Source organism: Pseudoliparis swirei, chromosome 21 (assembly GCF_029220125.1).
Source record: "Pseudoliparis swirei isolate HS2019 ecotype Mariana Trench chromosome 21, NWPU_hadal_v1, whole genome shotgun sequence".
In the NCBI taxonomy this organism is placed as follows: Eukaryota; Metazoa; Chordata; class Actinopteri; order Perciformes; family Liparidae; genus Pseudoliparis; species Pseudoliparis swirei.
In genome coordinates, this window is record NC_079408.1 from 5,054,750 (window position 1) to 5,298,542 (window position 243,793).

General features: G+C 43.8%; 20 protein-coding genes across 40 annotated transcripts in view; 9 read left to right on the forward strand and 11 right to left on the reverse strand.

The window, feature by feature from the left end:
• pnp5a (purine nucleoside phosphorylase 5a) overlaps positions 1–1,461 on the reverse strand; it is a 5,953-nt gene extending 4,492 nt beyond the window's left edge. The window contains exon 1 of the mRNA XM_056443252.1: positions 1,353–1,461. The gene's annotated coding sequence lies outside the window, so the exon portion shown is untranslated. The remainder of the gene's footprint in view (positions 1–1,352) is intronic.
• A 564-nt stretch (positions 1,462–2,025) lies between these two features.
• On the forward strand, positions 2,026–21,052 carry LOC130212004 (ATP-sensitive inward rectifier potassium channel 10-like). Of its 4 annotated transcripts, none has more exons than XM_056443082.1 (7): positions 2,026–2,821; positions 8,461–8,682; positions 13,042–13,422; positions 13,655–13,866; positions 14,218–14,349; positions 14,704–14,881; positions 19,135–21,052. In XM_056443082.1, the coding sequence occupies exons 3-7, from the start codon at positions 13,050–13,052 to the stop codon at positions 19,563–19,565; spliced, it is 1,326 nt and encodes a 441-aa protein (XP_056299057.1). In that variant the 5' UTR covers positions 2,026–2,821; positions 8,461–8,682; positions 13,042–13,049; the 3' UTR covers positions 19,566–21,052. The 4 variants fall into 4 exon arrangements, with proteins under 4 accessions (XP_056299057.1, XP_056299059.1, XP_056299058.1 ...); XM_056443084.1 differs by lacking the exon at positions 2,026–2,821 and having other exon boundaries at positions 8,220–8,533; positions 8,609–8,682; XM_056443083.1 differs by lacking the exon at positions 2,026–2,821 and having other exon boundaries at positions 8,220–8,533; positions 8,613–8,682.
• A 1,638-nt stretch (positions 21,053–22,690) lies between these two features.
• LOC130211866 (low affinity immunoglobulin gamma Fc region receptor II-a-like) lies at positions 22,691–29,136 on the forward strand. Of its 4 annotated transcripts, none has more exons than XM_056442890.1 (15): positions 22,691–22,736; positions 24,318–24,406; positions 24,510–24,545; positions 24,659–24,919; positions 25,656–25,955; positions 26,288–26,557; positions 26,669–26,929; positions 27,256–27,363; positions 27,473–27,488; positions 27,587–27,675; positions 27,930–27,983; positions 28,055–28,117; positions 28,411–28,458; positions 28,708–28,773; positions 28,901–29,136. In XM_056442890.1, exons 2-15 carry the CDS (start codon positions 24,364–24,366, stop codon positions 28,906–28,908), a joined length of 1,623 nt encoding a protein of 540 aa, XP_056298865.1. In that variant the 5' UTR covers positions 22,691–22,736; positions 24,318–24,363; the 3' UTR covers positions 28,909–29,136. The 4 variants fall into 4 exon arrangements, with proteins under 4 accessions (XP_056298865.1, XP_056298863.1, XP_056298866.1 ...); XM_056442888.1 differs by having other exon boundaries at positions 22,694–22,736; positions 27,250–27,363; XM_056442891.1 differs by lacking the exon at positions 27,930–27,983 and having other exon boundaries at positions 22,694–22,736; positions 27,250–27,363.
• A 994-nt stretch (positions 29,137–30,130) lies between these two features.
• Positions 30,131–44,360, reverse strand: LOC130212132 (Fc receptor-like protein 5). Its single transcript, XM_056443273.1, has 25 exons — positions 44,113–44,360; positions 43,956–43,991; positions 43,231–43,500; positions 42,523–42,774; positions 42,142–42,408; positions 41,153–41,452; positions 37,052–37,318; positions 36,683–36,943; positions 36,146–36,253; positions 36,021–36,036; positions 35,834–35,922; positions 35,639–35,689; positions 35,489–35,548; positions 33,970–33,973; positions 33,738–33,787; positions 33,600–33,635; positions 33,224–33,484; positions 32,189–32,488; positions 31,570–31,842; positions 31,198–31,458; positions 30,909–31,022; positions 30,784–30,799; positions 30,597–30,685; positions 30,402–30,452; positions 30,131–30,311 (listed from the first exon to the last, which is right to left on the reverse strand). Exons 1-25 carry the CDS (start codon positions 44,147–44,149, stop codon positions 30,163–30,165), a joined length of 3,618 nt encoding a protein of 1,205 aa, XP_056299248.1. The 5' UTR covers positions 44,150–44,360; the 3' UTR covers positions 30,131–30,162.
• A 14,207-nt stretch (positions 44,361–58,567) lies between these two features.
• si:cabz01074946.1 (uncharacterized) lies at positions 58,568–62,116 on the reverse strand. The gene is made up of 5 exons (XM_056442804.1): positions 62,010–62,116; positions 60,531–60,740; positions 59,769–59,879; positions 59,328–59,600; positions 58,568–59,252 (listed from the first exon to the last, which is right to left on the reverse strand). The coding sequence occupies exons 1-5, from the start codon at positions 62,044–62,046 to the stop codon at positions 59,086–59,088; spliced, it is 798 nt and encodes a 265-aa protein (XP_056298779.1). The 5' UTR covers positions 62,047–62,116; the 3' UTR covers positions 58,568–59,085.
• A 418-nt stretch (positions 62,117–62,534) lies between these two features.
• LOC130211573 (vang-like protein 2) lies at positions 62,535–71,646 on the reverse strand. The gene is made up of 8 exons (XM_056442402.1): positions 71,241–71,646; positions 68,161–68,405; positions 67,696–67,819; positions 67,014–67,621; positions 65,647–65,783; positions 65,254–65,389; positions 64,893–65,139; positions 62,535–64,575 (listed from the first exon to the last, which is right to left on the reverse strand). Exons 2-8 carry the CDS (start codon positions 68,229–68,231, stop codon positions 64,318–64,320), a joined length of 1,581 nt encoding a protein of 526 aa, XP_056298377.1. The 5' UTR covers positions 68,232–68,405; positions 71,241–71,646; the 3' UTR covers positions 62,535–64,317.
• A 1,050-nt stretch (positions 71,647–72,696) lies between these two features.
• On the reverse strand, positions 72,697–92,891 carry arhgef11 (Rho guanine nucleotide exchange factor (GEF) 11). 11 transcript variants are annotated; one of them, XM_056442391.1, is made up of 43 exons: positions 91,262–92,891; positions 89,977–90,012; positions 89,313–89,327; positions 88,882–88,967; positions 88,687–88,791; positions 87,987–88,036; positions 87,837–87,894; positions 87,520–87,719; positions 87,278–87,349; positions 86,814–86,921; positions 86,624–86,672; positions 86,441–86,511; positions 86,259–86,351; positions 85,707–85,775; positions 85,504–85,608; positions 85,316–85,414; positions 85,053–85,095; positions 84,740–84,836; positions 84,526–84,648; positions 83,925–83,948; positions 83,614–83,740; positions 82,967–83,090; positions 82,535–82,564; positions 82,217–82,361; positions 81,914–82,123; positions 81,621–81,668; positions 81,208–81,356; positions 80,976–81,116; positions 79,981–80,057; positions 79,739–79,864; positions 79,296–79,413; positions 79,030–79,178; positions 78,847–78,922; positions 78,579–78,761; positions 78,408–78,489; positions 78,234–78,314; positions 78,022–78,077; positions 77,768–77,920; positions 77,185–77,412; positions 76,665–76,775; positions 76,249–76,538; positions 75,509–75,641; positions 72,697–75,421 (listed from the first exon to the last, which is right to left on the reverse strand). In XM_056442391.1, exons 1-43 carry the CDS (start codon positions 91,294–91,296, stop codon positions 75,372–75,374), a joined length of 4,425 nt encoding a protein of 1,474 aa, XP_056298366.1. In that variant the 5' UTR covers positions 91,297–92,891; the 3' UTR covers positions 72,697–75,371. The 11 variants fall into 11 exon arrangements, with proteins under 11 accessions (XP_056298366.1, XP_056298367.1, XP_056298365.1 ...); XM_056442392.1 differs by having other exon boundaries at positions 82,967–83,060; positions 88,876–88,967; XM_056442390.1 differs by having other exon boundaries at positions 88,876–88,967.
• A 1,858-nt stretch (positions 92,892–94,749) lies between these two features.
• On the forward strand, positions 94,750–102,499 carry LOC130211719 (myeloid-associated differentiation marker homolog). Of its 2 annotated transcripts, none has more exons than XM_056442678.1 (2): positions 94,750–94,906; positions 100,968–102,499. In XM_056442678.1, the coding sequence occupies exon 2, from the start codon at positions 101,076–101,078 to the stop codon at positions 101,925–101,927; it is 852 nt and encodes a 283-aa protein (XP_056298653.1). In that variant the 5' UTR covers positions 94,750–94,906; positions 100,968–101,075; the 3' UTR covers positions 101,928–102,499. The 2 variants fall into 2 exon arrangements, with proteins under 2 accessions (XP_056298653.1, XP_056298654.1); XM_056442679.1 differs by lacking the exon at positions 94,750–94,906 and adding an exon at positions 99,524–99,735.
• A 12,927-nt stretch (positions 102,500–115,426) lies between these two features.
• Positions 115,427–119,654, reverse strand: LOC130211718 (GTPase IMAP family member 7-like). The gene is made up of 2 exons (XM_056442677.1): positions 119,588–119,654; positions 115,427–118,742 (listed from the first exon to the last, which is right to left on the reverse strand). The coding sequence occupies exons 1-2, from the start codon at positions 119,592–119,594 to the stop codon at positions 117,937–117,939; spliced, it is 813 nt and encodes a 270-aa protein (XP_056298652.1). The 5' UTR covers positions 119,595–119,654; the 3' UTR covers positions 115,427–117,936.
• A 10,309-nt stretch (positions 119,655–129,963) lies between these two features.
• Positions 129,964–132,901, forward strand: LOC130211734 (GTPase IMAP family member 7-like). Its single transcript, XM_056442703.1, has 2 exons — positions 129,964–130,062; positions 131,091–132,901. Coding segments are annotated over exons 1-2 (987 nt in total). The 5' UTR covers positions 129,964–130,061; the 3' UTR covers positions 132,077–132,901.
• A 10,900-nt stretch (positions 132,902–143,801) lies between these two features.
• On the reverse strand, positions 143,802–146,179 carry LOC130212133 (GTPase IMAP family member 7-like). The gene is made up of 2 exons (XM_056443274.1): positions 146,156–146,179; positions 143,802–144,644 (listed from the first exon to the last, which is right to left on the reverse strand). The coding sequence occupies exons 1-2, from the start codon at positions 146,177–146,179 to the stop codon at positions 143,802–143,804; spliced, it is 867 nt and encodes a 288-aa protein (XP_056299249.1).
• Positions 146,180–150,267: 4,088 nt separating this feature from the next.
• LOC130211813 (GTPase IMAP family member 7-like) lies at positions 150,268–152,550 on the forward strand. The gene is made up of 2 exons (XM_056442808.1): positions 150,268–150,379; positions 151,018–152,550. Coding segments are annotated over exons 1-2 (855 nt in total). The 5' UTR covers positions 150,268–150,378; the 3' UTR covers positions 151,872–152,550.
• A 374-nt stretch (positions 152,551–152,924) lies between these two features.
• Positions 152,925–165,675, reverse strand: gba2 (glucosidase, beta (bile acid) 2). Its single transcript, XM_056442807.1, has 18 exons — positions 165,389–165,675; positions 164,523–165,180; positions 162,300–162,391; positions 161,289–161,404; positions 160,181–160,399; positions 159,432–159,671; positions 159,145–159,247; positions 158,854–159,007; positions 158,154–158,279; positions 157,855–158,039; positions 156,739–156,843; positions 156,533–156,640; positions 156,267–156,418; positions 156,035–156,141; positions 155,273–155,415; positions 155,045–155,160; positions 154,558–154,749; positions 152,925–153,933 (listed from the first exon to the last, which is right to left on the reverse strand). Exons 2-18 carry the CDS (start codon positions 164,714–164,716, stop codon positions 153,703–153,705), a joined length of 2,583 nt encoding a protein of 860 aa, XP_056298782.1. The 5' UTR covers positions 164,717–165,180; positions 165,389–165,675; the 3' UTR covers positions 152,925–153,702.
• A 294-nt stretch (positions 165,676–165,969) lies between these two features.
• On the forward strand, positions 165,970–170,828 carry rgp1 (GP1 homolog, RAB6A GEF complex partner 1). 2 transcript variants are annotated; one of them, XM_056442693.1, is made up of 9 exons: positions 165,970–166,492; positions 166,619–166,734; positions 167,351–167,484; positions 167,694–167,777; positions 168,027–168,176; positions 168,513–168,659; positions 169,348–169,475; positions 169,557–169,734; positions 170,186–170,828. In XM_056442693.1, the coding sequence occupies exons 2-9, from the start codon at positions 166,619–166,621 to the stop codon at positions 170,407–170,409; spliced, it is 1,161 nt and encodes a 386-aa protein (XP_056298668.1). In that variant the 5' UTR covers positions 165,970–166,492; the 3' UTR covers positions 170,410–170,828. The 2 variants fall into 2 exon arrangements, with proteins under 2 accessions (XP_056298668.1, XP_056298667.1); XM_056442692.1 differs by having other exon boundaries at positions 165,973–166,471.
• A 484-nt stretch (positions 170,829–171,312) lies between these two features.
• Positions 171,313–172,585, reverse strand: msmp1 (microseminoprotein, prostate associated 1). The gene is made up of 3 exons (XM_056442290.1): positions 172,477–172,585; positions 172,288–172,393; positions 171,313–171,478 (listed from the first exon to the last, which is right to left on the reverse strand). The coding sequence occupies exons 1-3, from the start codon at positions 172,583–172,585 to the stop codon at positions 171,313–171,315; spliced, it is 381 nt and encodes a 126-aa protein (XP_056298265.1).
• Positions 172,586–175,605: 3,020 nt separating this feature from the next.
• pik3c3 (phosphatidylinositol 3-kinase, catalytic subunit type 3) lies at positions 175,606–189,380 on the forward strand. Of its 2 annotated transcripts, XR_008835186.1 has the most exons (26): positions 175,606–175,982; positions 176,548–176,736; positions 176,987–177,130; positions 177,293–177,422; positions 178,586–178,672; positions 179,261–179,362; positions 179,476–179,547; positions 179,980–180,084; positions 180,924–181,016; positions 181,109–181,294; positions 181,540–181,670; positions 182,132–182,213; positions 182,455–182,522; positions 182,622–182,727; positions 182,829–182,945; positions 183,075–183,206; positions 183,333–183,461; positions 183,620–183,689; positions 183,824–183,888; positions 183,974–184,058; positions 184,142–184,216; positions 184,311–184,479; positions 184,827–184,917; positions 185,026–185,151; positions 186,619–186,684; positions 187,811–189,380. XR_008835186.1 is itself a non-coding variant. In XM_056442887.1 (25 exons), the coding sequence occupies exons 1-25, from the start codon at positions 175,918–175,920 to the stop codon at positions 186,631–186,633; spliced, it is 2,634 nt and encodes an 877-aa protein (XP_056298862.1). In that variant the 5' UTR covers positions 175,606–175,917; the 3' UTR covers positions 186,634–186,904. The 2 variants fall into 2 exon arrangements, 1 of the variants encoding a protein (XP_056298862.1); XM_056442887.1 differs by lacking the exon at positions 187,811–189,380 and having other exon boundaries at positions 186,619–186,904.
• A 2,181-nt stretch (positions 189,381–191,561) lies between these two features.
• On the reverse strand, positions 191,562–210,269 carry tesk1b (testis associated actin remodelling kinase 1b). The gene is made up of 11 exons (XM_056443003.1): positions 209,731–210,269; positions 208,281–209,025; positions 200,685–200,806; positions 200,500–200,548; positions 198,911–199,057; positions 197,939–198,021; positions 195,442–195,532; positions 194,842–194,925; positions 194,212–194,298; positions 193,581–193,677; positions 191,562–193,479 (listed from the first exon to the last, which is right to left on the reverse strand). The coding sequence occupies exons 2-11, from the start codon at positions 208,473–208,475 to the stop codon at positions 192,371–192,373; spliced, it is 2,064 nt and encodes a 687-aa protein (XP_056298978.1). The 5' UTR covers positions 208,476–209,025; positions 209,731–210,269; the 3' UTR covers positions 191,562–192,370.
• Positions 210,270–216,375: 6,106 nt separating this feature from the next.
• On the forward strand, positions 216,376–222,082 carry faah2b (fatty acid amide hydrolase 2b). Its single transcript, XM_056442641.1, has 11 exons — positions 216,376–216,611; positions 217,291–217,373; positions 217,746–217,882; positions 218,019–218,228; positions 218,931–219,050; positions 219,628–219,763; positions 219,878–219,995; positions 220,086–220,205; positions 220,636–220,747; positions 221,123–221,311; positions 221,541–222,082. The coding sequence occupies exons 1-11, from the start codon at positions 216,423–216,425 to the stop codon at positions 221,714–221,716; spliced, it is 1,590 nt and encodes a 529-aa protein (XP_056298616.1). The 5' UTR covers positions 216,376–216,422; the 3' UTR covers positions 221,717–222,082.
• Positions 222,083–222,187: 105 nt separating this feature from the next.
• On the reverse strand, positions 222,188–233,298 carry nelfa (negative elongation factor complex member A). The gene is made up of 11 exons (XM_056442640.1): positions 232,168–233,298; positions 228,594–228,765; positions 227,809–227,970; positions 227,517–227,606; positions 227,232–227,359; positions 227,037–227,106; positions 226,860–226,960; positions 226,652–226,760; positions 226,231–226,559; positions 226,036–226,135; positions 222,188–222,941 (listed from the first exon to the last, which is right to left on the reverse strand). The coding sequence occupies exons 1-11, from the start codon at positions 232,375–232,377 to the stop codon at positions 222,757–222,759; spliced, it is 1,656 nt and encodes a 551-aa protein (XP_056298615.1). The 5' UTR covers positions 232,378–233,298; the 3' UTR covers positions 222,188–222,756.
• A 156-nt stretch (positions 233,299–233,454) lies between these two features.
• On the forward strand, positions 233,455–236,724 carry c21h4orf48 (chromosome 21 C4orf48 homolog). Of its 2 annotated transcripts, XM_056442643.1 has the most exons (4): positions 233,455–233,991; positions 234,210–234,342; positions 234,953–235,041; positions 235,727–236,724. In XM_056442643.1, the coding sequence occupies exons 2-4, from the start codon at positions 234,231–234,233 to the stop codon at positions 235,796–235,798; spliced, it is 273 nt and encodes a 90-aa protein (XP_056298618.1). In that variant the 5' UTR covers positions 233,455–233,991; positions 234,210–234,230; the 3' UTR covers positions 235,799–236,724. The 2 variants fall into 2 exon arrangements, with proteins under 2 accessions (XP_056298618.1, XP_056298617.1); XM_056442642.1 differs by having other exon boundaries at positions 233,455–234,342.
• Positions 236,725–243,793: the final 7,069 nt, after the last annotated feature.

The following is a 243,793-nucleotide window of genomic DNA, read 5'->3' on the forward strand; positions in this document are numbered from 1 at the left end:
ATGCTTATTTTCTCAGTAATATTATATTTTGATATACTATCTTATGTTATTGTTTATTCCTCACTCCACATGTGTCTGACAGTAAACTGTGCACATTAAAACTTTGTATAAAAAAAAAAAATGACGCATCGTTATGGATTAAGCAATTCATTATTTATTTATTTTATTTATATTTTATTAGTGTTCAGAATCTCACATACACATATTTAAATTAGTCAGATTCTTTGTATAAAGAGAAGTAAAAAACAAAATAATAAACACATATGCAAATAAAGAAACAAAAACAATACCATAGTAACAAAACTATGAATAAATAAAGCAGGGAGAAATCATTTTCTATAGAGTAAAGAAAGCAATTCATTATTTTATATCAAACCACCCAACATGTATGCGGTAATAATAATAACTTTCAGCTGAGAAGTAGAATTTACAGGTGTCACTTACTTTGAACTTGACAAAAAAAAATTAAATGTTCTGGTTTAACTGCTGCAAAGAAGACCATCACACACTCATGGTTCTCTCTAATGGCTGAATATGTTTTGGGGTATTTGCTCAGAAAGATCATACGCTATGCTAGGTTGTGCTCAACAATGTTTGTGTGACACACTCAATAAAAAGAATGAATCTTTATTATTTTAGTCTTCCAAACTGTGACCCCAAAACCGCGATACAGACCGAACGGTGGATTGTCTGGACCCAGAATCTGTGAGACTTACATAAGAACAAGACATGTGGAAATGTAGCCGCACAGCCCACTGGTCACCGACAAATATTACATAACACCTGCCTCTTTTTTTTTTACGAACACAAGAATGATATGATTCCTCTAAAGAACAGAATAACACATCTACAGAAGGTCGTTACGCAATTCCCAAGCCCATTATTGAACCTTGGCTTGGTTTACATCTGCAGGACCACACATGTAAAAACAGACCCTAGAGCACAGGTGTCAAACACAAGGCCCGCGGGCCAAATCTGGCCCGCCGCATCATTTAATGTAACCCCTGACGGCTTGAAAGACATGTGATCACCTTTTCTTAAAGAAATTGAAGAAAAATTTCCCGTGCTTTTATTTTGAAGGTTTCAAATTAAATGGATTCACGTTGTAATATTAGAGACATTTTCTGATGTACAATATTTCTACACTCAAGTAAACAATAATCAAAATGCAAAGAGAGTTATTTAACAATATTTTCGAGGAGTATATAAAGTGTTTCCGGCCCTTTAAGAGGGCGGCCATGATGCTGATGTGGCCCACGGTGAACATGAGTTGGACACCCCTGCCCTAGAGGGTCCCAACAGAGGCTCGTCGAAGCCAAAACACAGAGAGCCTTCATCACAACACACAATACCTGACGTCGTTGGACCTTGAATTGTTGTTCAGCCGACGGCATCGGCGTGTGTCATGATTTCCTCTGCGGTCAACCACCCCTCTGTTTGGGTTCTGTCGACCTGCCGCGTTCTTTCTGAGTGCGGTTGTTCTTACGTCTGATAGCGCGGTGCCAGTCGTTGACCTCTTCCCCTCGGTTACCGCCAACACGCCTTCGACTCAGCCAATGAGTGGGCGCCGTCTGTCCGTCACACAGTCACCTGTCAAGCCGCGTCTGAGTTTCTACAGACGAACTGGACTGGCGACAAAAAAGTGCGGACAGATTCTGTCGTCCTTCGTCGTTTTTTCTTTTTTCACGCCATTGTACCCGCTGAATATCATCAAATTAAAAAAATAAGATTTTTGTTACTGTTTTCTGTCGTCGTTTGACTCGTTTAAAAGTATGTGGCGAATGTTTTGTAAATCTTTAATGGAGACAACTGTGAAGGCAATGATGTCATCGCACCCTGACAACGACAAACAAGATCTCTTACATTGTTGTCACACTTTTAATGCTAATAGTCAGATACACAGGACACGGGTCAGGTTTACTGTAAATGAAAGGAAGCTGCTCTCTCTCTTTAAACCTTGGATACCGGTCTTACCGGTTGCAGCCATGACGTGGATGTGAAATCGAGTTCTCTTTTAACCCTCCTGTTACCTTCACATTCACTGACATATTTTACCCTCGGGGTCAATTTGACCCCAGCAATTAAAACCTCCAGAAAATTATTAGAATTAATATTGTTTCCCAAGTTTAAGTGTGAGGTACTTTATGTTTGTTTGTTGACTACCTAAATAGCCCTTTAAATATATAAAAAAGTTGATATTTCTTATATGTTTGACACAGTGAAAAACAGCCTGGGGTCAAATTGACCCCAAAGAACACCGACGTTAAACATTGAATGGGGTCAAATTGACCCTAAAAGTAACAGGAGGGTTAAGGCCCTAAACATCGATGGCATACACAGGATTTTTAATTATTTTTAATGGGTAGATGTTCCCTCAGAGTCCGATATAGAATAAAGAGATCGGCTATTTTTAATTGGCTGTGAATTGTCACGATCCTGGTTTTGGTTCAGAGTGTTTTATTTTGAAGTTCCCTGCCTCTTGTGTATCCCGGGGTATTTAAACCCTGCGTTCCCCGGTCTCTGTGTTGGTCCCTCTTGATATCCCTTGTGTCTATTCACCCGGTTCTGTTTTGTGTTTTTGTTGTTGTTGCTTGTTGTATTTTCAGTTTCTCCTTTTGTTGTGTTTTGGATATTTTGTTCTCCTTTATCATCCTGGGTCCATCCCCGTTGCCTTTCTGCCCCACCGGGACAATAACAGCCCGATAGAGACAGACAGTGATTACGCAACTGTTGTGGCCGCCTGACCCTGAAAAGAGCGGCTCGGCCTTCTGGGTGCATGCAGGGTGACATGAGAAGTAATAACGGCCGACACAGAGCACAGGTACAGTTTACGTTCTCTTTTCTGTCACTCGGCAGCAGATTTTCTTATCTTTCTCTTTGCTCTCCGTGTAATTTTTTCATGTTTGCTTTTTTAAGTGCTGATTAAAAAAAAAGACACAACGTTACAGTTCATTTAAGGTTGTACAAATACTGAGAAAAGACCCGACTTTTGCATGGCCGTGACACTTTTCCAGCGCTATACGGCACACAAGACGTGTATAATGTATTAGTACATCAAATAAACCCATTGCTTCCTGTTCTCTGTTTGTTCTTTGTCGAGATGCATCACTTACATATGGCCCGCAGCTGATTTCTGTGAGTGTTGCTGTACAGCTCAAGGTCACTGATTACACAGTCCGACCTCTCACAGATACAACACACACACACACTTACACAATATGAGTTGGAGCAACCCTATATACCCCTAATTTAACAGGCCGGGGTCTCTTCACGTTCAAATCCGTGTGAGTTTAATCAAAGTTTGTTTGTCCAATGTTCTGATAAAAGACAGTAGAAACACACATGTATAGAGAGTGTCTTAAAAAGTCATGAAGTCATACAAAGTAATAAAGTATAACAAATTATAAAGTGATTAAAAGTAAAAAGTAATGAAAAGTAAAAAGTAATAAAGTAATGAAAGTAATAGAAATTAAAAGTAAAAAAGTTAAGAAAAGTAATGAAAAGTAGAAAAGTAATTAAAAGTAATGAAAAGTAGAAAAGTAATTAAAAGTAAAAAAGTAATGAAAAGTAAAAAAGTATTAAAATATAAAAAAGTAATTCAAAGGTTAAATACCAGTAATTTTAGTAAAAAATAAGTAAAAAAGTTTTAAAAAGTAATGAAAAAGTAAGACAAATTTAATCAAGTAAAAAAGTAATACAAAAGTAATGCAAATTTAATCAAGTAAAAAAAACCTAGACATTTCTAGAAAATACATGAGACAACGTAAACAATATTGATCAAATGACCTTCTAATAATGTTGGTAAGTAGGTGTACACACACAGTCACTTGTGTGGTCAGAGTTATATAACAGACATACATGACCTCTGGGTCATTATCAGTTGCGTTGCTTCCAGCGGTAATCAGATGAAGCAATGGAAGTGAGAGAGGAAGCCAGAGCTGGGAAGCAACCTAACGGAGAACTATAGAGTGTCTTACTAGGGAATAAATATGTGTATACAGTACCGCAATAAACTGTAATAAAAGAAAATAGTCATGGACGTAATCAGAATCTAACAATATATGACTGTCCTCAGCAAAGAGATGTCCACACGCTCATTGACTGAGATGCAAGAGAGGGAGAAGCTCTGAGTCAACAGGTCACTGGTGTGTTCAGTGATGCAACGCTTTGTCGCAACCTCGGTTTGGACATTTGTGTGCGGGGAGATTGAACTCTCAAAGAAAACACAGAAATGATCAGACAACATCCGTCACCGCAACCTTGGAAATGTTGAGTCAGACCATAGGCCTCAAGGACACCACAGATAAGCATATGTCATTATATTTCTTGACACACACACTACATTCAGGTTTTCATTTTAAGTTGGGACCTGACTGCATGTCACATGAGTGGAAATTTAATTTGTAGTCACAAGGATGACGTTTTATTTCCTCCATACAGCTTATAATTTAATAAAAACATCTTCCAATCAAGTGTTAGGAAGATCCAGCTTCCTATTAAAAAAGACCAGAGTTCATGGCAGGGAGTCAGCGATGCAGGATATATATATGTATATATATATATATATATATATATATATATATGTATATATTTATATATATATATATATATATATTCATATATATATCTATATATTAAAATATATATATATATGTGTTTGTATGTAAATATAGTCTGCCTGTCTGTACCTCTGCTGAGTGTGTGTGTTACATACAACCACTAGATGGCGTGAGATAGTAATGCAGACTTTTCTTTTGGTTTACAATGACAAATTGTAAACAATAAAAACACAAACAGAACGTGTTGGATAGAGTGCGTCTCATAAATGCAAAGCACGAGCAGGTATGTCACTCATTTTCATCACCTCTGGGCCATTTTTAGGAGGTTTTGTCCCTGCAGAATTGGGGGACTGGGGACGTCTTCTCAGAGACGTCTGAGGCAACAGGTTGTGGTTATTGATATATTTAAAATCTTCTTCTAAGGTTGCCAAAGTTCTGCTGCCAGATCTGCTTCTTCGTCTCTTACCGGATGTTCACAACCCAGAACCTGGGCCCAGACATGTGCACATTAAATGCAATACATGATTATATATATTTTTATATTTCATTTAATTGAGTTTAATAACAATTCCAAAGCAATATTCTTCTTGTGTGTCTTTCTCTCTTTTTTTTGGTCTCTTTGTGTGCGTCTGTGGTTAATGTTTGTTCTTTTCTTTGGGTTTCTGCATTTTTTGTGACTATGATGTAACATATGATGTAACCACAAACTGGGCAAGGAGGCCGATCAACAAAGAGAGGGATGGAAACAAGGAAGAAGGAGGTGAAAACGAAGGGGAGCCTTTCCGACCGGTCTGCATTACGTCACCGTGTTCTACTTTGTCTCCTCCCGTCACACCTCCTCTTTCAAAGTCCACAAAGTCCTCTCTCCTCCACCTTCTCTTGTCTGCTCCTTCTCTTCCTTCCTCATTTTCTTTGTGTCATATTCTTTCTCTTTCACTTCCTCATCTCTTCTCTTCCTCTGCTTCCCCCTCCTCTCTTGACTCCATTCTCAGTAACTCAGTAAAAGGAGCAATGTGTTGGTTGCTGTTGGCTAAGTGAGGTCACGCAGCGTCCTTCATACAATGTTAGACTTTGACCTCTTCAATCAAGAAATGAGAATATTGTTGCCGTTGAAGCAAAAGAAAAACAGTTTGTGAACAAAGTAATACATGTTACTGGATCAATATCACTGATACTGGATCAATATCACTGTTACTGGATCAATACCACTGTTACTGGATCAATATCACTGTTACTGGATCAATCACAAACAGCCCCGAATATAATAACAAGTAATAAAGTAATGAAAAGTAATAAAAAGTCAAAAAGAAATAAAAAGTCAAAAAGTAAGAAAATGTAAGAAAAGTAAGAAAGTAATAAAAAGTAATACAAATGTAATAAAAGTATTTTTTTAAAGTAAAAAAGTAATAAAAAGGTAGTACAAAAGTAATAAAAAAGTACAAAAGTAAAAAAAGTAATTAAAAGGTATTTTAAAAGATCAATCACAAACAGCCCCGAATATAAAAAAAGTAATAAAGTAATGAAAAGTAAAAAAGTAATAAAAAGTAAAAAAGTAATGCAAATTTAATAAAGTTTAAAAAAAGTAAAAAAGTAATAAAAAGTGATAAACTGATAAAAAAGTACAAAAGTAGTACAAAAGTAATAAAAAAGTAATGCAAAAGTAAAAAAGTAATGCAAATTTAATAAAATAAATAAAAAAGTAATACAAAGTAATAAAAATGTAATAAAGTTAAAAAAAAGTAATAAAAAGTAAAAAAGTGATAAAAATGTACAAAAGTAATAAAAAAGTAAAAAAGTTAAAAAGTAATTAAAAGGTAAAATAGATTAAAAAGTAAAAATAAAATTTAAAAAAGTAATACAAAGTACTATCACTGTTACTGGATCAATATAACGGTTACTGGATAAATCAGCAAACAGCCCCAAATACAAGAAGAAGGAGAAAGAACTCCTTCTTCTCCTTCTTCTCCTTCTCCTCCTTCAGTGCAGCGCCAGGGTTTATTGTGCGGCAGCAGATTCATGCGTCTCCGCCTCACCTGGGGACCCCCATCCGAACAGTCGGTAAATTGAACCCCCGTCAAAACAAAGTTAAAAGGCTAGCTTTGAATGGCTGACCTTTTTACTGTCTTTAGAATGAGAAAGACTGCTTCTAGACGTACACGGACTCAATAGTGATTAATTACTGTGTTATAGTAGTGTATATTATACTTAAAGCATATGTAATTGTAGCGTATAATCAAATAGTTGATCTGGCTTTCTTTTCCACATGTTTGAAACAAAAAAAGCTAAAATATTTAAAGGAAATCAACATAATTTGGCCTTCTTTTAAAAATGTACATGATCACAGTTGTTTTTCAACGTAAAAGGTGTTTATTCCCTCCTGGCACCTCAGGACTTAATACTCGCAAATTAAAAATAAACACGTATCTAATATTCCGGAGTACGTTACTTAACCCTTGTGTTGCCTTAGGGTCATTTTGACCCGAACCAATATTACACCCTCCCCCCGCCTTAGGAATAATTTGACCCCATTCAATGTTTAATGTCGGTGTTCTTTCGGTAGTCAACAAACAAACATAAAGTGCCTCACACTTAAACTTGGAAAACAATATTAATTCTAATAATTTTCTGGAGGTTTTAATTGCTGGCGTCAAATTGAACCCAAAGGGTAAAATATGTTAGTAAATATAAAGGTAACAGGAGGGTGAAACATTGAATCGGGTCAAAATGACCCAAAGGCGGGGGGAGGGTGTAATATTGATTTGGGTCAAAATGACCCTAAGGCAACACAAGGGTTAAGAAAAAGATTTTAAACCACCGTAAAAAAAAAAACATCTGCAAAATGTAAACCATGTCACAAAAGTAAAAGTATCAAAAACAGAAGCACCCTTCAGAGTATTAATGTGTACTTATATATTGTTAGTGTCTGGTTATTACTGATGGATTCATGTTGAATTAAGTGATTTGCGCTACTTTATATGCTGCTGGGCAATTTAATATGTCAAAATACATCATATTTTATTTTTGTTGCACAGAAGACTTCATTTGAATAAAGTGAAACCAATAAAACCAACAATATCTCCCTCTGAAAGGAAGCAGAGCACAAGTACAAGACCCTCCTCGTGTGTGTGTGTAGATGTACGGCATGTTATTGCTTCCTTCATTCCTTCCTTCCGAGGTGAAGGTGACACTTTGCTCTTCCATTCACAGCAGGACCATGTGCTCTCCCCCCCTCTCGCAGGCGGACATGGCACAGCCTCACAGACGCTGGCCAACGCACACACAAAAAAGCTGCAAGTGGCCAAGTGCACAATAAAAGAACCCCGTTGTGTTTTTATTTCTCTCCCTTCGCCGTCTTTGATTTGTAAATTCTCTCCGTTTCAGTCCAACAACTTCCCGGCTTGTATCTTACGGCCATCAAACATTTACATGAGAAAGTTGACAAAGGCTGCCACGGCGGAGGAGGCCTCGCAACAAAGAGGCCCATTTATAGAGTACAGTGAGGGAGAGACACGGGGAAGGGAGGGAGGGTGGGAGGAGAGCTGAATTAATGAATTTAAAATGTCGTGACACAGTCTGAAGGCTTTCGGGTTTATATAGAGAGGCGTGCGGGGGCGGGGGGGGGGGTGGTCCTGGAGGAGTGGACAGCACAGGCTTCTTTAACGTCTCTGTGTCCGGGACGCACAGGGCTTCCAGCTTCACGCGCAGGAAGGAGAGCAAACTGTGCTCGTCCGGTTACATAATGACCCAGTAACAGTGAGCCAGAACCGGTACTGCCGGTACCAGCGTGCCGGGGGAAACCGACTCGCCCGCCGGTTCATCCTCATCCCCGGGGGAGGGAGGAGGGGGGCCTCTCCTGATATTTGTTCAGAGTTTACAATTTTTTTCCTTCTATTTCTGTAAGTGTGACAGGATGACAACGACGTGGAGGGACCGCGAGAGAACGCCGACCATGTGACGTCAAAGCGAGAGGTGATGTAAGGAGCGCGCTCGGGACGTCAACGGGGGGCTCGGGAACTTCTCCTCTTGCCTTCAATCTTTTTCCCTCCAAGACAGATCGAATACTGGACAGTGAAACTAATCTACCACGTTTCCAATCTGTGGTCCAAGTGAACTCAACGGAAAGGTAAGACACACACACACACACGAAATAAGTTGCTTTTGTCGCTTTCTTATCAAGACACCAAAGGAATGTTTGATTATAAGAAATAATGTGTGTTTAGTGTCATCCCTGCAATATTTCTAACAGCACTACAGGACTAAGTGTGTCTGTATCTTATCTTTTCTTTCTTTTTCATTGTTACCTTCCTAAGACACAACACTGTAAGCACCGCTCTTTTTCTCTTTTTCATTAATAGTTCTTCTAATAGTGTTTTAGGATTCTCAGAGAAAACATTCAAACAGGTGCTCGGTCCCTGTCGAGTTTGAGGGAGAGTGAAAGTGTGAAGCATTAGAGGAGGTTCCACTATTTAATGTGTAGTTAAAAAAAATGTAATTACTAGCATCATTGGTGAGAAAATACCATAAAATACGACAATATTTACTCCCACAGTGGGATGAAATTAAACTTTTAGCTGAGTCTCCGAGCATCCTGAGCCTGCCGAGCTCCGGATACCCGTGAATAATAAACATGACATGTCACTGACTTATAATAAATACATAAAAAAGGAACTACTGCCGAACAATATAAGTTGTCGTACAGAACTCGTACAGGTGCGACGAAAAAACAAACATCCGGTCCAATCAAATCGCACGTTGAGGAATCCTCATCAGCACCACCGGCGTGGCGGATTTACAGCAGCGAGACGCTTGTGACCCGGAGGAAGGAGAAGGTGTAAAAGAGCCCGGTGGCCGACAGCCGCTCTCTGTTTTTTAATCGGCGTCGTAACTCCTCAGCTGCAATTTTTTTTTTGAGATTTATTTTCCGAGTTTTTTTTTGGACCGTCACCATGGCAACCGATTACTTTTACTTCCTTTTGGAAGCACGCGAAGGTAAATTATGTCAACGTGGAACACGCACGGCATATAAAACCCTGAATGTATTGAAGAGGATTAAGTTTCAGCTGCACTTTTCATGAGAATTAAAGTTATTTTTTGGGGGGGGGAGATTCATTCTTTGCTTGATTTTTTATTTCCCTCTAAGTATCGGATGTTGTTCAGAGGGATGTTGAGGTGTTAGTACGTTCCTTTCCCAAGCAGCAACTGGCCAGAGGTGGGAAGGTGAACTCTCAAGCTCTATTTCTAATTTATTACACAATTCTGTCACTTTTTATATGCAAAATGTGTGCCCCGTTATCCTAAATATGATTATTCCATCTTTCCCTTTTTGGGTGTGGCAGTGCAGAAACATTGTAAATATTAATGTATCTGTCGTCTAGATAGGGATTTTCAAATTTTTGTTTCGATTAATGGCTCGCCAGTGTAAACTGTGACTCTCCAAATGTGGTTATTTAAAAATGTTCAGAGACAATACACATTTTAATTAAAGGTTGTAAAAATTCTTCTACTTTTTAAGAAATAAACTATTGGGAAAACTCATTGGAGTATCTGAGAAATTCCTTTTCTTTTTGTAGATTCATGGATTTCACCGGACACATTTAGGTCTGACAGTCATGGTAAATAGAGTTTCTGTATTGACCTTGACCTTGACCAATGAGGAAGTGCTCCAACTTTCATTTCGTCTTTTAACTTCACATCTGCACTGAGCTTCCGGATCCTCAAAGCAAACTACTGGTGTACTGATTGTTTGTGGCAGCCCCATAATATTAATATCCAGTTAAACATCGGCGTAGTAACCATAGAAACACACGCACACACACAGGTTGACGTGTCCCCAGTTTATGAGAACTGACCGCAGGCTGTGTGAACCAATCAGAGCCGCCGGGTAAAACTCAATCATAATGGCCGGAAGCGAAAAAAGCCCAAACCGGAAATGGAACAAAAAACAAACAAAAAAACAACAAACAAACAAAAGCACAGCAAGAAGAAGAGGCTCTCTCTTCAATCCCAATAAAGACACACTGACACCTCAGAGGGCTCATTTGCGGCGCTGCATTTGGGTGGTGTTGACGCCCCGCGCTGGCGGAGGAGATGCCCCCTTCTGGCTCCACCTGTGTTGATGTTTCGGCCGTTCCTCTCGGCGTGGCCAGTGGTCAGAGAGCCATTCAGCCCGCGGTGTATTGAGTCTTTTCAGCGCAGTGTACTGGCTGCTCGGGGTTCTTTATGGCTGTGGGCACCGGACAGGGGCACTGAGTGGAAGGGATTACTCTCTCCTCTGGAATACTAATGACCGCCTTTTGTCACCGATCTGTTTCCTCCACCTTCACTCCACATAGCCCTTCCTCTCGCTCCCACACCATCCATTTCCCTCCCTCTTCCTCTTTCACTCCCTTTGTCACCCGATGCTCAATTCCCTCTCATTCCTCCCCTCAAAACCAATTATTCTCTCCCTTCTTCCCCCTCACAATGTCAAGCACAGCATACTCACACACACACACACACACACACACACACACACTCACACGATCAAACGCAGTCAGCACACACACGCAAACTTTAACCCTCCGTGCCGCTCTCCTTTCCCCGTCGAACTTGCTCTCTCTCTCTCTCTCTCTCTCTCTCTCTTTCGCTCACTCGCTCACCCAGTCGTATTTTTCAATGGTGCCTTTTGTCCCTTTCATCTCCTCGAAAACAAAGGATTCTTGTGCGCACAGGACAGAGGGAAGGAGAGGGATGGAGAGGAAGAGATCCTAACCTTGAGTGTGGACAAAGTCATTGCACAAGGGAGGGAGTCCATATTGCTGTCAGCGAGACTGATACACTTCTAATATTGATCAAAGTTGCTTTGAGTAATTGATAAGGGTGATTACTGTAAATACTGTCAACGGATTAAGGGTGGAGATGTTCTGGATTTTTCTTTTTCACAAATTTGGACAGAAAAGAACAAAACCAAGAATGAATTTCAGCTAAATTGAACAAAAAACTTCTTTAACTGTTCACTCTTAACTTATAAATGAACCAAAACGTTGCACTTAGTGAAATATTACTTGATTTTCGATGAAGCTGTAGAGTCCCGCGTACACTGTTCTGTCTTGTATTGTGCTCAAACTCTTCAAAAGGTCCATATGTTCATACACGAGTGTGTGTTTACTGTATGTGTAGGCAGGAGCTACGCAGGGTTCAGAGTTCAGCTGGAGATGAACACGGCCAATCACATGGGCCTCCTCTTGGCCCCGCCTCCCTCTCCCCTCGCGCCCTCCACATGTTAGTATTCAGAGCACAGACATCAACACAGATCTCTATTCATTCACTCAGTGTGAGTTCCGGCACGGAGAGGGGAGAGAGGAAGGGTCAGAAAGGACAGAGCGTATCAGATTGTCGTGTTTCTTTGGCTTTCGTTTGTGTTGTTTTGTTTTAGGCTTTTTTTTTGCCGTATTCGCTCCGGAAAGCCGAGGCCGTTTGAGACAAAAGGGCCATTTGCTGAGCAGTGAGTGTGAGCCAGAGAGAAGGAAAGAAAAAAGAAAGATATGGAGAAACTGCAGCCCAGATGAGGGTGAAACTGTTCAGTGGGTACAGGGAGAATAAGTGGCCGAGGCACCCAAGGGTGGGGTGGGGGCCTTCTCATTTGGTCAATATACAGCTGACACATTCAGATCCACAAACACTTATGTACAGATCCATCCCATCCCCATTGTTTGACATAGAGGCATTCACGTGCTTCTGTCGTTGTGTGGAAGTAAAACTATACATCTATTTAACATAAATAAGTTTCCAAATGTATTTGGACGTCAAAACATGACATGCATGTTTCATTAATGTACATCGAATTCCCAAAACCTGGCTGCAGGTATTTATTTGCAAGAGAATCGCCAACCTTTCTTCCCCTAAATCTCTCAAAAGCTCGATCTGACTTCAAAATGATGCACATCTCAATTTATCTTTATGCTGCAAATCACGGATAAATGAAGTCTCTCAGAACTTCAAATCTAAAGAGTCTTGTCTAGTCTCGTCTTAATCTTCCTCATGTGGAATAGCAAGTCAGTGGCGTCTCCTCATCTCAATTCAGAAGCCCTCTTGTGCAACCGACACGTGAAGGAGCCGGCACTATCGCGCTTTTAATGTGAAAGGGCAGCTGTGCCTTCATGCTGAAAGGAGGCTTTTATTTTGACAAGGCCAGCTGCCTCCATTGAAAGGCGAAGGGGGGCTTAGATGGACCACCGTGGACCGACCACGACACTGTCCAGTTCAAAAAACTCCTAATCCCCTTCCTCTTCTTCTTCTCTCTTCATCGTCATCTCCCTCTCTCGTGTGCTCTCTCTTTTCTCCTCTTCACACATCCTGCATCTTTGCATTGCTGCTGTCCACTTGATCGTACTGCCCATGCAACATATGCCCTTTTCTCTATTAAAAAAAAATAAGCACCCTCTTTACCAACTTCTCTTCTCTTCCACCTCCCTTTGGTCTCCTGTCTCCGACCCCCCTGTAGCACCGGCCATGACCTCAGCCACTGCCCCCTCCTCCGAAGGCTGCTCTCCTCAGAGAGTATGCCACTCCCAGACGCAGACGGACATCACCAAGCCCCTGCTGGGCTCCCCAGACGTAGGTGGAGGAGGAGGAGGAACGGGAGCCGGAGGGCCCTGCGCCCTGCGAAGGAGGCGCCGCGTCCTCTCCAAAGACGGAAGAAGCAACGTACGCATCGAGCACGTGAGCGGCCGAGGGGCGCTGTACCTCCGCGACCTCTGGACGACCTTCCTGGACATGCAGTGGCGCTACAAGTTCTTCCTCTTCGCCGCCACCTTCGCCGGGACCTGGTTCGCGTTCGGGGTGCTCTGGTACCTGGTTGCCTTGGTGCACGGAGATCTCCAGGGTAAGGAAGACGGAGGGAGGACGGTGGAGTCCTTTCCCATGCCGTCTGGCTGCGGAAGCACAAGACCCTTTTGTGCACGAGTTAACGAGGAAGACACAAAGTTTATAACACTGCAGAGAGAGAGAGCGTGAGAACGATGTGGCGGATCTTCGAGAGGGAACAAAATGTTCCTTGATAATTTGTTTTCAACCCCTTAAACCGTAGATCCTCTATTCTCCCTCTCTTCCTCCAGAGTTTGACCCCCCCTCCAACCATACTCCGTGCGTAATGGAGGTGAAGACCCTGACGGGAGCCTTCCTCTTCTCTCTGGAGTCTCAGACCACAATTGGATACGGTTTCCGGTGCATCACCGAGGAGTGTCCCGGCGCCATCATGCTGCTCATCTTTCAGCTGGTCATCACCATGGTGTTGGAGATCTTCATCACCGGCACTTTCCTTGCGAAGGTTAGTTTGAGTTGGAGTTGTGTTCTTCCTTTAAACCGTTGGGATGTGACATTGCATTGGTTGAATCCTCAAACCCCCTCAACCTATCATGTCCTTCCTCTAACCATCCGGTATCACCACAGCTGTCAAGAGTTATCAGCTTAAGGTTCAGGGTTATGCTTACAGGTTGTCAGGATGTCGATTATAACTACTCTTATCTGTCAAAAAAGCAAAGTTATCTCCTCACTTATCTTGAACAAGGAAAGAGGAAATCCGAGGCCCCCGTAGATGAGCACCAACGGATACAAGGGGAGTCTTTACAGTACGTAGTAAACGGGAACTAACTGCGACATGTTTGCCCTCTTCTTGTAGGTCGCTCGTCCCAAGAAGAGAGGCGAGACAGTGAAGTTCAGTCAACACGCCGTCGTTTCAAATCACGAGGGTCGGCCCTGCCTCATGATCCGAGTGGCCAACATGCGCAAAAGCCTTCTGCTGGGATGCCAGGTACGCGAGTCGCTTTTGGGTTTGATCCATTCCTGTTGCCTCTCGTCAGAAGTGATTACAACCTGAGATGCCGGATGTTTTGATTTCCTGTCTGTCTGTGTATGCATGATGCATGCACCCTCTGACATGCAGTCCTACCTGGAAACCTGTGCAGTGAAGGACATTATTAGAAAAGCTTTCATGAGACCCACAAGTCCTTGAGAAGGGGTTTCTATAATGCCATGCTCAAGGGCATATCGCCTGTGATGAAGATATTGGCCGGTGTAGGTACTAAACCTGGGGCCTTCTGGTTACAGGATGCCTTCTGCAACCTCTTGGCTACATGTATTGACTGCGCCTTGGCTCCTCCCTAAGGTGACGGGGAAGTTGCTTCAGACGTCGCTGACCAAGGAGGGCGAGACGGTGCGGTTGGACCAGCGCAATGTGCCTTTCCTGGTGGACACGTCCAGCGACAGCCCCTTCCTCATCATCCCCCTGACTTTCTACCACACCATCGACGACAACAGCCCTCTCAGGGCCTGGGCAGCGAAAGGTAGGCCATGGCTCGATGGTGCCAGGTTGCGCGGCAGATCGGATACAGGAATATGGACGTAGTGTCTGTGAGGTCACCCATAGGTTTGTGAAGCTCAGAGCGGGTGACTCCATCTCTGTCACCAGCTCGGTGACCACACAGCTCAATTTTAAAAAACGGGCAAAGTGGTGGAGCGGAGGTGGGCCGGGATGACGAAGCTGTCACTCAAAGCAGCCACGCCCCTTAAATAGATCTAACTTTAAGTGCCAACATAATTTAAACATGAGAATTGTATTAAAAAATACATCTCCCACATAGTTGTCATGAACAGGGATATATGCTATAGAGACCAACTGCGTTGTTAGGTTTTAAAGTTGGGCACCCTAACCATGGTGGTTTATGAGGACTCACTCACTTTTAAAGCCGGCCTCGAGTGGCCATTTGAAGAACTGCAGTTTCTGGCACAAATTGCTGCTTGGATTGATTCATAAATATCACGAACAAAAACTTATCTTTAACACAATGTGCAGTGCTGAGATTTTAATGGTTGTAAGTAAAAAACAACTTGCATTAGTCAAATAAAATGACACGGTAATCTACTGCCAGCAAACATTAAAAGGCAAACGGCGTTATATGTTTTATAAAAATGCCTTAATTAAAAAAAATACGTTCACATGTTTTTTTAGAATAACTGTACGTACAGTACATTAAATATGTATGCGTACGTAGGTGTATTGGTATTTACGGTCATGTGCTGCGTGCCCGCCTGCCTCTAACGGTCCAGACTCGGGCTGCTTTGGCACCGGAGGAGAAGGTTCCTTTGGCTGGAATGTGTGTGAGAGAGACCGGCAGAGACACCGCTCATTAGAGCACAATGCCGTACAGTCCGGGGTGCTGACACGAAGCCTGCACAGATCCACTTACAGCAGCACAGACCTCTCAGCGCTGGAAACCACAAAGGCATCAGGACTCACGGCGTTGTTTACACTCTCGCCGCTCAGTCACTGTCGACTTCTCATCTCCTCGGCCTCACTTGACACACTCGATGTCGTACGATCCTTTCCTTTCCTCACGTCCTGTATACCTTTTTGCTCTGGCATTTAACTTCAACTTTCCTTCCCTTTTTACGTTTTGTCTTCGTCATCATTACCTCCCCTTCAGAGGTCATTTCAACTGGAGCCATATTTAAGGGATTAAGTTACACATAATACTGTGCGTGTACCACAGTAATCCCTGATCTAAATGCCTGCTGTAACAGTAGTCGCTGTTGTTCCATCCGGCGTGTCCGGGCTGCATACATCCAGGCCTTAAAGGCACCCATGACATAAAAAGTGGCATAAGAGCTGATAGCACCTTATTATATCGGGACCTTAAGGTGCCTGCACTGACTTTGACTTTGCAGATGTTTGAAACACTTATTGAAGCAAATGTGCTGTATGTGTTAGAGACCACACTGACGTCCATCATCGTGCCACTTTACTCTCAGGAACAAGCATTCGAAAGACCTTTGAGATTGAAGATCTGTGTCAGAGTGTCAACAAGTCAACATTTATATCACGTCTTGAGTAGCGACACACATTCTCTTTCTTTTTCTTTCTTATTTCTTCGAATAGAAATGGTAACTTAAATGTGACGTGGAGGTAGTGAGACCTTTTTGTTTCCCTGCTTCAGTCATAACCTGATCAAAAACACACTTTTTCATTCAACTCACATGTTTAATTAAATCATGTTCGGGCTTAAAGTTAGATATATTTAAGGGTGTGGCTGTAGGTGAATGTGCTGTTTCCATGCTCTGCGTTATTCAACACATGACGACTACACATCGATCACGGATGAATGGGCGTCTGTCTCCTGCGGACATTTTAAAAAGACTTCCGTGACCGAGCACGCTTTTGTGCTCACTGGTTCCTTGAAGGGAGCTTTAAAGCGTCCTGCAAAGCTAGCTTTATTCTTTCAAGATGAAGAACATTTGAGGGATCTTCAGCGCTCCGATGAGGACATTGAACACTTCCAGAGTGTGAATCTTTAAGCCGTTATGTGACTATGAGTGGACCAGGAGGGCTGTGGAGACGGTCTATAGGAGAGGCGTCGGGTCCGAACCACTGAGCTGGAATATCTGCACATTCCTCTTAACCATGTCCACACACTGTACCACACTAGGGGGGGGGGGGGGGGCACATTTAAATGTGTGCACTGTGGGAAACACCATCACTGACTCTTTCAAAGCACTTTTCATTCCTAGGAACTCTGAAACTCTAAAAGGCGTGTCGCTTCAGGAAAGTGGATGGACTCCAATGCTAAATGCTATCATGTTAACATGCTTACAAAGACACTGCTGACACGCTGATGCCGAGCAGGTATAATGTTGATTATGTTTAACGTCTACGCTTCTCATTTTAGCATTATGTGCTTCCTGTCTGAGCTGAGGCGGATGGAAGTGTCATCGGCGTTGCAGGTCTATAAATAATAACCCAATAATAAATAATAAGGTACTCAAAGACACTTTACATGTCACATCCTTACAACGTAGACACGGCTACGGGGAGCAATTCAGGGTTAAGTTTCTTGCTCAAGGACACATCGACTAGATTGAACCGCCAATCCCCTGATTGGAAGACGTACCTGCTGACCTCTGACCCACAGGCGCCCCATATATGAGCAGCAAATCAAAATGTTCACCTAATATTCACGTGGAAAGTAAAGATCACCGAAGTTATTGCAATCCATCCCGAGGGGGAACCATGAACGCCTGCTCCGTATTCCATCCCCAGCCATGCAGCTGGTGAAGATCCCTCCACGATGAAGAGAATCCCTCCACCAAGGCTGGAGGACGAGTGGTTGCGAAACCTGGTATTTCTTTGCTTGGTGGGAGCGGTTCTGGGTCTGGGTTAGGGTAAGGACTGTTTAGACAGATGACAGATGACACAGTCTGTGTTGACGCAGGTGTGTGTTTGTTTGAGTGCACGAGTCTTCCAGTGAGTCCTTTGTGTTATTGGGTTTGTGTGTCGACGACTGAGAAGTGTATATTCTTTTTATTAATTCTTTTTTTAATTTCTTTTTTATATATATGAGACATTATTGGTTGTAACATAAATGTCCAACAGGTGTCAGTTTTGACTTTGTGTGTGTGTGTGTGTGTGTGTGTGTGTTTAACTTGCAGCAATGAGTTCTGTAAGTGTGTGTGTGTGTGTGAGATCCGGTCAAGTGTTTTTGGAATCAGTCAGAATGTTTTTTTGTTTTGGAAATTTCAGGATGTGCGTGTGTGTGTGTGTGTGTGTGTGTGTGTGTGTATGTGTGTGTGTGTGTTTCTTTCCTTTGACACATTCATGCCTGTCAAGTCTTGCATTCTTGCAAATCCACTGGGATTTGACCTAAAATCACATCATTGACAATGAGTTGAGACAACTAGCAGAGCTCCATTCAGGCCTAATCATGTGTGTCCACTGCTACTTAATATTACTGCTTTACACACACACACACACACACACATATACAATAGACCATACACCTGCAATGATGCTCTTTAGCTTATTTTAGCTCATTTTCATGGATTCTGCCTAGCAACTGTATTCTCACCAGCTGTTTTCAATAGAGAAGCTCTAATAAACCTGTGTGCTCCGTCTGTCCAACGCCAAAGGGCGGACGGACAAAGTTATTGATTATCTGCTGAAGACTGGAGAATGTAGCAGCTCCAGAACTAGTTGTTTACTTCACGAGTTAGCGGAGGCCTAAAACAAACTAAAACGAGCATGAATATTGTGTCGCCGGTACACATAACCCATGATCACCACAACTTCTTTCTAAGTTTATGATTCAGAGTCTTCAGTCTGTTATGCTGCCCACGAGCGGCCCAAAAGAAATAGCAGCTTTAAATTACAATTTTCAAAGCACATCTATAATTGCCTCCACGCGGCTCTCAGCGTGGCAGCGGCTTGCAGCCAACGGTGCTAACGGCGGTAACAGTGCTGACAGAGCGAGCGGCGTTTGGGCGGTATGAGCGCAGTGCACAGCGGAGGCAGCGAGCCAACCAGTCGTTGGACCTCCACCGTATCTTTCCATACATAATACATGTATGCTGCTATGTTTATGCTCTGAAATTCTCACTTTTTCTGTGATGGAAAATCTATTTTCCAGCGTTTTCTTCCCTTTCTGCATTTTGTTTTCAACGTGGTGTAAGAAAACACGTATAAAACATATGGCTTGCTTTGGAAAATGCTAGTTTTTTCTTCTTCTTCAAGATCGTCGCGTAACCTCACGTCTCCTCTGTCCTCCAGGTGGCGGCTGGACGGACCCGGACCTGGCCGACTTTGAGCTGCTCGTGATCATGAGCGCCACGGTGGAGCCGACCTCCGCTACCTGCCAGGTGCGGACCTCCTACCTCCCGGACGAGATCCTCTGGGGCTACGAGTTCCCCCCCGTCGTCTCCCTGTCTCCCTCGGGGAAATACGTGGCCGACTTCACCTTCTTCGACAAAGTGGCCAAAACCAAAACGCCGCCCCACTTCAAGCAGGCCTCGCCACCGGGGAGCCCGCCGTCGCAGGCGTCCCGCCACCACCGAGGCAAGGAGGCGGGGTCGGACCCGGAGAAGATGCGACTGGAGGAGAACTACAGGGGGGAGGAGAACGGGCGAGAGAAGGGAGTAAAGGGAGAGAAGGGGCGCAACCGAGACAGCGGCCCGCGAAGTGTGCGTATTAGCAACGTGTGAGGGAAGAGAGAGAGAGAGAGAGAGAGAGAGGAAGTGGAAACGGAAAGCTGATGAGAAACTGAGATGAAAGCAAGGAAGAACAGAATCGAGCTGCTCGTATAAAAACACCTCGCCCACGCACATGAGAGAGACACGCCTGGATCCACACCTCCGTGGGCTCCACGCACACATCTGGGTCAGCAAGTTACGAACCCGACGTGTACAAATGTACAGCACAAGGTGTCCGTAGAGGCGCTTGCATTCATTGTTTCTTTCTTTCTGGAAAAGGACTGCGGCTGGAGATGCTCTAACGCTCTTATCGGGTCATTCCTGTTCCTTTAGCCCTAGAAGGTCGTACTAATCACTAAATCTGATCCCGATATAGAAATTAACCTTTTTCGAGACTTTTCTCGAAGCGAGCGTCTCTTCCTTTAACCTCTAGAAGGAGTGCGAAAAAGTGAACACTTGATTTCAGAAATTGAAAAAAAGTTGATTTCTGTTTCTGTTATAAGAAAATAAGAGCTCGACTGCGGGAAAATGGACTTGATGAGATTTATTTTTAATTGTTTTTATCTGTGTAGATAAACGTCTGAACGTCTTGCTAATCACTGAATCACTGTACGGTTTTTTACTGTTTTTATTTTTTTATTAACAAAATACCTGCAAAAGGTGTCGAAAATACTGGAACCTTATTATTTTTTTTAATGGAGGATTGTATAATATTTGATGTACCCAACAGTCTTTAACAACATCATCATACTTGTTGCATCTGAACACACACTCAGCTCTCTCATCCGAATGTCTTCTCTTGTTTATTGGAGAAAATATATTTTGTAATATTACTAAAAAAGCACTTTAACTTGACATAAATGTGACATTTCACCACCAAGGGGAATAACTGAACTAATTCTGATAGTTAATGCACTGTAATAAATGATGAAATCCGGTGATTATGTTTGGGGTTTGTGAGTGTGAGTGGGTGTTGTTAGGCCTAAAAATGAGTTAAATCATATTTTTATGAGGCTTTTTATGAACCTTCTTAAACGTAACGCATGTGTGTGATCATGAACCTCTGTACAGTGTACACACATATGTTTTCATACATTATTCACACACGTATGAGCTGATGTTTTGACACACTTCAGTACAATGCGCCCGTCTTTTTACTGCCGACATTTCCCCCGAACATTTGTTATGAAAGATTCTCTGGATTCTGCCAACGTGTGTCCAATCAACAGCCTTTTTTATATTGGATCAGTACATACATTTGAATTAAAAAATATATATTTTTCTCTTTTTACTCGATATGAAAATGGCGACAGACACATCAAAATTAAACCAAATTGTGGCGCTTGTTCCTGGGGACTCACTAAATTTCTTGGGGACGAACAATGAGATATCTGAAATGTTTTTTACAAGAAATATTATGAAGGAAATTTTTCTATTCTTATTGTTTTTTTCTGTTTGAATGGCCAACGATGCTTGCTATTAAAAAACTCAGTACTATACATCATGGTCTGTGATGAATGTGTGTTCTTCATAAGTGAAACTGTTCCAAATGAAGTCATCTGCAGACAGGCCGAGTAAAAACAACTGAAAATAACTGAAGATATTTCATAATCAATGTGTGCTTGTTCGTACTGTAAAGCCGACTGTATGGATCACTCACGACGGTCTAACTTTACACCTATACGCACTTTCTAAGCTGCTGTTTTAATAAATGTAAAAGTCATTTACAATATAAATATGTTTATTTACATGTGTGTGCATCAAACACAATTATGCCTGTTGGAATTGCCCCCAGAGGAATATACATTATGGAATATAAAAGACCAAAAACATCATCATTTCATCCCACTCAACACGTAGATGATGACTTTTGAACTATGGAGTATTTAATTTGATAAAGCTTTACATTAAATTAATTGCACTAGCTTTTAAATTAGGATTTACCAATATTAAGATAACCAGTATCTAGGTAAACTAAAAAACACTGAATGAATTCACAAATCATAATATCAAAGTTAATTAATACAATATTAATGGCTTTTCTAATGACCTACCACTGCAGGTTTTTGGGAATATCTATCTATCCATCCATCCATCCATCCATCCATCTATATCAGTATTGCAACCCTTATAGTAATATATTGGCATACCATTTTTGCATTGATAATGGTGAAAGGCAATTATACCACATTCACACACACACACACACACACACACACACACACACACACACACACACACATTAACACAGGTATATCCGAGATGGCGGCATGTTATGAACTTCAAAATATCTTAAAAATATATTGCAAAAAAAAAAAGAGTCTCTTAAATCCTCACCTGCTGTTTATGCACAAATAAATGCTCACAATTAGTTTATTGCATGTGTGTGTTTAAATTTTAGTGCAACGTTTTTTCATTTGCAGCAACACATTCTAGTTTCATCCGAAAAGCTAACAAGCGGATGCACGCACGTGTTTATGCAACATGGCGCAGTACCTACTAGCTGCCACTAGAGGGCGCTAACAAATAACCTCACGCCGCGGTTGTGACGTATCTGCTTGGACGGGGTGGTGCAGAAACTGACGAGATCCCTCCGGAAGGTCAACACCGAGGCCCTTTGTGCGTATGACGTGACGATTTATGTATTTCATGCTCACGTGCAGCTCTTTTAAGGTGGAGTCCACAGGAGGCGGAGCCTCTATCGCCCAGGTGTACAGGTGTTCTGTATGCATGTGATTGGAGATGAGATGTGTTTGTTTCATCACCTGTCATCAACTTTTTGTTGGAACCGCATGATTTGAGTCAGTTGATTATGAGTTATTGATATTTTCCTGATGTTGGAGTTTATAAATGTTGTTCTTCTCCATCTGGTCTTACACCATTGAGGCTCTTTCCTCTTTTGATGTGTGTTGTAAAAGTCTTGCACGTAGCATTGTGTTTATTTGTAATAAACAACATCCTCCCGCAGTTGCTGCTGTGCAACATTCTGCTGTAGGAGTTCAATATAAGGCTCTCCCAAACTTGCACAAATACGATGCTTATTATTCAGAAAATTAAATGACACATTACGATTAAGTTAAACTAAAATGTGATTAATGTCTTCCGGTGTGCTGCGGCAAACTAAATGTATCTGCTTGTGTAAATTCATAGAGGGTCATTCTGAACAGCTAGAACGCCTTTCAGGTGAGTCTCTCTCTCTTTATATATAATTTAAATGTCAAGCTTATTTGTTTGTGACGACCACAGACGCTGATATATTAAACATTGGTTAAAACAACTGTATTCTACTGGCAAAATAATATCTATAATGTCTATTTTTTAGGCATTCAAACATTATGAACATCAAATAATTGTATTTAAATGCACACTTGTGTTCATCTTTATTTAAATGTAATAATTCATTTAAATGATTATACTTAGTTTATATGATTTGCTTTCATCAGTATTTGTGTCATGGTCTCAGACATATTGATATATATATATATATAAATACTGTCTAAATGTCTAGTTTAGTTTGGATTTATTTTATATATATATATATAAATACTGTCTAAATGTCTAGTTTAGTTTGGATTTATTTTATATATATATATATATAAATACTGTCTAAATGTCTAGTTTAGTTTGGATTTATCTTATATATATATGTAGATATATGTATATATATACATACAAATGAAATGTATAAAACTAAATGTCTAGTTTAGTTTGGATTTATTTTATCTCTCTCTCTATATATATATATATATATATATATATATATATATATATATATATATATACAGGACTGTCTCAGAAAATTAGAATATTGTGATGAAGTTCTTTATTTTCTGTAATGCAATTAAAAACAAAATGTCATGCATTCTGGATTCATTACAAATCAACTGAAATATTGCAAGCCTTTTATTCTGATTTATTGCTGATTATGGCTTACAGCTTAAGAAAACTCAAATATCCTATCTCTAAATATTAGAATATCATGAAAAGTATACTAGTAGGGTATTAAACAAATCACTTGAATTGTCTAATTAACTCGAAACACCTGCAAGGGTTTCCTGAGCCTTGACAAACACTCAGCTGTTATAAATCTTTTTTTTTACTTGGTCTGAGGAAATATTAAAATTTTATGAGATAGGATTTTAGAGTTTTCTTAAGCTGTAAGCCATAATCAGCAATATTAAAAGAATAAAAGGCTTGCAATATTTCAGTTGATTTGTAATGAATCCAGAATGCATGACATTTTTGTTTTTTGAATTGCATTACAGAAAATAAAGAACTTTATCACAATATTCTAATTTTCTGAGACAGTCCTGTATATATATATAGCGCTGGCTGTCTTCTGGTCCACCTCCGTTAACGCCTCTGTCTGTTGGCCACTTCCTGTGGAGGAAGTCTTGACACCTTGAGAACTAAATGTCACCATAAAGTGAAGTCATGTAGAAATTCTGTGACGTGATAGGCCGACACATTTTGTGAACATCTTTGACTTTATGCAGCTTTCTTTGCACTCTCTGCTGATGGTCATATACGTAGGAAGGAGGTTGAATATCTCTCCATTATCAGACTATTTAATGGTCTTCGGCCTCATGAGCGTTATGATACGCCGCGTTCAAAGCAGTCTGGTCGTTTGAGCTTTGTGTAAAAGGGAAGGAAGCACACGCTGCAAACTCAGAAGCAGAAGTTTAAACTTCACATCCCATTCTTTTATAAATCCGTCTTCTTTTTCTCTGCGTTTCCTGATTCCTCCCTTTGCTTTCCACAAAGAGTCGAACCCTCTCTCAGAAGCAGCTAACGGGGACTCAGTGTGGACATGAGGATGGGCCTCACTGTCGTCTGTGTGCCGGGGCTTTTCTGTGAGTACTTTTTAATTTTGTTTTAGTTTTTATAGAGAAAACATTTGACATGCCTGTTGTTAATAGTTTAAATTTGATGATGACGTTTCTAACTTTATTTTAGTGATGAATATTCTCCTCTACTGTGGACACGCTCAAGGTTTCTATACAACTTCCTTTCTTTCTTTTTACACATCCACTCAAGACAATTGTAGAGTGAATTTATGATGAATGTAAAAAAGAAAACACATTTCACTCTCTGTTTGTTTCTAGATATCTGGCTGTATGTGGACCCATACAGGTCAGCTTTCTTCACTGGAGAGTCTGTGACCTTCACATGTAGCGTGACAGGAGAAGAGAAGGACTGGTATTACTCATTCAGGAGGGATGGTTCTTCTTTTAACAACAACATCCATCAAAAGACGATGACACGATCTGTAACTCCAGCCCTCAGTGGTGAATATCAGTGTTTTGCAAGTCACAAGCGTCAACAAATTGATTTAGAAAGTAATAAAGTCTCTATAACTGTTTCAGGTGAGTGAACAGAGTTTTACCATCACTAAAAACATTTGTTTATTTATGAGTCGTGTTGATATAATAAACCGGTCTGTGATAAAGTGCTAATATAATAAACTGTAATGATAATGTGTGAATATTAATGTAAGATTCATAAACCTTAAAGTTTGACCACTGATGCTGTTGAACCGTTTAATCCTGACCATAAATATATGATAAAGATAGATTGACAAGTTTCAGATGTTACATGAGATATTTGCATATTAATAATAATAATAAAAAGACAAACCAGCCAGTATTGTCTCCCTTTTGAGAAATGAAAATATGAAAACACATCCTATAAATGAGTCAGTGACGAGTGACATGAACGTCTCTCACAGGGCAGGTGAGTGTGGCGCCTCCTTCAGGGGGAACGTGCTCATTACTCAGTGAACCAGTTATTTATTACAGGGAGAGAGACTTTGACGTCTTCTTCTGTCTCCAAATTAATGTTACATGATATTTATATTAAAAACATGAATACCTGAAACTCCTGCTTCCTCCTCGTTTGAAGGAGAATCCTGTTGGGTTCAATTAACTAATGAATAAGTGAAATATAAACACGAGTCCTGTTGATTTCCTTCAGTTTACTATCCTTAATAAAACACACAGTGACTCCATGTGCACCTCCACACCTGTGTTACACATCTGGAGACAGAACACATGATGTAGGCGACATGTGATCCCCTCTCGACTCATCCCCTCTTCCTCACAGGTGAACCCAAGCCGGTCCTCACGGCGGCTCCATCGTGGCCGAGTCCCGGAGGCTCGGTGACTCTGACCTGCAGCGTTGACCCTCCGTCTGCAGGATGGAGGTTCTTCTGGTACCGGGTTGTTCCCTTACTGCCAGCCTCCTACAGACTGAAGCTGCTACCGGGCAGCACCAACGGTACCGAGCGGAACTCCTACACCGCTCACGGGCACGCGCGCACAGCGGGATACGCGTGCCGAGCCGCGCGAGGAGACCCGGTGTTCCGCTCCTCGTACAGTGAGCCTCAGTTCGTCTGGTCTGCAGGTTCGTTCAGACGCTGCTGCTCTCGCAGAGGAAGACACGTGACGTCATCACGGTGGTCACATGTCTCACTCTCTCTCTCCTCAACTTCTAGAATAATGTGTTGATTCTTCTGCTGCATTGGACTAAATGAAACATGAATCTCTTGACCCTCCTTTTCCATCTTCACACTCAATTCATTCTAAACGTTTCACTTTGAGAGTAAATAATCTAATCTTGTAAGGCCACGATGTTACATGTTTAATTACATGATACATTAATATGTTTGTATTCATTGTTGTGTTTTTAAATCTGTATTTTTCTGTGCTTTGTTTGTCTCCTCGTGTGTTTTTCAGATTTCCATCCAGCAGCGTCTCTCACAGTGAGTCCTCCCAGAATGCAGTTCTTCAGCAAAGAGCCACTGTCACTGAGCTGTGAGGGAAACTCTACTGAATGGAGAGTGAGCAGTTTTATTATATATGACCAGAATACCTTCTACTCATACTGTTCTCACTGGGGAACCATGACTGGACCCACGTGCACAGTGTCCGACTCCTGGACTGGTGTGTACTGGTGTGAGTCTGAAACGGGGCAGTTCAGCAACGCAGCCAACATCACGATACAGAGTGAGTGTTTATATTGTGGTTTCTGAAGTATTTTAACATTTTATTATAAAGTGTTGACATTTATACGTGACTAGAGTGAATAATCGCTATTTTTTTCAAATCTTCCCCCAGGCGGTGATGTCATCCTGGTGAGCTCTGTCCACCCGGTGACTGAGGGACAGTCGGTCACTCTGGGCTGCAGGTTGAAGACAGAAGAGCTTCTTCATCACGTGGATTTCTATAAAAACGGCAAACTCATCCCAGATCATAGCAGCGGGGAGCTGTTCATCTCTGAAGCTACGAAGTCAGATGAAGGTTTCTACAAATGTGAAGCAAGAGATTCAACTCGAGGTTTGAGGAGCTCGTCACCTCAGAGCTGGATGTCAGTCAAATGTGAGTATGATTAAAAACTTAATGTCAGACATACTGGTGTATCTAGTGATGAGGTGTGTGTGTGTGTGTGTATGTGTTCTGATACTGGTGTATCTAGTGATGACGTGTGTGTGTGTGTTCTGATACTGGTGTATCTATTGATGATGTGTGTGTGTGTATGTGTTCTGATACTGGTGTATCTAGTGATGAGGTGTGTGTGTGTGTGTGTGTGTGTGTGTGTGTGTGTGTGTGTGTGTGTGTGTGTGTGTGTGTGTGTGTGTGTGTGTGTGTGTGTGTGTGTGTGTGTGTGTGTGTGTGTGTGTGTGTGTGTGTGTCTGAAGCTGCAGCCCCCAGCTCTCCGTTCCCCGTGCTGATGATTGTTGGTCTGGTTTCTGGAGTTTCTCTGATTATTCTCCTGCTGCTGTTTCTGTATTTCTGCTACAGAAGGTCAAAAGGTGAGATATCTTCCTCCTGATATTATATTGACACAGATATAATAACATATTCTAACAATAGAACCATTTTCATGATATAACCGTAACAGCAAAACACTTTTTCTTCCAGATTCTCGCATTGTGAGGTTGGTGCAAAGCTCTCTTCTCTCTTCATGAGCATCACAGCAGTACTTTACACGCTCCTCATTCACACTGTATTCACTTCATGTTCTGGGGTCACCAGGTCTGAGAGCACCAATCAGAGCGCAGCTACAGACCACGTGACCAACCAGGATGAAACTCAAAACAACACATATGCCTCTCCTTTCCGTGGTCAGTTTTTATCCTGATTCATTTCATAATTCATAATTAACTCTAAACCTGACATTTATATTTCTGGTTATCTGTTTAATAAGATTACATAATTAATATAATGTGGTTAAAATGACTGGAGGTGATTCTTGTCTCTATGAAGCAATCCAAGCCTCTGAAGAACCTGAGCATGGTACAGTATACACTGTGTTCATCACAGAGCTGGGAGAAATACTTATACAAGATGATTCAGCACAAAATAATCTTTATTTCAGGTGAATCCACGCTCAATTATTCTGTGCTTGAGCTTGGAAAAATGACAAAGAAGGGTGAGTGGTTCATGAAGATGGTGAGAGTTACAGGTGATGGACCCGTCATGCTCTCCTCTTCTTTGTGACAGGGAAGAGTCGTGAAGCAGACGAGGACATCGATTACTCTGACGGGAAGATGGCTTCAGCTGCAGGTATACGACATCACAGCTTTTATAGACTTTAAAAATAAATTGTTAATCATTTTATTTTACGTTTTTCAGTTTTATTGAAATATCTGACACGACTATGCAGTCAGAAAATAAACATATTCATCTGTATTCATCCATGCATCGATATATATATATATATTTATATATATATATATGTATATTTATTTATTTATATATATATATATGTATATATTTATATATATGTATATATATTTATTTATATATATATCTTTTTATATATATATATATCACTTAAATTGTGTGTTTTGTTTTAGACGACGGTGTGATGTACGCCCAGGTTCATCCTCGCAAGAGAGATGAAGGTCAGTAAAGTCTTCGTCCACCTGCAGCTGCTCCTCTTCACACTGACTCCTGTGTGCATCTAAAACAGACATCTTTTAAATTTAAATAAATAGTTGTAACATATTCTGAATCAAATCCAATCAATTCCTAATTCAACTATCATTATGATCTATTCTGACTGATATTGTAATCTTTTGTATCAGTACATAATTGTTTTTAATTCGGGCATTAATCGTAAATATTGTTCAAATTCATCTCTCCATCCGTAGGGAGATCAAGATCTGCAGCAGCAGATGAAACTGTTTATTCTGAAATCAAACCAGGGACAACTCGTGGTAATAATGCAGCGATAAAAAAGCAATTTATTTTACATATATTCAATATTTCAGTAAAATGTCATGAAGCCCCTTTAAGCACATTGTAAATAACCGTTACTCTCTATATTGTTTTGTCCTCTTCCAGATCAATGAAGACATCCGTGTGCACAACACTGGTCAGCATGAAAAACTAAATCTGTTTTTGATCAATATTTGCAGCTTTTTATTAAATATAATCTGTGTGGGCGGATTTTCTATCTGACGAGTCTTTTGTACAGTTAATATATTAGGAGATGATTTAGAGGAAATCATCAAATGGTTTTAATCTTCTGTATTTTTAAAAGTTTTTTAAAAGTGTCAATAAACTTTTGTTTGCAATAAGCTGTCACTATACTTTGAGTTCTTCACACATGCATTTTAATTTGTCTCTCATAATCTGCTCACTGATTTAGTGGATCCAGTGGAGTCACGTTTTCAGGGATAGAAATAATGAAGACATGTATACCTTTGAAGCATCAGATAAAATACTTTAAAACATATATATGCAATTGTAAGAAATAATAATTTAAAAGCTCTGTTTGGGTGAATACATCTCTTTAATTAAGTGCATCTGTAATCAGTTCATTCAGGATCTTGAATGGTGAATGTCATGTAGCTTGAATTTAATTCAATTTAGATTTTATTTTAATACAGCAAACACATTTGCGTGAAATGAAGGAACTTTTTTTTTTTAAACATCCATTGTTGTTTTTAAACTGTCAGTTCCAAGAAAATAAAAAAACTATATATACATATATATTGTTTTTTTAAATTTAATTTTAAATTTTTCTTTATTTTATTTTAATTTTCTAATTTATTTTACATTTATTTAGGATAGGTATATATAAGCATGTTTTGCTTCTACCTATGCCTTTTCAGTCTTTCTGTTTTTTATATTGTACAGAATAATATTGTATTGTATTTGATTGACTGAATAAAAATACACAACAACAACAACAATGTATGATAGAAGTGTAAACCTGTATTCTAGTGATGAATACACCTCACATATGGACATGGTGACGGTGATGACACACTTTCTGTTTTTCTATTTTCCCCCCCAAAAGATATAAACATATTCAGGTTTGCTCCTCATACGTTTCACATATTATTATTGAGCTTCAGCTTCAGCGGTGAATACAGGACTCTCTATGCAGAGACTGTAAGATTGCAAAAATATCATATTTACATCGCTGTGATCTATTCCTTATTCCTTATTCCTAATTAGATTGAAACATGAGCAGGTCAAATACTTTACAAGTGAACAATAATTACACAAAAACACTCGGATGTGGTTTTTCATGTCGTCATCCATTACATTCTATCGACCTGGAAGAAAAACAAATATATACAAGCTATTATTGACAGTTATTTACTCTCATTGTTGTATTTGACCATTGGTGAATCTCCTGGTGGTATTAATAATAAAATAAACCCAAAGTCTGTTGTACTTGGACCTGCAGCTGGTCCCATCGTCACATTGGAGTAAACGCTCTTCTCTGGTTCATTATTCCTTCCTGTTAGAAGGATCACATGAATGCAGGAGAAGGGTTTAATATGTTTGTATTTCTCCCAGCTCTGTGAGGAACACGCAGTGTTTACTGTACCATGCTCAGGTTGTTCAGAGGCTTGGATTGTTTCATACAGACAAGAATCACCTGCAGAGACGTGGACGTCAAGACACGGTCATATCAGTCATTTTAACCACATTATGATGTAATATTATTAAACATAACCAGATGTAGAAATGTCAGGTTTAAAGTGAATTCTACATTATTAAATGAATCAGGATGAAAGCTGACCACGGAGAAGAGAGGCATATTGTCCTTCTTGATTTGCAACCTGGTTGGTCACGTGGTCTGTAGCTGCGCTCTGATTGGTGCTCTCAGACCTGGTGACCCCAGAACATGAAGTGAATACAGTGTTAATGAGGAGCGTGTAAAGTACTGCTGTGATGCTCATGAAGAGAGAAGAGAGCTTTGCACCAACCTCACGAGGCGAGAATCTGGAAGAAAAAGTGTTTTGCTGTTACGGTTATATCATGAGAATGGTTCTATTGTTATAATATGTTATTATATCTGTGTCAATATAATATCAGGAGGAAGATATCTCACCTTTTGACCTTCTGTAGCAGAAATACAGAAACAGCAGCAGGAGAATAATCAGAGAAACTCCAGAAACCAGACCAACAATCATCAGCACGGGGAACGGAGAGCTGGGGGCTGCAGCTTCAGACACACACACACACACACACACACACACACACACACACACACACACACACATCATCATCAATAGATACACCAGTATCAGAACACATACACACACATACACACACACACACACACACCTCATCACTAGATACACCAGTATGTCTGACATTAAGTTTTTAATCATACTCACATTTGACTGACATCCAGCTCTGAGGTGACGAGCTTCTCAAACCTCGAGTTGAATCTCTTGCTTCACATTTGTAGAAACCTTCATCTGACTTCGTAGCTTCAGAGATGAACAGCTCCCCGCTGCTATGATCTGGGATGAGTTTGCCGTTTTTATAGAAATCCACGTGATGAAGAAGCTCTTCTGTCTTCAACCTGCAGCCCAGAGTGACCGACTGTCCCTCAGTCACCGGGTGGACAGAGCTCACCAGGATGACATCACCGCCTGGGGGAAGATTTGAAAAAAATAGCGATTATTCACTCTAGTCACGTATAAATGTCAACACTTTATAATAAAATGTTAAAATACTTCAGAAACCATAATATAAACACTCACTCTGTATCGTGATGTTGGCTGCGTTGCTGAACTGCCCCGTTTCAGACTCACACCAGTACACTCCAGTCATCCCATTAGCGCTGATGCTGCATGTGGGTCCAGTCATGGTTCCCCAGAAAGAACAGTATAAGTAGATGGTATCCTGGTTATATTTAATAAACCTGCTCACTCTCCACTCAGTAGAGTTTCCCTCACAGCTCAGTGACAGTGGCTCATCACTGAAGAACTGCATTCTGGGAGGACTCACTGTGAGAGACGGTGCTGGATGGAAATCTGAAAAACACACGAGGAGACAAACAAAGCACAGAAAAATACAGATTTAAAAACACAACAATGAATATAAACCTATTAATGTATCATGTAATTAAACATGTAACGTCGTGGCTTTACAAGATTAGATTATTTACTCTCAAAGTGAAAAGTTTAGAATGAATGTGAACGACCCATTAAGTGTGAAGATGGAAAAGGAGGGTCAAGAGATTCATTCATGTTTCATTTCGTCCAATGCAGCAGAAGAATCATCAACACATTATTCTAGAAGTTGAGGAGAGAGAGACATGTGACCACCGTGATGACGTCACGTGTCTTCCTCTGCGAGAGCAGCAGCGTCTGAACGAACCTGCAGACCAGACGAACTGAGGCTCACTGTACGAGGAGCGGAACACCGGGTCTCCTCGCGCGGCTCGGCACGCGTATCCCGCTGTGCGCGCGTGCCCGTGAGCGGTGTAGGAGTCCCGCTCGGTCCCGTTGGTGCTGCCCGGTAGCAGCTTCAGTCTGTAGGAGGCTGGCAGTAAGGGAACAACCCGGAACCAGAAGAACCTCCATCCTGCAGACGGAGGGTCAACGCTGCAGGTCAGAGTCACCGAGCCTCCGGGACTCGGCCACGATGGAGCCGCCGTGAGGACCGGCTTGGGTTTACCTGTGAGGAAGAGGGGATGAGTCGAGAGGGGATCACATGTCGCCTCCATCATGTGTTCTGTCTCCAGATGTGTAACACAGGTGTGGAGGTGCACATGTAGTCACTGTGTGTTTTATTAAGGATTGTAAACTGAAGGAAATCAACAGGACTCGTGTTTATATTTCACTTATTAATTAGTTAATTGAACCCAACAGGATTCTCCTTCAAACGAGGAGGAAGCAGGAATTTCAGGTATTCATATTTTTAATATAAATATCATGTAACATTAATTTGGAGACAGAAGAAGACGTCAAAGTCTCTCTCCCTGTAATAAATAACTGGTTCACTGAGTAATGAGCACGTTCCCCCTGAAGGAGGCGCCACACTCACCTGCCCTGTGAGAGACGTTCATGTCACTCGTCACTGACTCATTTATAGGATGTGTTTTCATATTTTCATTTCTCAAAAGGGAGACAATCCTGGCTGGTTTGTCTTTTTATTATTATTATTATTATTATTATGCAAATATCTCATCTGAACCTTGTCAATCTATCTTTATCATATATTTCTGGTCAGGATTAAACAGTTAAACAGCATCAGTGGTCAAACTTTAAGGTTTATGAATCTTACATTAATATTCACACATTATCATTACAGTTTATTATATTAGCACTTTATCACAGACAGGTTTATTATATCAACACGACTCATAAATAAACAAATGTTTTTAATGATGTTAAAACTCTGTTCACTCACCTGAAACAGTTATAGAGACGTTATTACTTTCTAAAACAGCTTGTTGACGCTTGTGACTTGCAACACACTGATATTCACCACTGAGGGCTGGAGTTACAGATCGTGTCATCGTCTTTTGTTGGATGTTGTTGTTCAAAGAATAACCATCCCTCCTGAATAAGTAATACCAGTCCGTCTCTTCTGCTCTCACGCCACATGTGAAGGTCACAGACTCTCCAGTGAAGAAAGCTGACCTGTCTGGGTCCACGGACAGCCAGATATCTAGAAACAAACACAGAGAGTGAAATGTGTTTTCTTTTTTACATTCATCATAAATTCACTCTACAATTGTCTTGAGTGGATGTGTAAAAAGAAAGAAAGGAAGTTGTATAGAAACCTTGAGCGTGTCCACAGTAGAGGAGAATATTCACCACTAAAATAAAATTAGAAACGTCATCATCAAATTTAAACTATTAACACCAGGCATGTCAAATGTTTTCTCTATAAAACTAAAACTAAATTAAAAAGTACTCACAGAAAAGCCCCGGCACACAGACGACAGTGAGTCCCATCCTCATGTCCACACTGAGTCCCCATTAGCTGCTTCTGAGATTGGGTTCGACTCTTTGCGGAAAGCAAAGGGAGGAATCAGGAAACGCAGAGAAAAAGAAGACGCGTTTTATAAATAAATTGGATGTGAAGTTTAAACTTCTGCTTCTGAGTTTGCAGCGTGTGCTTCCTTCCCTTTTACACAAAGCTCAAACGACCAGACTGCTTTGAACGCGGCGTATCATAACGCTCATGAGGCGGAAGACCATTAAATAGTCTGATAATGGAGAGATATTCAACCTCCTTCCTACGTATATGACCATCAGCAGAGAGTGCAAAGAAAGCTGCATAAAGTCAAAGATGTTCACAAAATGTGTCGGCCTATCACGTCACAGAATTTCTACATGACTTCACTTTATGGTGAAATTTAGTTCTCAAGGTGTCAAGACTTCCTCCACAGGAAGTGGCTAACAGACAGAGGCGTTAACGGAGGTGGACCCGAAGACAGCCAGCGCTATAGACCCCGTTGATGGTGTTAGCTGTGACTTTATGGGGTGTTTCGTCATAGTTGATGGTGTTAGCTGTGACTTTATGGGGTGTTTCGTCATAGTTTTAGTAATGAATAACTGATATGTTCTAGAAAATACATGAAAGAAAATTGTTTTATTTTGGTAAAGATGAATTGTAAAAATTCTACTATCTTGTAGAAAAAATCAACAAATCAAACCCCCAAAAAACTAAATAAATGCAAACTAAACTAGACATTTAGTTTTATATATATATATATATAGTTTAAAAAAATCTTTGTTCTTTTTCTCTATTTTATAATTTAGTTGATATTAATTCAGGATAGGAATATATAAGCATATTTTGCTTCTACCTATGCCTTTTCAGTCTTTCTGTTTTGTATATTATTGTGACGGTTCTCTGGCCGTCACCCGTGGGTTTCCCCCATAAACACCAAGGATTACCAGACACCAAGGTTCTGTTCGCTAACATTTCTTTATTTACCACAGCAGACCGCAAGCCTGCGCCTCTGCTCACTCTCTTCTCTCCCCTCCACTCTCAACTGAGAGCTTTTATGAGGGCGGCGTCGGCTGCTGACTGATTGCCAATCAGCCAGAGCAGCTGGCTGACTACCAACCAGCCAGCAGCCGAGGCCAAATTGGAGACAGCTCCCACAATTATGTCAAATAATATTGTATTGTATTTGATTGACTGAATAAAAATACACAACAACAACAACAATGTATGACAGAAGTGTCAACCTGTATTCTAGTGATGAATACACCTCACATATGGACATGGTGACGGTGATGACACACTTTCTGTTTTTCTATTTTTTCCCCCAAAAGATATAATCATATTCATGTTTGCTCCTCATACGTTTCACATATTATTATCGAGCTTCAGCTTCAGCGGTGAATACAGGACTCTCTCTGCAGAGACTGTAAGAATGCAATAATATCATATTTACATCGCTGTGATCTATTCCTTATTCCTTATTCCTAATTAGATTGAAACATGAGCAGGTCAAATACTTTACAAGTGAACAATAATTACTCAAAAACACTCGGATGTGGTTTTTCATGTCGTCATCCATTACATTCTATCGACCTGGAAGAAAAACAAATATATACAAGCTATTATTTACAGTTATTTACTCTCATTGTTGTATTTGACCATTGGTGAATCTCCTGGTGGTATTAATAATAAAATAAACCCAAAGTCTTGGACCTGCAGCTGGTCCCATCGTCACATTGGAGTAAACGCTCTTCTCTGGTTCATTATTCCTTCCTGTTAGAAGGATCACATGAATGCAGGAGAAGTGTTTAATATGTTTGTATTTCTCCCAGCTCTGTGAGGAACACGCAGTGTTTACTGTACCATGCTCAGGTTGTTCAGAGGCTTGGATTGTTTCATACAGACAAGAATCACCTGCAGAGACGTGGACGTCAAGACACGGTCATATCAGTCATTTTAACCACATTATGATGTAATATTATTAAACATAACCAGACGTAGAAATGTCAGGTTTAAAGTGAATTCTACATTATTAAATGAATCAGGATGAAAGCTGACCACGGAGAAGAGAGGCATATTGTCCTTCTTGAGTTGCAACCTGGTTGGTCATGTGGTCTGTAGCTGCGCTCTGATTGGTGCTCTCAGACCTGGTGACCCCAGAACATGAAGTGAATACAGTGTTAATGAGGAGCGTGTAAAGTACTGCTGTGATGCTCATGAAGAGAGAAGAGAGCGTTGCACCAACCTCACGAGGCGAGAATCTGGAAGAAAAAGTGTTTTGCTGTTACGGTTATATCATGAAAATGGTTCTATTGTTAGAATATGTTATTATATCTGTGTCAATATAATATCAGGAGGAAGATATCTCACCTTTTGACCTTCTGTAGCAGAAATACAGAAACAGCAGCAGGAGAATAATCAGAGAAACTCCAGAAACCAGACCAACAATCATCAGCACGGGGAACGGAGAGCTGGGGGCTGCAGACACACACACACACACACACACACACACACACACACATACACACACACACACACACACACACACACACACACACATACACACACACACACACACACACACACACACACACACACATACACACACATACACACATATATATATACACACACACACACACACACACACACACACACACACACACACACACACACACACACACACACACACACACACACACACACACACACACACACACACACACACACACACACACACACACACACACACACACACACACACACACACACACACACACACACACACACACACACACACACACACACATCATCATCAATAGATACACCAGTATCAGAACACACACACACACACCTCATCACTAGATACACCAGTATGTCTGACATTAAGTTTTTAATCATACTCACATTTGACTGACATCCAGCTCTGAGGTGACGAGCTCCTCAAACCTCGAGTTGAATCTCTTGCTTCACATTTATAGAAACCTTCATCTGACTTCGTAGCTTCAGAGATGAACAGCTCCCCGCTGCTATGATCTGGGATGAGTTTGCCGTTTTTATAGAAATCCACGTGATGAAGAAGCTCTTCTGTCTTCAACCTGCAGCCCAGAGTGACCGACTGTCCCTCAGTCACCGGGTGGACAGAGCCCACCAGGATGACATCACCACCTGGGGGAAGATTAAAAGAAATTGATTATTCATTCTAGTCACGTATAAATGTCAACACTTTATAATAAAATGTTAAAATACTTCAGAAACCACAATATAAACACTCACTCTGTATCGTGATGTTGGCTGCGTTGCTGAACTGCCCCGTTTCAGACTCACACCAGTACACTCCAGTCATCCCATTAGCGCTGATGCTGCATGTGGGTCCAGTCATGGTTCCCCAGACAGAACAATCTGTGGTCAGCTGGTCATGTTTAATAAACCTGTTCACTCTCCACTCAGTAGAGTTTCCCTCACAGCTCAGTGACAGTGACTCTTTGCTGAAGAACTGCATTCTGGGAGGACTCACTGTGAGAGACGCTGCTGGATGGAAATCTGAAAAACACACGAGGAGACAAACAAAGCACAGAAAAATACAGATTTAAAAACACAACAATGAATACAAACCTATTAATGTATCATGTAATTAAACATGTAACGTCGTGGCCTTACAAGATTAGATTATTTACTCTCAAAGTGAAAAGTTTAGAATGAATGTGAACGACAAGAGTGTTGTGCACCGACAGATATGCTAGAGAGGTTCAGGTCATTTATGTTCGCTTTCTCTCATTCCAGGCTTCCTGATTGTTTTCACCTGTCATCACACCTGTCTCCTATGCTCATCAGTGTCAGCCCCGCCCCTGATTGGTCCCACCTGTGTCTTGTTACCATGTGCTTAAATTCCCCTGTCTCCCAGTGTTCCTTGTCAGTCTGTCTGGTCTTTTGCCATGATCAGGTCGGGTTATGTTATGCTCTTGAAAAGTTTTGATCCTCACTACGTGAGCGCTTTCATTTGTTCACTGCAGAACCGAAAAATAAAGTACTTACAAATACTTTATCTCTGTCTCCGGTCGCAATTGGGTCCTACTTTAAGTGTCTGAGTTCGTAACAGAACGAACTGACCACATTATGGACCCAGCCGACCCAAGAACGCTCACGCCGCTCTGTCGGTACAGGGCGTGACGATTTTTCATCACGAGGAAAAACTGGACAGTCAGCCGGGAAATACAAGAGCTGAGAGGACACCAGGCCGGGGTTCAGGAAGAATTATCTACACAGATGCAACAACTGGTTGCCCAAATGAATAATTTTTTCACTCATCAACAGACTGCTCCTCCGGTGACGTCATCCACAGCTGAGAATTTGCCTGTCAATACTCCAGCTGACGACCCAGGTCAGGCTGTTTCCTCCCCGTTACGGCTGGCTCTTCCGGAGAGATTTTCCGGAGACTCTTCGAATTGCAGAGCCTTTCTGGTACAGTGTGATCTGCATATTCAACACTCAGAATGGTCACTATGAGTACTTGGTAATGCCTTTTGGACTGTGCAATGCACCGGCTGTTTTTCAAGCTTTTGTGAATGAGGTTTTGCGGGAATTCTTGAATATTTCAGTGTTTGTGTATCTGGATGACATACTGATTTTCTCCCCAGACGCTAAATCTCATGTTAACCATGTCCGCCAAGTTTTGCAGAAACTACTGGATAATCAGCTATATGTCAAGGCAGAGAAGTGCGAGTTCCACACAGAAGAGGTGTCTTTCTTAGGATACATAGTCTCACCTAATCATATCCAAATGGATCCTGCGAAAGTCAGTGCAGTATCCCAGTGGCCCACACCAGACTCCAGGAAAAAGGTTCAGCAGTTCCTAGGATTTGCTAACTTCTATAGGAAGTTTATTAGGAATTTCAGTTCTGTTGCTGCTCCTCTGCATGTTCTGACTTCTCCTAAGGTTCCTTCAAGTGGACCCCCAGGCGGATCTTGCTTTCAAACTTCTCAGAGATAGATTCACATCAGCTCCCATACTCACCATTCCAGATCCCCAGCGCCAGTTTATGGTCGAGGTGGATGCTTCCAATGAGGGAATTGGAGGAGTACTGTCTCAACGTTCTGCAGAAGACAACAAGATGCATCCATGTGCTTACCTGTCGCGGAAGTTGACAACGGCAGAGCGGAATTATGACGTGGGAAACAAGGAATTGTTAGCTGTAAAAGCTGCCTCGAGGAATGGAGACACTGGCTGGAGGGGGCAGAGCACCCGTTCTTAGTCTGGACAGAACACAAGAATCTAGAATATATAAGAAAGGCTAAGCGCCTCAACTCCCGTCAGGCCAGGTGGACACTTTTCTTTAGTAGATTCAACTTCACACTCTTTTCGTCCCGGTCTCAGAATCAAAACCCGATGCTTTGTCTCGCCTTTACGATCCCGAACCACTTCCCGTCGACCCCAAGACCATCCTTCCACTTACCCGGCTGATTCGAGCCTTTTCCTGGCAAGTGGAGTCAGACGTTAAAGAGGCAAATGTCATGAATCCAGCGCCTAGCGAGTGTCCCAACAATCTGCTGTTTGTTCCTGAGGCTCTTCACCCAAGGTCATCCACTGGGCTCACTCATCTGTGCTTTCGTGCCATCCGGGAGTAGCAAGAACAATGTTCAGGATTCAACAACGTTTCTGGTGGCCATCCATGAAGAAAAATGTGGCCGAGTATGTAGCGGCTTGTCCGGTGTGTGCGTGTAATAAGACCTCATCTCAAGTTAAGATGGGCTTGCTCCAGCCGCTGCCGATTCCCCATCGCCCTTGGTCACACATTTCGATGGATTTTGTGACAGGATTTCCTCATCCAGAGGCAAGACTACGGTTCTAACAGTGGTTGATCGATTTTCAAAAATGGCTCACTTCATCCCATTGACCAAGCTTCCTCTGCCAAAGTCACCGCAGAGGTCATGATGAATCACGATTCAGGATCCATGGATTCCCTAATGACATTGTTTCCGACAGGGGTCCACAATTCATTTCCGCCTTCTGGAAAGAGTTTTGTCGACTCATAGGTGCCACCGTCAGCCTGTCATCAGGATATCACCCTCAGTCAAATGGACAGTCGGAGCGCCTGAACCAAGAACTAGAGACTACGCCACGCTGTCTCGCCTCCCGAACCAGACCACCTGGAGTGACCACCTCACATGGGTCGAGGTTGCCCACAATACCCTTCCTACGGCGGCCACAGGTCTCTCTCCATTCCATTGTGTCAATGGTTTCCAGCCCCCACTTTTCCCTAACAACGAGGAAGAGGTGATGGTTCCATCGGCACATGCCATGATCAGACGTTGTCGCAGAGTTTGGGCTGGTGCTCGCCAGTCTCTTCTCCGGTTCAGCTCGGATGAAGGCTGTTGCGGACGCTCATCGCAGGGTCGCCCTCCTACAGTCCAGGCCAAAGGTTTGGCTCTCTACCAAAGACTTACCACCCATGTCGCCTCAAAGAAACTGGCTCCGAGATTTGTGGGTCCGCTTTCAGTGTCCAGAGTCATCAACCCGGCCGGTACGCTTGCAACTCCCCAGGACCTTGAGAGTGCACCCAACGTTTCACGTTAGTAAAATCAAGCCGGTGTGTGAGAGCACACTTGTTCCCGCCTCCAAGCCCCCTCCACCGCCCCAGTTCTTTGAAGGGGGTGACGTTTACAAGGTCCGTAAGCTACTGGAGGTCCGTAATAGGGGGAGGGGCAAGCAATTCCTGGTAGACTGGAAGGGTTACGGTCCTGAGGCTAGAAGCTGGATAGCTGCTTCATTTATCGTAGACAAGACTCTTATCCACGACTTTTACAATCAGCCTGGGCCATCAGGAGTTGGCCCTAGAGGGGGGGGTACTGTTGTGCACCGACAGATATGCTAGAGAGGTTCATGACATTTATGTTCGCTTTCTCTCATTCCAGGCTTCCTGATTGTGTTCACCTGTCATCACACCTGTCTCCTATGCTCATCAGTGTCAGCCCCGCCCCTGATTGGTCCCACCTGTGTCTTGTTACCATGTGCTTAAATTCCCCTGTCTCCCAGTGTTCCTTGTCAGTTCGTCTGGTCTTTTGCCATGATCAGGTCGGGTTATGTTGTGCTCATGAAAGTTTTGATCCTCACTACGTGAGCGCTTTCATTTTGTTCACTGCAGAACCGAAAAATAAAGTACTTACAAATACTTTATCTCTGTCTCCCGGGTCGTGCAATTGGGTCCTACTTCCTAAGTGTCTGAGATCGTAACAAAGAGATTCATTCATGTTTCATTTAGTCCAATGCAGCAGAAGAATCAACACATTATTCTAGAAGTTGAGGAGAGAGTGAGACATGTGACCACCGTGATGACGTCACGTGTCTTCCTCTGCGAGAGCAGCAGCGTCTGAACGAACCTGCAGACCAGACGAACTGAGGCTCACTGTACGAGGAGAGGAACACCGGGTCTCCTCGCGCGGCTCGGCACGCGTATCCCGCTGTGCGCGCGTGCCCGTGAGCGGTGTAGGAGTTCCGCTCGGTACCGTTGGTGCTGCCCGGTAGCAGCTCCCGGCTGTAGGAGGCTGGCAGTGAGGGAACAACCCGGTACCAGAAGAACCTCCATCCTGCAGACGGAGGGTCAACGCTGCAGGTCAGAGTCACCGAGCCTCCGGGACTCGGCCACGATGGAGCCGCCGTGAGGACCGGCTTGGGTTCACCTGTGAGGAAGAGGGGATGAGCCGAGAGGGGATCACATGTCGCCTACATCATGTGTTCTGTCTCCAGATGTGTAACACAGGTGTGGAGGTGCACATGTAGTCACTGTGTGTTTTATTAAGGATAGTAAACTGAAGGAAATCAACAGGACTCATGTTTATACTTCACTTATTAATTAGTTAATTGAACCCAACAGGATTCTCCTTCAAACGAGGAGGAAGCAGGAGTTTCAGGTATTCATGTTTTTAATATAAATATCATGTAACATTAATTTGGAGACAGAAGAAGACGTCAAAGTCTCTCTCCCTGTAATAAATAACTGGTTCACTGAGTAATGAGCACGTTCCCCCTGAAGGAGGCGCCACACTCACCTGCCCTGTGAGAGACGTTCATGTCACTCGTCACTGACTCATTTATAGGATGTGTTTTCATATTTTCATTTCTCAAAAGGGAGACAATACTGGCTGGTTTGTCTTTTTATTTTTATTATTATTATTATTATTATTTTTATATTTTTATTTTTTATTATTATTCTGCAAATATCTGATCTGAACCATGTCAATCTATCTTTATCATATATTTATGGTCCTTTACATAAAGATCAGGATACTGTCTTTAAATATATTAACCAACCTAACATATAATAACACATATTCATGTTTAAACTCAGCAATATAAAACAATAACTCACCGGGAGAAACCTTTAGTGTGAAAGCATCGCTCCATTTTGAGGAAGACATTTCATATCTCAGCCAGCCCCGACACCAGAAGTCTCCGCCGTGTGACGGCGTGATCACGGCGCCTCTTTGTTTATGAGGGCCGTGAGAGCTGATTGTTTCCCATCGGTAATCCCACTCAGCGTCCCCTGCATCCCTCACGGCACACGTGAGAGTGATCGCCTCTCCGGAGTAAATCTCAGGCCAGCCGGGCTGCAGAGTCACAACAGCTGTGTGTGTGGCTGCTCAAGAAAAGTTAGAAAAACAATGTGTGAATCGTCTTCATCCTTATTCACAAATACTCAATGTGTTGTTTAGTTATTTAGTGTTTTATATCAACTAGGTTGGTCCTTTACCAACTGTATTGCTGTATTCTGTGTAGTAGACTGGGTCTCCACTTCCTCCTCTGCACCAATAGAATTCTCCTCCTCCTCCTCCTTTGGGGAGGAGAACATCTTCTCGTGTGATCAGGGGTTCAGAGGTTTTCTTGCCTCTGTACCAGAAGTATTTCCATCCAGATGAAGATGGTGAAGATGAGCTCACAGAGCAGGTCAGGGTCATACTGACCCCTGCTGGAGTGTTTTTGCTCAGTCGGGCCTTCGGTCGCTCTGTGTTCACGGAGAACAACAAAGCACAAGAGTGGTTGTTACTGTGCTTGTGAATTATGCTCGTCAATTCTAATTCAATAATATTATACATATATATATTAATATCACTCATCACTGACTCATTTATAGGATGTGTTTTCATATATTTATTTCTCAAAAGGGATAAAATACTGGCTGGTTTGTCTTATTATTATTATTATTATTATTATGCAAATTATCATGTAACATCTGAACCGTGTCAATCTATCTTTATCATATATTTATGGTCAGGATTAAACAGTTAAACAGCATCAGTGGTCACACTTTAAGGTTCATGAATCTTACATAATATTAACACCTGATAATTACAGTTTATTATATTAGCACTTTGTCAAACAGGTTTATTGTATCAACAAATATCAATAAATAAGTACTTTTAGTGAACTTGGTCACGATGGTAAAACTGTGTTCACTCACCTGATACAGTGAGAGAGACTGTATTACTTTCTATTATAACAGCTGGTGAGCTCTTGTGAGCCGCAATACACTGATATCCACCGCTGTGGCGTGAAGTTAGAGATTGTGATTTAAGTCTCTTCTTGGGGCTGTTGGGGGGAGATCTCTTCCCCTCCAGGCTGATTGAGTAAAACCAGTCAGTGTCTTCTCCTCTCCTCATGTCACATATGAAGGTCACATACTCTCCAGTGAAGAAAGTGGACCTGTTTGGATCCACGGACAGCCAAATATCTAGAAACAAATGCAAATGTATATATATATATATATATAAATATGTATATTATATACATATAAATATATAAATATATATATATAAATATATTTATATAAATATATATAAATATATATATATATGCATCATAAATGAACAAGACAGGACAGTTTCATATAATGGGTTAAAAGAGTGACAATAAGTGGAGGATTATCTTGAGTGAATATTTAATAAGAAATATTTTTATATATATATTTATATATATATAAATATATATATAAATATATATGTATAAATATATATATATATAAATAAAAGAGTAACAATAAGTGGAGGATTATCTTGAGTGAATATTTAATAAGAAATATTTATATATATATTTATATATATAAATATATATATAAATAAAAGTGTATCAATAAGTGGAGGATTATCTTGAGTGAATATTTACTAAGAAAGACATTTGTATAAAAACCTTGAGCGTGTCCAGAGTAGAGGAGAATGTTCATCACTAAAATAAAGAAATAAAGTATCACACATCGCACATCATCAAACTGACAGAAACTGTTAACTTCAGGCATTGAAAAAAAAAATCTCTATAAAACTATAATCCAAATGGAGACGGTACTCACAGAAAAGGCCCAGCACACAGAGCACAGAGAGTCCCATCCTCTCGCCCAGCTCTCCTCTTCTTCTCTTGTAGCTTTTACACTTTGAGGAAAGTTTGAAACTGCAGCATTGGATTGTTTGTTTCCTCCACCTTCTTCTTCCTTTAAACTTCCTCCCCTTTTCCAGAAAGCTCACGCAACCCAACTGGTTGGACCACAGCACACTATTCTAAGAAATAAGAGCGGTGAATAAAGCGTCCCATGAACACAGCTACTTGAAACACTTAATGTTACATTTTTATCTCTGCATTTAATATATTATAGTCCCATTTGCAACCTCTAGTGCCTGTGTTGTGATGTGTGTTGTGTACATATCTTTGTGTACATGTCGTTGTGTGCGTGCGCTGAGCATCCTGCATGCGATATGAAGGACATGTGGTCACAACTTATTGGTGGGATCGTGTTGTCTGAAGGAAAACACACTTCCTCCGGTTTCCGGTTGATACCAGAGGAAATTGGAGAAAGCCTCACGACGCAGTTATTACATTTTACATAATTTGGATCCACTCTTCCCTTCACAATAAAAGCTTGTGATCCAGCTGTGGTGGATATGAAAGGTGTCTCAACCACAGAGTTGGTAACACTTTCTCTCCTCAACGTGAACTTCATGTTTCTCATTACATTTATCATATTTCAGTCTCTGAGCACCAACCAGACACTCAACCCCAATCATAAAACAACTCTATTTAAACTGTTATTCATCTTTAAAGTGTTTTTTTTAAACTGTTCCGTCTTCAGTTCAGTCCATTTTCCTTTAAGTGGTTTGGAATAGAGTCATTCCCACGGAGAGCAAATCCATTTGTGTTATGTCTGCAGACAGCAGAGGCGCTCCTGTAGAGGGCAGTGTGACCTTGACCTGCTCTGTGAGCCCATCAGCATCTGGTTGGTAGAGGAGAGACGTCCTGACACACAGAGACATCCTCTTCGTCCTCTTCGTCGTCTCAGCTGGACGAAGCGGTTGCTGAGTGTGTTGTTGAAATATCACATTCTGTGGAAGCATCTTGTGAGTCCTAACTTGTCAATGTTAACGTGTCAATGTTAACGAGTCAATGTTAACGAGTCAATGTTAACGAGTCAATGTTAACGTGTCAATGTTAACGTCTCAATGTCAACAGGTCAATGTCAATATGTCAATGTTAACGTGTCAATGTTAACGTCTCAATGTTAACGTGTCAATGTTAACACGTCAATGTCAACGTGTCAATGTTAACACGTCAATGTCAACGTGTCAATGTCAACACGTCAATGTCAACGTGTCAATGTTAACGTGTCAATGTCAACATGTCAATGTTAACGTCTCAATGTTAACGTCTCAATGTTAACGTCTCATTGTCAATGTCAACGTGTCAATGTTAACGTGTCAATGTTAACGTCTCAATGTTAACGTGTCAATGTTAACGCGTCAATGTTAACGTGTCAATGTCAACATGTCAATGTTAACATGTCAATGTTAACATTGACACGGACAACTTCAAAAATTTACATCCAACATTGAGTGAATGTTGTAAAAAAGAAAATGGCAGTCGACACATTTAATGGATTATCATGACTCAGAAAAAAGAAAATTACGAAATCTTTCCCACTTACAAACTCCCTAAATATATCCAGGTGTGTGTTCAATGCTTTGCTTGTGAATTTATCTGCTTAAATGAGTACAAGTAAAAAATTAAAAAAAACTTTTGCCTGAATCACTCACTTTAAAAAGAATAAAAGTAGTTGATATTGCCTATTTTGCATATATATATATTTTAAAGGTGACAGGCATGACATGAATGCGATTCAGTGTCAACACAAACATGTTCACTCACGTGTGTGTGTGTGTGTGTGTGTGTATGTGTGTGTGTGTCACTCAGAGCGAGCGGCTGCTCTTGAGGTGTGCCTCAGCGTTTGACTGGAAACCTGCGGCCAGTTTAAAGTTCACAGGAAATCAAGTTAGGCTGCAGCGCACAGGCCACCTCTGCAGAGACACCACGCATCGTCTCTCATCTTTGCGGGGGGGTCGAAACCAGGGACTTTCAGTCGCTCAGACGAGGCCCCTCATGGTATCAATATCGTCCTCTCTTGCTCACTTGATTCTAACGGCTCTTGGATTTGAGTGTTTGAAAATAATCTATTTTCAATATTCATCTTTTCGCAACAAGACTCATCACGTCCTCCTTTGATCGTTATCTCGTTCACTTCCTCTCCGTGCTCACGAAGTCTCAGCGCCGCGCACAAACCTCAAGTTCTGCTTCTTAAGATGCAATGTGCAAATATAATAGTGCCCCGGTGTTACGCTGAAGTTTGACCCGCACTCTAAATGCAATAAGGTCCAAGATGTCACGCATGTATAATAAGCCAAGCCGATAACTGTATACACTACCGTTCAAAAGTTTGGGTTCACTTAGAAATGTCCATATTTTTCAAAGAAAAGCACTGTTTTTTCAATGAAGATAACATTCAATTAATGAGAAATACACTCTATACATAGTTAATGTGGTAAATGACTATTCTCTGGTTTTTAATGACATCTCTCCATGGGTGTGTAGAGGCCAGTGTTCTAATGGTACATTGTGTTATCGCCTTAGAAGACAAACGGAGGGGTAGAAAACACTTGAAAACCCTTTTTATGATCGCGCAGCTGAAAACAGTTATGCTGGTGAGAGAAGATATATCAACCTTCCTTTGAGCGACAAGTTTGAAGAACAAAATTAATATTTAAAATTTAAATGATTATTTCTAACCTTGTCAATGTCTTGACAATATTTTATATTTATTTTACAATTCATTTGATGAATAAAAGTGTGAGTTTTCATGGAAAACACCACATTGTTTGGGTGACCCCAAACTTTTGAACGGTAGTGGAGCTCAAACGCTTTACACACACCTCGTTAGCGGCAACGCTCAACAAACGATGCTACTGAGACGATTTGGGCCCCCCCCCCTGCATACTGAAAGCATGCATGTGCGGCCCTCCTCATGCAAGCACAGATGGTCAAACTGCAGAGTAAAGGAGCAGGAAAAAAACACGTTTTTGTTCTTTTTTTCAGATTGTTTACAATAACAACAAAAATCCAGAATGTTAAAATCTTTTTTTATCTCAGGGGCCGAAAAGGAGGTACAGTTCCCCTCCTCCACTTACAGGATTCTCAGCAATGGCCCGAACAACTAGTTCCAGTCGTGTGTTATAATTGACGATGAGGGAAACCTCTCGTGGAGGAATATCTGATGTCAGGAAGTGGCTGTAGCTCCATCCTGCTCAGGGGGGGGGGGGGGGGGGGGGTTCAGAAATCGACCTTCACCTCGAATGTCCAGACGGGATTAACACTCTCCCGTTACGTTCTTACAGATGTGCCTTTTTTTAATCTCGCGGTATCCAGAGCGCAGACAGAGGCCTCCCCGGCTCCACCCTCTGTATTCTTTTTTTTCTTCTGCTTTTTTAGTAGTGAGTCGAGTTTTGACTGGAAGAGGAAACAGTCGTTTGTATCTCTCCCCACAGAGATGGCTGGTGGTCGCCTGAGCTGCTTCTTCACATCTGTGCTACTTCTTGGGGTTTTCCTCCGAGGTACGTACGCCTCTTAAAGTTTACGGATTTTGACTTTCATGCTTTTTTGCTCACGTGCTCAGAATAGAGCGGGGAGGTCAAGATTGAGGAATTGACTGGATGTGTGCGTGTCCTATCGGTCTCTGTGTTTATCAGCGGTGTGGCTTTACAGCCAGGAGACTATCGCGTGACATCCAAATTCAAGAAATGTAATTCATGGCGCCAGTGTGTGTTTAAAGATGATTAACACACATGACTTGTTCTCTCTGTGTCAGCACATTTCCTGCTGCTTCTGCACGGCTATAAAAATGTAAAAATCTTTACGCAACTCGGGGACGGGTCACCCCTCGTGTCTCTGCTACTTCCTCTTTGAGGATGAGCTGCTCTGATGCAGTTTGGTCTGATGGTCGTACATCATAGAATCCACTATTTGCAGAAGAGCGTATGTTAGAGTGGAAGTTTGTTTGTTTGTGTATTTTATTCAGTCAATCAAATCAAATACAATACAATATTATTCTATGTAATATACAAAAGAGAAAGACTGAAAAGGTATAGGTAGAAGCAAAAAATGCTTATAAATTCCTATCCTAATTTAAAATCAAATAAATCAGAAAATTAATATGAAATAAAGAAAAAACAACAAAGAAAATAAAATAAAATAAAATATATATATCCATACATACATATATATATATACATATATATACATATACATACATATACATATATATATAAATATACATACATACATACACACACACAGATATACACATACATACACATACATATGCATACCCACATACACACAGACATACTTCCACATACATCTTCCATATAAATACGTTTTAATCACATTTATAACTCTCAAGTGGCCTCGCTGTTTGTCTGTTTCCAGCTCATAGATGCATCGGCATTTCATGATTGTGTCCATATTTAGGTCCTCGCATTCACTTTGAAATGCCGGTGAGCTCGTTGTTAGATTCTCACACAATATGACGCCGTGACGCGTATGAGAAGTTTCCACTTCCTGAGAACCTGCAGCAGCATGGACCGAAAGAGATGAATGAGAATAAGCATCGAATGAAGGCAGCTCTTGACCTTTCGCCCCTGTGGTTTGCACTAAATGAACAACAATGGCTTCACTGACACTAATATTTCATTTCCAAATTTTATTTTCGATGAGAAATCTTAAAACAGTGTTTTTTTCTAAATGACGTATGCGTGAGGTGCGTGTCGGTGCAGACGATGACTCGTGAGATTATTTTCCTGACTTAACTGTCAGGTAACTACAAATACGTGTTTGCTGTTCAGGTCACGGTTGCCATGGTGAATGTTGACAGGAAAACGGACTCAAACAAAAGCTGAAGGAAGACATTTTGTTTGCTCGCCGTGTCTCACGTCCTTTGACTGTATTTAAGAAGTGAAGGTCGTGCCCTTGACCTTTTGAAGCCTCGAGTTTGGCATTGTGGCCGACCAACCCCCTCTCGGCTTTTTGAAACCATGAAATGAAACCGCACACTGAATAAGACCATGGACCGCTGTCAATAGCCCTCTACTTAAACAAACCCCCGCCCAAAACAAACCAACCCCGCTTCATCGCTATTGAACATGGACCTTTTCTTTCTCAGACGTCCTCTGTCTCGTGAACTAAATTTTTGGTGTGTGTGGAGGTTCAGCTGTGACTCCAGACATCCATAAAAGACTTCGGGACAGCGTGATCGTGACATCCATAAAAGAGCAGCTGAAAGTCGCGGCACAGCTCAGCAGCTGAAGGGCTCAATTGTGGACAACAAAATGAATGAAGATTATTTGTGGATCAATCTCAGTTTATGAATTAAGCTAATCTCAAAAGTTTAAGGGCAGATTCTGACTCTAAGATTTAACCGTGGTAATTTCACTTTCATCTCAGAGGGAAATGAAGGGCAAAGGCCTACAGTCATCATCACTCTGCACGTTCATGGTAAGGACCAAGTCACAAGACACATAATCTTGAATGATAAACTACTAGCAATATATTAGTTGATTGATTGATTCATATAGAACAGGTAGGCTTTCTGTTATTGATGTCTTATAATAAAGCTATTGGATAGAATGGCAATTGCACATATACAACATGCTGTGTCCAAACTGTGACTGTTTACCTTCATCATAATACCAATATATCCCTACGACACCCTTTTTAACCACTCACTCTCTCTCTCTCTCTCCCCCAAACGCCTCATCAGAGCCCATAACGACGAAGCCCGTCCTGACTTTCAATTCCTCGTGGCACGCCTCGAACAGCTCGTGCGGCGTGTCTCTGCAGTGCCGCGCGGCCCCCGGCGGCGGGGTCACCTACACCTGGGCCGTGGGGAACCACAGCTCACGGGGCCCCGCCCGTTACGCGTATCGCTACCAGACGGACAGGGCGCACACGGCGTTCACCTGCTCCGTCTCCAACGTCGTCAGCGAGAAGTCGGCGTCCGTCACGCTTAAGTGCAGCGGAGACGCTCGAGCACCGGGTACGAGCAGAGGAAGGAGCTTTCTGAGGGCGTTACTTATCTTTTTACTTATATTTGTAATTATCTTATCTTTTCACTTATCTTTTTAATTACCTTATCTTTTTACTTATATTTTTACTTATCTTAATCTTTGGAGACATTTAGAATATATGACAGTATGACTAGAGATTTTTTTTTGTAGGGACTTAATACATAATTTTTCTTGGGAAGTCTAATATAAAGTTACTTGAAGCAACTTATACTATTATACTTAATATACTAATACGCCTATATGACCTGATGTATGAATGAGGATCATGATTACTTTTCCCTTTTAGTTAATGATAAACTCAGTTTTGAAAGTCTTAAATATCAAATTATATCGTCAAAACTCAAAGTTACTATAATGTACATGAGTACAAATACTCCAATATTATCCTGACTAGTCATACATTTAAAAAAAAGCAGATGCATTTACACAAATAGAATTAAAGGAACTTAAGGCTCTTTTTGCATACCTGAGGAAGGCATAAATCAAAATGCTGTACTTGATATTATTATACATTGACAATAACAAATGAGAGGTTTTCTTCTTTTTAATGATTTAAAATAAGTTATTTTCAACATTTATTTCAAGATGGATATATTATTGTGAAAGGTGTCATGTGAATGTTGTTAGATAATAAACTGCCTGCCATACAGCACATTTACATAAAAAACATTTTGATTTATTTGCCCTCATTGTTGTAGCTGAGTATATTCACTCCCTTTTATTTCACATAACAACAACTTGGATAATCCCATTATTTGCAGGCTCAAACGTTGTCGTCATCCTGGCTGCGGCAGGAGGAGGTTTTCTCATCGTCATGGTGATAGTTGGAGTCGCTGTGTGTGTGTGTCACCGCAAACAAAGGCAAGCAGGTAAGACACGTCATTATTTTGTATCTTATTATTCATGATTGACACATCGCAGTTTTTAGTTTGCTTTGTGTCTCCAACAGACCGCGACTCCGACGAGCTCACAGTGTACGCTGACATCGCCGATCTTGCAATTAGGGGTGTAAGTATACATATATATTATATATATATATATATTATATATAAATGCTTCTGCCTGTATTTGCACACAGTTTTTCAAAATTCAAAGTTATCTTTAGTGTAAATTTTCCATTTGTGGAACATACATTGTTTGTCTCTTGTCCAACATAAAGTGAGTAATAAGAATAGTAATAAAAAGTTAACAACAACAACAAATAAATGGATATTCAGCTGCTTTTGAGAATGAAATACATGTTTTTAAACACTCGTTTAAACTTCCAGGCGCCTCCATCCCCCGTGAAGCCGTGCACGCTGTACGAAACCATCGAAGACGGAGGCGATGCAGGCAGGGCCGCGGTGAGAACAATCGAGGTTGGCGGAGATGAGTGGATTTATATTTACAACACACAAAAGGATGTGTCAATGTTTTAATTCCATCAGTTCTATGAATGTAGTGACCGAGATTATAATATTTATTCGGCATAAGTAGAGTATGAAGCTCTCAAAGCCAGCCTGTGTGTGAAATTTCTACAGGGAAGTAATCCATCGAGATATATTTCTATTTCATCCTTCCTGACCGCCAGAGGCGGTGCTTAGCACTGGATATCTTCCGTCTTGCGCATAGCAGGTCGAGTATTAATAACAACAAAGTCACCCGTGACCTCGGATGACCCGCCCACCGGGTATAAGTTCCGGTGTCATCCCGAGATCAGTTCTTTTTCATCTTCTCGCAAACGCAGGCATCAGCTAAGGCTGAAGTTTAAACTGAAGCTCGTCGCGGGGAGCCTTGTGACCAAATGGTCGGAGTTGCGATCCGTCGCCCTCCAGAGGCTGCAACGAGCTCTCCTCGGAGGAGGACGTTGCTTTCACGGCGGTCCGCCGAGGCGGACCGGAGAACGCAAGTCTTTTCGGTCTTCACCAGAGCGCCTTCACCGCGAAGCTTCAATCGGGTGAGATCGAATGCAATTGTTGCCTATGACGGCATATCCCACAGGAGCAGAGCTCGCTCCTGCTAACTGTGTGCTAACGGGAGCACGCCCGCTGGTGCTGCTACACCGCGCGACCGCCTCTGTAGCGATTGAGATAGCGGTGTGTTGACTTTGGTAGCATTGCCGCCTGCATAGCTAGCAGAGTGTGTCCACCAGGCTAACGGAGCCACGCTAACCGACAGCTACCTCCTGTTCCACAGGACCACCCAAGTAGCGGAGCGCTCGCCAGGCTACTGGTGGGCGATTACAGCGCTAACGAGAGCGTCCGCTGCGGCTGGATGCCACACTGCTACACTGCTACCGGCTTCCAGTGAGCAGAGCGTCCCGCTCAGGCTCACCGGGGGGACGCTAGGGAGGCTATAAGTCGATACTGATGCATACTGCACATGTACCTCCATGACATCGCCGCTGTTACAGCTAGCAGAGCGTCCCCACTCAGGCCAACTAATGCCACGCTAATGCTGACAGACCAGACGAGTGAAGTGTGTCCTCACTCTCTCACTAGACATGCTGGGTTCTGACCCGTGTTCACGGGTTCAGCGTCTACAGTAGCGCAGAGCTCTCGCTCAGGCTTACTGGGAGGACACCAGTAAGTACAGTTGCCATACTAGTGGAGAGGGTCCTCGAAGAGACCTGCCCTCTCACACTGTTTTCCACAGGACCTGCTCCCGTAGCACAGGCCGCCCAGGCTACTCGTGGGATGCTTGTAATTACAGCTACTGTACTAGTCAAGCGTGTCTCACTTCCTCTCTCTGAGAGGCTGTTCTCAGACCGCTTTCTAAACTGTCTCCACGGAACCCGCTTCCACAGTAACAGAGTGCTCGCTTAAGTTTACTGATAGGACACCAGTAATCACAGCTACTGTATTGAAGAGGTGTCCTCGCCTAGACGCTGTTACAGCTACCGTACTAGCGAGGCCAGCGTCCGCCTACCCTCCTAGACGGGTTGTCTCCGTCCTGCTCCACAGGACCTGGGCCACAGTAGCTGAGTGCTACACCCCAGCAGTAACAGCTCCTGTACGAGTGAGGGCAGCGTTACGCACAGCCCCCACCAGACGGGCTGTCTCTGTCCTGCATCACAGGCACTGCGCTGCAGTAGCGGAGTGCGCCGCCTAGCTCCTGCTAGGACCCCAACAGACAGGTCAGGTCAGCTCCAGGCCAGCCGACCAGTTGCAGCGCCGGGCTCCCCTAGCAGTGCAATCGGCAGGCTAGCGAGTAGGTCTGCTGACCGCAGAACTAGCTCAGATAAGTCGCCACCCTAGTGCAGGAAGGACTGAAGCATCAGATCCACCCACGGCTGATCCATTCCCAAGGAGGACATCCAGTGGCAGTGTCCACCAATCTCCTTACTGGAGGTCGGGACGCCTGGTCTCAGGCCATAGCCCTTGTAGGGGCAGTCGACGGCCCCATCGGGTTCGCTATTCGCAGGGCACAGGAACTGCTGGATATACAGCAACCGGAACCCCACGCACGCTAGTGCATTCTTCAGGGGCATTCCCGCCCTGCCACCTTTTCAGTCTCCTCCAGAGACTATCTGAGGTTACCATCTTACGACAGATCACCGAACCCCCGTCCATGCAGGATATGGCCAAATGTGGCCTTCGTCCCATGCCGTCCATTGAGCTGACTATCGATCCATCGGTTTTTCCCAAGGGACTCCGAGGCCGGATGACCGTGCCCTCGAGCCCAGTCGGTTCTCAGGTGACCATTTTACCGTGCTTACTACACGGCAACTCCCTCATATGTCATACTTGACTACAGCCTCAGTGATGCTTCGCTGCAGGCATGTGCACTTACGCCAAGAGAACCTCTAATGCTCTCCAGGGTTCAGACCAGCTGTTTGGCCGGCGAGGCACCCTTGTCGGAGGCATGTAGGAACAACCTCCCTACTGTCCCAGTGAAATCAGGGGACCTGCTCACAGGCGCAGCAGCGACGGTGCAAGCCGTTAGACCAGGCAGCAGTTATCTGGTTCGCAGGACTGTGTCCACACCCGCAGACTGGGCGCCACGTCTTAACTTTCTCAGGCTGAGCCCAGCAGACATCCTTCGTGTGGTCTCCAGAGGAGATCGGCTCATGTCTGTCGACTTAAGGGAGGCCTTTTGTCAGGCTCCTAGAATGCTTCACAGACGGTTGCTCTGTTATGCTTTCCAAAGCCGTTATTCCCAGGCTTCTTCCATGTGGACTTCCCCAGGAGTTTCTACAAAAGGGCATTACTGCCGCCCTGCAATCACCAGGGCGTGAGGAAACTGCCATCCTGGACGATCTGGCTGATATGTGCGCTATACCCGTTTAGGGCCACACAGTGCATTACTTGCACTCTCTCAGTTGGGCCTTCGTGAACAAACAACTGTCTGAGCCATTCTCAGAGCATAACCTTTATTGGTGTAGCTCTAGATGCAGCCGCTAAGCGGGCCTGGCCACTCAGACAGGTGGACAGCATCCTCTGCAGCCTTCCCTCTCTGAGGGGCAGATGGCTGTCTTTATCCTCTTCTTGCCTATCGGTAGATTGACAGCTGCATCAGCTGTCTTACACTCTTTCTCACGCTGCCCGGTTGGGCCTTCGTGAACATAAAGAGTTTTCTGAGCCATTCTCGGAGCATAACCTTCATTGGTATAGCTCTAGATGCAGCCACTAAGTGGGCCTGCCCGTCACTCAAGCAGGTAGGTACTCTCTGAGGGGGCAGGCAGTGGTCTTTTATCCTTTTTTCCTTGCCTATGGGCAAATGCTTGGGCTGCTGTCGCGCCCTTCGCATGGAGGGCCTAACAGCCTTCGCCAGGGCCACAGGCACAAGATGGGGTCACAGTGGTGCCTCGGCTCTATCCCAGAGGGTGAGAGCATACCCGCAGAGGGTATCCCCAGGAAGGGGTCCGCCCACCGGGAGGTCGCCACAGCAGACTCCCACTCTCAAGTGGGGCGAGTCTGGCGGTATAGGACTTCCAGAGGACAGTCTATTCATGACACTTGGGTCTGGAGCCACAGGCCATGCACCTAGCGCTCAACCAGTTCCTGCCATACTTGGGAGGGAATATGTACTTGTTAGACATCGCCTCAACCACGTGTTGGCTTGAACCTCCAGGGGCCTCTAGGGCGGCAGAGCTGCTCCCGTGTCTTCTGATTTTTCTTACTCCGCAACCCTTCACCTGAGCTAGCGAGGTAGCGACCAGGAGAACGGAACCAGGGCTTCCCCACATTTCCGCTGATCTTGCCAACCACTGGTCTTCAACAGGGCCACCGAATTTTGCTGGTGGCCCCTGCGCCCAGCCAGGACTTGGTTCCCCTGGCTGCACAGACTTCGCCAGAGACGCCACGGTGCCTCGCTGACATGCGGGACCCTAGCACAGCTAGATGGTGGGACCTGCCATCCCGATCCCGGCCGTGCCCAACAAAGGGCTTGGCCGCAGGAGAGCAGAAGCAGCTGAACTGAATCAGTCCAAAGGACTATTCTAAATGCCGGAGTGCCATCCGTCACGAGACGTGCAGACCAAGCCGCTTCCCGACCAGCGGACGGAGGGACCCAGTACGGTGCCTCGTGCCACGGTACTCACGCCCCGTCATCCCTTCTAGTTAAGGGCATGTCTGCCTCTATCCTGAGGGCTACATAGCTGCCATTTCAGGGCAGCATGCTAAAGCCGACAATGATGCGGAACAGCCACAAGCTGGTGTCCTCTTCATAAGGAGGGCCTCAGTGACTATCCCCTGAGCCCCCGAGGGCTCCTCCAGGACTTGCCCGGGTACTGGACACCCTATGCTCGCCTCCCTTCGAACCCTTGGCAGAGGCAGAGCTGTGGTTGCGGTCGGCAAAGACCTTTCATCCTTGCCATAACTGCGGCAGAGCAAGTAGGCAAGCTACACGCCCTGTCGGTCAATGAGCCTTGTCTGAGGGGAACTCAGAGGGCTCGGGTGTCACACTGCCTGAAGCAGTGGCTTCCCCCAAAGGTGCTGGCACGCTCGGGTCTCAACCAGCCTGTCCAGCCTGCACAGCTTGACCACCATAAACTAATCAGTTGGGGTGGATCTAAGAAGGGCTATGCCACTGCAGAACAGTGCCTGTTCCACTAGATAGTGGAGGCCATTGCCTGTGCATAGGTGGTGAACGTCCGTGCTCTGCCATCCAGAGCAGGGTGTTGTTCTACCAACGGCGTTCCCACATCACGGGCGACCCAGAGGTATGCCCGTGGGGAATATGGGTGCATATGTATGCAACAGCCTCAGGGGCATCGCACATTCACCAGAGACTACAGAGTGAACGGGAACACCCTCCATGCATTGCAGGTGGTCCAAATCCTCTGCTTGAGTCATATGAGGTAGTTTCCTTGGGATTCCTCGTGACTCTGTTGGTATAAGTCATCCAGTGCTAAGCACCGCCTCTGGCGGTCAGGAAGGATGAAATAGAACGCAAGTTACGTGTAACTATGGTTCTATGAATCCTGGATGACCGCCAGAGTTCTTAGTCACCGGAATCTCGTGAGTTCGCGAGACGATTCCGTAGAACTGATCTCGGATGACACGAACTTATACCGTGGGCGGGTCATCCGAGGTCACGAGTGACTTTGTTGTTATTAATACTCGACCTGCTATGCGCAAGACGGAAGATATCCAGTGCTAAGCACCGCCTCTGGCGGTCATCCAGGATTCATAGAACCATAGTTACATACGTAACTTGCGATATATACATATACATATACATATATACATATATATATATAATATACATATATACAGGACTGTCTCAGAAAATTAGAATATGAAGTTCTTTATTTTCTGTAATGCAATTAAAGAACAATGTCATGCATTCTGATTACAAATCAACTGAAATATTGCCTTTATTCTTTTAATATTGCTGATTATGGCTTACAGCTTAAGAAAACTCAAATATCCTATCTCTAAATATTAGAATATCATGAAAAGTATACTAGTAGGGTATTAAACAAATCACTTGAATTGTCTAATTAACTCGAAACACCTGCAAGGGTTTCCTGAGCCTTGACAAACACTCAGCTGTTATAAATCTTTTTTTTACTTGGTCTGAGGAAAAATTCAAATTTTATGAGATAGGATTTTAGAGTTTTCTTAAGCTGTAAGCCATAATCAGCAATATTAAAAGAATAAAAGGCTTGCAATATTTCAGTTGATTTGTAATGAATCCAGAATGCATGACATTTTTGTTTTTTTAATTGCATTACAGAAAATAAAGAACTTTATCACAATATTCTAATTTTCTGAGACAGTCCTGTATATATATACATGATGAATTCATAATTCAACATTAAATGTATTAATTCATGCATCACCTTATCACGAGTCAGCCGTTAGTTGAGCATGACTTAAGCATATGATTATCCTTGGTATAAACTGTTGTGTTTTTCGCCTAAAAATAAGTCTTGAATCATCTTGTGATACTTATTTTCTTTTACTCTTCTTGTCACTCATCTAGCCCCAGACGGTGTACGACCAGATCCAGCTCAGCCGCATGAGGAACGACTCGGCGTCGCCCTACCAGGAGATTTCCTAGAGGCTCACGTGCACAATCTATAGTCCTTTGAGTAAGAAACAAAAGTAGATCAACATTCATCCAGATAATATGTATGGTTAATATCAAGATGTGAAATGTGCAACGCGGAGGAAGCGTCATACTTTCGTAAAGTGTCTCTTTGGCCTTGAGAGAGTCCCTCTCCTTCATTCTGTCGTATCAAACCAACATGAAGCGTCCGTTAGATTCAGAGCCAAAGCTGCGACAGTTTTATTAACGGTGTTGTAAATTCTGTAAATACAGAGATTATATTTGTATTTGTACTTCTTTTGGGTGTTCAGCTTAAATGTGGTCATATTAAATGAAATGTATTGGCATCGAGTCACTGTGTCTTTGTAACCATGTTGTTTTAACCCTCCTGTTACCTTTGGGGTCAAATTGACCCCATTCAATGTTTAACGTCTCTAAAAAAAATGATTGACATAATTATTTTTTGCTTCATATTTCATGACTTTTCCTAATTTATTGGGGACAACTGTGAAAATATAATATTCACGTGATGATACGTTTTCAATGTCCTGTACACAACTTGTACTTGGTGTTCGTTGGGGTCAATTTGACCCCAGGCTGTTTTTCACTGTGTAAAACATATAAGAAATATCAACTTTTTTATAGATTTAAAGGGCTATTTAGGTAGTCAACAAACACACATAAAGTACCTGACACTTAAACTTGGGAAACAATATTAATTCAAATATTTTTCTGGAGGTTTTAATTGCTGTGGTCAAATTGACCCCGAGGGTAAAAGATGTTAGGACATTTGAAGGTAACAGGAGGGTTAAACAAAGTTTTTTTTGGGGGGGCGGTTAATTGAAATAGGACAGCTATGAATATAATAAGCATTTATCAAAATTGTCATATGGGATTGGATAGTCTTTAATATCCCTCAGGGGCAATCTGGTTTGCAAACAGTAGTCAACACAACAGACACGCATCATGAATATATAACATAAATACATGAAAAAAAATATTTGCTATATTAAATTCATGCACTGACTTTAACTAGCGTAACAATAACGTGAATGCATTTACAATACTGCATTCAAAATACATCAAATTTGACCGTAGCGACGAAACAATTCATCAAAAGCATCCAAAAAGTACAAAAAGTAAATATACATAACACGGCTTTTTCTCCAAATGTGTGTACAAAGGTTCTCGTAAACTTATGCATAAACATTGAAATGAACCAGGATCAAATAATTTTTTTATGTTCCCATTTGACAGGACAATAAAATAGAAAAACGAGCCGTGAAAAGCAGAGGAAGCATAATAAAAAATACAATAAAAAGATGCACTATATCTTTCAGTTGGATCTCTCTAGTTTGATTGTTTCACTCGTTTCCACGAGGACCTACAGGTCTTTTCTCAATACGTTACATTAATTCATTCCTTTTCCTTCTCATGTGCATACGTATGTATAAAATCGATACCATCAGTAAAATTCCCATTGTGATTCCCACCAAAAACACAATCGCATATCTCTCCCTGAACCAGGAATCTTTCTGAGGCCCAAGATCCGGCGTCGGTTGAGGCTCCTCCCCTGAAACGACATAATGAAGCTTTTAGAACGGGGTTCTCACAGCGTGGCGTCGTGCGAACGCGTGTTCCTCCTTACAGCTGCAGCTCAGAGCGAGAACGCGCGAGGCATTCTCCGCGTTCCTCCGGGAGCGGCAGGTTATCTCAACCAGGCGCGTCGTGGCGCGCAGCATCGCCGCGACGCCCGTGGAGTCGCCGCCGCCGCATCTCGTCATGTTGGTGAAGGCCGCGCCGGCGGGCACGTCGTGCCAGGAGAGGTCGACGCCCGCGTCCGCCGAGGAGCACTCCAGGTACCAGGAGCAGCGTTCGGTCGTGGATAGGAAGCTCCCGATCGTCGGTTTCTGGAGGCGTTCTGCAGAGGGGGGGGGGGGGGGCACATTGAGAAGAAGAAATAATGTCAATCCCCCTTTTTAGGGCTTTAAAGGTCAATGCCGAAGGTCACCGACCTAATCGTAAAAACAACACCAGATTATTTTGACCCGTCGACACATACAATCTGCGTGAAGCTGAGCGCGCTGACCTCTCACGGTGACCTTCGTCTTGGATACGCTGTAGGGTTTCCCCGTGCCGCTGAGGTCCACCGTGTACTCCATGCCGTCTTCTGGGGTCAAATGATGGATCGTCAGGTTACCTGGTGAGCAAGAGAAAAAACACTTTAAAAGAGAGGAAGAGAATAATTCAATTCAGTTTATTTTGTATAGCCCAATATCACAAATTACGAATTATCCTCAGCGGGTTTTACAACCTGTACACATACGACATCCCTGACCTTTGACCTCACATCGGATAAGGAAAAACTCCCAATTTGTTTTACAAAATACGTTCACAGGGGGAAACTAGAACGGGCACTCGGTAGAGCGCATACCTTCGCATTCCACAAGATTGGGCATTGAATTATGAACATTTTGACATTAGTTAAAAATTGACCGCGCTATGGTAAAAAGAAGATATTGACCTTTTCATGACCTTGACCTTTGACCCAATTGATCCCAAAATCTAATCAAATGGTCCCCGGATAATAACCAATCATCCCACCAAATGTCATGCAATTCTGTTTAATATTTTTTGTGTGATGCGCGTAACACGCATACAAATAAATAAATAAATACACGGCGATCAAAACATAACCGTCTGCATTTTCAATGCGAAGGTAAAAAGGGAAGACACCTTCAGGAGAGGAACAGAGGAGGATCCCTCTCCAGGATGGACACAATAATAGATGTCATGTGACCAGAATGAGGCATTACAGAGTTACATAAACACAATTAGGGTGGTCTTTTACCCGTGGAGGCGTCGAGGCTCAGCCTCCCTCTGTACCGATCGACTCGCCCGACGTTCTTCTTCCCGTCGCGACAGGTTGCGATGTAAGTGTTGTTTGGGAATATGGACCACTCGATGGAGGACGGCGTCCATGACGGGTCGGCTCCCGAGGGCAAGGTAACGTTATCCCCCCGGTACCCAGACACTTTCCTCACAGGTGCAACCAGAGCCACTGTAAAGATTTTAAAAAACTATTAAAGATCTTGGATTATGCTTTAAAATAAATATTGCAAAGACAACTAGTTTCCCTTCTTTACTTTATGTTATGATTCTTTATGTTAACTCTCTGAATTTAAGATCTCTGCACGCTTACAATAACTAACTAGAACGGGCACTCGGTAGAGCGCATACCTTCGCATATCACAAGATTGGGCATTGCATTATGAACATGTTGGCATTAGTTGCATGCCAATTGGATCCAAATTGACCGTGCTATGGTAAAAAGAAGATTTTTACCTTTTCATGACCTTGACCTTTGACCCAACATTCTAATCAAATGGTCCCCGGATAATAACCAATCATCCCACCAAATTTCATGCGATTCAAGAAGATTGTCCTTTTCATGACCTTGACCTTGACCTTTGACCTGATCGATCCCAAAATCTAATCCAATGGTCCCCGGATAATAACCAATCATCCCACCAAATTTCATGCGATTCGGTTTAAAACTTTTTGTGTTACGAGAGTAACACGCATACAAATAAATAAATAAATAAAATACACGGCGATTAAAACATAACCTTCCGCATTTTCAATGCGAAGGTAATAAGCAGTAAACAGAAAGTGCAGCTGAGGCTTCTGGGTAAATATTGGATAAATGGTATTTTTGAGAAACAAACATGACTTTATTGTGACTTTTTCTTAAATATACTATATTATATAACACACACAACCATATAATTCTTTTATGACATTGATATTTGATACCATGGGGCTTTTTTCAACATTCAATACTATAACTTTTAATAATAATTTTTATAACTTAGGACTTTTCTTTAAACAATGGATTTTTAAAGATTTTTCCAACATGTTAAACTTAAACTTCTTTTTCGGCATATTTTACGACATTTATGGCATATTCAACTTTTTTTCTCGAAAGATTGCACTCTGGTTGGACATTAAAAGGACAGTGGATGAATAAAATAAGGTTTTAACCAGTGTCATCAACATGTTCTGGTAATCCAACCGTCTTTTTTCAGGATAGAGTAGACGTAAATACAGTAGATAAAATAATCATACATTTACGATTAATGTGTACAACCTTTAGTGTGTGTGAGTTCATTTTGAAGAGGACTAACACTTTGTGAGTTCCCCCTCTCGTGCTTCCTGCTTCGCGACTCACTCCGTTCTCAAATTGCAGTTTAAATATTATATTTCTAAATAGTTATATAGTTTAAATATTATAGATAGAAATAGTTATAAAAAAATAAACAGGACCTACCGTGGAGGTATAGAACGAGGAGGATTAGAAGTGTCATCGTTACCGACCTGAAACACACCGCTCAAAGGATATCGACACTTCCTTTTTCTAATTTTTTTTATCTCTCCCTTCCAGCCGACCACGTGCTGCATCAACACCCAACACGTCAACACGCTAATCACACATACATGTGGACAAGAAATACATATTGATAACATATTTGTTTGTGTGATGCTTTCTACGCTCGGATGAAACAATAAATACTTAGTTTATGTTCTTAATTTTTTAGGTTATCAAATTTATCAGCCGGAAAAAAATGAATAAAATCCTAATGTTGCTTTTCTTTTCTTCTGAAATTGGATACTCATTTTGCAGTGGTTTATTTGATCATATATGTTGTATTACTTCACAGTAATTGTGTAGATTAGTGAGTTGTAATGGCTGCAGCTCCAGCAATGACAACCACAACCTCACCCCCCCCACACAGCGCGTCACTTCCTGAAGAGAACAAGTTTAGAAACACTTGTGACTGACATGACACCAAGACCTTTTTGGGTGAGATCATTTATTAAAAACCTTTTACATCAACTCGGTCCTATATAAAAAAATAATAATAAAGAAACAAAAACACACAGCAGTAAATACAAATCTCGCTTTTCAAAAGACGACGTTCATCGAGAACCAGTGTTAGGAGCTTATAATCAAGTGATCCATCGGAGAAAAACAAACGACAGGAAACATACAACCTTAGAAAACGGCACCGAAACGAAGAAGACACACTGATGTGCACACGCACCATCAACCCACGGATTAACCTCTTGACCCCGAATATACAGTATACAGCACAAACTAGTACTCAAGGACTCGAAAAATTAGTCTAATAAGACAATTAATCTGCAAGTATTTAGATTTAAGGACGCGTTAAATTGATTTAAACGCAAAAGCACCCCAAAAAAAATGATTGTGCACTTTCTAAATACATTTATCTAACTGCTGGAATTAGTCGATGGAAAAAGTGTCCGTGTACAGTCGTGGCGAGGACGCGATATATCGAGATGCAGTTGAGCTGCATTGTGGGTAATGTAGGCGCCACGAGGAAGGAGGATATTTGGAGTAAAAAGAAGAAAAAAAAGGCATGTCGCTGGATCTGCTGCAGCAAGTATGATCAGTTAAAAAAAAATCGGTGGGATACTTTTTATTAAAGTATTAAAATTAGATTTTGACACAGACGGGGTCACACGGGTTCAGCGATGGAGGACGACTCCTCAGAGATTATGTCGCACTTTAAACCCCAAAATACTCATCTTTTTAATGACTCAAATGACATACATGGAGGGAACCTGGGGCTTTGGGGGGGGGCGGGGGTCACAGGCCATGAGGCAGTTGCCCACTTTGTCTGGCTGCTCACACACACACACACATTGCAAAATATCAAAAAGACAGTCATTAACATTAAGCTGCCGTAAAAGAAAAGAAAGCACATTGGCGGTACTTGGCTGTAATGTGCTGGCGACCTCGTCCACTAGCGGTGCTCCTGGTCCTGTGGTGCGCTCTCAACGTTACATTCCCTCCCAGTGCAGGAGTGCATATCCGCAGGTTCTCCAGGAATGAGGCGAGGCGACGAAACCCGAGCGAGAGACGATACAAAACAACGCACTTGTGAAATGCTCAGTCCATCCAGTGTTTCTTACTTCACGCCTTCAGTGGAAACTACATGCGTGTCCACCTTCCAGGAAGCAGTCTCACCCGCCCCCCCTTCCCGTCGACAAAGGGACCAGGAGATCTAGAATTCCCGATCCTGCACGCGTGTAGCCTACGGAGGCCAAATTCAGTAAAAAAAAAAAGTACAAATTATTTGAAAAAGGGTGTGGGGGGAAACAGGATGAGCTCTGAAAAAGAGTGAGCTAGAGCGAAGCCTCTCGAGTCTGGTGGGCGGACGCTCGGAAGATCTTTTTCCATTTCCCCAGGGGACGGTCCGCGTCCCTCGGGTTTACTCTCCTGAATAAATGTTGTTCGCGTCATTTATAAATGTGGCTGGAATCCGACTCAGGTGGTCATTTAAAACCAAATGTATGTCAAAAACAATGTGTTGGATCGCTCCCAAGAGACAGAACTAATGCCAAGCACCCTGGAAACTGAGAGCAGCCGGCAGTGCAGTCAGAAGTGAAGAGTCGGCACCGAGAGGTTTGAGGAACAAACATGGCGGTTTGAGGAAGCAACATAAAATGGTCACAGAAAAAATAAAAAAATCATGAAAAATGGGCTTTAAAAAGAAGGTATGAGTAGATACCCTGAAAGCTGAGGTTAGTACCGCGGAGTCACCGCTCCGCTACACGGACGTCTCCGACTGGAGCTTCATGACGAACTTGTGCCGTTTGGGGTCAATGAACTCCTCGCCCAGGCGCAAGAAGGGGAGGGGCGTCACCGTGACGACCAGCGAGAAGTCCAGGCGCCTCAGGGAGAAGACTTGGCCCTGGCGCAGAGCGGTGGTCACCGGCTCCTCGCTCACGAGCGTCCACTGGCGCCCCCTGCTGGTGTCCAGGTACTGCAGGGTGGGCCCGGGGCTGAGGTAGCGCTCCAGGAAAGCCTGAGAAGGAAAAACGACGCACAACAGTTTAGAAAAATTTCATGTGGCGGAGGAACAAATAAATGAAGCAGAAACTTTCAGAGCGGCAGATTAAACAGATTTGAAAATGTCCACGATGTCGAGATTTATGTTTACGGCTCTAACGCTGCGTTGTGACGCTCCGCGGGGGGCGGGGCTTATCTCTGTGGCTTTACTCCGTGAAAAAACGTTCTATTTTTCCACATCGTGCACATTCAAAGACGCAATAAATTCAACCCAGAGTTACGGGAACAGGATCTCAGTGTGAAGACAAAACACCCGTTAGCCCCGCCCCCTACCTTCGGGGTCATGTTGTGCGTGACGCAGAACTGCAGGTGGTTGATGATGCTCTCCATGCTGTGGTAGGACTGCTGCCGGGTGGCGCGGAGGTACTTCTGCATCGCCCTCGCCATGGGCGCGAAGATGGCTTGGGCCGCCTCCCGGGGGTCCATCACCTCCCGCGGGTGTTTGGGGGAGGAGGCGGGGCCCTCGTCCTCCTGGTGGCGCTTGATGTGCGTGAAGGCTTCTTCTACCGCCACCACCAGTCTGGGGAAGAAAGAAGAAGAAAAAAAAGCACACGGCACAGCGAGTGAGACCCGATTGTTTTTACGCTCCGCGGCACGTCGGCGCCGTGTGGATTCCGGCGGCGCCCGTCCTCACCGGGCCTTGCGCTTGCGGACCCGGCGCTCCACCTCCGCCTCCTCGTAGTAGTACTCGTTGTGGGAGTTGTCTCTCCTCCGAGCGGCGGCCGCGATCATGGTTCTGGATTGGCCCGTCGAGTTATTGATGCTGTTCTCTGCGGACCAACACGAACGCAAAGCTCCACGCGTAAACAATCGTCAAGATCACACACACACACACACACACACACACACACACACACACACACACACACACACACACACACACACACACACACACACACACACACACACACACACACACACACACACACACACACACACACACACACACACACACACACACACACACACACACACACACACACACACACACACACACACACACACACACACACACACACACACACACCTTCGCCCAGGTTGTAGACCTTGAAGGCGGACATCTTCTTGGAGAGGATGGACTTGGGCAGGTTGAGCAGGGCGGGGTTATAGACCGGGAAGTCGCTGTAGTACTGGTCCAGAACCCAAACGGCCGCCCGCTGAATACTGCGCCGCACGGGAGGAAGCACAAGGAAAGCACTTCCTTTTTAACCGGCATTTCAAAACAAAAGCGCTGAAATCAGGGTATAAAACAGTTGAGATGCATTTTTTTTTTTAAAGGGAAGTGGTGAACCAGAGGAGGAAACGGTCACTTGCACAAAGAAAGACGGAATGATGATGATGATGAAGGTCAGGAGCGTAATTATAAACACTATGACTATCTCCAGTTAGAGTCATATGTCAGTCTTCAGGCAGCCTGCGCTCATCTCGAGACTGACGACGAGTTAATTACGACACCCCGCGGCGTATTTATATTTTGCCGTAGTGCCGTCTGGAGACGGGACAAAAATAACAACATTTAGCCGGGAAGGAATGTGTTGTGATGGTCGCAGCTGCTCCTCGAAAGTAAACGAGGCGGCGTGCCGAGGCCACACAGGAGGCAACACGAGGAAGACGAGCGGCAGCTTGTCCTCCCGTCTGTGTTTACACAGGATGCGTTCAGGCGCAGTCTGGAGTGTAGGTCACCGCGGGGGGGTTTTTGGCAGTCCCACGCAAATAGAAAAAAATAAATAACGTAACTTGGAGAGAAAAAAAATACGCTGCAGGGCGCGTTCATGCACAGAGCGCCGTCATGTGACCCGTCTAGACGGCTAGAGGGAAACAGAAGCTTTTACTTCACCGCCCGGCACGGATGAAACGTGCCCATACACCTTTGAGCCACACGCAGATGTTTTTTTTTTTTTTGGGGGGCACCAATTCATCTCTAACCAAAGATTCCCAAACTAAGAATTTCCCTTTACAGGTTCAGGACTGAAGAGTGAAAGATTTTTTTTTATTGACCAAATTCTAATATATGTAATACAGGGTTCTTACACATTTTGACCGATGGTTTTCCAGGACTTTAAACCAAATGTCCATGACCAAACTGAAATCTCGGTATAAACATGAACAATTTAGAACATTTTGCGTATTGAGAGCGTACGCCGGCTTATATTTTGAGCGTCTTTCTTGAAAAAACATATTAATTATTTCAAACTCAGCGTAAATGACACGTGATTGTAGCAAATTTCCAAGACTTTTCCAAAACTTTTATGATTTACGTTTTTTCCACGACTTTTCCAGGCGTGGAAACGACCATTTCAAAATTCCATGACTTTTCCAGGTTTTCCACGACCGTACGAACCCTGGTAATAACAACACATTTAAAATTTAAATCCGTAAATGTCGCACACCGACCTGAGATGCCCCACGTTGTAGAAGCGGCTCGCTCCGTCCGTGGTGCGCACCACCTTCAGGCAGAAGGCGGGCTGCAGGTGCCGGACCTCCAGCAGCACCAGGGCCAGGTACTGGATGAACAGCAGCGCGTCCACCAGAGAGGCGGCGTAGCCCACGATGCCCCTGTAGTCCGTCTCCCTGGGCTCCAGCACCCGCACGCCGTAGAACAGCCAATAGGACGCCACGAAGAGGAACACCAGCGCCAGCAGCAGGCAGCGGAAGACGAAGAAGCGCGGCAGCGTGGCCCGCGGCGGCCGCAGGAACAGCGCCCACGTGGAGATGAGGAGGATCAGCAGCTTGAAGGCCAGCGAGATGTACAGGCCCTCGCACGGCGTGCCGCACGGCTCCAGCGTGTCCCGCCACAGGAGCTGCGGCAGCGCCAGGAAGGCGAGCGGCGTGACGAGGGCGAAGAGGCTGAGGACGGCGCCCAGCGCCGGGCCGAGGTATCGCCGGCAGTCCGGCGGCGAAGAGTCCTCGAGGTCCTTGGACAGCCGCGTCAGGTCCTCGTTGGAGGCGCTGTCCACCGAGGTGCCGGTGACCACCGTGGTGGTCTCGCCCCAGTTGTCATCCTGGAGAGAGAGAGAGGAGCGTTGGAGAGACGTGGCGCGGCTCCAGAGGATCACCGTGCGGTCCGGACTCTGACCCTGTCGTCTCCCCGGGTCGACTCGGCGTCCAGCAGCGGCTCTCCGGGAGCCTGGATAATCACCGACTTGTCTCCGCGGATGCTGCTGTCGCGACTCTTGGCGCGATGCCGGTCCTTCCTCTCCCTGGAGGAAGAGGAGGAGGAAGAGGGTTTAGTGTCGATGGATGGATGCTTTATTTGTAATGTTTAATCCTCTGTGATGTGATTATTTGATAGCTGTTGTGGTAAAACTTTACCCCAACAAGCTTTAAATAAGGGATATTTATAATATTATATAAAAACAAAACCATTTATTCAATAATCTTTTTAATTTTGAGGATTTAAATCCACTACGGTACATTTCTACGTGACTTTAGTGACCTTCTACCTTCTCCATGTGACATACAACCTTCTACATGTAACCTTCTTCCTGTGACCTACAACCTTCTACCTTCTACCTGTGACCTTATACCCGTGACCTTCTACCTGTGTTTGCGGGAGCTCCGCGAGTGGGACGACTTGTAGGAGTAGCCCGAGTACGTCGACTCGTTGTCCATGTCGGAGGCCGGCGGTGGGCGGGGTTTCCGGGCCCCTCCTGCCCCCGAGCCGCCGCCGCCTTTCTCCCAGACCACGCCCAGCTGGCTCTTACGACTGCTGATGGCCTTGGAGGAGAGGGCCAGAGGGAGGCGCAGCAAGTCCACTTTACTCCTGAGGGAATCTATCTTGGAGGCCTGGGAACAAGTGGGAAGGAGGGAAGAAGAAGATGAGAGAAATGAGGAGTTTCTTCCGGACCGAGGGAGGTTTTTTTCTTCTTCTTCTTTATTTATGAGCAAACTCAAGTTGTTCCCCCCCCCCCCACCCCCCTTGTGTTCTCAGCCAATAACGGGAAATCACGCCACCTTCTATTCCGGGCTCGGAGTCTCCGGCGTGCAGGAGGAGCCGAACATCGGATCCAGCGTCACACGCCGGCGACTCAAACTGGAACTTGCGTGAACTCGGGAGAGCGTTCGCGGCGTCGCGTCCATACAAATACACAACATCGGAGTTTTTTTTAGCGTGATACATACTCGCAACATTCCCCAACTGTCCCCTGTGGTCTCCGATGGCAACGGAGCTTAACTACCACAATGGGGATGAATGGGAGGCTCGAAGGGTGAGAAGAGACAGGAGGGGGTGGGGCTCGTTGCCGCAGCAACCAGATCATCAACTCTGCACCCCCTCTCCTTATTTCGCCCTCAAACAAACACACACACACACACACACCTCAGAAGACAGAAGACGAACACAAATCATTGACCAGGATTCGGACTCCGACTCCGTCCTCCATTTTAAGTTTACGGCTTTTTTTCTTTCTTCCCGAATTGGATTTGGAACAAACGAACTCTTGATCTCGTAACGAATCTCGCGCCCTCGATTTGTGCCGTGACCCTCTGCGTCCGCCTCCCACACGGGACACTCCGGTGTCGGCTGATGGCTTTCATGCGATTCCCACGCGGGCCTCTCTCAGCTGGGACATTTTGCACACCGCTCTAAAAATTGCTTTCCAGAACCACAGAGATACAATACTTCACTCGGCTTCTCGATCCCGGGTCGAGAGCATCTCCTAGAGGTCTTTGAACGCCTCGTTAGGTCGATTCAAAACCTCCAAAAATACTCCGTTCAATACGATATACTTAACGATTAATCGACTCAAGTGGCGTGCAGACGTGCTCGTGGGGGCTTTAAAGACTGATGCATCCATATTTATTTATTTATAGACAACAATGGGGCTTAATATAAAAACTAGACACTACGTTAATGCCAGAAAGCATGATACGCCTCTGGAGTCAGCTGGAATGAGGTTTTAGGATGTGATGAAACCAAAACTCAGCAATCTGGCCATCTGACTAAATATGCGATATGATCAAGACGAGCCGTCGTGGTCGAGCTGCGGAGCTGTGGAGAAATGTCTGCAGCCTGTAAGAAACACCTGGAGGGCAAAGATTTGATTTCCTGCCTGAATATTAACCCAAGCATAAAGCCGAAGCTACACACGAATGGATACGCAGCAATGGGAGTGGACCAAGAGGCAATGAAAATATTTGCATATGTAACATAAGAATATCCTGGGCTGCCATCACATCAGGCAGAGCACTCCGCTCGCTGTCTGGGTAAAAGATGGAAATCACATTCATTTTGGAGAGAGCACATTTTCTCGCAGCATGAAAAATGCTCTTCGCTGCAGCACTTGACGATTCAACAAGCTTTGTTATTATTTTCACGAGCAGGAACTGACTAATCTCAAAAGTGCACGTGGGTCAAATCTTGGTAGAGAACATGAGAGGCAGAGCTTTTACCCAGAATGCACTATATCAGAGATTCTCACCGGTTATGATCAACAGCGTTGAGCCATAAACACAAACAAATCCATCTCCCTGCCCGTCTGATCATCATCATCATCTGGGATGCCAGAGGTTCCACATGCAGTCTGGAAACAGACTGGCCGGAAGATATTTTTATTTATTTATTGTTAAATAAAGTTACCACACTAAACTAAATGTCAACCACTCAGAAATACTTTGGCTCGAAGACGCTGGTCATGAAATATTGTTTAGGATGTGTTGTTTTCTTAGAGTGTGAATCTGAGGTTTATCAACTTTAAACAAGTCACTAAACTTGCATCACTACATTTAAACTGAGTGCACGTGTTCTCTCTCTCTCTCTCTCTCTCTCTCTCTCTCTCTCTCTCTCTCTCTCTCTCTCTCTCTCTCTCTCTCTCTCTCTCTCTCTCTCTCTCTCTCTCTCTCTCTCTCTCTCTCTCTCTCTCTCTCTCTCTCTCTCTCTCTCTCTCTCTCTCTCTCTCTCTCTCTCTCTCTCTCTCTCTCTCTCTCTCTCTCTCTCTCTCTCTCTCGTGTTTTGGGTGAGACGTCTTGTTGCATGCACGCAGCCTCAGGTTGCAGCCCGTGATGCTCCCGGGGGCCCTCCAGGCCTCAGGGTGGCAGTGGGCCAGCGAGGCGTGGCCGCAGCCTCGATACGGGCTCCATAAAGTAACCCAAGCCCAGGCTTCGAGGCCTTCACATGACACACACACACACACGCGCGCGCAAATACACACGCGCGCGCACTGCACGATCTTTAGAAGACGATCTAAACACCGCGAGACAAAGCGGAACACATCCTGGATGAAGAGATGCGCAACAGACCGCACAGCGGGCAGGATTCAGGGAACCGACCGGCGGGGCTCCGTTTGGCACACAGCGCGTAAAATAATTGCGAAATGGCTAAAGTGTACGGACATAACCGACGGATGAGTCGGTAAGTGGACTTTGAGTGTGTGTGGGGATCGCGTTCACACTGGTGGTGAAATGTGTGTCAATCTGTGATCGATACGCTTATCTGCCAACTCATCAGTCCTCACGCACAACTACCGGAGCCCATAAACGCATCCGCGGAGAACAAAACAACAAAACATGTAGTAAATGTTAGTTTTGTATTCACATTAAAAGCAGCCGGTGCGTTTGTGTTCACACACGAACAGACCTTTTTTTCTTTTTTTTTTACCCATAATGCATGCAGGAATGTGTTACCTTCCTATCCAAAAGGGGGGGAAAGCTGCAACCCGCAGCACAAAGAGACGACCAGCGACGGGAAAAAAAAGTCTCTCCAAAAAAAAGCTCCGCGTTCACTTTTTCCACGCGCTCCCCGGTCCACACTTCCCACGCTTCACTCGCGTCGACTGGGTTTCCTCTTGCCGGTAAACGCGGTTTGTTTCGGTTGCTTCTCGGTTGTGAAATAGCATCTTTTTTTTAAACCGAAGCACCGGAGCCGCACAGAGAGGCGGCGACAACGCTCCTCATCCCGGCTGCGCATCTGCTGTGTGGCGGAGCCCCGCTGAGCTGCGCCGCTCCGTGTGGACGTCCAGGCGGCTCCGGCTGAGCGCCGCTTACCGTCAAGTTACACGGAGGAAGGTCACAACTTCCGGGAGGGGCGATGAGTTTCAAAATAAAACCAACCACTTTTCAAATGTAATAAACACACGTTCAACGTGCCTCTTTCGTTGAGTAAAACGTTTTATTGAATGACAATTAATCATAATTTCATATGCTATAAAAAAAGTCAAAGTATTGCCACACATTTGGAATTGTACACGTGTATCTTCTTAAGAACCGCTCTTGAATATTTCATGGAGTGGTTAAATCTATTATTAATTAATGTAACAACAGACTGAGGTGCAAAAAGCAACGTCTGAATGTTACGTGCTTTATCTTTATTGATGATTAAAAACAATATGTTCTCCTAATCTCATGTGAAAATGGGATTTTGCGGTTGAAAGGATTCTGTAGCCCGAGACTCTGCTTTTATATTCTGTCATATGAAAAAGTATTCCTCTCAGAAAAACTGTTCTCTTGCAGCATCGCCACAAAAATAAATATACGAAAAATGTAATGTACCAAATTCATTTCGTTTGAAATAAAATGGTCTACTTTAATTAGTAGACGTTGTGATGTCATATATTTAGATGTACAAACAAAAAATATGACATACATAGCATACATTTGATTCACTGCTAAAAATATGTCTGTAAAGAAATGTTAAAAAATTATATATCTATATTGTAAATAAAAAATAGTAACAGAAAACGATTTATTTTTATTGAATAGCATGCGAATATGTATTTTTTATACCGCTTTGACCGTTTGCAAGCTTTCCGCTTTTATTTTGAAACCAAAAATGACTCATTTCCGGTCACATTCTCAGCAAACGTGCTAAACACATTTAGGGTCCACAGAGCTTAAACTAAACGTATTTATTTTCTTTCCTTAGATTATTTGAGATAACAATTCTTACTTTTTACCACGAATAGCAACAAGAACAATTATCAGGTGAAATACAAATTGTTTTGCCATTAATTTCTTTTAGTTTAACAATGTGGTAAACACATATTACAGCAAGTAAGTAATTTAGGCAATGTTTTAAAACTCGCTATAAATAGGACTAAGATTTAAAAGGGTGAAAATAAAATATAAAAACTCATGATCCACATTTCATTTTCTTTAGCCAGTTTCTTTTTAATCTCACAAAACACATGAATCTGAGACATGAGCTCTCTTTTCCTTCTGTGCAGCTAAACAATCTCACCAATTTTAAAAACAAGGGGGAAGAAAATAATTTATACATCCTTTTTTTTTTATATCTACAAAAATAAAATCAAATACGAGGACTAAGGCTTTACAGAAAAAAAATTAACATATATAAAACACGTGGGTCTGATCTCTCTATATTACATGAGTGACGAATGTTTCTTTATAAAAAAAAAAAGGAGACAAAATAAAAACACAATGAGATGATAGTTAAAGACGTGTGTATGCATACAGTAGTTTGCACCGTGCAGGGAAGTTTGTTTGTGCAACATTTTCTTAAAAAAAAAAAAAAAAAGGAATCAGTTATAGCATCTTTCTTTTTTTTTTTTACAGCCCGTTAGGGCCAAAACGATGATGTCAATGTACAAGGTAAAATGTATAAAAAGAAGAAATCATGGAAGATGCAAAGAAACTGAGGTGAAGAGGTAGAAATTGGAGATGACAAACGCTGCAGTTAAGAGGCGGGAGGAAAGAAGAGGAAAGAGATCCTGACCCGGATTCAACCAGCTCAGACCATCTGGCATTCATTTGAGCCAAATTATGGACCACACACACACACACACACACACGTTATGCATGGGATGAACGAGTGTCCATTATGTGCTCAAACAAAAAGGATTTTATATATATATTTGTTTCTTTCTTGATGAGACGTCTGGTCTGAGATGCTTGAAAATCAGCAGCTAAAAAGGGGAGAGAACAACAACAGAAACGGTTCCCTTCAACACCTCTGAAGACATATTTGACTTCGGTTGAGTATTTTTACATTTTAGCACAAATTCCTCAAGTTCGGGGGCTGAAATGCGTCGCCGCGGCGATATCGGCGGCGCTCATTTGAAGTTTCGACCTGAACGCGGGCGGTTCCCGTCGAACGACGTGATTGGCTAAAGAGTGAAAAGCTTCCACCGGGGCAGTGAAACATCCCGTCGAGCTGGTGGTGCGTCGACATACTCGGCTCCTGGTTTTGGTCGTGTCAGTTCTACTCATCGCCGGTTAGTATTTGAAACCAGCTCAAATAAATCCCAGTCCAGTGGGATATCTTCCCAGCTTGAGAAGAGAAAGAAAACATTTAAACTGCATTTAAATGCATATTTTTTTTCGGTCTAGTGTTTTGGTAGAACGCGTCCAAGATAGACGGCGATTGAAAGGGAAGGGGGGGGGGGGGGATACATAAACCTCTCTGAACAACCTCTCCTCCAAACGATCCACGAGTATTTCGACCCCCGTGCAACGCGCCCACTGAGCTCCAGAGACGTCGGCATGGAGACGTTTCCAGTCTCTACTCTGCGCTGAACTGAGCCGCTGCTGGTGCTAGCTTCAATTTTAAATGTACATAAAGTAAAGTCGTCTTGATCTTTTCAAGGAGATACATATTTGCTTCACACAACAGTTGCATATACACAGCAGCATTTTTTTGTTTGTTTTTTAAGTTAGTTTTTGTTACTTTGACCATGTGTGTGTGTGGGGGGTTTGCACAATGGAGTTTTTAATAAGCCGTTGATGTCTCCTCATAAATTCAAGTTGTTCTGTGCAGGCGGAGAGGGGAACGCCCCTATTCAACACGCCACATGGTACGACTGCAGAATGGGAGAAGGGAGAAGTTGCTGGTTCACAGGATTAACCGTGGTATTTACACACACACACACACACACACACACACACACACACTGGAGAGGATGCACAGTCATCTTTAAGTGGAGACCCGGCAACGTCGGCGGCAATATTTGGCAGCAATTTGATTGAGTTACAAACGGGTTCCCCCCACTACGGCGCCGTAGTGTTGGTGACACTTAAATGAGGACATGTCAGTGCGGCTGCCACCGCCGTGCGGGGATACGAAGGTCCGAGACGCATGAAATGGTGAACTGTCGTGTGTGTGTGTGTGTGTGTGTGTTTGTGTGTGATATTGGTTTCCTTACCCAGTGCAAACGACCGGAGTGATACAGGCGCAGTCCTTCGGCCGTGGCGGCAGGTGGACTCAGTGTAAAGCAACCAGTGGGAGGGGGGGGGGGGGGGGGAGACTCAAACATCAGCCCCAAATAAAGTCAGCGGCATCTCCAGTCCCTGATCCGTCCGCTGTCGGGAACGTACGTGACAGAGGGATGCATTGTGGGTAAAGTGCAGGGGATGATGGGTCCCTCCGATTTTTCCTTAAATTAACATTTCAACACTTTTCTTCAACCGGCTCGGTAAAGCCAGACGTACGACGACTGCCTTTCCCTCTCAAATATCCAACCTGGGTCAACCCCCCCCCGACGCCGCTTTTAAATTCTTTCAAACGTTTCCCCGTCATTTCACCGAGTCGACTTGTCTTCTGCCTTTCCTGTTCTTTCATACTCTCGCCCTCAGGCCGTCCAGGACTCCCTCGCGCTCTGGTAGAAGTCAGAGGTTGTGTTGAAAACAGCGACGGTCCTCACTGGACTCCGTTCCACTGGCCAGTGCATGCAGGGCCGCGGGGAGCCGAGGGGAGGCGGGGCTTGAGGGGGCCACCCCCGAGTCTGACAGGTACGTATGAGTGCGTCCGTATGCCAACAATCAAGATCGAGCGACGGCGAGTACGTCGTCTCCGCGGCGACGTCAGAATCCCGTCGACTGGATCTTGGGCTCTGCTGGACTTCCCTCTTTGCCTGGTTGGGTTCAAGAAACAAATATACACATTATACACATTATACACATTATATACGGTCACATTCAAGATTCAGTTGAACCCTCACCGTCTCCTGAGCTGCGGTCCAGACTTGGTGTTCTGGAGACGGTTGCCGAGCAACACTGCTGGTCCTCTGACTCCTGAAGGACAAGAGGCTCTCTGAGGCTTTTTAAGAGCTCTTGATGGGACGTCTCGATTTCCTGTAAGAGTGACGATGCAGAAAGTCACACCGGAAGAACCTCAACGTATAAGAGACGACCAGTGAACCTCGCGGGTTGAAGACGGGCGGCAGCCACTGAAAAGTGAAGCCAGAGTGCCGTAAACATGATTTTTACTGGCCATCTTCACAACACATTAGCAACAAAAAAAAAGAGCTTTTGACGTAGAGATCCACAGACGCCGTGAAGGAGTCAGCGGTGCCACATCGGGGGGGAAAAGTGAAGGACACAGCGTAAAAATCTGCATGCCAGTGTGTTTCCACCCCACAACCTGATGATGTACGCGACATTCATTAGTCCCCTTGTAGCTCCTCTTCCCCGTCAGCTGGTCTCTGCAGTTGACGATGTTTAAAAAGATGTAAATAAATAATATAGTGGTCGGCAAATAAAGGGAATGATGGAAAACTCCTCAGTAAGCACCGTGTCAGGGCGGGTTCATGCAGTCTGTTTGCAGACTAGGCATCAGCTCTCTCTCTATTCGTCCTCCGGAGACACACATACGCCTCGTAAAGTAGTAAAGGGCGTGTGTTCTCGTGGGTGGAGCGTTGGTGGTCGTAGCCACCGCGTTTCCACCTGAACACAAACTCACCTTGAGGTGGCGCAACTTGCTCATCAACCCCTCGATCGTGTGGAAAATCTCATCCACATTTCTGATCACGTGGCTCTGGTGGCCAGCCGGCGATTGGCCCGCTTCCTCTTCCTGTTCCAGTCGCGCAGCCTCCGATCGGTCGGGCTCTGGGGCGCGGGGCGGCGCCTCCTCCTGCGTCTGTGCGGAAGTCACTCCCTCCGGAGGCTGAGGGAAGTGGCCGGCGGGGTCGTGGAGGTCGTCGGTGGCGCTCTCTCCCTGCTCGGTCGGCATGACCAGGTAGAAAGTGTTCCCTAGAGGACAGAGCGTGTGCCGGAGACAAGTTAAAGATTATATCCTCCGACTTCTCGCCTGATGAATATCGGACATTCTTCGTCTTAATCAAATCTACAGAGCGTGACCGATTCCGTCATCATTACCCTGCGTCGTGGCCCCGCCTCTCGGCTTGGACGATTGGTCGGAGGGGAGGGTGACATCAGCAGTGATGTCATCAGGAACAGAAGAAGAAGAAGAAGGACCCGCAACCACAGCTATTGCACAAGATAGATGATAGAAAAAGAGTGTGTGTGTGTGTGTGTGTGGGGAAGGAGTGTGTATGTGAATTAAGGAAGCGTGAAGATGAGGGGGTGAAAAAGGTGATGAAGTTGTATGCCGGGTGTGTTGTGAAGAGCACGCAGACAAGAGAGAGAGAGAGAGCAGATTAAAGCGTGTAAGAAACAAAATAATGAATCATCGAGTGCAGAGGACACATGCGGAGGGAGGCAGCCACTGAAGACACCCGGTATCGTCAGAAAACAGAGAGAAAGTCGTCTCGCAAATGTTCATCCCAAGGGAAACAAAAGCGTTTACCTTGAAATGAAGATTTCAAATTTGGATGAGAATCGAATGGACTCCGCCCGGCCGGCCGAAGACTTAAAGAGAACCGTTTTGATCCGTCACCTTTCCGCACGATCTGAACGCCGCTGCATTGCTCCGCGTCAGGGGGCGGGTCCTCTACTTCGGGCTCGGCCTCCCATTCGTCGGTGCAGAAATTGAGGACGGTCTCCAGAGACTCCGGCCGCTGCCTGTCGGAGAACGAGCTCCTCCCGTCGGTGGGCGTGTCGTCCGAGTCGTGGCTCCAACCGTCCTCTTCCAAATCCCGTAGTATGAGCTGCCTCAGTGTTTCAACTGCGGAGGCGAATACAGCAGATAGGGAACGGGGTTTAGCTTCTTGTGGCGTTCCTCAACTGGCCGATTATTAAAATACAAGACAGCAAAGATGTGACGGATGCAGATCTTTTATCTTTTTACCGGCACAGTGACCTTTCATTTTGAGATTTCGGTTGTTTGGACAGTGGGGTAAAACTTAAAACTACCGTATGCTATGAAGGGGATGGACTGACTCAAAAATATGTCAGTCACTAAGTAATTTCCTGTATATTGGTCCACTAGACCACTGAACCCCGGCTGTGTTCAACGGCTCTCACACTTTAACATCCAACAGCTTGTAGCAGTGATGCGGATGCGTTGGATTGCTTCTCACCGTCTTGTAACGCGGCCTCGGCCACACCGGCTGCTTTTCTTTCACCGCCGATGAAGGCCTCCGATTGGTCCGTCGCCGCATCCGCCGAGAGCTCGATGTCATCGCCGGAGGAGTGAGTCTCCGTGGAGTCCAGCTGCTCCGTTAGAGAGTTATCTGATGCAAATAAATAAATACATATGTATAAATCACTAACATTTGCAGACATATATCTATAAATATATATTCAAGGCTGATGATCACAACGTGGTTATTACCTGCATAGACATTGCTGCCGGTGGACACTGGGGACGCACTGCGTTGACTCGGGGAGCTTTAGAAAATTAAAAAAGACAACGCAGACTAAGAAAACACAAGGCGATGAAAGTAAATGTGGAAAAAAATAACTTGACTGAAAATAAATTTAAATAACCTTCTGACAAAGAAACCCCGACACTTTCCTTTATTTATTATTCATAGCGTCACTCACGATATGGGTATGGATCCGTGACTGATCTGGGGCGATGCACCGGCAGCCGATGAGATGGTCCTCTCAAGTAAATCCTTCCAGCTGCAAAACAAGAACACGCGTTTCTGGAGGCTGAAGAGGAACCACGGACGAGATCCTTCCCGAGGTCAAGACGAGTGACGGGAGAGAGCTTACGTGTTTTTCTCCGACGATGTCCCGGCCACCAGCTCGTAGATCTGCCTCTCTGTGGTGCTGATGACGTAGAGGGCTTTGTTGTCTGGACGCAAATCACAAGATTCACTCATTTGATCAACAAATCGCGGGAGAGCATCGATTGGCGGTCGTCGGCGTGACCGCGGGGCTCACCTGTAGCCACCGAGCGCACCAGCAGAGAGTCCAGCTTCACCAGAGGGCTGAAGGAGGTCTTGCTGTCCCCGCTGCCTCCTCCGCCTCCACCCAGCCAGCGGGATGGATACCTCAGCTGCAGCCGGTCGTCCGGGCCCCTCTGGAGGAGGAGCAGGCAGTCCGACAGCAGCAGCGCTTGAATCTCTGAAGAAGGGAGGCGGAGACGCGTGAGTGAGGGGATGAGACCGTCTGCGTCAATACGGAACGTATCCACTCAGGAGGCGCTGACCCATCTGCTTGTCTTTGCTGACTTTCCACGTGAGAGGGCCTTCATGGATCATTCTCTTCGTGCTGAGGTCCAGACTCTGTGAGGGAGAAGAGTAAACGACAACAAAAAAACACACATTTAGGAGGAACCGTCTTCATCACAATGACCAATGAACAAGGAAGCCAACAGAAATGATTCGACCACCTTGAACAGAGGGGCGGCGTCCAGCCTGCGTTGGTATTGGCTGAGGCGTTGCCGGTGTTCCGTTTCCCTGACAACCTCGTTTACAGCCTGCAGTATCCCTCGGCAACACGCATGGGCGCGCTGAAGCGACGGGAGGTCCGACGACCCGGCTAAACGGAAAAAACAAGAACATCGGTTTAAAAAAAAGTAATAAAAAAAAAAGACACTTTGCTCGCCGTGTTCTCTGCGTTGGCGGAGGCGATACGAGGCGCCGCTCGAGACCTCACCCTCCGTGTGCTTCATGATGTTGTCCAGCAGCAGCGGGTACTTGGTGAGTCTCTGCATCTCGGACACCAGCAGGTCTTTGAGCTGCAGCCTCCGGCAGTGAGGACTCGCCTCGCACTCCTGAACACACGTCAAGGGATAAAGAGACGAAGAAGGATCGACAGGAAACGTGTTGTTTAAAAAAAAAATTCTAGCGTGAATTATAGAACTCTAAATATAGTGACATACAACATGGCAAAAGACACCGTCATCACAAAGCAAATATTGGTTGATAGATTGGTTCCCGAGAAGCATTGCTTTCATTCATTCTATCTCACTCTGTACGATCTACCAGAAACCTTACAGACATAAAATATGACTCACTACAGAAGTTACTGGTAAAGTGAGCGGCGTGTGTGTGTGTGTGTGTGTGTGTGTGTGTGTGTGTGTGAGTGAGTGTGTGTACCTGGATGATGTGAGCGAAGCGTGGGTCTTTACGCTGCTTGTTCTTGATGAGCTCCAGAGCCTGAGACTGCTGGCTGCACAGCTGCGACGCTTGTTCCTGAAACTCGTCTCCGGCTGCGTCTTCAAACTGGAAACACACACACACACACACACACACACACACGTTAACATCCCAACTGCACCGTCCAGAAACAGCTTTCACATTACAAAGAGAAAGGAGGCGGCGGACATAGTTCCACTCACTCTGGCCAGCATTACGTCCCCGATGTCCTGAACGATGGGAGCTTCCCGTCGTTTCTTCATCGCCTCGCACAGACTTGCTGCGAAGAGAAGACGGGAGCAACGTCAGGAGAGGCAGAACAATAACCTCAACTCGGCGGGCAAATTATTTCCAATTACCAAAGAGATAATCCATAAATCCAGAGCTAAATGCTCGTCTGGTACGGCAAAATCCCACCAAGTACTTCCATGTTGGCTCTTAATTAAAGCCCAGAACACATATTGACTCAGCAGAGCTGCAGGCTGAGATTACAGACACAACCTTTGCTTAGAATTTGCTTCACATATTATTGTTTACCTGGCAAACACGCAGCTCTGAACACATGTTGACTCGAAGCACAAATCACTTTAATGTGAAGACACAAGGTTCCTTATTTGCTGCGTCTATTAAAGCTCACTTTTCCTTCAGCTTTTATTTTGTTATTTGAAAAAGGCCTAAAATGATCTTAAGGAACAATATGGACGTTTCTCAGCCGATATCGATAACCGATAATTACCTGCTCCTCATGGTACCCTGAGGGTGGATGATTTAATATTCCACAGATCTCACCAAATCTAACCGACGCCACCATTGTTGAACAGCTCGGACTCTTCCAAATGTTAATTTATGTTTTTAATCATAAAATACTTTTAAAAAACAAATGTGTCTTCTCCCTCTGAACCGGAAAGCTCCCCCACCAGCGACGTCATGTTTGGCCCTTTACTCGGCACGCTGTTCTTCTTCTTCTTCTTCTCTGCGTTTAATGGCAGTAGATATTGCGCTTGTTATGTCAATAAAAAATAATATTTTGATAGTATTTATCGGCTAGTATTTCAGTATTTTATATAATCATGCATCCCCTAACCAAACATTTTTTCTTCATATGAAGAAATTGGCAGCTACATCTGTAATTACAGACACACTCGTATACATTTTTTTAGCAAAAGAAAGAAGAAGAGTAACAGCCACCCAGACTGACCGTGGAGTTCGTAGACATGGGGCAAGTTGGGGAAGATGCAGGCCAGCTCATCAGAGTTCAGCACAGACCTCATCTTCTGGAAAAAGACCTGGTCCAGAACCGTCAAGGTCCGCAGGTGCGACGCCTCGGTGGTGAACAGCTCTGACGACGCAGAGAAGAGAGTCCAGTGATGATCACAATCCTAAATACACATCGGCTGTTGACGTGCAATTTTGACGCATTTGACCGGTACCGTAAATGACGGCCTGCCTGTCCACCTCCCTCGGACTGAGCGTGGTGAGCAGCTGAGGAGGAACCGTGTCCTGCCAGTTCTGACCGTCGGACACCTCCTCCTCCAGCGCCGCGGCGTCCGGCAGCAGGGCCAGCGGCGAGTCCACGCTCCTGCAGTCACACACACACACATGAACACAGGTGGGGGAGATGGACCGACAAACAGAAGACACACCATGTTTAACATCCACTTCCAGAGCCATGAGGAAACACATCTTTACGGGGAGACTTGAAACTAAACCCGTCTTTCTCGTGAAACCAAACCACTTCATCTTCAGGGGTTTTGCGTGAGTGTGGGAAGTCAGCCGTCTAGATTTCTCATTCCCTGCCAGACAATCACGGAAAATCACTGATCATCTACGGGGGATGACTCACCTGCGTCTAGACCGAGGGGTGTATGGGGGTGTAGGGTTCTCTAGAGACCTGAGTTTGAGAGAGTGGAGAGAGAGAGATGGCATGAGGTGAACGCCTACACTTCCAGGGGGGGGGGGGGCGGTAACGTCCCGGCTGTTTGAGGTCTGCATCTTTGAAGCTCATGCTATTAATTTCTATTCATCCCTGCCTTAAGGATGCAACAACAACAAAATCTCCGAATCGCCTCGAAGAAATTTGAGACGAATCCAAAAGTGGACAGAAGCCCGGTGTGAAACCACCGTGTGGCTCTTTACCGCGCGGAGCTGCTGGACGCGGATGACGACGCGCTGTGCTGCAGCGGCCGGAGGCCCGGCCCCTCCCTCTCCTCCCCGCCGCAGTCCTCCATGTCCACGTCGCTGCGAGAGCGAGGGACCGACTCCGTCCCCGAGACGACGCCTCGCCGCCGGCCTTCTCCCTGAGCCTTCAGCGACTCGCTGCGTGCCAGACGCACCGAGACCGTAGGGCTGCGAGAGAGAGAAGGAATACCCGCGGCTTTACTACACACTCTAAACCGCTCATGTGTAAGATAGTGACGATGAGCTGGAGCCGAGCGCTACCTCTCCATGCCGTCCTCTGCCAGGCTGCTGGAGGAGAGCCGCTGAGGGTCGGCAGCGTCTCCTCCCTCCTCTCCCGTCTCCGTGTGATTCTCAAACTGCTGAATGATGTTTCTCACGCTGCCGGGACGGACTGCAGACACCGGCACTGCGTAAGTGTACAATGCCGTTAAATAATGCACAGAGAAAAGAAGGTCTACAGATGAGGCGGCACACAAACTACATACGATCCACGAATCATAACATGGGTATGTTTGATGTAAATGTAACTAAAGAGTCAAACAAAAGTGCAATGACTTAAAAAAATATATATATATATACCTTCGGTGGGGGACAAGGGGACATGGAATGCTAAAAAAAAGAAACGGTGAAATCAAAACAGAACACAAAGAAAACATATAGAAATAAATAAATACACCTGAAAAGGCAATAAAAGAACAAACAGAGGAAAGAAATACATAAACATTGTCTGACAAATACAATGAGTGAGAGCATCACGAGTTTGTGTTGGCTCATAGCGACTATTCAGATTGATAATTTTCCTTTGAATATCGATAATGTACTCGGGAGTAAACTCAAATGATGAATCTAAGTATTTCGAGAATGAACTGGGTTTAGATGTCAGGTTATAATAATGATTACCAGAGCGATCAGTGGCTTGATTGAAGGATATTTATCTCAATAAAGCCACCACTCCAGTAATGAGAGAGAGTGAGTGTGTGTGTGTGTGTGTGTGTGTGTGTGTGTATTTACTGGACTGGGACGAGGTCCGTGGTTTCCCGATGTACTTCAGGATGGGGTTTCTCTTTTTATCCTCCCCATCTTTGTCTTTCTTGGTGCCACTCAGCTGTGGAGAGAGGAGCCATGAAGTCATGTCCTAAAATCAACGTATTCAAGTCAATTTATTTTGCATATTTTACATTGCCCAAAATCCCAAATCTACACTCTGTACACATACGACATCCTCTTCCCTCTTCAACTCTTGGAACAGCCAGTCATCCAACTGTATCTTTAGCAGTTTCTCATTAAAAAAAAAGAATTAAAAAAAGGAAAACCTGCTAACATACATTAGTTTTGGGTGAAAAGGTCAGACTGCGTTTTCAGACTACACGAGAGCTCTCGGTGTGTAAATAATACCTCCGTTCCACAGTGATGTACAATATGGCCAAAACAAAATAATAATGAATCCTGAGTTTCTTGAGCTGATTATTTGAACAACACAAGAAAAGACACAACATTATATTATATTTAAAGGTGCTTCTTCTAAACAGATACAAGTGCTATGTTCGTTTACTACGACTTGCTTAGCGGAAGAGTGGCTTCAACATAACATTAGACAACAAGACCGAGGTTAACTCTTTCCCGTTCATTTTGTTTGAAGAGGGGAAAACGCCATTTACCTTCTTGGTCTTTAAGAACGCGAGCCACTTCTCCTTCTCGGTGCTCAGACCAGGGAAGACCTTGGAGTCTCTCAGCTTGATACCCGAATGACGCAGGTACAGGTGCACGGCCGACGCCAGCGGAGAACTGAGAGCGAGAGGGGGGGGGGGGGGGGGGGGAGAGAGAGAAAGAGAGAGAGAGACGTGGGGAGAAGAGACCACAATGAAAAACCAACAGAGACACGATGTTAACAAAAAGAAAGAAGCAACTCTCTGAAAGAGAACACTGATGAATTCCATTAAACTCAAAACAGACGAGGCACTTCTTTTACCTGCGGTCCTCTTCGTGCTTCGATCTGGAGCGGGAACAGAAAGAGAGAGACGTTAACTCGCCCCTCAACAAACTGCAGGCTTTCAGAGAGATATCCGGTTTAATTCCTCAAAGTTAAAATCCAGTTCATTCAGGTGCAAAAACGACGGTGTGAGGAACACACTGTGGCGCTGCCGTCATGTGATAGGAATCGGCCTGTGTGTGTGTGTGTGTGGAGTAAATGTCATGTGGTTTCCAAGTAGTGCCGCTGTGGTAATGACCTTTGTTATGATAGCTTGGCTGAGCTCCTTCTGTCGCTTTGTAATAACTATTTTATGGGGCCCCAAACATCTGACCCTGTTGCTAGGCAGACCTGGTGCAACAGTCTGAGGGTGTGTGCGTTTATATTCACTTCATGACTACAGCCACATGTGAGAGTAGAACCAACTTATGGATCATCTTTTTTTGGCATGAGAGGACAAATGTGTGAATAAATTCCAAAGGGAAACCAAAGTGAGATCGTCTCTGGTTTCCCATCACTCAGATAAAAAGGGCCGTAAAATGAACTGGTTACAACAAAAATATGATGCAACAGGCGTGTTTGCTGAAGCCGGGAAACTCACAGTATCTCCCAGAGGGCGGTGACCTGTCTGTCCACCACCTGTCTCTCCTTCACCGGGTCTCCGTCCAGCTGCAGCAGGTCTCCCTCGCCGAACAGAGAGCCCAGACCCATCATCTGCTTGTTCCTTTGAAACACAGGCCGACTGGTTGAATAGGAGCTCTTGGAAATAAAATGACAGACATATTAACCTCCATCAGCCTTGAGACGGGCGGTACCTGTAGTCCTGTATCTGGTCTGAGATGTCCGGCAGCACCTGCTGCTGCAGCTCAGACAGAGGTCCTCTGATGTCCTCCTGGGCATGAAGCCGGCTCTCTGAAATGGAGACAACATTCAGAACAGCCATGATGTGACGCACATATGTATGTATATATGTATATATATATATTATCATTTAAATATACATTTATATGTATTTATTATTTATATATATATATAAATGATAGTAAATATATATATAAATAATAAATATATATATATACAGAAAATAAATGTTAAGGTGATTGATCAACCAGCTGTTAGTCTTCTTACCTATATCTGAGAGATACTCCTCTCGTACTTTGATTTTCAGAGGCTACGGAGAAAAAGAAAATTGTTTTTATTTCTCGTAAATTATAACACAATACAAGGTAGAGTTGGATATTTGCAGTGAATGGCGGAGAAAAGCCAAACTCCCCTTTTTTTAAAAAGGAGTATTAGAAGAATGTTGAAACTTCAAGCTTCTCTGATGACAAATGCAATTGCATATATTGTAGGAATACCATTATTAAATTATCAAGACAAGTCGTGCATACCGCGTCTGGGTCCAGGAAATGGGAGCAGATCTGAGGTGCGAGTGCGCGGGCGTCTTTAGGGCTGGAGCCCAGGTAGGCCTCCACCGACAGGTAGAACAGCTGTTGTGAACACACATGACCTTTAATGTTTTGTTTCTTTCTCTGAAGAATTCTGAATTGCCAACACTTTAAACATAACGTGGACCGACAAGAGGGTTGGGGTCCAGAAGCTGGGTGAAGATGTATCTCATGAACACCGCCATGTGTGCCGGTCGTGACTTCAACAGCTCAATGTCCTGGAATGGACCGTCCATCTGCGAGAAAGACGGGAGGAAGAAACACGGATGACTGATAAGAAAGGAACAAGAGTCGATAATCACATCGACGCCGATCGATTTAGAGTCCTTCTCACCTCATTAAATGCGTAGCCGTCGTCTTCTTCATCCTCTTCCTCGGGGCCGATGATCTGGGCCTTTCCGCCCTTTGAAGAGAGAAACACCCCCAGACATTTAAAGAAATGGATCAGTCACATGCTCGAGGACAATGACCAGCGGGTCCAAGCACATCTGCCATTTGCATCCATATGCGGCGCACGCAGGGCTGAGTGCAAAAGAGTCGGGGGGGCAAAAAATGCGACTTGAAGATCCTCTCGGTCTCGTACATTTTAAACAGCTACGCGAGTCGCGGTGAGAGAAATGCGGAGGATGGGATGAAGAGGAAAGAACGGGCGCTGCATCTCAAAAGGTGGACGATGTAACGCCGCAAAATATGCAGCCGGTCGTGATGTCATCAACAAAAAGGGGTCAAGCATCTCGTCTGCAGTCACTGAGAACCGGAACCGTTGAAGTACTTTGAGGCAGAAGGGAGCCGCGAGTGGGGAGCTTATCATTACCAGGAGCGTCTATATCAGAGTGAATGCAAGTGTGTGTGTGTGTGCGCTTGTGTGTGTGTGTGTCCTTCTCACCGAGTCAGACTGGGTGTGTGTGTCGGAGCTCTGCCGTCGGTGTTGTGGGGTCCTGAAGGAGAATGGGGGGGAGGAGTGGGGACTCTGAAGGGCCTGGGGGGAGGATGGAGGGAGGGAGGGAGCATGAGGGGGACGGGATGAGTGTGACCATCACATACACAATCGCACACGTACGATCTCACCAGTCTATGAAGCGACAGGACGGTGCCGCCGACCTCCACGTCGCCTTCGCTGGAGTCCATCGATAGCCGACCTGCCAGAGCACACAGCAGCTTTAAACCCCCGAAAGGCCACTTGTACTCGGTCAGATCATTAGTTCAGAGATATTTAATTCAAAAAAGGTAAAAGATGAAGAGGAAACCAACCTTCTCCTGCTTGGACGTAACTTAAAGCCAATTCTGACCGCGTTCCCTCCTGGAGAAGCAGAACCAAGCGTCAGTTAAAGAGTACTTTGAAGAACGTAGATTAGAATTGAAAACCTTTTTGAGGGGGTGGACATTACAAGCATGATGACTGTAGTAAAACAGATTTTAAAAAACAGTCGTGTCCCCTCACCTGATCTTGCTGAATCTTGACCCGGACTTGGCGAGCTCTCCTCTGGGCACTTTCAATCCGCTCGCCCAGTGACGGCGACGGATTCCTCAACTGCGCCTCCATCAACTCCTGGTGATTGTTTATCAATAAGCAGATTTGTTTTAGCTGCAAACCTTAATTGTAACTTACTTGCAGAGAGCAAGATGCAACAAGGGGCTATGCACTACAGCATATAATGATAAGACATTTTATTTGTACAGTGCTTTTAAAAAAAAAAATTTTTTAGAAAGGTACTCAAAGCACTTTGAAGATAAACAATTGAAGCAACAACAATATAAACAAGCGGGATGACAATAGTAAGAAACTAAATATAAAGATATAAGTTGGACTTTACAGATCCTTACATGCAAATTCTGTTTTCTTTCCATATACAGGAAGATGCAGTCAGTGTGTGTGTGTGTGTGTGTGTGTGTGTGTGTGTGTACCTGCAGTTCAGCCTCTTCCTGCTCCAGCATTTTCCTGAGTATCTGAGTGGCATGTTTCTGTACTTCTGGGTCCTGAAAAACACATTTCCAACAGACATGGTAAGTTCCCTTGGTACTGGAGCCCTTCCTATTTCTCAGATTAATAAAAGTGTCTTCGTATTGTCGATCTTAAAGCGTGACATCGGTTGACGGGATGATACCGGCTGCAAAATGACGTAAATCCTGAGCATCCTTTCATTCACCTGTAGTGGTTTGGGTCCAGTGATTCTTTGGGAAGGGGTGCTGCTCAGTCCACAGGGCAGGGGTGGTGGTGGAGGGGGCGGAGCCTCCCCACCCAGAGACGATTTTTGAATCGGCGCAAGGTCAGTGGAGAGGGGCTCTAAGGGCAACGAGGCGGCGGAAGGGGGCGGACCTTGTAGTGTCAGAGCGGCGTACGGACCCGCTATTGGACAATACAATTAAAAAAATTCAAACAATAGCAGGAATGGAATCGGATAAATACAGGCCTGAGAGCAGACGTCCAACAAAAACATGACCACACAATTCTGTTAAAACTCACATTTGATGAGCTTCACAACCTCCTGATGGGACATGGAGGACACCAGCGAGCCGTTCACCTGAGAGAGGAAGAGGAAAATCAGCAACACTGAAAACAGGAAGAAACCAATAACGTTCATAGTTGGCATCTGTGACGTGAAGAAGTAAAAACCTTTATGATTCGGTCCCCTTCGTGGACCCCGGCTTTGACCGCTGCGCCACCTGAAAAGACGAGTACAGTGAAGACTGTGAAACTCTTTAAGAGTGATACAACTCCGCTTTAACTCGTGTCGATGGCGCTACTAATGACTAGCACTGTCCACGTCATAATATATTTGACAGACACTCTCCAAAATAAGCAGTTCTGCTGTTGTGTTAATGTTACAAATGTGAATAATAACATAATAAGCACGACGAGCACATTAATGTTTGTAAGTTCACGGCGCAAAAGGCTAAAAAAAGGGATTAAAAGAAGATGTATTTCTGTTGTAGGGGTCCAATTATGGAATAATGCTTAAATGGATGTAAGACTGGTGAACTCCTTTTTGGTTTTCAAGGGAATTATTTATAAAACAATTCTTGAGAGTTATAAATGTGATTTAAAACGTATTTATATGGAAAATGTATGTGGTAGTATATATAAATATATTTTGTTTGTTGTTTTTCTTCTTCTTTATTTTATATTAATTTTCTGATTTATTTTGATTTCAATTTAGGATAGGAATTTATAAGCATTTTTTGCTTCTACCTATACCTTTTCAGTCTTTCTCTTTTGTATATTATATAGGATAATATTGTATTGTATTTGATTTGATTGACTGAATAAAATACACAAACAAACAAACAAACAATCAGCTGTGCATGCATCTTACCTGGTCGGACGTTCTGCACTAGCTTGACTCTCTCTCCACATACTGTGAAGCCAAAGCCGAGCTGGTCCTTCTGCACGACCACACACCTCTGGACAAGACCAGTAGCTGAAAGAGAGGACAGACGGATATTCGGGGTGTTTAAGGGAGATATTAAATTGTGTGAAACCGGTAGTGGGAAGTCGTAATTACCCGTACTCTCAGCAGAGATGTCCACCATCAGCTCCCTCTGCTGGGCGGCAGAGGATTTGCGCTCCGAGTCCCCGATGGTCAGACTGCTGAGCCTGGGTTTCAGAGATGAGAGAAGGAGGGTGAGCAGGAAACAACAACACGGGGTGATGGAGAAAATATCACAGCACGAGGGAGTCGGTTGCACTGAGGGAGGGGAAATCTGACGGGACTAAGTGAAGAGAGGGAGGATCGAGATCATTAAATAAAGTGATGTAACATGCCAAAGAGAAAGAGGGGGAGCTTGCATTTAGAGCAACAAGAGAGGAGAGGAGGATGCAAGGAGGCAGAGGATTCAGGGGTGTTCGAGCACAAGGTCAGGCGTGTGGGTCGGAGAGGGTGAGAATATGAGAAAAGGCATTTTTAGAAGCAACAAGAAAGGGATCGAAGGGAATACTCACCAAGCAGCAAACGGGCTGAAAGCGAAGCATGACGGAAAAAGGCAGATAAGAAGGGGGAAAAGAGAGAGAGAAGAAATTCAGCATGAAGACCAATTTGGAAGGAAAGCTGACCCAGAGGTCACGCCATCCCCACGCCCTTTAATGCTCTCAGATTGTAAACAGAGCGCCTGGACTTCCGAGAATATATTTATTTAAGGGCGCGTGGAACAGGGAGAAGCTCTTTAGTGATTTGGTATTATTCCAAAGGTCGACTGGTCGGCTTATAAAAAGAAAGAAAAAAGAAAAAGTGTACCCAAAAACGTGGTTAAAGTTATTAATCCATCCAGAAGGAAGGGCTGAGACCGGCAGATATCGAGCTACTGCACTCGCAGTTCAAATCGACTTGTTCGACTGGCATCGTGAGACAAGACCGTTTCATAGTAAAACAAATAATCATCGACATCAAAGACCACCACGAGGTACGAAGAATCAAATCAGTTTCAGCACCGCCGTCAGCTGTGAGTCTGGACCGAGGAGGAATAATAAAAACAATGGAGACCGGTGCCTTTGAGGCGGTTCAATTCAGAAAATAAAAGAGCATCCTCTGAGAAATGTGCTGGCGCAGCTGTGCTCTCTACAGCTGCCATTAACCCCAAACCCTGACGAGCTCTCACCGCTGTCCTACCTGAACGGGTGGGCGTTTTTCTTATTGGCTGCCCTGCTGTCACATACACACAGACACAGGGGTAAGGCATGTGCACAAGACACACAGACACACAGACACACCCACACAGGGAAAACGTTGACAGCAGGAGAAACAGGAAAGACACGTGATCAGGACAAAGATGCATCGGAGACACGGTGAATGTGGCGATGACGGACGAGATGAGATACGGTGCGTCGGGTTTTAGCAGCAGGAGAGTCACGCGCGACACTGAAAGTCCCTTAAGACACGAGGCGGGGATCCTTAGGATTCAATTCAGATTCTCGGTGTCACAATTTCAATTGAATAAACAGAAAGGTATCCACGCTCTTGCTACAGTGACATTTTAAATACAAACACAACTGGACGTGATGAACCTGACCGAGCCGAAAAATACAAAAAGAAGTGTGACTATGCAGTTAAAAATAAATAAAAGGGTTGTCTGCATGTATTTGGAGGCTGGTAACAGTCTTATTTATCTCACACGACTGATTTAAATTTTATTAGATTTTATCAAACTAAATTCTGCCTTTCCATTGACTGTGTTTGCAATATACACACCATTATATTTGAGGGATAAAAAACTAGTCTCACATGCCAAAAGACTAAATATAGTAAGATGAGAAAATGTCGAAGTCAAAACCTACAAGGAGCTAAATTAATCTTATATAGGATAGTTATTTCGATGTTAAGTATTATCTATTAGTCTGTAATCGACTTCAAGACTTTAGACCAATCAGAACAAAAGTAGAGACTTTCGTCATCATATTTATTATAGTGGGTTATATGACAATAATAAACCTTTAAATATAGTGAACAACATTACAAGTCAACTGTTTGTGTGTGTAAACTGAACTACACGATAACTCTAGCGTGCGCGCGCTTGCACATCGTCCGGGTCGCGCACCGTGTTGCTGCTGTGGAGTTCCGCAGTTTTTTCGTTCCGTCAACAAACTTTATTTTCAACGTACAAATAAATAGCTTTTTTTGGGTGCAATTTGTGGATCGATGCACAGCCATAGAAGGTGAAATCTTTAATCTTATTAGAACATAAAAAAGAAGGGTTTAATGTGTCTTAGTTTGCTGCTTTTGTTTTGCACAGAGTATTGTAGGCGGGTGTTTACACTTCCCAGTAAACAGCCTGTAGGACTAGTTTTTCCAGAGGCCATACTGGACCTCAGTCACAGTCATGTCAATAGGCTGATCTGGGAGCAGGACATGTTTTGGAGCAAGGTGTCAGAGTGGGTGTTGGGTGTGAGGCTCGTACCTGTCCAGGGTCGAGGTGGGTTGGCGGAGACTCATGTCTGCAACCTTGAGACACTCCTCTGCTTCGGGGATCAACTCTGTCACTCTGCCTCTCTTATCATCATCCCCATCATCATCCTCCTCATCATCATCATCCTTTTCCTCTTCAGTTTGCAGTCCACACAATGGAGGCTCTCTGTTGCAGCTTTGATCAGACCTCCAAGCACAGGGTGCTCCTCATGTTCCCATCCAACCACTGGTTCCAGTTAGGTTTCAGCAGTATTTAAAAATAAATAAATATAAAATAACACTAAAAATCTCCAACCACGAGTGGTTAAAAAATAAATACAATAACAAGACTATTGATGGCTTGATGCAAGTGGCTCAACTGAAGTGGAAAACGGATAAAGGAGAGTCTGCTCTCTCAAAGGTCATGAGTCATGGATGAATGGCTGATATGTCTCGCTATGCTCCACAGGGGGTCAACAACTGCATTGCATTTTAGCCTAAGTGTAACGCTAATTGTCTGCAGATAGGTGCAATGCAAGTGCTCTGACGTCCAGATCGATTGATATGGATCGATTGAAATACCCAAATCAAAAACGTCCGCGCAGTCAGACTTGTTTACATGTGTGTCTCTAAACAGCTGCGCTCAGTAAATCGTTAAACACCTTGTTAACGTCGCAGGTATCTCTGTGTTTAACACGTATAGCTTATGAACACGAGCCCTCTAAGTGGGTTAGATAGCGACATTAACTGGACTGTGTGTGGCTCGATAATGCAAATTACTTGATACGTACGTCAATAAAAAAGTTCACTGACTAATTACCAAACCACTCGAGACACTTTTGCAAAGCAAACGTAAACCGTAACTTCGTCGTTAACGACCCAGAAGCAGCCGTTGGCTTTACGTCACTCGCTAACGAACTCACGTTAGCCAGCTAATTAACAGATTAGTTAGCCGGCATTAACTAGCTGAATAGTTCAGCCGTTGGGATTGTACAATTAAATTTAAAATTAAAGCACCGGGCAGAATGAACATTTAAAAAAGGTGCTACTCGGTTATGGGTTGTGAGTTATGTAATTCGCTGACTGAGGGGTTGAGAAGGAGCATCTGAAGCGGCCTTCTGTATCCGGCTAGCGTTAGCTTCTACGGACGGGCCCGATTGCAAGCCGCGGCATCGCGTTGGTCCTCAGGCCGACCGAAAGCGCCGTGGGTTCGGCTCTCAGATGGCGACACGGAGTCGGACGTCGGAGGTAGCTAGCTTAACTAGCTATGTCTGCAAGATGAAACGCCAACATGGCGTTGACTGCATACGAATAGATGGATGTCAACGTGGCCGAGATAGTAGATGTCCATGCAAATCCCAGCTCGATATATCCTCGAGTCCCGTTTTCGTGCAAATTCAAACACTAAAGGTGCATGTTAGCCAGCGAGCTAGAAGGCAATACGATTCCAGTGAAGCTCCACCTCGGGTCTTTTCTTTTACCCCCCAAACAAGTCGCGATGGTAAAATCCGGATTTGCTTCTCTCTCTCTCGTGCTATGCCAGAAGACCCGGAAGTTATCGTTGCATGTATTGATTGCCTATAACAAAAATCTCAGTTCTTGGTAAATAGTGATCCCTGCTGTGTTGTTATCCTGCTGTCTTGACTGGCTGCTGATACACCACCATGTTCTCCAAGATCACACGTAGGAACAGAACCCAACAGCGCCCTCGTGTGGTGGGGCTGTAGTACTGCAAGTGGGTTGCTCCACCGCAGCCTTGATACTAGTGGGCCAGTTTCTGCAGTAAACTGGCGTGATTGATATATGTATCATACAAAAACATACTATATACATAATATATGATGGGTGGATTCTAACATTATGTATGTATACAACAACATTATTACTTGAGTCTTTTATATTGTCTGAATATTTGTGCCATATTTGGTAACATTCGAAAACCGACAGGTTCAAGGTGATTATTTATTTATTAATAAAACCTGCAGACTTTGTTTTAGAATTTTGTTTACAATCAGCCCCTAATACATGTTGCGTAATGCATTTATTGTTATGATACATCTATTGTCCATGTCAGTTTAGTGCAGGAACTGGCACAATAGTCAGGAGCATCAAGGCTGGGGTGGAGCAAACTGTCTGCAGTAACACAGGTTGTCCACACGAGGGCGCCGTTGTGCTCCGTTTGTAGGTATGACCTCTGAGAACATGGCGATGTATCAGTAGCCAGTCAAGATAGCGGGATAACAACAAAGCAGAGATCACTATTTTCAAGAACTGGGATTTTTTTTTAAAGACAATCAATACAATATGTTGCGGTTGCTATGCTTTGTGGTGATATTACACTCTGCCATTTGAAGAGGATATTTATTTGCTAAAAAATAAGAATGTATAGTTATTTTTAGATTATGAATATATAAATAAACCATATTTTATTAGAACAGTGGTTGATGTTAAACATAAATAATGATTACTTGAGTCTTTCTGTAGTTTAAATATGTTGCCATATTTGGTAACATTTAACAACAGACAGGTTGAAGGTATTTCATTTTCTCTGAATAAAACCTGCATTTAAAAAAAAAAACAATGTTACAATCCACCCTTCGCATATTATATATTATATATTAATTGTTATGATACATCTATTTCCCATGCCAATTTAGTGCAGGTACTGGCGCAATAGTCAGGAGCATCAAGGCTGCGGTGGAGCAAACTGCCTGCAGAACCACAGTATGTCCACACGAGGGCGCTATACTTGGTACCATTTGACAACAGGTAGATTAAACGTGTTTCATTTTCTCTAAATAAAACCTGGCGAATTTATTTTTTAGAAATGTATATATAAATGTTCTAAGAGATCGTATGTACAAACAAAACTCAACAGCGCCCTCATGTGGACATATTATGGTACTGTAGGCAGTTTGCTCCACAGCAACCTTGATGCTACTGACTGGCATGAGAAATATATGTGTCATACAAATAAATACATTTTATAAAATATATAGATTGTAAAATGTATCTAGAAGAGAAAATCTGCAGGTGTTATTCAGAGAAAATGAAACACCTTCAACCTGTCTGTTTTCAAATGTCACCAAATGGTAAAGATATTCAGACTGTATAAAAATTAAGCACTCATGTAATCATTGTTTATGTTTTACCTAAAAACGGTCAAAAATAGAATATGGTTTATTGATACATTTATGCTCTAAAAAATCTCCAAACAATGTATTATTCTTATTTTTTAACAAAAAATTGCAACCATCTTCAAATGGCAGACCACAAAGCAAAGCAACAACATATTGATTGCATTTTCTTTTTTTCCTGAAATATACTTTTGTGTACTTAAGTTTCTTAAGTTTGACTGTACTGAAAAGTGCTTTATTTGTAATCACATCTATTCATTGCACATCTTAGGAGAGTTTATTTATGTAACTGGCAGAATATGACCCACTTGAGTAGAGGAATAGCGACGACCTGAGGCTGAGGCTTGGAGAGGGAATTCAATTCTTTACCAAATATGGCCAACTCGGGGCGTGGGATGCTCTTTTCTGGAGAGGTGTGAGGAGAGAGGGGGAATGCGTCTCCAAGTACGCACGGCTTGCACAGGAACTTTAGGCTTCTGACAAAAGAAAAACACGAAACACACCTCCGAGCCAAGAAAAAGGTAAGATCAACTTTAAAACTTGTGTTCGTTTGTTTGTCTTCTCACAGAGAGTTGATAGTATGTCGCTTATCGTGGTCTATTTCTGGTCGATGATGACGGCAGCGCGGCGTTGGGCGCGGTACGGCGTTGGTACGTCCGCTGTTTGGGGGAAACATCTGGAACGAGTCCGTTTTAAAAAGTGTCCACTTTTCACCCTTAAAAAAGTACATCTCGTCCGCGTTCATGATGTCGCCTCTGAGTCTGGGGGGATTTTCTTCCAGCTGCATGCACGCGCAAAAGAATGCATTAAAATATGTGTGTAGTGTGGTGACACGTAATGTAACATAATTCACCTTTAGGAATAGTGTTGCCACACGGACTGATTAAGTGGTAACACAGGGGGAGGCAGGTCATTCCTGCTAACTCGCTATGCTAGGCAGTTGTGTTGTTAAGGTTCTCTGCCTGTATGGATATTAAAGATTGGAATTCGATCCTGAATACTCCGCCTCCGACCAGATCTCCGGTACTACAGTGGTGACCCTGACGTTTCTAGGAAAGTTTCCAGAAACTTAGTGAACATGGCAGAGCGTGATGTTTATGTAAAGTTGCCGGAGTTTTGGGAGCATGCGGCGGAGGCATGGTTTGCCCACGTGGAGGCACACTTCGCCTGCCGTCAGGTCCGTGACGGGGACGCAAAATACTACCTAGTGGTAACGGCGCTGGGAAGTTCCACATCGTCCAGGTTGGTGGGATTCATCGCTGCTCCCCCGCTACAGGGCAAATACGAGGCGATTAAAGAGCTCCTCCTTAAGACATTTAGCTTATCTGCTAAGGAGAGAGCCCGCCAGATTCTTGACATTCAGAGCCTGGGGGACAGCAGACCGTCTCATCTCATGGAGAAAATGCTGAATCTGCTCGGGGGGGAAGATCCCCAGATATTGTTCATGGAGGTTTTCCGCCGGTCCAGACGGCGCTGGCCAACACGGCCATCACAGACCCCCGCGCCTTGGCTGAGGAGGCGGACCGCTTTTTCCTGGCGGCACGAGAGCCAGAAGCGGAGGCGTTAGCTGTGACGCTCGGCGGCCCGTTTACAGGCAGGGGCGGCGGCGGAGGCGCCTATGTCTAATCAGCGTGGAGACACCGGACAGTGCTTTTACCACGCTGGACAAAGGCAAAGAAGTGCATCGCCCATGCAGCTACAAACCTCCGGGAAACGGAGGCCCACGCCAGTAGTGGCCGTGAGGCACGGGCAGGCTCCTTTTATCAACGACAGCATTTAAGACCCTTTTTCTGTGTGACACGGGCGCCCAGCGGAGTGTAGTTCCTGCGTCAGGAGAGCATGGTCATGGCGCCCCATTCGCACATACGGCGTGCGGCCTATGTGTTTGTGCATCGGGGTCAGCGTCAGCTGGGAGTTTGTGACAGCGGACATTTCTTTTCCCCTGCTTGGGGCAGATTTTTGTGCCCATGGACTGTTAGTGGACGTTAAAATAAACCCTGGTGTGCACACTCGGCAGCGCAGCGACGACGGACTGTCGAGCTCGCTGTCAGGGTCAGACATTTTCTTAAACTTTTGGCTGAGTTTCCAGACCTGTCGTTACCCACCTTTTCTGCACTCACTACCAAGCATGGCGTGGAGCACCACGTCACGACGGAGGGTCCTCCTGTGTTGAACCCTTCTAAGCTGGCTGTGGCGAGGCGGAGTTTTCGACTATGGAGCGCCTGGGCATCGTCCGCCGCTCCGACAGCCCTTGGGCCTCTCCGCTGCAGCGGATTCCGCCTGCGGGACTATCGTCGGCTCAACGACGCCACTCGCCCGACCGCTATCCGTGCCGCACATACAAGACTTTTCGCGCATCTGGCCGGCGCAAAGGTGTTTTCAAAGTGGACCTGGTGCGTGGATACCACCAGGTGCCCATGCACCCTCTAGACATTCCCAAGACGGCGGTGATTTTTGAGTTCCCGGATGCCTTTTGGGCTCAAAATCAGACATTCCAGCGCCTGATGGATTCTGTGCTACGGGACCTGCCGTCAGGTTTGTGTACCTGGACGACATACTCGTCGCTTGCCGCCAGTGGAAGAGCACCTGTCCCACCTCCGCGCCCTTTCACGCGGCTCAGCGATCATGGATTAATCATTAATCCTGCAAAGTGCCAGTTCGGGCTGTCTGCCATTGACTTCCGTCCTCGACACCACAGACGGCGGGCGACACCCTGCCGGCGAAGGTGGAGGCTGTCGCGGCTCCTCGCCCGCTCACAGTCCGGGTCGGTCGCACGGGAGTTCCTGGGGATGGTGACTTTCTATCACCGTTTATCGCCCGAGCTGCCCACATCGCGCGGCCGCTGTATGAGGCTTTGAACAGGCGATCGACTGGACGGTGGAAACGGAGGGGCTTTACTGAGGTCAAGGCCGCTTTGTTGCGCGCGTTTTTGGCACACCCATCACCCACGGCACCCATCTCTATCACTACAGATGCGTCGGTGGGTGGAGGCGCTGGCAACCGCCGCCTTTTCAGCCGCCAACTTACGCCCAGAGAACGCAGGTACAGCGCTTTGATCGTGAACTCATGGGTCTTTATTTACCGTGCGGCACTTCCGCTTCTGCTGGAGGGCCGTGAGTTCACGGCGCTTGTCGACCACAGCCGCCACCACCTTCGCTGGCGTGCGGTGGCGGAGCCTGGAAGCAGCGGCAGCTCTCATACATTTCAGAGTTTAGCACCGGCATTAAGCCTGTGGCTGGCTAGTCAAACCTGGTGGCTGATTGCCTCTCCAGGGTCGCCATCGGGCCGCCCAGTTGGGCCTGGATTATACGCGATGGCGGCGGACCAGGTCGCTGAGGACGTGGTGTTCGGCGACGGACATCACTCTGCTTTGTGACGTTTTTACGGCCTGTCGCGTCCCCGCCTGCTGGAGGCGCCTTGAGGCAGTGCACGGCCCATCGCACCCCGTTAAGCTTTCAGTGCGCGGCCACACAAAGTTCGTCTGGCATGGACTTAAAAAGACGTGAGGACTTGGGCAGGGGAGTGCGTGCTGTCAACGCTAAGGTGCACCGCCACACGAAGGCCCCTTTGGAGCGTTTCCTGGTGCCGGAGAGGAGGTTTGACCATGTGAACATTGATTTAGTTGGTCCGCTGCCTCCTCTCAGGGTTTCTCATACCTCCTCACTATGGTGGACAGGACGACTCGCTGGCGGAGGCAGTTCCGCTGGGGGACGCCGGTCCGCTGGGCGCGGGCTTTCATTGCAACGTGGGTGTGTTTTGGCACCCCATCAGACATTTCCTCGGACAGGGGCTCGCAGTTCACGTCCGAGCTCTGGAACGGTGGCTGGCGGTCTGGGGTTAAGCTGCACAGGACTACCGCCCTCAGGCTAACGGCCTCTGTGAGCGCTTCCATCGCTCCATGAAGGCGGCCTAAGGCCAGCCTACGGATGCAACTGGGTGGACAAGCTGCCCTGGTGATGCTGGGGTTGCGCCAAGGAGGATCTGCAGTGCTCTTGAGTTGGTTTACGGTCAGCCGCTGAGGGTTCCAGGATTTTCCGGCTCCTGGTCGGCGAGGGCCCAGCGGCTTTCTTGCTGGACGCCGAAGCTTTCGCTACCTACTACTCAGCACGGCTCCGGGGTTCAGGTGCCCACGGATCTACGCCTGGGCACGTTTTATCCGCCACGACGCACACAGAGGTCCCCTGCAGCCTCCTTATGATGGACCTTTCAGGGTCTTGGAACACGGGATAAGCACCTGGTGGTCGACCTGGGTGGCAAGGCGGAGCACATCTCGGTCGATCGGGTGAAGGCTGCTCATTTGGACTTGGGCCAACCGGTGGTGCTCAAGGTCACGAGAAGGGCCGCCCCAGCTTTGACTCCTGTCACGGGTGCTAGACCTGTTGTTCCGGTCCCTCCTCTTCGGGGGACCACGAACAGAAACACCAACTCCAGTTATTAGGAGTTGTTCCTCCCGCCACGCAGATTTTGTTTATGTGTGAATTTGGGGCTGGGGGCTTGTGGTGACGAATGTAACATAATTCACCTTTAGGAATAGTGTTGCCACACGGACTGATTAAGTGGTAACACAGGGGGAGGCAGGTCATTCCTGCTAACTCGCTATGCTAGGCAGTTGTGTTGTTAAGGTTCTCTGCCTGTATGGATATTAAAGATTGGAATTCGATCCTGAATACTCCGCCTCCGACTCCGTATCTCCGGTACTACAGTAGCCAGCTTTAAGAGGCTTTCTCTGGTCCCATGCGCGCGCACTTCAGAGCAGTGGGACATGTCGATCGTCACAGAAACAGTAATGTGCAGTAACAACCGAGGTATGCATAGTATTAAACCATAAAGGAAACGCAGACTATCAAGAAAGCAAACTGGAAATACATTGTCTGGTTTCCGGTCGGCAGCGAGGACACCAGCCACCCCTTGTCATAATAAAGTGTCCAACTCGCATATTTCACCAGGATAAGATACATAATTAATACATAAATAAGTATATATTTTTGATTTATTTACTCGGATCTATAATAACGGCCTTCTCAAGTCATTACGTGATCACGTGGTTCGCGGGTTGGCCTTCCCCTGCTGCAGACGTGCCATGAGCTGCTTCCGGTCTGCGCGGGTCTCATTACACTTCAGAACCGGAAGCTCATCGAGTTAATGCCCGAAAAGACAGCTCGGTGTGGCAGTCTGCAGGGTGAGCGCGAGGGAGCGGGCTCTTCTCCTTGGACCCGGAGAGGAGGGCAGCCATGCCCGGGTCTGAATTCATTTAAAGTTCAACCACCTGTAAGCATCTGCGCGCCAGGCCAGAGTCAGTGTCACAGGGCCACGACTGCTCAAGATAGTCTGTGAAAGGAAAATATCATCGGTACCTACTCCTCCTTTTCCTCTTCCTCTTCCTCTTTTTCTTCCTTCTCCTCCCAAAGTGCAGTGCACTTTGAAATGGAGGAGGATCCCTGCCCATGTTGGTCTTCGTGCACTTTTCTCCACCCTTCCATGCAGCGTTTATGTTTCGTGTTTAGTTTTCACATATCTCATACGTGCCTGTGAACTGTGAGAGCGAAAAGATAATATCGGAAAACAAAGCAGATCGACTAGAGATGTATTCTCACCACGATGCAGTTTATTTATGAGAGGAGATAAACATCGTAGGAATCACACGTGCACTTTGTGGTTATATTTGTAAATAATGAGCCGATCTCAGGCCGGTTTAACTCCAGTCACACAGTGGTTGTGTCTGTTTCTGGGGTTTGTGTCGTGTGTTGAACAGATTGTCAAACTCCCTGAGGCCAAACCCCCAAAAACATCCTCCACTTGGCCACTAGAGGGCGCCGGCTGATTCCTCCTAGTGACATTTTAACCTGTCTAAATATAAACACTGCAAAACAGTTAGATTTATTCTGTCTGTATATATAATATTCAATTACTGTAGACTGCACTGTTTTTTTTTTTAGTTTATTATATATATATATATATATCACCTGTTTAAATCTTGTATTTGACTATGTCTCTTGTGTGCAATTTACCTGTAATCCTGTAAATTTCCCCACTATGGGACTAATACAGGATCCTCTTATCTCATCGTATCTTACCTCACACATCTCAACTAGCTTTGGTCTTTCCTGCAGTTAGAAATGTACGACGCCTACTTTCTTTTCAGAAAGAGGAACTTTCCAGGTCGAGTTTAAACAGAAACGCTTTCACTTCCCGTGAACGCTGCTGCAGGTCACGACTCGAACACGTCGCTCACACATTCCTCCTCCGTGAGCAAGGCAGACTTGATGTTTCCATTTCTCACCATGTTGACCTTTTGTTTGTCATTTCCTCGAAACATTAGGTTTTAAATTAGCTCACATACAACAAACAAAAAAGTATGTTGATAATATGTAACAACATATGTGACATCCATGTGGCATGCTTTCGATTTTGATGTCTTCATTATGGGCTGCTCAGACGCGTGCATGCATCATTAAGTTAGGGCTACAAGAATATCATCTTCCACTTCTATAAAAGAGGATTTCTCAACGATAATCTGCATCTACATGCATCAAACTTGGCTTGAATGTATCGTGACCCTCCTCTTTTGTTGACTTCCTGCAGAATATGTGACAAGCGGCCGACACGAGATCTCACGTCACAGCTCGTTTAAAACCCTCGCCGGACTGCAGAAAGCCACTTCCGCCTCCCGCCTGAGCGCGACGTCCCGCGATGCCGCTGATCGTGCTGCCCGCCTCTCGGCTGCTCTGGGTGCGCGTGGCCGCCCTGCTGTTCACCTGCGTGGCGTTCAGCGTGGCAGTGCACGGCGCCTCGCTGTCCCACGGGGGCATGGCGGACTGGTGCATCTTCTGCTGGGCCTTCAGCTTCGCCTGCACCCTGCTGGTGCTGCTGGTGGAGCTGTTCGGCCTCCAGACGCGGGCCCCGGTGTCCTGGAATAACTTCCCCATCACCATCGCTTGCTACGCCACCCTCCTCTGCCTCTCCGCCTCCGTCATCTTCCCGCTCTTTTTCCTCAAGGACCAGCGCTTCGTCGGGGAGGTCCGCGACTACCGCATCGCCGCCACCGTGTTCTCCTGCCTGGCGGCGGTGGCCTACATGGGGGAGGTGAGCCTGACCAAAGCGAGGCCAGGAGAGGTGGCGGGTTACATGGCCACGGCTCCCGGGCTGCTGAAGGTGTGCCAGACCTTTGCGGCCTGCATCATCTTCATCCTGGTCAGCGACCCCGTGTCGTACGACCGCCACGCGGCCCTCAAGTGGTGCATGGCGGTGTACTGCATCTGCTTCATCCTCTCCATGGCGGTGGTGGTGCTGTGCGTGGGCGAGTGCACCGGCTGCCTCCCCATCCCTTTCTCCAAGTTCCTGTCGGCCTACGGGCTCCTGGCGGTCATCATGTACTTGACGGCGACCATCATCTGGCCCGTGTTCCAGTTCGACAAACACCACCAGGGCGGCGGCCGAACGTCGGCCAGACTGATCGCCGTGGCGGTGCTCACCGCCGTCAACTTCCTGCTGTACCTCGCCGACCTGGCCTACACGGCCAGACTAGTGTTCGTCAGCGGCTGAGAGGAGAAGAGAGGACGGGAGGGGAGACACATTGATGCACAGAAATAAAGATGCTAAGAGGTTGAATGGCCACAACAACAAAAAAAGCCCAAACAATACTCATCATCCCGTTTGGTGTCTAACAGCAGAATGATGGAATGAGATTCCCTGTCGTCACAAGGACAGACAAATCCCAAACTCCCAGTGTGTGTGTGTGTGTGTCTGCAGTGTTTTACCTCTAATGTGAACGGCCCTGTGCTAAACACAAGTGTAACGTGAACAAAGTCAAAGTAATCCAATGAAGTCAACACACTACACCAGCAGAATGTATTTACTGTATTTGAGACACACAGGCCCCCTGGTTGCTGATGAGGAAGCCCTCTTCATAACCTATATGATTATAAATGCTGTTTCATATTTATTCTCATATTATCCACTTAAGATCTTCTTTGTTGCCAAAGTTTTGCGACAATTTGTAAAAAGAAAGTTTTAAGTTTCCAAGTGAATTTCAAGTGTTGCTTGTGAAAAGCTAAAGTGTCAGTGTTGAAGCATTTGAAAGAATGTAATGTGAGATAATAAAGTTTTCACTTTAACCAATGAGTGTTTTATTTTGAAGCGCGTGGCGAGATGTGCCGTGACTTCGGTTGTGCGGCGATGAAGACGGCGGATGCGCCGCGCCTGTGTTACGCCATCGCTTCCTATTCAGTTGAGGAAAGGAAGCTGCAAAAAGGAGACCAGGTGTCGGAGACAACGGGAAACATCACGGCAGTCAGGTTTTGTAGGAGAGCCAGAGAACTGTCACTCTGCAATGTCCTCTTTATTGAGTTAGAAAACACATTAAAGAGAGCGTAGCATTCAGAATCACAAGATGTGGCCCTTTGTACAACTGCAAGATGGACGCCATCGAGTATGAGTTGAAGTTTATTTAAACTCGATCCAGAATGTTTCCTTTAATTACAAATAAAACCTCTTGTTGCTGCATTTCGATTGGTGGGAGAACAACACATGCGCTCCTTAAACTCCCCTCTCGCCCCTCTGTAACGTAATTCAGAATTGAACCGCCTGGAAGAGCTTATACAATAATACGAGTCTGCTATAGTTCTCTCCTTTAGGGAGACGTTTATTCACTGATCAAAAGCAAAGTACAAACCACGGGGAGCTCTCCCCAACATGCAAGTTGAAGCCTGAAAACCACACCCCCTTTTAGCACATCAAGATTCCATCTTTTATACCCAGATCTCGTCACAGGTGCATATCCCATCCCTCGTACCCCCGGGTGGGGGCTGTCTGTTGGCCGTGCGCCCCTCTTGGTATGTGTAAATACTGATAACAAGTGTGAATGTTGAATACGGTCAGGCGTGTAGCTGCCCTTGAGCTGCAGACACAATATCTCTCTCCTTTACAGGCAAAGTGCCATCTCTTCTGATGTTTTGCCGGAACCTAGACATTACGGTCCCTTCAATAAATCAGATTAATATTAACAATCCCCATTTTTACATAATTCATTATGTAACTCAATTTAATATAAATCTAGAAGAACTTGCTCGATCAGTGACAGGGTGGAGATCTGAACATTATAAGTAGAAATTAAAGCTGCAAGCAGCGATGAACGGGTCCTCTTCCTGCTTCGCACGTCGGGGGTGCTGGCCGGACGCCGGCCCCCTCGGCCGAGAGCGCACGCACGGCGTTCGGGCGTTTGACCGTTCGTCACGCGACACTGATTTTACTTTGCTAGTCGGTGGCGCTTTGACTCTGAGTGAAAAAAGGCTTGTTGATATCGTCAGGCCTTGAATTCTACGAAGCATGAGAAGTTTGGAGCAGATTTGAGCGAGTCCAGGGTTAGCAGCAGGGGACGCTGTGACAATGTGAACATATACATGCATCATGTGTATCCATGTGAAGTCTAGACCTTGTCATGTAAATTACATGTGAATGTGATTCAACGTGTCGCTACGAGCTCCACAGGGAAGCATCATCGAGGTCTTAGGTCTATTCTGGTATATTTTGAGAGCGATCTGAATAATCTAGGAGCAGTGTATAAAAGTAAAAAACATGTAACTTCCTAGTGCCACTAGTTGGCGCTAAGTCCAGAAAAAAATTAGCATATGGATGTCTTCAGGGTCATTATGTCATGATGTATGAGAAATATGGAGCAGATTCCATTATGTATGGCTGAGTTACAACAACGTCAATTTTCATGGCGAATGGCGTTTCTTTCCAGAAAAAAAAATTAACATATGGAAAAATTAGCATATGGATGTCTTCAGGGTCATTATGTCATGATGTATGAGAAATATGGAGCAGATTCCATTATGTATGGCTGAGTTACAACAACGACAATTTTCATGGCGAATGGCGTTTCTTTCCAGAAAAAAAATTAGCATATGGAAAAATTAGCATATGGATGTCTTCAGGGTCATTATGTCATGATGTATGAGAAATATGGAGCAGATTCCATTATGTATGGCTGAGTTACAACAACGTCAATTTTCATGGCGAATGGCGTTTCTTTCCAGAAAAAAAAATTAGCATATGGAAAAATTAGCATATGGATGTCTTCAGGGTCATTATGTCATGATGTATGAGAAATATGGAGCAGATTCCATTATGTATGGCTGAGTTACAACAACGTCAATTTTCATGGCGAATGGCGTTTCTTTGCCGGTCCGGCAAACGCACAAAGTTTAATATTATTGAAATCTTTTAAGGCCATTTCAAGACAAAGGTCTCAAGACCATATAGGCCAAGTTTGGAATGTATCGGGTTTAAGCTCTAGGAGTAGTTAACCCCTAAAATCATGAAAAAAGGCCAAAAAGGCATATTTTGAGGGATTGATTATAGCGCCCCCTAATGTTCAAACGTTATGAAAAACTTAAGGTAGGTTAAAGGTGTCCTTGTGGACATAGGCTACCAATTTGGTGAGGATAGTCCAAGTGATTTGGAAGTTAGGTGTCTTTACAAATAAGGCCACACCCCTTGGATGTTCATTGGTCCATATCCTCTGAACGCAATGACATATTAACTATCTTTCGAAGATTTATGATGGCATTGAATCAATAATGAACCACAACAAGTTGTGTATGATTCGGACGAAGCATTTAGGAGAAGTTGGAAAAAAACAGTTTTTAAAGAAATTCAAAATGGCGGAAAATCTAAGTAGGCGGAGCTTAGGGGTCTGAGAGGCTTTTTTGTAGAGCTGGTCAATTCTGACCTCTGGACCAAATCTCAAGTCAATCGGTCATCGGGGGAAGAAAACTATTGCTACTGAAAAAAGAAGTTTGTAGGGGGCGCTAGAGAGCCATTTCTTTATGTACTAATACGAAAACTCAATAATATGAAAATTTTCACCAGTCTGCTTCTGCATGTGGAATTTAAGTCTTAAGTCTGCTGGGGCGCATGGTGCGGACAGTCGACGTTTGTTTTTGAAAATAAAATAATAATAATAATAACTCTTAAAAACAATAGGTTCCTCTCATACGACAGTCGACGAGGCTAATTTCTTTGCCGGTCCGGCAAACGCACAAAGTTTAATATTATTGAAATCTTTTAAGGCCATTTCAAGACAAAGGTCTCAAGACCATATAGGCCAAGTTTGGAATGTATCGGGTTTAAGCTCTAGGAGTAGTTAACCCCTAAAATCATGAAAAAGGTTTCTGAAAATAGTGTTTAATGCATGCTACATGCACTAATAATCTGTACATAGGATTTGTTTCAACAATAAATCAGATGCCCATAACATGTATGTGATGAAATTTCTGACTGCCCACATCATTACAGATTAACTCCGCGCTAAGTCCAGAAACATGTAACTTCCTAGTGCCACTAGTTGGCGCTAAGTCCAGAAAAAAAATTAGCATATGGATGTCTTCAGGGTCATTATGTCATGATGTATGAGAAATATGGAGCAGATTCCATTATGTATGGCTGAGTTACAACAACGTCAATTTTCATGGCGAATGGCGTTTCTTTCCGCAAAAAAAAATTAGCATATGGAAAAATTAGCATATGGATGTCTTCAGGGTCATTATGTCATGATGTATGAGAAATATGGAGCAGATTCCATTATGTATGGCTGAGTTACAACAACGTCAATTTTCATGGCGAATGGCTTTTATTTCCAGAAAAAAATTAGCATATGGAAACATTAGCATATGGATGTCTTCAGGGTCATTATGTCATGATGTATGAGAAATATGGAGCAGATTCCATTATGTATGGCTGAGTTACAACAACGTCAATTTTCATGGCGAATGGCGTTTCTTTCCAGAAAAAAATTAGCATATGGAAAAATTAGCATATGGATGTCTTCAGGGTCATTATGTCATGATGTATGAGAAATATGGAGCAGATTTCATTATGTATGGCTGAGTTACAACAACGGCAATTTTCATGGCGAATGGCGTTTCTTTGCCGGTCCGGCAAACGCACAAAGTTTAATATTATTGAAATCTTTTAAGGCCATTTCAAGACAAAGGTCTCAAGACCATATAGGCCAAGTTTGGAATGTATCGGGTTTAAGCTCTAGGAGTAGTTAACCCCTAAAATCATGAAAAAGGCATATTTTGAGGGATTGATTATAGCGCCCCCTAATGTTCAAACGTTATGAAAAAATTAAGGTAGGTTAAAGGTGTCCTTGTGGACATAGGCTACCAATTTGGTGAGGATAGTCCAAGTGATTTGGAAGTTAGGTGTCTTTACAAATAAGGCCACACCCCTTGGATGTTCATTGGTCCATATCTTCTCTACGCAATGACATATTAACTATCTTTCGAAGATTTATGATGGCATTGAATCAATAATGAACCACAACAAGTTGTATATGATTCGGACCAAGCGTTTAGGAGAAGTTGGAAAAAAACTGTTTTTAAAGAAATTCAAAATGGCGGAAAATCTAAGTAGGCGGAGCTTAGGGGTCTGAGAGGCTTTTTTGTAGAGCAGGTCAATTCTGACCTGTGGACCAAATCTCAAGTCAATCGGTCATCGGGGGAAGAAAACTATTGCTACTGAAAAAAGAAGTTTGTAGGGGGCGCTAGAGAGCCATTTCTTTATGTACTAATACGAAAACTCAATAATATGAAAATTTTCACCAGTCTGCTTCTGCATGTGGAATTTAAGTCTGCTGGGGCGTACGGGGTGCGGACAGTCGACGTTTGTTTTACGAGAAATAAAATAATAATAATAACTCTTAGAAAAACAATAGGTTCCTCTACGACGAAGTCGACGAGGACCCTAATAAGTGTTGTGTGATATCCAAAAACTTGAAAGATGTCATAAGAAGCTAAGCTGAACCCTCTTATATCCAGGATCTTTATATTCCTCGTACTAGAGAACCGTTGTCTCCAGGTATTTGTAACCCTCTCCTTTCTACTGGATATTCCTCTGAGCACATAGTATGCTAATACAAAAACAGTATGAAAAAAAACTCCCTATCAGGACAGTCTCCCGCCTCTTTAAGTGTGTGCTTGTGTGCACTATATGGGATATGATCAAACCTTCGCAAGTTATGTGCACAGGAAGGGAGCGTCCAATTCGGTTTCTTCCTCGGATCCGTCGCCGTTGATACTTATCTGCTCACCATCGTCCCCATCCTCTCCATTAGTTCTCGTCACTCAGTGTGACCTCTGTCCCAGTCCACGCCGGTTACTTTAAGGAATGTCGAGGTTTCTTGCTGACGTCTCCCCCCTCGTTACTTCTTTTATCGTTATTGTGTCTGAGCCTCCTGGTCCTCTCTCAGCCTCCTCTCTACCGGTTCAGACTGGAGCAGCACAAGGCCGCTGGGTCTATCTCTGTCTGGGGTTGTTGACCCTTGTCTGAGGGAGAGAGCTGTGTGTGCCCTCTCAATCATCTTTGTAGATGTAATTTAAGCCTAATCTAACACAATGTAAAAGTTTAATACACCCTATTGTTGTGGAAGCGCACAATTTGAACCATTTTAACCAGCACATTCCCCCCTTGGGAGACAGAGGTCTCTCACCAGACATAAAACGTTGTTGCTCCTGTGACTCTTCTGGTTCATGTACTTTGCGTCCAGCAGGAAGCGCTCATGCATCAGGTTACCAGCACCTGGTGGATGAATGCATGAGCTGCTGCAGGTCTTCTTTGGGGTCGGGTCCTTTGGGGGCGTTATTGCTTATATCTTGTTATCCATTATTATCACATCACATAAGTAAACAGAAATGCCCTTTTATAAGGGTTACACTCTACTAATGTTACTTAAGGCAACTCGACTAGCCAATGGCAGAATATGCTGTTTTTCTCAGGTGGTTAGACCTGATAAGAAATGCAAGCCACAACAATATTAGGTTATAAAACACATTTATCAGAATCGCAGGGTTCTCTAGAGACACCCTGATGAACCGACATCATCGCAGGTCAATCTGACCTTTAGTCCGATAATGGCTGTTACCTCCTATTGCTAGGGACCACGTCTTCTTCTTGGGGTTCCATGAGACGGGCATTGTTCTTTCAGCTGGGCTCTCCATATTGTTTTCCTCCTTTCTGTGAGTGTGAAGGTCATCCCCCTCTCCAGCTCCCTCAGCCGTCTGCTGGTGTTCTGGTGTGGATTGGCCACGCCTTGCTTCTCCTCTCCTCTGTGGCCGGCGGGGCTTTGCCGTGATGGTCTCCTCTCCTGGCCTTCCTTCAGGTGCTTCTGCCTTGGTGCAGTGTGTGATGTGGTTCCACTGTGGTTTCTCTCCTCTGCGGTGGGCGTGGCCAGTCCCATCAGGTAGGATCCAGTCTGCCGTGGCTCGTCATCCTTCCTTGGATGGACCTCCTCCTGTGGGTCTGGTCCCATGTGCCTCTCCTCCGTGGCTCCTTCCACCTGTTGAAACAGTGCTTCCTGCATACCTGCCGCTCCCTGGAAATAGCTTCGTATTTCTTTGGCTAACAGATCCCATGGGGGACCTTTATGAGGTCTCTTCTGGTAGCGTATCGGGCTGAGGGTTGGGGAGGGTTCGGGGCTGTTATCTGGAATAAAGGGGCAACAACTTTGGCCAAAGCTGGAGCAGAGTCCTCCATCTTGCTAACAACATATCGAGTGCCATCTTGTTCTTATAAGTCATTAGCTGTCCTTGCATTCCTGTCGGTCATGTCAAGTTGTTGAAATGCACATAGTTGAGACAGTCCACATCCTGATTCTAAACCTACTGCTATCTGATCTATTGGTCTGTACTCGTCTGGCCCTCCTCTGCGTACTCTGGCGTCAACATAGATTGTCGAGCCAGCTTCTAGGTCAAAAACAACCTTTCCTTTCTGTCCTTTTATCTTGCTCTCTCTCTCTCACTGTCTAAAACACATGTTAAGTCGCTCCCTTCCCCCTTTTGAAATAGGATGGAATTTCTAAATCCATCCTTTTCAATAATAATAATAATACTCATAAGCAGTCAAAATCTAGAAGCAAAAGGAAAAGGAAAAAAATGCATCTGCCAAATCATTGCAGGAGAACCATGTGTTGTCTGGACCCACAGCGTTCATATTGCTTGGGTTAGGAATGTCATAATAAGTCGGCATAATTGTTAAAGAACGGGTTATAAATTTATTTATTGGCCCCAAATCAAGGCCCATTTTCAAGGTTTAGGAAATTAATTAATTAATGTATTCCAGGGAGCCCTCGTCCTCTCCAGTACACCTGCCTATAACAGCCATTCTATGGTTTAAAAAATATATCTACAGTCTGTTCCATCCTTAAGGGATGCTGGTGACGATTAAATTGGAATCGTACGCGGTTTTAACTCTATCTCTACGGGAGCTATCGGAATCAGTCACACATCAGTTCACCCTTCAGTCCTAAAAGTGTCTGGAAATAAGCTAAGCATGTTGTCAGTGTCCCCATGATCAGTGTTCTCTCTACTATGTGTGTGGCTAAGCATGTGTCTAAGCATGTGTCTCTTATACTAAGAGATGTGTGTGCAGTTCTGTACATGTTCTCAAATGTGGAGTAATGCCAGTGTTTATTTTGTGTGTGCACCCAGTCCGTAGCCTCAACCTCTGCTTTCACCATTGTTCTTCTTTTTGCCTCCACTCTGGACCAACACTGTGATGTGGAGCTGCGGTGTCAACGACTGCATACAATCTGCAGCTCTGGTGTTCATTCAACGGCCGCCGCTACTCCTTGCTTCTCTGCATAGATCTCCAAGCCTCCACAGTTGGGTTTTCACGAACCTCAATCTCGTGTTGCAGGCAGTCCCTCAGGATCTCAGATCTCATCTTGTATCAAGGTGTAGTTAAGGGCACAATGTCTTTGGTCCCCTGGTGGCGAGTCGGGATGCAGGACTTTGAACCAAAGTCTCCACTGCTGGATGTTGTCATGCAGAGGTGTGATGTCATCATCATCATCTACTCTGTCCCACCGGACCCTTTGCTTCCTGTTCAGTGTCTCTTTAGTTTCCAGTTGAATCATTGGCTGACTAGTGGGTGTGGCACATTTCTGTTCAGTGGATACAGTTCGCTGTCAGCTGTTGGATCTGGGCACGCCTAATGTTGTGTCTCTGGTGCCGTGGATCACTATTGCCTTGTGGCTGTGGCTATGTGTTGGGTGCTTGTTATGGCGGGGTTAGACATTATGGGAGCACTGAAGCGGTCCTGACTGAGACTGCTAACCCTGTGGTGGATAAGGACCCAAATTAGCCCAATTTCCAGCCTGACTATAATTAAAACAGTTATTAATAATCGTCTAAAGCCTCCGTTGCCCCAGTTGTTACCCCTCTTTCTCCTGAATGGGCTTCTTTTATGCATATTCTCTCTCTGTTGTGGGGCCCCATTTATGGGCTGCTGACCCACCTGTTGCGGGACATAAGGTTTGAGGGAACTAAGCTTGAAGCGGTGCAAACGTGGCTTGCTGTGGCTGTTGATAGATCAGTGCTTATGGATTTGGAGGAGGAGCTGGATACGGACTATACAGGACTTAAGGTCCATGTAGTTGTGCTGCAGTCTGCTGCACCGTGGCTTGTGCCATTTGCTTCTGCTTTGGTCAGGTTCATCTTTTCTCTGCTCTGTTTATTTTTATCTATATGGCGTCTGACCTGAGCTTCCTAGTCATAGAAGTTCATGTACTTTAGTCCTACTATCCCTTTCAGCTCAGTCTTTATGGTCACAGTCACAGATGATTCTATTGATAACCTAAAAACTGTTCAGTCATGCTATCCTCAAGGAAATCTTTCCCTAGTTTGTCGTTCTACAACTCTCTGATTCTACCTAAATAGGCTGCTCCTCCCTGACCATCCAATGGTGGCATCATCATTATTTTAGAAATATCAACCTATTTCTTAGTTTTTCTTTTTTCTTTTTATCTGAACTGTTAAGAGAGGTGCCTTGTGGCTGGAAATAAAACTGCAGTTATGCTTGAAAGGGGTCAAATCTTTAAGAGAGACTGAGGAAAAATCATAATAAAAATATAACTTTTAACTAACAATTCATATCCCGAAATTTTTTTTGTAAAAAAACATATGGTCGTGCACTCTCCCAATTAATAATTATCGTCAAACGATGTCTTCAGTCACTGTTCTGGCTCTCCTGTCCTGTAACGGTGGTGCGCACAGCGACAGCGCGCACGGCGGGGAGCTCAAGCTTGGGTGGAGGCGGGGCTGCTCTCTGACTTGTGAGTGCGGCGCGCGCAGCGAAGTGGGTAGGGGAGGGGCCGCTCTCCGTCCGGTGAAGGCAGCGCTTTTGTGGGGGCGCGCAGCAGAGTGTGCAGCTGAGCACTTTTTCAGTTTTTAGTTGGAGCATGCATCTTCATTAGTTTCAATTTTTCTAGCTTTTTCTGCACGTAACCGCTCTATTTATTTTGTCTAATGCTTTCTCACCTACTCTCTTCCATTTTATGGCCTTGGTTGGTTAATGAAGTATGTGTGTGTACATTAATCTTTATTTTATATACCTAACTTTGGCAACATGATGGTGTCCATGGGTTACTTCCCTGCAGTAGCCTATCTGCCCACTGGGGTATGAGTCTCCCTACCGGCCCTATCTCGTTTTGTGGGTGCAGTACCACTCCTGACCACTGTGTCTCCCTTCTATCCTGTACCTTGAGGCACTCTTGTCTGATCTTTCTCTATGTCCTGCCTCGTCCTTCCACGTGGTTAGCTGAAGGCTAGCCCTCGTCCCTCAATGCTATCTGTCCCTTCGCTCCTGTCTTATCAGCTTAGAAGTGCGTGTGTATTGTGTTTATCGTGTAGCGCATCAACAGAACACTCACAAAATGCTCATTGGTTTATATATAATGATATTGAATAGTTCCCCAGCGGAACTTTTATTCCTTTTAATTCCATCTCTTCAGCTTCAGATTCACATCGTTTTAATGTTTTAATAATGTAGGTAGCGTTCCCAGTTTTATCAATCTCCCCCTTGTTAATCCACGCTTTCCCTTTTTCTCGAAATAGTTAAAGAAACACATCCATGTTCACAACAAATGACACACGCTCCAAGAGCGCACTCGGACGCACACACACACACACTCACACACACACTCTTGGCTTCCCCAAGGTTCCTGTCTGCAGCTTGTGACAGTTCTGTCTTTTATATGATACAATTCTAATCAATCGGTCCCCGTTTATTTTATAAGCTATTTCTAAACTATGGGTAGAGGCTTATTTAACTGTTGACAACAACATTTAGTTTCTCCAATCACAGACAGTCTTAAGACAAAAGGTCGTCTGCACACCTGTTGTTTATGAGGCCTCTTGTTGTCAACCGCCAAACCGCCGCAGACCCTCGTCAGGGGTCTGTGAAACGTCTTTAGTCTTTATCTTAAACCAGGTCACTAATCTGAGTTCGGGGTCCCCTAAAGTCATATATTCAGTTATTTATCTATCAAGCTATAACACGTTAAAGCAACATACACAGGTCAGGGTGAACGTGAGTTAATGGCCATAACTCACGACAACTTCATTTCAATAAGCACGCAGTTCATCAAGCACAGCTGGGATTTAAAGAAAAACACACGTTCCACCGCTTCAACATAACAGGAGCTTTTCTCACACACTCTCTAATCTTTATCATGCGTTACTTATATTGCAGAATATCTTTTTATGTACCTACTACTTGAGCTCAAGATTTTAAACTCTATATCCTTTATCAATTATGTTGGTTTTACCGTCATATATGTATCAATATGTTTTGTTAAAAAATAGTTTTTCCCTTTTTCTCGAGAGAAGGAGTGTGAGCACCCCAAGGTCACAGCAAGTCCCACACACACATACACCCCCACACACACACACACAGAATGATCCGTTCTCCAGTTGTCTTTCAAACAAACAAAAATTTGATTTTTACACGTATCCTTTGAATCTAGGAGAAAAGTTGCAATAACCAATAGTATGAACTCGGCCGAGAAGCTTCTACTGTATCACAAGGATACAGCGCTCGTCCGCTAGGATTTGATAACACCAGTTCACAAATATTGTTTTATTTCTCCTTCACTTCATAGTACCCTCGTCAATGAATTTCCCGTTTTACCCCTCTTCAATGCCCCACAGAGACGTAGCCTGGCCGAGAACCTTCCGAGGAATTCTCAGGGCACTTACGTGTCCCGATACATTCGGTGTTCAGGTCTCGTTAAAATCGCCACGAGCTACAGGAAACCCCCCACACAGTTTATTGAAAACAAAAAATCTCTCCCTGTGTCCATCGCATCTCGCAGAATACACACTAGATAAACTGTATTCTCTAATTTCCCCTATCACTAGGTGACTACATCCAGCGGCATACGCATTAAACGGAATTACCCTGTTTTAACACGGACTCACCCTAATTCATCACCACACTGCCTCTTTTAACACAGACGACAGGACCAGCGGTTCAGTTTATTTTAGTGGACCCTCACACTTAAAATATAGAACATGGATTTCTTAGCTACACTGACTCACCCAGCAGTCAGGACCAGCGGTTCAGTTTATTTTAGTCGACCCTCACACTTAAAATATGGAACATGGATTTCTAATCTACACTGACTCACCCAGCAGTCAGGACCAGCGGTTCTCTTTATTTTAGTGGACCCTCACACTTAAAATATGGAACATGGATTTCTCAGCTACACTGACTCACCCAGCAGTCAGGACCAGCGGTTCTCTTTATTTTAGTGGACCCTCACACTTAAAATATGGAACATGGATTTCTACCGACTAAGAGCCGACCTTAGTATCTCCGAAGAGTGTTCCTTAGTCTTCCGAAACTCTATTCATTTACCTAAAGGCCCTAGTCTCCAAATTCCCTACTGCTAACACAACTACAGCTCTAGATTCCCTAACTATACCCTATCAATGGACACTCCCTATATCCCTAACAGTGTGATTATGTGTTTATACTTTACATGTGATCAGTTACAATTTCTAACGGTCTATATTTTTAATTAATGGGTAGAGGCTTATCTGCCGTTGACAACCTAATTTAGTGTACTCAATTCAGACATTTTATTAAAAAGGTTGTCTTTACCTGTTGTTTATGAGGATCCTTTGGTTGTCAACCGCCGAACAGCCGCCGACCCTTGGTCGGGAGTCCGGGAAACGGACGTCACCACTCTGGTCAAAAGCTCTCTGTTACCGTCCAGGTCAGTCAACCAACGTTCGGGGTCACCAAATTGTAACGTAATTCAGAATTGAACCGCCTGGAAGAGCTTATACAATAATACGAGTCTGCTATAGTTCTCTCCTTTAGGGAGACGTTTATTCACTGATCAAAAGCAAAGTACAAACCACGGGGAGCTCTCCCCAACATGCAAGTTGAAGCCCGAAAACCACACCCCCTTTTAGCACATCAAGATTCCATCTTTTATACCCAGATCTCGTCACAGGTGCATATCCCATCCTCGTACCCCGGGTGGGGGTCTGTTGGCCGTGCGCCCCTCTTGGTATGTGTAAATACTGATAACAAGTGTGAATGTTGAATACGGTCAGGCGTGTAGCTGCCCTTGAGCTGCAGACACAATATCTCTCTCCTTTACAGGCAAAGTGCCGTCTCTTCTGATGCTTTGCCGGAACCTAGACATTACGGTCCCTTCAATAAATCAGATTAATATTAACAGTCTGATCAAGTGGAATATTTTCCTTTACAGTTGAATTTCACAGAGTGGAAAATGTGATCATCGTATTTAATTTACACTTTCTGCTGTAGAATTAGGACACCACGAGAAAACTGGATGTCAGCGATTTTGATATCATTCAAAGAGAGAGACACATCGTGGACTGGGAGGAGGGAGCGTGTTAGTGTCATAGCAGTTAAAGGTCTAACAGGCGTGACAAGGTAAAAAAAAAAGTAGGTAAAATGTGGGTCAAAGTGAGAAAGAAACTACTTATACATAAGATACAGGAAATACATTCTCATTCAGTCTTGTCTCACCCCTCAGGTGTTCCACCTCGGCCATTCTAGCGGCCCTTACTGAGAAGGAGGAGGCACCTCAGAGATGGAGTCTGCACTTTTGGTTGGAATGTGCAGAATGCAATACTTATTTGTTGTTTTGTATACAAAAGAAGATAAATGGTTACAAAGGTGAATCATGTAAAAAATGAATTAAAAGAAAACACGTGTCAAAAGTTTACATTACACACAGGTGTAGCAAGATTTCCCTTATTTACTTCTTATTTCCATTTAGTCAACAAACAAGAACATCAGTTATAATTACATATTGATATATGAAAGAAAAACACATTGAGGCTGACGTGATTCAATTTACACGAAATAATATGTGAAGAATATATTGATATATGAGACCAAAACACTCGAAGCTCAATAAAAAGAAAGACATCGTAAATCATCAGAGAGAATTCAAGTTGAATCAGAATGAGTACAAAGTGAACTAGAACGGGCACTCGGTAGAGCGCATACCTTCACATATCACAATATTGGGCATTGAATTATGAAAATGTTGGCATTAGTTGCATGCGAATTGGATACAAATTGACCGTGCTATGGTAAAAAGAAGATTTTGACCTTTTCTTGACCTTGACCTTTGACCCAATCGATCCCAAAATCTAATCAAATGGTCCCCGGATAATAACCAATCATCCCACCAAATGTAATGCGATTCAAGAAGAGGTTGACCTTTCCATGACCTTGACCTTGACCTTTGACCCAATCGATCCCAAAATCTAATCAAATGGTCCCCGGATAATAACCAATCATCCAACCAAATTTCATGCGATTCGGTTTAATACTTTTTGACTTATGCGAATAACATGCACGCACGCACGCATACAAATACACGGCGATCAAAACATAACCTTCCGCATTATCAATGCGAAGGTAATAACACTTTAAGATCACACTTCATATGGCCGTAGGTTTAAAAAAACACGTTTCATGTGAAGTAAAAAAGGTTTCCTTTGTTCGCCTGCAGTACAAAGCAGTACCACAGGGGGTTTCAAGAATGTGTTCACTCTTCAATTCATTAATTGGGGAATCAATCATAGTCGTGGTGCGTATCTGGCATTTTTGGTGGATACCTCAACAAACCAATGATTTAAACGTATTACATATTACACTAAACACTAATCTCAGTGGTAAAATGTTGTTGAGAACAAGATTGTCAGGCAACTTATTGGAAGAACTTTTTAGCAGTGGTGGGCCGTCAGGGCCAGCAAGGCCTTCTCTGCTGGCCTAAACATCATCAGAATATAATTTTTTTTTTAAATAAATGTTCCCACAAATATGTATTCAATTATTCCCCAGAATAAGAGTTATACTCTTCATTTCATAGCTTTCCTCTTGGTTGCACTGCTTCCAGCCCCAGGTTGAGATTTGGAGGGCTGGTCTTTATGTTAGATCTTTTATCCAATCATATTCAGCCATCGTGTTGCCAGGGGGCTAAAATCTGCCCTTAGGCCTTCAGAATCAACATTGCGGGCGCTGGTAGCTTAAAGTGAATGGGAATGAAAATGTTGTGTCAACCAATCAGCTTTAGAGTTGGCTCCTGTAGGCCTTCCCCGGAACCGGCACAGGAGCAGCTAGCAGGCGGAGGGCGTGCACGTCTTTTGATTGGATTACCAATATTGAGAGGCGGGGCCTATGGGCAGGTATATGCAGAACCTCAGAACTAGGAAACTGAATTTGATAAATAAATTAATTCGCGTACTACTAAGCTATTTTTTCAACCCACAATGGCGGAAGGAGAAGATATAGATTTGGTCGAGGATATAATTATAACGCCATTCTCAAGACCAACTTTAAGACCGACGCCGACGCTACAAAGCCCGTCACAGGCGGGGAAGGGGTTCGTTCGCCACTTTCAAAGTTCCAACTACGAGCGCTACCAACGGCTCACAGACTCCGAGAAGCTCTGCTCACTGGACTGCTGGGAATGACTATTATTTGCAAGTGATCGATTTGGTGTTGGGAGCCACACTGGCTTTGCAAACTTGAGTTGTCTAACCGAGGCAGCAACGAGACACCAAAGTACGGCTCGGCGCTTACAAGCATCGGTGCTTTGAAAACTTTTGGGGACACGGAGCGGATCTACAGATCAACGAACAAGCGCGCAGGGCAACCGATCTGCACAATGAAAAGGTGAAGAACAAGAGGGACATATTGAAAAGACTCATTAATTGTGTCATGTTTTGGGGTAAACAGGAACTTTCATCTTCATCATCACGGTGAAACTGCTTTGGGGTGACAATGCGCTGTTTAGTGAACACACTGTAAAAAAAAGTTGGACTTAAAGCTCAAAGTTTGTGGACTAGAAATGGATAGAAGACGAATATTAATATAACTCTGTTGCACTCCACTATGTTCTTGCCTATTAGTTGAACTGGACTGTATTGTACTCTTCCCCTGCAATTCTCTGAATAAAAATGTCAATTTCAAGGTGACGCAACGCCTGGTTATACTGCGTCTCTGTCTAGCTGTATAGTGTCGAGAGCCATGGCGTCATAATGATAGTAATAAGAGGTGGATTAATTTGGGTGGGACTGTGTAGGACCTCACTGAAGGCCCAGGCCTCAGGCCCACGGCACACCACTGCTTTTTAGTCATACTCAGTCATAGCTCATTACAGGTTTTATTTCAAACTTGGCTAAAGAAAGCTCTGCCGATAAAGCCTATGACACTATTTGGCAATTGCTCCACCGAAAAGACCTCTGAGCAAATTAGCTATTGTATGGACCAACCATCGTATCCAAAGCACAGTAAATGTGTTCTCTTTAGCCTTCTCTCTGATCTCTCCCTCTGACATGTTTCCTGGTGACTTTCTAATGAGTTCCTCCTCCTGTTTTATTGTTTCCTCCACAGCTTGTAGCATCTCATTGGTGTAGCATCTTCCTTCGTTTGCCTTAACCATCTCCTCTATTGTCTTGAGGAGCTCCTTCACCTGGACCTGGTTGTTCCGGTATTCTTCCTGCGGGTTGTCGTCCCAGTATTTATTATCAATGACGTGGCAGCGGCCTCCGCACTTTGTCACCAGCTCCATCATAGGCTTATTATCACGGATAAAGCTCTTAATGGTCTCTCCTTCAGGGAGCTGGTCACCATGAGTGAAGAGGACTATCGCATACTGGAAAACTTCTTTCGAAAAGTATTTGTTCACTTTAGTGACGATAGCTTGCTCGTGCTCTGTGAATCTCTCCACTCTAAGCACAATGAGAAAGGCATGAGGCCCAGGAGCGAACTCTGTGATGCACCTCACTATTTCAGACTTCATCTCCTCCTCAGGTCGATCTGTGTCGAAGAAACCAGGACTGTCAATCAGAGTGATGTTTCCTCCATTGACAGATTTAGTGACTGATTGACATTTTCTTGTGTCAGAGTTCAAAGTGTGTCCGACCTTGAACAGTGGCTCTCCAAATATGGTGTTAGTCACGCTGCTTTTCCCAACTCCAGTTTTTCCAAGGATGACAATTCTCGTGCTGTTTGACACTGAAAGAGAATAATGTCCATCAATAATACTGAAAACTTGTTGGTCAGAAGTCCTAGCTGCATCAAATTAAAAAGTGAATGAAGAATTGTGTCAACACTTTAAAAAAAGCCAGACGAGCATCATTGTATACATAAAAAGTATATTAAAAGTGCAAATAACTGTTTACAATATAAGTTAAGTTATAAATAATAGCGTGGTGAAGAACACAGATTATCATTTTATAAACAGCTCTGAAAAGAGACAATGAAGTTTCGGTCCTCCCTCCAGAAACGTTAGTTTTTTATCGAGAAAAAAAAATAAACATTTGTTAGATCAATACTAATTGTCAACATCACTATTTTCCATCTTTTTGTAAAGACATGTAATTCATATTTTAGTGCTGTCACACTGTTTTTTGGCCTCTAATTCTCAGTTCAGCTTTCTGCTGCTTGAGGTTTTGGTGACGTCATGAAGTAGCGTGGGATCATGGGAGTTGTAGTCTTCACCACCATTTGCGGTCAACTTCTCCCCGTTAGGTTTTCCTTCAGTGTTCATCGTTAAGGAGGATTTTACCTGGAGCCGAATTATCCTTAGAGGCCTCCTCCTCTCATAAAGCAACAGACCCGGTCATGAACACCGGAAGAGACTCTGAGTGAAGCAGGTTCACGTTTAAAATCGGTGTTTCTGCGACGCTGTTCTGAGAGCAGCTGCAGCTAACGGCTGATTTGCTTGTTTCTCTGATAACGGGCCAACGGCCAGTGATGACGCTCCCTCTCTTCATTCACTCTCTACCTCGCTCGACCAGTAATGTGCAGTGAGCGGCATTAATACATAACCACAACTGGAAGAAATAACTTTAACTTACTGTCCATGTTTTTAGAAGAGAAATCAGTGAAGAGTCAAATGCTTCAACCAGACGACGTTATACTGTGTCTTTTCTCCTCGCGATCCTCTGTGGCTGTGCTTTAAGTTTCACTTTCACTTACTGTAAGGGCGTGTGTGCGCGTGTGTGTGTGTGTGTGTGTGTGTGTGTGTGTGTGTGTGTGTGTGTGTGTGTGTGTGTGTGTGTGTGTGTGTGTGTGTGTGTGTGTGTGTGTGTGTGTGTGTGAGGGTAGTTGACTTTGCCACGGGTAAACTTTATTTGCTCAAATAATATTTGCTCCAGAATTTCCATTTATTCGTTGTACTTAATTTTCATGGCGATATACATTATAATCCACAAATAACCACAACTATTGATGAACACAATTATGTTGTGCATGGATTAGGAAACGTTTTATGTTTCCCTCTGGAACAGGAAACAGTGTTATTATCTCGTAAAAGTAGAGCTGATTTGAAGTCAGCTCATGAAGGAGATTTTGACGGGCTTTCATTTTTAAATCAAACATCAGAACTTCTTGATTGTCTCTGAGGGCACCTTTAGGTGAACTACTATGCATCAGACGTGAAGGAACACTTTAAATCTAATCTGAAATTTGAGACACAATTGTTAATGAATGTGATTTTCTGTCCCAATGTTGGAAAATGTACCTTTCTATTTTTAAGTCACCATTCATAAAATTCAAGAGGTTTCACTCATTCATTTAGTTTAATTTATTACTGTATATGTATTTAAAGGCATATTGGCTGATTTTTACATTCACTGGAAGTTTGCTCTTATTTTGAAGTTAGTTCTTCCACACTCTTACCGTAATGCCTATACGCATCGCGGGCTGGCTTGACTGCAGTGACCTCTGGAACAAATAAAACACAAAGGAGCTCTCACGAGTGGAAACTTTAGTTGACATTCAGCTCTACATGTGGACATTAATCACGACATGTTCTCTTTCTTAAAAGGCACACATAAAGTCTGAAATCGAGCATCATCATAAACTCATGCTGTTCAGCCATTGCCATTTTAGCTAACATTAGCATCTTTTACAGTACATACAACCACACTTTTACAGGTTAATTAAGATACAGTCACGAAACATAAAGTCAAGGTCAAATACAACTTAAACACCCTTTTCTGTGGGTCTCCCCAGTGTCTCTTGATTGTTCATTCCCTTCACCTGCCCTCAGCCACTCATCTGTCTCCCTGATTGCTCATGCTCTACACCTGTGGTTTCCCCCCTGATATATGGTCCTATAATCTATCCTTTGTCCCCTGCCATATTGTTGGCTTAGTTAGTGTCATTAATGCCTGTGTTTGTCGATTCCTGTCATTGTTCTCTGTGTTTGGTCTCTAGTGTTATGTTGCTTACAACCAGAGTTTCTATGTTCCACTTTTTCTCAGTAAAGAGAGTTTTTGTTTCACTTAACCTGGAGTCCTGCCTGCTTCCTCTGCGCCTGAGCAAACCTTGTTCCCGTTCCAGCTAGATGCTTAGCCGTTCATGAAGTGACTCTTGTACTTGAGAGAAATATCTTATCAATGCAAATGTAACATAGTCAATCTGGTCTGCATTAAATCCAGCTAAAATGGAATTTACGCCACCTGCTGTGGTTAAGGTGCACTTGCATTTCATAACAAGATGCAAGGGATTGTGGGGGATCCCCAGAGTGACTCGGGATTCCCCAAGAGGTAACGTCTGTCTGAATGTGTCTGTGGGCTATATCGGGGTAATAGATAGGAATAGTGAATGTAAAGTGAGCTGGCTTTATTTGTTTGTTTAGTAATTGTCTTAGATTGTATTCGTCATGTTTTCATTAGGTTATGTATTTGCTTTATATGTTTCGTCGCCAGTCATTAATGTTTAATAGTAGCTAACCTAGCTAACACGAACGTGGCTCCGTCTCTCTAGAGCGGAGCACGCGCGTTGCCCACAGAAGCTGACAACGTCCTCTGTCCCTTTGTGTGAATGCAGGTATGTTACAGTGTGTTGTTAATGAGTGTGTTATTAATGAGTGAGTTGTTATTATTACTTTGTTATTGAATTGTTGTAAATATGAATAATTAATTAGTTAAGAAAGACAGTGTCAATCCACTATACGATCACTGTTTCTTTAGTTCACTGTTTTGTATATTATTTAATGTGACTGTACTTAAATGGGTAACAAGAGTGACTCGGGATTCCCCAAGAGAGCGGAGCACGCGCGTTGCCCACAGAAGCTGACAACGTCCTCTGTCCCTTTGTGTGAATGCAGACACCCTGATGCAGAATAAACAGTTGCTACCAGCCTGCCCAGCTCCAGGGAGATTCATTGAACAGGAGACATCTGACAGGGGTTACATTGGTGCCGTGACCCGGATATTGACTACGCCGGACCGGGCAGATGTCTTCTCACCACTGCATCGATCTGGAGCTGTGATTCCTTCTTCTGCATATCTGACATTCAGGTTTATTTAGCGAACAGTCATATTCTCTTGAGACTGTATGTGAATGTGTCTTGAGTGTGTATTTTGCGATCAAATATGAATCGTAACACATTTGGTACCGCTGAAATGACTCCTATCAGTTTTGGGAGGGGTAGGGGACTGCGTGTTACACCTGTTCCATTTTCACTAGGTGACCACCAGGTGGGGGATAAAACAGCTTTTGGTGTGGATTTGGTTCACAGTCCTTTCAGAAGTAGGGAAGTAGTGACACCTCAGAGTCAGCCAATAGTTGAGTTAGATCCACCACAGTGCGCTAGTACATCAGTTCCAGACACTCCCCCTGATGAGGTCAGACTAGCTGACCAAATGAGCACTATTGTGCAGCAGATAGGGCAGCAGCTAGCTGATAGCATTATGTTACGCCTAAACACATCAAGCCCTCCAGCTTCTGTCCCTACAACTCATGAAGAAACATGCCCAAAGAAAGACTGCAGCCGCACACTGGATCTCTCCCAAGTCCAGCTGGTAACTCAGAGAGTGAAGGACCCACCTGTATTCCGAGGGGAGAGTTCAGATACGCTGGCTTTTGACGAATGGGAGGAAACAATGAGAAACTACATCAGAAAGAGTGGCATTCAGCTCGAGAACCACGCTGAGGAAATTCTCATCCACCTGAGAGGCAGAGCAAAGGACGTCGTGAGATTTGGAACAAGGAACAGTGAAGTTGATGTCCAGCATAACCCACAGGCCATCTATGGACTCCTGCGTAGACATTTCAGTGCAAGCCATTGTTCCACTTTGCCTTTAGCTGACTTTTATTCGACCATGCCAAAAGAACAGGAGGATCCATATGAGTATTGGCTCAGACTGAACCGAGCTGCTGATGTTGCTGCAAGTTGTCTTGAAGAGCAAGGTAAAAGGTTTGACAACCCCAGTGCTGAAATCACACGTATGTTTATCAGACACTGCCCCAGTAAAGATCTAGCTCTTACCTTTAGGTCCAAGACAATGGATAAATGGTCAGCTCGTGAAGTTCAGGAAGTGTTGGATGAATACCATCTGGAGAAGGGATTCAGGTCTTTTACAGTGGGGAGTAGCAGAATCGACATGAATAAAGTGGAGGTTAGTGCTAATGCTAATTTAGCTTCAGACGTTCCCGAACAGAAAATTGCTGCAAGTCAGGAGAGCTCTACTCTGGAGAGGTTAATTGGAATGCTAGAAAAAGTGTTGCTCCAGGGCCCAGGTCATGCCCAAGCCAACAGAAAGCCACATTCCAACAACAGGCTTCCAAGAGTTGAGGGATTAAACGACATGCCATGTTCCATATGTAAAGACGTCTCTCACACTGCCTTCACTCACTGTCGAGAGAACAGGCTCTGTTTCCTGTGTCACTCCCCTGGCCATCCAAGACGCGACTGTCCAGAGGGAAGACGTCCTTCTGCCTACGCTCAGCAGGGAAACTGAATGATCTGTGCGCAGGGGAGGACAGTGCAGATCAAGAGAGTAAGCCTCCCACTTTGGATTTTACAGACATTGATGATTATGAATCATTGTGTCACACCTACAGCAGCATAGTGCCGTCACAAAAAACACTGATTGTGCAAGGCTTGCAGAGACTCTCAAAGACTGACAGTCTATTCTACACGGATGTGACGACTGATGGGGGGCATGTCCTCAGAGCATTAGTAGACAGTGGATCTATGGCATGCACTATAAGTGAGACGTCTGCCACAAAACTTTCACAGTCCAACATTGAAAAGAAATCAGCTGAAGACTTTGTCATTGTTGGTTGTGGGGGTCACCTTGTCACACCTTCTGCCATGTATGACCTCACTGCATCAGTTCATGGCTATAAGGTGATCATTCCTGTTCTAGTTGTGCCAGGCCAAACTGATGAGATGATTCTAGGCAGCAACGCCATCAAGTGGCTCATTCCACAGATAAAACAGACTCTTAGTGGCCAAAAGATCACGTCTCCAGCAAACAGTGCTCCAAATAATGAGTTGTCTCATTTAGCATCCCTGCTGTCCCACTCGGATGAATGGAAAGGCGATGCAATGCCAAACAGGATCGGTACGGCCAAACTCAAAAGATGTGTCACTTTACAGCCGATGTCTGAGCATTTAGTGTGGGCTAAACTGCCTGCATCTGACATCTCTGCAGTGGGGAGTACAGTCCTCATCGAACCCACTCAGTCCAAAGCCAGACCTGCGCACATTTTGGTGGGGAGAGTTGTTACTTCTTTGTGGGGAGACGGCTGGGTTCCAGTTAAAATTGTAAATCCTACTGAGAAGCCCCTCACCATTAGAAGAAATGCAAAGGTCGCAGATGTTTCCCCCTGTCTTTCTGTGCAGGACTTACCTGAACCAGAGCGTATTCAATCCAGTGCGCAATACACACAGGGATCACCACCTGCACCAAGATCGGAAGAGGAGATATCGCGCATCCTTAGTGACATGGGCCTGCAGGATGTGGACCTCTCATCTTGTGAAGTTTCCCTTGAGTGGAAGGATAAGCTTCTGCAACTCATTGAGCAGTATGAGTCAACATTTTCAAGACATAAAATGGACTGTGGTGAGGCGGCGGATTTTGTCCACAGAATCCGCTTAGTGGATGACAAACCCTTCAGATTTCCATACAGACGGGTCCCACCATGCCATTATGACAAGCTTCGTACAACTCTGAATGAGATGGAGGAATTGGGGATAATTCGGAAATCTCAGAGTGAGTATTCATCTCCCCTCGTCCTGGTTGTCAAGCTGACTGGGGATCTTCGCATCTGCAATGACTTTAGGTGGTTGAATGCAAGAACAGTGAAAGACGCACATCCATTGCCTCATCAGACAGACTCCCTTGCTGCACTTGGTGGCAATGTGTTCTTCTCAACAATGGACCTCACATCAGGGTTCTACAATGTCAGAATGCACGAGGACGACAAGAAATACACAGCGTTTTCCTCCCCGTTTGGTCTCCATGAGTACAACAGGATGCCCCAGGGCCTGACAAACAGCCCTGCCACTTTCATGCGAATGATGATGTCCATCTTTGGCGATCAGAATTTCACAAGCCTGTTGTGTTATCTGGATGACCTTATGGTGTTCTCCCGCCTTGCTGCGAACAACTTGAAGCTCTCGCCTAAGAAGTGTCACTTTCTTCGTAGGTCTGTCAAGTTTCTGGGACACATCATATGTGGAGATGGTGTTCAAACTGATCCAAGTAAAGTGCAGGCCATAAATGATGTGCAGGAAGCTGACCTGATGGATTCTGATGGAAAAACACCGTGTGCTAAGAAAATCAGATCTTTCTTGGGAATGGTTCTCTACTACCATCATTTTATTGAGGGATGTTCAGCTAAAGCCAGGCCACTATTCAACCTTGTGGCTGAGCCTGCCACACCAAACAAAAGAGGAAGAGGACATAAACCAAAATTCAAAAAAGGCCATGTTAAACTTTCCACGACCGACTGGACTGATGAGTGCAGGGAAGCTTTCAGATCTTTGAAACATGAGCTTGTGCAGAGTGTCACATTGGCCCATCCAGATTTTGATGCACCATTCATCCTCGCTATAGACGCGTCTTTTGATGGTCTCGGAGCTGTACTCTCACAGTTGCCTCCTGATGGAAAGATTGCCAGACCGGTGGCATTTGCCAGCAAGACACTGTCACACTCCCAGCTGAATTATCCAGCACATCGGCTGGAATTTCTGGCTCTTAAATGGGCAGTCTGTGACAAATTTAGCCATTGGCTAAAAGGGCGATGCTTCTCAGTCTGGACAGATAACAATCCATTGACATACATCTTGACTAAGCCTAGGCTAGATGCATGTGAACAAAGATGGGTTTCAAAGCTTGCAGCATACAGTTTTGACCTAAACTATGTCCCTGGCCCAAAGAATGTGGTTGCCGATGCACTGAGTAGGGAGCCATTTGTCCAGTCATGCATAGGCCATCGTCTGGTAACTGAACCGTATGCCTTCTTACTCAACCATGTAAATGGAATGGTGGATAGGACAGTACAAGATGCATTCAGATGTACTGTTAACTGCCAATTGGTCCGAGGAGGGAGCTACTGTCACTCCATCTCCTCCTCAGGGATCCCTGTCTTCACAAGATGTCTCGGCTGTGTTGGATGCACACGACTCCGGAGGTGTCAGTCAAGTGAGAGGCACAGGACCAGCGAGTCTCCAGCTTGCGGATGTCAACCAAATTGATTCAATCCCAAAAAGTGAACTGGTTAATCTGCAAGAGCAGGATGATGTCTTAAGCAGAGCTTTCTTTTACGTCCAGCGTCGCAGGAGGCCCTCCAGGCGTGAGCGTGCTGGTGAGTCTCGTGCGGTGATGAGACTGCTGAGACAATGGCCGAAGCTCCCCATCAAGGATGGCATCTTGTACAAGGTGAAGAAAGAGCGACAAATGAACATGACAAGTCACCAGGTTGTTGTTCCAGACTCTCTGAAGGCCCAAGTCCTCCATGGCCTCCACGACGCATCTGGTCATCAAGGGCAAGCACGCACACTTTCTCTCGCCAGGCAGAGGTTCTTTTGGATAGGGATGGAACGTGACATCACTGATCACGTGAGAAACTGCTTCCGCTGTGTGGTTGGAAAGACACCAGAGCCTAATGCACGTGCTCCTCTTGAAAGCATTTGCACCTCTGAACCAATGGAACTAGTGTGTATTGACTTTTGGACTGCTGAGCAGACAGACAAGAAGAGTGTTGATGTTTTAGTCGTCACAGATCACTTTTCCAAAATGGCACACGCATTCCCATGTAAAAACCAGTCAGCGAAGCAGGTTGCCCGTCGTCTATGGAATGACTTTTTCTGCATATATGGTTTCCCTAAACGTATCCATTCGGATCAAGGAGCCAACTTTGAGAGTCATCTCATCAAAGAGCTCCTGGAGATGGCTGGCATTCAAAAGTCACATACCACTCCATACCATCCAATGGGGAATGGAGTTGTCGAGCGATACAACAGGACTCTTGGTCACATGATAAGAGCTTTACCGCCCCAGTCCAAAGCCAGGTGGCCACAAATGCTTGAGACGCTGACGTTCTGCTACAACTGAACACGAGACAACAGGTTTTGCGCCTTTCTTCCTGATCTTTGGGAGGATTCCCGTCTGCCTGTTGATGTTATGTTCCAGCATGCCCTCCCAAACGGTGCTGTAGTTGACCACCATGAGTTTGTCTCTCGCTTGAAACGTGACCTGTCTGAAGCTGCACGCATTGCCCGGCTGAACAGTCGGACAGAACAGACTCGGCAGGCAAAGAACTACAACCGCAAAGCAAAAGGGTCACCCCTCACTGTTGGTGACAGAGTCTTGCTTGCAAATCGCGGTGAGAGAGGCAAGAGGAAAATTGCAGACAAATGGGAATCCACAGTCTATGAAGTGACATCCGTGAGGCCTGGAATCAATGTGTACAGCATCAGAGATCCTGTGACATCCAAAGAAAAGGTTGTTCATAGAAACCTCCTACTACCTGTGAGTTTTCTCCCTATGGGAGGTGATGACGTCTTGGAGTCAAGCTGCTCTTCAGTAGCTGGCAGTGAACAGTGTGAACCAGTGGTTCCTGATGACGTACAGGACAGGATGACAAAGACGATCGACTGGCTCCGACAAATGGATGATGCAAGTGCTAGGGACGCCACTGCCAGCCAAACCGACTGTTCTTCTGTTGTTGCTGTGAGTCCTCCACCCTCAGAGACTGAAGTGACTGTCGTCCCACATGCTATGGATGAGGTTTTGAATACCTCGGATTCGTCAGTACAAGCTGCACAGTTGCCTTCCCCTGAGCCCCTTGCTGACGGTGTGGTGTCCCAGGATGCACCCTCCCAGCCTTCAGCAGAGGAAGCTCTACAGATCTCCCCTAAACAGGCAAATGACACACAGCTAGGTGCACTGACACAGGACCAAGTAGTTTGTGCACAGCCGCCTCCACTTTGCACTCGGGCAGGTAGAACTGTAAAACCCCCAGTTCGGCTCATTTGTGAAATGAACGAACAGATTGTAGATGACTCCGAGTCATCAGTTGATTCTTTGTTTTCTTTTGTGAGGAATATGTTTTCTGGGTAAAATTCAGACTAGCTTGAGAAGTTTCAAACTGAACTGAGGTATCTTACAGTTGTCTGTCATAGAGCAATGTTTACAAAATGAGAGGTGTACACGGCATCTTTTGGGTCTCTGTTGGTAAGGGGATTGGCCAATCCTTTGCTGACTTATTTCTAATTGAAAAGTTTTGAACTGACTTGAACTGGTTTTACTCTTGTGGCTAAACAACTGTAAATTGTTTTTTTGTCAATAGTATCTTTTGTGTTTTTCTCATTTAATGTGCCCCAATTTAGCAGAATTTAAGAGGGATGTATGTAACATAGTCAATCTGGTCTGCATTAAATCCAGCTAAAATGGAATTTACGCCACCTGCTGTGGTTAAGGTGCACTTGCATTTCATAACAAGATGCAAGGGATTGTGGGGGATCCCCAGAGTGACTCGGGATTCCCCAAGAGGTAACGTCTGTCTGAATGTGTCTGTGGGCTATATCGGGGTAATAGATAGGAATAGTGAATGTAAAGTGAGCTGGCTTTATTTGTTTGTTTAGTAATTGTCTTAGATTGTATTCGTCATGTTTTCATTAGGTTATGTATTTGCTTTATATGTTTATCGCCAGTCATTAATGTTTAATAGTAGCTAACCTAGCTAACACGAACGTGGCTCCGTCTCTCTAGAGCGGAGCACGCGTTGCCACAGAAGCTGACAACGTCCTCTGTCCCTTTGTGTGAATGCAGGTATGTTACAGTGTGTTGTTAATGAGTGTGTTATTAATGAGTGAGTTGTTATTATTACTTTGTTATTGAATTGTTGTAAATATGAATAATTAATTAGTTAAGAAAGACAGTGTCAATCCACTATACGATCACTGTTTCTTTAGTTCACTGTTTTGTATATTATTTAATGTGACTGTACTTAAATGGGTAACAAGAGTGACTCGGGATTCCCCAAGAGAGCGGAGCACGCGCGTTGCCCACAGAAGCTGACAACGTCCTCTGTCCCTTTGTGTGAATGCAGACACCCTGATGCAGAATAAACAGTTGCTACCAGCCTGCCCAGCTCCAGGGAGATTCATTGAACAGGAGACATCTGACAGGGGTTACACAAAGTCATTTGTAGCAACAACGAGAGAGGAAGTAGAGGGCAGATTCTGAGAGCTCTCCTTTCTCTCCAAAGGATGGAGCCAAACCTGCACTGTGACTGTGTGGGCTGTGACTATATGTGGGCTGTGACTATATGTGGGCTGTGACTATATGTGGGCAGTGACTATGTGGGCTGTCCGTTGTTTTCTTCTGTGTGGTCAAATAAAACCTAAGAGGGATCTTTGTGTCAGTGTAAAATTGTCCAACTGTAATTACATTGTCAACTGTCACCTCTTGATAATCTTTGAGATCTATAATTTAAAAATCTGCAAAGGAGCCCAGACTACTTCTTCCACCTCCTCGTCTGGCTCTCACTTGCTTGAAAGCCTTCTTGTATTCATCCTATTTCTATTTGTCTCTATCTTCAGATTTTCTTTTCGTCCATTTTGGTTTCAGACACTCAAAAAGCGTTGATTGTTGTTGTGGCTGTTTTTCGTCTGCTTACAAAATCCTAACTCTGCTATAGGTGATCACCATAGGATGGCAAATACATCTTTAATTCTGTCATCAGCTGATTGCTGTGGTGGAACATTTATCTTATCTTTTAAGTCTTTCAAAGCTGAAATTACGAATATCATAAGACATAACTCATCTATGAAATCATGTTTTCTTGCAATAAGAGGCTGTCATACAGAGTTTGAAGGGAGTTAGCGTTTTTACTTGGTAAAGTAAACTAGACTACACGCACACACGAACACACACACACGCACACAAACAACACGCCCTTACAGTAAGTGAAAGTGAAACTTAAAGCACAGCCACAGAGGATCGCGAGGAGAAAAGACACAGTATAACGTCGTCTGGTTGAAGCATTTGACTCTTCACTGATTTATCTTCTTAAAACATTGACAGTAAGTTAAAGTTATTTCTTCAAGTTGTTATTATGTATTAATGTCGCTCACTGCACATTACTGGTCGAGCGAGGTAGAGAGTGAATGAAGAGAGGGAGCGTCGTCACTGGCCGTTGGCCCGTTGTGAGAGAAACAAGCTAATCAGCCGTTAGCTGCAGCTGCTCTCAGAACAGCGTCGCAGAAACACCGATTTTAAACATGAACCTGCTTCACTCAGAGTCTCTTCCGGTGTTCATGACCGGGTCTGTTGCTTTATGAGAGGAGGAGGCCTCTAAGGATAATTCGGCTCCAGGTAAAATCCTCCTTAACGATGAACACTGAAGGAAAATCTAACCGAGAGAAGTTTGACCGCAATGGTGGTGAAGACTACAACTCCCATGATCCCACGCTGCTTCAGAACTCCACCCGTTGTCTCGTGAGAGACCATAAGCAGCAGAAAGCTTTATATTGTACGTTTAAAGAATTAGCGGACACTAAAATAAGAGTTGAATGTTTTACAAAAAGAGGGAAAATAGTAATGTTGAATAATATAAGATACAAAATATATTATATTTATTCACTCGTTAAAATAAAAACGTTTCTGGAGGGAGGTCATATGTCAGGGCTGTGTGCTCTCTTTAAGCAAGTGACTGTACTCTTACACAAATCTCTGCCAAATATTGTTAATGTTCTTTTCATGAGACATATTATTAAAGTAAATCTTAACTTAACGTCATAACAATAATTTAAGAGGATCAAAGTAATATAAAGGATAAAATACTTCCAGTATTTGGATCAAGTAGCTATAGGTGAAAACTGAGGAGTGCCAAATATTGTGAGCTGAAGCTATTATTTCAATTTGTCACATTTATTTAAAATCAAGATAAATGCTAGAATCAGATCAGACTCTGTTCCAGATACAGGAAATGACTCAGATTTGGATCAGGGTCAAGAAAACCTCATTGTCTCTTTTTAGACCCGTTTACAAAATTATTTATTTTTGTTGCGGCACATTTTCAGTTTTATTGATGAACATTATTCTCTTTCAGTGTCAAACAGCAAGAGAATTGCCATCCTTGGAAAAACTGGAGTTGGGAAAAGCAGCCTGGCTAACACCATATTTGGAGAGCCACTGTTCAAGATTGGACACTCTGTGAACTCTGAAACAAAAACATGTCAAGCAGAAACTAAACCTGTCAATGGAGGAAACATTACTCTGATTGACACTCCTGGTTTATTCGACACAGATCGACCTGAGGAGGACCTGAAGTCTGAAATAGTGAGGTGCATCACAGAGTTCGCTCCTGGGCCTCATGCCTTTCTCATTGTGCTCAAAGTGGAGAGATTCACAGAGCAGGAGCAGGCTGTCGTTGATAAAATAAACGAATACTTTTCTGAAGAAGTTTTCCAGTATGCGATAGTCCTCTTCACTCATGGTGACCAGCTCCCTGAAGGAGAGACCATTGAGAGCTTTGTCCGTAAAAATAAGCCGGTGACGGAGCTGGTGAAGAAGTGCGGAGGCCGCTGCCACGTCATCGATAACAAATACTGGAAGAACAACCAGCAGGAAGAATACCGGAACAACCAGGTCCAGGTGAAGGAGCTCCTCAAGACAATAGAGGAGATGGTTGAGGCAAACGAAGGAGGATGCTACACCAATGAGATGCTTCAAGCAGTTGAGAAAAGAATAATACAGGAGGTGGAACTCATTAGAAAGTCACCAGGAAACATGTCAGAGGGAGAGATCAGAGAGAAGGCTAAAGAGAACACATTGAAGTGGCTTTGGACCAAACTGGCAGGTATCTTATCAGGTGTATTGTGGGGAGCTCTTTTTGGTCTAGTAGAGATGTTGGAAGAGGTTCTTCCAGCTTTAACAACAGGAGGAGCTGGAGCAAAAAAAGTCACAGTGGAAAGTGTAGTTGGGCCTTTTCTGAGAGGCGCGATGCAAGGAGTTCTTAAAGGATGCGATGCAGCTGAGGGAGCAGACTCCCCAGGCGAAGCAGCAGAGAAGGCAGCAGAGGCTTTCATGAAATAATACAATGAGTGTCAAATGCACGTGATAATACAGCCAGAGAGGAAACAGAATCATAACCAATAATCAGACATTACTCTTAAAGATGGGGGAGAGTATTTATCATTAAAAAAAGTCACATCTCCCTTTAAATAGCATGACATATTTAACCATTGAGATGATCACGTTTAATCATATATAATATGTAATTCAAACTTTAGTCACTTATTCTGGTTTTAAAAGCAGTTTTTTTCTTTTTCTTCATTCACCGTATGTATTCACTATAGCTACTTAACTTTGATGCTATTAACTCCTCTACTTCCTAAAGGAGCGGGAAGCCAGACCCTAAAGGAGACCTCTGGGCTTATTGGCTTTTATTTACTAACATGAATCATGGCTTTTGAAACCTGCAGCCATAGGAAGTGTGATATTAATGTGTAATTTACTTTTTATTCATATGATTTATCCATAGTTAAGTTGAATTCTCTATGATGAGTTACGATGTCTTTCTTTTTATTGAGCTAAGAGTGTTTTGGTCTCATATATCAATATATTCTTCACATATTATCGGATATTATGTCGTGTTTAATAATTGAATGATGACATCCTTAATGTGTTTTTCTTTCATGTATTAATATGTAATCACATGTGCTTCTATGTTGACTCAATTGTAAGAAGTAAATAAGTGAACTCTTGCTTCACCTGATCATTTTGAAAGTCTTATTGGGACTTTAAACTTCTGATATGTCTTTTCTTTAACTTCAATATTTACATGATTTACCATTTATCTTCCTTTTATCGCAAAAAAACCTAATAAAACTGGTTTGTATTCTGTACATTCCAACCAAAGTCCAGACTTGCTCATTTCTGAGGGTTGTCGCCGGCATTTTTCAATTTCAGGGCATCTTTATTTAAATGTAAATGAGGCCTGCCACCACTGAACAGCAACTATGTGTAACGCCCCGACCTTCTCGGCTCCATGCCCCTCCTGGCTTCACCGCCCCTCCTCCCAGCTGAAGAGCCCATGCAGCTTGCGAGGACCAAGTTGACTCCGGAGGAGCGGCGGCGGCGCCTACGGGAGGGCAGATGCTTCTTCTGAGGCCAGACGGGCCTCCTCGTTGCCTCCTGTCCATTACAACTGGTTGTCAACTGGTCTGGCTGTGGGAGACACCATCACCCCTCAATGCCAAGCCACGACCCAAATCAAATATATTTAATAAAGATGGTGCAGTTTGAACCTGAGATATATGTAGTATAAATATATCCAAAATATGTGTGCCAAAACAAAAACAAGTTGAACTAGAACGGGCACTCGGTAGAGCGCATACCTTCGCATATCACAAGATTGAGCATTGAATTATGAACATTTTGGCATTAGTTGCATGCCAATTGGATATAAATTGACCGCGCTATGGTAAAAAGAAGATTTTGACCTTTTCTTGACCTTGACCTTTGACCCGATCGATCCCAAAATCTAAATGAATGGTACCCGGATAATAACCAATCATCCCACCAAATTGCATGCGATTCAAGAAGATTTTGACCTTTTCATGACCTTGACCTTTGACCCGATCGATCCCAAAATCTATTCAAATGGTCCCCGGATAATAACCAATCATCCCACCAAATTTCATGCGATTCGTTTTAATACTTTTTGAGTTATGCGAGTAACACGCATACAAATAAATAAATAAATACACGGCGATCAAAACATAACCTTCTTGGCAGTGAGGGAGGTCTGGCAGGCAAACTGTGGTGGTCTGACTCCTAGCGAACAAGACCTGTTGTGGCAGCTGCTTCTTGAGTTCAAGGACTGTTTTTCAATGTCGGAGGACGATGTGGGCCGCACAGATCTCATCCAGCATGACATCGAAACAGGAGATGCACGGCCGATTAGGATGAGACCTCGACGCCTCCCACTGGCCAGGCAGGCTGCGGTAGACAAAGCCCTGCAAGAGATGCAGCGAGGGGGAATCATCGAGCCTTCCACCAGCCCCTGGGCCTCGGCGATCGTCATGGTCCCCAAAAAGCAGAAGGAGGCGTGGCGTTTCTGTGTGGACTTCAGGCCCCTCAACAAAGTGACAAAAAAGGACTCCTACCCACTTCCACGCATCGACGAGGCCCTCGACACGGTGGCAGGGTCAGCCTGGTACTCCTCTTTGGACCTGTGGAGCGGGTATTGGCAGGTCCCTCTCAGCCCTGAAGCTAGGGCCAAGACTGCCTTCATCACTAATGGGGGCTTGTGGCAGTTTAAAGTCCTTCCGTTTGGCCTCTGCAATGCTCCTGCCACGTTCGAGAGGCTCATGGACAGGGTACTCGCTGGTATCCCTCGGCAGGAGTGTGTTGTGTACCTGGACGACATACTGGTGCATGGTGACTCCTTCCAGGCGGCTCTCGAGGCCCTGAGGCGGGTGCTGGAGAGAGTGGCAGCAGCAGGTCTAAAGCTTCACCCACAGAAATGCTCCTTCATGCAACGGGAGGTCACATTTCTGGGGCACAAGCTTGGGGGCGGCGGTGTCGGCACCATGGATGATAAAGTGCAGACGGTGAAGGATTGGCCTACCCCCAACACTGTGCAGGACCTGAAAAGCTTCCTGGGCCTGGCCTCCTACTATAGGAAGTTTGTGAGGGTTTTTTCCTGCATAGCTGTACCACTGTTCCGCCTGCTGCAAAAGGGGTGGTGTTTGATTGGACAGAGGAGTGCCATGCAGCTTTCACTTCACTGCAGAGAGCCCTTGTGGAGGCCCCAGTCCTCTCACCGCCTGACCCCACCCTGCCTTTTATCCTCGACACGGACGCCAGTAATGCAGGCGCAGGTGCTGTGCTGGCCCAAGTGACTCCTGAAGGTGATAGTGGTGTCGTACCACAGCAGACAGTCTAACTAGGCTGAACGCCGCTACTGTGTCACGAGACGGAGCTGCTTGCTATGGTCTGTGCCATCCGACATTGCAGATATTACCTTGGGAGCCTCCACTTCACAGTCCGGACCGACCACTCTGCCTTACAGTGGCTCATGTCTTTTAAGGAGCCAGAAGGCCAGCTGGCACGCTGGATTGAGGAGCTACAGGCGATGATTTCACTGTGGTCCACAGACCGGGGCACGCCACGGAAATGCTGACGCTTTCACGCCGCCTTGCAGCGCTGATGGCTGCAACTACTGTGAGAAAAGAGAGGCGCAGGAAGAAGAGCGGCTGCAACCTGGTGTGAAATGTGCTGCCGTGGGACCGGTGGGCACGCCAGCAGGCCATGGACTGACAGCTGTGGACGCAGCAGAGTGGGGGTGCAAACAGGAAGAGGATGTCGACATAAGGCCAGTGCTCGCTTGGGTGGGATCCCAACAGCGACCACCTTGGGGGGAGGTTACCATGTGTTCTCGAGCCACAAAGGGACTGTGGTCAATTTTTCAAGCCCTGCGACTGCGTGATGGTGTCCTGCAGAGGGGGTGGAAAGAGCCGGCGACTGGAGAGATACGGTGGCAAGTGGTGGTGCCCAGGGCTCTGAGAGAGACGGTGCTCCGGGCAATGCATGGAGCTCCGGGATCTGGTCACTTCGGCGTTACGAAGACCCTCCGTCGCCTCCACCAGGGATTCTACTGGGGCCAACATAGGCGGGATGTGGAGGACTACTGCCGCTGCGACAGCTGCACAGCGAAGAAAGGCCCTGCAGACAGATCTCATGCCCAGCTCCAGCAGTTTCCGGCTGGGTGTCCCATGGAGAGGGTGGGGATTGATGTTCTTGGACCGTTTCCTCACTCAGAGAGGGGCAACCGTTACATCCTCACTGCCATGGACTATTTTACTAAGTGGCCCGAAGCGTACTGCATGCCGAACCAGGAGGCGGAGACGATTGTGGATGCTCTGGTGGGGGGAATGTTCAGCAGATTTGGGGCCCCTGAAGTCATCCACACAGATCAGGGCAGAAACTTTGAGTCCCGTGTCTTCGCCGCCATGTGTGACAAACTGGGATCCCACAAGACCCGCACTACACCCCTCCATCCACAGAGCGATGGGCTGGTCGAGAGATTCAACCGCACGCTGGCGCAACAGCTGGCCATTGTGGCAGCTGAACATCAACGCAACTGGGACGACCACGTGCCTCTGGTGCTGATGGCTTACAGGTCTGCGGTGCAGGACTCCACTTCCTGCTCTCCTGCCCTTCTCATGCTCGGCAGGGAAATCCGGACGCCAGGGGAGATGATGATGGGGAAACCTCCTGACGCCCCTGCGGGTCCCCCGGGGCTCGACTATGCTCGGAAACTCCAGGACCGCTTGGAGTCGGCCCACGAGTTTGCCAGGAACCAGATGCGCAGTGCGGGCGTAAGGCAAAAGAGGAACTACGATGTGCACGTCAGAGGACGACATTTTGAAGTCGGAGAGCTGGTCTGGGTGTATAGCCCTCAGAGGAAGAAGGGCAGGTGCCCAAAGCTCGATAGTGAGTGGGTGGGGCCCTGCCGAGTCCTGGAGAGACTTGGAGAGGTGGTGTACAGGGTCCAACTGCCACCACGAGGAAGGAAAGTCGCTCTGCATAGAGACAGGCTGGCCCCCTACCGGGGCACATTCACCCCACCAGGACAAGAGCCTGGGGCACGGGGAACCCTGGACTCAGCCCAGACTACCCCCCAAACCCTTCCCAATGGGCCCAGCCTTTCGCCCGCCCCTTCACAGACTCTTAGTGTCCCTGGCCTCGCCCCTCCCTTCCCATCCCCTACCCTTGGTCCCAGCGTCCCCTCAACCCCTTTTCCTTCTCCCCAGCGCCGACGGCAGCCTCAGAGGAACCGCAGGCCCCCTGGCCACCTGAGAGACTTTGTTTGCCCCCTCGGGGGCAAGGGACTTTGTGGGGGGAGGGTAGTGTAACGGACTGAGGGAAATGTTATGTTATAACTGTTATTACCTTCGCATTGAAAATGCCGGAAGGTTATGTTTTGATCGGCGTGTATTTATTTTTTTATTTTTTTATTTGTATGCGTGTTATTCGCAAAACTCAAAAAGTATTGAACCGAATCGCATGAAATTTGGTGGGGTGATTGTTTATTGTCCGGGGACCAGTTGATGAGATTTTGGGATCGATCGGGTCAAAGGCCAAAGGTCAAAGGTCATGAACAAGTCCAAATCTTTCGCAGAACTCAAAAAGTATTGAACCGAATCGCATGAAATTTGGTGGGATGATTGTTTATTATCCGGGGACCAGTTGATTAGATTTTGGGATCGATCGGGTCAAAGGTCAAGGTCAAAGGTCATGAACAGGTCAAATCTTCTTGAATCGCATGAAATTTGGTGGGATGATTGGTTATTATCCGGGGACCATTTGATTAGATTTTGGGATCAATCGGGTCAAAGGTCAAGGTCAAAGGTCATGAACAGGTCCAAATCTTTCGCAGAACTCAAAAAGTATTGAACCGAATCGCATGAAATTTGGTGGGATGATTGTTTATTATCCGGGGACCAGTTGATTAGATTTTGGGATCGATCGGGTCAAAGGTCAAGGTCAAAGGTCATGAACAGGTCAAATCTTCTTGAATCGCATGAAATTTGGTGGGATGATTGGTTATTATCCGGGGACCATTTGATTAGATTTTGGGATCAATCGGGTCAAAGGTGAAGGTCAAGGTCATGGAAAGGTCAACATCTTTTTTTGACCATAGGACGATACATTTTTGTCCAATTGGCAAGCAACTAATGCCAAAATGTTCTTGTGATATGCGAAGGTATGCGCTTTACCGAGTGCCCATTCTAGTGTTCAGGATGTAAGTGAACGTCTCATGAGCTGGTAGCTGTGAGGTGTGTCTGTGATTGGACAGCGAGTGATGTTGTTGTGTTGGTGGTGTTGTGTTACGCCCCGTTCGGAGCAGAGCTATGACCCGGAGCAGACGTGAAGCTGGTTGGGAGGCTTTCACGGCGTTTTGCTGTCGTTTTGGCATAGGCTACGGCCAACAGTAGCCTGTTCTATGTCCCCTGAATAAACACCCTATCAACCATCTACGTCTCGTAGCGTTCCTGACCCAGGGTCGCTACATTATGTTTTAATGCCGCTCACTGCACATTACTGGTCGAGCGAGGTAGAGAGTGAATGAAGAGAGAGGGAGCGTCGTCACTGGCCGTTGGGCGGTTATCAGAGAAACAAGCTAATCAGCCGTTAGCTGCAGCTGCTCTCAGAACAGCGTCGCAGAAACACCGATTTTAAACGTGAACCTGCTTCACTCAGAGTCTCTTCCGGTGTTCATGACCGGGTCTGTTGCTTTATGAGAGGAGGAGGCCTCTAAGGATAATTTGGCTCCAGGTAAAAAACTCCTTAACGATGAACACTGAAGGTAAACCTAACGGGGAGAAGTTGACCGCAATGGTTGTGAAGACTACAACTCCCATGATCCCACGCTGCGTCATGACGTCACCGAACTCCACCCGTTGTCTCGTGAGAGACCATAAGCAGCAGAAAGCTTTATATTGTACGTTTAAAGAATTAGCGGACACTAAAATAAGAGTTGAATGTTTTACAAAAAGAGGGAAAATAGTAATGTTGAATAATATAAGATACAAAATATATTATATTTATTCACTCGTTAAAATAAAAACGTTTCTGGAGGGAGGTCATACACTTGGCCAATGTCAGGGCTGTGTGCTCTCTTTAAGCAAGTGACTGTACTCTTACACAAATCTCTGCCAAATATTGTTAATGTTCTTTTCATGAGACACATTATTTAAGTAAATCTTAACTTAACGTCATAACAATCATTTAAGAGGATCAAAGTAATATAAAGGATAAAGGATAAAATACTTCCAGTATTTGGATCAAGTAGCTATAGGTGAAAACTGAGGAGTGCTAAATATTGTGAGCTGAAGCTATTATTTCAATGTGTCACATTTATTTAAAATCAAGGTAAATGCTAGAATCAGATCAGACTCTGTTCCAGAAACAGGAAATGACTCAGATTTGGATCAGGGTCAAGAAAACCTCTGTCTCTTTTTAGACCCGTTTACAAAATGATTTATTTTTGTTGCGGCACATTTTCAGTTTAATTGATGAACATTATTCTCTTTCAGTGTCAAACAGCAAGAGAATTGCCATCCTTGGAAAAACTGGAGTTGGGAAAAGCAGCGTGACTAACACCATATTTGGAGAGCCACTGTTCAAGATTGGACACTCTGTGAACTCTGAAACAAAAACATGTCAAGCAGAAACTAAACCTGTCAATGGAGGAAACATCACTCTGATTGACACTCCTGGTTTATTCGACACAGATCGACCTGAGGAGGACCTGAAGTCTGAAATAGTGAGGTGCGTCACAGAGTTCGCTCCTGGGCCTCATGCCTTTCTCATTGTGCTCAAAGTGGAGAGATTCACACCGCAGGAGCAGGCTGTCGTTGATAAAATAAACGAATACTTTTCTGAAGAAGTTTTCCAGTATGCGATAGTTCTCTTCACTCATGGTGACCAGCTCCCTGAAGGAGCTGGTCACCATGGCTGTGGGAGACACCATCACCCCTCAATGCCAAGCCACGACCCTGCAACTCATTAGAAAGTCACCAGGAAACATGTCAGAGGGAGAGATCAGAGAGAAGGCTAAAGAGAACACATTGAAGTGGCTTTGGACCAAACTGGCAGGTATTTTATCAGGTGTATTGTGGGGAGCTCTTTTTGATCTAGTAGGGATGTTGAAAGAGGTTCTTCCAGCTTTAACAACAGGAGGAGCTGGAGCAAAAAAAGTCACAGTGGAAAGTGCAGTTGGGTTTGTTCTGAGAGGAGCGATGCAAGGAGTTCTTAAAGGATGCGATGCAGCTGAGGGAGCAGACTCCCCAGGGGAAGCAGCAGAGAAGGCAGCAGAGGCTTTCATGAAATAATACAATGAGTGTTAATACAGCCAGAGAGGAAACAGAATCATAACCAATAATCAGACATTACTCTTAAAGATGGGGGAGAGTATTTATCATTAAAAAAGTCACATCTCCCTTTAAATAGCATGACATATTTAACCATTGAGATGATCACGTTTAATCATATATAATATGTAATTCAAACTTTCGTCACTTATTCTGGTTTTAAAAGTTTTGTTTTCTTCATTCACCGTATGTATTCACTATAGCTACTTAACTTTAATGCTATTAACTCCTCTACTTCTGAAAGGAGCGAGAAGCCAGACCCTAAAGGAGACCTCTGGGCTTATTGGCTTTTATTTACTAATATGAATCATGGCTTTTGAAACCTGCAGCCATAGGAAGTGTGATATTAATGTGTAATTTACTTTTTATTCATATGATTTATCCATAGTTAAGTTTAATTCTCTCTGATGAGTTACGATGTCTTTCTTTTTATTGAGCTAAGAGTGTTTTGGTCTCATATATCAATATATTCTTCACATATAATCGGATATTATGTCGTGTTTAATAATTGAATGATGACATCCTTAATGTGTGTTTCTTTCATGTATTAATATGTAACTCTATGGTAACTATGTTGACTCAATGGAAAGAAGAAGTAAATAAGTGAACTCTTGCTTCACCTGATCATTTTGAAAGTCTTATTGGGACTTTAAACTTCTCTTATGTCTTGTCTTTAACTTCAATATTTACATGATTTACCGTTTATCTTCCTTTTATCGCAAAAAAACAAATAAAACTGGTTTGTATTCTGTACATTCCAACCAAAGTCCAGACTTGCTCATTTCTGAGGGTTGTCGCCGGCATTTTTCAATTTCAAGGCATCTTTATTTAAATGTAAATGAGGCCTGCCACCACTGAACAGCAACTATGTGTAACGCCCCGACCTTCTCGGCTCCATGCCCATCCTGGCTTCACCGCCCCCCCTCCTCCCAGCTGAAGAGCCCATGCAGCTTGCGAGGACCAAGTTGACTCCGGAGGAGCGGCGGCGGCGCCTACGGGAGGGCAGATGCTTCTTCTGAGGCCAGACGGGCCTCCTCGTTGCCTCCTGTCCATTACAACTGGTTGTCAACTGGTCTGGCTGTGGGAGACACCATCACCCCTCAATGCCAAGCCACGACCCAAATCAAATATATTTAATAAAGATGGTGCAGTTTGAACCTGAGATATATGTATAAATATATCCAAAATATGTGTGCCAAAACAAAAACAAGTTGAACTAGAACGGGCACTCGGTAGAGCGCATACCTTCGCATATCACAAGATTGGGCATTGAATTATGAAAATGTTGGCATTAGTTGCATGCCAATTGGATAAAAATTGACCGTGCTATGGTAAAAAGAAGATTTTGACCTTTTCATGACCTTGACCTTTGACCCGATCGATCCCAAAATCTAATCAAATGGTCCCCGGATAATAACTAAAAATGTCATGCGATTCGTTTTAATACTTTTTGAGTAATGCGAGTAACACGCATACAAATAAATAAAGAAATACACGGCGATCAAAACATAACCTTCCTCATTTTCAATGCGAAGGTAACTAGAACGGGCACTCGGTAGAGCGCATACCTTCGCATATCACAATATTGGGCGTTGAATTATGAACATTTTGGCATTAGTTGGATGCCAATTGGATAAAAATTGACCGCGCTACGGTAAAAAGAAGATTTTGACCTTTTCATGACCTTGACCTTTGACCCGATCGATCCCAAAATCTAATCAAATGGTCCCCGGATAATAACCAATCATCCCACCAAATTTCATGCGATTCGGTTTAATACTTTTTGAGTTATGTGAGTAACACGCATACAAATAAATAAATGGCGATCAAAACATAACCTTCCGCATTTTCGATGCGAAGGTAATGACAAACAAAGGACCAGCAGGTGGTGACACGAGAGAGGGAACTATTCCCCTTTAAGCTCAATTAGCTGCACTTTAATTAAAAAAGAAAGTGCATATTGTAGAGTTTTTGTGGATTTTATATGTACTTCACATGTAAATGAGAGTGTTTTAAATGTATACATAAGAAATATATGATAATTAATAAGAGATATTATGAAGAATGTATTGAGGAAAACAGGAACATATGATCACTATGTTATTATTGTAACTGTAATGTTTATTGTAAGATGTTTTATGGGTATTTTAACTATGACTCGGGTATGATTGAAATGTATTGATTCTGGGACGTATAAAAACAGCTGTCTCCAGGCGGAAGACGCTTTTATTTTGAAGCCATCTTATTTTGAAGTGTGAATATTTCTGGAATCGGGACTTCTTCTTCCAAGCACCAGGCAGCTCGAGATTCGTATGAACTTTTACAATCTTCAGGACACAAGGATACAACAATTCAGAATCTGCTCCAGATGTTTTCCGCGCTCTGTAACAGGAAACAGCGAACTCGGTTTCAACAGGAGACAGAAATACAAACAATAGTGGAAACTACTAACTCGTTTGATTATTTAGATAATTAAGATTTTATGGTTGCTATAAAAAAATGTTTGATCTTAGTCTTTATTTTTTAGCGTCGACATTCACTGTCACCCTCTCCAGGAGGAGGAGCTCTCTCTCCTTTAGGCGACACGAAGGCACCCTCAGAGATAGAGTCTGCACTTTGGTTGGAATGTACAGAATACAAACCGGTTTTATTTGTCGTTTTGTATATAAAAAAGATAAATGGTTAAAAAAATGAATAATGTAAAAAAAATATTAAAAGAAAAGTCAAAATGTCAAAAGTAAAAATTCCCAATAGGCCTTCAAAATTATCAGGTGATTTCACTTATTTACTTCTTCTTACCATTCTGTCAACAACAAAGCACATGTGATCACATATTGATACATGAAAGAAAAACACATTACTGCTGTCATCATTCAATTGAAATGAAATAATATGAGAATATATGTGAAGAATATATTGATCTATGAGAACAGAACACTCGTAGCTCAATCAAACAAAATAAATCGTAAATCATCAAAAATAATTAAACTTAAGAGGCGATGAATCTTATGAATAATAGGTAAATTACACTTTGAGACATAGTACATATTACTTATTATTAACCATAATACTCTCAGTGGTTAAATATTGTTTAGAAAATAATTTTCATGCAATTTATTGGGAGATTTTACTTTTCAACTCCACAGTTCATTCCAGGTTTAAACTTTCTTAACTCAAACAATATTTTACTTCATCCGAAGTAGATTTGCTTCCATCAATGACGACCTTCGCTGACCTCTGCTGCCACTTTGTACGGCTGCGCTCAGGCAGGCGCTTCAAGACTATGTATACCCGGACCAACAGACTTAAGTTCAGTTTCTTTCCGAGGGCACGCTGCTAAGTTTTTAGAGAGTCAAATGTCGCATCCCCGTTCAATATGAGGAATCGTGCAATAAAAAAAAAAACAAAAAAAACAATCATGCAATATGTTCACATACCTAGGGCATAGGTTTACACTAAGAAATATGCCTAGTTTACATACGTAGTTTATTATACTTACTTTTATATTTATATTTACATCCATAGATCTCATTTATACTTATGTACAGTTCCCCTATGTCTATTTATGATTCAGTCTGGTTTTTATATTGTCTTGTTTATATTGTCTTGTTGTTTTTATATTGTCTATTGTCCTATTAGCACCTTGGGATTGCATCTAAATTTCGTTGTTCCTTTGCACAATGACAAATAAAGATCATTCATTCATTCATTCATTCCGACAGTGTGTCTGCTCCCTCTACATTACAACATCTTGCAGCACCTCCTGCCACCGCGCACACGACAGATGTTAGAGAGCAATTAGGACTTTACACCTGCTGCACCTTATTACTTTGTGGCTAAAGCAAACCCTCTCGCTAGAAGTTCACCAACTACTTTCATACTCGCTGCTGTACCAAAAAACCTCCCAACACTACACCTACTGAGACACATGCCAAACCGAGACAAAGCCCCAAAAATACTTTGTCTTTTGCCTTCTGGTTGATCTGCTCCTCTGACATTCTTACTCCTGACTGTCTCATGAGTTGCGCCTCCTGTTTTATTCTTTCCTCCACAGCTTGTAGCATCTCATTGGTGTAGCATCCTCCTTTGTTTGCCTCAACCATCTCATCTATTGTCTTGAGGAGCTCCTTCACCTGGACCTGGTTGTTCCGGTATCTTTCCTGCGGGTTGTTCTTCCAGTATTTGTTATCGATGACGTGGCAGCGGCCTCCGCACTTCTTCACCAGCTCCATCACCGGCTTATTATCACCAACACGTTCCTCAATGGTCTGTCCTTCAGAGAGCTGGTCACCGTGAGTGAAGAGAACTGTCGCATACTGGAGGAATTCGTCAGAAAAGTATTGGTGCATTTTAGCGATGACATCCTGCTCCTGCGGTGTGAATCTCTCCACTCTAAGCACAATGAGAAAGACATGAGGCCCAGGAGCGAACTCTGTGACGCACCTCAATATTGCAGACTTCATCTCCTCCTCAGACCGATGTGTGTCAAAGAAACCAGGAGTGTCAATCAGAGTGATGTTTCCTCCATTGACAGGTTTAGTTTCTGCTTGACACGTTCTTGTTTCAGAGTTCACAGTGTCTCCGACCTCGAACAGCCCCTCTCCAAATATGGTGTTAGCCAGGCTGCTTTTCCCAACTCCAGTTTTTCCCAGGATGACAATCCTCCTGCTGTTTGACACTGAAAGAGAATAATGTTCATCAATAATACTGAACCAGGTCTGTTGGTTGTTTTAATATCATATACACATCAGCTCAATTACAATAAAAATCCTAATTTTCAAATTTGAAAAGGTAAAGCAGTTGGAAGTATTTCATTACTACATGGAGTTTGTCCACTTAGTCCTTCTAATCAGAGATAAAAACCTGCTCTTGAATGTAACCAATTTTAATTTAGTGCAGTCGACAACATTGACCATTTACTTACGCTTTGTAAAAACCCAACTCCATGAGATGATTCTTTTAAACTCGTCTTTACTTTTTTTAAATTATCAATAAGTTTGACAAAAAATTTACAAAAACCTGTGAAAATATATAATCGTCTCAGCGTGTAGAATAACCATAAGGTACCGCTCATCCTTTCCAGAAATATAAATCAGTGAATGGTTAAGCGATGACTCTTGTGTCTTTTCTTTCTCCACCTGTTTGACTTGTACTTCTATTTTCATGTGTACGCGTTAAGTAGAGACCAGCTCTGTTGCATATGAAACAGCAGCAGAAGCATGTGAATTAATATCAGCACTTCTGTCACATATCTTTACATAACTGCTTATTACCTTCGCATTGAAAATGCGGAAGGTTATGTTTTGATCGCCGTGTATTTATTTATTTATTTATTCATATATGTATTTATTTATTTATTCATTTATTTATTTGTATGCGTGTTCCTCGCATAACAAAAAAAGTTTTAAACCGAATCTCATGCAATTTGGTGAGATGGTTGGTTATTATCCGGGGACCATTTGATTAGATTTTGGGATCGATCGGGTCAAAGGTCAAGGCCAAGGTCATGGAAAGGTCCAAATCTTCTTTTTACCATAGCACGCTCAATTTTTATCCAATTGGCATGCAACTAATGCCAAAATGTTCATAATTCAATGCCCAATCTTGTGATATGCGAAGGTATGCGCTCTACCGAGTGCCCATTCTAGTTCCACAGTGTAGTTGTTATTTTTTCCAACCTCCACACTCCTACAATACTGTATATATCAAATACTGATAACAGGTCAACAAGGTACTGATGAATGAAGGCTATTTACAAATTCTGACTGATGTTCTTTCATCTCATCTCATCTCATCTAATAGTTCTTAACATGTGAGCCAGGAAGATATCTTGATTCCTTTACAGTTTTTTGTTCAGTCGTCTTACTTTGAGTTGTTTTTGCACACTCAGACTAACTCTGTTGTGAATTTGTTATATAAAGAAACCATTCTTTCCTTATGCCAGTAAACAGGGCGTTACATAAGTCAAGACGAAAGGTTATGAATGCTTGAATGACAGTTTCCTGATGAGCACGTTGTGATGCTTGGTTGTGCCACCCTGACTTGGCAGGTCAACTGTTCAGGGAAGATACAGGTTGAAAACAATGTTGTTGTTGTTTTTACTGGCAGCAGTCGTATTCAGCTGGAGGGTATTGTACACGCAGTATAACCAGACTCACATTAATTGTACTCAGAGTACAAGGAAGTACTGTGAACAGGTACATGCAGCTCCATGAGGCGGGTCACTCACGAACACGGCTACATTCACTGCCATCAAACCTCCGTATTTACCGCCACTAAATATGATAGAAAAACTCAGTGTTGCATGACTGCATTTTACATTAATACTGTATGATGAACACCATAATGTCCTGAAGCATCAATTCAATTCAATTCAGTTTATTTGTATAGCCCAATTTCACAAATTACAAATTTGTCTCGGAGTGCTTTACAATCTGTACACATAGACATCCCTGCCCCAAAACCTCACATCGGACCAGGAAAAACTCCCAAATAACCCTTCAGGGGAAAAAAGGAAGAAACCTGCAGGAGAGCACCCCTCTCCTAGGATGGACAGATGCAATAGATGTAATGTGTACAGAAGGACAGATTTAGAGTTAAAATACATTCAATGAATATGACAGAGTGTATGAATAGTTCATAGTAGGCATATTCCACGATGGAGACCTCCACGATCCATCAGGCAGATGGCGGTGGGGAGGAGGAGTCTCAACAGGACAGTGGCGGCAGGAATTCCACGACCCAGACGATCCATCAGGCAGATGGTCCGATGACCCCATGAGAGAAGTCAAAAGGACTTCGGGAGAAAGCAGAGTTAGTAGCGGTGATTGAGAGATGAAAATTCATCCTTCAGGAGAGAAAAAGAGGAGATAGGTACTCAGTGCATCCTGCTATAAGCCTATAGCAGCATATCAAGGGGCTGGACCAGGGCAAACCTGATTCAGCCCTAACTATAAGCTCTGTCAAGAGGAAGGTCTTAAGTCTACTCTTAAACGAGGTGACTGTGTCTGCCTCCCGGACTGAAATTGGAAGCTGGTTCCATAAAGAGGAGCTTGATAACTAAAGGCTCTGGCTCCCATTCTACTTTTAAGACTCTAGGAACTACAAGTAGTCCCGCATTTAGTGAGCGTAGCTCTCTAGTGGGGCAATATGGTACGACAAGCTCCTTAAGATATGATGGAGCATCACCAATCAAGGCTTTGTAGGTTAAGAAGAATTTTAAAAGTGATTCTTGATTTTACTGGGAGCCAGTGCAGAGCAGCTAGTGCAGGAGTGATGTGATCTCTTTTCTCTGCAGCATTCTGGATCAACTGGAGGGACCTAAGAGATTTATTAGAGCAGCCTGCTAATAAGGAGTTGCAGTAATCCAGTCTCAAGTAACGAACGCGTGAACCAATTTTCTGCATCTTTTGAGACAAGATGTGCCTGATTTTTGAAATATTACGTAGATGAAAGAATGCAGTCCTTGAGATTTGCTTTTACGGGAGTTAAAGGACAAGTCGATCAAAGATAACGCCAAGATTCTTTACAGTGGTGTTGGATGCCAACAGAATCCACATCACCAGATAATTGATCTCTTTGTCTGAGTTTAACATCAAAGTTGCAGGTCATCCATGTTTTATGTCTTTAAGACATGCTTGAATTTTACACTGGTTTTATCGATAAATATAGTTGAGTGTCATCTGCATAACAATGAAAGTTTATGGAGTGTTTCCTGATAATATTGCCCAAAGGAAGCATGTATAAGGTAAATAAAATTGGTCCAAGCACAGAACCTTGTGGAACTCCGTGATTAACGTTGGTGGTTATAATACAAACTGAGATCGATCTGATCTGCTCCAGTCTCTGTAACAGGATGTCATGGTCAATGGTGTGAATGCAGCACTAAGGTCTAACAAGACCAGGACAGAGGAGTCCTTTATCTGCTGCCATTAAGAGGTCATTTGTAATTTTCACCAGTGCCTCGCGTGCTGTGGTGTTTTCTAAATCCTGATTGAAATTTCTCAAATAAACTATTATGATGTAGAAAGTTACACAACTGATTTGCTTCTTCAGGAGAGGTTTAATAACAGCCACCTTGAAGGAGTGTAGTGCGTGGCCTGTTAGCAGAGACACATTGATAATATCTAATCTTTAAGCAGCCTCGTGGGATGGGGTCCAAGAGACAGGTGAGTAGGCGTGTTCAAGAAACCGTTGAAAATAATTGGTCACAAATCTTTTCATTAAAGAAGTTCATAAAGTCATTACCACTAAGGTTTATAGGAATGCTAGAAACCTGGGGTTGTTTTATTTTTTATTATTGATGAGTAATAGGCTGCTCTGGCATTACGGAGGCCTTCTTATATGTTTTAAGACTATCTCGCCAAACTAGCGGGATTCTTCGAGAATTAGTTAACCATATATGCTTCAGCTTTGCGCGCGTTTAGTTGGTTGCGGGGTCTGAGGGACAGGGAGCAATATGTGATGAATGGAATACGTAGTCTTTATGAATGTCGTGTCAAAGCGGGAGGAGGGCAGCAGCTTCTCGTACCTTTTCAGGGTGGAGTGTTTTATGTGAGACGGAACAAACTAAAAGGTATTTTATTCATTTTTATTGGCAGCATCCAAACTCAGATGTACCAGTCAACAGACAAAAAGGCATTTGTGTTCAACATGTGGACTTAAACTCTTTATTGTGAATGCAGAAACAAGATAAAGTGTATTCTGATTTTTAAGAATATAACAACATTTATAGTACAGGCATTTGCTGTTTTTAGGGAATCTCAGGAATTGCTGCCTCAAAATATACAATAACATAAGATGTCACATATTTGTCTTAATATTATCAACATACTTTTTTGTTGTTGGTGTCTGTGAGCTAATTAAAACCTAATGTTTCGAGTCTGCCTTGCTCGACACCGACTGGCACGGAGGAGGAATGTGTGAGTCACGTGATCGAGCTGTGGCCTGCAGCCGAGGAGCATTTACGGCAGGGGTGTCCAAAGTCCGGCCCGCGGGCCAATGTTTTATAACAGTGTATTTTCATGTAACTTTTGTGGTTTAAAAAATGTCTGTACTTTATCACAATTGGCCCTAGTTGCAAAAAGTTTGGACACCGATGATTTCCGGGAAGTGAAAGCGTTTCTGCTTCAACTTGAGCTGGAAAGTCCCTCGATCTGAAATGAATCAGCCGGCGCCCTCTAGTGGCCAAGTGGAGGATGTTTTTATTGAGTGAGGGGTTTGGCCTCAGGGAGTTTGACAATCTGTTCAACACACGACACAAACCCTAGAAACAGACACACAACCACTGTGTGACTGGAGTTAAACCGGCCTGAGATCGGCTCATTATTTACAAATACAACCACAGAGTGCACGTGTGATTCCTACGATGTTTATCTCCTCTCATAAATAAACTGCATCGTGGTGAGAATAAATCTCCAGTCGATCATTTCCCTGCTTTGTTCCGATATTAGACACACACGTTGTTATCTTTGAGCTCTAATTGGCTGTAATGTTTCCCAGGTTGGATGTGAAAGACTAAGAACAAGACTTTCACATGAGTTGTAGTTTAATTTAGGATTTATGAATAGACTTGAGTCAAGGATGGCCACTACTCCACCTCCTCGTCCGGGGCCTCAAGGAATGTGAATTTGAATATGACTTGGAGGAGTTGATTCATTTAGGCATATTCTTCATGACTCAGCCAGGTTTCAGTTAGACAACATGAATATATGAGAATGTCTGATATTTAATAATTTACTAATACAACTTTAGATGACATAGATCTAATATTTAGGAGTCCACATTTAATCTTCCTGTTTTGTTGTGCTCCTGAAATAGTGGTGTTGACCTTTATGAGGTCATTTTGTACGACTCCTCTTCTGGTTACTTTTGATTTAATTAATTGAAGTGGCCATGGGACAGACAGTCTCTACTGAGTTATGGGTCACGCCTCCAATGGAAGTGCAGAGAAGTGTAAGACGACAACTCTGCTTCCGCTTTTCTCAAAATGTCGGATGTGTTGTTTAGTTTATGTGATTTAACTATAGCCACGAACCACGAATATAACAGGTTTCAATTTATTCCAGCAACAAGACCTTTAAGAACATGTTTAATTTATGTGGTCTCCACTGTTTGAATTTCTGTTTCCTGTTGAAACATTGTTCACCGTTTCCTGGTCGAGAGTGAAACATTCTGTTTATAAATAGTTGTTGTTATTTGTGGATTATAATGTATCACCCCGAAAAATATAAACAATAAATTCAAATCTGTGGAAAATATTATTTGAAGGAATACACTTTTTACTTGGTAAAGTCAATTCCCCTCCCCACACACACACACACACACACACACGCCCTTACAGTAAGTAAAAGTGAAACTGAACTCACAGCCCACAGGAGGACAGAGACACGGAGGACGTCGTCTGGTCGAAAGGTTTTACTCTTCGCTGATTTCTCTTCTAAAAAAACGAACAGTAAGTTAAAGTTACTTCTTCCAGTTGTTATTATTATTATTATGTATAAATGCTGCAACTCTGTACATTACTTTATGATCTATATTATGAAGTAGGTGTATTATGGAACCACGAGTGGTGGCCCATTGCCTTCACTGCTCACTGTACATTACTTCACCACGTAAAACATGATGAAAAGTTATTAACTAATTATTGTCTCTCTGTAGTAGCCTACTTGGTGAAGAAGTGTGTTGAAACATTTGTTTATAAATATAAAAAATAATATAAGAAAAGTTTTTGCAGACGTGAAACTTTACTGAATGATCATAAAGTAAAATAGTTAATGTTTGTTAGAGAGAGAGAGAAACAGAGAGGGAGGGGGGCAATGGTCGAGCGAGATAGAGAGTGACTAAAGAGAGGTGGTGAAGACACCAACTCCCATGATACCACGCTGCTTCATGATGTCACCAAACTCCACCTGTCGTTGTCTCGCGAGAGACCTCAAGCAGCAGAACGTTTTATAGGCCACTGTACGTTTAAAGAATGAGAGGACACTAATATGAGTTAACTGTCTTACAAAACGAGGGGAAATAGTAATGTTGAATATTATTATTGTATATAAAATATATAATATGTGAAACGTTATTATTCTTTTTCAGTGTCAAACATCACGAGAATTGTCATCCTGGGGAAAACTGGAGTTGGGAAAAGCAGCCTGGCTAACACCCTATTTGGAGAGGGGCTGTTCAGGGTCGGACACACTTTGAACTCTGAAACAAGAACGTGTCAAGCAGAAACTAAACCTGTCAATGGAAGAAACATCACTCTGATTGACAGTCCTGGTTTCTTTGACACACATCGGTCTGAGAACGACCTGAAGTCTGAAATAGTGAGGTGCGTCACAGAGTTCGCTCCTGGGCCTCATGTCTTTCTCATTGTGCTTAAAGTGGAGAGATTCACAGAGCAGGAGCAGGCCGTCATCGCTAAAATGCACGAATACTTTTCTGACGAATTTTTAAAGTACGCGATAGTCCTCTTCACTCATGGTGACCAGCTCCCTGAAGGACAGACCATTGAGAGCTTTATCTGTAATAATAAGCTGGTGATGGAGCTGGTGGAGAAGTGCGGAGGCCGCTGCCACATCATCGATAACAAATGCTGTGAGAACAACCCGCAGGAAAGATACCGGAACAACCAGGTCCAGGTGAAGGAGCTCCTCAACACAATAGATCAGATGGTTGAGGCAAACAGAGGAGGATGCTACATCAATGAGATGCTACAAGCAGTGGAGGAAAGAATAAAACAGGAGGTGCAACTCATTAGAAAGTCACCAGGAAACATGTCAGAGGGAGAGATCAGAGAGAAGGCTAAAGACAAAGTAGTTTTGGCGCTTTGTCTCGGTTTGGCATGTGTCTCAGTAGGTGTAGTGTTGGGAGTTTTTTTTGGTTCAGCAGCAAGTATGCAAGTAGTTGGTGCACTTATAATGAGAGGGTTTGCTTTAGCCACAAAGTAATAAGGTGCAGCAGGTGTTAGAGCAATTACTGGTGTAAAGTCCTAATTGCTCTCTAACATCTGTCGTGTGCACGGTGGCAGGAGGTGCTGCAGGATGTTGTGCAGCCGAGGGAGCAGACACACTGTCGGAAGCAGCAGAGAGGTCAGCGAAGGTCGTCATTGATGGAAGCAAATCTACTTCGGACGAAGTAAAATATTGTTTGAGTTAAACAATATATTTTAAACCTGTAATGAGCTACTGCTCTTGAAAAAGTTCGTTAAAAAGTCAAATCACGCAATAAATTGCATGCTAATTTTTTTCTAAACAATATTTAACCACTGAGAGTATTATGGTTAATCATAAGTAATGTATAATATTTCTAAATGTTTAATTTACTTTTTCATTCATTACTATTATTACTATCTTACTATTCAAAAGATTCGTCATTTAAGTTTAATTCTCTTTCATGATTTACGATGTCTTTTCTTTTTATTAAGCTACCAGTTTTTTTGTCTCATATCAATATATTCTCCACATATATTCTCATTATTTAGTGTCTATTGACAGCTGATGATGACGGCTTCAATGTGTTTTTCTTTCATGTTTCAATATGTGATCACATGTTCTTCGTTGTTGACTGAATGGTAAGAAGAAGTAAATAAGTGAACCCCTGATCATTAAATCAATGATTTACATTGTTCATCTTTGTAATCATGTATCTTTTTATTACAAAACAAACAAATAAAACCGGTTTGTATTCTGGACATTCCAACCAAAGTCCAGACTCTAATCTCTGAGGGTGCCTCCATATGAAAAGGAGAGAGAGCTCCTCCTCCTGGAGAGGCTAACTTGTAGTACCATATTGCCCCACCAGAGGGCTGCGCTCACTAAATGCTGGTGAGAGAAGCTATAAAACTGACCTTCCTTTTGAGCTTGCAGAACTAAATCAATATTTCAAATAAAAATCATGGAAAACACATTTCATCTGTCTTTGAAACTTAAACAATAAAACAAATGTAATTCCTAACTACTGATTTTTTTACTTTATACATGAAATAAACAACACAATGATCCTGCTTTTGTATCATATTCAGCCATTTATTCAACATGATTGTCATGAGTACTGGATTTTATAAAACAGAGTAAATGTTGCCACTACATTAATATACTGCAGATATGGCCGACAAGCAACAAGGCACCAAATACTATTTTTTAAAAAGAAGAAGAAATTAATTTAATTTCCAACACTATTCATCACATATCGCATCACTTCGCATTCAAATGTAAGAAGAGGAAATCCTCAAATTGTCTTTTTCTTCAAGAGTCTACGTATCCGATTGAGAAATCTATCAAATCTCGCTTGATTCACTCACAGAGGCTGGCAAAAGACAACAACGCCTACATGGGGCGGCTCTAATCACACTAAACAATCCTCATATGTTAAGCACAAAAACTTGTTCCAAGTACGATATCATTATTATTGACATGATGTGAAATGTAGTGTTTCCATTGATGTGTGCAAATAGACAATATGTTGCTGAACGGTAAATTTTTATTAGCAATCCACACTGGCTATGAGATTGACATGGTTAGCGCCCTACACTGCACAATTTATTTTAAAAAAGGAAAATCGGAAACCGTTTGCAGTCTCTTGGGAAGCGTCACCAGGGCCTTCGGTTCCGACTGACTTTGTCCGTCGTCACTTCTGAACCTCAAAACATCTGGATCGGAAACAAACCGTTGAAGAATTAAATTCAAGGAGTCAAATCAAAAAAAGGGAGTGCATACGAGGGTGGAGGCTGCAGGAGAGTGCGGAGGTCGCTGCGCGTTCCCCGAGCCGACGGCTCGACCACTAGCTCGCTTCTTCTCTCCGCTCGCCGCCCGTGGCTCCGGTTCGAGCCGCCGCGGTCCGATCCTGCAGCGCCAGCTGCATGGCCCAGACGCTCAGGGGCCTCATGTACGCCAGAGAGCGGTAGATATTCTTCTCGCAGTAGGCTTCGGGTGTCTGGAAGGCCATGCCCAGCCTCTCCCACACGGTCCGGTAGCATCCCTCCGCCGTGCGCATACCCTCCTCCAGCATACCCTGAGAAGAGGATAGAAACAAAAGGACGTGACACAGGCGGCTCAACCGGCCTGAACAAACAGTCATCATCCAGTTACATTTTGTGTCACGAAACAAACTACATTAAAAAACTAGAACGGGCACTCGGTAGAGCGCATACCTTCTCATATCACAAGATTGGGCATTGAATTATGAACATGTTGGCATTAGCTGCATGCCAATTGGATACAAATTGACCGTGCTATGGTAAAAAGAAGATTTTGACCTTTTCATGACCTTGACCTTTGACCCGATCAATCCCAAAATCTAATCAAATGGTCCCCGGATAATAACCAAGCATCCCACCAAATTTCAAGCGATTCGGTTTAATAGTTTTTGAGTTATGCGAATAACACGCACGCATACAAATACAAATAAATACACAGCGATCAAAACATTACCTTCCGCATTTTTAATGCGAAGGTAAAAATAGAGTTTTGAGCTTGTTTTCAGTCAAGATCAATAGCTCCGTTAATATGAAGCATGATTAAAAGTTTACATTTTAGATTTAAAACCACAGAGCTGCAACAAAACCTGAAAGAATGCATATAATTCAAATAATAAATGACTTGAATGTGAGATACACACACACACACACACACTTACCTCATGGATCATAGTGGCTGCCAGTCCGTACACGACTCCAATCCAGACCTCATCTGACTGGACACTGGACCGGTCCGGCACCCCTTCAGGGCGCATGCCGTTGACGGCCCCCATCTGGCCGCCGGCGAAGCTCATCACATTCAAGTCAAAGACGGATTTTAATGCGCTCTGGATTTTTTCTTTTGGAAAAGCCTGAAAAATCATGGGGGGGGGGGGGGGAAGCGAGGACGTGATAATGAGACCACAAAGCATTGACGGAGGCCCTAACATAAAAAAACGTTATTAAAAGTTGGTGTTGGCACAGGGAAATGATCAGATGTCAAGTCATGAACATTAAACTATTTACCTTCCACAGATGGATTTACATTTGCTAGACTCGGAATTAAAAAAGCTATAAAAGCTATAAATAAGAAGAAAACAATCTGAGAATATCCCTTCTCAACCTGGACGGGAGAGGAAGGCCGGATCGCCCGTTGTGTGAACTCACCTCGTAGTCTCCGTCTCCGAGCCCGGAGGCTCTCAGGAACCAGTGGCCGGCGCACTGGTCAGCCATCACGCTGTTGGAGAGGTCTCTCCCGCTGCTGTCGTAGTTGTAGTACTTGCCTGAACGTGAACCGAGTCAAATAGGAGAAAAAAAAGGGATGCAATGTCGCCGTAAACACGTCATTGCATCTGGCTCTTCGTTTAGCTTCTCGGGGGATTTCGTGCAGCTCACCGTTCCACAGCAATTTGTCAAAAGCGGCGCCGCCCCGGTCCAAGATGTCCCTGTAGCGCTTGTACGTCTCCTCGTTCTCCACCAGTCGGGACATTTTACACATCACACACAGGGACGCCAACCACAGCCCACCGCAGTACGCACTGTGGAACACCAAATACAAGATTTTTGGGGGGAAAAGACTACACGTATTTAGAAGAGAGATTTCAGTGGGAGGTGTATTAAGATCGCTCGCTGCTTTGAATCTATAAGTCTAATTAAACCACATTATTCTTCTAAGGATTTCTACACAACCCAGGTTCATTTCCCAACCCCTCAGGTCACATTTAGAGAAGCAGCTCTACTAATTCCTTCCCCCTGCCATCTAACTCACACTAAACCAAGACCTTTTTAAGGAATAGATTTAATTCAATTCAAATAGAGGGGCTACATTATTGGTATTAATTGCATCGCGGGAGCTAATAATGGTTTTAGGTGTTTACTGTGTGAAGTTAGGACTAGAAGACGATGCTTAAGTTCATAAAGAGTCAGTGTTTAATACCCAAAGGTAATAACCACACACACACACACACACACACACACACACACACACACACACACACACACACACACACACACACACACACACACACACACACACACACACACACACACACACACACACACACACACACACACACACACACACACACACGAGTCTTCTGTTCTGAGAATAATGAATATTCATCTCTCATCTGCATACTTCTGTAATTGCTTCTCTACCTCGGTCCAGTCACCGTCCAACCATCATAGGTCTGGTCTGCGTATCCAGAGTTCTCTATCAGCCCGTCTCCATCCAGGTCGAACTTCATCTCCGACTCCATCACCGCCTGCCAGACCAATCGGAGCAAAAGACGGCTGAGAGCGACGTGGATTCCGGCAAACTCGTGTTTTGCGTTACCAGCGCAGGTGTATATGCGGTGCGACCCCGGCGACACATCGGTGTCAGGTGTACCTGGCAGACGGGCCACATGTCCCGCAGGTACTGACTGTCCTGGGTGAGATGGAAGTCCCTGTAGACCTGCAGCACAAACTTCAGGTTCAGGTCCTTCCAGTCGGCCGTGTCGTGGATGAGGTAGGCGTTGACCCTCTGCCACGGCTCGTCGTCTGTCGCGTCGCAGCGAGAGGAGAAACAAAAATAAGTTGTTCAACATGCGGGAAGCGAGGCGCACGATTGCCGAAAATGTCGTAAATTCGAAAACATCGCCGTCTCGCTCTCACCCGGGTCTCCGATGTCGTGAGGCACCACATTTTTGGCCTTGACGGGAGAGCACCGCCCGCTCATCAGATGGAGCCTCTCCGTCGGGTCCCGCTGCACCACGATGCCCGCTGAGGAGAGAGACCGGCGCCGTGAAAACCCGTGGCCGAGCCGGACTTCGATACCGGGGAACACGCGGAGGCGGAGCTATACGAGTCTCTTCACTCACCGATATCGTACTGCACGCTCAAGGCGAGTTTGGGCCACAGCATGATGAGGGCGAAGGAGGCGTAGAAGTGCACGTCGTACGTGTTGTACATCCTGTACTCCTGGCCTGTGGCACAACGGGGATGTGTAACGTTTGCACCGCCGCTGAAAGCGTGTCAACTTAATTTCATCATTTCTTCCAAGATTGTTTATTGGAACTATGGATCGGGGTTTTTTGGACACTACTTCCTGTTCACTTTTATGACGGATACGTCACATTAATAATTAGTTTTGAACGTGAATCGATAAGAAAGCAGAGAAAGTGTCCATGATAAAAAATATACACAGATTACTAACACAACATATATATATATATATATATATACACTACCGTTCAAAAGTTTGGGATCACTTAGAAATGTCTTTATTTTTCAAAGAAAAGCACTGTTTTTTCAATAAAGATAACATTAATCAAAAATACACACTATACATTGTTAATGTGGTAAATGACTATTCTAGGTGGAAACGTCTGGTTTCTAATGAAATATCTCCATAGGTGTACAGAGGCCCATTTCCATCAACTATCACTCCAGTGTTCTAATGGTACATTGTGTTTGCTAATCGCCTTAGAAGACTAATGTCTGATTAGAAAACCCTTGTGCAATTATGTTAGCACAGCTGAAAACAGTTATGCTGGTGATATAAGCTATACAACTGGCCTTCCTTTGAGCTTGAAGAACAAAATTAATACTTCAAATATTAATCATTATTTCTAACCTTGTCAATGTCTTGACTATATGTTCTATTCAATGTTCAATTCATTTGATAAATAAAAGTGAGTTTTCATGGAAGACACAAAATTGTCTGGATGACCCCAAACTTTTGAACGGTAGTGTATATATATATATATATATATATATATATATATAGATTACTAACTCAACTATTCACCTGCAATTGATGTTCTTGAAGACTCAAATACATCCCAAAGATATATTTAGTTTGATTGAGAATAGGTAATGAGGCGCGAACATTTCTCAAACAATGAACGGATTATCTAAATACTTGCAGATCTATTTTTTTGTCCTCTAAACTCCTTGCGTCCCGCAGACGAACACCCGCTGCGTCGGCATTTTACCTTCCAGGTACGCGAAGCGGCCGAACTCCTTGATGACGGCGGGCTGAGCGGGCAGCCCGCCGTCCTCGCCGCGCACGCCGCCGCTGACGTCGGCGTCCTCCGGCAGCTCCGTCCACACCGTCCCTCCGTCCACCACGAAGTACAGCTCGTTGAACAGGGCCGACTTGTACCAGGAGGGGAGAGAGCTGCGACACGACAACCGTCAGCGCTCGTGGACGGATAATAAAACGATGGATGGGTATTGATGGCGTCTTAATGCACCGTCAGCGTTTAGAAAAATAAAAAAAAGGTCACGCTACCTGTCCTGCAGTACGGGTCTTTGCCACTCCTCGATGCTGCTCTCCCACCGCCTGTAGTGCGTCAGGGCGTAGTGGCTGAGCGAGGGCGCCGCATCCCCTTTGCTGCCAAAGTAGCGAGCGTACCTCCTGGAAAACGGAGACGGCACAAGCGGATGTCGACGTGTTCGTCAAGCGATGCGAAAAGCAGAACACGTTGCGTTTGGATTCAACGCGTCCTTCGTGTTTCGGACTTCCGCTCGACCTCCCGGCGTTTCACAAGGAGGTCGCAGGGGCGGCCGTTTCAGTTTGGCCTCTAGGCGTCGAAATCAAAGTCCATTACCAGTCAAAAGTTCTAAAATACTTCCCGCTGTTTTTCCAGTTTTTATTGAAATCCAAGCAGTTCAAGTCCAGTGAATAACCTGAATGGTACAAAAGGTCAGCGACAAATGACCAGAGGTTAAAGAAAAAAGTTGAAGTTACCAAAAACTGAAAAATAATGTATATTTAAGAGTTATACAAAAAGGCCTTTTTCAGGGAACAAGTAATGGATTCACAACGTGCAGCTGGAGGAACTTTCTGAACAATATTTGATTTCCATTGTAGAAAGAACGTACGAGTGTTCGGCTGTTAGATCTGCAAAAGGTGGCGATACTTTGACGAGTCAAGCATTTAAAAAAACGATGAACGAGTACGCGTTTACGTTCCCGTGTGCCTGACGTACCGGATGTGTTCCCTCTCCCGAGAGCCGAAGGTGATGGTCGGCATGTCCCAGGTCAGGCAGAACTCCAGGCTGCTCCGGCTCCGAGGCGGCACCGAGCAGCCCGCAGCCAGCGCCGCCGCCACCTTGTCTCCCTTTGGCGTCGGCGGGCTGGATCCTGCAGCGGTGAGGGTGACAGAGAGAGAGAGTGGCGGGGGGGGAGTTACAGTGTGGACATATGCAGCATCTTTTATTCAACTCAAAACTATCGAGGTCAGCCCATTGGTCAGAGCTTCGTGACACCTCAGCACCGACCTGTCGGAGAGTCCAGCCGTCCGTCGGTGATGAGGTCGCTCCACAGCCCGCTGCAGGTTCCCTTTGGACTGAACGCCGTCTGGTGACTGACCTCCCTGTCCGGCTGTTACACACACACACACACACACACACAGTAAATCTAAAACCTCATGCTCACTAACACCTCAGATTTCACAACCAGTTTATTGTTACAAATCCACTTATAACGGAGACTATTGTGGCAAATCCTGTGCATTCCTTCTCGGGGGTTTTGATACGATCCACGCCAAAAAAACCTTGAACCAAACCTGTTCTCGGGCCGCGATGCACAGCGTGTAAGGGTTCACTGCGAGGCAGTGATGGAGCAGGACCCCAGACACCGCCTCCCCCTCCTTCTCCAGGTGGAATGGTTCGTTCCAGTGGCCCCCGCTGTTGTCGTCCTTGTGGCCCGAGCCGTTCACCATGGTGAACATGATGGAGACGTCCAGGGCGTAGTCGTTGTTGTTCTCCACGTCCCACACGAATACGGCCACAGGTAGACTCGAGTCCTGAGGAAAAGGAGAGAAACACGGGGGGAGAGAACATACACCGTGAAGGCTGAGCGGCCAAATGACTACTTGCAACTGCAAAAATATTTTATTTAATCGATTATCTTTCTGTAATTGGGGGGGGGGGGGGGAGCCCATAACAAGCTGCAAATATGATCCGGGGGTTTTCACAGCGGCTTTCTATTTTTTTCCGTGACTTCCTATTTTTTCCGTGACTTTCTATTTCTTTTAGCGGCTTCCTATTTTTTTTAGCCACTTCCTATTTTCATTGCTTAACTAAATGTCTTACTGGATATTATAGCAATATATAGCCGGAAGTTATTTCTTTGACACACAAACTAATTTTAAAACACAAACATTGATGTAAAAAAAAAAAATGTTGGATGATTTTTAATCGAACATCTGTGTTTTCTTTCCCGTTTTTTCCTCAACTCAAACCAACCGCACAGGTCCTGCAAAAGTCAGGAAACTCTGGTGGATCGTATGAAACCCGCTGAGGCCTCGGCTACCTGGTAGTCGTGCGGGATGACGGGGGAAATCTGTCTGCAGGTCAACGTGACGTTCTGTCCCGGCAGGTGGTAGACGGTCCAGGCGCGGGGGTACAAGGCGTGGTAGAAGGCGTACTCTCCGCAGTAGCCCCAGTTCCAGCCCTGTAGTGTGGGAGGCCGCTCGACGGACAGCACCTGCTGGTAAACCGTTTGACCCCCGCGACGCAGACACACTGTGAACTGAGGAAGGAAAGAGATGTGAATACAGTGGTTTTGTTCATGAAGATTACAAATATATATTTTGAGTGCACTGGCTCTTATTGAAACCGTCTTGTCTTCCTACATGTCCCAGAATCCCCTCTGAAAACCCCTTTGGTTAAAGGGTAAGCTACTGGTTATATGTTCAGGTGCATATGGAATATGTAATAACCATAAGGCATTGCATAACTGCCCGATGAGGCTGCTGTCTATGAATAATATGTTACTTCTGTCTCCTCCACTCCAACCATGGATGAATATGAAGTAAATGATAAATGTCATCGCGTTAATAAACTCTACTGTGGCTTCTGAAATATGCTAATATGACATTTGGCCAGTGATTGAGATGAATAGGGAAATTACATTTGTGTATTTATTTTTTAATTTTGTATTAAGTCTATCAAATACAATATTATTCTTTATAATATACAAAAGAGAAAGTCTGAAAAGGTATAGGTAGAAGCAAAAAATGCTTATAAATCCCTATCCTAAATTAAAATCAAATAAATCCGAAAATTAATATAAAATAAAGAAAAAACAACAAAGAAAATAAAATTTCAAAAAATAAAAAATATATTTATATATACACACATACATATATATAACATCATAAAAGAACAAAACAGATCCGTTAATGTAGATTAACTGTTCCCATTATCTTGATCTACAGGAACAGGCCCGATAGAGGGCCGGCCCAAAGAAGTCTCGAGATACGAGACTCCATATAAAACTCGTCTTAAACGATGAAGGAGACATCGTTGCACTTTGTATGCCGAGATTTTTTCTTAAAGACCTCAAATCAATGAATATCCTTTCTTTGTGATGTGGTATGCTTTCACACCAGCCTCCGTCTATTCGAGATCATACGCACCTGGTTTGCCATGACGGTTTTATAATGGTACATCCCGGGGTTGAGTTGCCATCTGCAGAACTCCCCCCGCCAACCTCTCGTGATGGTACCTCCTCCGATGCCGCCGAGTGGAGCGCCTGCAAATTAGAGTTTGGCGTCAACTTGGGTTCAGTCCCCTTTTCAAATTCTGTCTAAAATCAAATTAAAAATAGAATTTGTAACCAACATTGGAGAGAATCAGAGGCTTCAGCACTGACGGTGTCGACGGACACTCGGGGCACCGACCATCCATATGGATATGGGGTACCCAAATGAGGGTCATCACTATATAATACCAATGATAGTATTGATTATTTTAACAACAATACAATATTTGCTGAAATCTCACCGCCTGCCACGATTTGTATTCAGTTCAGCGGGCTGCAAACTATCTATAACTAGAACGGGCACTCGGTAGAGCGCATACCTTCGCCGCAGCCACTTTTTTGGTACTTGGCATGAGAGTGTGGGGAGCTTGATGTCATGTGAACATTTTGGCATTAGTTGCATGCCAATTGGATAAAAATGTAATGGTAAAAAGAGGATTTTGACCTTTTCATGACCTTGACCTTGACCTTTGACCCGATCGATCCCAAAATCTAATCAAATGGTCCCCGGATAATAACCAATCATCCCACCAAATTTCATGCGATTCGGTTTAATGCTTTTTGAGTTATGCGAGTAACACGCATACAAATAAATAAATAAATACACGGCGATCAAAACATAACCTTCCGCATTTTCAATGCGAAGGTAACAATATTATATGCATCGTCAGCAACTAAAATCATTATTATATTACTTAGCGCTTCCAGATATAAAAAAAGAAAAAATATTATTTGTAATCAAAATGAAACTAGACCTCCTGCTGCTCATTAGTCATGTTTGAACGTACATTAGGACAGAAATGCATCCTAAAGGTGGCGATCAGTGTTTTCCTCGCCTCCATGATACCGGGTCATTTATCACTGAACTGTGAGAGCCTGAACTCACCGTATATTTGACGTAAGGGTTGGGCCCGAAACATATCGATGAATGGAGCTTTCTTTTCCACCTGGGTCTTCTTGTACCACCATTTTAGATACCTAGACAAACACACACAAGTACACAGATTACAAATCCGAAGTGTAAGGGTTAAAGAAAGTGAAAAAAGATGGGCTGAAAATCCGTGAAGAAATCATATAATATGTATATTCAGTTATAACACAGTTTAGCATGACATGCCCCAGTCATGTGTTAAAGGGTTGTGAATAGGCTCTTATCTTATGAGTTAACAATTAACCACCACAAGCATATGTGCAACTGGTTAACAAGCTTTTTCACCATGCTTGTTTAGCATGCACACACACACACACACACACACACAAGGTCAAAGCGGCCACTCTACTTGTAAGTCGGCAGCATGAATGTGTGTCTAGTTGCAGCACTCGTCATCACACCGGGGTTGCGGTGTAAAATATTAATGAGGCCGTGTTACAATAGGCTTCTAACAGCTCCCGGGGCCCCGAGGCTCAGGAGAGCGGCGTTAACGAGAGACATCAGTGTGTTTGTGTCCTGCTCAAATGCCAAATGATGTAGAACGCTGCTGAAGGGTTGAGGAGTTGTATTTTAGTTGTTTCCCCGTTCTCAGAATCCCAAACTGCTGTCTTTTTGAGACGAGCGAGACGAAAATATGTAGCCGAGTGCTACAAATCTCTGGTCTTAACACCATCTGGGATCATGTTCACGCCCCTCATCCTTCTGGGATCCAAGCCAGATGGATCTGGGCTGACATTAAATGGTTTAGGAACCCCTCAGCTGGAGGAAACCAGAGAGTCCAAGCGTCAATATGGTTAAAGCGCTTCAGCATCTCGTCTTTTGAGGAGTGCGGATGCATGAATGTTACCGTTTTTTAAATTACGCAACGTGGCCCAACTGCTCTACAAGGGAACCCCAGGGGGCCCGCGTCACAACATCGATGTGGCTCATCGATCACATGTCACAGAGAGCTGTATCTTTGTGCTCAGCGTTATGATCTTTTTTTCCCCCTGAAGGGTTATTTGGGAGGACGGTGGACCAACCGGTTGCTTTTGCTTTAACAAGCCTTAAAATGAGGGAACAGTGCGTGTCAGATTTCTGGCAAGTGAAGCAAGATTGTGATTCAACATTAATTGTTAACTTATTGGGTCTCAGCTGAGCACTAAGTCGCGTAGAACTACTGTAACTGGAGGCTGACGCTTCGGCCGCAGAGATTTAAGCGGCACTTCTCTGGAAGCTCTCCAAGCAGACATATGAATGATGGGCCTCCTCCGCCATATTGCCATCATGGCTGCAGACGTTGTGAGTCTTGGGGGGAGGAAACCAGCTGCACCTTGAGGTTGACCTTGGATCAGAGCTCGTGTATCGCTTTAAATATATGTTCATCTCCTCGGGACAGATAGAAGTCTCTTAAGATGACGACGAAATTCTGATCCAGCGGAACATTTATTGAGAACACGTTGTGAAACCATCACATGCTTTTGCTGGTCAAGAAACACCCGGAACCATCTTATCATCCGCACGTGGAGACACAACTAAATGGCAGACTGCGTTGCCTTTCACCCCTGTGAGTCGGGGGTTTAAGTGGTTTATATTTGTACGCAGAGACACAACAAATGGACACGGCAACTCACTTATTCCATTGATCTGAAAACAGTAACTGGTTCAATACTGGGTTACATGGGATGAATGCCGAAATTAAACTTTTAAACTGCCCTAATGTGGACAATTTATTGTTTTATATTGTCAGAGTGCCTTGGAAGTTCAACACGATTGTGGCAGCCTCCACACCTGCTCCGTGTTGTGGGTGGAGAGGTATGTTGAGACTCGGCCTCCCCTGGTGCTAAGCCGTGGATAAACATCTACAGAATGGGTTAACCTACAGTAAACTGAACAGATTGTTTAAATAATGGTGATAACCACATAGGTGTGGTTTGAACCATCATAGAAAACTAGGCGTGGACTTACAGACCTGTAATAAAGTGTCAGTAAACAAGTTATACTCCCTTCTCATTTAACGAATCAGTCTCAGCTGTTTTGAAGAAAAAAAATCTAATTTGAACCTCGCTGCTCTTTAAAATGTGCAAATTACTCTCCAAAGTGAAATATAAAAGTATTTCACCTGTGCTAGGTCGACTGCGTGTAAACAGAGCGCATGCGCAGTGTGCTGTGCCGTACATGAGAGAGGAGATGGCTCACCTGACTCCAAGCCCGACGTGCTCCAAGACATTGGACAGTGAGACATCCTTTGCTTGAAATGGTTTTCTCTTCTCCTTGAACTCGTGCGCCAGACAGATCCGCCAACCTTCCTCGGGCACCCCATAACCCGTTTCCTTGGAGACGTACCGACTCATGAGGTCCGCGGAGGACTTCTCGCCCCACTCTGTGTTCATTTTAGCAGCTGGACACCCGACGGGGAGCTTTAAAGTGCGTTTGAAAGGAAACCCTTTGTAAATGCAAACAGGGAGGTTTCAGCAGCTCGTGTAAACACAGTGAGCTTATCGTGCATTCAATATGGAGTAAAACACTGAGGTTGCTCCATGTGAAATCTCGACGTTTCAAAGAGGCATTCCTTTGAAGTAAACCGGTTCTCAATTGACGAGCTCTGAATACTTGCAGCTGAATAAGTACTCCTTCGGGCGGGAGGTCCCAGTGCCATCATAACATTATTAATATCCACGAGAGAATTTAGCGTCCACAGCTCAAGACGTTCATATCAATCGGATGCACCGATGTGTTTTTCTCTCCAAGAGATTGCAGACCCCCGGTGCGCTCTTCTCATGGAGTCCGGATGTGTCAGCAGTTGCGGCTGGATAGGTGACAGGACGGATGTGGAATGCTGCTCTCATTCAGGACCCTAGAGTGAGATAAGAGACGATAAAAACGAGATTGGTTATAAAGTAGTCATCGCATATAGCTGATGTACGGCTGATACGGAGCACGCTGCAAAGCCGCAAGCAGATGACAGTAGGTTACGTTGCTATTAATCACGTCACGTAATACCTCACGAGCTAACTCGCCATTAACAGCGGGAAAGAAGAGGTGAATTATGTTTGTTTAAATACCAGAGCGGCAGCGTCATCCCACTGCGGCTCCAGACCAGACCTGTTGGGACCCTGTAGCTTCGGCTAACGAGTCGCTCTCGGTGCAAAACGTTTTCGTTTGTCGCTGTCACGCAATAATAGTGCTACCCTCAACGCTGACTCTCAGATAACAACATCTCTCAGTCTGCTTTCGCAAATTGCCTCCTTTTGCAACATTGGCAGATCCCATTGTTTGTAAACCTACTGAGCCTTAGACAAAAATAAATCCAGCTACAAAGCAAATTGTTGCTGGAGTTTGATGAAATTAAAATCAGTACACAGCCTGAAAGTAGCGTGTACCTGACAAACATTACTCAGGGATCCAACTAACAATTGAAAATTAAGCCGCTGGTAAGGCTGTACCATTCTGTTTATAAAATGGGGGACTTCATTCATACCTACTTATTAATATGGCATTAAATTGTGTGTATGTATTGACACTTTCTTTTAAGTTACAATTTATAGATGTGTTATAAAATGATTTATGTAAATTGCGAGGTATTAAAGCACAAAAACAAAGATTCACTTTTACATATTGAGCGTACGCCCCCCTCCTGGTTACCATAGCAACATCCCACCTCTAGCCTGCTGTGCCACGGGAAGTCTTCTAAATGGACGACCAAAAAATATTACTGAGATTCTACACTACCATTTTAATCCTTTTTAGAAATGTGTTAACGATTTATATAACACTAAGAGGTTAAACATGTTCTATTCTCGCATAACATTTATTTCTTCTGATACTTTTTGTCAAGATCTAGGAGTTTTGCTTTCCCTTGGTTTATGATTGGTCGTGAAGCACCGGATATGTATTTGTTTACTGTAGTTGGCTGGAATGCTAGCTGACCAGATACGTAATGCCTAGTTCTTCTGGAAAGAAAGTCAAATTGTGCATTGTTTTATTCACTAAGTGCATTTAGGTGCCCTCTGTGATACGACGACGCAACTGTCTTTCCGCAGTAACGTTTGAGTCTACGGGATGCATTTAAATGACCCCAGAAGCAGCAGCCATTAGCTAGCAAGCAAGACCCAACAAGTTAACTTCGCTCTGACCAGCCGGTTGTGGTACGTGGATACAAAACTAATGTAATTATTATCTTACTCGGAGAACAAAACAAAGTCTTTTCGGATCCCAACGCATTTTATTCGCCATCATAGTGATTTGATGTTTCATTTCGGTGAGATGAGTGTTGTCGCTGTGTAACGTTACAGATGATCGAGGTGGTGGCCTCCATGGCCCGGGGCCCCGTCTTTCTCGCCGGAGAGCTCATGGAGTGTCTCATAACTTTCACCAACCCGATGTCCCACCTGTCCACCTCTGCCAGCTGGTAGGATTGAACTCATTTCACCTCTTTATTCCTCATAGACATGCACATGATCGTAAAGATGCCACCCACAAAGATGAGTCTGTTGAGATGCATCCAAATCAACAAAAAGTACAGAATAATACATTAAATATAATGTAGATGGAAGCTGTATGTGCACAAACAATTATTGGAACCCCACCCAAGGCTAGATAAAATAGAATTCATGAGAAACAACATGTATGTGTTTCTGTGAGAGCTGATGAGAGTTTGCACAGTTTTTTTGGTGCGTAATGGCAACAGTACACATACAGTAAGTAGATAAAAAAGTAGGAACAACATTACATTATACATTATACATGTTTGAAATATATATGTTTAAAGTGTGCAATTGTTCATTGTATAAAGAATGTGTGCAATGTGAAAATGAGGGTAACTATTGATGTGACATGCTGTGTCCAGACATCGCTGTTTGTTTGTTTTTATTTGGGGATCTGTAAGTCATTCTTTTTACTGTCTACAGACCTGAAACCCCATATGAACTGGGACCATGTGATGCAGGACACTCTAATCAAAACATGTAATCGGTCACTCCGTAAATGCTCTTGTGTAACTCTTGTGTTTTCTGGCTGTGTCCCAGTGAGATGCTGGCATGGGCCAGTGCCCAGATCCACTGCCAATTCCATGCCAGTGAGAACCGAGTGGCCCTGCCGGCCCAAGGCAACAAACAGGATGTCCAGGCTGAGAGCAACACAGTGCTCATTCCAAACAGAGGTTAGTGGGGGAGGAAAATATGTAACCGCAGAAATCAAAATCACAATTTATCATATTAAATCATGCATTGAAGTATATTTACATGGAGTATGTGTTATGTTTAAGATAAACACAGATTTAAAAGGCTCTGGATGTTATTTTAATAGCCGTATTTCCTCATATGTAAAATGCTTGAAATCATTTCAACACTAATTCCTTTTCCCCCCCAGGAGAGCGAGGTCAGTGTGTTCTGGACACACCACCTAAGATATTATTCTGTGATCTGCGCCTGGACCCTGGGGAGAGCAAAACCTGTATGTGTGAACATGTGTTAAAAACTTATGAAAATAAGTGTTATCTACTTGCTTAACTACAAAATAAGCTGACTTAAAAAAAAAAAAAGAAGAGATGAAAACCTGAGTGATTGCTTGTCTAAATGACAACCATTTTACATTATAGAAGTTTTAAATGTCTCATATCCAGTATTTTTTACATTTAGAAATGAAAATATTTGTTTGTGTGTTATTTAAACGGTGTGACATTTCATATTCACTCTACCACAGATTCGTACAGTGAGATCGTACCCGTAGATGGTCCCCCTAGTTTCCGTGGTCAGGCGGTGAAGTACGTCTACAAACTGACCATCGGCTGCCAGAGAGTCAACTCTCCGATCAAACTACTCAGAGTTCCCTTCAGAGTGCTGGTTCTGCAAGGTGAGATACATTTGGACGACTTTTAATTTCAGTTACCTGCTTTTTGTACTGCAAAGATTCCATTGCTAATGAGGTGTGTCACTTATACTTACGTCTACTATGAAGAACAGAATGAGAAAAACGACAGCAGAATGCTGATTAAAATATGCTGTGAATATTATGTTTTCTTTTACACCCTGAAGCAACTAACTCCCGAGAGTGTTTAGGTTAGTGAAAGGGAGCAGTTTATTTAGCAATGTACCATACTCTTTGGTCTGTAGTAATACAAACAGTTCAATGCCTACAAATGGAGTTGCAGAAATGTTGCATCATGACATGTTCCTGTCTATCCCGTAGGCATGCCGGAGCCTCCCTTCCCCCCGGACGAGGAGGTCTCCCCCTCCAACCCGTTCCTGGAGGAAGAGGAAGCGAGCCGCAGGGACGCTCGGTCTTTAGAGAGAGCGTTGGACATGCTGATGATCACGACCTCGAGACGCTGCCCCCGTGAGTCACCGCTCTGCTCTCTTTGACACTTTAAAGAACCGTATTACACATTATTAATACAAAGAATTATTCACTTTTGTCTGTTCAATATAGTAATTGCTATTATATTGTCTGGATGTTGAATAAATTAAGTTTATTTCAAAAAATAAAACTATGTTACTTCACTGGTAATTATCTCAACCATGTCATGCACAGGTGAGTCTTTGTTGGCTTTGACGTATCATATGAACATGTACTAACATGGATGACGAAAGTAAAAACCAACGTAAAAGAAATAAACTAGACACAAATAGCAACAGTAGTTTAGTGCAGTGGTTCTCAAATGGGGGTAAGTGTACCTGAAGGCACTGCACGGGGTACGTAAGATTTAAAAAATATATATTTCAAATTAGCATCCATTCAAAAATCCTTATTAAATATATTTAATCCAATGTAATTGTCACTGAATGTTATATATTCTATATTAAATCAGACACTGATGTCACAGTGCTGTATATTGCATAACGTGTTCAACACATAAGGAGTTTGCGCTGGTTCGGGGGTACTTGGCTGAAACAATATTTCACAGGGGGTACATCACTGAAAAACGGTTGAGAACCACTAGTCTAGTGAATTATCTTGACCTCTAAATAAAAGTTATTCTACTTTTATTTTATTTGGATGGCCACATTTGTCTTGTCTTATCCAGACATGTTTAATATCACCAATGTGCGTGGGAAAGTGGCCAAGTTCTGCATCTTCAAGACCGTTTACAGACTCGGGGAGGACATCGTCGGCACGTTCAACTTCTCAGAGGGAGACATTCCCTGCCTGCAGGTTTGTTTTCTAACCCCCTCCATTTCTTTGTCCATTAGTTTTTTTTAAAACTTCAACTCTATTTGCGTGTATGTTTTCCAGTATTCTGTGAGCCTTCAGAATGAGGAGGAGATCCAGCAGCACTACCAGCGGCGCCCCGGGCAGGTCATCAGTGTGACCGGACACGGGCGACACGTGGAGTCCTGCCTCCACACCGCCTCCAGCCACTTCTCTCTCCCCATCCCCCTCAACGTCACGCCGGGTTTCAGCACCGACATAGGTCAGTCATCAGTCGGCTGAGACGTATCACATGTCATGTTTCAAGGGAGAATTCAGATATCACTTATTTTTTTGTCTTTGAGCATTCCAAACTGACATAGATTGGCCACCTCAGACTCTCATAAGATGACTTATAGATCAGTGTCATCCAAACCGGGCATCAGGATAACAGTTTATTTTTTGGTTTTGGAGCTTTCATTGTTGGTGTCATGAGTTCCATGAGCCATCGATATACTTAATGTTTAGAGAAATCATATTCACACATCAAATCATTCACACATCAAATATGGAGCATTTAATAACTAGTGCCTTTAAAAAAACCGTAATAGTTGTTGTCGGCCCATATTATTGCCTTCTGATAAATGTATCAAGCTCCTTTTGAATTCCACAAAATGTGCTAACTTAGAAATCAGACATCAACTGAACAACCCAAATTGTAACTGCTTGTACAGTGATGCTGAGGTGGCGCCTTCACTTTGAATTCGTCACCGCACGGGAGCCTATGGAACCGCCCACCGTACTGCAGAACCAATCGGAGGTGACAGTTTGGGCAGGGGCGGAGCATGTCGACGTGGATACCTTCAGCTGGGACCTGCCCATTAAAGTCCTGCCCACCAACCCGGCCTTGGCATCCTACATGTGCCACTTCTCAGGCACCAACAGCATTCATATCTGATTGGGAACGAAAAGTGTGTGTGTATGTGTATGTGTGTGTGTGTGTGTGTCCATATGAGATCAGAGGTATACGTTTAAGTAACAAGGGATTATGTTCGTAGTTGTTTCTATTGTATATGCAGTACCAGTGATGGATTACATATGTATATTATGCAATTTATGTTTTGCCTTTTACCATACGCATCTTCTCTTCAAATACATCTTTTATTTTTGGACCTCATGATGTGCAACTTTCTCTGTGGTTGGTGTATATTTCTTTATTTATTTCATGTTTGATTCTTTCACTCATTCTCGTTTTGTGGAAAAAAATGTTTTTCCATCAAAATGTTTTTATTGTAAACATTTTTTTTTCTCACAGCTTGGGCAAAAGGCTTTATTCAGATGTAAATACTACACAATAAAAGTGTGATTTAAATGTGAGGAAGTCAATCATTACTTCACAAAATGCAACATTGTTTCTCTTTGTTAACACAATCTTTATTTTAAGCGTAAATCGGTTACAGCAGAGAAAAGGTAAGATCCAACAAGAAGTGTGATTTATATATATATATTTACAATTAGTGATTATTGGATTCATTAAGGAATTGGACAAACAGCCTATTGTGATGACCACTTTCTAACAAATTCTGAAAATGAAGTTGAATATAACAAAAAGTGACGCCTACATTTTCTTTTGCTGCATCATTTGGTGTTAGAAATATTCTCTGCTGGATTTTACTAAAATATATTTTCACAGACACACTTCACACACATTTCCTTCATTGATAATACAATTCAAAAAGTACACATGCTGTTAAAAGTTATACATTAGTACAGTACGTGAATAAAATGGTTACTGATATTTAATAATCGTGAGTAATGGTTTCACAGGCAAGTTGACTGAGCAGATGGCCGGAGAGGTTTTCTACCCCATCAGGTGTTGCTTCAGCGACCCGTGGCCGGGGTCCCTGATGCCCTCGCCAGGGTAGCAGGGCAAGCGGGGGTCTGCGGTCTGGACCAGGGACACTTTGCAAATCAGTGACTCCACCCGCACCTCGCACCACGCGGGGAAATCCACCGGCCAATGCACCCTGGACAGTTATCAAGGTAAAGGAGGTGATTCTATGCAGTTTTTAGAATACTCTTTTTTTTTTAAAGTGAAAGAAAACCCTTTCCCACATTTTAAACTTTATTCTTTGCAATGTGGACTTTAAACTCATAACACAGTTACTAAAAGTTAACGAGAACTGCAGGTTATGGAGTTGATCTTCCAAAAAAAGTCAAGAAAAACATCTGAATAAAAGCATATGAAATTAATGTTCTTGAGCCCTTATTGCAACTAGTGGAAAGTAATTAAGTTCATTTGTTTAAGCACTGTACTAAAGTATAAGCTCCATTATATGCTACTTTATTATTCTCAACTACACATCAGAGAGAATATAGGAGTATTCACTCCACTCCAGAATATGAAGCATATGATCAACTTATAAAAACATATGGAAAAATCTGATTAGAAAACAAGATATTTCATGTATTTAACTTCTCATGTATATAAAATAATACCACTGAGCCTCGGCCAGCGACAACAATAAAATGCTGTTTCCATCAGAAGTAATACGACGGTAATATAATAAAACACTCTGAAAAGGAACATTCTGCATCGCGGCTGCTTTTACATCTTAGGTATCTTTTGGTTGCCGCTACTTCCTGAGTCACTGCGTATTTATAAATCATAGCATTGCTACATTTACTCAAGTAACGAGTAAATATTTACTACACTGCATCACATAGAAGTCGCATTTAGATCCAGGACTATGAAGTAACTTCTACTGTTTAGTTCAGTCTCTCTGGAGCTGCAGGCATCTGGACACCAAACCACGCAGGTTGTTTGTTGACTCACGTCTCGCAGCAACCAACGCCGACAGGGTGCAGGCAGGTGCACTGCATACAGGCGTCCATCCAGGTGTCACCCAGCGAGTACTGCCTCCCCTCGAACACACACAGTGCTGGAACACATGGCAACAGTCAAAAAAATAAATAATTTTAAAAGAATAAAGTCCAGATAACATTTAGGAGCATGGGATCTTACCTCTGGAGTCGAAGTGGCACAACATGGGGGCGGCGGACCCACCACTGGTACACAGAAGAAACCCCGCGGCTGCAAGCATCACGTTAACCCCGACGAGCTCCATCTTCATCTGGTCTGGTTCGATTGTAGTTCCCCTTCTCCCTCCACTCCCTTATTTATACATCCCGGGGCTTTACGACCACGGCGTGGAGGTGTGGACAGCTACGTCATGTGGCCCACAGGCCTGGCTGAAGAAGGTGTCAGAAGTGCCATCCATCGGGGGAATCGGGAGGTGGCGGTTTGTTTGGAGGAGGTAAAGATCTTGGCGCTGTTTGGGCACCTTGCTGCGCTTCAGCGGGCATGAACCTCGACAGTGATAGAACCAATGACACATCCATGTGGTGACTAAGAGAGGGAAGGGTAGGAGAGGGGTGGGACGGAGGGCAGGGGGAGAAAGAGGGGTGACGTCCAAGGAGAGTCGGAGAAAGAGAAATAGGGAGAGAAAGAGAGAGAGAGAAAGAAGGATGGAACGGAATTATCAAACATGATTCATCACCACTCAACCTCTCATATGCTTTCGTCGGCCAGGTCGCTGTCCAGAAACTGAAGAAGTGACTAAAACGCGTGTAAAACACATGCCTAAATACTAATCTACTGACATTTCTAAACTCAAAATATAGAGTTAAAGGAGCTTCAAACTAAAGAAGAACATGAGATGAATCGTTGGAGAAACATTTAATGCACATGTTTCAATACAAGTCACAAGAAGTCACTGACGGGTTTGATGAGTATGATAATTATGTAACTCGACTGATGACCAGATCTCAAACCACTTTAAAAGTCTTACCAAAGTCTTTTAGAAGAATGATGTCCAGTAGAGTTCAGAGACATAATTGTGTTTCCTTTATTTTTCTCCCCCAATCTCGTGACACACACAAGTCTGCACACATGTATTTCTGCTGCCAGGGTCTGCTGTGACCTCTGACCCCTCAACAGGATTATCTCATGTGTGAGGATGAGGTATGATGTCACATCGTTAACTGCAGTCTGTGACCTCATGGGGGTCCCGTTCAACCGTCCAACCACAAAGGAATGATGGACATGAGTGTCAGGGAAGAAGACACATATAGACTTACAATGCTATGTATGTGTTATATTTAAAATAATCTTCTTTAAGTGTAATAGTAAAGTAAAGGATAATGCAATATTGCAGAGAAACGATGTAAGTAATTTAGAAAAAAGTAATTAATGCACAGTTTGAACAGAAGTTGATCTGAAGATGTTTGACGATAATTACCCATATTTCTTTTCTGGAGCTTACAGCAATTTCTCAAATCATCTTCATCCGCTGATAAAAGGATGAGGCTGAAAAACCAAATTAATTGGACCTTGTGAAAAGAACAAATTTATTTTTGGTCCACCTTTGATACACTTGAGGCCATTTCTCTCGTAACATAAATAAATTGGCGCGTCTACATTATTTGGCCTATTTATTTGTTGATTTCAATATCTGCATCAGACCCAACAATCCATTAACCATTGGGCTCTATCGTGCACAGTGCGTTGTTGTGCCCATTTCTGTTTTATCTTAAAAACACCACATTGATCTGACCTGACAACGCAGCGCAGTATAGCTGCATGGGCCGACAAAACATTAGCTCATCTTCTTCCAGTTGTTTGCTGTTTGCAGTCTGAGGTGAGAGATCATAGGAAAACTCCTCTCACAGGAGGCCCCGGGGCCCCATAACGTGCCTTTTCTCTGGTACCTCCACAGTAAAGTGTTGATAGGTCTGCCTCATCAGTCGGGGGAGCTTCTTCATTCAACCGATTTGAATGACTCACAGTTGCCTGTCTCAAGCAGTAAGTTGTTTCCATGGAGACTCACTGCAGGTCATGTACTGTTGTCATTGATATGAGCAATATACAGGTAAAAATAAATAGTAACACCTGTGATCAGAGATGGTTTGTGCATGTCAGAGAACAGTTCCTTCACCTTCAATTGATTTTATTCACATGCTGCTTTGGGGGATGGACGATGTTTTAATGGCAGATGTTCTTCCATAAGTTCAACACGGGGTGGTGCCGACTTCTTTACAGCCTGTGGGTCCCGTACAATACTCTGACGATGAGTTCACGGCATTTGACAACCATTTGTCGTCAGCGCTGGTGACAAGGGAGGACCTAATCAGAACAAAAGATGTGGATTTTCCGATCACGCACCCGTTGTTCTTCACGGATGTGCACTTAATTGGTGACAAGTGCGATTTAATTGGGGAGAAATTTGAGTTTGAATGTTTGAGGGGGTTGTCATCGTGTTTCGTTAAAGGGCAGCTTTTATTGGAACTTCTTCATCGTCGAAATATCTTCCATACAGACAAAACATTGCCGCAAGAGGCAAGTAAACTCTTGCTGTAAAAAAGTTTTTCTTTGATGTAATGAATCTACATTTTAAGAGAGGAAAACAGGGTATAGTATCTCTCTGACACAATACAAATATACTATCGAGCACTAGCCTATTAATAAACAAATAGATCCTGTTCAATGTTGACCTATTGTACACCAAAAGTACAAAAGTTGAAATAAAATGCATATTGTTTTGTTGTTACAAAATGTACATCATTTCTACATAAATTAAATTCTTTGTCTACTCTCCCAAACTTTACAAACTTTACAAACAATATTGACAACAAAATATACTTTCAAGGGTGAAAGAAAATCTTTAATACAAGATCAGAATCATAATTACTGCAAAAAATGACTGAAACGATAATAATAATAATAATAATAATAATGAAAATAATAATAATAATAATAATAATAATGAAAATAATAATGACAATAATAACAAAATACGTTGTTTTTTTAAATAGAAGAAACATAAAATAAGATGTGTTTATATAATATATACAGCCAAATTATTCTTGTATTTATATTGTATTCATTTATATGGAGCGCCAATTATATTCTCAAAATAATGCTTTGTCAACTTTTACACTCTTGGGTGCACTGTGCCTTTAATAAGCATGAAATAAACCACGCCCCCTTTCTACTTCCTTCTTGGTGTAATCAGACTTGAAGAATCAAACCCCAATGCGATGATTCGCTGCTCAGTCATTTCAATCCTTCTGCATCGAGAGTTGACTACTTTAGTCTGGATGGTAGATGTTGGCTGCTCTGTTGTTGTACTGTAGCTATCAAAAACATAAAAAATCCCGGTGAGACAGCCGTTAAAATAATGTCCTTTCCGTGAACACAGGTACTCAAATTTAGCTGTTTAAACCCGTGTCCGCACTGATAAGGTAACTGCGCGTGAGCAGTGGTTAAAACGCGGTTCCGGGGAGTGTTTTCGAGCCGAGGCCTTGTCGCAAACACAACTGCTCGCATAGTCTCGTATAACCGTCCTTGATTTCAAGTTGAAGCCGTCAGGTTTCTAGGTCAAGTTTAGTGTCTCCCGGTCGGAAGATGGACACTGATAAATTCAACTATGTTTACAGTTGTGACCTGGATATCAACGTTCAACTTAAGATGTAAGTGTTGTACTTAACGTCAACCAGCAGTGTTTCTAATATGTCTTGTGACTTAACAGGATGCTTGCTGTGTGTTTGAAAGACACTGTATTGACATGTGTGCTTTATTCTGACTTTACACCAGGTTTTAAACACTGTTTATCAAATCAAACAAGTGCAAGTCACTTTCATCTTCCCAGAAGGATGGATTGAATTAGTTTGGAGATGTATTCTGACCTGATTAATTATCTATCTATGGACAGAAAATGATTAGCCAACAGTTTTAATCGGAAGCATTACATATTTAACATCTTTACTCATGCAGTCAGTAGAATAATTGTGTTTACACTAAAGAATCTATGAAGATATGTTGGTATCCTTTCTTTTTGGCTCGTTTTTTATTTGTCTTTTTTATATGTTTTATAAGCAAAGAGGAAAAATGGGGTTGAAGGAAACATCAGAAAATAACACAAACCTTCCAAGAACAAGTTATTTCCAAGGGACCAAGTTGTAGCGCCCTTAAAAACACCATATTTGTTTCTCTTCTTCCTCACCGCCCTACTCATTCTCCGTTCTGCTCTTCCAGTGGAAGTTTAGAGGGGAAACGAGAGCAGAAGAGCTACAAAGCCCTGCTCGAAGACCCGATGCTGCGGTTCTCTGGCCTCTACCAGGAGAACTGCTCGGACCTCTACGTCACCTGTCAGGTGTTTGCTGAAGGAATACCTCTCGCCCTGCCGATTCGCACCTCGTACAAAGCCTTCAGCACACGCTGGAAGTGAGAAGTCTTTTTCTCTGTGTCTTTTTGTGACATCAAATGAAGCAGTTATCCCCCCAAAACACTTCTCTGTAATGTTTATTAGAATATTGTTACCACCTAAAACCACCTCTGTCATTGTGTCCTAGTTATTTATTTAAAGATACAAAACTCCCTCCAGTTAAAGCAAATATTTTTCCTGTCGTTACATTTCAGTTTTTCAGACCCTCATCTCCTTCTTCATACACTCTCTATCCTCTCTCCTGCGCAGCTGGAACGAGTGGTTGCGGCTGCCAGTCAAGTACCCAGACCTTCCCCAGAGTGCCCAGGTTGCCCTCACAGTGTGGGACGTCTATGGGCCCGGCAGAGCCGTTCCCGTTGGGGGAACAACTGTCACCTTGTTTGGCAAATATGGGTGAGTCTAAACTCTCACTGCCTCTTGTGGTTTGTAACTGACACAATAAAACAGTCTTGCAAAGGTGTGTGTTTTGCTACCAGGTTGAACGATCCGTTAAAACAACAACAACACCAACACTGATATGCGGAAAGTAAAACACCCCCTCCTGTTTTCTTCTAGTATGTTCCGACAAGGGATGCATGACCTGAAGGTTTGGCCGGGTGTGGAGGGGGATGGAGGAGAGCCCACCACCACACCAGGACGCACCAGCAGCAGCCTGGCAGAGGACCAGATGGGCAGACTCGCCAAGGTACAATACTGTATGCTGGTGGACAGGAGAACAGGGCTAAGGATTGGGGAGTAAAGGATTTTGTGTGTGTGTGTATGTGTGTGAAGAAGGCCGTGGTCCAAATGTATTTGCAAATCACTCGTATCACACACTCCTTAACTCTCCTGTTACCTTTAGGGTCAATTTGACCCCATTCAATGTTTAATGTCGGTGTTCTTTGGGGTCAATTTGACCCCAGGCTGTTTTTCACTGTGTCAAACATATAAGAAATATCAACTTTTTTATATATTTAAAGGGCTATTTAGGGAGTCAACAAACAAACATTAAGTACCTCACACTTAAACTTGGGAAACAATATGAATTCTAATAATTCTCTGGAGGTTTTAATTGCTGGGGTCAAATTGACCCCGAGGGTAAAATATGTTAGTAAATGTGAAGGTAACAGGAGGGTTAAAGGAGGATTAGCCCATGAGAACAATCCAGGCTGTGTCTGGGAAGTTTACATCACTGATTAAACGTGAACATACTTCCCTCATCTGTCAAATCTCTTGGCATTCTTCTGTGTGGGAAACATAAATGTTGTATGAACCCCTTCAGTGCATTTACGAATACACTTTGAGCCAGATTTTAGTGTGAACACTTCTGTCAAGATGTACGCCTGCATTCTTAAGAGCATCACACACACATTCATTTTGAGGTTTTCAAGTGTGTGCATGTTTATGTGGACACACAAAAAAAATTGTCTTTGGAATATTTAGTGGAAAGCGACAGGGATTTCATTTTAACGTCACCTGATTGGATTTTTTTCTATTAATAAAATAAATATAGATGTATTGTTTTATTACTCCTGAGTGCAGTTGACTTAATCATATCCCCAAAAAGTTCCATTGAAAATATGTTGTTTTAGAGAGTGAGGACTAATTCTAACCAGCTGAGTTTTGGTCTTTCTGTTCATGGCCAAATAAGTGCTTACATTCCCGACACCCACACTGACTGATGAGTGGAGTGGCTGCTGCGTGTGTGTCCAGAGGAGCTGGATTGGCTGCTGGCTCTGGATTTGTGCATGATTGGTTGAGCTGTTTTCACATTAGCCACCATGCTGTGAAACCGCAAACTCCTTATTATTTGGTATTTCGGTAAACCCTTTTCTCGTTTCTCCTATCCTCCTTTCGTTCTCCGTCCAGCTGACGAAGGCCCATCGACAGGGCCACATGGTGAAGGTCGACTGGCTGGACCGTCTGACCTTCAGAGAGATTGAGATGATCAACGAGGTGAGGGGGTTGAGCTGGACTGTTTCAAAACAGCTTTTTTTTTTTTTTTTCCTGTAGTGGAGAAAATAATCCTTTTGCTCCAAACTGAAATATCTCAACAGCTACTTGATGGATAACTTCTACAGACATTCATAGTTCCCAGAGGGTGTTTTTGTTGTTGTTGTGTGGAATGTCTTGTCTGGGTTGCAATTAAATTTGATGCAGACATTCATGTCCCCTTCAGGATGAACCCTAATAAGTTTGACTAAACCTCAACTTACATCTCGCACCACCATTAGGTCAAAACTCATGACATGATATCGGTACTCTAGTCTTTACTAAAGATATGTGGACTCTTAGTCTTGTAATATGATCTAAACATGATTGCTTAGTCCCACATGGAATTATGAAACTGATCTCCTTAATGTCAATAATTATCATTTGGAATTGCAAAGTACATATAAGTCTCAACTGATGTGAGAGGAATGCAGGGACTATTTCAGTAGTGGCCTAAAAGATGTGTGTGTCATGAACAAATGTTTTCACAGTCGTCATTTTACCAACTGTTGTCTTTTGAGTTTAATTTAAATGTCGTCTTCCTTTACGCAGAGTGAGAAACGCAGCTCGAACTTCATGTACCTCATGGTGGAGTTCCCCCGTGTCAAAACAAATGACAAGGAATACAGTATTGTCTACTATGAAAAGGAAAAGGTGTTTTTTTTAAACATTTAAATCCATATAACAATGTGTATGTTAAAGTGTAACGTTCTCAAATGACACCGGTGCCAGCTGATTGGTGTATTTCACTCTCTGTCCCCACTCAGGACGAAGCCGACGCATCACCTGTTCCTTCCAGCTGCGAAATCGTCAAAGTTCCCGACCCACAAATGGGGATGGTGAGAGGACACACACACACACACACACTCTCTCATATACACACTCGCATAAACCCACTTACACACTGGAAAAAATGCATTTATCAATGGCTTTGATATAAAACACAGATTTGCACTTCAGTGGCTCTTAAATAGCACTTACTTATGGTACTTTTGTGGTTCGACTATGTTGAGGAAATGTTACTTCCTGTATTCTTGTTGTTCTTAGTTTGTACTCTAGGTTGAAATGCACTTATTGTAAGTCGCTTTGGATAAAAGCGTCTGCTAAATGACATGTAATGTAATGTAATATAGTTGATAATGTGCAAACGGGTAAATAATTACCATTATCTGAATTTCATGTAAAAATCAAAACAATAATCTAACATGCTTCAATTATAGTGTATTTATATCTCTATATGCAGTATTTTCCAATGAATGGTCTTCCTACAGGAGAACCTGGTTGAGAGCAAGCATCACAAACTCGCCCGTAGCCTCCGCAGCGGGCCGTCGGATCACGACCTGAAGCCCAACGCTGCCACGCGGGACCAGCTCAATGTGAGCAGCAGGCAGTCTAGATGTTATACGGTGTCCTCCTGTAATCCAACCCAACAGCGGAAAGTTACCAAGTGTATTTTTTTAAAAGCCGATGTCACAATAGTACAGAAATACAATATAGGCTTAAGAATAGTTCAAACGACATATATAGAAATGGTACCAAGGTTTGTTTTGAGCTGTCTTTTTAAATGTGTCCACAGATTCAAAGTTTATGAGCCTCAACTTAAAAAGCAGTCTCTTTTAGTTTAAGTCGAACCCTAATCAGAGGCCCTCAAACACCTGTTGATGTAGAGCTACAAGAGTTATCTATGGAGGCTGGTGCGTGATCACGCGTTGGTAGAACATAGATTTAATTGGCATTCCAAAAAATAGTGTGAAACTGCCTCATTGCTTTTATGAAATAACGGCAACTATTATCATACCTGCGTGGTAAAGGTGGTCGCCAGATGTTGAATACATCTACCCCCATTAAATAACTGAATAATTGAACTTCTTAAAAGTCCAGAAACAACACGGTTATTAAAACAACAAATAAGTCCTCCAGCAGTATCACTGGTGATGACATGGTTAAAGGAACATCTCTGGTGTTGCATTTGTGGGAATATTAAATCTTAAATGTAACTCATACACAAATATAGATAATCAACGATCCTTTCGTCAGTGTCATGCTCAGTTGAAGCTCTTTGATTTTCCAGGTCTTTTAACTTAAGCAGATAACGCTGTCAAAGGGCCTCCATGACCTTTATTTTTAAAAGATGATCCCAGATGTCATTCATTCAATGTCGATGTTTGCTTTATAATGTAGTGATATTGATTTGTGTGTCTGTACGCACCGACAGATCATTGTGAGCTACCCTCCCACCAAGCAGCTGAGCTCTGAAGAGCAGGATCTGGTGTGGAAGTTCAGATACTACCTCACCACACAGGAGAAGGTGGGTGTTGTTTCTTTATATTCTGCTCCACCATAACCAAATCTGCTGAAGTTCCTGTTCAATACTTCCTCCTCCTCCTCTTCTTGCTACAGGCCCTCACAAAGTTCCTCAAGTGTGTCAACTGGGATCTGCCCCAGGAGGCCAAGCAGGCTCTGGAGCTGCTGTGGAAGTGGAAGCCGATGGACGTGGAGGACTCCCTGGAGCTGCTGTCCTCCCAGTTCACCAACCCGACTGTACGACGCTACGCTGTGGAACGCCTGCACCAGGCGGATGACGAGGTAGGAGGAGCCTATACCTGTGTAGGTGGATGATGATGAGGATGATGTCTCCTGAAACAAAGTTTTATTCCAAAGTATACTTCTAACAAATGAATGAAGACTCTAAACATCAAATTTACCTTTACATTTTATTTATTTTTTAAATGAACACGTGTTTAATGAGCCAGAGCTTTGTATTCTAAATGTGAAGTTCTTTGTGAGTAAACCCTTTGTTTTATTGTCCTTCCCGTCTCCTCGTTCCCTAGGACCTACTGATGTACCTCCTCCAGCTGGTCCAGGCGCTCAAGTACGAGAACTTCAGTGATATTCTGGGAGGCCTGGAGCCAGGCGGCAAGAAAGACAGCCAGGGGCTTTTAGATGACTCGACACTGGACAGGTCAGTACTTGGATGAAAAGTAATATCAGCTACTCCGTCTGTGGATCGTAAATAAGTCGGCACTGCTAGCAGCTTGGACAGAAGCGGGACACATGTGGAGTTGTTCTGTTGTTGTGTAACAAATTACACTGAGGAGCAGAACATTTGTTGGAAGGGATTTTTTTTTCCTTTTTTATTTTTTAAGGCTGAGATCTAAATTTACCCCAGATATTCTCACTGGTTGGGAGAGTAGTTTCGACATTGCAGAATTTGATTATTTTTGTTTCAGAAGCCGCATTTAACTCTTTAGGTGTTGTGATTTTACTGGCGTGACTCTGTGGAGCTCTGGCCAGAATCTGGAGGCAGAGCTCCGACGGTCGTTCCTGAACACACCAGCTCATCAGTTTGTGTAAAAGTGCCTCGAGTAAAGTTTTCATTGCCATTTCTTTGTTGTTGATGGTTTCTCTTCACGCTTTCTGTAGTTCCCAGATCGCGTCCGGCACATCTGGACCTTCCACTGCCACGCAGAAAGGCAAGGAAGTTGCAGAAAGCGACAGTTCAGAGGTAAGGAAGTCAACATGTCGCTGAAGAGAAAAGTAGAGCAGAGTAATACAGTTTTAACCATCCGAGTCCCCACAACAACCGCCAGTTTGTAAAGCAGCAGGGAGTCAGAAACTCAGTATTGTGCCAGCAGCGTCTCATGTGTTCTTGTTCCAGAGCAGACGCAGGCTAAAAAAACAACCTACAATATATTAGTTTCATCCTGGCGTTGACGTCTTCTTCTTGTGTCTGTGTCTCTTTGTAGCAAGACTTGTGCACATTTCTGATCTCCCGTGCTTGCAAGAACTCCACCCTTGCCAACTATTTGTATTGGTGAGTAGCAGTTCAAGTCACCTTAGTTTATTATTTTAAAAAATGTCCTCATGTTTATATTCATCCGTGTGTGTGTGTTCGTGTGTGTTTCTTCTTCAGGTATGTGATTGTGGAGTGTGAGGATCAGGACACCCAGCAGAGAGACCCTAAGACGCACGAGATGTACCTGAACGTCATGAGGAGGTTCAGTCAGGCTTTACTCAAGGTCAGCAACCACGAGAATGATCCGCGGGTCCGCTCTGCGGCAAACTGAACACATACTATCTATTCTTTTTGAAATCATCCACACCTTTGTTTTCCCTCCAGGGCGATAAGAGCGTGCGGGTGATGCGGTCGCTGTTGGCTTCCCAGCAGACGTTCGTGGACAGACTGGTGCAGCTGATGAAAGCCGTGCAAAGGGAGAGCGGAAATCGCAAGAAGAAGGTAACAATGGAATATCTACACGTGCAGATACTCGCTAAACCGTTTACAAGAGTTTCTCCGAGATCTAGGAGTCGTGTTAACGGCAGCGTCCCCGCGTGTGCGTGTGTGTGTGTGTGTGTGTGTCTGCAGACGGAGCGGCTCCAGGCTCTGCTGGCCGACAACGAGAAGGTGAATCTTTCCGACATCGAGCCCATTCCTCTTCCTCTGGAGCCTCAGATCAGGATCAGAGGCATCGTCCCCGAGACGGCCACACTCTTCAAGGTGCAGGAAGAGACACTTTCATCCTCACAAACCCCCTTATTATCTGCTTTGCCGACTTTTGAACGAGTGTCTGTGCAACGAATTGTTCTTGATCTCTCTCTCTCTCTCTCTCTGTGTGTGTGGCAGAGCGCTCTGATGCCAGCCAAGCTGATCTTCAAGACCGAGGATGGAGCCATGTACCCAGTTATTTTCAAACACGGAGACGATCTGAGGCAGGATCAGCTCATCCTTCAGATCATCTCGCTCATGGACAAAGTGAGGTTACTCGTAAACTGGTTTATGACCACCAGCCACTTCTAGTGATGCATCTCTTCGGGGTTTCTTTGTTCCTGCTGAAAACATCTCATCAATTGGCGGAGCTTTTGTGTGTGTGATGTTGTCAAATGTATTTGTTTTGTTTTTTTGGCTTCTAGCTGTTGAGGAAAGAGAATCTGGACCTGAAGTTGACACCTTACAAAGTATTGGCCACCAGCACCAAGCACGGTGAGCGGTCGTTACTCATCGCTCCATTTGGTAGAAAAATGGCTCCCATAGAAACAATAAATACAGTAATAACAAGTTAATTCATCAAATCTTTCAGCCCAACTAAAAGTAGGCTAATGATATTCTTACTCCAGGTTTTATGCAGTTTGTTCAGTCGGTTCCGGTTGCTGAGGTCCTGGCTACTGAAGGCAACATCCAGGTGAGCAGAGGTGTAAACAAACAACCCGAATAAGCTGACGAACGACGTAATCTGTCCTTTTTAGTCACGTTGTTTGTTTCGACAGAGCTTCTTCAGGAAGCATGCGCCGAGTGAAAAGGGACCCTACGGCATCAGCCCGGAGGTGATGGACACCTACGTCAAGAGCTGCGGTGAGTCCGATTTAAACGGGGCCATGTTTGATCCGTTGCCTGCAGAGGACGGTCTAACCCCCTCTCTCGCTGCACCCTTCCAGCTGGTTACTGTGTCATAACGTACATCCTCGGAGTGGGAGACAGACACTTGGACAACCTGCTGCTGACAAAGACCGGTGAGGCGATCGACTTGTAGATGCTGGCGTATTAATATTATTATCCTACTTTTATGGAGCAGTTTTAGAATATTATCTACTCCCCGTCACTCAGGGAAGCTCTTCCACATCGACTTCGGCTACATCCTGGGTCGAGACCCCAAACCGCTGCCCCCGCCGATGAAGCTGAGCAAAGAGATGGTGGAGGGCATGGGAGGCATGCAGAGCGAGCAGTACCAGGACTTCAGGAAGCAGTGCTACACCGCCTTCCTGCACCTCAGGAGGTAAGAGGCCGGACGACCTGTACACAAGAGAACTGAATGATTTGTAGAGGACGGTTGCGTTTTTGTTGGTTTAAGTGGTCGGCTTCTAAAAACTTCCACTTTACATGCTGTGATGAATTATCTGATTTTTAGTTTGATCTTCTTTTGGGGAAATATTCAGCATTAATATAGCAGCAAAAGGCTATTATCTATGTAAAGATATAGAGGAGTCACGTGTACCTGAACGAAATCCAGCTACAAATTCAAATTCCTTGTACGTACACATGTACGTAATGCAAATAAAGGTTTTAGAGTAAATGACCCCACTAGTTGAACCATGAAAGTAAAATGGTCCTTCTTCCCTCCAGATACTCCAACCTGATCCTGAATCTGTTCTCTCTCATGGTGGATGCCAATATTCCTGATATCGCCTTGGAGCCCGACAAGACCGTGAAGAAGGTACGCTTGTTGATACTGGACGGGAAGAAACTTTTTTCTGTCGAGTTTAGGCGCCATTTATCAGATTCCACTGGTATCTCTCGAATAATGTTTGAAATGGGCCCTCAGGTGCAGGACAAGTTCCGATTGGACCTGTCGGACGAGGAGGCCGTCCATTACATGCAGAGTCTGATCGACGAGAGCGTGGGCGCTCTGTTCGCCGCTGTGGTCGAGCAGATACACAAGTTTGCTCAGGTACGTTTTCTCAAACACACACAGAAAGAAAACCAGAACGGGCATATCACAAGATTGGGCATTGAATTATGAACATGTTGGCATTAGTTGCATGCCAATTGGATAAAAATTGACCGCGCTATGGTAAAAAGAAGATGTTGACCTTTTCATGACTTTGACCCGATCGATCCCAAAATCTAATCAAATGGTCCCCGGATAATAACCAATCATCCCACCAAATTTCATGCGATTCAAGAAGATTTTGACCTTTTCATGACCTTGACCTTTGACCCGATCAATCCCAAAATATAATCAAATGGTCCCCGGATAAGAACCAATCATCCCACCAAATGTCATGCGATTCGGTTTAATACTTTTTTAGTTATGCGAGTAACACGCATACAAATAAATAAATACACGGCGATCAAAACATAACCTTCCGCATTTTCAATGCGAAGGTAAAGAGGCACGGCGTAATGAGCATACTGGCATTGGTAAATATTTATATTATAATAACATACTATAAATTGTGTACCCTTACACCACTGGCTAACGTGTTAACATACCATAAGTTAGTCATGAGATGATCAGCGTTCTCCGCTGAACATTTTGTGTCTTACTTCCGTCTCAAGAGGACGTGTGATTACTTTGGTCGGATTGCAAAAAGGTTTTGATAATTTTTCAGGCGATAAGTGAACAATTTAGATTGTCAATATGGGATCCGTTAACCTAAATAATTCATATTTTGATTTATTTTTTATCGCTTTGAGGATCTTCTGGTTGCGAGAGGTGGACCAGTTGACGTGCATATCTGCACTGCATGTTTAGCCATAAGGGATTAAAAAAATACAGATAAATTGATTAAAAGACCACAAAATTGGTGATAGATTAACTAATATATATATATATTGAAACTACAACACATGCACAACGCTAAGAACAAAACGGCTGTGAATAGAGTACCTGCAGCAAGAAGCACGAACAACAGAAACAGTTTCCAGGGGACACAATATAGTGATGCACAGGAGTGTCGTTGCCGTGGTTTGTGACCGATGACGTTGCTGAAGTCGGCTGAACGCAAGCGGGGTCAAAAAGCCAAATTATACTCGTTTCTTTCTCCCCGGCGGAAAAACGTGTCCCAGCCGCCTCACAACGTTGTCCGTTGTCGCGAGAAATTTTTACGCCGTTTGTTTTGCGTTTCCTGCGTTTCTTTTCTAAATACTGTGCATTCAGTTCAGTTAATTTCAGTTTATTTTGTATAGCCCACTCACAAATTACAAATTTGCCTCAGAGGTCTTTACAATCTGCACACAGACATCCCGGAACTTCACATCGATCAGGAAAAACTCCCAAACAACCCTTGTGTTGTCCAATTGGTGATTTTTGTTGTTTCTTTGTGGGTTTAATTGTGAAAGCCAGTGTCATTAAATCATGTAAAATCGTTTTGAATTCTGTGAAATCTAAAACTTTGTTCCCATCACTTTTCAGTATTGGCGCAGATGAGCCAAACGGACACCGCTGAACTGCAAACTTTTGCAGCGGGTGCCACTGATGGTATGGCTTCGACTCGACCGATGCTACATGTGTGTGTGTGTGAGAGAGAAAGAAACCCAATGACACTGTTAAAAAGGCCAAGATTGCACTGCCAACCTTTCCTGCAAGATGGTTGAACGAAGACATGGCGTCTTTGTCTTATGTATATATATATAATGTATATTAATTAAACGAATGAATGAAGTGTATGGCCAAATAAAAGACTGTTGATACAAGTGAACGCACCGGACATTTGTTATTTTATTTTGTATTATTTAAGCCCAAAACCGTGCTGCCAAGCAGTGTTCATGGTGCGCAGCGTGCTTCTTAATTGAGCATTGCTGACCATCTGTGGACCGTCCACGCTGGGGGTAGAAACCAGTCCAACCCCCCCCCCCCCCCCCAGAGGGTCGGTGAGTCACACAACCAGTGACTAAGCATTTCCTGCCAATGCTCTACATTTCCTAAAATATCTTCTATTCCGGCTTGTGTGTTCCTTTTTTCTGTGAAGTAACTGTGTGTTTTAAGCAGCCACAGATGAACTTTTAAAAAACTCAGTAAAACCCGTAATAATCAATCGAACAAAGACACAATTTAGAGTTTTACTTCATTTCTTGTTGTAATTTCTTTTTTATTCGAAGTCCGATAACAATTGTAACATTTTGATACACTCGTACAGGACGTATCAACCTACTGCTCATCTCACCGATGCAAAAGGTCAAATTCAAGTGCAAAAATTATCAGAAAATTGAATATGCCTAACAAAGAGACATCAGAACGTGCATATTTCCAGCGAAATTTATGCAAATAGGAATAAAAAAGGGTCGACCGTGTTCCCGCTCCACTGTTGTGTAGTCAGGTGCTCTTTTGCAACTGCCAGCTTCTCTCTTCATACATTAATCTCTCCACAAGCACAAGAAGCACTAAGCTTATTAATAATAAAAGCCATGCGCACTGGCTTGCACACGGAGCTTTGGATGACCCCCAAGGTCTCTGTGGACTCTGGAAAAGGTAGAGCGGGGAAACAAACAATGCCGGATGGCCGAAACCCCAAACGCTCCCCAATGTTGCGGAAAGAATGCAACACCAGCGAAACAGAAGGCTGAAAAGCGAGATTTCAAGATGTTTCTCTTTTTTTTTCACGCAGGAGGCAGGATGAGGCGTCGGTCACGGGGGAAGAAGAGGCAGCGAAGCGCCAACGGGGCAACTGAGTCAGAAAGACCAATGGGTGACAGAGAAGAAGCTGTCCTCTGTTATCACCTTGGGGGGGTCAGAAGTTCTTGTTTATGAAGCTTATGGTTTGAACGAGCCAATTGAGTCACTGGACCTCGGCACAAAAAGGCAGAGCGGGAAGAACCGCAACCAGATTTAGATTTGTCCCTGAATCCGTTGAACATGCAGAGGAACGGCTCCTTTTGGACATGGAAAACTACAATAAACTATTTCCGCTTCATTGGCGATTCTCACTCAGTCGACTCGTATCGAACAAGCAGTCAGAAGAATGTGCCGATGCGTTTGAAACGGGGAGCCGCTGATGACAGACGGCGCTAAACAGAGTTACGTGTTGGGGGTCATCTGGTGGCTCGACATATGGGGTCATGACCTTTTATCTCGCTAGTATTGGACGCCATTCAGGGTCTGTAAAAGGCATGAATGTCGGAGGTCAGGGGTCGAGTGCAGACCAGAATCTTCAGATGCATTAACTTGCTCAAAGACATCGTAACTTTTTTTGAGCAATTAAATATATTTTTTGTTCTGCCTGTTTTGTGATATACATGCCTAAAAGGTGCCTAATATTTCTATACTGAAATAATATCGGCATTATAATTATTAGAACTATGATTTATTTTTATTATTCGCAGAAACTCCACAGATATTTTGGAATAAAACAGAAATCATTGCTAGATTTCTTTAGGCAGATATGATGTTGATTTGAGAGTCCTCGCCCAATCCTCGAACTCTTCTTGGGGAGCCGCGAGGCATCCCAGGCCAGAAGCTCCATGAGCCAACTCAACTGTCCCCCTTCAACACTTTTTGGGCCACTTATTAGTCATTACCTCATTTCGAGCAACACTCATTTTACTCTGTCAATCCCCATTTGTCCCAAATGTCTCGTCAGCACAGACGTGGGACGCCGATACCAGGGTTGGAACACACAACCCATTCATTATTTATTCCATAAAAAAATTAATTATTTGATAATGTGGAAAGACACAACATATTTGAAAATATACAGTAAAAGGGGAAGGTTATGTCAACATTTTAAAAAATAAATGATTGAATTAGCTGAAAGTATGAAGATCTGCGAAGCTTTTTGTTAGGTTTTAGAGCATGTGTTTTCAATTTGTATTAAAGAATGTAAGCCCTATGAATTATTGTTTACTCCTCGGGGTTGTAATTATTAGAAGATTAATAATTACAATCATATTATTGCTGTGTTGTTTATTCTGTACCCTAAGAGCAGAAGGTTCCAGGGTCACATCTGGTTAATAAGCAGACACAGGAACAATGTTTTGTTTCAGGTCTCCCCACATAACTCACCCTAACCCACACCACACAGGACTCAAGGTCATGAAGCTCATACTGATAAGAGACCTCATCCTGTTTTGTGTAACCACTTGTTTCAATAAAAGCACTGTCGGGGGAGAATGGAGCCAGAGTGTTTTGGAGACGTGCGAAGGCACAGCTCAACTCTCTCCTTGCAGCAAGTAAAACTACGAGCTCGAGTCTGTCATCTGTGTTCATTGGAGTTGGTCTGGTAATTCAACTAGCGGGGCTTTATCTTTAAGGTGAAAACCCCACACTTTTAAAGTTGAAGACTTTCTCCATCGTGCTGAAGCATTCCAACTAATTAACATGAGCATGTCTTTGGGGGAAAGTACAAAAGTTATAAAAAAGTACAAAAGTAATAAAAAGTACAAAAGTAATGAAAAAGTACCAAAATAATGAAAAGTACAAAAGTAATGAAAATGTAATAAAAAATAAAACAAATTAATTAAAAAGTTTAAATAAATTAAAAAGTCATAAAAAATGTAAAGTTATAAAAAATTATTAAAAAGTACTAAAAAGTTATAATAAAGTTACAAGTTTTTATATGGAGTTGAACGTTCATTAAAAAGTTATAAAAAATGTTAAAAAGTAATAAAGTATTGAAAACAATTCACACCTATGGGCAATTTAGAGATCAATTAACATGAGCATGTCTTTGGGAGGAAGCTGGAGAGAGAACCCAGGCTGCCAAGGGGAGAACATGCAAACTCCACACAGAGGGACCGCCGCGACCAGGAAGAGAACCCACAGCCCTCTTGCTGTGAGGCGACAGTGCTCGCTACTACACCACCGTGCAGCCACACCCATCTAACCTAAAAAAAAATCTAAACATAGAAAGAATTCCTACATTTTGTGTTACACCCATTAAATATAAATATATTCATTTGTGTAATTGATTTAATTAAATGTATCAAACCATATTTAAATTTGTCACATCTCAGCAGGGCTTGAATCGTTTTTTGAGTGCTGTAACTGGAAAAATATAACTGTTATTGGATCAATATCACTGTAAAGTAATACAAATTAAAAGTTATAAAAAATAATAAAATATATATTTTTTAAACGTAATTAAAAGTACAAAAGTAATAAAAAAGTAATGAAAAATTAAAAATGTAATAAAAAGTACAAAAGTAATGAAAAAGTACAAAAGTAATAAAAAGTACAAACGTAATAAAAAAGTACAAATGTAATAAAAAGTACAAAAGTAATGAAAAAGTACAAAAGTAATGGAATAGTACAAAAATAATAAAAAGTACAAAATGTAATAAAAAGTTGTAAAAATAATTAATAAGTTTAAAAAATTTAAAAAGCACTAAAAAGTCATAATAAATTTAAAGTTATAAAAAATTATTAAAAAGTAAAAAAATTACTAAAAAGTCATAAAAAGTTATAAAAAAGTAATAAAAAATGCTATAAAGTTAAAAAGTAATAAAAATGTAATAATGTATTAAAAAATATTTACACTCACACCTATGGGGAATTTAGAGATCAATTAACATGAGCATGTCTTTGGACTGGGAGGAAGCTGGAGAGGGAACCCACGCTGCCAAAGGGGAGAACATGCTAACTCCACACAGAAGGAACCCACAGCCATCTTGCTGTGAGGCGACAGTGCTAGCCACTACACCATCGTGCAGCCCCACCCACCTGACCTAAAGAAATCTAAAAATAGAAAGAATTCCTACATTTTGTGTTACACCCATTACATTTAAATATGTTAATTTGTGTAATTGATTTAATGAAATGTCTCAAACCATATTTAAATTTGTCACCTCTCAGCAGGGCTTGAATAGTTTTTTGAGTGCTGTAACTGGAAAAATATAACTGTTATTGCGTGTGTCTTTAGCTGAATGTATGCCGATATTGTAAGCTTTTAAAGTTGAACAAATTTAAGCGGATTTTAAGATTTCCACCATTGGATCCCATTCATTTTTATTCCATAAAAAAATTTATCATTTGAAAATTTGAAAAGATAAAAAATATTTGAAAATATACAGTAATAGCTGAAAGCTATCTGAACATTTTTAAAAATAGCTGAATTTGCTGAAAATATGAAGATACTGTAAGCTTTTTAAAGTTGAAGATTTTCTCCACAGGAACTTATGAATTAAAAATAACATGAAAGTATTTAAATATACAAACATTTGAAATATGAAAAGTCATTCCCCTCTATTCCTGAAGAAGCTGAATTTTATATATTTGAATGGTTTAAATAGCTGAATATATGAAGGACTAGAAGAGGGACAAAAAAGGTACGGAAGAAATAGAATAAATTTAAATAAAGATGACAAGAACAAGAGTCGGACTGCTGAAGCATTCCAACTAATAAAGCGGCTACGCGTCAGGAGTGCATTCTATCATTTTATTCAATGCCATCTTTAAATAATAAGAATCTGTACATCTCTTAAGCAGGTCTTTGACCATTCATTTCCAAAAGTAATTATAATAAACATAGTTTCCTTATTAACAACAGTAATACAGTTTAAGTGCTTAACCAGGCGACCCCGAAGGGCCGTTAGAGATCATACAGCAACAGAATAGTCGTAAGAACGGTGTACAGCACTCTCTCACCTTTACTCTTTCCTCTTTCTCACTCATGCACACGTTACACACACCCAGCCTCTCACGCCGAATCCACACACACAAAGTCACACAGCCCGGCCGTGCACCCTCTTGATAATTAAATACATTAAAGCAAAACTGCCTGTTCGCTCAGAAACAGCACCAAGCATCACATATCATCGCAGCGGTAATAATACTAAGCTTAACATTCCTCATTTCAGCCTCAGCATCCACATATCAGTCACAAGGGGTCCTAACATCTGTGAATATACAGGGGCCAACCGGCCAGGGCCCCCCAGGCCCCCCCCCCCCCTCCCAGAGTGGAGCGTTTAACATGCCGATCAAGTTGTGGGGGTCGTGGCTCGTCAGTCGGGTCTGCAGGTCGCCCTCAGCCCAGCAGAGGGCGACGTGCAACAGTTCTTTATCCCCAAAGCTCTGAGAAAGTCAACCTGGAGTGCGTTTCTGTGAATGGATCTGCACCAAAAAAAAGTGTGTGTGGAAAAGAAGCCGGCGTATCGCTGCGTTAAAATCTGTGCAAATGCCAAGAAGAGTTTCCACAACACGTCTTTTTCTTTTTCCGTGTGCATTTGGTGTTTTATGTCTGTGCCCCTGGTAAGGCGAGCCCCGGCTCCAGGCTGGTGGTGGTCGTGGTGGGGGGGGTGGGCGAGGGCGGCAGGCCCTTGGGGGCGGGACAAAGCAGCCCGCGCGAGGCTGCGTGGTCCCCGTTCAAGTTCTTGTACAGGTTTCTGCGCGCCGGCGCTCTGAGACACAGCGAGGGGAAGCGGAGGCCGGCGAGGCAGCAGCCGGGACACGACACCACCTCCTCCTCCTGGTCCAGGGAGTGTCTGCTGCCGGAGCCGAACGGGGACGAGCCGCCGGGGTCGCCGGGAGGGGAGCGGTAACCGTTGTTGTTGGTGGTGGTCGAGGTCGTCGTGCCGTCGGCGGCGCGCCGTCCCGAGGGCCGACTCACCACCACGTTGTTGTTATCCAAGTGAGAGAGGGGGGGCAGGCACGGGGGCCCGTTGGAGATGGCCGAGCCCCAGCCGTTGGAGGACTGGAGGGGGGTGGAGGCGTGGACCGGAGCGGGGGAGAGTTTGGGGTAAGGAGACGAGGTGCCGTCTTGCGGGTTCGGGGAGCTGCTGCAGTCCATGGGCTCTTCCTCCCCCACCTCCTCCTCCTCCTCCTCCTCCAGCAAGTCCAGCGACAGGGGCTCGAGGGACAGCGGGATACCGGAATCGGCCCCGCTCCCCTCCCCGGAGTCCTTCTCTTCTCTCGACAGTCTCTCTTCTCCGCTCGTTCCGCTCGTCTCGTCGTTCGCGGTGTCCAGCTCGGCCGTGGACTCCTCGGTCAGGACGGCGTTCGGCGCCGACGCGAGGTGCGGAAGAGGCGTGCACGGCAGCGAGCGACAGCGCCGGTGCCTCCTCGGCAGGCCGCGGCCGCCGGAGGGGTCGTCGCAGTCCGGCGGCGGGGGCAGGGTGAAGGTGAGGGAGAGGACGGACTTGCTGGGAGTGTCGAAGAGCTTGATCTTGCCCCCGTTGAGGTCCTCCCGCTGAGAGAAGGGGTTGACCCGAGCGGGGATCGCCACGGCAACGGAGGGAGGCGCGTCCAGCGGGTGGAGCATGTCGGATTTGCTGCGGGAGAGGCGAGGATCCGACGGGTGGCAGAGGGAGCGCCTGCGCAAAAGGCCGAGCGCTGGAGACCCGGCTTTAAAAAAAAAAAGAAGGAGTGAGTGGAACGTATGAAACTGCAGGAACAAACGGGTTTTCGTATTTTGGCGCCGTCAGTTCGGAGGATCGATGGCTCACCCTTGACCGTCGGCTCGGCCTTCTGCTTCCTCTCGGCCTGTCGCCTCTCCAGCTCCACCACGATTTGGGAGAAGGATGGACGGAGCTGTGAATTCATCTGACGGAGACAGAAACAAAACGGATTGAAGAAGAGCTTGAAGGAAAGAAGATACAAAAAAGAAACAACATGACATTTTTTAAACTGCAGGGCAAAATTAAGACAGATTTGATCCCCTTAAACCTGGCTTGGACGTTAGAGGATGGCGCCGCTCTAATGCGAGCGTGTTAGCCCACATAACGTTTCTGGCTTCATCCATCAGTTAAAATTAATTCTTTTAAAACGGAACGCAACACAATCTGGAACCTGGTATTTAAGAAGTGAAATGTACTTTTCTAACTAATACAGTATTATACAACAGGCCTGCAATGAAGTCATCGTTATGTGTTGACTCAGCTGTAAATTATTTTGGAGGATTTAGTTTATGAGACTGTTAAATTGTATTGTGCATTAGCTTAATGCACAATACAATGAAGCAGAAAGCTTCTCACTATAAATAGAATAAAAATAGATTAATGATACAGGTGACCCAGCAGAAGAGACGGGAGAATAAACAGAGGCTGAGTGGTGTGTGTGTGTGTGTGTGTGTCTTACATTACAGCAGGTGAAGGCCAGTTCCAGGAAGTCAGGAGGACAGTCTCCCACCATTTCCTGAAAGGTCGCCACATCCAAACCAAAGTCCTGTTCGGAAACACAGATTTTTAGAAAAATAGACGTAGGAATTTATATTCATGTGTGTGTGATTTTTAAAAAGGAAAAAGTCCCATAAGGCCCAATAGTTACACCGATATCAGTTTAATGTCCAGGTGCACTAGTATGGTCAGTTGAAGTACTATTAACCCTCCTGTTACCTTTAGGGTCAATTTGACCCCAGGCTGTTTTTCACTGTGTCAAACATATAAGAAATATCAACTTTTTTATATATTTAAAGGGCTATTTAGGTAGTCAACAAACAAACATAAAGTACCTCACACTTAAACTTGGGAAACAATATTAATTCTTCAAGATGACAATCGACCACTTCTGGAAAATTATTCCTGGGGGGAACTGTCCTTTTGACATTGCGCTTGCACAACATGTTCCACCACCGACAGTGAATCAATACAGCTGCCGTCCTCGACTGGCACGTTATCAATAATGGTTTCATTATTCACGCAGCGAGACGCGAGATGATGAGAATGTGATGACAAGGGGCCGGAGGAAGCACGAATGAGGACCGGGTACCACAGTGCGCGGCAGGATGTCGGGGTCGGCTTGTATCCTCGCGATGACCTCACACAGGATGATCCCGAAGGCGAACACGTCCACCTGCAGAGAGGAAGACGAGCGGCTCAGAGACACAGCCGGGGACGACCACATTCAGCTTATATTTCACTTTAAATAAAAATCATTGTTCATTTTTAAAGACATGCTTTAAAAAATTTTAAAAAGTATTCCGGCGAACAGATTAAAAATCTAGATTTATTTCTCTTCTAAATTAGAGTTGCTTTTGATTTGTAATATTATGCACTGCATTGAGGATCTAATTTATACCAATATGAAATGTCTTGTGAGTACATGCAGGCTGCATAACCTCATATTTTAAATGCAACCTCCAACAAGCAATTCTGATGTCCATCATGGGAAAATCAAAAGTACAGGCCAAGCAGTATACACCTCTTACATAACTAAATTCCAGGTTTGCCGTCAAGATAATAACTGATTTATTACATATGTATTGCTGACTTAAACACCTGTGATTGCCTGTCATCACACCCACTGTGGACCTTGCACTGTGGCAACAAGCTGCAGCTGAACCGGAAGGATGACGCGTCCTCTCCGTACCTTCTCATTGTACACCTCTCCTCGGAGCACTTCCGGGGCCATCCAGTAGGGGGAGCCAACCACAGCCAGAGGCTCCTGGTCCTCTCCCTTGCTGCAGAGAGAAAGAAGAGGAGAGAGAGAGAAGGAGGAGAGGAATCTTCATTTCAAAGCAGCACTTATCGGAGGCTCTCAAGTACGTTTCACAACAAGGTTTAAATGGATCTGCTTGTATTTAATTCTGGGTATATTTTAATAAAGTATATATACAAATCATGTCTGTTAAAATGAATGAATATAACAAGTCTTAATAGTTTAATTACACTATTTCTAGTTGTGGTGCTTTGATAAAGGTTGGTCTTAAACAACCGTAAAGAAAATGACTAAATTTAATGCCAAATTGAGTTTAATAAAAAGGCACAATTAAAGGTTTGGCTCACAAATGTATAAAAACTAAATGTTATTTTAAATTATAATTTTAAAAAAGAATCCTTGGGATGAGACAATAAAGCTGAAACAATAGACTTAGCAGTTGGCCGATCAACAGAAAGTTTGAATAGATTAGTTTTAGTTATTTGCAAAAAGAAAACAAGATATAAACTGGTTCCAGCTGATTAAATGGGAATATTTTCTTATTTAAATTAGTGTGTTGTACTTCATATTTAACTGAATATCTTCTTGAAGAAGAAGATAATTGTGGCAATTTTACATCATTCTACTCCAAAAGCATTAATTGAGAAAATAATAATTGAATTGCGAATGAAAATGTGTAATAGTTGCGACCCTGGTAAAAGAAAAAGGCTGTGTGTGTGTGTGTGTGCACACTTCCTCTAGAACCATAAAAAAATTGTTTTTAAGTTCTGATGGAGATATCGTTGTGAAACTTTAGCTGAATAAAAAGGAAGGAATATAAGACTGCAAGGACACACACACACACACAAACAAACACACACACACTTCCTTTCTGTGCTATTTCCATCTGCTACTGTGGTGCTATGATACTGCACAAAAAAAAGAAAGACACAGTGAGGGAAGTGATGGCAGAGGGAAAGATGAGACGCCGAGACGGTCGAGGCTCCCAAAGTAAACACCATTTGCAGAAGTAGACCGACAGGAACGAGAGAAAAAGAGAGAGCGAGAGAGAGATAGAGCAGAGGGCAACGGAGGGAAAAATGAAAAGTAAAAACTAAACCGTGAGGACCAGAGGAACGATGGGAGAGTGAAGGACAGGAAGGGGCAGCGGAGATCCAGTCAGAGCAAAAGGACTGAAATAGTTTGACCTTATTTGGAATGCTTCTCCTCATCCCCCTTCATCTCCTCTCCTTCCCTCCTTCCCTCTCCTCCTCGCCACACGCACAGTGGGCGTGATCCAACACGAACGCACTCGTTCACAAAGAGGCCCGTCAGCATCAGCCGCTCCGCCACAGCGGTGTGTTTGACTAAAATATTTAGAAAACGCAAACAAGACCCCGAGACGCAATTCACCAGCTGCTGCTCGGCCGCTAAAGCAAACAGAGGCTTTGTGTTCGAAAGCTGCAGGTATGCACAAAACGCACAAAACGCTCAAGCAGCAGCACTCGGGCGGACGGCGGCCGCCTCGCAACGTGTGAATTATCGACTTCCTTCGCTTTTGTTTTTCGGCGAAAGAGACGTCCGCGAAAACTCGTTTAGTCAAATGCAGCGACACACACGGAGTTGTGTAAACACGAAAAGGTGGCCGGCACAAACGGAGCCAGAGGAAACACACACACACACACACTTACAACATACACAGAAAAGGGCAGGCCAGGTTACAGTGGCAGCTGTCTCATGTCAGAGTCATGTGTTTACTAAATGACAGAATGCAGAAGGAGGACAGGATGGGGAGCTAATGGGACCTACGTGTGTGTGTGTGTGTTCTATATTGCCATAATTTCCCTGCCTGACTGTTCATCTGTTTATGAGGAAGCGATATCCATCAAGACAAACCATCTACATTTGAGTCGTGGGCTTAAATTGACGAGGAGGAGAAAGTGATGTCAGGGCGGAGAACAACACGGGAGAAGTTAGCGTTGTGTAGTTTATTACAGTTCCACTTTGTAGTTCTTAACTGGAATATTTCCACTTTGGAAGACGTAAAATAAGGAATAATTCAGCATTTTGGGAATTACGCTTTTTGGAAATCCACCAAAGTCTGGAACTAGAGACGCACTTATTTTCATACTGGAGGTTTTTCCTGCTGATGAACTTCATATTTTTTATTTGTTTAACCTTCTGCATCGTTAAGGGAGATATGATGTCACTGGAGAACCAGCTGAGGAAAATAAAACTTGATAGCAGCAACCCCCGCTGGTCATTTATAGTTCGCAAACAACCCGGCAGTGAATTGATGGCGCGATTAAAAAAACGTCGCGTAAAACGTTAAAGCGTATAATAAAAAATAAAATCACATGTGGCCTGAGGCCTGAGAGAGAAGCGGAGGAATGTGATTTATTGAGCGTGACTCATCTCAGCGTCGAGAGGTTCTGATGAGCGCACTGACCTGTAATCCGGGATTTTCTCCGCCAGGCCCAAGTCTCCCACCACGGCCGAGCACACGCAGCCCTCCCAGCGCACCAGGCAGTTCTGCAAAGAGGGGTCAGAGGTCAACCGCTTCAGCATCAATGCAGGTTAAACGCGTCCATGCCCGCGTGAGGGCGTCTCTTCGCGTACGGCTGCGTTTCCCTTTGTGTGGATTTGAGACGTCGCTGCGCGGGGATTTTTCATTTCATTTGTGAAAAGCTTTTTTTAGGAGACGATATTTAAAAAGATGTTTCCACCTGGCTGGAAATGAACAGAAACGGTTGCACAACGTCTCCTCGAAGGGGATTTGCTAAAAGCCAACAGTTTCCAGCATGTCGACATCTCCTCTCCGTTGAGATGTCAGACGCTCCATCTATACAATACAAACAAAAGACAGCGTCGTCTGGTTCTTCTCTGGCTTTGTTGACGTTTTACAGCTTTTGATGTTGTGGGTTGTCGACTTTATCTACACATTTTACTCCACGGTCATCACTCGCTTTTATTTGTTATTTATAACATAAATAACGTGAGTGTTCCACTTTCCTCTCCTCTCTCTCCCCTCATTTCTGCAGCTAAAGATTACTTTGAGCTGGAAGCCGTTTGCGTTTAGTCCCGTTTCCCGTCTCACGTGAACTCAGAGTCATTTATATATTTTAATTGCGCCGCATCCACAGAGCCACGTTTCCCCACAGACGCCTTTTGTTGACGTGGTTGCGAGGTCCGTGACGCACCTGCAAAGCCTCTAAATCTGCACCAGAGCTTTTTAACCGTTCCCCTAAATCTTCTTTTAAAAGCGAAAGATCATGAAATGTTTTGCAGTCACGAGACTCGGCGTCTTCGTGAGACTCCAGGTAGTCGTGTTCTACCTGGCGAGCAGAGATGTGTGTGATGCGTGTGTAGCGATGCGTGTGCGCTGACAAGTGTGTGTGTGTGTGTGTGTGTGTGTCGTCACCTTGGAGGTGAGGTCCCTGTGGAAGACGCCCTTGCTGTGCAGGTACTGCAGTCCCCGGGCGACGTCCAGGGCCAGGATGCTGCGCGTGCTCCACGACAGGTACACGTCGCCGCCCAGCAGCTGCTCCAGGTTACCGCCGTTTATGTACTGGGTGATCGGGGTGAAGAGAGTTCATCATTAACTCACGGATCACAGCTCGAGGAGATCCTTCCATCCTTAAAATGACTCATTTATGCCTGGGAAATAACTAAGAGCACGCTGTTAAAGACGTCATTAACTCTGCATCATATAAATAAATATAGAGTCTCTTTTCAGTTTGGTCATCAGCTTTTTATCTTCCTTTATTCTTCCGTTTTGTTGAAAACTCGTAAGTAAATCGTTTGGTATTTATTTATTTATTTAATTTTAGTCTAAGAAATGCCAAATCATTTTTTTTCGCCTCTAGAATTTGAAGATTTATTGCTTTATTCTGTTTTATATTATTGGAAATTGAAGATGGCTTTTTGGGGGGATAGTGACAGAGACAGAAAAAGAAAACAAAAGGTGTGACAATAAACAAAGGTCACTCGTTGGATACTTTTTAAATCCCAAGGAAATGTCCCCTTTTGTATCGGCTACAAGATTCTGACCAGGATGATTTCACTAAACCACTTTATAATCCCTCCATGTCTGAAATCTGATGACCTTTCCAAAGAATACAACTCAATACTACTGAATACTCCCAGTACAGGCAGCAGAACACCAAATCACCCCTCGTCCCCTTTTCGCTGTTGAGCAGCTCAGTTACCGTGGCAACGGCAGGTAAATCCAACGCAAGAAACAGGTGACCTGTCAAGAAGTGCCCGACCTCAGTCTGTGTAACACAGCTGGGTGTTATAGAAACCAACAGAGCTGCCACTTCATTCATCTAATTAGCAAATAATACATTTACTCAGATTTTTCAAAAGCATGGAAAATGAGACGGATCAAATTTTGTGGGTTTTTTTACAGCAAAGAAATTGGAAAAAACAATCTACTCGTGGAAATAAAGAGAACGAGTTGAATAGTAACAGGGTGTTATTGTGATAATTATTTTTAAAGGAACAGTGTGCAGCATTTAAATGAATCTTTTGACATAAATGGAATGTAATGTTTCTTTTAATGTATAATGACATGGAAATAAGAATCTTCATGTTTGAGCACCAGATAGGGCCAGTCATGTTCTCCTACATGCTTTGCTCACGGGAGTTCAGTTGGTTGCAATCTGCAGCTTCACCACTAGATGGCGCCAAACCCTACACACTACACCTTAAAGAACAGAAACCAGAGTTGTTGTTTCAAGACTAAATCACTGTATTAATTGTTTTATTAGAGATTCACAAATGTTATTTTCAATTTGGATTATTAATGTCCAAGCAAGAAGTAAGACGTGCGAGTATTAGTCTGTGTTGTATATTTATTCTGGCATTTTGTAATATCTATACGTGGACTAAATTGTTCATTTTGGTCAAAACAAGCAAAAATAGATATCGGAAAAAAACAAAAAAACATGATATAAACATTATGTCATAATAATTGTGCACTTCTCAGCAGGTTCATTAGCGTCTTACCTCTGTGAGGGCGTGGAGCTGCCCCTCGTGCACACACACTCCTATAAACCTGGAAACACAGCAGACAAACACTCAGCAACAGTTTCTAGAATATGTTAGAAGAAAGAAAACATGACAGAAAACAACAGCAGCAGGAATCAGAGATAAAAGAGGACAGCAGGTTGTGAATCACGTGCGTCAGCGACCTGAGGATGTTGGGGTGCGACAGTCGGTTCATGAGCTGGACCTCCCTGAGCATGTTGGCTCTGTTGCTGGCCAGGATGTTCATCTTCAGAGCCATCACCTGGCCCGACACCCGATGCTGCACCTGGACCAGACAACAACAACAATAACTTTCAATGCGATCCGCTATCGGCACAGAAATGTCACCTTTATGGAAACATCAAAACTACAGGAAATGATGCAACGTAGCACCAGAGAAGGAGCTTTAAAAAATGTTTTAAAAAACACAGGAGTTGATTGGAAGTTTAATTAAAAAGTATAAACATCTCGACAGCACATTTAACAGATCTATCGCTCAACAGAACAGGCCTCCAGCACGGTATTCAGGAATATACTGCATGACAAGTACATCGGTCCCATCAGTCAACGCGGTCTGAAGTAATAAATTGTTATATTCACACTCGGGTACTTTTGGAATCTGCTCATGAAACATTAGCAGGTCAGTCGAGTTTCTTAAGTTTGTTTTGGCTGCTTTTGTGCCCCGACCTGGTGCCTCGTCTGGTATGGTAACCATGGAGACGCGACATGCCCCCCCCCTCAGGCTACATGTCAGTGCCTATTTTGCTTGGCAAGTAGTTTAACTTCCAACAAAGTTTGACTTCCGAAAGAAAAAGAAACGCGAGCAGCAGACGAGCGCTAGATCTGTGGCCGAGTGTTGAGAGAAGAAGTCAGAGGTGTTTCTGAGTCCGTCGGACTGTGTTAGTTTGTGTGTGATAATAGTTTGGGAGTGTGTGCGTGTGTGTGTGAGAGAGGGGGAGGGTGTGAGTGAGAAAGCTCAGTACTCTGTGTGTGTAATTACAGTTGGATACTGTAAAAGTCTGGGAAGGCGAGACAGTCGGCTTCAAGCAGCAACAACAAAAAGGACTGCTGCTGCTTTTTATGCGTTTTACGCATTTTAAAGAATTCTATACATTTGATAAATGCTTCACAGTGGATCTGTAATATTGGTGCGTTTTGAAAATAGGAATAATTAGCTTCCACAACCCAAAACCGACCGGAATATCCAGACTGTAAATCCTGAGCCACACTCTTCCTTCAAGCTACTCTTAAAGCCGAACCGGCTTGGGAGGGTTTCAGGTTGTGACTTCATTAGTGGCGTGAGTGTGCAATGAAAGGGTGAAAGGGGGGGGGCAACGTCAAGAAGGAAGTGTTGGTCAAGTGAGCGTGAATCTGATCCGAGTGGTGATGGAAACAGAGTACAGAGCCTATTGAAGACAAGACTATAGTGCAACACACACACACACATAAATATAAAGTGTGTACAGTAGTGGCTTCTTCTTGCAAAGAGGAAGCTGGAGCAGAAATTCAAACCGTGTGACTTATCTTGACATATTAACAGCACTTAGAGGATGAGGCAGACTCCTGTAGGCTGGTGGATGGAGCTCTGTAGCCGATTAGAAGGTTACTTGATACACACACACACGGACACACACACCTCCGGCCGCCATTAGTGCAGATTTATCTGGCCACCAGGGTTGTGGATCTACATCACACTTGTACGCTTTCCCTTGCACACATCTGCCTTCTCACTTAGTTGAATAAACTCTTACATACTTGTTTGGCATCCTGAGACGGAGACTGACGCGCGCACACACACACACACACACACACACACTATATGGTTGGCATGTTACAGTGCAAAAGTGAGCCAACTGCTGATGCAGCAGCGGTAGGAATTGCAACGCTGCGGCACTGTTCACCGTTTTGTCCCGACGGTTTTAAGCCTCCAAATAAACAACTTCTCACTCATTATTAAGGGTGGAGAGTCTGTCTCTTGTGTGTGTGTGTGTGTGTGTGTGTGTGTGTGTGTGTGTGTGTGTGTGTGTGTGTGTGTGTGTGTCATCTGAGAGGATTAACATTGCAAAGCCAAAGAGAGGGAAAAGTGTGCATTTAATTTGTTGTACTCTTTATAGACCAACCACTTTACTGGTCATCTCCATAGACTCGCCACTGGAATGCCCAATGTCCACGCCTTCATCAAGAAAACTCCACGATATGGAACAATTACACACACACACACACACACACACACAGCCAGTCACACACACGACAGACTATCATGCGTGCGGCCAGACACGCCCTAAAGCTCTCCTTCAAAACACTCGGCCTTGTAAAGTGCTGCAGTCAGCAGAGGAAAGGTCGTCGGCATCTTTCGCTCTGTGCAACCAACAAGAGGAAGAGGAGGAGGAGGAGGAGGACTGCAGATGGAGGGCGCACACAAGGGCAAAAGAGATGCGTTGCACCTTTAAAACAGCTGCGATTTTAGGGGATTTCAGGCTTCAAAGATAGAAAATATGAGTTATGTAATAGGAGTGAAATTGCAAAAAAATTAAATGTCTTTCCATACCAGTTGTAGGGTGAAATTAACAGATCAATAAAAACTGTCAAATTGAAAAAAAAATCATTTCCTCAACCAATATAAAATACGTAGCTTTTTATGTATTTTTTATCAATGGCCGCTACAACCTGGGCTGGTTCCAAGTAGGTGATTATTTTGTGTCCGTGTCAACAATTCTGATAAAAAAAGAGAAAACTCTGCAGAAAACAACCACACACTACTCCAGAGGTGGAGGAGGTAGAATGACTTTCCTCTGGACGCTGGGTCAACGCTAACGGCCTCTTTTCTCTTGAGGATTTCAATGATAAATCACAACCCTAAACTGAAGGGCTCCAAATAAACGTCGGACCCTGCGAAGCAAAACAATAATATCTAGATGTTTAGTCGCGTTGTTGTGGCATTTACATGTTAAAAGCACTTTATAGTCTCACTGGATTGTAGCCAGGCATATATAAAGTGAACATATCATTAAGAAACACAAGTATCATCATTTAAAGTGTTATCTGAAGCGTGAACGGACTGGAGTGAAAAGCGCCCCGAGGGGGTTAACTCCACTCTCTGTATGCGCGTTGGAGAATTGAGAAAATGAAAAACAACTCGAGGCTTAAGCCGCCGCCCGAGGCTCTGCTCTCAGTTATAGCTTGCAGAAGCAAAAATAAAATAAAAAAGAAAGAAGCCCAGAGTGTGAATGCACGTGTGCGGCCGACTGAAACGAAGCGTTCGGCCGAGCCGCTCCATCGGTGAAGCGGCAGAGAGGTCCCCTCAGAAACACCGGAGCCAGGAGGCCGACGGTCCAGGTAGCTGAAGGCTCAACTCTGCCTGTTGCGCAACACCGCGCTGGCCACGCCCCCTTCCCTCTTCTCTCACACGCATAGGCCTCGACATGATACTCAAGACCTGCATGAGGAAATGCACCTGTAGATTAAAGGGTAAGGAGGCCACCTTTACCAGACAGGGAGTTTGACGATGGGGGCTGGATAGAGAGGGTGCAGTGAGATGCATTATGGGAAATATAGAAATCAGTATTGTTGGAGCTCAACGAGTAACTTAAACGCACGTTTTTTTTCGGCCCATGTGCTTTTGAATCCTTCTTTTTCTTAAATCTTAAATGCGTTTTGCAGGTGCAAAACTAAAATGCTCCTTTAATTTGCCCTTTTGGGATGTTGGGCTTTGGGATACGAGTCTATGATAAATTCTCCTAATCCAAGATGTCTTAAATGGTAGAAAGTATTTAGATGAAAAGCAAAAACAGCGATGTGGTTTCTGGGCCGAGGTGATCCGGTTAAATCTTTAAAGTGCAATTCCAAAACCACAACGAGGAGATATCATCGTTCATAACACAAACACTGAGCTCTTGCACCGCGCCGCCAAAAAAAACATTTCCCCCGTATCTGCGACACGGACTTGACGCACACATGCAAACACCGAGCCGTGTGTTTACCTTCTCACGGGGGAGCGGCCTTCCTCCAGGTTTCGTGGCCGCGGCGCCAACATGTGGACGAGAGGAAACGCTCATTGTGCGTCGATGTAAACACACACATGCACGCTTTGAGATAAACCCAGGAAAGTGGAGAAAGGGGGTCTGAAAAACAGTTAATTGTGCAACTCTTGCCCATTTCAACCCATCTGAAGTACATGAAGCAACGAACACGGCGGGCGGATCTCACGCTCGGCGCGCTTGTGTTTGTGTGTCTGTGCGGAACGTAAACAATGCGCAGGACGAGCGAGCCCAGACTGGAGCGAGGGAGGAGAGGAGGAATAATAAGGGACTAAGCTGCTGATGTTCAAGTCTGCACTGGCTCTCCCATAACACACACTGGACACACACACACACACACACAGCCTCCGAAACCCAAACGCTGGAACCGATCACATGCAAACTCCTTTGTTGTCGTTTTGTCTTTCAGGAGCCGGCATTGTTCCCGGCAGGATTCCCAGAGGACGAGTCACATCCCGACACGTCTCGATGGGGAGCTTCCCGCCACCAGCGCGTCTTCTTCCTCTCGTGCAGGCGCTGTTTGAAGAAGAGTCGATTCATCCCGAAACATTAAGGACGGGAGGAAAGTTCTCGTCCTGCTCGGAAAGATCTCCAAAAGGAAAGAGGACTCGGGTTTTATTAGAGCCCAACGTGATGCCCCTGGTGGCTGAGAGGTCTGCTGCGATTGTTGATGATCAACTTTTGACATTGAAATATTATTCTGCAGCAAAATAATGAGTTCGGACTGTTGGTTGGAGTGAAGAAGTTACCTTTTGGAAAAATAAGTGCGTTATTCACTTTATTCTAGACTTATTGTCTTAAACCGAAGGACTAATCAAAGCATAATGTTGACATCATCGATTAGCTGCAGCTCTTAGACAGTCTGCAGAAATACATAAAATACTATTGAGAGGGTTTTTATTTAACGGTTAAGAGACAAATAAATTCATTCACAACCTCAATGGAAAAATGTGTCATTGAGTGTTTTTTTCCCGTCTGACCGTAATATGATCATATTTTACAGAAAGTCAATATCCGATAATACTGAACTTTTGTCCGAGATGAAAACTGGATACACACAACACTGGTCGTACTCGCACTGTACACACACACACACACACTGTACACACACACACTGTATACACACACCACAGCAGTGTTTGGCAAGCCAGTTCCTTCACATTGTCACACGCAGCTGTCGCACACTCACATCATCATCATCATCACTCAGGTTGACAGCATTTGTGATTCGGAGACTGGAGTCTGTTTTAAATCCTCTCTTTATGTAATTACTCTCCATCTTATTATCATCATCATATCTCAAGACACACACACACTCTCAGTTTGACCTCCCACTTTTTCAAAAACCATTACCAAGGAAAGGATTTGTCATCCGGCCTGAAATCATTAAGGAAATTGAGCTCCAGACAATCGGACTCTCAGCCTGATGAGATGAAACGCGTGAGCCTAATCTGCTTTAGCGTCAAGATTTTAATCTTCTCATCCAACTCTTATGATAAAGAAGTTTTTCCAAAACTGTTGAACCAACAAAAGCTCGCAATTAGAAATCAATCCAACTTGTTTGTTAATAAATGAAAAAGAAAACAAACCGCAGCCTTGAGAATCGAATATAATACAATTACTTCTCGTCGTTGAGTGATGGCGCAATGTCTTTGTGATTGAGGGTTTTATTGCCTTCATGTTTGGTGGTTGAGTTTGAGGATGATTTGGAAAGAAAGGGCACACCCACACACACACACACACACCAGGAGACTGGAACAATCAGTCAGTCAGCCACGTTAGCAACGTTTTTAATGTGACCGATAGCCGTGGCAACAATTGGCACCATCAAAAAAAGGGCAAGCCGATCCAAACCTAAGTGCCAATTTGACCAGCATGTAGTGAACGCGCTGACATTTGCATCTTCAAGGGCCAATCAAAGGGCAACGCCGAGGGAGTGGAGCACACACACCACCCGGAGTGACGTCTGCCAACACAAAAACACTTGTTCAACGAGGCGAGGGGTCGGCCTGGTCGTGCATTCCCAAGACTGGACTGTTCAGACATTGAATTCAGAGTGTTTGACGAGCAGCGGGCTTATTAAACACGATGTGTGTGTGTGTGTGTGTGTGTGTGTGTGTGTGTGTGTGTGTGTGTGTGTGTGTGTGTGTGTGTGTGTGTGTGTGAGAGAGAGTCACAGAGGTTGTGCGAGTGACTCCAAAACGACAATCTTTATGTTTTAAGTGGCGGTTTATTTACTCGTCGTGCCCAACGTGTCGCCCCTCCCCCGTGGACAAGTCAGCTCAGCGTTTCAGACAAAGTGGAAGCGAAACACTCGATTCACCGAGGAGTCCATCCACAGAAAATCAATCCGCGTCAATTTCGATGGACTGCTTGAGATTATTCACACGTGCGACACCAAAGAGTCCCTTTACAAGCAAAGAGTGATAAAAAGGAGTATTTATTATTCTTGAGTTAAGGGATGCAACTACTTATCTTCATCGTGGATCTTCTTGGTATAATTATATATTATATGATAAATCAATTGATCATTTAATGTAAAATAATTTTTAAAAAGTGCCACGGTGACATCTTCAAGTTAGACTATTCCACAATCCAAAACTAGGAAAGTAAAATCACAGAGGAGCAGTTATACGACAGAGGGGCGGCACTTCCTCTCATCTTGAGAAGCAGCGTCAACTCTTTGTGATCTACTTCAATGTCTTCATTTAAAAGAAGTCGACGCATGTTCCGACTCGCCTGTCGTAAAGCGATGTCGGGAGACCAATCACACCGACATTACCACGACGGCGTTCAGTGATCCTGCCTCGCTCAAGTCAAACTAGTTCCTTCTTTAACGCATTCCAAACAAGACAACCCAAAAACATAAAGTAGGTTTGGTGATCAGGTTTTTATAATCAAATAAGAAATGCAAAATAAATTCTGTTTCCAGGATTTGATTATTGCATTTCTTTCTCATTTATAACTTGGATATCTTGGTGTTTCAGTTGTTTGGACAGAAGGAAATTATTTTATTTTTTACATTTTCCGACTAAATGCTTAAAAGAGGAACTAAGCGACAGATTAAATGGATGATGAAAGCCCAATAGAAAAAAGGCTCAAGTGGCACCATTTCTTCCTTTAACACATTCCAAACAAGTCCTAAAAAAATAATTAAGACATCCTATAAGTTCACTTCTCAAACTGACAGTTTGCTCGCTTTGCATTGTGACACCTCTCACGCCACCAGAGCCATCGAGGTGATTGTATATGAAAGTGAAAAAACAGAAGGGGGGGGGGGGTATGAACAGAGATGGAGAGCGTAGGGTTACCTCCACGCGGGCCAGGACTACCTGTCCTGAACATATCCACTTACACCCCCAAAACGCACGTTCCCCTTACACAACATGTGGGCCACTGTAAACACGTGGAGAGGAGGAGGAGAGCATCAGGTGACCGGAGGCTACATTTCCACCATAACACCATCACTTACACACAAAACAACCTCCATCACCACCTTCCCTCCGGTTGCCACAGATATCTTTAGAGTTAACAGGAAGCCAACAACTCGCTCGAGAGCTGTCAAACGCGTTTGGCACCGTTCCCACTCTTCATCGTCTCGAATACTAAACAGGAGGCGGGCAGGAGCTTGGATTGTGCGTCACCATGGAGACCTGGAGGATGCGCACATTACACCTTCAACAAGGTGTCACGTGTATAGAGTGGGAGCACAGTTCCTCTCACCTTGAACACCTCGGAAAAGAAGCCCGCGCCGATCTTCTCGCAGCTGAAGTCGTCCAGGCGGGCCAGGCTGGACACGGCGCTGCGCAGGGCCCGGTAGGAGGACGGTCTGGTCCGGTTGGTTCCGTGGACGCTGTGCATGGGCGGCTCTGCCTCTCCCTCCAGCTCGGACCCGACCCTCTCCGTCCCCATCTCCATCTCGGACGCCCCGGGAGGAGGAGGACGTGTGCGGAGTTTAAAATCCAGCCCGGCTACTGTTTACATTTCCCATGTCCGCTCCAAAAGGCCACGGCGCGGGGCTCCCCGGAGGTGGGGGGGGGGGGGGAGTGACACACTCTCAAGTGGGGGAGACCAAATGTCGCAGCTGTGGTCAGCGACCCGTTTGGTCCCAAATTCCTCGGGGAAATTCCTGCACGAGTTTCCTTTCGCAGTCTCGCGGACCGCTACGTGCGCACTACGCAGCCGCAGCGCTGCATCCTGCAGAGTCGGCGCGCCGCTCGGGGTGAAGTGTCCCTCGCGCCGCGCGGCAGAGGAGGCTGTGCCGCTTTCGAAACTGCGCAGGCTGCTGCGGTCTTGGCAGCCGCGTCTCTCTTTTTCGGTTTCCTCAACTCTGCTCCTCCTGCAGTGGAGGAGGAGAAGGAGGAGGAGGAGGAGAAGAAGAAAAAAAGGCCGGGTGCTCCACTCCTGGCTCCACCAATTGAATGCCGGGTTTCCAGTGCGCACAGAGCAGCCTCCGTGACGCTGCAGCCTATTAAAACAGGGAGCGAGAGAGAGAGAGAGAGAGAGAGAAAAAGAGACAGAGAGAGAGGGAGAGAGTAGTGGGCGGAAACAGGGGCGTCAATGCTCGGCATCGGAAAGTCGACAAGTGAGTCCGATCCTACACTAGAACTCCTGCACGCGCGCTGAGTACCAACACGCGCACATCCCCATCAGCCGTCTCACGCACGATGAAGCTCACCTTGTGTTTTTATCACCGTGACGTGATGACAATAACAATAATAATGTCACGCAGCAGAATCTATCAGAGTGGATCGTAAACGAGTCAGTATGACGCGCTATCAGCAACTTGTATTTGTACCTGCACTTTGCACACAGGCGCGCTTTCACAACCGATACCTGGGGGTGTTTATTCGTGGGCGCGCGCAAATGGTCGCTCGGCCACGTCGGGGGGTCTCGGGAACACGCGCACGCCTCCCGGTCGCTCTGCGAGGACCTGCAGTGTCGCGGAGATCCCCGGCGGCCCGACTGCGGCTTGTAAATTATGGATGCCAAACTGAGCAGAGGTGTGCGCGCTCGTCTGTCACGGGCTGACGTGCCCTCCGGATACATAAACGTGCGCGCACATTTCCGCTTCACGATTAAAACTGGAAGGAGAAGAAGAAAAACCGCTGACGCACGACTGCACGGAGAGGCCGCGCGCACGCGTGTTCTCCTGCACGAGGATCCGACTTACCTGGCGTTGTCCTCTCCACACCGCGGTGTCTTCTGCAGAGCCCCGAGCCCGCAGATCGGCCGGGTAACTGGAGCTTTATTTTACTAATTCATCATCTTTGTGCGCCGCCTTCACACACACACACACACAGACACACACACAGACACACACACACACACACACATACACACGGGCTTCAGTGGTTTCGTTTTACGTCCCCGCCGCCTGCCTCCGTGTGCGTTTGGTTGCAGGTCGGAAGGGGAGCGGCGACTTTTGCTGCGCTTTAATGGAGGCGGCGCGGCGCGGGGGGGCGGGGCGAAGCGGAGCGGCACCCACGTGATAACCACAAAAAATACACCTGTGGGGGCGTTGGAGGCGGTCCAGTACTCACCTCTAGGCCTCGAGGCTATGCCTGGTTGTGTTTCTAGACTCATAAGCTATGTATTCAAATAGTAATGTGTCATATTTAAAATACTGGTGAGCCGTTTAAGAACCTGTATAATGTATATATAGTATTATTATGATACTATTATTGTTGTTGTTGTTATTATTATTAAATAGATCCTCCCTGGATTCCTTTATTACTTCTGTAAATGTTTTAGTCCAGTTCGGGATGATTTAAATATGTTCTTTAGTGGTATCATTTGACCTCCAAGCAGGACCTGACTCAGCTTGTTTTAACTTACTGGTGCAAATTCCTCAATATATTTATGATTATTAAAATAACATGACATGCATATAGAACCCGGTGATTTTAGGGTATAGTTGCACGCTTTCCCCAGTTGGTAATTCCAGGGTTCGGAAAAATATCTATCTGAGGGGTCAAAAGTTGATTAACATCAGGAAAAGGAGGAAAGAAAACACTCTTTCTATACACATTTTGTTGATTTATTTAAGAGAGTTTGACCTGAAAGGCACATCAAGGCTGTGAAGGGTCAAAGGTCAAAAAGGTTAGAGATGTGTTGATGTGTAGTCCAGCTAAATTGGTCCTTATTAAATTAATTTGACAAAAACCCAATTAAAGGCTCCTATCTCCCAACCCGAATGTCTATAAAACTGCTGAGTGGACACTTTCTTGTAAATTAGACTGATGGGAACCATTTACGGAGTTATTATTATTATTATTATTATTATTAAACTAATATATGCCTTGTCCAGGTGGGATGTGTTGCCATGGAATTAATCAAAATTGGCCTGTGACAGGATACATTATTAGCCAATTGTAATATATTGTCTACAGATAGAAGCAAGCCATTGTGATGGATATATGTCATGTCTGTATTGATATAGATGGTGTAGAGCACGTTTTAAACCCCAATGTGCCGAGTGCTCCACACAAAGAAGCTTATTAAAATGTGAAATAGAGATTTATGGAACAAGACACTGGAAATAATAAAAACATATTCCTGTACTGCAAGATAAAATGAATAAAAACAATCCAACGACAACTCGCTTTTCCTTTATTATTTAAATTCTTAAGTGTATTATGTCCTGCTATTTTATTGGTATTCTATTGTATTGTATATTTGTAAAATAAGAAAAAAAAAGTGCTGCTGCAACAACACATAAATAAAGTCAAATCTGATCACATTTAATGAAATGTTTTGTTCCGGGAGATATCAAAGGACGATGTGCTCACTGCGATATGAAAGCTCTCCACAGCGGAGCGGGGACATTGAGTGGGGAACCCAGAAGGTTTGGCTTGGATGCCAAAGAGCCATAAAAGAACTGTGTAGTACAGTGTGAAGCCGGCTCACACCTCACGGCCACATTCTCGGAGCGAAGACACACCGCTAACACGTTCATCCGGAGGGGTGCATGCGGGAGGTGCGTGTCTTCCTAGCTGCAGCCTCCCACCGCATTATTGATCAGGACGTTTATTGACTCTGGTGTTTTTCCTCTGGCTTCAGGACAGAGTCACACCGTTGTCGCCCATAATAATTTGATTTTATTATTTAATAAAGCTGTCGATCACTTATTCATCACACTGAGTCCAAGTGTGGCTTCTTTGAGCCTGTGTGTGAGGATATTGTGCACACATTCATGTGTGTGTGTGTGTGTTTAGGTGTGTGACGGGAGATTACGTCGACTCCCACTGACCTTTCACACCGGTCCCAGGGTTAATTTATCACCCGGAAGGGGCTATAAATTCTTTGGCAGATATTTTCCTCTGATGACTTTCTGTTGTCTTTGTTGACTTACGGCTGGAATAACTAAACTCTGTGTGTGTGTGTGTGTGTGTGTGTGTGTGTGTGTGTCCGAGCAAACAACCAGACAATCCGAGCAAGCTCTCCTAACTTCATGGCAAGCGCTAACAAATTGCCAGCAGATAGTATTCGAGACATAATGTTTACATCTTAATTTGAGTTTAGTGTTTTCTACTTATTGATTTTTTTGGAGGCAGAGTATCTTCCCATCAGCTTCAGATGTACTTTGTGTTTAGTGCTAATAACTTAAATATTAGCGTGCTCATAGTCAAACATGACATGAATGAGCCTACACTTGTTTAATGTCAAAGCTTTTACATTTCTTCCATGCATTCTTCACAAGTCTTCACAGGTCTTGGGGGAGGTGATAAAAAACAATTGTATAAGAGAATGTTATGGCCTCCACTGAAGGCAATTGGTTGCATCTGAAGACGAGTACCGGTAGTTCAAAATCTGTTAAATCCGGCAGACCCGCTCCTCGTCGAGGCCTTGAGGCCAAATTAGCTGCTGCTAAGATAACACACTGACTTTCTGGTCGTGGTGCATTGTGGGTAATGTCGGCGCTAGGCTTCGAAAGGGAAGAAGAATGCACGGAATAAAAAAAGTCAACATGGTTGTGCTGCATACATTTTTTCATTCTTTCTTAAGAAAAGTAGAAAAAGTTCGAGGAGTGCAAAGTTATTTCGTGAAAGTACGCTTTTGATGACTCGTTGATCCGTCTTGATAAATGGTTAAATGTGTTGTCACAGAAACAATGCGTCGTATTTAAGTGGATTTTCTGCACTTTTTATATTTACATAAGGAGCGGGTCGTCATCACAGAGCAGACCGCCATGTTTCTACAGGAGCCCAGAAGGGACAAACCAAACACTGGCTCCAGATACGACGCTGTTGGCCCACAGGAGGAGATTCAGTGAGCTGCAATCTGCAACTTCACCACTAGGTGCCAAAATACTACAACTACTGCACCTTTAAAAACCGCAGCGACAATGAGGGGGCTAAATGAAAACATTACCCATAAATCAAACAAAGAAACCAATTCACTTTATCGAAATATCCAAATTAAAACCTCATTTAAACCGCCCTGTGTTTGTCTTCTATACTAACTAAAGGCGGGTTAAGTATTCTTCATTTAAACTCATTATAGTACAACTGGGCTTAAAATCAATGCACATCCATCATGGTCTCATGAGGGACAACAACAACGTGGTTCCATGAGGCGGGCTCTCATTCAGGGCCCCTGCTGAAAAGTTGTAGCAACACCCGACAGGAAGGGGGAACAACAGCTCGCCCTGCACCCAATACCTGAGCCGCTCAGACCTCCACCAGCTCCACCCCTCCAGGACGCCGGACCACGAGTGATGCAGCAGCTGTGACAGACAGGAAGTCACCCGCTCAACCAACCCGTCTCACTTGCTTTATATTTCTTTTTTACACTAAGATAATCATTCAAGCTTGCATTAAAAAACAGAAAAACAACATACTGCATCTCACAACCCCCGAAATCTGTCTGACGCCTGCTTTCGATACGGTGTACAATGTAAATAATACATCAAGCCCCTCCCCCCGCCTCAAAATCTGAAATTCAAATCAAATTACCACCTATACATCCAGGTCTGGGCAGTAAAATCTATATCCTGCGCCTGCTGTGTCTCCCATCTGACTGTCCCCCCCCCCCCTGGCCCTAACAGGCAGCCAGGCGGGGGGCCAGGGGCCTTTATAATTGTTTTTTAGAGGACACCAGCTGTCCCATGTGCCTGCACGCCTGTCCCCGAAGGAGGAGCAGAGGGGTGAGCGAGGTGAGGGAGGGGAGTTGCCACATGGCCCTCAAAGCCCCCCCCCATCTTTTCAACCTCCCCCTCCAGTGGATGCCGAGTAGACGAGTGGAGGCGCTGCTGCATCATAAAGTAGATGTTTTATTAAGGGACGATATATCATTAATAATAATGAATGGTTTTTTTAAACAGTGGGTTACTAAACAAATAAACACCCCTTGAAGAAAAATGTATGTGTTTTGATTTAAGGGGGAGAAAACCCCCATAATGTATTACCTGCCTCTTGCGCCCTGCTAATAATAATTATCTTCACTAATGAAAATGGTCACTTAGGCACACAGACAACCACAAAGACACACACACACACACACACACACACAGTCAGCCTGTCAACCTCAAGGGACAGCCACATATCAGCCTCCATTGGTCTCCAGGGGGCCGAGTGAAGTGCTGCTTCATCCAAGTAAAGTAAATTACTGTCCACTCAGTGATGACTGGAACCAGAAGGGGGGGGGGGTCATCTCATTAGGAAAATGAAATGCATGGATAACACTGTATGTGATCCATTGGGTTGTGATTGGAGAACAGAGCTTTAAATGACCATTTTGAGAGTCATAATAATGAGCTATAGGGCACGGTATATATATATATATATATATATATATATATATATATATATATATATATTCATATACTGTGACAACAGAGGCAAGAAGAAGAAAAAGAGCCGGAAATCAATACAAAAGAGCCCGAAGCCGGCCCCTGTTGTTCACTGACCCCGTATCATTTTACCCCGAAGGCCCGTTTTCACAAAGGCTTTTACGGCTCCCATAAAACTGCACATGCTAAAGACGCGACATCTTCTCAAAAATAATGGGCAGTTAAGTGCAGTTACATTTGCTTTATGCACTCTGAGAGACGCCGTCGTGTGTCCCGCAGCTCCGCACGGAGACACAAACACTGCAAATTGTGTGTTTCCCCAGTTTCCCCTCCTGTCTCAACGTGCCCGATGGTTTTCTGAGCCTCAGGTTTCACCTCGCAGGTAATGAATGATGTGTTTTCCCCCACTCGGTTGGGACTGTGATATATGTGTGTGTGTGTGTGTGTGTGTGTGACACCCCCCCCCTCCCTCAAGGGGAACATATATCTTTCAACTCTTTCAACTTCATTTTGTCTGCAGAAGATGCTGTTTATTTGCTCAAGTATTGCCTCTCAGCGATGTGCTAATGGGTCAACAGGCTGCAGGTTAACGTCCGAGAGCCAAAAGGTTGCAGGAAAACATCCCCCTCCACGAGTTGACAGAATATAAAAGTGCACCCGCCTCTTCCCGGGAGAAACGACCTGCCTCTGAGCCTCATCTCTCGATCTACAAACAGGCCGTGAAATCAGGTCCCTCCTGGAGAAAAAGAGGATCAATAAATAGCTCATTCTACTGCCATTCTACTGATTTCACTTTTCCTTTTATTTAAAGACCCAATTTGTATGTTTTCAGCTAATAAGATGAACGCACACACACCTGCTCTCCTGAGACAATGTAGCTGTTTAAAAAAATATTTTTACAATTAGATAAAATCCTCAAGATGTTATCAGAGGTTGTTGTAAATCAAGTGTAAATAAAGCAGCATTTCAAATGGATGAATCCCATTCTTAAAAAAATACAAGGTGTGAGCAGTGTGTCGGTGGCGCAGTGTAACTCAGACAGTATGGATTATCCACTAACCCACTGACCTGCATTGCAGAGGCACTTCTCTTCTTTTTTGTTGTTGCTACGTGCTCTGTGTGTTCAATCAGGCCTGAAAGAGGGAACGTGACAGCCTTCAGCTGTGCTGCCCTCTAGCGTCGACCCACCGGTACTTCACCGGAGCATATTTTCTCTGCGTGCGACCAGAAATACTAATAAATAAATAAATAAATAATAATAATAAATATTATATCATTGAAAAAATAAAAGTAACTAATACCTAAAAGTTTCAATTCAATAATATATTTAACTTGCTCAAAAGTAAGATACATATGTCCCTCTCTGCTGTAATAGAAATACAAGTACATTACTTGAGAAACTGTTGCCGCTGCTTTAATTATTTATTTTATAATATCATCAATCGGCTTTCAGATAAATGTAACGAGGTAAAAAGTACAAGGTGTGCCTAAATGAAATAACAAGTATTTAGTTGAATCACCAAAAAAACGTGACCTTTGAGCCTAATATAGGTCATAATCGAGCTGGATAAAATAAGAAATGTATTCTGGTCTTTTCTTTCAAAATAAAACTCGTATCTGAAAGTCTTAGGTTAAAGTTCATTCTGCACCCTCGTAACAGTGATCAATAGGTGAATAAATCCTTACAAATCTCAATTAAAGATCTAAATACTATCTTTTTTATGCTCTTTTAATCCATCTCAAGGTCTTTTTCTAGTTCTACTGGTGATTGTGAGATGTCATCTACTGCAGCAATAAAAGCCACGCACGAGGCCTAATAATCACGGAATAAACAACAAACCTATATACAACAATGTGAAGGGGTTTGCATTCAAACATGTATTCCAATAAGTGTCATAGACATATTCATTTGCAAAAAACACACAAGACACCCTTACAGAGGTTATTTAAAATGTTTTATTTTGAAAGAAAGTTGAGAAAAACATGCATTTCCGGTTGTAGAGACTAACCTGTGTCAAAGTGCTTTCTGAACCAGCTGAGAGGAGCTCAGACCCGCGCGACCCCCGCGAACCATGGCCCTGACCCGGCTGGAGAAGGCTCAGGTGTGGCTCCTGAAGGCGGTCACTGGGCTCCTGTACGCGCTGTTCTGGCTGCTGTCGCCTCGCGAGGAGGAGAAGAAGAAGAAGAAGCTGCCGCCGGTCCGCGACCCTTTGCTGCTCGCGTCTGCGACGCAGCTCGCCAAGAAGATCCGGAGAAAAGAGGTGTGCGCGCGGCAGAGGGGGCGAGGGGCACGCGCCGCTGCACAGTGGAATCGGCTAATTAATGGTCACTTCTTACTTTGCTTGTTTAAAATATATATATATATATATATATATATATATATATATATTGCAGCCATGCACCTGCGGAAGAACCACACCTGGCCCCTAATCACGTGCACGTTATAAAGGGGACACAATAGTAACAGCTGTTACCTAAAAAGGTGCGAGTGGACTTTACTCTCTCAGCGAGGAGGGCACCACTCAACTTGAGTCGTTTTTTAAAAAAAATTAAGACAAAATGCTTCACTTTTAATTTGTGACATGAGAATATCTCCGGTTTTACAGATTATAAACTGGGTTAATTTCTGATTTTGACACTTAAATGGCACTTTGTAATGTAGCTTTCTTGAAGAAATAGTACCTTCTTGATTCTTGTTGAGAGTTTATTCTTCTGTGGTTTGGGTAAAAGCTTCAGTTAAATTACATTAAAATAATGCAAACTGAAGCCCAACTGTATGACCACGCCTATTAATATGTAAACATATCACTATTAAGGGGATATATTTTCTCTCTCTTTGCTGTCCCAATTTTTTTTCTTGGGACCATATGTCACCTGGAGGAATGCACCTGTATAATAGTCTAACTGTGTGTGTGTGTGTGTGTGTGTGCGTGCGTGCAGGTGTCGAGTGTGCAGGTGGTGCGAGCTTACATCGACAGGATCCAGGAAGTGAACCCTTTTCTGAACGCTGTGATCAAAGACAGGCAAGAAACAATCCTTCCTCTGTCGTCTGATATTTTTTTAGGTTTTTTATGACAATCGTCGCTTTTTAATACAAAATTTTAATTATTTCTCACTGTTTCAGGACCATCAAAAGACAATTAAACAATTTAGAAAGTAACTATCAGATTAAATGATAAAATATATAATTCTAGCCATATTGTGCTCACATTTGTTTTTATTAATTAATAAACATTTAATGCTAGTATTTAACGTTTTAACTTTTTTGTCCCTGTACAAAAAGTACTCCATCATCCGTCATACCTTCACCAAAAATTCATGTTTACAGCGTCCACTAGAATGCATCATCTTAAAACGAAGCCTTCTTAAGAGTTATTGAATAATTCTCCTCCCAGGTTCGATGCCGCCCTCCAGGAGGCGACGCAGGTCGACAAGCTGATTGAGGAGGAGACCGGAGGAGAGGAGGTGCTGGAGGACCGACTGCCTTTCCTGGGGGTCCCGCTCTCGGTCAAAGAGGCCTTTGCAGTCCAGGGTAACTTCCCGAAATCTGATCTCCCGTCAGCCGCTCGGAGCGCCGAGTCGTTCGATAACATCTCCCGTCGCACGCGCTCGACATTCCGAGGCGGCTCTGTCGTCTCTCTCATCCGGACTCGTTTCCCTCCTCGCAGGCATGCCCTTCACCTCGGGCCTGATCTCCAGGAAAGGCGTGCTGGCCACCGTGGACTCCGCTCCGGTGGCCCTGCTGAAGCGAGCGGGCGCCATCCCGATGGGCGTCACCAACACCAGCGAGCTGTGCATGTGGTGCGAGTCCAACAACCACCTCCACGGCATCACCTGCAACCCGTACGACTTCGACAGGATCCCGGGAGGAAGCTCAGGTCAGAGCAGCGGATCCTTTAACTGCCGTCGGTCTGATCATCTTAAATACACCGAATCTAAACACGCAATAAGGACAGTTACATTTTTTAGGGTCCCGTCACTTCGTCTTTTATTTTCTCACGCGAGCCGAAAAGACTGACTCCGGTTTCCTGCCGACTCGAGCTGAGCCTTTTTTATTACCTCCGCCTTGAAAATGCGGAAGGTTATGTTTTGATCGCCGCGTATTTGTATGCGTGCGTGTTATTCGCATAAGTCAAAAAGTATTAAACCGAATCGCATGAAATTTGGTGGGATGATTGGTTATTATCCGGTGACCATTTGATTTGATTTTGGGATCGATCGGGTCAAAGGTCATGGTCAAGGTCATAAAAAGGTCAACATCTTATTTTTACCATAGCACGGTCAATTTTTATCCAATTGGCATGCAACTAATGCCAACATGTTCATGATTCAATGCCCAATCTTGTGATATGCGAAGGTATGCGCTCTACCGAGTGCCCATTCTAGTTTATTTATTTTTTTATCTGTCAGTTCAGTGACGGTGTTTCTACTTCACTTCCTGTCTGGTCTCCAGGAATCACCTTGGTGTTGCCTGATAATCACATTACAGTTAACTCCACACACACTCTCTGATCGCCCCGGGTTCCTCCCAATAGGATCTTGATTAGTTTCCCTCCTTGTTTACCGTGTCTACGCCTCAGGTGGAGAGGGCAGCATACTGGGAGGAGCCGGCGCCGTCATCGGCATCGGCTCCGACATCGGCGGCAGCATCCGCATGCCCTGCTTCTTCAATGGGATATTTGGCCATAAAACCACACCTGGTAAGAAACTCCATCTTCACTGTATAAATAAACGCCAGCCAGTCTTTAGTTTTACCGAAATATACTTCCGGCTCATTTCCGCCGTTTCAGGAAGGCCTTTGGTTGCCCTAGGCGAGACACACACACACAATACTTTACATCACTGAAGAGACATATATTAACTTAACTGCTTTACTTTGCATAGCAGTTTGTCACCCACTTATAATTCTACTCTTCTACATCGCAGTTCAACAATAACAACAAACACCAGAATAGTTTCAGAACATTTTCTTTTTTATTATTTTAAAGAATTTATTACACACAAAGTTAGGATTAAATTAACTTCATTAACTGTGCAGAACACTCGTAAGCACCTGTAAGGACATTTAAGCAAATGATGACCCTCTATACCCTAACTATACCCTCTACAAACAAGTGCTTTTATGGATACGGTACGTACCAATACAACATTAAAAGGTTGAAGTTCTTAGTAGTTTTATCCCCATCTCAAATAATAGAAGATGAACAGTTGTTTCTGGCATTTCTATTCACCTTCAGAATTGACTGCAGCGTAGCTCACCTGCTCGTGTTTCCGTAGGCGTGGTGTCGATAGAGAACCACTACCCTTCTGCCTCCGGAAGACAAGCCGAGTACTGCAGCGGCGGCCCCATGTGCCGCTACGCCGAGGACCTGCTGCCGATGCTGAGGATCATGGCGGGACCTAACGCTTGCATGTAAGCGCCGCTCTGCAGGGCCAAGGGACCCGCTCTGAGGGGCCCTGACGGCGCGCGCCAACCTTTTTTCTGAGGTGCAACGTTTCAGTATTTCGTCACACGGGTTTCTTCCAGGTTGTCCTTGGACAGGAAGGTCGACCTGAAGACGCTGCGGTTCTTCACCGTCCCTCACGACGGCGGCTCCGCGTTCACGTACCCGGTCAGCAGAGAGCTCGTCGACATCCAGAGGAAGGTGCGTTCCGATGCCGACGTTCTCGGGAAGCTTTTCTCCCCCAGTTAAAAATAAATAAACGAAATGACGTTCTGTTACGTCCTCCTCCAGGTGGTGGAGCGCCTGGAGGCCGACCTCGGAGTGGCCGTCCAAGAAGTGCGTTTCCACGAGCTCCGCTACGGCTTCCAGATCTGGGAAACCTACATGGGTCTCCCCGACAAGGAGGGCAAGGTAGGCCCCGCCCCCCCCGGTCCACGGCGCCGTGTCCCGGCATGCTCGCCGCCGTTTTATCAAATTTGTTTAGGCCGCAGAATGAATGAAGGATAACGGGAGAGTCAAAAAGACAACGGAAGCTGCGACTGGCGCTCGCTGCCAAGAAATGGTTCGTCCGATCGCGCACAAACGGGGAAAGAACTGAAAATAAGACCCGATGCCGCCCGCTGGAATCCGCATGAAGGGTCAGAACATGGCCACAGCGGTGTTCCTGTTATTGAGATTAACCCCGTGAGGTTTACCAGAAGCAGATTAGTGACACAATAACGTTCTTTATTCTAGCTGTTCACTCCTGTTTTAAGGTTCTTGGTGACTACCGAATACTTGTTTTAAATTAAATAATCCTGCAGAATCACACGACAGAGTCCAACGCGTTTCCTCTCCTCAGCCTCCGAAGCTATTTTCTGAGATGATCGGGGAACCCGGGCAGCCAGTGTGGCCGGTTTGGGAGCTGCTGAAATGGACCGTGGGCAAATCGGAGCACACCATGGCGGCGATCGGTGAGCGAGCGGGGGAGGGGGGGTGACGACTGACGATCAGAATATGTTCGAACTGGTTTTAATCATTCAGGTTTTCCTTTGGTAATATTCAAACGGCCGTTTGCTAACTTTTATGTGGACTAAACGGTAAATGATCTGAAGTGGCGCTCTGCTGAGCTTCTTCACGGCCTCCTGACTGCAGGGAAACACCTGGTTTTGAAACTTTGCCCCAAAGACACAGACAATCTGCAAAACTCGGACGCATTTGAAAAGCTACACGTTCTCCCTTCGTCCGTTTTGACGACTGCAATAACATTTTTATCGTAATGCTGCGATAATATGGGTCAACTGACCGCATTAAATAGTTTTAAAGGTATATACGTGTGCGGCGTTCAGGTTTGGCCCTGATGGAGATGGCCCGTGCCACCAAACCCTCGGCCTTCATCATTCAGCAGAAGGAGAAGCTGCAGAAGGAGATGGACGAGCTGCTGGGCACCGACGGGGTTTTTTTCTACCCCTCTCACCCGAGGGTGGCTCCCAAGCACCACCACCTGCTCTTCCGTGCCACTGACTGCGCCTACACGGGTCAGTCCTCCTCCTCCTCAAACAGTGTGAGAAATACATGCAAGAAAATCAAGTTATTCTCAGAACATCTTCTAGTAGTTGGAACAGTAGTTTGCTCTCTGGAAGGATCGACTGCCTCTTCAGTTTTCTTTTACACATTATTTGACTTCCTTTATTCCCAGTAAGAACATCCCCTCCATAGTCCCCGTCTGGGCCCCCCGGTCTTATTTGCCACGCGTACCTCCTGCAGGTGTACTCAACATCCTCGGGCTGCCGGTCACCCAGTGCCCGCTGGGTCTGAGCCAGGAAGGTCTGCCCATGGGGCTGCAGGTCGGCGCCGGGAAGCTGCAGGACCGCCTGACCCTCGAGGTGGCGCTCTACCTGGAGAAGGCGTTCGGGGGCTGGAGGGACCCCGGGGCCGACTGAAACCAAACGCCGTTCCCAAAACCACCGGGCGGGAGCCAGAGTGGTAATCGGCCACCGGCCTCGCCCAATCGGATCACTGAATGTTTAAACGAGTTTGCACTAACGAGTTGGTTATTTTATCATTTACTCGGATGATTGCATCACAAGTACAATATTTGTTTTGGGTATATCAGTGGAGATTAAACATTGACGTTTACTGACTGAATATCTAACACACGCTAACGCCCGTATTGACGCGGAGTTCACGAGTCGGTAGTTTGTTAGAGCGCGCCTGAATGCATCGCAATGGCAATTCATCAAGCGTGGAGCTTTGTGCTGCAGCTTGATTTCATTTAATAATAAATCTGAATAAAGAAAATAAACCTGGCTTTTGTTTAACTACCGACTCAAGTTAAACCAGATCTCACTTCAGTATGGAGGGAAAAGCAGACGCACAACAACAAGAACCCTGAAACTCAAACGTGAGCAAAACAAACTTCTCGCCGGAGACGACGGTCACTTTATTTTCTTCCCTTCTTTGGAGACACAGGATGAAAAACCAATGAAGACATCCCCCAGAAGGCTCCAAGCAGAATGCGTCGTTTCTGCTCTTCTTATTCTTCTCTTCTTTGGTCACCTCTACGTTGACTTGTCATTATTGTTCTCTTTTTGTCGTCGTCACAAAACCCCCATTGGGTTCTGAAGATATACCGTTAATGTGACATTCATACACAAAAATACAGACAGCCCGTCTCGTCTTCTTCGTCGACACGCGCATACCTCGGAGTACGCGCGTGGAAAGGTGCCCGCCGTGGGAATAACTCCTCGGCATCGTTCAGGATTCGGAGGTGAATTAAAACGGAAAAAATAAAAATAAAAAAACCCAAACAAAGTACAGAAGTATTCTTCTGAGAGTCCTGCATTTTGGCGGCGCAGGAACAGGGAGGATGCCTCTCTCCTCGACGACTTCCATTTGGCCCAAATGTGAATGCAAAATACTTTGTACGTGTGTAAACATGATTTCTTTGAAGCGGGTAAGAAATGTCGGGGTGTGCGGCGCCTCAAGAGGTGTTGGTGATGGGTTTGTATTTCTTGAGGCGGGTCCACTGACCCGTGGAGTAGTTCATTTCGAAGACCGTGTCCACCAGCATGGTGGTGCTGCCGGTGCCGTCGGCCTTGGGCAGCACCTCCGTGTGCTCGCTCAGCTTGATCTGGATGATGTCCCCCTGCTCCGGGCACGGGTTCTCTGCAGGCGGAGGAAGCAGAGCGGCTGTTAGACCACCGTCGAGGATTCAAGCCACTGGTTTTTATCACAATTCAATTAATGAACTCCTTCACAGACGGGTTGAAGACTAGGAAATTAAGATACTTGCATTTCACAGGACTTTTGGGTAAAATCTAGTTTTGTTTTACGGTAAATGCACCAACTGCTGTTTGTTCACTCACTGAAGGACATAAAGTCTTAAAATACAGTTAGTATAATATTAGAACTGGATTCACCTTTCACCAGGAGCACTTACTGTTCATGTTAAATGGCAATGTTGTCGTGGAGAAATTAGTAACGTTACAGGTGTGATGTAGGGCTGCAACAACGAATCGATAAAAATCGATTATTTAAATAGTCGGCAACGAATTTCATTATCGAGTCGTTGTGTCGCGCGATTATTACGGCGCTCAATAAGCAGTGTTGGGAGTAACGCGTTACTGTAATTCCACTACTTTTAGCGGTAACGAGCGTGTAACGAAGTATTTTTTAAATCAACTAACGCAGTTACAGTTATTGAAATTTAAATGAGTTCGTTACTCGCGTTACTCTCTTTTGTGAAAAATGAACACTTGCAGACAAGAAGACAAGCTAGGCCGACTTTAGCTGCTTCTGATCTGACATCGCAGGACCTTGGTGGCGCAATGATATTGTAACGTCTCGGACGTTATGGACTGATGACACGGAGACGGGACGACGTTATTATTCCTCCCTTTATTGGGCATTCACAAACACAGACAGCGTGCTCCTCTCAGCTCAGCAGCTCGAACATCAACAACAACGGTACCCGTCAACCACCCGTAACTTCCGTTTTACGACAGGTTAACCCCGCCTCCCCTCTACTCCGCCAATCACAGGCACGCCCCCTCGACCAGCACGCACGGTGCCACACTGTGATTGACAGCCACTTCCAGTGTTGCCAGGTCCGCGGTTTTTGCCGCTGGTTGAATTTTTTGTCCGCTGGTTCGGGTAGACCTATTTTGCATGCAAATTACATGAATATCTTTAAATAAAAATCCATATTTTAAATGAAATAATATATTTATACCCAAATCCTACCAAACTGACTCCAGATCAGCACGTACACACCTCACTAGCACCCCCCCCTCCCCTCAATTATATGCAGCACCTCAAGGCACCTTTGTTTTCTCTTTTAATTAGTGTTAATACTGTAGGCCAATCACTTTTATTTCATTGGGCCGAATGTAAAAAACCCACTGTTAAATGACAGACAGTTATTTTGTATTAAGTTAAGTATTAAAAGGGACTTTTGTACTACTGCTTGATTTGAAGGCCTGTTGCCCTGTTGATTGCAATAAATAGGTCTACAACATATGTTTATTGTGTTGTACTGTTCAGTACTGTTCATGACATTAAAAAAGCAGACATAAAAGTAACTTAAAAGTTACTTTCCTGAGTAACTAATTACTTTTGATATACAGTAACTAGTAAAGTAATTAAATTACTTTTAAAAGAAGTAACTAGTAACTATAACTAATTACTAATTTTCAGTAACTTGCCCAACACTGTCAATAAGTCGCGGAGTATAAACAAAGTTGAGTTTAGCGTAGAGCCGCGCAGGGGAAACCAGAGCGGAGCGAGGACAGGACGCTGTGTTGTGAGAGCCAATCAGCGCTGAGCTGCTCCTCTGTTGATGAATCTAATTGGCTGCTGCTGCTCACGTGGCGCTGGATGCGGAAGTCTTTCACGTAATCGGAGACATTCACGGAGCTAAGTGCGCCTACGGGTGACGTTATGACCCCAGACACCAGGGCGCTACATGTCACGACGTGTGCGGCATTTCCACAAGAGTATAACGTAGAAAACGTGGTTATTTATTCCGTGGCGGATAGCGGAAAATATTTTTCCACGGAGAAAGGCAACGGAGATAAGCCACGACTCTGTGAGCGCTGCGCGTGCAGACATTTAACGGAGCCGAGCAGCGCGTGCGCTCTGATCGCTCTTTTAATTAAGTATCGACACTAAAAATATGCTAAATCACATCGTTTTTAACGTACGGGTACTTTGTTAGTATCGCTACACCGTGCAGCGTGACAGCAGCAGATATAGCGGACTAACATTCAAGCTAACCTAACTTCCCAAACGCTGTCGACATCTGAACGCTGATTGGCCGAGACGCGACACGTCCATCAAAGATGTTTTATTGCGAGGAGCACCACTTCACATTTTTTCCGTGTCTCACTGCAATCTCAACCGCAGCGGGCCAGGTGAAAAAAATAATAAATCGTAACGCGTCTCTGATATTGTTCAGGGGGCCGGTCCAAATGGGGTGTTTGTGACGGGTTCATCACCATGGTGACCAGTGAACAGGTTCATCACCATGGTGACCAGTGAACAGGTTCATCACCATGCTGACCAGTGGGTCTCCAGGACCTTTCCATGACTTTAAACCAAATTTCCATGATTAAACATTTTGTAAACTCTGTCTATACGTGACAAAGTGAGAAGATGTAGTATTTAAACTAACAATGAGAATTCCAAAGCATACCGTATATATACCGTGTAAATTAACATTTGAATAAAACAAATTTGCATTACTTTTCCAAATATTTTGGGATTTTATTTTTTTCAATTACTTTTCTAGGCCTGCTAATAGCCATTTAAAAATTCCATGACTTTTCCAGGTTTTCCATGACCGTACCGACTGTTTTGAATAAAGGGTTGAAAATTAAAGTTTTTTTATCCGATTAATCGATAAAATAATCAACCGATTAATCGATTATCAAAATAATCGTTAGTTGCAGCCCTAGTGTGATGCATCAGGACAGTGTGTGCACATTATAATTGACTGATTACAACAACAACACAGACCCAAACCAACTGGCTCACTTAAGGTGGGATGAACTTTAAGGTGGACCAGTGCTGAATAGCTGCTCCTGAGGTTTGCTCAGTTACAAATAGTTCAACGGTTTAACCGATAGCATTAAATCTGTGACAATGCTTATTGTCGGTTAATCATCATCATCATCCCGAGTCACTCAGTGGTGGAAGAGCTTCGTGAGAAAGATGAGAACCGGTTGACTGAGACGCAAACTGTCGGTTCCTTTCCGATTACCTCTGGATCCAGCCATGAAGCCCAGGATCAGGGCCTTCTCTGGTCTGGTGACCTTGTTGGCCGTCTTGAACATCTCCTGGGCGGCGTACATCTGGTCCCTCTGAGGAGCAGAGGCGTTAGGGGTCAGCGGCCCGAGAGGAACGCCGAGCGCTCGCCTCGACGTTCAGTCACACTGGAACGTTCATCAGCGCTTACCGTGAGCGACAGATTCTTTTTGGGCTGGGGCTGCGGCGGCACGGGGGTGGGCGTCGGGGTGGGGGTCTGCGGCGTGCTGGGAGGCTGGGTGGGGGTCTCCGGCTGGCTGGCCGTCGCGGCCGCCGGGGGCCCGTTGCTGGCCGGGGTGGAGACCGGCGTGCTGGGGGACGTGGGGGTTGCGGGATTAGCCGTGTTGCCGGCGTTGTACATCGGCGTTCTCTGTTTGTACTGGCCCGGCAAGGTGGCGGTGGCGCCGGCGGCCGCCGTGGCCGACTCCTCCGGTTGGCGAGCCGACTGCAGCGTTTCCCGCCCGGAACCGCCGGCGTTGGCTTCATAGGGGGTCGGGGGAAGAGCAGACACGGTGAGTTTGACGCCTGCAGGAGAAGTTTGGAGTGGGTAGCTCTGGGGGGTCTCGCCTCACCTGGCTGGGCCTCGGAGCTGGGAATGTAAGAGGAGGAGGGGACCATGCTGGGCGTGGCGGGGAGGTAGCTGGTCGACGGCAGAGGGTTCTCGTTCAACGCCCCGAGTTTCTGTGAAACAAAACACCACGCGTTACAAAAAAACAACTGAGGAGGACGAGTAGGGAGGAGGAGGAGGAAGATTAAGAGGGCTAGTATGAGACCAAGCACCTGTGCAGAGACGAGGCCGGCAGCGTAGTCGGGCGTCGTGTTCTCCACCACCGCTGCTGCGGCGGCTTCTTCTTTGGCGGCTTTCTCGACGGCCTCCGTTTCTAAAGAAGAAGAACACGTCAGTGCCGAGTAATAAATCCAGGGCGTTGTTCTAAAACTCGATGGAAAAATAATTACCTAAAGTCTTCCTTCTCCTCTTGGCCTCTCTTCCAGCTCCGACCATATCCAACTCTGAAATATCTAAAAGCTGAAAAACAAACGACAACAAAAGGCAAAATTGTAAGAACACTTTCACATAAAACTGTGAAAGGAAAAATGTGTCTAAAAACGACAGATGATGCATGTAAGCAGGATTCAGTTATCTGACATTACCTTGACCCCCCTCTCTTTACGCAGGGGCGTCCGTGCAGGGGCAATGGGCGTGCGGTTACTGGGAGGGCTGAATATACTGGGGGCAGTGGGACTGCGGAACGGGGCCTTGGGAATCCCCTTAAGAGGAGCTGTGATGCACAGATTGACACGCGTGTCAGCAAAGGTTACAGTAAAGTCAAAATAAAAAAGAGGTTTCCCGGCCACAACTAGAATACGTGATAATGTGAACATTAGGATACTTTTTTAAAGCGGGGCGAGGCCTGCATCGGTCGAGCGTTGACTCACTCGTGGTGTCAATCTTTTTGACCAGTCCTCTCCCTTTGGCGTGGAAAGGCACTCCGGCTGTCTTTTTCAGCTGTTGGGCTGTTTCTGTGGCTGGAATAGAAAACAAGATAACAGATGAGAGGGGAACCCAACCACCTCTATGGGGAAGTTAAACTTTGAACAAATAAAGAATCAACAAATACAAATATTATCTTGCACAAGCAAATACACTAAAAGGAGGAAACAGAAGACTGAAACCACACGGATGCTTCAAAGTGTTCGCAGTTCATTGGTTGAAGTTTCTTGTACTTACATTTCTGCAGCAGCTCTGCTCTGAGGGTTGCACTCTTGGGTTTCCTCTTAAGCTGGAAATGTTTGACGGGGGGCGTAAGGGGCCCCACCAGAGTGGTCAGCGCACTCTTGTTCAGGTACTGGCACTCCAGAGGAAGCATGGCCGATGCCTCGCACTCGCTCACTGGGGAGGAGAGGAGGGGAAGAGATCAACCGGCAGTTTACCACAGCGGAGACGACGGCATATCTCCATCTGTGTGCGCTCACTTTATATATATTATTGTATTGGACTACGGATGAAATACACGGGGCCCCATATTATAATTATCATTATTAATAATTATATTGTTGTCATTATTATTTTCTTTATTATTTCAGTTTCATTATTCTCATTAATAATAGTATTATTATCAATATTATTATCATCATTAGTATCAATGTTCTGATTATCATTATTATACATATTATTTTTATTATAATAATAATCATTATTATTGATATCATCATAATATATCATAATAATAATAATCATTAATATTATTCTTATCACTATATTTATTATCATCATCATTAAGATGAAGCTGTGTGTTCCAGGTGGAGAACTTTATTATTATTATTATAATTATCCGAAACACGTTTTTCATGATAGCAAATTCCAAACATTCTTTTTTGGATATTAAAAGTAGTTTCACAACAAGCACATTTTTAAAAAAAAATTTAAAAAAACTTGCACGGAAAATGTATTGGGACGACCTCGCGTTGCCTGTGGGAATATATATCAAATGACGAATGCGGGAACGTCCTTACCCTTCTCCCTGAGCTCTCCGAGAATATCCTGCACATTTGGATTCTGCTCCTCCAAGTCCAGATTGAGAGAGCCGGTCTCCGGGAAGGACTTGAGGATATCGGCGACCATCAGCACCCACGGCTCAGAGTCCACCGTAGCCAGCTGGATGATCTCCGACAGGGCCTCCTTCATCTGGGGAGAGGAGGACAGGGTTAGTGACGCCGTGTGCAGCCTGAGAATACGTTATTATTGTTTAACTAAATATTTTTAAATATTTGCAGATTCATTTAATCAGCCTTTTTTAATATTTTTTTTATAGACTTTATCAAAATGTTCTTTAAAAGAAATGTTTTACCAACAGACAGGACTTCCACATTGCATTTAATTAATAAGATCCAATTAATTCAAAGATAATCACATTTAAGAGGCAAACATTTTCTATTAATCAACCTTTAAATTTGATCTCGTTACAGAGTATTCAAAACTGATGACATCATCGGCACTCAAATCATCTTCGATCAATGGAGTGCACGAGGTACGACTGGGATTAGTCACACTGTCCGAATTTCTTGTACCAAAGTATAAAAGTGCTTGCTGACTACAAGAAATACTCTCATCACGTTACAAAATAAGAGAGAATCTGCAGATGAGCACATTTCTATGATTTATTTTTGCAGGCAAAATTAAACAAAAAAAATCACCTAGATGGTGTCAACTTCGTCTCTTTGATGGACATGTTTAGAAACTTCTAAAGGTTTAATAGTCAAACTAAATTAGTATATTATTACCTTCGCATTCGAGAATGCGGACGGTTATGTTCTGATCTGTGTATTTATTTATTTGTATGTGTGTTATTCGCATAACTCAAAAAGTATTAAACTGAATCGCATAAAATTTGGTGGGATGATTGGTTTTTATCCGGGGACCATTTGATTAGATTTTGAGATTGATCGGGTCAAAGTCATGAAAAGGTACAAAAAAGTGGCTGCGGCGAAGGTATCCACTCTACCGAGTGCCCGTTCTAGTTATTCTTATTAGGAACCATCCATCAAGTTACAAGTTATTTTATCTTCAATACTCGACGTGCTTTTCCTTCTGTTTGGCGCTTTTATTTGTGTAATATCTCAATAGTTCTTGTATTATATTTGAACGAGTTCAGCCAAACACCCTCTCAGAGGCAGTAGGGGCGAGATCCCCCTAGCGACGCTGGCACTCAGTGGCACTTGCCAGTAGTTGCCAGCAGATGCCACTACTAGTCAAAAAGTGCCACTACTAGTCAAAAAGTGCCACAACTAGTCAAAAAGTGCCAGCAGACGGAGGGTCGGCCGCAGTGACGAGTCTGCGACGACTCAGTGACAAGCTTCACTGAAGTGCCCGGACAGCGGAATAAATCACTTTCATGATCACACAATGGAGGAGCTGCGGTTTAGCTAGATAGATAGCTAAAATAGCTAGATACACAGATGGATGTGTGTATATATATATAAAAAAGACACTAATTAATATATATATATTAATGTGTCTTTTTGTAGACACTTACTGACAATATGCAATAAGATAGTGCTGTACATTACTGCTGTACTATATTTAATATTGTTTTGCTACTACTACGTTTCACTTCGTAATCTATTACACTTATATACCATGATATTGTAACGTCTCGGACGTTATGGCACTGATGACACGGAGACGGGACGACGTTATTAATCCTCCCTTTATTGGGCATCCACCAACACAGACAGCGTGCTCCTCTCAGCTTAGCAGGTCGAAAGTCAACAACAACGGTTCCCGTCAACCACCCTTAACTCCCGTTTTCCGACAGGTTAACCCCGCCTCCCCTCTACTCCGCCAATCACAGGCACGCCCCCTCGACCAGCACGCACGGTGCCACACTTTGATTGACAGCCACTTCACAGGGTCGCTACAATATATTACGAAGTGAAACGTAGTAGAAGCAAAACAATATTAAATATAGTACAGCAGTAATGTACAGCACTATCGCATATTGTAAGTAAGTGTCTACAAAAAGACACTAATTATATATATATATATCCATCTGTGTATCTAGCTATTTTAGTTATCTATCTATCTATCTATCTAGCTAAACCGCAGTTCCTCCATTCTGTGATCATGAAAGTGATTTCTTCCGCTGTCCGGGCACTTCAGTGAAGCTTGTCACTAAATCGTCGCAGACTCGTCACTGCGGCCGACCCTCCGTCTGCTGGCACTTTTTGACTAGTAGTGGCACTTTTTAACTAGTAGTGGCACTTTTTAACTAGTAGTGGCACTTTTTGACTAGTAGTGGCATCTGCTGGCAAGTGCCACTGAGTGCCAGTGCTTACACTTTAGACTAACAGTGGCATCTCCTCAAAGTAGAATTTCATGGCGGTATAACAGTATGACATGGTAAAACAATAAATTATATATATATATATATCTTTAAAAAAAATTATTATTAAAGAAAGGCGGGTACATTATACATTTTGTAACGACCCTGTGAAGTGGCTGTCAATCACAGTGTGGCACCGTGCGTGCTGGTCGAGGGGGCGTGCCTGTGATTGGCGGAGTAGAGGGGAGGCGGGGTTAACCTGTCGGAAAACGGAAGTTAAGGGTGGTTGACGGGAACCGTTGTTGTTGACGTTCGAGCTGCTAAACTGAGAGGAGCACGCTGTCTGTGTTGGTGGATGCGAGCACGCTGTCTGTGTTGGTGGATGCCCAATAAAGGGAGGATTAATAACGTCGTCCCGTCTCCGTGTCATCAGTGCCATAACGTCCGAGACGTTACAATATCATGGTATATAAGTGTTATATATTACGAAGTGAACTGTAGTAGTAGCAAAACAATATTCAATATAGTACAGCAGTATTGTACAGCAATATCGTATTGCATATTGTAAGTAAGTCTAAAAAAATACATTATCTATGCAAGTCTGTGGCACTTGCCACAGACTTGCCACTGAGGTGCCAGTGAGGTGCCGGTGCCAGTGATTGCACTCAGAGGAGAGACCGTGGTGCGTTCAAGACACCCTGCCTGCATACGCATGACGACTATGACGGCTGTGTAACGTTCAAGGCAGCTCCCCAAGTGATATGTCGGACTCGCCGCCGGTCCCGCCCTCCAGGCCAGTGAGCTCTCCGGTGCCCCTCCCACCACCATAATGTCTGTCGGGGGAACCGCTCGGCTTAATGTTTCCCGTCGTCTCCGCAGTGAAAACACTGCGAGGAAAACGAACAAAAAACCCCGTCAACGACAACCTGGAAGTCCGTGTTCGCGTCAAGCTAGCCGTCACGGCGACGTGAATTCGTATGTTCTCCGAAGGATTGCGGAAGAGTCGCGGGAATAACGGCAGCTTTGTGTTTCCTTCCCGGCGGTTAACGACGTCAACCAGTAACGCTGACGTGAACTTTATAGCATTTTTATAAACACGGTTAGACGTTTTCCCGACGAAAAAACAAACAAAAACGTAATTTTTTTTTTTTTAAGCAGCTCGCTGGAGTTTGGAGCTTATTCCCTCGCGCTGTGTTTTTTTCTTTTCGTTGCTATAGAGCTTCGCGTTCCCGGTCACGCGCCAACTGCGAGCTAACGCGACCCACCTCGTCAACGGTCCGCCGGGGGAGATGCAGCATCCCGAGCAGGAGCTTCAGCTTCACCGGCGGCGATAAGGTGGAGAAGCACAGCCGTATGTTGTCTATCACCGACACGGTGAGGAGGGACGCGATGCTCGGGGGCGTCCACAACTCGTCCGTGGATCCCAATTTGTTGTGAAGCCACAGCCCGGTGTCGCTGTCCTTCATCGACGCCATCTTGGAAAAAGAAGTGTTTTGAGTTCGGGCATTTTAACAGGCTACCTAAGAAAACAGTCAGGACCCCGCCCACACGGAGGTCATTTGACAACGTTGAACCGTGAAAAAAATATATAAAATATAAAATAAAACAAGGTATAATTCACCTATTTTTTTCTATGGTGATATCTCTGGTTAGTTCAGTTTGTTTTGTCCATATGTTGTATGCTTTTTTAATAAAGTTAAAGTGAATTTTACTTTAATGTACCTTTGTATATTTGTATATTTAACCGATAGAAAGGTGAATATTATTCAGTGACAAAAAATATAAAATAAAACAAGGTATAATTCACCTATTTATTTTTATGGTGATGTCTCTGGTTAGTTAAGTTTGTTTTGTCCATATGTTGTATGTTTAAAAAAAAGTGAAAGTTAATTTTACTTTAATGTACCTTTGTATATTTGTATATTAACCGACAGAAAGGTGCATATTATTCAGTGACAAAAAATATATAAAATATAAAATAAAACAAGGTATAATTCACCTATTTATTTTTATGGTGAAATCTCTGGTTAGTTGTTTGTTTTGTCCATATGTTGTATGTTTTTTTTAATAAAGTGAAAGTGAATTTTACTTTAATTTACCTTTGTATATTTGTATATTAACCGACAGAAAGGTGCATATTATTCAGTGACAAAAAATATATAAAATATAAAATAAAACAAGGTATAATTCACCTATTTATTTCTATGGTGAAATCTCTGGTTAGATCAGTTTGTTTTGTCCATATGTTGTATGTTTAAAAAAAAAAAAGTGAAAGTGAATTTTACTTTAATGTACCTTTGTATATTTGTATATTAACCGACAGAAAGGTGCATATTATTCAGTTCTTTCCAACGTAAATGGTGAGTTGTACTTTAGTGCCTTACTTAGAGGACATGTCTTCGAGATACATTGCCTACGTGTCAATGAGATATAAAATAAAAGACATTAAAGAACATTACATGTCGCACTATTTTTTATTTACTTTAAAATATTTCAATATACATTTCAAAAATATTCTGTCTGCAGTTACCAAAACATGTATAACATGTTATAAAAATCAAATGAAGTATTTAGTTCAAGTTAACAAAAATACAACATTTTACTAAATGGAGGCTATTTCAAGTTCCAAGTGAAAGAGTAATTATGTAGAGTAGCTCAGTGTTATGTATTTTATTACTCATGTAATAGCACGAGGAACAGAATAGTTGATCGAGATGGAGCCAATTAGTACTACTTTATAAACGCCGGATACTTATACTTGTCTAATCTCATCCTATGTTAAATCGTCAAATATCATGTTGTGCAGTGACAGAAAATGAAAATACAGCACTTGATAACATGAACTTATTTACTTCCAACAATTGATAATAAGCTAATTACAAATCTATAAAGTCTGTTTTAATTTCAAAATTGTCAAAGCTTTTATTTTGAACGTTTAAACCGGAAGTCTTGATTCTGGTCCCCCAAAGCACTTTTTTCTCTCCCATGAGCCACACGCATGCGCACTTCCTTTAACTACATCAAACAATCCTTCGTGGGCATCTTGCGCTGATCTGGTGTACGGCAAACATATAATCGACTGATTCACGGTAGGTGGACATGCAGTTTGCAAAAAATAAACATTAATTCTCCTCCGTCAACTGTATTTGTCAAATACACACACATATTTACCAATAAAAACTGGACTGTCTGAACAAAACCTGCGGGGGTCCTGTTATTCCATTGATTTGCGGTCGAGTAGGACATTTCCCGTGGTTGTGTTTAACCTCACAACACTCGCACATTTTTAATTTCTAATTCCCTAAAGGTAATTGACCACGTCAACACCATGGCGTCCAGTGGATATCTCCAGGCGGCGGGGCTCCTGCTGGCGGTGCAGCTCCTGTGTCTCGGTGCAGCTGACGCGGATCAGGACGCGGGGACTGTCATCCCTGCCGAAAGTAGGTGGATTTAAATGACATTTGGATGATTTTTTTTTTTTAAAGCTTCTTTCTTGCAGGTGTGTGTTTAAAAAAAGGTGTATTAGGTTTTCCACCGAGATGTATTCATAGTCTCATGAGAGCAGGTCCCCACAGAGATGGGGTTCTGAGTGTGAATTGTAGGTCACCCTAATTGGTGCGTGTATATATATCACAACATGAAAATGGGCCCGCGCTGCTACTGTTCGACCCATTTCATCATCACCACTAGGTTAAAATAAAAACAGTGACGGTTCAAAGATGATTATGATTTTGTATTGCAGCCACCGGTGGTGATAAATGTACATTTGGCCCTTTTTTCATGAGGAAAAAAATGCCTTCTGCAGTTTAATTTACTTTTCTTAACTATTAGTAGACTATAAATAGCTCATTGGGCACTTTTTTTTTTTAGAAACGACACAATAATAATTGTACAAATTAAATCAATTGACTCAAAAGCAATTAAACACCCTAAATTCAACCCTTGCAGCCGACTTTGACCACGTGCATGTTGTGGTTAAAATGCCCGGATGTTTGTGCCACAGACTTAATGTGAATCTCTTAATTTTGAGTTCTCTCCTCTTACGTCCAGGTCGCCCGTGTGTGGACTGTCATGCCTTTGAGTTCATGCAGAGGGCTCTGCAAGACCTGAAGAAGACGGCCTTCAACCTCGATGCCAGGGTACGTTTTCTCCTCAGAAGTACTTTTTCCTTTTTTTATGGTTCAGTTGGAGTTTCACCTCCCGGAGCTCAAGGTTAACCTCGTGATTAAACTAGTGTACGGTCATGGTAACTTTGAACCTTTGGTTATTGGAGGTTTTGGAGGCTCTTGTAGGAGGATTTACAAAGAAGTCAAGTTCTTAAAAAAAAAGTTTTATTGTCTTATTTATATAAATGTATAGAGCAAAAAATCATTTATTTACATTTGTATCATGCTCTCCAAAATATTTCTATAATACACCAAAAAACATAAGTTTCCGCATCGCAACGCGTTAACCCACTCGTCATTATAATAATGAATGTCCTTAACAGAGATACCTTTTTGATTCATAACATAACGTAAACATTTTTTAAATATATTTTTTAAATGACTGTTTCAATGACGACAACGAATCTTCTTAAAGTCAATAAATAATGTTTGATTGCTATCTTCAGCACAAAGAGCACTTTAATTTACTGCGTTATCTTTCGGAGAAATTATTATGAATAAAAACAGCTAAATAAGTGCATTACCAAGAAATACAGCCCGGAGGAGCGTCTGCAGTGTTACTTGAGATCTGTGACCACCTCAGAGCCGCCTGAGAGGCACAACTACAGGTGTGTGTTTGCATGCGGTCACATGTTGTTATTGTTGTTGTCCATTGCAGACGGAGACGCTGGTGCTGCGGGCCGAGAGGAGGGCTCTGTGTGACTGTATGCCCACCAGCTCACTGCGCTGACTCCCCCCCCCCCGATCCAAACCTCTACTCATTTACGCAATAGGCACTTTATTTTACTTTCTCTCATATCGCCGTCGAGTGACACTTTGATTTGGATCAGAGGGCATGTTGTTGTTGTTGTTGTTTAGCCTTATTCGGGGCGACTTTTATACCACTGATGTTTTGCATTGTGAAACACGTCCGATTGTTTTTCATCGCCTTGGGATTCGGGGTCAGTTCTCATCTGTCTCCTCTTAAGCATAAACTATTTTTTTGTACTTTTTAGTATTTGACTGTATAACGTAGATACAGTGGAATGTGCGATACATTTCCTTCGTTGAATGTGTTGTACGAGATTAATGTTTACAACGATTATACACATCAAACTGTAGCATCACATGGGATTTATTTAACCTCTCGAAATATTTCTGTTTTAAACGATTCAACTGATTTTCAGGCTGGCTTCTTTTGCACAAAAAAAACACTAAAAAAGGGGGGGTTGGGTAAGTTATTGAATAATATATACTTATTTTCCTTATGATAACCGTAACGATTGTTTTGTAAACAAATCGGCAGAAAAACATTTTACCAGAAGTTAAAACAATATTTTTTTGTAGGCGTTAAAAAGCATACTTCTAGATCTTGATTTAGCACAGCACTGTAGCATGAATTTACAGCACTTTTTGTTCACCTACTGTCAATGTAGAGTTTATGTATCGATTGTATGAATGTACACACGTCTTCTCTGTCTGACGAAGGTGTATGCAGGAATATAGATGAACAATATCATTATGGAAGGGGGGGGGGGTGGGGGCATAGAGATAGAAATAATAATCGTCCGATTGTTGCTCGTTCATGAACACTGTACTTTGTTAACGATGTCACACGACACCACATTTATTGTCTCCATGTTGTACCTATCAATAAAAATAATAAATGAAAAACTGCTTTTATTTGTATCCTCTTGATTCATTCAGTGATTGCTTGTTTCATGAAATAGAGCAGCAGCCTAAACCCAAAGGTATTTAGTTTAACATCACAGAAGACTAACAGCATCTCAGTAACCAGGGACATTTTGGCATATTTGCTTTAAAAACAACTAATAGGTGATGATTAATATATATATAGTTGCCGCTTACTTTTCTGTCAATGGCTACAGGTGGACTTGTTTCATTCACGGCTATGAATCTTATTTTCTCATGCGTTATTAATGATGATATTACGCCTGCGTCCACACATACAAACACAGATCCCTGAGACCTAAAGGTCACATCTGTATTTATTTAAACTGTTTTACATGTTTGTCAACACACATAAGTGTTTGAGTTGTAGATAAAAAACCTTTTGTGTTTTTCCACGGCTCATAATTGGATAGAAAATAGCTAAAAATGAGTCAATTTCTAATTAATGATTGAAATAATGTTGTGAAAAGCAATAAATGCTAAATACTCTCTGGTCCTAGTTTCTCTAGTTTTTGAGTTTTGGACATCTTAAATTGTGATGGACATTTATCTCTTTCTTGACATGTAACACTAAATGATTCATCCGTTAAACAAATGTTCACAGATTAAATTATAATAAACCATACCAGGTGATATTTAAAGATTTTACAACCAATTTGGGATTAAAAGCAGGTTATATATTCAAGCGTGGGCTCCCCCTCTCAGTTCATATTTGTGTCACAGATGTTTCACAATGTGAGCAACACCTTGAATAACAGCAGCATTTACCCTCTGATCACTGATTGAAGGATTCTGGAGAGCCTCAACCCCTTCAGAGCAGAGTGTGCGTGAGTGTGTGTGAGTCACATACATGTTAAGGTCCTCATCTCCTTGCACACACACTCACACAAAACAGGGTTTATAAAATGTAAAAAAGAGCCATGCAATACCCCGATCCACCAGCAGGGGGAGCCCAAAACGGCAAGTGGCAGCACTGCAGCACTCTTAACTGCCCTCTGGGGGGGGGGGGGGATGTAAGACACCAACAGAGAGAAGAAGCGAGGCGCCCCATTGGCCGCTGAAGCAGCCTGCAGTGACCTGGCAGGGACCCCAGAGGCACCGCCGGGCACGGCGAGGCCCCCTTCATTGCGGCGCCGTGCACGAGCACCCGGACCGCACGGGACGCTCCGGCTCTGTTGCAGAGCCAGCGCCCACCTCCCGGACGCTTCTCGGAAAAGGAGTGACCGAGAGGGTGGAGTACGCTGAATCACTCCTTGTCGTCGAAGCAGCCTCCACTCCCTTCCTCGCTCACTGGCTCCTTCTCTCTGCAGAGGCCTTTTTCACTTTTCCTTTCATCTGCTCCTGGAGAAGATCACTCAGTCTTTCCAGCTGTTTGAAATTCTCTAGGGGGGGAGGGTACGGGGGGGATGGGGGGCGGGTCCTGAATATTGTCTTCCCCCTTTTATCTCACTTTTGACATCACCTCAAAGGTGTGTTCGCCCCGAGCAGCTGTGAGACTTATTGAGCAGAAGGCTACGTTATGTGGGAAGATGAGGAAAGGTCAGAGGTCAGATTATAGCACAAGACTCCAGATGCAGATATTTGATTTGATTTACTAGAGCGGTGGTTTGATTTATATTCCGATACCCCCCCCCCACAGCCCGGAGAAGACCTCCTGCTAGAGTCTGAAGGTGTTTCAGATTAAGAATAACTCCATGAATTTGATAATCTCCTCACTGATGGTCTCGTTTACTTATGTTGGTCATATAGAAGCGAAAAAAATTACAAATTAAAGAACTTTAATCATTTATACAATATTGTGTGTTACTATTTAAACTCTTCATATAGACGTTTAACCAAATTAACTGTTTATTGATGATCTTTAGCCAACTATTTGATTTTCTTTATGTCCTTTACCCATACTTAAATCATTTAGACAACGATTTTTAACAGCTTAAACTTCTCCGTATGCTTGTTTCTGACCTCGAAGGAAAACGCTCATTTTCAACACCGTGGCATTCATCTGAATCCCATCATGAGACGGCGGTGTGATACCAAAATGTCATGCTAAAGGAGAACCTTGTGGTGTTTTGACAAATAATCCACAAAGAGTTTTTCAAATCGAAGGCTACCATCCCGACGTGCATCTTCTGAGACGTCTTGTATACGGTCTGACATCGAAGCGTTTGTGGGGATGGTGGACGTGGTACCTCAGATCCTGAGTCCTGGTCGTGTCTATGCTGCGGATTCGCTGCCCGTCTTTTGGAGTGGCCTCTGGAGGAAAACAAAACACTCTTAAAGTACGAGGAGCAAATAAATGCAAGTTGTAGCAGAGATGAGAAGTTAGCGCGGCGGATCGTCGCAAAGCGATCAGCGAGATGCTAAAAACAAAGAACAGCAGCTGGTGTGAGAGGAAACTGTGAAGCAAATAAAGCTGTTCGCCAGCTGGTGACGCCTCTCCCTGATGAGGAAATAACAACACCAAAACAAAACCCCACGTGGTTCAGAGTCACCGCTGGATTGATGAGAAGATCCACACGACGTCCCCTCGGCCTCCCAGGCGTCCATTATCGGGAAATAATGGACGACGGGGAGGCCGGCACCGCCTGACGCGCATGTTCAATCATACTTACTGAGGCAGGGTGGTGTGCACACATTTACAAGTTAAAGACCATTAAAGGGGTGTCAGGGTTTTATTTTTATTTTTTTTGTCTTTGGATGTATATCAATGTATGTGTGTGGATGTATGTATATATATGTATCATTTTTATTTTATTTTTTTCTGTTTATGTCTGACATTTATATTTATGTCAGACATTTTTTGTATTTATTTTATGTTAATATATCTAAACAAATAAAAAAAATCAAATTTTGCCGTTATATTTAATTTAAATTTGTTTCTGTTTATGTCTGACATTTTTTTATTTGTTTTATGATAATATATCCAAACGAATACATAAAACGCAAATGAGAAAAAAAAGAAGAATCATACACTTACTCTGAGGTACTCTGAATATTTTCAGTTTTCGTGGAATATTTATTGACAATAAATCAATATTTTACTGAGTCTTAAAAGCTTCTCGTTGCTGACGGTTACACAAACACATCTGGAGCCACGGTTCCTCCTCTGGTATTAAAAGCGTCCAGATAATCTGAGATAACCATGCTTTTAAACTCCACGTGTGGGAGACATAAACATTGAAGTTTATTAGAGGCATAAACGCTTTAATTCAGCGCTTCTTGCTGCTCGGTTTAGTGCGAGGCCACAGCGACGAGAGGACGCTGGAGAATGTGCCAACGTGAGCACCATGAATAAGTGATGTGCATGATAATACATTCATTATGCATACGTGTGTATGTATATGCACCGCTGCACTATAACTAACTACAATAAAATATTATAATAAACCAGTGTTCATGACATTTAATACATAAAATTAAATATAATATTTCTAAATAGTCATTTTATCTCATGTATAGAACTTTTAACCCTTGTGTTGCCTTAGGGTCATTTTGACCCGAATCAATATTACACCCTCCCCCCGCCTTTGGTTTTTTTTTTGATTCAATTCAATGTTTCACTCTTACCTTTATATTATATTTACTTTTATTTTTTTTGGTTCAATGCAATTTCAGACAAAAAAAAATTATTAATATTATTAAATTATTATTGTTTTTTAAGTTTTTTTGTTTTATGTGTTGTTTTGTTGACTTTGTGTTTGTTAATTATTAAAATTTGAATGGGTAAAATTAAAACAAAGGCGGGGGAAGGCGAGAGGTATGATTGATGTTAAGTCAACACCCTGAAGATTTAAGTTGTTCTCCATGTCTTTAATGTTACATATTGATCCCATGTGGGTGTGTTCTGATCAGATTTGATGCACTTGCTTAACCAGGAACCAACATTATCTCAGAATTAAATATAATCCATTCCATTACAGCCGGCTTTTATGACCGAGTGGGTTTCGCATGTGGTCACTTCGGAGTAAACAGAGAGAACATGTCTAGATTAATGAATTGTCTCATATAACATGAGTAGCTCATTTCAGGACAATAAACCCAGTAAATCACGGTTACAATGTGCAGTTTCTGTCATATAGAGAGGTAATTAATTGAATTAAACTCTAAAGTCATTTATATTTACCGGTGGTGTTGAATTCACTTGAATTCATAAAGTTTACTAATTAATAATGTTATGTACTAAATTTGGGAAAAATGCTCGATAAGTAATTTGACAGTCATGAAAAGCTAAATGTTTTAAGCCTTAAAAATAGGATATATTTCTGGGTATTTGTATTGTATTGCATTTAATGTAAACTCAACACTGTGTAAACTTAATAATAAATGTAGTGATTTATACTGCGGTGCTCATCCAGTCATTATTACTTCTAATGACGCTTCTGCTGCTACTTCTTTGAGTGCATCGATAAGTGGACGTAAACACGGGCTGTAAACAGCTGTTCATACGGCCTCTTTGTGAAACACTGCTTATTTTAATCAATATTATTTATCCAGAGTCTCCATCTCAAGTGATTAATAGCATATTCTACTTGAAGATGATTTAAGTATTTCATCTTCTTAAAGATCTTAATAGATGTTTGCGTCTGTTGCTCCCATTTGGTGGATCTCATTTTTAGCTCAGTCATTAAAAAAAACTTTCCTTTAATATCACAGTAGGACAGGAAGTCCATGACAGGAAGTAGCTGTAGTGGTGCCTAGATGATCAAACTATTCCACATATGGTTTTCCATGTTTCCTGTATCTAAACTCCATGAAACACCTCGTGCATATGGCCTCGGATCGACCGCCTCCATCTCGGAGAAACCACTTCCCACCTGCGACCACTAGAGGGAGTTAGGGCGCACACGCACGTGCACGATTAGATGTCGAGCTGATGGAGTAATTAGCTCGCTCGCTGAAGCCCTCACCCCTTGAGGGGCGGTGGTCCTCTCTGGACGCAGAGTCGTTGAAAAGGGTCAAGAGAGCCGGGAGACTCATAGCGGCGCGATGGCCTTCCGAGGGCGGGGGTTTCCTCGGCTGCAGAAAGACGCATCGTGTCAGAGGTCACGCTCAAGGTTATTAGAACAATATGTGGGGCTCACATGTGGAGAATCACACATAACCACACACAGTGTGTGTCTCAGAGGGAAACGTCACTAAATCGGTCCAACTCAACAGATTATTGGATGGATGCCATATTTGGGCGGGGCTTTCAGCTCTCTAAGAGAAATGCAAAAGATAATCATGCAGATTAATACACGTATCATTTATAATATTTGTATATATAGCATGGGATTTTTGTTGTTGTGTGCAAATATTTATTTTTAATAAAGTACAAATAGAGATTTGGGGATGAAAGTGCTGTTAAAGGACTCAACTCATTGTTGGTACCAAAAAAATGTTTATTTCCTATGTTGTATTTTAAAAAAAATCTGTTTCACAGCATATATTTAGATTTTAATTATGTCCACATTAACAATATAAAAAGTTGCCAGATTCAAAATATGACGGATGACTAGACTTTCCCGGTCTCGCGCTCTCTCCAAACCAAACCTCATTTCTTGAAGCTGATTGTTGAGCAACGGCGTGACATTGAACCATCATGACAGACGTGACAGTGTGTCTGGTCATGCGTCGATGTCGGCAGCGCACCCACGACACAGCTTCCCACAAAGTGAGGACTGCCAACTCTGTACTTTTAGCTGGAGTTCTTCGTTGTCATCGACAAATCCCTCGTGACCGATCTACGGTGACCTTCTCAAATGTCAGATAAACACGAGGCGTCGACAGCCTCGACGGGGACCGTCAGATAACAGCGTCGCCAAATACCTGCTGCCCGCATTCCAGGTCTGAAAACACATCACAACTGTGACACGCAAGGGACGGCTTCACATTCTCACAGATACAAACCCAAAATCCATCAACTGTCATATTTCATCCGGGATTTGTGTTATAGAATTTGAACAACCGTGTCATAGAATTTAGATTTTTTAAATTTCTTCATGTGGATATGTTTTATAAAATTGAAATAAGATCATGGGACAGCAGAAAGTCGTGATGGATGTTGTATTATTTCCAAAATGATGTTACACTGCTACCATGGTCGCAAAATAAAAAGAACAGCAATTGTAGATCACATGTATATAAATATATATTTCTTTATTATTTCTAATTGGTGAATATTTTCATCCTCTAAATGTGGATGTTTTTTACAACTTTGCCGTTTGTGTTCCTTTGGTTGTGACATTACCGACTGCACCTGAAGGCTGCACTGCCAAGAGTCACTCAAAAATGAACACTGCGCGCATGCGCCGAGCATCGCGGTCCCGTCTCACGGTGAGCTCCGCAGCAGAGCAGCTGCTGACGCGGATAGAAAACCATCTTTCGACGCATTTTTGTGGAGCACATTTCCGAGCGGAGCCGAGTGTGTGATAACTTCTTAACTCTGCAGGTTATCAACTGACCCCCCCCTCCTTCTCCTCCCCTGGCGGCACTATAGTTGCAGGAAGAGGAGGAGGAGGATACCTTAAGGAGGAGGGAGTGGGGGTGGATGCTGCCTTATCAATAGCAGGTTGCCTCTGATGATCCGGTTCAAACTAGTACAGCTAGGCGATAGCTCAAATACGCTTTAATATATGAAAACATTAGAGTGTTTTTTTAAATTATAGCCAATTACATATTTATTGCATAACATTCATTGAGAGATTTCATCATATGCATGCGATGCATCGCAATAACGGTGCTGCAGATTTTTGGATGTTTTCACTAATATGGACACATCTAACCAAAGAATCCTCGTGTTATTACGATCATTTATCATCTTTGACGGGTGCTGAACATATCTCGTTATTCACTGGAAATGAACAATACACGGTTGCCTCATCATATCGAAGCCCCGGTTAACAGGGAGTGTCGGGGGGGGGGGGGGGACGACAACAACAACAACAACAAAGGGCTGGATGCAGCATCACCGTCGCCGCAGCCGCCGCGCGTAAAAGCCGCTATAATTGTCATCGCTGGAGCGCAGCGACCAGAGAATGTCGCCAACAAAATGGGCTAATTTGAAAGAGGGGGG

What these genes read in the sequence shown, in the direction of transcription:
- LOC130212004 (XM_056443082.1), top strand. Translation starts at nt 13,050, where the DNA reads ATGACCTCAGCCACTGCCCCCTCCTCCGAAGGCTGCTCTCCTCAGAGA. An exon ending in CCGGCACTTTCCTTGCGAAG is followed by an intron (nt 13,867 to 14,217) that starts GTTAGTTTGAGT and finishes CTCTTCTTGTAG; the next exon opens with GTCGCTCGTCCCAAGAAGAG. An exon ending in CAGGGCCTGGGCAGCGAAAG is followed by an intron (nt 14,882 to 19,134) that starts GTAGGCCATGGC and finishes TCTGTCCTCCAG; the next exon opens with GTGGCGGCTGGACGGACCCG.
- LOC130211866 (XM_056442888.1), top strand. Translation starts at nt 24,364, where the DNA reads ATGAGGATGGGCCTCACTGTCGTCTGTGTGCCGGGGCTTTTCT. An exon ending in AGCCAACATCACGATACAGA is followed by an intron (nt 26,558 to 26,668) that starts GTGAGTGTTTAT and finishes ATCTTCCCCCAG; the next exon opens with GCGGTGATGTCATCCTGGTG. An exon ending in ATATGCCTCTCCTTTCCGTG is followed by an intron (nt 27,676 to 27,929) that starts GTCAGTTTTTAT and finishes TCTTTATTTCAG; the next exon opens with GTGAATCCACGCTCAATTAT.
- LOC130212132 (XM_056443273.1), bottom strand. Translation starts at nt 44,149, where the DNA reads ATGGGACTCTCTGTGCTCTGTGTGCTGGGCCTTTTCT. An exon ending in CTCTGAACAACCTGAGCATG is followed by an intron (nt 35,549 to 35,638) that starts GTACAGTAAACA and finishes TCCTTCTAACAG; the next exon opens with GAAGGAATAATGAACCAGAG. An exon ending in CGTCTCTATAACTGTTTCAG is followed by an intron (nt 32,489 to 33,223) that starts GTGAGTGAACAG and finishes TCTTCCTCACAG; the next exon opens with GTAAACCCAAGCCGGTCCTC.
- si:cabz01074946.1 (XM_056442804.1), bottom strand. Translation starts at nt 62,046, where the DNA reads ATGACACTTCTAATCCTCCTCGTTCTATACCTCCACG. An exon ending in GAGCCTCGACGCCTCCACGG is followed by an intron (nt 59,880 to 60,530) that starts GTAAAAGACCAC and finishes CTTGCTCACCAG; the next exon opens with GTAACCTGACGATCCATCAT. An exon ending in GACGAAGGTCACCGTGAGAG is followed by an intron (nt 59,601 to 59,768) that starts GTCAGCGCGCTC and finishes CCCCCTCTGCAG; the next exon opens with AACGCCTCCAGAAACCGACG.
- LOC130211573 (XM_056442402.1), bottom strand. Translation starts at nt 68,231, where the DNA reads ATGGACAACGAGTCGACGTACTCGGGCTACTCCTACAAGTCGTCCCAC. An exon ending in TACAACGTGGGGCATCTCAG is followed by an intron (nt 65,784 to 67,013) that starts GTCGGTGTGCGA and finishes CGTGCGGCGCAG; the next exon opens with TATTCAGCGGGCGGCCGTTT. An exon ending in GGTCTACAACCTGGGCGAAG is followed by an intron (nt 65,390 to 65,646) that starts GTGTGTGTGTGT and finishes GTTGGTCCGCAG; the next exon opens with AGAACAGCATCAATAACTCG.
- arhgef11 (XM_056442390.1), bottom strand. Translation starts at nt 91,296, where the DNA reads ATGAGTCTCCGCCAACCCACCTCGACCCTGGACAG. An exon ending in GCAGAGGACGGCATGGAGAG is followed by an intron (nt 82,124 to 82,216) that starts GTAGCGCTCGGC and finishes TCTCTCTCGCAG; the next exon opens with CCCTACGGTCTCGGTGCGTC. An exon ending in AGGCGGGGCCACGACGCAGG is followed by an intron (nt 76,539 to 76,664) that starts GTAATGATGACG and finishes TCTGTCCTCTAG; the next exon opens with GGAACACTTTCTACCTGGTC.
- LOC130211719 (XM_056442678.1), top strand. Translation starts at nt 101,076, where the DNA reads ATGCCGCTGATCGTGCTGCCCGCCTCTCGGCTGCTCTGGGTGCGCGTG.
- LOC130212133 (XM_056443274.1), bottom strand. Translation starts at nt 146,179, where the DNA reads ATGGCAGTGAATGTAGCCGTGTTC. An exon ending in CAGTGAATGTAGCCGTGTTC is followed by an intron (nt 144,645 to 146,155) that starts GTGAGTGACCCG and finishes AACAACCAACAG; the next exon opens with ACCTGGTTCAGTATTATTGA.
- gba2 (XM_056442807.1), bottom strand. Translation starts at nt 164,716, where the DNA reads ATGAACACAGAGTGGGGCGAGAAGTCCTCCGCGGACCTCATGAGTCGG. An exon ending in ACATGTGGCCCGTCTGCCAG is followed by an intron (nt 156,142 to 156,266) that starts GTACACCTGACA and finishes TTGGTCTGGCAG; the next exon opens with GCGGTGATGGAGTCGGAGAT. An exon ending in TCGGAGACGGAGACTACGAG is followed by an intron (nt 154,750 to 155,044) that starts GTGAGTTCACAC and finishes ATGATTTTTCAG; the next exon opens with GCTTTTCCAAAAGAAAAAAT.
- rgp1 (XM_056442693.1), top strand. Translation starts at nt 166,619, where the DNA reads ATGATCGAGGTGGTGGCCTCCATGGCCCGGGGCCCCGTCTTTCTCGCC. An exon ending in CAGAGTGCTGGTTCTGCAAG is followed by an intron (nt 168,177 to 168,512) that starts GTGAGATACATT and finishes TCTATCCCGTAG; the next exon opens with GCATGCCGGAGCCTCCCTTC. An exon ending in GAGACATTCCCTGCCTGCAG is followed by an intron (nt 169,476 to 169,556) that starts GTTTGTTTTCTA and finishes TATGTTTTCCAG; the next exon opens with TATTCTGTGAGCCTTCAGAA.
- msmp1 (XM_056442290.1), bottom strand. Translation starts at nt 172,585, where the DNA reads ATGAAGATGGAGCTCGTCGGGGTTAACGTGATGCTTGCAGCCGCGGGG. An exon ending in GTGCCACTTCGACTCCAGAG is followed by an intron (nt 172,394 to 172,476) that starts GTAAGATCCCAT and finishes CATGTGTTCCAG; the next exon opens with CACTGTGTGTGTTCGAGGGG. An exon ending in GGCGTTGGTTGCTGCGAGAC is followed by an intron (nt 171,479 to 172,287) that starts GTGAGTCAACAA and finishes ATAACTGTCCAG; the next exon opens with GGTGCATTGGCCGGTGGATT.
- pik3c3 (XM_056442887.1), top strand. Translation starts at nt 175,918, where the DNA reads ATGGACACTGATAAATTCAACTATGTTTACAGTTGTGACCTGGATATC. An exon ending in ATCAACGTTCAACTTAAGAT is followed by an intron (nt 175,983 to 176,547) that starts GTAAGTGTTGTA and finishes CTGCTCTTCCAG; the next exon opens with TGGAAGTTTAGAGGGGAAAC. An exon ending in AGACGGCCACACTCTTCAAG is followed by an intron (nt 183,207 to 183,332) that starts GTGCAGGAAGAG and finishes TGTGTGTGGCAG; the next exon opens with AGCGCTCTGATGCCAGCCAA.
- tesk1b (XM_056443003.1), bottom strand. Translation starts at nt 208,475, where the DNA reads ATGGAGATGGGGACGGAGAGGGTCGGGTCCGAGCTGGAGGGAGAGGCA. An exon ending in ACAGGGACCTCACCTCCAAG is followed by an intron (nt 198,022 to 198,910) that starts GTGACGACACAC and finishes CCCTCTTTGCAG; the next exon opens with AACTGCCTGGTGCGCTGGGA. An exon ending in GGCCGAGCCGACGGTCAAGG is followed by an intron (nt 193,480 to 193,580) that starts GTGAGCCATCGA and finishes TTTTTTTTAAAG; the next exon opens with CCGGGTCTCCAGCGCTCGGC.
- faah2b (XM_056442641.1), top strand. Translation starts at nt 216,423, where the DNA reads ATGGCCCTGACCCGGCTGGAGAAGGCTCAGGTGTGGCTCCTGAAGGCG. An exon ending in AGAGGCCTTTGCAGTCCAGG is followed by an intron (nt 217,883 to 218,018) that starts GTAACTTCCCGA and finishes CCCTCCTCGCAG; the next exon opens with GCATGCCCTTCACCTCGGGC. An exon ending in TGGCCATAAAACCACACCTG is followed by an intron (nt 219,051 to 219,627) that starts GTAAGAAACTCC and finishes GTGTTTCCGTAG; the next exon opens with GCGTGGTGTCGATAGAGAAC.
- nelfa (XM_056442640.1), bottom strand. Translation starts at nt 232,377, where the DNA reads ATGGCGTCGATGAAGGACAGCGACACCGGGCTGTGGCTTCACAACAAA. An exon ending in CGGAGAGCTCAGGGAGAAGG is followed by an intron (nt 227,971 to 228,593) that starts GTAAGGACGTTC and finishes TCTCCTCCCCAG; the next exon opens with TGAGCGAGTGCGAGGCATCG. An exon ending in CAGCTCCGAGGCCCAGCCAG is followed by an intron (nt 226,560 to 226,651) that starts GTGAGGCGAGAC and finishes CCCCCTATGAAG; the next exon opens with CCAACGCCGGCGGTTCCGGG.
- c21h4orf48 (XM_056442642.1), top strand. Translation starts at nt 234,231, where the DNA reads ATGGCGTCCAGTGGATATCTCCAGGCGGCGGGGCTCCTGCTGGCGGTG. An exon ending in GACTGTCATCCCTGCCGAAA is followed by an intron (nt 234,343 to 234,952) that starts GTAGGTGGATTT and finishes TCTTACGTCCAG; the next exon opens with GTCGCCCGTGTGTGGACTGT. An exon ending in CCTTCAACCTCGATGCCAGG is followed by an intron (nt 235,042 to 235,726) that starts GTACGTTTTCTC and finishes TGTCCATTGCAG; the next exon opens with ACGGAGACGCTGGTGCTGCG.